Source organism: Mus musculus, chromosome 4 (genome assembly GCF_000001635.26).
Source record: "Mus musculus strain C57BL/6J chromosome 4, GRCm38.p6 C57BL/6J".
NCBI classification, from domain to species: domain Eukaryota; kingdom Metazoa; phylum Chordata; class Mammalia; order Rodentia; family Muridae; genus Mus; species Mus musculus.
This window is the reverse complement of record NC_000070.6, coordinates 81,219,360-81,507,717: the sequence shown is the minus strand read 5'-3', so window position 1 is coordinate 81,507,717 and position 288,358 is coordinate 81,219,360. Positions and strand designations below refer to the sequence as shown.

General features: G+C 40.4%; 1 protein-coding gene, 1 non-coding gene and 1 pseudogene across 12 annotated transcripts; all 3 read left to right on the top strand.

The window, feature by feature from the left end:
• The first annotated feature begins 22,940 nt into the window (after positions 1-22,940).
• On the top strand, positions 22,941-51,781 carry Gm11765 (annotated as a pseudogene).
• Positions 51,782-64,820: 13,039 nt separating this feature from the next.
• On the top strand, positions 64,821-229,219 carry Mpdz (multiple PDZ domain crumbs cell polarity complex component). Of its 11 annotated transcripts, none has more exons than XM_006537643.4 (48): positions 64,821-65,082; positions 86,476-86,545; positions 88,680-88,846; positions 121,240-121,452; positions 122,415-122,554; positions 123,746-123,959; positions 124,282-124,410; positions 125,838-126,047; positions 129,247-129,361; positions 129,666-129,754; positions 137,991-138,153; positions 138,961-139,032; positions 141,703-141,809; positions 143,578-143,724; positions 144,528-144,692; positions 146,217-146,402; positions 147,505-147,714; positions 148,976-149,092; positions 151,221-151,388; positions 158,441-158,716; positions 159,028-159,088; positions 171,844-172,042; positions 174,700-174,741; positions 178,187-178,291; positions 180,761-180,853; positions 187,195-187,372; positions 190,014-190,124; positions 194,120-194,218; positions 197,399-197,561; positions 199,292-199,488; positions 200,529-200,620; positions 200,828-200,918; positions 204,045-204,125; positions 210,164-210,256; positions 210,357-210,431; positions 212,134-212,299; positions 214,093-214,238; positions 214,874-214,957; positions 215,106-215,299; positions 217,340-217,487; positions 219,972-220,058; positions 221,260-221,350; positions 222,212-222,255; positions 223,019-223,141; positions 224,281-224,385; positions 224,949-225,061; positions 225,894-226,017; positions 227,949-229,213. In XM_006537643.4, the coding sequence occupies exons 2-48, from the start codon at positions 86,530-86,532 to the stop codon at positions 228,093-228,095; spliced, it is 6,156 nt and encodes a 2,051-aa protein (XP_006537706.1). In that variant the 5' UTR covers positions 64,821-65,082; positions 86,476-86,529; the 3' UTR covers positions 228,096-229,213. The 11 variants fall into 11 exon arrangements, with proteins under 11 accessions (XP_006537706.1, XP_006537707.1, XP_006537712.1 ...); NM_001305284.1 differs by having other exon boundaries at positions 64,903-65,082; positions 158,974-159,088; positions 227,949-229,219; XM_006537644.4 differs by lacking the exon at positions 138,961-139,032 and having other exon boundaries at positions 158,974-159,088.
• Positions 169,314-169,444, top strand: Gm25803. Its single transcript, XR_003955506.1, has one exon. It is a non-coding gene; the product is annotated as a small nucleolar RNA SNORA17 (small nucleolar RNA).
• Positions 229,220-288,358: the final 59,139 nt, after the last annotated feature.

Sequence of the window (288,358 nt, the reverse complement as noted above, 5' to 3'; positions counted from 1 at the left end):
AAAGCCTTGCACATATGGGCCATTGTAAAGACTCAATGTATGCAGCAGACTCTGCTAGTGTGGGTTTTCACTTTGATTTACTGCAACAACAACCACAACCAATGGTATAAATGAAAGATCCAGATAAACATGCTGGAGAGTGTGAGTGCAGCTTTCTGGACTGTGAGTGTCAATGCTCAGAGCTACAGGTCAACATGAGAAGCCCATTTATTCCGAGGATCCAAGGAACTGCAGACCTCATCCTGTTGTATGGCACATTGGGAAGAAAGGTTTCCCATCGCACAGGCAATTCCCTGGGGTAACATTGTTCCATACATTCAGGCTCTACTCAGAACTACATTGTGTGTCCTAGAAAAACCTCACCTGAGGACATCCATAGTCGGGGAAATACTCTTAGGGCAGGATGAGATTCTCCTAGAGATAATGTTCTTTTTTTCCCCAAGTGGACAGAAGGTTGCATTTAGAGTGACTGTGCCTCCCTTTCCCTCCCTGCCTTTGAAGAGGGTCATATGTCCCAAGTTCAAACAAATATGTCATGGCCATTCTTATCAAGGGAGAAAGGCCAGCCTCTGAAAGTCGCTGCGAAAGGTTAAAAATAATCCAGATTCCTGACAAATTTAGGAAACCGTGAAAAATCATCAGCCCTGGACTCTTCTATCTAAATTTCACAAGTCAGTGAAAGCTGTATTTGATAGAGTTTATTCTAAACTTGTTGCTGTAACTGGTATGGTAATCATTAAGAACAGCAACCCTTGGGAGAAAAGGGGGCGGGGTGGGGAGAGCTAGAGCAAATGCTCTTTGAAGAAAACAAACACCAGCTCTTTCTTTGTCTAGCCTTGGCGCTCTTGAGTGGCACCCTTTTCAAACTTTTCTGATGCTTTTTTTTTTTTTTTATTTATTTATTTATTTATTTATTATATGGAAGTACATTGTAGCTGTCTTCAGACACTCCAGAAGAGGGCGTCAGATCTCGTTACGGATGGTTGTGAGCCACCATGTGGTTGCTGGGATTTGAACTCTGGACCTTCGGAAGAGCAGTCGGGTGCTCTTACCCACTGAGCCATCTCACCAGCCCTCTGATGCTTTTTAAATTCTTTTTTATTAAATCAGATATTTATTGTGCATGGCTCTCAGAGTGAATGTGGAATCTGGACTTGCAGGGTTCAGTTCTTTCCTTCCACCAAGTGGAGGATAGAGGTCAAGTTGTCAGACTTGGCAACAAAACTTTTACGCCTGGAGCTAGCTCACTGGTGCCTCAAGTCTCTGATTCTTAATCGAGACCCTATTTGCACACACGTCCTCTTGGCCTGTGTTTAATAGGTAATTACTTGTTCCATGTCTGTGTTCCTTGAGAAACAGAACCATAGCTAACCTCCAGAAGCAAAAGGTAAAACCGACATAGCCTATGCTGTTAGACACCCCAAATCGGACACGCAGTTTGTATTCACCGACATAGCCTATGCTGTTAGACACCCCAAATCGGACACACAGTTTGTATTCACCGACATAGCCTATGCTGTTAGACACCCCAAATCGGACACACAGTTTGTATTCACCGACATAGCCTATGCTGTTAGACACCCCAAATCGGACACACAGTTTGTATTCAGTTAATACTTCTAATTGACTGCTTAGTCTCTGAAGTGGGCAACCTCAAGCTTCAGTTGTTAATTATGTGAAGGTGTCATCAGTGACATGTGCATGTCTTTCCCCTCTTGCCTTTATAAAAGCCCTGTGCTTCCTTTGTGACAGGCCTGCCTTTACTTCCTCAGAACTACCAGGTCAAGGGAATTAATTCTGTTTCCTCGTGTAATTCTTACAAGCTAGAGAGAGTCTACAGTTCTACACCTGCCTTTAATTATTTATGGCCGATAATATATGTACTTAAGAGCTATTGAATAAATAAATAGGAGTGAATTAATGAACTGTGCACTGCTGCTGAGTGGATAGTCTCTTTTTTAATTCTAACCTTATTTTTTAAAATATGTTAAATGGAGATTTGACCAGGAAAATTTCATTTAACAGCTCATATGTACAAGCCACCTAGTCATTGACTTTATGTTTCTCTACATCAACTTAATTATTTCACTTAAGCGGTGAGCTAAAATATCCGTTAAGGGCTTTATTTTGTCATACTTGAAAATTCTCTGAGCTCACGGGATGAAACTGATTAGCATGTTAGTTTATATTCATTCGTTACAGTAATTAGGCAGTATCTTGGCCTCCGAAGGAAGATAGCTTAGCCTGGGAGAGCAATCTTGCCATTAGAGTGGAGCTTTAAAAATCCTATGTTTTGATGGTCTCGATTTATAATCATTTTAGTAAATGTGGAATTTGAACCCAGGTACATTTGTTTTCATTGCTTCTGTTAATGATTTATCAGAAGGTCAGTAGTTTCAACAACACTAATTTTTCACCCGTGGGAGATCACATTCCTTGTGACTGCCTTCCTCTCTGTAAAACCTGACCATTCACATCTCTCTGACCTTTCTCTGTTGCTGAACCTCATTCTGCCTGCAGCCAGAAAAGTCTCCTCTTTTTGCAAGAATCTATATAAATTGTTTGGGGCCAACCCAGTTAATTTACAGAATCTGGAAATTAGGATGTGCACAACACTCAGAGAGGCACTCCCCACTGTGCGGCAGGGAGAATTCTAGCAGCATGTTAACTAATGTGTGTGTATGTGTTGTTCATGGAGAAGTATGGTTAGTTGTTGAAGAAGCACCAGGAAGGAGATAGTACAGAGAAAGCAAACTGAAGGTTGTTACTTCCTGGAAAGAAGAGTCAGCCATGGGGCAATAGAAATGAAAAAGGACCACAGATTGGAGCAGTAAGAGAGGCAGACAGATAACGGTCCTCAGGTTTAAAACAAATCCTCGAAAACTTCACATTCATACTGATAAATCTTATCTGAATAAAATTCTTGTCTAGAATATTTTGGGGAAAGTATTCTAGCATTTTCTCTAGAATATAGTGCTGAATGGCTCTGCGATAATCTTGACTTGCAGTCCTGTGTCAATGCTTGAATAGCAAAGCATATTGACTCCAGGTGAGGAACCTGACGAAAAGCTTAGAGCTAGGAGCTAAACTCAGCAGGAAGTAGCAAGAAGGGATTTACAAGCTTGACTTAGAGTAAGAAATAAAATGAATATCATAGAATGGAGAGATGAAGATTGATCACCTGGCTAAGAAAACACAAATATAATTAAGGTTCAAAATAGTGTATTGGAAAAAAGAAAGGGAAATAATGTAAAAGTGGAATAACAAAAACCCAGAAAAAAAAAAGATGCACCCTGTTGAAGGTTACCAGAATTTCACTGCCCATAAAAATATAGAGATTAACAAGAAGTAATGCAGAGATGTCCCACTGCAGCCTGAACCCATCGGACTTCGTCATATCTTGGAGTCACCTGGAGTACGTTCTGACACCTTGTTACTCTCCTGACTTGATATTTCAGAGTTAATTTTTCGAGAGAAAATCTGGCCTGACTCTTCTTTGTGAGCCTTGGCAAATTCTTAGTCTGTTGGTGGTATGGCTGCAGGCCCAACTCTCATCTAGTGAATGTAGGCAGTGACTGCATGTTTTTGGTATGCAGGCCTGTTTATATGTGTACCAGAAAAAGAACTTCAGTGTAAAGGAAAAAGCCTTTAAGGTATTTCAGCCTTACAACAACTGCTAAGCGAGTGGTGGGCTACCTCCTTGTTTCTGCACAGGTTTCCCTGGCTTTGTTAATAAAAGCCAGATTCTCATTTCCATGGTTACCTTATGACAATGATGAGCAAGAAGTGGAGAGAGAGCAGATGTTAAGAGAGTCAACAAGTAATGAAACTTATCCTTCATTCCCAGTGTTAGAAGTTTGTTATTAAAAGATATGGAAAGGTAGAGCTAACATCTTTTCTGGTTTGTCCTTTCTATGTGGCTCAAGTAAAAGGCATTCTTTACCCAACAAATCATTATTGCTAGCATTATAAATTTCTAACATTCTATCAAAAGTTCAGGCATAGTATCTTTAACAAATTAAGTATCTTCAGAAAATGAAAATCTTTAGTGTACCTATTCAGATGTTTGGCCGTATGGTGCCAAACACCTGCATGTTCATTCAAGAAGCCTTTGTTGAAATGCTTGAACAGTTATGTGATGGTAAACCAGCTCAAAGACTATGAGTCCCAGGAGGGCTCAGAGTTCATCTAGTTTCTCCATTCTAGAGGTAGCGGTTGAGTGAAGAGGGTGGACAAAAAGCTCCGCTGTTTCAGATGGTGGAGGTGACTGTCACACTTAGAGTTGCTCCTTGCTTACTGTTGCTCATGTCAGCATGTTTCTTGTCAGGATGGTAATAACTTTGATTCCAGAGACTCAACTAGCTGAGTCTTAGAGGTGTGGTGCAAAGAAACAACCACAATAAAAAAATACCTAAAAAATCTTTAAAAATTTTTTTCTTTTAATTCTCAGGATGATCAGTTAGTCTCAAAACACAGGAAAAAAATAGAAGCTTCTTCTCATTTACTGCTAACATTCCAGCACTGCCCAAGGACAGACACTGGCCACAGCACACATATGAAAACAATTTGCAGTGCCTATCAATACAAAATGTATTAGCTAAAGTCCTTGGACTTGAAGTTAACAGGAAAGGTTTAAGATTAATGGGTCTAGAAATATCATCATTTTCCCTTGGCATGGTCTTCACGACATCTTCAGATTCTTAAAAATGCAACATTCTGCTATGAATCTACTGGTTTATCCCTTCAGTTGATTTTGCGAATCCCTCAGACCACGAAACAACAAAAACTAAGGCATGAGCTTTGTGCTACGTGCCACACAGATGAATCGCTATCTGATCTTGTTGCCCTGAGAAGAGGGTCATGCCACACGTATGGAGGTTGTCAATTGCATGGGTGTTTTCTAAAATCCACTATGAAATTAAACAATCTAGGAAACAAGTCAAACTACTATCGCCTTAAACATTATTCTTTCAATAATAATAGCTTAAATTATATTTTACATAATCAGCTATGAGGTATCTATTGAAGGTAAATGTAACTATACAGCTTGAGTCCCTTTGGAAGGATGTAAGACAATTATGCGCTTTTCCCAGTTCTCTGACGACATTTCTGGCCAGATCATGAAATTAAATCCAGCCAAAATTAGATAACAATGAAAACCTTACAATTAATTTATAAGTGCTCTTTCAAACTGCAGAAAGGCTTAAGACTGAAAGCAAAGCAAAACAGTTTGAGCAAACATGTTCATGGTAAGCCTGTACATAATTAGCAACATACAATAGCAAACACACACACATTGTGTGGCTTGACTTTTGACACCTCGCTTCTGTTAATAAAATGTCACAAAAAAAAAATGGTGACTCAATTGAAAATGTAGCATTCATGTGTGGCAATTACAGTTGGGATTTTAATAACAAAAACTACCATTTGTTTAAAATTTAAATTTTGCAGGCATCTTTTGTACGTTTTCTTGTATAGCTCTCATAACTTTAAGAAGAGATGAAACGTAGAAAACTAGAGCAATTCTTCCCTGGGTTGCATAACTAAGAAGAGAAAAGTCAAGTTCCAGATCCAGTGTCTGGTTACAACCACCTCAAGGTTAATTTTCACGTTGTGGACACATGAGCATTTAAAAAGTAATTACCGTAGAGTTGAGATGAGATTGTGAAATGGAAACAGACAGATGGACACTAACTTAACTCTGCCACAGACTCGGTGAGTAACTGTGTCTCAGTCACTTCATTAGAGCAAACTCCACTTTCTCATTTACAAAGCAAAAAGTTTCTCTTGGTCATTTGGGAAAAGCATGGCTTCCAAATCAAATGACTACTTGTGTCTCTGAGATGACAAATTGTAATGACTAAACCTATCCGGATGTCGAAAGGATAAGCACATTTTAAGCCAAACACAGACTTAAAATAATGTGTTTCTCTGTGAACCTTTTGATAACTAAATCTAAGTAGCAGTTACTAGCTTTTTATCTGTATTTCACAGCACCACATCTATATGGTGATATACAAGTGAAGATATACTAAGATGAAATTCTCAAATCTTCATAAATAATATTCATTTTCTCTGTGTTGCAAAAATTAATTTGAATGCTTATGGATATTTTTCTAAGTTTTATCTTTCCTGAAGAAATCTGTATAGACTGGGTTAAAAATATTTTCAGGAAAATTTTAAAATGAAGACAAAAATAAAAATCGATTACATAATAGACTGGGATTGGAGCAACATATAAATCCTACTTTGGAATGAAAATTCCTATCAATCAATTATACAGTGTGTCAATGCAGTCGTAAATTGAACAAAGATTGAATTTTAAGACCTTACTTATCCATCATTCTTAGTATTCATTTCCTTATTAAAATGAAAGGAATTTTCCCTCTATTTTAATGGTATCTCTCCCATTTACAAAATCATCCAAATACTTTATAAACGGAGACTAATTTCCTGTCTCAGCTTTACTATGTTTTGCCAAAATATCCCCAGTCCAAAATCAAATAGCAAATCCATGATTCTGAAATGGCCTCAGTAAGCCAATTTTCCCTAACCTCAGTGTCGTCTTCTTCTTCTTCTTCTTCTTCTTCTTCTTCTTCTTCTTCTTCTTCTTCTTCTTCTTCTTCTTCTTCTTCTTCTTCTTCTTCCTCTTCTTCCTCCTCTTCTTCTTCTTCCTCCTCTTCTTCTTCCTCTTCCTCCTCTTCTTTTTCCTCTTCTTTCTCTTCCTCCTCCTCTTCCTCCTCCTCCCCCACCCATCTCCAGCCTTCCTTCATCTTCCCTGTTCAAATGGTTCTCCCAGTCCACAAGAAAGCCATCTTCTGCATTAGGAAAGAGACTTCTTTCTAGTAAAAAAATAGTCTTTGCTTTTATAACCTTAGATACCTTGAAACCCTGTTCCAATTAATCATTACTTCCTTGACTTGAGGCTTAATATAAAATATTCATGTCTACTTCCTGCATACCAACAAGTGATTTCCATTTACCATCCAGCATCTTTATTAGCTTTACCTGTGTTCTTGCTGTAAATTATGAAATGAATTATAAGTTTCAGACTAACTGGAAAAAAAATATATATATATATAAAATTACCCAATGACTTCCACCATTGCAGCATACCTGCAACTCAAATTTGAGGATTATGCTGCTATACAACATAAAAACATAGTATGATGATGGAATATTAGTGTTGTTTATTCTCCATTTAAGTGGACAGGGTAGTATTTTTCTCTCACATCTTATAGTAAACTCTAGGGTTTAGAATATACTTAGCTATTTAAATTTTTGGCAGGATATGATTCTGTTCTAGAAACATACTTTATTTATGTTTATACATTTTGATTTATTTCTATGCCTCTTTGCTGTGTCCCCAAAGCCTCATGTAAAGCACATAGAATATTAGAGCAGAAATATATGAGAAAGAAAAAAGTAAGCCAGCAGAGTTTAATGAAGTTAATGGTGAGACAGTTATAGAAATGAACTGGTTACTTTCAGATTATCACTCTGGCTCTTGCCTTCATGGAGTCAATATTGGAGGGCTGTAGAAGGAGAAAGAAATATAGTTATGAAATTATTCCCTGTATCAAACATAAAGAACTATAAAGATCTCAGAAACAAAACAGGTCATAATTATTTCAAGGGTTGAAATTTGGAGCATTTAGAATCTGAGATACGAGGCTCAGTCATGGCTTCCCTCTCCAAATAGTGAATTTCCACCAATCCTTCTACCTTTCTTCCAACAACAACCTAAGGCATGCTGACAAAATGAATTAATACTAAATGAACGGTTCTAACCACTGTGTTCAAAGTGTATCAGTTGGTGGTCTATTTTACTACAAGCCTAAAGTTTGAACTATCTACTAAACTGGCCTTTGTCAACTAGTATGCACCAGACTTAATGTATGAATGTTGCTCTAAAAAAACTCCAAGTTATGTCATTCAGTTGACAGAAGTAAGCCTTTATCATTGTTTTGCCTCCACTGTGGGATCTACAGTGTGGGATTTGTAAGGAGCATCTGCATTTGCAGTTGGTGAAGACCTATTAATTTGTGTTAAGGTACTTTGTAACTATTTCTCAAAGCATTGATTTTTTTCAGTAATATAATTTCTTTGGGAGAAACTCAGTTCTTGGACATGTCATGATGGATCAGGCATGCGACATCAAAAAGACCCTCAGAACTCACAAAGACAGCAGCACCATGCACAAGACCTACAACAGATACAAACCAGATGAGATCCTAGCACTGTGAGGGAAAGGAGACTCTTAAAAGCCTGCTTTGGGAGATGGAAGAGAAAAGAAAGTAACATACTATTTCAAGAGCAACTCAGCATCAGGGAGATGATACACTCAAGTGTCTTGGGTTTTCTCCTCTTTCTTGATGAACTCAGTAGACGTAAGCCTGGCCAGAACATCCCACATCAGGGCAGGTATAAATATGTGAGTTTCTAGTTTGAAAACTGAAATAACTTTTTAATTTATTACTAAAAATACTGAGTTCATCATTGAACATCCTAGGTAAGTTAGATTGCCCTCCAACCACCTTGAAAAACTCTATGATCACCTTAAACTAAGATTTGTAAGGAGAAGTTCAGTCTCAGGGTGGCTGGGGGCCACATTCACACGCCTTGCCCTTAAGTTCTGCATAGGTAAGAATTCCCTTCACCTCCAAAGAGCCACTGAATTCCAAGTGCAGGGATTTCTATGAGAACACTACACACTGCAGTTTAACTCAACCTTGCCAGCTAACTACATTAAGGAGTCAGCTGAGACCACAGGAGAAAAGGAACAGAGATCTGTTTCATTGTGGCCAGTATGTCTCTGTGTAAGTTCCCCAGGCACCATTAAATGTACTTTTCTGAAAGACTTGGTGACTTAACTTCCTGATATAGGACACTATATGCTTAAGGAGCCAGAGAAAGATGAAATAGGAGAGCTGATATTAAGCCAGCTAAAGATCTTTCTTTCCCTAGGAAATCTTACAAGGCTGTTTGGAGAAATAAAATGTCAAATGTACAAAGATTTAAAGGGTAGAAGTCAGATCTGTGACTTCCCGTCAAATTCTTTCTATGAGTCAGATTCTGTAGGATAATGCTAAAGAGCAAACCTTATCACATCCAGGAAAGTCAACTGTATATATTCAAAGCCTCGTAAGTTTCTATTACTTCTATTACTTATGCTATATATTGTATTAAAGCCTATTTAAGGCATAAGCGTTAGCTTCCTTAAGCCAATGTTTTTACAAGTTCATGACCATGATAAAATATATTGCTTTTCAGAATAAATACCCTTTATGCCTATCATAACTGTATTCTACCAATTTAATTATACCAACACTCACAGGAGACTTTTTTTTCCCCTAGAAATAGTCCGTGTGTAATGCCTGCAGTGACATCTACTGGTAAAGAAACACTCCTAGTTCTTCTAAACAGTAGACTCCTAGGCACTCATTTTCATTCTCTAGGCCTGAATTTCCCCACCAAGGTCAAGTAATTAGTTTCAGACACTTTTTTTTTTCATAATAAAAAATGTGAAAATGACATTTTACTTGGGAGGATAAGGATTCTCCATGCATTTGTTAGTCTGTATTTCTCCACTAAAAACTGTTTCTGTGTTCGATGCCTCTCTCTGTGTCTCTCTGTGTCTCTCTGTGTCTCTCTCTCTCTCTGTCTCACTCTGTCTCTCTCTGTCTCACTCTCTCTGTTTCCTCTCTCTCTCTCTCTCTCTCTCTCTCTCTCTCTCTCTCATTCAGTTCTTATAATGGTCCCTAAGGTATGTGCTGTTATTTTTATTTCTCAGGGGAAGAAGAGAACAGACATTCAGAGAAGCCAAAATCCTTGTTCAAGCTAATAGAGTGTGACAAAGTTCAGATCATCTTCTGCTTCTATCTGACCTACACCTCTATATATAAGTTTTTTCCAGCCACCTTCCATCTCTGGTGTCTTTGGGAGCAATCCAACCTCCACATGACCCTCCCATTCCTTTTCTCTAGCTATGGCAACCTAGAAAGTTGGTGCTTACTCCCCAAGATAGGAGAGTGAAGGCATAAATATTAAAGTTTCTGGCTACAAGGAATCTAAAGTAATGTTGCAGAAAGTATCCCATGAACATCTCTCGATGCTCTGTGTGTGTTCGTGCACCTCCATTCCTAGTGCAAAGAAATGAACCTTAGAGAAAACTGTCCAACTCTGCAAAAACATAACAAGAGACCTGGTGCTTAAGCCATGCTTCTTAAACAGTGGGACATACCGTAATACATTAATGTGAGGGCTGCAAAATATGACAAAAGGAAAGGGTTTCTGAACACACAGCAACCAAAAACTAATTCAGAGCCAAGCACAGAGTCAATCTGATATGTTTCTGGAAGCACTCACTTGTGTTGTATCTTAGGACATCACTGCAATCTCATTCTGAACACACATTAATACTTTGCACTACATTAGCTGCACATTGTTTTGTTTTCTTAAAATTATATAAGTGTAAGAGTATACACACACATATACATACATACACACACACACACACACACACACACACACATATATATATATATATATATATATACCCCTTGGGATGACAAAGTTCATTTCAAGGGCCATAGCAATTTAACAAAAGCCCCAGTGCTAGGCATGAGAAACCTCCTAAATTATCATCCAGGAACATTCAAAAGACTGCCAAAATATATAGGCTTTTGCCTTTGGTTGCCTCCAAGAACTTGATCTACATTGATAAAGATGCATGTCAGACAAAGGACTTGGAAGAATTTATCTGGAACTGACCTGGCAAAGTCCTCCTGGAGGACTCACACTCTTAGTACCAGAACAAGCTATGCAAACTGCCAAAGGAGAAAATCAACCGATAATAGTCCTACGCAGCCATTCGGTCTACGAGCAACAGTGACCTAATGGCAAGATACTCTGAAAGGTGCAGTTGTGGCACTTAAATCTGGAAGTAACCAACAATTGTAAAATTGCACTCAAGAACTTCTCAATACTAGAGGATTCATACGGGGTACTGTCACCCTAGCCAACCACTCATGGTTAGTGAGATCATGGACCTTAGAACAGAACCTACCACTGTCATTTTCCTAAACAGTTTATAACTGTATCCTAAGTAAATATCCTTATACCCAAAAATAAATGTAAGTCTCATCCTCATCAAAGAAGCGTCTTTTTGCAGCAGACAGAAACTGCTACAGAAAGCGACAATTAGCTAAAATGCAGTAATAACGAACTCTAGGATCCATGCCCTCCTGCAACACAACCTCTGAATGTAATGCTCTGGAAACAGGCAGAGGGAATAGAAGAATTTTACAGGCAGAATTCAAGGATGGATCATCTGCTGTGTGTTACAGGGAAGCTCCACCCAGGAAATCGCAGCAATATGATTACCTAAACAAGACTTGAAAAACGATACCACCAATTAGCGTGCTGATGTGGATAGTGAAATTTTTCACAAGGCTTTACCCATAGTTGAAGAGACTAAGGCAGGTGATTTTTGCTTAGAGAGAAAGAATCAGTCTTCTCCAGGTACTTGGAGCCTGATAAGTTATACTATTCCAAGAAGTCAGCCCTAAATACGTCATATAAACAACATCATATGAACTCAACTCTGTGCGCGCGCACATGTGTGCTTGCGTGTGTGCGCGCGCGCTCGCGCGCGCGCGTGTGTGTATGTGTGTGTGTGTGTAACAATAATATTTTTAAAAATAAGAAGCCATAGATTTGAAGAATGAGGGCGAGATATGGAAGAATTTGGAATTTGGAGATTTAAAAGGATGAAATTATCAAAAGACAAAATTACATATAGATTTTTTTAAATGTTAAAGAAATGTCAACATTAATTGTTAGAGTAGAAGTCTATAGTGCAATAAAAATCTAATAAATGAAACTAGTAAAAATAATAAATCATTTTTAAAAGATTATTTAGTGTATTTTTAGGGGTTTGACAGAGATTCTGATTTCTGAAATGCCCCCCAAGAGACTTCCGCCATTTTTTCTGCATATTTATAAGAAGAATTGTTCTCAGCACTAATAATGATAAAGTCAAAACTTTGAAAATCTCTGAAGATGCTGTGTCCTACTCTATTGCACATTAAGCCGAGATCCAATCCTTCAGTTAAAAGATTACCAAGCATTTCTGTCTCATTAGTGTGCAAATTTTCTTTCATCCTTATTAAATGGAAAAAAATGTATAGATAGATTAATACTAAAGAATCATTTTAAATGTTCTTTATAATATATTATCAGCAAGCATTTGACTTGCCCATAACTATTTTAAAAGTCTTGGACAAAAACGGCGGGTCGTGAATGGAAATAGGTTAGGAAGCCCCGACTTAGTCCACAGCCATCACTGTGGAGGGAAAGCTGTGTGGGGGGCAGATTCAGTTGTAACAAATGAACCACTCACTCATTTGGATGTTGGTGGCAAGGGAGGTTATGCATGTGTGGAGCCCAGGGCTCACGAGAACTCTGCAAGTCCTGCATAGATTTGCCATGACTCGAAAATTGCTCTAAAAGTAAAGTTTACTCATGTTTAAAAGCTGGGGATGGCTGATCCAGGCATGAATGTAGAATATCTGGAGCCAGGCATTTGGTCTTGCAGCTGTTTGTTTTCCCAGGTGAGTTTCATGTGCATCCCAGATTCAAAACTGCTGTGCTGGTATCCTCTGTGTTCCTGCAGTGCTCTGGTCCTCCAGCTGCTACCAGCTAGAAAGGGACATTTCAAAAATTGTTGGATAGTCAGCCATTTGAGGTTTTTCTCTTTGTGCAAGCAGTCTCTATTGTGACTCCTCAGCTTCAGCCTTTCTTGTTACAACGATAGTTGTTATACCATAGAATATAATAAATTCATATTCTTACAGAAATGCTATATACATCTAACACAGAAAACCACTACCCACCTCATTTGATATTTAGAGTCTTTGTCCCAGAGCCACCCAAATCGTCTTTAGTTCTGTATCTGCTAAAGGACTAGAATTCCTAATAGTTCCAACGTGGCTTTGATTTGGCCCTCGTATCCCATTTTTCCTCTGCCTTCTCCCTTCAAGAAATCTCTACCCTAGTTAGTTTGCTGAAGCCATGAAGTTGTCCAGGGTTAGCCTCCCCACCATGGAGAGCATGGGCCTTCTTCCACTGTCGGTCTGGTTACATCCATTCATGAACATTTTGTAGGCCTCTTAAATCTAAGGAATCATGGGATGTCTAAGTGCATCTTCCATGTTTTCAGACAGTTTCCATGAGTGGGTGATCATGAGCAATCACAGTTCACATCATCAGATGGCAAGCTCTTCAAGGGCAGGCAGTATGTCTTATTCATGTCTGCCCCTACCTAGTGCTTGACAAACCTCAGTAATGTATGTGGAAAATGTAATCCCCACCGGTTGTCATGAGGTTCTGAAGTGTACCTGGGGATTTAATGCTATTTGTTGCCCATATTTATTGCTCATATTAAAATATGCTCCTGAAATATTGTTCACATTAGTGACAAAAGGGTTTTTGCTACTTTATCTGAGTGTTTCACCAAAAGACTCTTGATCAAAGTTTGTTCTATGAGACAGTTACATAAAGAAATACCTTTGGGGACATCTCTAACCCATTCAAAATAAGCACAAGGTGCACCTGAGAGCCATGATACGTCATCTCATTTGGGATAATGGTAAGTTGCCTCCCAACAGGGAGAAGTTCTTTTCTTCAGGGAAAAGCCAGACCCTGTTATAAAACCTTTTGCTGCTACACAGTGTTAGAGCTACCTCATGAGAGTTTTATTATTATATTTTTTCTGATAAGACATTTGTGACAGGCACAGAGAATATGATGATGATAACCACCTCCATCATCATCATCATCATTGCTGTAGATATTTTCTTTCCTTTTTTGTAAAGATGAAGATTTCAAATGTGAAATCTTTCATCAATCTATGCTGTATTTAGAAAGTTTTAAAATTTACTAGATCAGCTAATAGTTTTGGAATCTAAGCCCTTTATTCCCAAGAATACATGACTTAGAACTGAAATGGCCACCATAGCTTAGAAACTTGGTTATGTCAGGAAAATGTTATTAAAGAAACTTGTACACATTTATTGCTTACATCAATCATATAGTATCCAAATGTCCCTGGTCTAAATAACTCAGAGGAATACTCTAGACTATGAGACTATGAACAGAGAGCTAAGGCCACCTTCACATGATGTAGTACAGCTAGGCTTCTGGTCAGATACCAGCATATCTAATTGTCTGATATTGTTTTGAAGGCATCTAAGTAGAAGATTAATATTTTGGGATAGGAATGCTACAGCTAGACAGGCCAGATGTTTGGCTCAGCGTGTTTAGGGCTGTGATTGTTTAAATACAACCTAAAGGAAGGTCTAATGAGTACTTGCTGTGGTGGTGAAAATTCCCACGATGCCTCCAGGGTTGCTATAGCGGTGGGTTTACATTTCAGCCTGATGTCAGGACGCTGGTGGGGGCCTATTAATGCCATTTAAAATACGTTTTCTGTGTGTCTAATTTGGTATACATTTAAGTGTGTACATGTACACACATAAATGTTTGTGCTTGTTATTAAGGTATTCCAAGTAAAGTTTAAAACATTACAACCATCTGATTTGCATTTTTTCAACAAGAACCAACATTCATATGTATTTATGGAAACATTTTGGCATAAGACTTTCTACTAAGCTATAATAAAAAGCTTTCTCTATCACCCTGGGGAATCTGGCAATCAGCCTACCTCCTACCCAGATCAGTCTTCCCCACCTACTCCTGTTTTCTCCCGCCCACTGCAGACATAACTTAAAACTGTGGTCTTGCCTTGAGCGGGAGAGAGTTCAGTAAAGCTGGGCGTGGTAATCCATAGCTTTATTTTCATTTCCTAGACAATGAACACAAATATATTTCACTCTTCTGTTTTAAAATTTAACTTTTAATAGCATCAAGAAGACTAATTGAATACAATTCTGGCCTAAGGTTGAGAGAGTCATATTATATCAACTCTTCTCATCAATAATCAACCTATCTGGAGTCTTAATTGATCAATAACTAGTTACCCAATAAACATCTTTTCTAAAAATTAATATTATGCCTACCAGGATAATAACAATAAGACAGATATTGAATTCTTGTCCTTCAGGCAAAAGCAAGATTTAGGTGAACATACTCTCGAGCAGCCATGGCTTCATTGAGTTGTCAAATTATAACAGGAAATAGTAAGTTGTTCATTTTGTAGATGGCAAATCCATAAGTTCAAGAAGCTAAAATGGGACTTAGGGTATAGCTCAGTGGCCAAAGTGTCACACAAGCACGAGGACCTGAGTTTGGATCACTGAAATCAATGTATAGCAGGACAGAGTTATCAGGTCTGTAATCCCTGCATTCCCATAGTCAGGTGAGAGGTGAAACAGAAGAGTCTCCACAAGCTGTGGGGTCAGCTGACCTATAATACACAGCAGCAAGCAGCATGCATCTCTGCCTCAAACTAGGTGAAAGACCAATGATAATTGTCCTATGACCTCCACATATACACCATGGCAGACAGACATGTACACACAGGGGTGGGGATGGGGGGCTTTTAAAGTGATTTGTTCAAAACATAACAATTAGAAAGTAGTAAGAACAAAGAAAATGGATGGTGGTTTGATGGGAGCTCAGAGGATAAAGGCAACTGTCACCAAGTCTAATGAATGACCCAAGTTCAGTTCCTGGAATCCATGAGGTGGAAGGACATAGCTAATTCCCCCAAGTTGTTCTCTGACCTCTACATTTGTACTAGTACATATGTGTCCCTTCCCACATAGTCATAATAAATAATAAACAAATAAATGGAAGAAATATTTTTGTTCCATGACCTCTATATGTATACATAGTAGTAAAATAGAAATCCAATGTCACTCTGAGATACATGACTACAAAAGTTCAGATGGTTGAATATCTTTCCAGAATCAGGCATGATTTCCCTACTGTTAAGCAGACCTTTAATCCAATTACAAAGCTTTTGGCTATCAGCAAGACTATTGTGCCCTTAGGGCTACTGTGCCATGCTGGTCATCATTATTGTTCATAGGCTTCATGGCTGAGTAGGACTAGGGTTTGCTTCCCGCCTGGGAAGCTTGAGTAGTGCCTTCCAGGGCTATAAAAGCTAATCCTCAGGGAAGAGGCTTTCTGCTCAGAGTCAGATCATATCTCCATGTCTTTTGTCTGATGTGTGCAATATTGATAGCCGTAGAGATATAACCTCAGTTCCTTGGGGGCAACACAAAGCAACAGCAGTAACCTATACTGTTTTGGGCATCTCTTGAACCCCTGTGACCATCAACTTGAAAGGCAGTTTATATTTGTTTTTGTTGGACGATCAATGGCTCTTGGGAGGGGTCTATTGTCAGTTCAAGTGAGATAACTTCATTTGAACTATATTTGTATAGGTATACACATAGACTCATGGATAGCATATGAAAATTAGTTAAATAAATGATAATATGATTTCTTATGGATTTTTGAACATCTTGCTGTCATTTTACATTCCTCCCTCTCCTTTTATAATTGACTGTCCTCACTCAATGCAATGAACCCTACTCAATTTAACCATTTCCCTCTTCCATATTACCAGTATCCTTTTATTCCACTCTCTAGTGCTCTCCCACCCAGGTACCATTTTTGCTTTCCTGGTTACAATTCTTCCAGGTCATGTACTCACATCTGAAGATTTGGAGCTAGGAACCACAAGTGGGAGAGAGCACAAGATATTTATTGGATCATTTCACTCGAAATAATATTTTCTAGTTCCTTTCATTTACCTATAAATTATATTATCTCTTTTTTTCTTTACAGATGAATAATATTCCCTGGTGTGGATATGCCACATTTTCACTATCCACTCATGAGTTGGGTTTTTCCCACTTTCTGGTTATTGTGAATGAAATGGATGAACCTGGCTAATCATTTCTCTGTGGAATAGCCTGTTGAGTGCTTTGGCTTGTGTTAATGAGTTGTAGAGCAGGGTCATGTGGCAGATTTATTTTAGCTTTTTGAGAGTTTCCGACACTGATTTCCAAAGTGGTTGAACCACCAGAAATGAGTGAGGATTCCTGTCCACCCACATCCCTCCACATTTTCCTCCCCACCCACGTCCCTCCAGCATTTGTTGTAAATTGTTTTTGCTGCTATTTGCCATCCAAGCAAATTTCAAGATGAAATTGAAGGTGTTTTTTTTTCTGATTTGCACTGTCCTGATTGCTAGGGATGCGGAATACTTTGTGAGCTCTTTCCCAGCCAGTTTTATTTCTTGTTTGGAGAATTCAAGTTTAGCTCTCACTCGTCACCAAAGAAATTTCTCTTTGAAACAGAAGGAGACCACTTCAGAAAATCAAAGCCCATCAAAATACAAAGAGCAAGTGAGCATGGAGGGGACTAGCTTTAACTGATGTATCTGCAACACAACTCCTGTACCTTTATGGTTCAGAGAACAACAAAGAAGAAGGGATGGAAAGATTGTCAGCCAGGGGACAGGGAATCTGTTGTGAAGTTATGTCTCACACAAATGACAGGAGGTCAGAATCTATAACACTATTAACAATATGCTGTCTCAACAGGACCTGAAAAAGGACTACCAATGGACATGCAGATGTGGAAGGTGAGCCTCCATGAATAGACAACTATAGGCACTGAGAAAGGACAAGAAAACTAGTCTTCTCCAAGGAAAAGTCTTTCAACTGGTTATCTAACGGCAAACAGTAAGCCCTGAAATTATATACATACAAGCAACGCTAAAGCCACTGAGCAGCCTGTGTTTATATATTTACATATGTGTAACAATAGCAATTACAGGAAAACATCAAGATTTCAAGAGGGAGCCAGGGTGAGAAGTGAAAAGGAGGAAAAGAAAGGGGAAAATTATGTGATTATGTTTTATTTTTTTTAATTTAACGAATAAAAATGGACCTAATCCAAAATACAAATATATCTTTGTTTCATTTTGTTCATATTACTTATTTCTGTTTAAATAAATATCTCTAAGTACATTAATATTCTGACCTACTGTGAAATCTACTACAGAATTAATAATTTTATCACCAATAATGAATATAGGGCTAGAATGGTGACTCAGCAGTTAAGAGCTGCTACATCCACTCCAGTAGTGACAAGCGCGACAGGCCCCGAAAACCTGGGCGCTGTCCCGAGGCGTAAAGTTCACGGAAACTTAGTCTCCTGGAATCGTGGCATCCTGTATAAAGAATGCTCCATTGTCCTTGCTTTAGTTGGTAAACGGATCTGTGTGCTTTCTCTTAATATTGCTTTATTACAAGGCTCCTAAGGATTGATATTTTGACATATAGCAAAGTTAGATTCTAGGCAGTCCTTGATCCGACCTTGGGCATGGATAGCTAAGTCACTGCCCACACAGAAATTTACCATTATCTAAAAAGAAGGAAGTTTGTGACCTAAGGAGGAACCAGAGTAGATACTTAGAACTATAGTAGCTGAGTTACACCCATACAAAAGTATTTACAATGGCCTAGGGGGAAGGTGGACTATACCACAGACTAGAGTAGGAACTAAGGCAAGGGCACGAGGCCCTTGCCCCTGGCTTCTAAGATTAAGTGGACCTTAGTTGGAGCTGTTTTTGATCCCAGTTGTTAACATTGAATTTTATCCCAGTTGGTTCCTGCCAGTTCTTCTGTGTTTGCATTCCTCTGTTTTGTGTAAGAATCCAGTAACCTCTTTGTACCTTGCCGGTGTGTCACCCGACTTCCCTATTTTCTTCTGTATAAAAAGTTTGATGCTCGATTTGACAAATTACATTCAGATCCACACTCCCTTGTGTCAAGTCTGTCTGTCAATTCACACCGACTCTATGCCCATCTGTCTGAACCCCTGATTCCCACGGGTTGAGGGGGGCTGATTAGGACTGGTCCATGGCAAAGAGCACTTACCATTCTTGCAAAAGGCCGAATTTGGTTACCAGCACCTGTATTAAGAGTCTCATAACTGCCTGAAACTCCAACTTCAGCAGGTCTGATGCCCACTTCTGACCTCTATAGGTTCTCACATATATGCCTTTGACAGCCCTTTCCCAACACAGATACACAGACATTTATATTAAGTATTTTTTAAATGAACAGAAATATGCATGCATGTCCCTCTTGGTTGGATGTTTATTATGTATGAATCATCCTGTTAAATTCTCAAGTACTCTTCACATTCCTACAAACTGGGCAGGCTTATTGTATATATGGGCTTTTTCTCTGCCAATATTGGCAAGTCTTGGTGGGGAGTGTGTTATAGTCCCTGTGTACATACATCTATTTAAGAAATTGTCACATTGAACTATCAAGAAAGAAGAAAAATTAGTTGATGGAAGAATTATAAGCATATAAAGTAGACCCAACACAAGTATCAGATGAATCCCCACACAGCCTAACCAGCAGTCAGAAGATGTGTGCTATCACAGGTAGCAGACTACAGAAGAAGGCAAAGCCTGCAGTGTAAAGAGGATCAAACCACAGAGGAAATTGTGGAGCCTCCAAAAGCACGGAGCGGCTCGTCCTTCCTAGGAATCACAGAAAAACAGAGTTCAACATGGGCAAGCTTCATTCAACGGGAACTAAGGACATCTAAAATAAATGTTAAAACCATAATATTTAATATTAGAGATGTGAAAAATATGAAGATGTGTGTGTGTGTGTGTGTGTGTGTGTGTGTGTGTGTGTGTGTGTAGGCACATACATGCTCCTACCATTTTAAATTAATGATGCATCATCAAAATGCACTGCGACTAGGGACTTCGGATCTAGGTAAATATTCTCCAAATATCAAAGACTTATCAACGTTTATTGGCAATATCATTTATAATACTAAATTTTTGAAGCTCCAGAAGGCTTTAGTAGTACAAATTTTGTTACAATTCATAGGAGTAAACCATGCTCAATAGATCTCCAATCTCCTGCTTTAATAAAAAACAAATTACAGAATAAAATTTACATGATTTATGAAAGTAAAGCCTGGATATCTCTGAAGTGATGCCAGGAGCTGCTTTAAGGAAGAAACAGAAAAGGTGCCACAAGTGGAATGAGAACGGCTCCATCTGAGTGGTGCTGAACTATGCACAATGAAGCAGCTAAAGGGGACTGTGGTGTGAGTCAGTTTTTGCCATGCAAGCACAAGGACATGAGTTCTGATTGCCAGTAACCATGCAAAAAACCTAGCTGTGGCAGTCTACCTGAGAGTTATCCCAGCACTGGGCTCAGGAGTGAGCAACAACAGGAGGATCCCAGGGATTTGGTGGCCAGCAAGTAAATTAATCAGCAAGCTCAGGCTCAGGTAGACACCCTGGATCCAAAACTAAGGTGGGTGGCAATAGATGAAGATGCTCATGTCGATGTGTAAATGATCAGCTGCACACACCTGCACATACAGTATGCATGCAAAAAATGTCAAATTCTGCATATAACTAAAGGAGATCTAGACTGTATCCTTTTAAAGAGAAGGAAAATGTATTTTCATGAGACTCTTACCATTTTTAATTTTATTTTCAGCCATCTCAGCTACTCTTCAGGAGCAATATTGGTTTTAGAATCAATGGGATTCAGTGGTTAAGCCTGTAAATAACGACAGAATCCAGGGCTAGAGTTTATCAGCTTAGATATTACATCAATCTTTATTAATCTCAGTACAGGAAGATACAATCTCCCAGCATATAATTTTTAAAGGTTTGTTTTATTTGTGTGTGCATGTATGTGGGTGTCCGTGGAGGCTCGAAGACACCACTGACTCTTCCGGAGCTGGAGTTGCAGGCATTCTAAGTTGCCCAGCGTGGGTGCTGAGACCCAAGCTTCAGTTCTCTGAAAGAGCAGAAAACACTTTTAACTTGTGAGCCGTCTCTTCAGTCTCCCCAGTGTATCTTAAGATATATCCTTTTACATCCATATTACCAAAGCATTTCTCATGTCTTACTAAACAACAATATGGGCAGTGGTCTGGGGGTCACAGTTATTTACAAATACCTCATCCAACAGTGTTTTGTGATGTGTAGTGTGATCATGTATTCACCTTAATGTGAAAAACAAGAGAGCTATGGTCTCTATCTGTCACTAGTGTCAGTTCACAGTGTGCACTCTAAAGGTTGGACCATTATGTGTAAGAGAATATATACTCAGCAAACCATTTTTACTGATTTGAAATCAAGAACATTAAGTCTCAGAGAGGTGAAATACTATCGAATAACAGAGCTGGTGAAAATCAGAGTTATAGAGTGAACACTCAGAGCTTAAATACTCTTTAGGAAGTTGGCTTATCCATCTCCTTGGAGCATAACAATGAAATGCTACCTTCGTCTAATATAGTGGTTTTCAACCCCTCCTAATGCTTCAACCCTTTAATACAGATCCTCATATTGTGGTGACCCCCAACCATAAAATTATTCCATTGCTACTCCATAACTGTAATTTTGGCTACTGTTATGACTGTAATGTAAAGTTGATATGCAGAATATCTGATGTGCAGCCCACAAGGGGATCTTTACAGGTTGGGAACTTCTAGTTTATTAGATTCCCAAAGATGCAAAATTTCCATCGCAATACACATAATAGGGACACTTTTCTAGAAGTCCAGGGTTAGAGTCTCAGAACTCACATAGCAGCTCACAGCCACCTGCAACGCTAATTTCAGGATATCTGACACCCACTCTGGCCTCTGTATGCAAAATGCATACAAGATGTGCACAGAGACTCATGCAGGCAAGGCACCTATACACATCAAATAAAATACTTTAAAAAAAATTTAGGTATACACAATGCTGATGCAGGAGGAAAGGAGTGAGTTGTAGGTAGCTGTCAAGAAGGCAGACACAGCGCTGAGCATCATCGAAGTTCTTAAAGTAACATGCTCTGACACCACTAAAAGGGAGACTTGTGGCATTGCTATGGGAATGTCTGCATTGTATTTCACATATTACAAAGTGAAGGTGCCTTGATTACTCTTCTGGTCCTGCAAAGAGAAAGCATTACCAAGGTAACTTATAAGGAGCATCCTCATAGAGGCAGGGAGAGAAGGGATGGGAGAGGGTGGTTCCGGAGTGGAAACCAGGAAAGGGGATAACATTTGAAATGTAAATACATAAAATATCCAATTAAAAAAAAAGAAAGAAAAAGAAAGCATTTTACTGGGAGCTTGCTTACAGTTTCAGAGGATTAGTTTATGATTCTCATGGCAGGAAGCAGGGTATCAGGCAGGCATGCAGTCATGGGCGCTGGAGCCATAGCTGATAGCTTATCCACAAGTAGGAGGGTGAGAAAGGATAAGACTGGGCTTGCTGTGGGCTTTTGAAAGCTCAAAGCCCACCTCCCAGGGACAGACCTCCTCTAGTAAGACCACATCTTCTAATCCTTCCTAAGCACTCTACCAGCTGAGAACCAAATAATTAAATTTAGGAGCCTATGAAGGCCATTCTCATACACAGGACCGTGTAAGATGTACCTGAGTATCTATAGCATGCTAGCGTCCCCACCCCCCCCCCCCCGTGCAAAATAATCACAGCTATGTCTGCCAGCCAGAGGCAAGAGTTTCTATGGTGACATCATGAGTAAGAATTCAGAATGAACAGAAAGCTCAATTTTCACTTTGTATCCCCTGGTTTCACTTTATGTTTTTGCCGTGAAAACACACACATTACACTATATTAAAATTAATTAAAATAATATTCATAACAGCACCTATTAACATGTTACATGTATACAATGTCCATATCTGCTTTATTATTTCCCATCTAGCAGTAAAAAGAGGATTGGGGAAACTTTACAAGAGAGAGGCTAGGGGAGGCGGGATCAGAGTCAGCAGTGGAGCAAGGGGCAAGACAAACAAGATATAAACGGGGAGCAGTGTAAGGGAAGATGGGAATGGGGCGGTCTGGGAAACTACCCATATCCTCACTCCCCAGGAATCAAGGTGCCTAGACCATGCCGGTGTGGATTGCAGAGCTGGAGCTCGGAGCTCTAAAGATCTGCAGCTCAGAGACAGCCTCTGGGCAGATGCGAGCAAATCTGGTCACCATGAAGAAAGCGGCTGCTCATAGCAGAAAGGTCTTTTTTATTGAGCTTTCCAGATGCTTCCATGAAATTTTGAGACACACTTGACAAAACAGTCTTTGGACATTCACAAACCAGATGCCTTAAAACTGGACACCAAACAGCCTTATTTGCAATATTTTATATCAAAGAGAATGAGACAGAAGTCAAGAAAAGTCTCGTGAGCATCCACCTCCCCCTAAGTGTTCTGCGAGAGATGAAAGTGCAGACGTGGATGGGGCTGTGTGGGTGTGCAGTTGAGGTACCTTCCAGGATCGCAGCGCGTGGCAGCCCGCCATACAGATGCGTTCAATATTGTTTAACATTCTCTCAGCGTACCCTATGGAAGCAATGGCTTCAATAATGAAATCAAATTCCCTAACAGAAGGTTGATGGGTTTTTTTCCTTATTATTTTAAAATTTGTTGTTATAAAAAAATTAAAAATATTTTTGGGTGAGGATGAAGAAATCCCACGTTGGCGACGATAGAGTGAGCAAGGATGAATGGTTTTAACAGATGAGCTGGGGATTTAGTGTGCTTGGACAGCAAGAGTTGACTGCACGGCTTACAGCAACCCTGGGATGCAGGAAGATTTTCCCTGTACGTGATATATGTGCTTTAGAAACTTAAGGTTTGAACGAGTCCCATGGACATTCCATTCTGCTATTGTAAAGAAAAACCGACTGCAAATTAAAGAGGAAAGGAAAGAGACAATAACAACTAACATCGTAAGCCCCAATTTTAAACGGGAGAAAAGTTTAACCATATGTAACTTCAGAAGGAGTGAAGAAACAAGAATTTTAAACTTCCTGATAACTTAAAAAGCTGGTACTTCTTTTTTTTTTTCTTGTCTCCATGAATAAGTTATTTGTTTTAGCTGTTTCCTATCTCTTCTTAAGCAGTTGGTAAATGTAATTCACCGGTTTTCAGACATTGTTGCTTGGGAATTTTCCTGATTTACTTTTCAAAAGACATTAAGGACATTTTCCAAGAACTACTCCAGATTCTAGCTCATTGAACTTTCAGCCAAATGAATTTTACTTATCAAGCTGCTTTGTTTATTCTTTTCAGATATCATATCAAAAGTTGATCAGAGAAAGTTTTTTTTTTCTTTTTCCTTTCAAAAGGAGAAGAAGAAAGAATTACAGACTGAGCTTTAACAGATGTTTGGATGTTTTAATTTTTGGAGTCTGCAATTCCCACTTGACTTAATGAGCCTGTCCAACAGCGCTGGCTTTTAGGAGAGGCTGTGCTTTCTCATGCTCGCTCCTTCAGCTCGAAACCACACAAGAACACTGGAAGGCAGAGCCCAGCACGTAAAGCTAGGGTCCTGTGGGAACAGAATGGGAACAGAATTCTCCCGTGCTAATGGCTTTAGAGTGAGGGAGCACCCTCGGGTGGGGGAGGGGTGGCTGGGAATCAAGGCAGCATCACAGAAAGAAAATACTTCAAAACTACACTGCACCACAGAGTTAAAGGATCACCTCTTTGCAAGCAGGTTCTCAATCTCTTTGAATATTTTTTAACTCTCTAGTTTCAAGTGGCATTTTATTATTGATGGTCGTTTTCTGTCAACTTTTCTGTGGAAAACATTAAATTTATTGTTTTCAGATTCTGCCCCATTGAGTCACATCAAAACAAGTTGATGTCTTTCTAAAGTTAACAGTACAACCCTTGAAACCTTATTTTCCCAATGCTTGACTGACTCTTCTGTTTTGGACCTAAATGTTAGTGATTGCTTTCTTATGTCAATGACTCAGCAATTAGGTTGTGACTCTAAAGTTTCAAGTTCTTGGCACTGAATACATAATTGCTCATAAAGACATTCAATTACATTACTCGTATCCACTCCAGACTTTTCTCTGATGGAATTAACTGATGGGAAGTAAAAGAAAATCCATGCAGATATCACAGACAGCCCAATATAATAAGGACAGACTACTGAAATTACCATTTACTTTAAATTGCTGTTCCAATTTTTAGATTTAATGTACAATTAATCTCCTCTAAGAAAGGTTTTCTCTATGCAGACTTTTAAGCTACTGCTAGGTTCTAATTTTATATTGATTAAACTGAAATTAAAAAAAAAAAAACCACACACACACAAAGATGAGGGTATTTTTCAGAATAAAAGAAAATGGAATAGGATAAATAGTTACATCTAATTAAATAATAAAAACAAAACTGTAGGAAGTAGCAATAAGAAGAACAAGTTTATAAGCCTGGAATATTAAAGCAATGTCACTTCAAGTGTATTACTCTCTTGTTTAAGACTATTGTTTCAAATTGTCTATCCGCCACTTCAAAGAAACTCTTAAAAATGTAACATGAAATAGTAAAGTAAATTTACCAGATTATTCTAGTGTTGAAACGATAGTTTATTAATAAAAATGTTGAAGATGAAATAATAGGTCAACAATTTAAATTTAAAATCAAACTATATATGCATACAGCACATACAATATGTGTGCACATATACAATGTTATAATGCAGGTGATAAATTTTAACAACACTTGAATAAATCTCAGAATATCTCAAGGAGAATTAAGAAATACTATGTATACTAATCAATTGCCAAAATCATACTAGAAGCCAAGACGCATTCACAGAGTATGATAAAAATGACAAAGATACCTCCCCGTGTGCTCTTTGCCTTCAGTCGAGATCCTAGTGGGGAATGGGAGAGATGAGATGTGTGATATGTAATGGAGAGTATTACTCAGGCTCGGGTGTGGTCCAGAGAAACCTCAAATGATTCTGCACTACCCAGACCACCAGGAGCAGAGAGATGCTCTGGTGGGAGAATATCTGAGTGCAAATAGCTCTTGAAGGACACAGCAGTCTGCATGGGCACAGTCCCCAGACCAACTAAGCAGAGAAGGAGGCCAGAAGAAAACCTTACCCTTGTTTTCTTCGCCTCTAATTTCTGGTCAGGATTCTCACTGGCTGACAGGGGTAGAGTACAGAACAGAAACGGAGCTCCTAGGAAGTAAGAGGCCAATGATCAGCCAATCGGCTAGTGTGGTGTGTAGAATCCAGACAGATGGAGCAACTTCTGGCCAGAAGACTGTGTTTATCACTCCTACCTCATTCTACCTCTCCTGGCCAGGAACTCACTTACTGTGGATGGTGTAAAGGGAAGGTTAATTTTATTCTTAATGGCAGATAAAAACCATATGTGTCACTCCATAAAGATACCCAAATCATAAAACATATAGGAGTAACCCTTAACAATACCTAAGGGCTATATCAAGAAAGCATTCACTAAGTTACATAAGACAGGATGTTAAAGACACACTCCTTGGATGAAAAGATAATCTACCATTTCCTTCTAAAATCAATTTTATACATAACCTACCCCAGTTAAGCTCTTCATAGCATCTTTTTTAAGGTTAGATTTAAAGATAACTGGCACCAGAGAAAACTATGATTACTTTTCCTAAAGGTAATTAAGGCACTACTTACCCATTCAATTGAGACACTAAATAAACTAAATATATATATATATATATATATGATAAATTCTATCTTACAATCTTACAAATAAGATGAACAGATGAACACAGCAGTTTTGTTGTAGTCTTTTCACTGGTATTTAATAGCTGTATAAAATAACAACAGGTTTCATTATGACAATTCTCTAGGTACATAAACTATACTTTGGTTGTATTGATGCCACGTCCTCCCTTGTTCTCTCCGGCTCCCTTTTCATTTCGCATCTTTTCCCTCTAGGTTCTATGTGTGATACCTGTCTTTTAGAACCTCATTTCATGTAAGATGAGAGCTTCCAGTTCCATCCATTTTCCTGCAGATCAATCACATGATTTCATTTCTATCTGTGGCTGGCCAACACTCAATTGTACATCATTGTACATACATGCCACCACCTTTATATCCATTCTAAGAGGGAACATAGTTGATACCATCATTTGTCCATTCTGTTGTGTTGAATATGGGCACACAGATGTCTCCAAGGTCTGCTGACTCTTATGACTTAAGAGTCCTGTCCTGGAGCAATGTGTTATAACTGGATTGCATGGTGTCTTAGTCCCTTTTCCATTTCTGTAATAAAACACTATAACCAAGGTAACTTGTAAAATAAAGTGTTTAATTGAGCTTCTGTTTCCAAACTGCTACTGTTTATGATGGCAATGTAAAGACAAGGCACCCAGGGCAACTGAGAGCTTCTATCTCAAAACTGCATCCAAGAGGCAGTGTGCACACTGGGAATAACACAAGTCTAAACCTCAAAGTCAATCCCCGGTGACACACCTCCTTGAACAAGGCCTTGAACAAGGCCATACCTCCTAATCCAACTGGAGATCCTATATATCCCGATTCAAATATACGAGCCTATGGTGTCCATTCTCATTCAAACCACAACATTTGGCAACTCCTTTTTAATTTTTCTAGGAAAACTATTAATTACCATAGTGGCTAGAGGACTTTTCATCCCCAGTGACTATATAAAAGGGATGCTAGGCCTTATGAAGCAGAATTGTGATGCCAGCTACTCAGGGGGCTGAACCAGGAGGCATACATGGGCTTCCTGGGCTACAGTGTGAGCTCTGGGCAACTTAGCGAGGTCTTGTCTGAGAACAAAGTGTGTAAAAGCAGCTGGGGATAGAACTCAGCGGTAAAGTGACTTTCTAGCATGTAAGAGGCTATGGGTTCAAACCTAACACACTCCCCTACCCCAGCCTACATACACAAATACACTCCTCTGTAACTTCACCAGAACTGGGTTTTCTTTTGGTTTCTTGATGATCACGATTCTGACTGCCATGAAACGAAATCCCAATGCAGTTTTGATTTGCATTTTCCTGATGTATAAGAATATTAACTGCTCTTATATGTTTATTAGATACATACTTTTACAAAGTGGCTTTTGGTTCATTTTCTCACTTATTAATCAGATTCCTTATTTTGTGTTGAAATTTTTAATTGTTGATGAATAGCTGGTAAAATTTCATAGACTGTTTTGTTATTCTGATGTTTTCTCAATGTTTTAAATTCTGTGTGTGTGTGTGTGTGTGTGTTTTCTGTCTGTATGTTTGTCTAAGGGAGTACATGTGAAGTTCAGAGGACAACTGTGGAACTATGTTTTCTCTTTGAACTATACAGTTCTGGATTCAAACTCAGAACCCCTGACTTGGCAGCAAGTGTCTTTACCTGCCAAGCCATCTTACTGGCTCCTGATGTTCTTCTCTCTATGAAGAAACTTTCAAAACTGATGCAATCCCAGTTTCCAGTTCTTGCTATTATGTCTTCAGTATTGGGGGAACAATGTAGCTGAACACTGGTTTGTATCTGATTCCTTTAGTTTATACTATGGGGCTACAAGTCTGGTTTTGTGCCATTTTCAATTCTTCTTTGTTACAATAACACTTTAGTATAATTTAGAATTGGGTTTGTGTTACCTCTGACATTATTCATTTTGCTTGGGGTGCCTCAAGGGCTTTTGTGTTTCCATATGAGTTTTGGGATTTATTTTTCTCTCTGTATGAGAATGTCATTGGAAATTTGAGGAGAATGGGATCAAACCTGTAGGGTTAATTTGGAAAACGGAGCCGTTTCAACAGTTTCAGTTCTGCTAGTACAAAAGCATAAGAGCTCTTTTCATTTTCTGTTGTCTTTGTTTTTTCATTATTAATCATATTATAGAGTTCTTTTAACTCGTTCTTTAGATTCATTGGTAAGTATTTTATTTAATTAAAGCCTATTTACAGTGAGATCATTTTCCTGATGAGTAAGTTCATCATTGCATATAGAAAGTATATGGATTTTTTAAAGATTTATTTATTTATTTTATGTATATGAGTACAATATCACTCTCTTCAGACACCCTAGAAAAGGGCATCAGATCCCATTACAGATGATTGTGAGCCACCATGTGGTTGCTGGGAATTGAACTCAGGGTCTCTGGAAGAGCAGTCAGTGCTCTTAACCACTAAGCCATCTCTCCAGCCCAGTATATGGATTTTTGTATGCCAATTTATCCTGCTACTTTGTTAAAATTGTTTATCAAAGCTGAGAATTTTCTAGTGGGGTCTATAGGAGCTCTTGAAAATAGGATTATATCTGCAAATAGAGATAATTTGATTTCTCTATTATCTGTAATACTTTTATTTTTTTCCTCTGGTTGTATTGATTTCAAACAATTTATTGAATAAGAGCCGTGAGAGTGGACATCCTTGCCTTATCCCTGAGTTGAGAAAAAATGTGACCTAGTACTTTACTAAGTGTAGACAAACCACATCTCCTCTGCTCACCCATTCAGGTATGGACACTTAGGCTATGTTTATATCTCAGATCTTGTGAGTAATGGTGAAGTAAATATATCTACTCAATTATTATTTTTCAATAAGAAGAATATGCCTTGGTTCTAGAGAGGTGGGTTAGAGGTTAAACATTTGCCATGCAGCTATGGAAAGCAGAATTTAGATTTCTAGCACCTAAATAAATGCCAGGTGGGCATGTGGACTCTCCTGAAACCCCATAAGTCAGGAGGCAGAAATGTGATCCCCAGGGCAAAATGGTTAGGTGGACAAAATAGGTGAGCTCTAGGTTCAGTTGAGAAGAGCTGTAAGTGATGTGAGTTGAGTGTGGAGGCCAGAGGTTGACATCATATGTCATCCTCAATCTCTTGCTCCCCACATTATATACTCAGGCATCCTTCCTTAATTGAACCTAGAGCTCACACATGAACACAAATACACACATATACATGGGGGGAAAAGAAAACAAACACTCTTTGGACATCAATCAAATCAACTAGATTTTAACTTTAACAAATTTTCAGTTAGTACAGTTTCACTTAATTTAAAAAAAAAAATTACTATGTTCTGAGGCTACCACAATGGCTTGGTGCTTAGGGCCTCTGCTAGAGAATTTGGGATTAATCACTAGCCACTCATAACAGACTAGTCCCAGGGAATCTGGTGCCCTCTTCTAGCTTCTGAGAGCACGGCATACATGAGGCAGAGGCACACACACAGAAGTGCACGCAGGCACAATACAAAACCCTCACACAAAATTAAATATTTTCTAATTCATATGTGTGTGTGTATTCACATACATATGCACATATCTCCTTCTTGTCTATAAAATATGCTTGATTTTAGAAGGTCTAACTATAAATACAAAAATGACATATAAAGAAAAACCTTGGAATAAGTAATAAAATCATCTTTCTAAAGCATGCTCTTGATATACATGGTGATAACTAGGATAATAACAAATAATAGATAAAATAGGTAACAAATATTACAGTGAAGCAAAATATGTATGCATAAAAGAGAATGGTCATCAAACTGAAAAATGACAGATTACAAAAGAAGAACACATAATCTATTTTTATTCATATTTTATTAGTGTTTATTTTGTGTATATGCAAATGTATATGAGTGTGTAGGTACATTTGTGTGGTGTGGGGTGGAGGCAGGAAAACAAGCCCAATGCCATTCCCTAGGCAACACCCATCTTCTTTCTGAGATCTCTAGCCTGGAACTTATCAAGGAGACCAGGCCAGCCAGTCAGTGAGCCCAGATGATCTTCACCTTTGCCCACTCAGGGCTGAAATCACAAGAGGACAGCACAATGTATGTTTTGTTTTATCTTGGGGTTCTGCTTGGTTTTTGTGCTTGTAAGGCAAGCACTTTCCTGAGCTCTTCCAGCTCACAGTGTTTCTATTCCTATGATAGGAAACTCATCCTCACATAGAACAATCGAAAATACCTAGAGAAGGAAACCTGGAAATCTTTCGTTCCTGAGAATGAAGTTCCTAGCTCCCTCCCTGGGGGTAAAGATTATTTTAGTAGATTTAAGTCTATCCATTTAGTACATTTATATGCACATCTATGTATACATATACATATTTTTAAAATATCAGCCAATGAGATGGCTCAGTGGGTAAAGGTGCTTGCTCTCCAAGCCTAGTGACCTGAATTCAATTCTGGAAAATACAGGAAGGTGGGTGGAGATGACCAACTCCAACCTGGATGTGCCCCCCCCTCACAGATGCCAACACATCAGTACCTACACACACATCGGGCACCAAGAGCACAAACACACACTAAAAGCAATTTTCAAATGCAATCAAGCTAGAAGTTTTCTTGTTCTTTAAATTTTCAATTGAATGTCCTGAAAATATTTCTTTGTCAGCATATGGACATTTATTTTATTGGTAGCATAGTTTTCCACATACACCCTATGTGTTTTCCCATTCTTTGTCTCTCAATGCCCACTAGCAGAACCATTGGACTTGGACCTGGTGTAGACTTTTCTTACTAGAAGAATTTTGAAATGAATATAATAGTAAAGAAATCTAAGTTTTATATATGTGTATGTGAATATATATTAATTTGAAATACAATTGAAGATGCAAAAGGAGTGGATCCAAGTATATGCTCAGGAGATATTTTAGCAGATATCTCTAAACAGACTTGGAACTGGTTCATTTGTTTACCTTTCCACCAACATCATCTTACTTTTTCACACACTTTCACCAACGTTCAAAATTAATTCTATTTTTAGTTGATAAAATATCTTTATAGTGTATAACATGTTTTGAAATACAAGCACATTGCAAGTAGATAAATTGCCTAATATTCACTCCTTCATATATTTATTTCTTCATTATATGAACAGTTAAAGCTTACTCTTACCAATTTTGAAATATGTGCACAAAACTCAAGTCCAAGAAGATCAAAGACTTCAACATAAAACTAGATACACTAAATCTAATAGCAGAGAAAGTGAGGAATAGAATAGCCTTGAACTAATTGGCACAGGGGACAACTTCCTGAATGGAACACTAACAGCTCAAGCACAAAAATCAACAATTATTAAATAGGATCCAACGAAACTGAAAAGCTGCTCTACGGCAAAAGATGCTGTCAAAAGGACAAAATAGCAGCCTACCAAATGGGAAAATAGTTCCACCCATTCCACATCTGACAGAGGGCTGCCATTCAAAACATAAATGAACTCAAGAAACTAGACAACAAGGAACCAAATAACCCAAATAAATAGGGGTGTGGATCTAAACAGAGAATTCTCAGCAAAGAAATCGCTAATGGCTAAGAAGCACTTAAAGAAATGTTCAACATCCTTAGTGAATCAGGGAAATGCAAATTAAAAACAACTCTGAGATTCCATCTTACACCTGTCATGATAGCTAAGATCAAAAACTCAAGTGGCAGTTTATGTTGGTGAGGATGTAGGGCAAGAGGAATACTCCTCCATTGCTGGTGGGGGTGTGAACTTGAAAACCAATTTAGAAATCTATTTGTCATATTTTCTTACAAAAATTGGGAATGGATCTACCTCAAGGCTGAGCTATACCACTACTGGGCCTAAATCCAGAAGGTGCTCCTCCATAATACAAAAACACTTGCTCAACTATGTTCATAGTAGCTTTATTTGAAATAGCCAGAAACTGGATGTCCTTCTTCTTAAAAGATAAAATTTCCATTGCATAGATATACCACTTACCATCTATGTATCTGTGGACACTTAGGCTACTTAAATATGTTGATGTCCCAGAATGCTGTTCTCCACCAACAATACAGCCTTTGACCTTCTGAACTCCTGAAAGTTGTGATTACTCAAAGAAGACTTGCTCAAGATTGGGCACATTAATGTTCTGTCATTGCAAGGCGAGAACCTCATGGGAACCTGCTCATTCCCAAGGATCGATGTGCAATTAAAAGAAATTAGGGGACAGTTCACAAGACCACAGCCCTTGTGTGTGTACACTGTATATTTGTTGTATATATTATACATTTGTAGAGGGACAAATACTTGCTTCAGTGGTGTATTCACCCAAAATTTGTCCACGATCCTTTATCTAATCCACAGCCTGTGTAAGTATCCTTACTTAAACTCACTATTTCACAAAACAAGATTTAAGTGTAGTCATTTCACCAAGCTATGCTGACTTTGGCACTATCTGGCATGAAGAAAGTTCTATTGTTTCAGGAAAAGATTCTTCAAGGCTTGACTATTGTGGACCAATGCTGAAATGATCATGACAGTGGAGGCATCTACTCCTGTGGGCACATCTAGTAGTAGGTTTATAGACCCTGTGACAATTCTATTCTGAATTTTGAGGCAATGTCCGTACTGTGCTTCAATATGACAGACCAGTCTGTATTCTCACCAACAGTGTACAAGAATTGTTCCATTACCTCCCATATCCTTGCCAAAAGGTATCTTTCTTCTTTTGATAAAAACTTGAGGCAATATCATTGTGATGTTAATTTGCATTTCCCTATGATCAATGATGTTATCAACTTCTAATATGTGCAACAGTTTAACTACTAAATGAATTATGTTATTTACACATTATTGTTATTTATTTTGGGTAGCTATATAGATGGAAATATGAAAGCAAAAATGCCAGGGACATTTAATAAAAAGAGTCAAGCATTTTAAGTTTCAGGGTACAAAATATATGTACAAAAGAAGTGGTCTTACTTCTGCACACTTGTGTGCACATGTGACTGAATCAATAATAGTTCTTGAGCACTTCCTGTATGTCACCGCCTGTTCTCAGTATTTTCTCAAGGTCTACTTTTCTTAGGTCTAAATTTACCCCCCTTCTCCCCCCTGCTCTGTGAAAATAGAAGCAGTCTCTTTAGTATTTTCCCTTCCTACCTGGAGAGATCTTAAACTTTGTCAGTAGAGGGTGATATCGAGACACAGTAAGTATAGTGATTCTCAACATGTGGGTTGCGACCCCTTTGGGGGTTGACAAATGACCCTTTCATAGGAGTGGCATCTAAGTCATCCTGCATATCAGATATTTACATTACAATTCATAACAGTGAAAACTCACAGTTCTGAAGTAGCAACGGAATAATTTTATGGTTGGGAGCCACCACAACATGAGAAACTGCTTGAAGGGATCCCTGCTTTAGGAAGGCCTTCTGCTACAGAAGATTCACACCCCCACACCACCATGACTCTGTAAAAGCTTTCTCCAACAATCTATAGGATACATTTTTGGCAGATTCCACCAATAGGTCATCATTGCAAATTTGCTTCTATTGATTGAGCTTCAGCTGGACCCTTATGAGTGAATGATGAGGTTTGGATGAGAAGGGAAGGAGGCATCCTTAGCTTCCTCACTTGGATTGTGTCATTGATGCCTGTAGGAGCCTTGATGACTGAATGAAAATGAGGACATGACTCCTCTAAGATACCGTTGAGGAGATGGGTTTATTGTGGATATGAAGGAGCGAGTAGACAGAGGTGTGTGGAAAGGTCCAGACTGAACGAGGTCATGGGGAGAAGGGAGTAAGAGAGGAGGCAAAGGGGCAGGGGGGCTTCTGAAATGTTGAGAATATACAAACAGACCATAAGAAGATCTTTGAAGAAGAAACATGTTACATGTATGTCGTCACTGCCTTTATATGTTACATGTATATCAAGGCTTCCTTTATGTGGCAAAAATCGCAGGTGTCTCATGTGACTGCTGTAAAATTTCCGTTTCTTTCCATGTGTGAATATTAATTTTGTAATCAGATAGATACATATTTAAGCTAGAGATAAAATTCTGAGGACTCCCCTCTGGACCATACTCTTCACAGACTCATCCTACCTATTCAACAAAGTCAAGTCAGCCAGGCTGCCTCCCATGTCACTTCAAGCCCTTTTCCCAAAGTACTACCTGCATCAGAAAAGAGACACCAGCAAAGGACAACTGTCAACCGATTCAGCACTCAAAGGGGTTGTGGGGGTGGGGGAACTGTAGTTAACTTGTAATCTGCATAATTACAAACCCACACAAATAAAAAGCATTCATTATGGTTGTAACTAAACTGGGCCCAGTTTGTATACTTCCCAGGACTATAAACTGCTACCATTTCCCATAGTGCATAGTATTCTTCAAATTAATTTGGGAAGTAAAACTTCAGACATTATTTCCTGTGCTGGCTAGTTTTATGTCAGCTTGACACAAGCTAGGGAAAGTGGCCCCAACTGAGAAAATGTCTCCATAAAATCAGACCATAGGCCTGAGGGAGAGACCAATCCACTTGGACACCTCTGGGGTTGTGGTTCTTTAAGAAAGCAGGCACAGCAAGCCATGGGAAGCAGTCCAGTAAGCAATGCTTTTCCCTGGCCACTGCATCAGCTCCTGCCTGTGGGTTCCTGCCCTGCTTTGAGTTGCTGCTTGCCTACACTCTTTGGACTGTGATATGTAAGCCAAATAAAGTCTTTTCTTTGAAAGTTGCTTTTTCATCCTGATTCATCATAGCAACAAACCCCTAACTAAAACACTAAATAGATTCTTTCTCTCTTCCTCTTTGTCCAATTTATTTTTTCTTGAATTTTCAAGCCATACTTTGACAACTAAATCTTGCTTGTAGAAACTGAGGAAAAGCCAGCTTTGTTTTCTGACTCCTGAAATTGCCACTGATGAGCCCCTTGCAGTTCTCAATGTTGTTTTCAATGAGATCGTCTTTTCCGTGTAGCTGCTGTTCTCTTCTCCCAGCTGATTGAGGTTTTATGACCATGTTCCTCAGTTTCCATCTTCTTTGATCCATGTCATCATCAGACTCTAAAGTCAGAAAACTCACCAGATTTAGCTACAGGGAATCTTCTTGAATAAATTACATAACATTTTTTTTATCCCTGTGTGTTTTCTTTATTATCCTCTATTTTTAAATCTCAGAAAGCTTGAATTTCTCAGATTGACTCTTGCATTTCCTGTCTGTTCTTGATTATTTCCTGCTTTTTGTTTTGTGCTTTATCTCTTGGTCGATTTCAACTTGATGTTTTTAAAAAAATGGTTTAAAATTCCTGCCACTGTTTTTTTTTTTTTTTTAAAGTTTTGTTTCTTTAAAACAAAACAGAACAGAACAAAACAATCTATTCTAATGCATACTGCTAAATGAAAGATCTCACATATGGAGTAGCCCCAACTAAGGAAAAGCAAGATCCCCAATGCAGCAGTAGCTAACTTTGACTGATAGAGGCAAGGAAGAGCCACAGTGGGCTGTGTTACCATAGCTGAATTCTACAGGGAATGCAGCCATGCAGCCATCTCCATGATTGCTTGACACCAGAGGCAGCAGAGGATTTAGGGTTTTTTTCAGTGTCTCAGATTTCCTGGAGGTTTTGTACCTGGATTTTCCTTTCTTCCTTCCTTCCCTCTTCCCTTCCCTTCCCTTCCCTTCCCTTCCCTTCCCTTCCCTTCCCTTCCCTTCCCTTCCCCCTTCCCTTCCCTTCCCTTCCCTTCCCTTCCCTTCCCTTCCCTTCCCTTCCCTTCCCTTCCCTTCCCCCTTCCCTTCCCTTCCCTTCCCCCTTCCCTTCCCTTCCCCCTTCCCCCTTCCCCCTTCCCCCTTCCCTTCCCCCTTCCCTTCCCCCTTCCCCCTTCCCTTCCCCCTTCCCCCCTTCCCTTCCCCCTTCCCCCCTTCCCTTCCCCCTTCCCTTCCCCCTTCCCCCCTTCCCTTCCCCCTTCCCCCCTTCCCTTCCCCCTTCCCCCTTCCCTTCCCCCTTCCCCTCCCTTCCCCCTTCCCTTCCCTTCCCTCTTCCCTTCCCTTCCCTCTTCCCTTCCCTTCCCTCTTTCCTTCCCTTCTCCCTTCCCTTCTCCCTTCCCTTCCCTTCCCTTCTCCCTTCCCTTCCCTTCCCTTCCCTTCCCTTCCCTTCCTTTCCCTTCCCTTCCCTTCCCTTCCCCTCCCTCTTTATTTTCTTTCTTCTCTCTGTCTCTCTTTCTCTGTCTTTTTTTGATTTAACACTTTCATTGACTGGATGTACCTGCTGATATTGTGTCAACCTGACACAAGCTGGAGTTAACGCAGAGAAAGGATAACTGCATTATCACAGAGAAAGGAGCTTCAGTTGAGGAAATGCCTCCATGAGATCTAGCTGTAAGCCATTTTCTCAATTAGTGATCAAGGAGGGAGGGACCCTTGTGGGTGGTACCATCTCTGGACTGGTAGTCTTTGGTTCTATAGGAAAGCAAATTGAGCAAGCCAAGGGAAGCAATCCAGTAAGTACCATCCCTCCATGGCCTCTGCATCAGCTCCTGCTTCCTGACCTGCTTGAGTTCTAGTCCTGACTTCCTTTGGTGATGAATAGCAATGTAGAAAGCCTAAACTGAATAAACCCTTTCCTCCCCAACTTGCTTCTTGGTCATGATTGTGCAGCAATAGAAACCCTGACTAAGACACTAGGGTATCCATTTCTTCTAACCTTCTATCTTGTGTTCAGTGTCTGAGTCTTTCTTTTATACCTTGCACTCTGTCGGAGAGGCTTGCCTTTTTGTTTGACCTAAGTTTTTCATTTGCAGTTTTATCTCAGTTTAGGTTTTCTTTAGTGACTCCATTTCTATGTTCATGCCTTGAAGTGTTTGCTTCATTTTATTCCATTGTTTGTGTTTTCACATAGATTCATACCTTTAAGGTCCTTGAAAATATTCATTATAGTTATTTTGAAGTCCTTGTCTTTTGCTTCAGCTATATTGCATTTCTTGGGGCATTTCTCTGTAGTAGCATTGCTGAACACTAGTGGAAACATAGTTTCCTGAGTGTTATTGACTATGCTTTTATTCTGTTGTTTCGGCATTTGGGATGATTGCAATTCTAGGTGTTGATTTCTGGTCTTGTATTTCTTGGATGGGTTTTTTTTTTCCCCCTTGCTTTCTGATGCTCTCTTTGGAGCTTAAAGGAGTGTGGTAGCTGTGGATTGGCTGGTAGAGAGTGCTTCTGAGTCCCTGCCAGATGTGACCACTGAGGGCCTTGATTAAAAATTGTTTCTAGGTATTGGAGATGACATGAAGGAATAGGGATGGGCTAGAAGAGTGCTGTGGTGGTGGAGAGAGAGGGCATTGGTGGCAGAAAGGGTCTACACAATAGAGGAAAGTTGAATCTGCCATGAAGATCTGTGGAGTCCCCAGGAATGCAGGAAGGGAGGGAAAATAGGTTGCTGCCAGATGTCTGTTGCTGGGCTGGAGATGAAAACAGGGGAACTTGAACGACAGAAAGAAGATTGAAGATTGAAGATTGCCTATCAGATTTCCAGGATGGATGTAGCCAGCAGATTTCCACGGAGAGGGCGCTGCTACTCCATCTATTCTCTGCTGAGACAAAGGGATAAGATGAGAAAGAAAGGTTATAGAAGAACTGCTTAGTCCTCTGGGAATGGAGACAGAGAGGAAGAAGAGGCCAAACTAGGTGGTCTGTTAGAAAGATGGGGATAAGACTGGGGAACTGGAATTGGAGGACCCTTTTAAACATTTTTCAATCTTCTGCTTCATTCACTGACTTATGAGGGGATCATTGTGCTAGGTGGTCCTTCACTGGGAGGAAATAGAACCACCTATTCTGGTAGCTATCAAAACAAGGTACGCCTTTATGGCTACAGAAGAATTTTACTAATCTAATTCTTAAATTGCCATTATACTTTTGAAATTTTTCTGTTACTCAAAAGCGTTTTGGAAATGCTACAGATAGTATCTTGCTACAGATAGTGTCTTAAACAACAACAACAACAAAAGGAAAAACCTTTGCCAGATATGATGGCACATGTCTTTAATCCTAGCACTTGGGAGGGAGAGGCAGAGTGATCTCTATGAGTTCTAGGACAGCCTGATCTACATAGTGAATTCCAGAACAGTCAGGGTTATGTAAAGTGACCCGTCTAAAAACCAACCAACCAACCAACCAACCAACCAACCAACCAAATAAATAAATAAAAACAAAAGAAAAAAAAAAAACAAAAAAAACAAATACAAACAAAAAAAAAAAAAAACAACCAACCAACAAACAAAAAAGAGATCATTTTTGCATAGTTAGCACTTTATATAGTTCAGCTGAAGGTTTGCTGTATTTACTCTGATGAAAGCTGACGCAATTGTTATAAGAGTATTTTTCACAATTGTAGAAGTATTTTAATGTGTTGTAATTGCAGCATCCTCCTAATAGTTGTTTTAAAAGTCTCAAAGACGATAACACTGTAATCCCTGGTTCTACATTAAGGGTCCAATTCTTCCCAGGATACTAATGCATAAAGTAGCATAGTAATAATAGGTATGTGGAAATGTGTACTCGGGGAAAAATATAACCTTTTAAAATTACTTACAAGTAGAAACACATGCCAAAACACATTTCATCACAACTAAAACTAATTTTCTCTTCTTGCAAATACAATTACAGAAATATCAAATGAGTTCCAAGGAGTGACTTAAGATCCAGTTCCCTAATTTCAAGTGTGCATGTAGCATGGCGGCGTTTCATGAACCATTCTCCAGCACAGCCATTTCCAGGCTTCACAAAAGATAAATGTGCAGTTTTTTTCCTCAAATAGCTCTCACCCAGAACACTGCTTAATATGCAACTGGTTTTGTAAATGAATGCTTTTCTACTTAAGATGACAAAGGAAGAGTCAAGAGGTCTCTTCAACGGGCCCTCTGACCCCAAATTCCGACAACAACGAGGCTTTCAGAGAGGACCACAAGTGTTTCTGAGAAATCAGCAGTACCCTGAGACACCTCATCAACGACATCTCATTGAATATGTTTTCCTTAATACATAGAAATTCTTTAATAGTCAAAAATTCTAAACTTAACTAAGGTATAATTTTCATCTCTTACCAAAATACCAAGTACAGGTAGACCAAAATAGCATTTAAAAATTCTTTAATATTCTGGTTAGATTGCACTGAGAACATGGTAATTTACAGTAGGTACAAGAAGATATTTTTTCCTAAAGAGCTTTTGTTTAATAAGGAGTTTGGTTTGGGACAATTAGTTTGTATACTTATTTTTTCTTTATTTTGCAGAAAGGTATTATTGAAAAATAAGAAAAAAAAATGTTGACTATCCTGGACTGCTATGGATGGTATCTTCTTCCATACTCAGCCTCATTGATCATTCTATCATCTGACTAAGAGAGTTTAGAATAATGTTATGGATAAGTTTTCTCAAAACTGTTCTTGGCCATTATTCTCAGCTTACCTTGCACACTTGCCACAGAGAATGGAAAAGGAATGAGGTGAGAAAAAAGTAGATGTCACCATTCTTTTTTCTTTTCTTTTCTTTTCTTTTCTTTTCTTTTCTTCTCTTTCTTTCTTTCTTCCTTTCTTTCTTTTTTTTGTATTTTTATTGAATATTTTCTTTATTTACATTTCAATTGTTTTCTCCTTTCCAGTTCTTCCCTTCAGAAACCCCCTATCCCATCCCCTCTTCCTCTGCCTCTATGAGGGTGTTTTCACACACTCTTGTCTTCCAGCCCTCGCATTCCCTTACACTGGGGCATCGTACAAACACCCTCAGGCCCAAGGGCCACTCCTCCCACTGACTTCCAACAAGGCTATCCTTTGCCACATGTGCGGTCAGAGCCATGGGTCCCTCCATGTTGCTTCCCCCACGGGGTTGCAAACCCCCTCAGCTCCTTCAGTCCTTTCTCCAACTCCTCCATCAGGGACACAGCGCTCAGTCCATTCTTGACATAGGAAAACACCTCAGAGACTCTTCTACTGCTTCCAGGTCTTGCTCAGCCAACCAAAGTATGGAAAACGTCTGTACCTCAGTGGTGGTCGCCACTCTTCAGATGCAACACACCTTCTTAGAACAAATGCATGAGCAGAAATGGCAAGAAGACCTAAGATGAAAAGCACTCTTCCTTCCAGCCATGCAAGGCATTCTGACGCCAGCTGGCCACAGAAAGGAACATCTGCATGCAACTCAGAGATGGCCCCACAGAGAGCACAATCAGCCAGAATACTCGAGAGCACTGACAAATTATTGAAAGAGTCCAAATGCTTCCATTCCTAAACATACTGTGTCACCACCCTCTACATTGTCAACACTATAAACTATTCTACTCAAAAACAAAAACAGAAAAAGTCTGTGCCTCAAAAAAAGAAATTCCAAATTTAAAACCATTGGGATATCCATACCAAACAACATAGTGGCTGAAAACATTAATATCAAAGTTCAGAATGCTATACAGTGTTCTCTGAGAAACCAATCTAGATTATGCATGATGTGTGCAAACCAAGTCTTCCATCCAGCGAAGCTGGGGACAAGGAGGAAAATCAATTACCTGGTTAAAACTCTTTCATCATCTTGTTTCTGTATGCACTACGGCAAGCAACTCCATTTCTTTATAACTGGTAGCCTAACAATGAATGTGTCTTGTAAGGACTACTACCAGAGTTGTTGAAAGATTAGAGTCACCTAGGGCCTGCTGAGCCTGTGGTCTATGGTGGGACTGTGAAAGGCAGTCTGTTTTCTGGTTGAGCTAGGTTTAAACCCTGGAGACCCAGCAGGTGTTTCTGCAAGGGATGGAAGGTGTTTGTCACGCCCCCCAGATACCAGGCTCTTGACACGAGTCCTCAGCTCCATAATTCTGTGGCCATCTCTCACAGGACTACACCTCAAGCCCCTGGTATTCTGTTTACACTCCACCCCCACAGTTACCTGGCAACAGCCAGATAGGCCTGGCCCACAATAAAAGGGGCTGCTTGCCCCCTACTCCCTCTTACTCTTGCCTCTCTCTCTCTCTCTCTCTCTCTCTCTCTCTCTCTCTCTCTCTCTCTCTCTCTCTCTCTCTCTCTCTCTCTCTCGCCCTCTTGCTCATTCTTTCTCTGCGTTCCCTTCCCCCATCTCTCCACGTGGCCATGGCCAGGCCAGCCTCTACTTGTTCTCTCTCTCTCTCTCTCTCTCTCTCTCTCTCTCTCTCTCTCTCTCTCTCTCTCTCTCTCTGCCTTTACTACCCTCTTAGCTCCCCTTCCTAGACACTCCTCCCTGCAAAAGTTATTTAACCTCAGGCCCACCCTGAGAAAGTGTGGTACGTTTTCACCCATGACATGCCATGACAATAAAGGTCTTAAAACCATGAACTGTTTCTTCTCATGGGGATTCGCCATGGGGAACAATGGAGCAGGTTTTCCTCTAAAGAGCTGAGTGTCTAATCTCCCACAGGAGGCCTCTCTGTGTTCTTAGCTGCCCACTGAGCAAGCCAAGGACTCTCTTCCCAGAGGGATCAAGCCGAAGCTCTCCCCTCCACTCCCTGTTCCTTTTGGCCCCTGGGTAGACCCTGCCCATAGGCCATGGCATCCAGTGGCATCTGTGGTATCTAAGAGTTTGAGAACCTGCCATCCTCAGCCTCCTTGCAGCCCTGGGGACCTCAGAGCAGGCTCTTCCACAGCACACAGTGCAGAGATCTGTGATGCCCAAGAGTCTGAGCCAACTCCTGCAGTCCATGAGACCTCAGACTTCCCACGTCCGCCTCCATGAGCTTCCCTAGCCCTGTGGCTGGCTGGATGTGGGCCCTACTTTTAACCCACATTCTGTACCAGATTGGCTCAAGTGGTGACTTTATTGCATGTGAATCTCTGCAAATCCCTGGCTGGCATTTGACCTTCTGATCCCTGGTTACTACAAGTGCTAGTTGCTATCAATTTCATGACCTGTCTATACAAACGGTCCTTTCACTGTGCATGATCACATCCACAGCACACACATTCTTGGTAATTGTGGGCACAGGCCCACTAAAAACTATAACTCTGGACAAACTAGAGAGAACTTTATGAAATTTGGCAAACAACTCACCATGACTCCCTAACACTCCCAAGATGAAGAAATACCTATTTTTGTTGCCCTGTTCTTTCCCTTAATTAACACTGTTTGATTGGAAAGACAGGAGAGAGTTCTTTCTTAAACAGGTAGCTAGCTAGGAAGATAGGCCATACATCAAATCCAAACTGATCCTTGAGCAGTAACACCACCACCGTCCACTTTTTTTTGTTGTTTTTTTTCGAGACAGGGTTTCTCTGTGTAGCCCTGGCTGTCCTGGAACTCACTTTGTAGACCAGGCTGGCCTCGAACTCAGAGATCCACCTGCCTCTGCCTCCCGAGTGCTGGGATTAAAGGCGTGCGCCACCACGCCCGGCTCACCGTCCACTTTTTTAGATTGTTTTCTTCTTCCCAGGGTGGGTACCTTGGAGCAGGAACTGGGCTCTTGCTTTCATTTGTGTGATGAATTTACTGTCTGGTTCATACCAAGCACTTATATGCCAGTCATTAAATAATGAGAGCTAGGCAATTATCTTATTTCCTTTCCCTGCCCTGATCAAGGATATCTACTACTTAACAATTCGACAACAAAGAGAAGGTCTATGGCTGCCTATATTAAAACAAGGTTTCATGTTCTTCTTTCTCATCTTTTTGAAACGACTGGCTACAAATTTCAGTAGTCTTTGGAGAAAATGTATCAGTCCTTGGTCTTTGTTTCCCTCATTCTCTCAAATTTCCTGATGTATCTAAGTTTAAAAATCCTTGGTAATTCAGAAAATCTGTATGTTGCACGTATGAAAATTTCCTATAGTCTAAAAATAGCAATGTTATACATCCCAAGCCAATCTCCCTATGTTATTAAGCCATACATTATTTATCATGTTATTTAATGCCAACAATTTGAGATATTCCACAGAGATATGGCAGCAATTGCATCTGTAATGAGCCTGAATGCAGAGATTAGGGAAGAGGCAAAATTCTCTACAGTAAAAACTTAAGTAGTTCCTCATGATGCTGCTACTGATTTACTACTTTGGTTTCTTTAGACTTTGACTCGGTTCCTTTCTGTTCTTCAATCTCATTTCCTACTGAACTAAAATGAAAACAATAACAACTATGTGTGTATGTATAAGCACACACATGACATGGTGTGTACATAGAGGTCATAGACCATCTTGATGCACTTTGCTCTCTCTTTCTACCGTGTGGTTCTTGGGACTGAACTCAGGTCCTCAGGCTTGGCACGACGTACCTCCACCTGCTGTACCACTTTGCTGTCCTCACTAAACTAAGGTTTCTAAAACTGCAACATGTTCAACTCCTTTCAAATCCTTTTACAGAATGCAATCCCTGTTGACTTTTTAATACTTGTTTCTATTTTATTTATTTAGGTGTGTTGGTGTGAGCTGCCCACATTGAATTGAACCCAGGTCCTATGGAAGTACAGTCTGTGCTCTTAACCTCTGAGCCATCTCAAGTTTATTAGACAGCAAAGATATTGTACATTAAGCCATTCCTTTACGTTTGTTGATAGGCTAATTTTACTTTTCCCCACTTTCAGGATGTTACTACAATGGCCAACCTGAGATGTAAAGTGTTGGAAGGCAAAGCCTTTCAAAGAGGTTAGCAGCCACATAGACATAGTGGGCACTTCAAAATAACCCACTTCTCAGTTTCTGTTTTCTTGTTTTTTTTTTTTTTCTTTTTAACCAGCTTTTACTGGCTAGCTCTACATAGTTAATACCCCCCCCCACCTTAACACCCATACACATTGTGCTGGGATTAATGCTAGACAAATGCCTTGATACTCTCATATACCAGCAACCCTGTGCTTGAGTGTGTGTGTACATGTTTGTGGATACCAGAGATGATGTGGGCTTCTTCCTCAGTCACTCTTCTCTTTCTTAATAGTAACAGGGAAATCTATGTCAACCTACCTTATTGACAAGGTAGAGGATGACATGGATAAAGAAAAAGCAGATGATCTTATTCAAGCAAACAACAGCTCCCATAAGGATGGGAGGAAACCTAGAGCCAAAAGTGGAAAGGAGTCTTTAGTGGGCACTGGGACCTCCCTTTTCCTGACTCCCCTCCCCTTCTCTCTTATTGGTCCCTTCTGGGTTCCCCTCCTTAGGCATATTCCTTCTTCCTGCAGGATGGAGGTGGGGGGACTTTTCTCACTTCAGTGGGAAGCCACAACCTTCTTAAAGAGGCTGCCTTTGATTTTCCTATCTTCCTAAATTCCACTAACTCTCTTTCAGGGTACATAAAAATTACAATTTAAAAATGACTTCTAATTCAAAAGCTAGGTAGTTTTCAACAAGAGACTGCTTTTTAAAAGACTGGTAATTCAAAAGGAGTGAATACTGACCCTGAATGATTGTTTACTAAGAATAACAAAGTCTGAAGCTAGAGAGTAAGTGATTTCTCTCTCAATCCCCCTTTCTTTCCCAAAATTGTCATCAAACTGAAATAAAAACGCCCAAAGTTCTGTTTCTGTCTAAAAGAAAAGAAATTAAACAGCAAAAACTATCCACGCAGTTGGAATACAGTTCACCTGCTGGTTTTCCTAGCCAGCATCCAGGAAGCCCTGGCTGCTAGCACTACATAATCCCTGCTCTTGGGAGGATCATCAAAAGTTCATGGTCAGCTTGGGCTTCGTGAGATGGTTTTAAAAATAAAAGCTGCACTGGCACGTACCCAAAAACCACTTGTGATCCTGAATCAGAGTGAGGGCTGTTTCTGTCAATAATCTAACAGAGCATCTGGCTGCAAAATGATCCAATGAGTTACACTGGGGTAACATGTCCTTCACATTTCAACGTGTCCTAACTACAGGTATGAGTTGAAATACCACACAGAAATATAATGCAAAATGTATTACAATGGAGTTGAATACTTCCTAGTGCATTTTCTTGTGACAATGTTGTTAGAAGTCAGCCAGGATGTCCCAGGGCAGTGTTTGTGGGCATTCTTACCTGTACCCAGCATAGAGCCATTAAAAAAACAAACAAACAAAAAAAACCAAAACCTTTTTATTGATTCTTTAAAATTTTCCTATTATACACAGCAATCCTACTCATCTCCCTGTCCCTCCATAACTGCCCTCTGCTCTTGCAACCTCCCCACAAAACTAACAAGCATTCTCTCCATGGGAGCTGTGGTATGCACCGTGTGTCACCTATTGTATCTTTTTACCCAGACAGCTTTTCTTGAAAATGTTCATTGCTGTGAGTTATTGGTCTGGTTCAAAGGCTCTGGCTTCTGCTACACTCTCAATACTTGATTCTGGCTAGGAGTCCTTTTCAATATCCTGTTGTTACTCTGTGTCCTGAGGATATTTCGGGGGGGGGGGGGGAGGGGAGCAGGCTGTAAGACATGGAAAGCAGCTCTACATACAGTGTGTGTCTCACAGGAAATTCTCAGCTCCCAGGCATGGGTCCTTGGGCTTTTTGCCTCTCAAGTGCAGCAACCAGAATCATGGGAAAGCGAAGAGCTTCCATAAGGATGATCCTTCCAAGCCTGTTCACCTCACAGTCTTTCCAGGGTACAAGGTGGCATGACACACATCATCCAGAAAGTTGACAGGCGAGGATGGATCTAAGGTGAACAAGAAAGAAGTCTTGGAGGATGTGACCATTGTGGAAACCCCACCCATGGTGGTTGTGGGCATTGTGGGATATGTTGAAACCCCACGAGGCCTCTAGACCTTCAAGACTGTGTTTGCTGACCGTATCCGTGATGGATGCAAAAGGCAGTTCTGTAAGAACTGGCACAAATCTAAGAAGATGGTTTTCACCAAGTACTGTAAGAAATGGCAGGATGACACAAGCAAGAAACAGCTGAAGAGGGACTTCAACAGCATGAAGAAGTACAGCCAGGTCATCCGCACAATTGCCCAACTCAGACATGTTTGCTCCCTCTGCGCCAGAAGAAGACACACTTAATGGAGATCCAAGTGAATGGGGGTACTGTGGCTGAGAAGCTAGCCTGGGCCCTAGAGAGGCTGGAGCAGTGGGGTCCTGTGAAGCAGGTGTATGGGCTGGATGAGATGACTGATGTCATCGGTGTGACAAAAGGCAAAGGGTACGGAAAGACCCACAATGTGAGGACTCCCCCACGTTCTAACTCAGGATAGGTGACACCCCAAAGCACTCATGAGAAACGGCTTTTTTTTGTTGTTTTGTTTGGTTTGGTTTTTTGAGACAGGGTTTCTCTATGTAGCCCTGGCTGTCCTGGAACTCACCAGGCTGGCCTCGAACTCAGAAATCTGCCTGCCTCTGCCTCCCGAGTACTGGGATTAAAGGCGTGCACCACCACGCCCCGCTAGATGCAAACTGCAAGAGGTTTATTCAGGAAAGACCAGTGAACTGGGGACAACTCATATCCCACGCAGGGGTAGAAGAGTCGACCATGAGCTCAAGGGGTAAGGGGTTTATAAGGGCACAAAAACTGCAAACACTGGCATTGGGCTATAGAAAGGCAAAAACGGAAAACACCTGGCAAAACCCACAAACAACTGGCATCCTGGAACAATGGGGCAAGTTCTACTCCCTGCCATTAGAGAGGTCTATTTTGGACACAGGTCTAGGGGCTTAAATAATTTTTCACACTCTCTCAGGATCTTTCATTCCCCACTCCTTCTAGTAAACAGTTCTAATCTTAAAACTAGACACTATTTTCTAACACACATGGAAAATCAAAAGCAAAATTCAAGATAAGGGCCTTTCCACCAAGTCTCAAGGTTTTCTGAGCGGTGGTGTCTAATGTAGACCAAATCTCTAACTTGAAAGCAATGTGGGGCTTGCAGGTCTTCTTCTCTTGAGTAGGCCTCCTGAAGCTGCTTCCATGCTCGCTGCCTCACCCACTAGAGCGCCTTGAGCCTAGAGAACAAAGGCTGGGAAAGCAGCATGTCAGCACTATGTACAGAGGCTATTTTTTACCAGTGGAGGGGGCCCCCCATCGAGTAATTCATAGGGGGTCCATCCAAACTGTTTCTAACCCTGAAGAGCACAAAGGGTAGGAGAGCTATCCAATCATTAGTGCCAGTCTCTGCTGTCAATATGGTAAGTCTCTTTAATTGTTCTATTCATCCTCTCCACCTGTCCTGAGCTTTGGGATGCACAATGTAACTTCCAATCAATCCCCAATATCTTGGCCAGTTCCTGACTTACCTGGGCAACAAAGGCAGGTCCATTATCAGATTCGATTACCTTGGGTACCCCAAACTTCCAACTCACGTTCTTCTGGGCTCCTCCAAGGGCTTGGATCACTTCTCCAGCCCTGCCCTTTGTATCACACACCTTGTCTTCTAGGCTCCAGCTGCCTGTACACCATTGCTGCTGCTGTTCTTGGTAGTCATCTCATGGTACTGGCATCTACAAAACACTGCTGTCTTCCGCTGTAACTAGGCTTCACCAATAGCCTCTCATAGGCTCTCTTCATGGTGCCAAGCATCAAGTCCTTTTCATGACCCCTTCTGTCCTGAACCATCAATTGCAACTGAGGCTGCACTGCACCTTTACCAATGGCCTTCCATGGCCTATCACAGTGCTGAGCTTCAGCTGCTCTGCGTGACCCCTTCATGCCTTCAAAACTAGTACCACCTGGGTGACTCTTACACATTACCAACTCCTGCTGCTGCACTGGGTACAACTTTGGCTATCTCTGGATCACAGCCTCTGTCCTCTCAGAAAACACTTCCCAGAAGATGTCACCTCAATGATGCTGGTCTCTTCTTAATCACCGCTAATTTCTTAGCTCCAGCTAACCAGCATCTATAGTTCCAGAAATGCAAAGTTTTTACTTTATCAAAGCCACAAGTTCAGCTTCCTGGGCCTATGTCCCTTCAGGGAGGCTGTTGGCCCAGATCACTTGCTTTCTGTCCACCACTGCTGCCCCTGCCTTCTTCTTACTTTCAACCATGAAGTTACTGCCATCTGTGGACCAGCTCAGACTCCCAGGCCAAGGCTGATCCTTATCAGCATCCTTGACAAATAGAGCTATGGCAGCAATAGCTTTCAGACAAGAAAACCACCCGCTGGCAACAGGGTCTATCTTAAGCCACTGACCTTTTCCAAGGTTTCAAAGTCAGGTCAGGCAAGGCCAAGGCTGGAGCCATTAGTAGAGCCTTTTTAATTTCTTTAAAGGCTCTCTGGGGTCCATACAAACACCTCCCCTTCCTTGGTTAGGGGGTACAACTGGGCAGCTAAAATTGCAAACCCAGGTATCCAGAGCCTGCAGAAGCCAGCGGTGCCCAAGAATTCTCTTTTCTGGCTTCTTTTAGCCACCGGTTCCCGTCTTGAAGGGTGTATCCCAAATAAGTAACTTCAGTCTGACACAGCCGAGCCCTTTTTAGCTCGGTCCCCCCAACTCACCTAATTCTGTTAAGCAGATTGGTCTTATGTTGCCCAGATTCCCTAGGTCCTGTCTCTTTCTCTTCTGCTTTTCCCCTCTTTCTCTCTCCTGCCTCCTTCACTAGATCATGTAACTGTAATATATCTTCTCTTACCTTAGACAAATTAGTGGGCCATCTTGAGGCACCTCGAAAACCTGCCACCAGAGCCTGGTGATAGATTTTCAAGCTCTCCCTACCTTTTGCCATGATGTAGTCCCAACCAGGGCGAGTCAAAGGACATCCCATGTAGCTGTGTAGGCTGCCTGTCAGCTCCCGGGATATTTTTTCTAGCTTCTAACAAAATTCTCTCTCCTGCCTCAGTTGTGAAGAGCATCTGCAGCAGCTGCTGACAATCATCTGGAGGCTGCGATTCGGGCAATTTCTCTTGTAACACCAGAGCACAATCACAATTTTGGGAAGCAAAACCCAATTTTAACAGTGTAAACTATCCATTCTCTTTAAAAATCAACACCAAAAAACATTACTTGCTACAAAGTTTGGCTGCCTGTTCCTGCACACAAATGCAAGAAGGTGCAGCCCCCAATACTTCAAAGAGACACTGCCCTAAATCCTATAATATTACCCAATTCAGGTGTATCTTTAGAGACCTGTCTCCTTGGGTTGTATCATGCCGCATGTTGTAGTTCTGAATTACTCCAACCTGGAGTTACCAGTTTTTAAGCACAGAGACTTTTGTAAATTACGTCTAGTCAGGGTACAAAGCACCTATGAGAATTACCTTCCCTTCTTTTTTTTTTTTTTTTTTCTTTTTTTACCTTCGCTTCTTTAAACACATACACAAAAACACACAAAACAGAAACCAACAGAACCAGACACACACGACCCTTTCGCGTCCTCCACAAGCAGGCAAAAGAATCAGACGATTTCGGAGAGGGAAGCTTCCACTTTAACAACAGAACTTGGTCCCTCTGACTGATCTCTGGAGACTGCCAGGCATCCCTGGCTTTCCCCACTTCCCAGGGCATCCCCCAGGGAGGCAGCCTGTGGTCCTCCTAGCACGCCTGCCAACCACCAGTCCTCTGGTCCTTACAGCCCAAGAGGACAGCTGCAAACAGAAAACCCCATCATCTACAAACACAAAGACATTCTCGTCCGCTTCCACTGGATGACCAGAACCAGAGAAATGACCCAGAGGGTTGCTGAATCAGATGGTAGGTTCTCGACAAGAGGGTTACAGTATCACTACCGACCTACAGATGGGACAAAGGTCCCTATAGATGGGGCATCCCCTAGGGCAATTTTTAAACCAAACTCAGGTGGATCCAAACTCAGGCTGATCAGTATAAACTCAGGTGGCACCAAGCTTCAGAAATAAAGGATGAGACACAGACAAACAAACCAACACAACAAGTGCACATTCGTTTTAAACAGAAAACAGACACTCAGAACAGAGACACTGGCCAGCACACACACATTCCAGAGGGGATCCCCATACCTCCAAGTCGATTCTCAGGCATGAGGGATGGTCAGGTTTCCTGGCCAATGCACCAAATGAAAGACCCACAACGTGAGGACTCCCCCACGTTCTAACTCAGGATAGGCGAGACCCCAAATCACTCACAAGAAACGGTCTTGATGCAAACTGCAAGAGGTTTATTTGGGAAAGACCAGTGCACTGGGGATGACTCATATTCCATGCAGGGATAGAGGAGTCGACCAAGAGCTCAAGGGGTAGGGGGTTTATAAAGGCACAAAAACCGCAAACACCTCGCATTGGGCTATAGAAAGGCAAAAGCCACGAACACCTGGCATCCTGGAACAATGGGGCAAGTTCTACTCCCTGCCATTAGTGAGGTTTATTTTGGACACAGGTCTAGGGGCTTAAATAATTTTTCACTCTCTCAGGATCTTTTAGTACAAAGGGGTGACTAGTCGTTGGCATACAAAGAAACTGCCACGAAAGACCCATTGAGGTCTGCATGAAGTTGCCTGTATTGGAGCCTGGCACCCTGCCTGTGTAGCCTTCTATGTGGCTCGAGCTGGGCAGAAAGGCTACCATCACTGAACAGAGATTAACAAGAAGATTTACAAGACTGGTCAAGGCTACCTCATCAAGGATGGGAAACTGATCAAGAAAAAAGCATCTACTGACTACGACCTTCCTGACAAGAGCATCGACCCACTGAGTGGCTTTGTCCTTCGTAGTGAGGCGACCAATGACTTCATCATGCTCAAAGGCTATATGGTGGGAACCAAGAAGGGAGTGCTTAGTCTTCCTAAGCCCTTGCTGGTCCAGAACAAACATCAGGCTCTGGAGGAGATTGACCTGAAGTTCAATGATACCTGTACGGCTAGTTTTGTGTCAACTTGACACAGCTGGATCTATCACAGAAAAAGGAGCTTCAGTTGAGGAAATGCCTCCATGAGATACAACTGTAAGGCAATTTCTCAATTAGTGATCAAGGGGGAAAGGCCCCTTTGTGGGTGGGACCATCTCTGGGCTGGTAATCTTGGTTCTATAAGAGAGCAGGCTGAGCAAGCCAAAGGAGGCAAGCCAGTAAAGAACATCTCTCTATGGCCTCTGCATCAGCTCCTGCTTCCTGACCTGCTTGAGTTCCAGTCCTGACTTCCTTGGTGATGAACAGAGTATGGAAGTGCAAGCTGAATAAACCTTTTCCTCCCCAACTTGCTTCTTGGTCATGATGTTTGTGCAGGAATAGAAACCCTGACTAAGACAACGCCCACCTCCAAGTTTGGCTGTGGTTGTTTCCAGATCATGGAGGAGAAGAAAACATTCATGGGACCACTCAGAAAAGATCACATTGCCAATGAGGAAGGTGCTTAATTCCAGGATCACTTTGTGCAGTGGGTAGAGTCTCATTAATAAATATTCCCAGAAACACACACACACACACACACACACACACACACACACACACGGAAAGCAGACCTCTCACAGATTTTTCAGAACCAGGCATTCCCCATATGGTTTTCTTGATATGCTTTTTGCTCAAAGAGGGAGTTTACCCTGTCCTGCCTTTCCACCCACATTTAAACCCCTTCTAAGGCTCTCCACTGATCTCCCTACTTCTTTCTGTCAAATGGGTTAAGGCTGCATGACAGTGCATGGAGAGGAACACCTTGGGGAGTGGGATATGGTGCATGCACACTACATGTCTGTTCTTTACAGTTCACTCTGCGGGCCATACCCGAGTTGGGGAGTTCCTGGCTGGTGGCCTGTAAGTAGAATGCACTTAGTACTCTAGCAGAGGGCCTGTTTTCAGTACTCAGCACCCACATGGTTGCCTATAAGTTTCTGTAACTCCAGCTCCAACAGTCCACAGTCTAAGTGCAAATGCATACATGCACGTAAAACATTCATTCATATAAAAACATATTGCATATGGCTATAAAAAGTAAACCTGGAAGAAAATGAGGACCTGGCCTGTTGATCCAAGGTATGGCTGAGGAGAAGGGTTTTATTGTAGATATGAGAAAGAGGAAAGGCCAAGGCGTTTGGAAGGGTCCAGACTGAACCAGACCATGAGAGGAGGGGCAGGGGGGTAACAAGAAAGAGAAGAGAGAAGGGAGCAAAGGGACCAAGAGAACCAAACACAAGGCAAAAGAGGGGAGGGCAGAAAGAGAGAGCAAAGAGAGCCCATGGCCAAGGTGGTGGGGTTATATAGGAAAGAGAAGCTGGGGGAAGGGAACGGAAGCCCCTGGGCTCTAGAGGCTTGTGGCAGGGGATGGGGTAAGAGGTTACCGGAAGAGCCATAGGTACTGAGTGAGCCTAAAGGCCAAGCAGACTTTAGTGTGCTAAAGGAACCACAGTTAGCTATTGCACTGAGTTTCACTGGGATGTGAGCAACAAAACAAGATTCAGTATAATATATGAAATGGGAGAAATGGGCTTGTGCCCCAATAGTTGGCACTATATACTGTGGTACTCACACAGAATAACAGAAGCATCTCCAGTGTCAACTAGAACTTTGATACAGTGCTTTGATAAAGTGCTAAGCCTGGAGGCCTGGAGGAATATTTGACGCACAGGCTAAGTAGAAGTGGTGGACAAGCCCCTGTGCTTTTCAGAGATGCAGCACAGGTCCTCCCCTCCAGCCTTCCTCCACTTCCAGGCTACACTGCAAGGAGAAATGCAAAGGAAGTTTTCAGAGTAAGAAGCTCTTTGGAGAAACTATATTTGGTAGGGAGTACCATTCATTCTAATGGGCAAGGTCTTACTTCCTTACTATCTCCCCAGATTAAACTAGGGCATCTTCAAAAGAATCACTCAGAGAGTTGGAATGTTTTACTAAGTGGGAGGCACTCTGTTCGTTATCCAGATACTTGCTGAACTATAAAATCCATTAGACCTTTCATGGTACAGCTATTAAAACTGATCACAGTATGAAAGTCTTTGGAGACCTGATGTGGATTCCCTGGAATTTCAGGGGGTAAGGAGACCACTGTCTGGCTTTCCATGGACAAGCTGAAATATGGAATGGAAGCCTCCTTGGTCATGGGTCTCAGATCACAGATTTTTATGTGTTAAGGTTCTCTACAGTTCTTAAAAGGTATTAGGTCTAAACTAGTACTGTTGTTGAGATAACTTTGAAAAAGAAATGTCTTCCTAAATGCGTAGGTCCTGGCAGGAGGAGATGTGAAAGGTGTACCAGGAAAGTGGAAGTTCAAGGGCATCTTTATGAGGTCAGTGGGAACATACATCATTCCCATAATGGGCAGAGATCCAAGAAGACAGCATGGAGGAGGTCTCCAACTACCTCACTAAATCATTGGGAAGAGATAAAGCCAGCCTTGGATAGCTGCCATTCAAGGAAATTTTTGTCATCGAGCAGAGTATAAAGATACTTTGGCTCCTTTTCATATCATCTTCAGATCCGTACCCTAATGTTGGAGAAGTCAGAAACAGCAGTAAATAGAAAAGTTAGGGTGGGTAAAGCTGGCTTATAAGTCTGAACGGGAGGGCAAGGTACATTTCTTTAAACAGAACATATGATAATCATTTAAAACAAAATAGCTTGGAGGTTAGGTGTGGGGTGTACAGTTGCAATATCAGAATTTTAGAACTGGGGTCAGGAGCATCAAGAGTTCAAGAACATCCTGGTAAACATGAGACAATGTGTAAGAGAGGCAGAAGGGGAAGGGAGGGAGGGAGAGAGGGAGGGATGAAGGAAGGGGAGGAGGGAGGGCGAACAAACCAAAAGAACTTAGTTTAGGCAGGAATGTGTAACACTCCAAATTGAAAGCAATTCTCTACCACCCACAAAGAGCTACCAAAAGAAGACTCGTGATTTTAAAGAACATATGCATTTTTGACACTTTTCTGTTGTTGACCCAGACAAAGAATTGATGTCCCTTCTCCTGATACCTAACAAGTCTTTGTGACTGCCCCCAGTGAGTACATACAGGCAGGATCAGAGGAGGCATGCAGCAGGCTTGCCAGGTTATTTTAGGATTTGTCTTGGAAGCCTTCCGCTGCCATGAAAAACCTGAGGTTACTCTGAGCAGAGAATATGCAGAGATTAAATCAAGAAGGGGAAACAGTGATGGTGGCTGGAGACAGCCACAATGTCAAATATCGCTGTCGATAGCTACTGGATGACATATGCTTCAGGTCTGTGCATTTTACATGATTTTTTAAAACTTTGTGGTGTACCTGAATGTTTAGACCAAACCCAGGACCCAGTTCAGGCTGAGAACCGCTAGAGGAATGCCTCCAGGGACCACTGATGGGAAGTTTCTTTACCTTCAAAAGAACAGTTGCCACTGGCAATCTAGACATTTCTCGGTGTGGATGTGATGGGTGTAACTGCCATGGCTGCCTAGTTAGCAGCCTGGGTGAGAAGCAGGGGACAGAAATCAAAAGAATCAGGATGGAGGCCAGACCCTCCCTTTACTAAAGCTGATAAATGCATTTTACTCTGGATATTCTGAGACACATAGCTCACAGCCTTTTGATTTCATAAGCCAGTTTAAATGGGTCTTTCCACTAAATGCAGAAGGCAAACATGAGAGACCATGTAGCAGTACCATGTAGCAAGTCAACAGGGAAGCAGAAGTCATCAGGTAGATGGGAGAGATGGGGGAGGAGAGGGAGAGGGAGAGCGAGGGAGAGGGAGAGGGAGAGGGAGAGGGAGAGGGAGAGGGAGAGGGAGAGGGAGAGGGAGAGGGAGAGGGAGAGGGAGAGGGAGAGAAGGTGGCATGGAGTGCCTGCCCCTCAAGTGTAGTGCTAGCCTGGGATAAGGGCAGGAAACAAAGATCTCTGCTCTCCTGGAGCTTGCTTCCTAATGGGGGAAGGCAGAGCAAGGGGGACAAGAGGACAGAAATTCTAGTTACTGGAAACTGATACAAAGATAGTACTGAGTAATGTGATACTCAAGAGGCCCCTGCTTTCACTGGAGAGCAGAGAAGTCTCTACAGAGGCGACACTTGATCTGGGTCCTGGATGAGAAGATGCTAGTCATTTGGAGCTGTGAAGAAAAGGCTTTGTTCAAGACAACAACACATTCCTGGAAGGCGGAAGCAAAACAAAAGAAAGGTAAAGGAGAAGGAACTCTCTAGGAACTTTGAAATGAAAGTCAATCACCTTAGGATGCAGTCAAAAGGAAAGCAGCTGGTTGGCAGTAGGCTGGTGTATTCTCCTCCCCCTGCCCCTGCCCTCCCCACTTTCTCCTCTTTCCCTCTATTGGTGGGGTCTTGCTGTATTCCTTGGCTGACTTTCCATTGTTATGTAGCTCAGGATGGCTTTAAATTCAAAGTCCTTTTCCTCAGCCTCCTACTGGGTTACAGGTGTGTGTCAACAAGCCTTCCTTGGACTGTGACTCAGTAACAAGCCTCAAATCCACATAGATGTTTCTGATTTACGGATGATAACATATGGAGCATTGCTTCCAAAGCTTGGTCACAGAGAAATTAGAGTAACCTTTACAAGTATCTGTAGCAGTTTAACATTGGAAAAAAAAAAAACAAAAAAACTCTGAGCATGTCAGAAATTAAAAACAAAACAAGAACGAAAAACTCCAAAATCCTGATTAGTCACAAATAGTTTGAGAAGCATTGCCCCAAGCTGAGAGCTGTACAGTAAAGAAAAAAACACAATTTAAGCAAACAATAATTTCTCTCTCTCTCTCTCTCTCTCTCTCTCTCTGACACACACACACACACACACACACACAGTCACGGCTTCTACATAAAATTTCAATAACCATTTATCTTTTCTTTAAAAAATGTCATCTAAGTAAGTCCTAAGGGCACACTGTAGTTTCGATTACAGGACAAACTTCCTCATCCTGGATTATTGAGGCACCAGGGTATGAAACTGAAGCATAGGAATAAACAGAATCAACATGTCTTCCCATGGACTGTAGTCTCGAGTCGACTGATCAAATTTCAAATATGCATCATGATGTTTGGGGGAGGGGGGCTGGGGAGACAGGACTAACCCTTGATAAGGGACTGGCAACAGTATTAAAGAAAGAATCCATCCCAAGTCTAAGTGAGACAAGGGGCTTATTAGGGTTACTTACAGGGACATGGGTGACTATCACAAAAGTCCACTCTCTATTGGTGACAACTCAGAAAGCTGCATCCCTGTAGCTCCCGAGATGGCTTGCGGGTAGCCCACCTGGTCAGAACTCGCTCTTTGCAGCAATTTTTATTGTTTATAGAGCCTTGGTATGAGGCTTTTGTGTGTCCTGTTGCTGCCTCAGTTTCTGTGGTGTGCATCTTTTACTTCCTGTATGTCATTAGCACTCCTCCTCCTCCTTCTAGGAAATGTTTTTACTCCAGGAAACAGTTTTCAATTTTCAAACACTTTTAAGGCAGAAGGAGGCAAGGTATAAAGAAACAGTATACAGATTACAGTTAGGATAGAACTAGCAGCCTTGTAGTAAACCTAGTCTCTAGTTTCGTGTCATCCTTTGGTCTTCCTTCATGCTTCTTCTGTGTAACTTGAGAGGTAGCACACTTCTTGGTGAGACCAAATCTTTGCCAACAGACTGCTGTTCTGTCGCTTTTTCTAATTACCTTTTTACAAACTTCCAAGCACTGAGGCAATCTCAAGTGTGTTTCTCAAAATCTAAAAGGATTTATCTTGTTAGTTCACCATGAATGGTTTAATATGTGTATTTCCTCAGTGTGAATGCGTCTATTTTCAAATAGCAAACAATGCAGTGTAAACTGGTTTGGGAATGGAAGATTTCTTTTTTTTTTATTAGGTATTTTCCTCATTTACATTTTCAATGCTATCCCAAAGGTCCCCCATACCCACCCCCCCAATCCCCTACCCACCCGCTCCCCCATTTTGGCCCTGGCGTTCCCCTGTACTGGGGCATATAAAATTTGCAAGTCCAATGGGCCTCTCTTTGCAGTGATGGAAGATTTCTTGACTGATATAAATGGAAAGAAATGGAATAGATTTGAGGTAAGATGGAGATGTAGGAGTCATCTTATTGTAATGGGTACAGAAAAGGGCTGGTGGTGGGTGCCAAGTGTCTCAACATGTTATAGTGAAAACAGGCTTGGGAATTAAAGTCCTGTCAACACAGTGAAGCCAGGAGCCCTGGGGATGACAAGTGAAGAAGTGAGACAGAAAAGTGGATCTCATAAAGGACAGATGACAGCACAGGTCTTCTGGGATCTGGATTTTCCGAAGGTTGTGAACCATCATGTGGACTCTGGGAGTCAAATATGGGTACTCTGAAGAACACCCAGAACTTTTAACCAGAGATTCATCTCTCCAGTCCCAGCCCTGAGGCAGAAACTTACCAGTTCTTTGGAAAGTAGTTGTGTTGGATGGTGTTTTGCTGGGGCAAACACGTAAAGGAGTGTTTTTCTGAAGTAGACAGAAGTGAAAGGATGTTTTGCTAAAGCAGAGACATGGAAGAGGAACGTTTTGATTCTTTGCTAACAATATGAATTCATTGGTCTGCCTTACATTGTGTAGTTGAGCTCCATTTGTCCAAACTCCATAGAGAAAAGCACACCAAAAAAACTTCTGGTGGTGTGCTGGTGGCCTCTTGCTGCTTCCACGGACTTGGGCCAGTTGGCAGAGTGATATCAGCTGAGACAGAGTCACGTGTTTAGGCAAGACTTATGAAGGACACATGATGTTTGAAGGGAGTATAAATAGGGCTTGATGGACAGTGAAGGAGGCTGAGCTTGGCTTGCTTGCATAGCAATGCTTGTTGGTCTTGAATCTTGGCTGATCCTCGCTTTGCTGAGAGAGGCACAGTCAAGAACTTTTTTCCTGGAATTCCTCTTGGCCCTGGTCAATCCAGCTGCCTTGTGCCAAGGCTAAGGCCTAGCTGTCTCTGTTAGGTAGTGCCACTGCTGCTGATTCGAGCTTGCTATCGAGACTCTATTGAACTGGACTGCTGGTATAATCACGAAGTGCTTGTGAGTGGTTCCGGCTGCTCTTAACTAAACAGCTGATTTCCTGACAACACAGATAGGATTTTCTCCAAAGAACCATTTTTAAACAGGTCTACTTCCCTGATATCCTTACTTTTCCACTACTTCTGGTGGGTGGTAGGCTAGAAGGGGGGGGGGGTTAAAGCGTTCCAGACTCATCATTGCCAGGAAGCAGGAGTGGGTGGGTTGGGAGCAGGGGGATGTGGGGGAGAGGATAGGGGATTTTCAGAGGGCTAACTAGGAAAGGGGATAACATTTGAAATGTAAATAAAGAAAATATCTAATATAAAATAGATATAGAAAAAATTAAAATAATACATCCAAAGGATGTGTGTATTTTTGCCAAAGGAGGATTTTTACCTAAAAAGATACTAAACAACATGAGCAGTCCCTTTCTGCTAGTACATCTGCTCTCCTCTCTCATCCCTACCTCCCCTTTCCTAATCTTTCTTCCCAATAAAGAGAAAAAAAGAGATCATCTAAAATGTTTTATTTTTAAATAAGTAAACTATTTTCGATTTTCTTTCCTCGAGGAACCAGAGGCCAATTGAAACCATTAAAATCACCTAGCCAATAGATGAGGTTTAAAATATTTCTGCCATTTATAATAAACTAGAACAGTACAGGTGTTGGACATCAGCTATCCTTGGGCAGAGGGAGCTGTAAGCATGCCATCTAGTTTCCACTTAAATAAATATTGTTAGTGTGAACCATGCTGGGAAAAGGTCATGGGAAGAGTGAAGTGTTTCGTACTGGAACCCACTAAGTCACGGGAGCCCGAGGGATGCCCTGGTACCTAGATTGCTAACTTCAGAATCCTGCAGGAACATCTAACTGCAAGTGGCCAACCACTGTGAGGAAAGCAGAGTAAAGACTGTGGGAAGCTCCTAAAAGCATCCTCTTGTTTTCACTGGATCGCAGATGTAATCTCTGGGATGTGCCTATTAGCTGACAGGAGTAGGTATTTCATTTGTTTTAAAAGTATAGAGTAGCTGTAAGTGAAACACTGTATATGCTTAGCTTGTGTTTACATCTGATCAATTATACTATCAAATAATTTAAGCTAGTAAAGAGTCACCCAAGGGGCTGGCGAGATGGCTCAGTGGTTAAGAGCACCGACTGCTCTTCCAAAGGTCCCGAGTTCAAATCCCAGCAACCACATGGTGGCTCACAACCATCCGTAACGAAATCTGATGCGTTCTTCTGGAGTATCTGAGGACAGCTACAGTGTACTTACATATAATAAATAAATAAATCTTAAAAAAAAAAAAAGAGTCACCCAAAACCGCTTTAATATAAAAATAGCACAAAATAGACTGAGATTACCTGCATACCTTAGTCACATAGTGAATTCAGTTTTAATTTTTTTTAAAATCACTTTTGGTAAATTAATTTTAATTGTGTGTGTGTTTTCATGTGGGTATGTGCACCGAAATGTAGGTGTCTGTGGAGGCCAGAGGCTTCCTCTAGATCTGAGGTTGCACCCAGATTCCTGATCTCAATTATGGAAGTTGAACCTGGGTCCACTTGAAGAGCAGAAATCAATCCTAACCACTAAGCAATCTCTCCAGCTCTTTGAAGACCTGCTACACTGATTTCCATCGTAGAGACACCAGTTTCCCTTCACAACAGTGCACACGAGTTCTGTCCCCTGTCCTGTTCCCTCCTTCTCATCATCTGCTATTTTTGTTTTCTTAATCTTAGCCATTGTGACTGAGGTAAGGTGCAATTTCAAGTAGTTTAAATTGCATTTCTCTAATGGCTATGGATTGGGGACAGTTTAAACGCATTTCTTAGCCATTTGTGTATCGCTTTTTGAGAACTCCCTGTTCAGTTCCATGTCCCACTTTTAAATGGCTTCATTCATTTTCTTGATGTTCAGTTTCTTTATAGAGACACTGGCTTGTTCATGTTCATTGCTGTTCTATTTATAATATCCAGAAATTGGACACAGCCTAAAGATATCCATCAGCTGATGAACAGATAATGAAATTTTTGTACCAATACACACTAGGACCATATTCAGTCATGGAGACAAAATGAAATTAAGAAATTTATAGGTAAATGGATGGAACTGGAAAACATTCTATTGGGTGAGGTAACCCAGACACAGAGACAAAATTCACATGTTTTCATTCACAGTAGATCCTAATGTTGAATCTTTAGATCTGTAAGTTTAAATTGGAGCATCTGTAGAATACAGGTAACTAGAGAGGGCCTGTAGTGGTTTGAAAACATTGCTGCATCACATCATGTGAGCTTTGAGATTTTATATCCTAGCCCTACTTCTAATTCATCCTTTCTTCCTTGTGTTTGCCTTGGAGGATAGGAGCTCTAAGCTCCCTGCATTAGTTGTCATGCCTACATGCTGCCGTGCTTCCCGGCCATGGTGATGGCCTCTTATCTCTTTGGAAGCAAAAGCCCAGACACTCTTCCCTAAGTTGCACTGGTCTTAGTGCTTTTATCATAGCAAGAGAAAAAAGTAACTTCAACTGAAGTCCTTGGTGAGGCGGAGAATACATATCTTCAGGGAGGGTAGAAAAGTACAGGTGATATGGAGAGGACAGGGGGAAATGGGGATGGAGGTTTAAGTGAGGAGGGGGATAGCACAGTGGGAAGAGGAGTGGTGCACAGTGGGATACTAAACACTAAAAACACTAAAGATGTTTGTAAAGTTACCTGGAAACCTATTTTATAAGCTATATACCCAATTATATGAGTTTAGTTAGGGTTACCCCACACAGGAGAAAAAAATGTTCCTTCCAGGAGTCACAAGCTGACAAATAAAAAGTCAGAAATGCGATACCTCCCGTGGAGTGTGTGCAGAAATGCCCCAGCAAGCACCATCGTAAGACAGACTCTTGCCTTAGCTCCTACTCGACAGTAAGGCTCTATCCTGACGACAGCACATGCTTTGGCTGCAGGACATGGAGACATCCATTTGGCATTGATAAGGTGCTCTTCATCATTCCTTAGATTTCATAGTCCTGGAGATGCTTCAATGACTGCTGGTGTGTGTGTGTGTGTGTGTGTGGGGGGGGGCATTTGTGGATTTCCCTAGTTGTGACACCTTTTAACTTTAATTATCATTGGCATGATAAGATATGTCAAGTGTGTAATAGTGCCATGAATGTTATGTGGGTAATCAACTGGTTTCTGATTGGGTTTCAGGACTGCTTCTCATGCCTGCAACTGGAAGTTGGCTAAGAACCAATCTTTGGAAAACTCACACGCCCCAGGGTGAAGCCTCCTGCTTTTATTTTGCTAAATGGGCATGGTATCAAATTGCCCTGTGAATCCATATTTCTCTACCTATACACCAGTATGCCTCTCAGACCTTATCATAGAAAACTCTTTGCACAGGGTGTGGTGGTTAATGTAGAAACTCACAATTTAAAAAAAAAGTATATCAAGTAAGTGTCTGTGGAGTACTTGGCCACAAATAGAACACCTGCATAATATTCTCTTTCCCAAGTCTGAGAAACCATCACAGAGGTGTGCACATAAAGACTGTTAGAGACCAAGGTCAAGGAAGAGCAGAGCAAAGCAGAAACTCAAGAGGGAAGAGGTATAATGAAGCATTGCATAAGCATTTATAAAAGAAAATAAATGATTATTGAATCATAAAGTAGGATGCATGTTATGAAGCACAAAATAGTATTCAATAAGAATTTATCATTTCCTTACTGGATCAGTATTTCAGGGTTTGGTTTTTGTTTGTTTTTTAGGAAGTTAGCCTTCAGTGATACCCAGAGTGGCTTGTATGTTTACTAATTGGATGTATGGATGGGCAGCTGACAGAAAGCATGACGTGGCTGGCTCTGTTCTGACATACGGTAGCAGGTGTCTGGAAAGTTGAATTCAGCCTTCTATGTACTCATTTCTTTGTGCTCATGTGCGAGTGTGTGTGTGTGTGTGTGTGTGTGTGTGTGTGTGTATCTTTTGTGAACTTACGTACATCAGTGCAGGTGCCTGCAGAGGCCAGTGATGGGTTCTTTAGAGCTTGAGTTACTGGCTTTTATGAACCAATTGAAATCAGTGCTGGGAACCAGCAAACGTTTCAAGAGCCGTATGTGCTTTAAATATCTGAACCATCTCTCCAACACCACACGCACTCATTTTCCCCATTTTGAGTCAGAGTTTCTTTTATGTTCATTGTCTGGAGGGCTCGCAAATCCCCAGTTACTAACTTGAGGTACGTACTGTGACTCAATTTACATTTGAAACAATTTCCCAGGCCCGATGTCACAGGCCTGGGGGCCATGTCTGAAAAGCACTTCTTTAAGTTACACTAGATATGCAATGCAAGGAAGGATTTAAACAGTGGGACTTAGTGACTTGGTACTATTTTAAACCACCAAGAATTTTGTTTTAAATAAATGTGAAGTGTTGAAAAAAAAAAAAGAATTTATCACAATGGCTTCATCCTAAGTTGTAGAAGTAATGGCCACTGAAATATATATGAATGGCCAGACTTGAAGAGAGCCCTTAAGATTCCCTTTTGGGAAAGCCAGGTTAGAGCCAGGCAAATGGATATATTCAATAAATGCTTGAATATATGGAAATGCTTGAACTGAACATACAAATTTGCACATTCTTGGCCATTCGATGAGAAGGTGGAAGTGAAAATGGATTTAAAGGTACATTTAAAACAGAAAGAAGATTCATAACTGAACCTTGAGGACCTCCAGTATTCAAAGATGGCAAAGACAGGGATGCCCCAGGACCTGCAGATCTACTTGAAAACAAGGAAGCTTCGAAGTCTAGCTCTTGCTTAGGAGTCTCTACAGCCTCTGTGAATGCATGAGAAAACATAAACTATGTCTTAGTCACGGTTTCGATTCCTGCACAAAACATCATGACCAAGGAGCAAGTTGTAGTGGAAAGGATTTATTCAGTTTAGACTTTGCTGTTCATGACCAAAGGAAGTCAGGACTGGAACTCAAGCAGGTCAGGAAGCAGGAGCTGATGCAGAGGGCATGGAGGCATGATACTTACTGGCTTGCTTCCCCTGGATTGCTCAGCTTGCTTTCGTATAGAACCCAGGATTACCAGCCCAGGGATGACACCACCCACAATGGGTCCTCCCCACTTGATTACTAATTGAGAAAATAAATGCCTTACAGCTGGATCTCATGGAGTCATTTCCTCAAGGGAGGCTCCTTTCACTGTGATAACTTCAGCTTGTGTCAAGTTGACACACAAAACCAGCCAGTACAAACTATGAGATGAGAAATACACCCCATGAGTTTAGGCAGTAGAAGGCCCTTACCAAGACAACTGTCAGAGCAGTGACAGGCCCAGAAGTAAGGGTCTCTTGCGCAGCTGTGATCAAGAACACACTGGGTAGAGACAGAACTGTGGATAGATCCTCTCCATCCCTACCCCTAACCCTAGCCCCTTCTCTTTACCTTTGTGTTTGGTTTTAAGATGGGACGCCTGATAGAACAGATTCCCACAAATGCACTGTGGGAGGAAGAGAAGATGGGATGAAATGTCCCTCAGACGAACTACATCTTCATTTTCAAAAATCCTAGAACTGACTCATATCCACACATTCTGAAGACATCCAGTCAGAGTTCACATTTTCCTGCATGTCAAATCTATGCTGATTCATATTTGCGGAACCAAGGGAATTGAAGGTTTGGGCCCTGTGTTGTCTCCACCCAAGACACTGAATCCACTTTAATCAACTCACATTAGCAAGCAAAAATTTTCATTGAACGGTAACACTTTCATTCTTGTGCATTTCACGTGCTTCCTCCTTTAATATTTAGTAAATGTTAGAGAAACGCAAATCGCTTTTTATTAGACAAAATAAAATTACAACGCAATTCTTGTATTTTAAAGTCTGAGAGTTTTAAATTGTTCACTCTAATATTAGACTTAGAAAAAAGAGCGAGCGAGCTGTATTTTCTTTAATGGGTGTGGGGTTGGGGATAGACTGTGGGACTCCAGAGCTGAGGTCAACAGAAAGACAATTGTAAAAGTCACAAAACAGAAAAGGGGCATTCCCTCCCACCCCAATTCCCAGTAGCAGACAACTCTGAGCACTTTCCCGGAGGAGTTTGCTGCTTTTTTTCTTTTTATTGTCTCACCAGGCTAAGAACGCATCTTGATGTGCTAAGTAACTTCTCAAAAAAGGACTTCCCTTGACCACCTCGTTTCTCAAGAGGCCACGAATGCAGAGGGCAGTCCTCACCAAGAACTAGGAGAACTGCAACTAGAGACTACCAATGCAGGGGCCGGGAGCATAAAACACAAAAACTACATTCCTAGCCCAATTCAAGTTTTTGATAAAATATCAGCAACACTGGAGTGCAAGTATTTCTCGCGTCAATATGTGTGAAACGCTATACTTAAAAAAAGGGCACTTCCTTTGGAAGTCACATTTAGGAGCCTGCCCCACGCCCCGCCGCCTTCGCGCTTGTCCGTCACCCACGCGGGCCCGGGCCCGTGCGCCGGTCGTTCCATCTCGGCGGCGGCTGGGCCGCGCCCCTGATTGGCCAGCGCGCCCCGCCGGCGTCACGGCTTCCCGCAGCCCCGCGGCCTCCGGGAGGCTGGTCCGCGCGCAGCAAGGCTGGCCGGCCGCGGGCTCCGGTTCTCCGGCCACGCGTGAGCGTTCGCGCCACACGGCGCTCCGAGGGCCGCGACTACAGCGGAGAGGAGCCGAGCGCTTTGCCCACCCCGGGAATCCCCGCCAGGCCGCCGAGCCCGGTAAGCGGCCCCGCCCGAGCCCTGCCCCCGGGACTCTGGAAGTTTCCCGGGCTGCGCGCTCCCCGCCGTGCTCTCCGCGCGGCCTGCGCGCCTGTTGCTGTGCGCGGGCCCGGGGAGTGCGGGAGGGCCCGGGCCTGGTGGGGGTGGGGGAGCGTGCGGGAGGCGCTTTGTGTCTGAGCCCTGCTTCGTGGGGCGCGATGGTGCTCTCTGGGCTGCTATTTATTCTCCAGGGACTCGGGGACTGGGCAGTTCCTTCCCGGGTCATTGGCGGCGGGGAGGAGGAGGAGGAGGGGGCGGTGGCAGCCGGGGCGGGCGCGAGGGGGCTGCTCTGCGGGGGGAGGACGCCGAGGATACGCAGGCCTGCGGGCGAAGGTTGGGGTTTCCTTCTAGCATCAGATAAGAGGACCGCGACTTCACCAGCCAGAGGGAAAACTCCTCTCAGTATTGTTTTAGTGTCCTGAGGGGATGAATCTGAGAACTGAGCCCAGGCCACCTCATCCTGTGCTGTAGGACAGCTGTGCAGTTGACATCACCTTTGTGTGTCCATAGACCCTCGTTTAGGATGCCCTTCATAAATTAATGATCTGGGAACAGGGTGTGTGGGGGGGATTGGTCCTAGGGGTTTGGGAGGTTTTTGCATGTAGAACTTGTTAAGAGATGATGAAGATTTTACAACGATCAAATTATCCAATGTAGTTTATTACGGATTTAGAGGCTGATAGAATCCAGAATAGCAATTACATTTAAAACTTTAATAAAACTAAACTTTGAACGCTTTTAATTTCAAGTTCTAATATAAAGTTTTGGAAAAGTGCACCTGGGCTATTATGGATAGAGGAAGGCTCTGTAATTTGTCTTATCTTCCTCACCCCATTTAAAAAAAATAAGCAAAAATTGATGGGACTTTTTTTCAGCATATTGATAATAGTGCATATGTGTGCTGTGTCTTTCATGCATTCCTTTCTTCCTTGGATTCTTCTAGTTTCTTCTGGTTTTCTTTCTTCCTTTACCACGTTCTAATTTTACCACAGAACCCTGATGGTGGTTTGGTGAGGGAGTTAAGTTTGTTTTTAGGGTGCTCCAAATTCTGTCACCCAGAAAATGATCTACTGAATTCCTACGGGCGTCTTTGCATTTCAGATGCTTTTTAAATAGGGAACACCTTGAGGGAGTAAAGGCTATCTATACAACATACTTTGCTGCAGGTTGGAAGGTACTAGAGAGATAATTTCAGAAATGCAAATTTGCATTGATTCAGTGCTGGTTAGCACTTTCAACATTTAACTAAAGTACGCAAAATGGTTTACAAATGAAATCCTGGATATGTGTTCTGGAGGTAAGACTGAGGGGGGGGTGGTCTAGAACCTTCTGAGCAACAGTGAGTTGCTGCAAAGGTAACTGACCTGAGTTAGAGAAAGACCATTCTGCAGATTACATCCTAAGTCTATCCTCATAGATTTGACTGAGTTGAGTTGCAGGTTGGCTCCACTTTTTACATTTATAATATGGCTAACATCCTCTGAATTTCATCAGATACTTTAAGGCAGAGTTAACATACTGGACTGGATATGACTCCAAGTACTGTAAATGCCCCATCTCCCAGAGAAAGTTCTACACTAAAGAATGAAGAAACAGATGAGTTCTTAGTTAATCCAAGATTCCTAGATTGTCCAAGGGATGTTTGTGGCTTCAGTGGGTTTGTAAAAATAGACATTTGGCCTTAGGTATAACTAGGTTGTAACTATCCTTGGGTATAGTTGCATTGTTTCAAGCATCAGTTTGCTGATAAGAAAGGTATTTTTCTCTTTTAAGTTTAAGCTTTGCTTACTAAGCAGTATTTACACAAATTTGAGAAACTAGTATGGCAAAATTGTTATATTGTAATTAGTTATATAATTTTAAGGGGGGCTCCCTGGGAGAAAAAGTGGGGAGGAGAAATCACTGCTAATTAACCAGGTGCCTTCAATATCTAAGGTAGATAGTAGGTGGTAAATGGGAGCTTTGGAGACTTGTTGCATTAGATTAGGCACTGGAAGGTCTGGGGATGGGTCAGAAGTAGGCATACAAAATAAATACAAAATAGTTTTCTGGAAGCTTGATGTCTTCACTGATCACAGGGGAGGGGAGAATAGAAAGGTCTTGTATGTGGTCTTGAGATTCATTAAAAAAAAAAAAGAAAGAAAGAAAGCAGCCAAAGGGTCTTAGGTTGCTGGACATGATGAAGTGATAATAGTTTTGCTGTTGGGGCTGCTGTTAACATAAGTTAGTGTTTCCCATTAAGAAGAGAGCATAGACCTGTAGGTGAAATGGTTGGGAAGGAAGTGGGTGGCAGGAACTAGAGGGGATATCAGTTTGTATTTTTCTAGAGTAGAATTGAAGGTTTGGGTCAAGGGGAAGTGTGTAGGTGATGAAGGGGAAGGGGTAGGAAGTATGGATGTGTAGGCAGAGTTTTGGTTTTCCCAGTGTTTGTCATTCTGTCTGTGATCTCAAAAGTCATCCAAATGTCCTTGTGTTTTACCAGTAGTCCCTTCAAGGCAGCCCAGTCTCACCTGTCATATACTTCCAAACTCTCTGGCATCTACCCATTGCTTGCTTCCCCAGCCACTGTGTGTGCAGTAAACGGCATCTCATTCCCAGTCTGGTGTAACGGACTTGACAGCTGGAGAACTATAATGTATGTGCTGGTGATAATGGGAAGTGATAGCCTTGGTTCCCAGGGGACAGCAATCAACAAGTGTGGCATTTGGTTGGTTGGTTTCTGACTCTTTACCTTGTAGATGAGGACATCTCTGTATTTTCTTCCTATTTGTTTCTTTTTGTGTGTTGACCTATTTTCTTCCGAAGAGGATGCCTGGTCTCATTAGATTAAGGCCACTGATTACCCCATTTAACCTTAATTATTTCTTTAAAGAAACTCCAAATATAGTCATATGCTTAGGTGCTAAGGATTTGGATTTCCCATGAGTTTGTAGGAAGAAGATGCATTCCTTATCCTATAAGAAAGTTCTTGGAGAAACCCAGCCTGTGAGCTGGTTAGAACCAGAAGAGTAGGTTGGCCTGGGGTAAAGGAGAGAGGTCAGAGAGGGGGCTGCTGGGTAGTCTAAGCATTGTTGAGGTAATATGATGCTTGGTAAGAAAGGGAGACTGCTATTTGAGGAAAGGCTATTTTATCTCTGGCCCAAGACCTTTCTGTAAGTGTACACTGAGCACTGAATATCTAAGGCCTTTTTCCTTTTAGAAGATAGATAGAACTTTAGTTCTTTCTGGTGTTTTATAAGAGCATAATTTTCTTAAAATATTTCTAAGCCTTAAAAAATAGTAAAACAGATTCATTAAAGAAGAAAATATTAATGTAAACATGATGATTTGTATGTTTGATTAAAACAACACACTTTGTTTAATTAATTAACTTTCTGCTTCTTGAGGCAGGGTCTGATGTAGCCTTAGCTGGCCTCTGATTCACTGAGTAACTGAGGCTGGCCTTGAACTCATGATTCCTCTGCCTCCACCTGTGATGTTCTAGGATTGTGTAGGAGCATACTACTATACCTAGTACTATTTCATTGATTTAGAAACTATGTCCCATGTGTGTTTTGTGGCCCAATTTTTGTCATAAACTTTTTCCCTTTTGAAAATTTCCCCCTCTTAGAAAAAAAAAATAGAAGATTAAAAAGGCAGGGTAATCATATGTAGCCAGATGACTTAGAGACAAGCAAAAGCCGTTCTTCCAGTCCTGGCCATCTGGGTGAAGAAAAACCATGCAACAGCAGAGGAAATGGAGACAAGAGTCTGACATTTTCTTTCCTTCCTGTCCTTCATATATTTAGATTTGTTGGGTTTAGAGAATTCTTATCTTTATTTATTTATTATTCTTATACTTATAAAACATTTTTTATCTCTAACTCTAAGATATTGTAAATAAATGCATGAGGAAAAAGTGAGAAAGGAAACATTTGTAAGAAAGATGAAAAGAACATACAGTAAACTAAACACACACACACACTCACACACACTCACACACACTCATACTCACACACACACACACAATCACACACACACACTCATATTCACACACACAGTCACACACACTCTCACACACACAGTCACAAACACACACACACATACACACACACTCACACACTTACATACTCACACACACACTCACATACACACTCATTCACACTCACTCTCTCTCTCACACACATACTCACACATTCACACACACATACACACACACTCACATGCACACTCACACACACATTTTAATGTAAAACAATTAGGTTCTGGTGAATATTTACCATTATTAGTTCTGATTATATAGTGGATAGACCTTAGCTTCTATTAATTATCATTTATATATTTGGAGCTTTTCTTTTGAAGGGTAATAGATATAAATGGAAAAGGTAGCTTAGTTTTGTGTGTGTGTGTGTGTGTGTGTGTGTGTGTGTGTGTGTGTGAGGGAGGGAGAGAGAGAGAGACAGACAGACAGACAGATTGTGTACCTGTGAAGACTTTAGTAGAGTGTTTCCTGGTCCCCCTTCTCTTTCTCTACAATGGTCACAGTTTTCTTGGAGGTACTGAGTTGATGAGCTGACTGCCCTGTAGTCATGGGAATCAAAGGTGGAGATCCCCACCATGCATGCAAAAGACAATAGCAGGGCCCTACATTCAGTTAAGGGTAGAGGGAATGGAGATAGGAGGCTCCCTGCGGCTTATTGGCCAGCTAGCTAAAGCAACTCTTAAATTCAGTGAGAGACTGTGTTTCCAATACAGAGAATGATAAAGGAAAACACCTGACGTATACCTCTGGTTCCTACAGGCTCATGTAACTCACTCACACATGCAAGCACACACAGGGACATGTACATACACTGATACATGTGTAGATACATGCACACATGTACAGCATTGCAGTGCTGCGTATTGTGAAGGTTGTTGAGTATAGAGTGGATCAAGCTAAGTCAGCAAACGTTTTAGTCTTTCTTGTAGCTGATTGGAGACAACATGATAGGTCATCTGGGACTGAATTATTGTTTTCTAGCATGAATATTTGTTCAACCCAGGAAGTTCTTGTTTTCTTAGGGAGGCATAGGGCCATTTAACATATTTGTTGCCCTAAAAAGTTTCCTTATGGCCCTTTTATTTCTTTTCTGCCTCCCTTGCCTACCCAAGCCCCTTCTTCAGGGACCAGCAGTGTGCTCTCTATCACTGCAGATGAGCTGGCATAAACAGATCTTGACTAAACTGAATAGACTGATTATACAGAAGGCTATAGCTTTTTCTCTATATAATTATTTTTGAGTTCAAACTAAAGCAATTTAAACTTATAGTTACAACTTAGTTCTGTTCCTTGCTCTCTACTAGTTCACCGAACATAGATATACAATTAAGGAGACTTTAATGGCTTAGGTTTCTTTTGTACTTTCATTATTCAATTACAGTATATTTATTCTTACTTTTGTGGATGAGTAGAAGTTTTTGCTATAGAACCAATTAGGTTCTACAGTTGAGAACTATAAATTAAATCAACAAAAGATAGATTTACTGGCAAAAAGGTCAAACACATAACATCAATTCTAATTTTACTTGCAAGAAGGCCACACAGAAATGAATACCTTGAGTGGTGACAGAAAAGTGGGCGTGTGTGTGTGTGTGTGTGTGTGTGTGTGTTTGTGTATATGTGTTTCTGGTGTGTACAGTAGGAATTGTTTTGATTTTATGGACATGGGAAAGGCTAGTAACATCTTCACTAGTAACAATAAAGAATATATATATATATATGTATACATACATACATATATATATATATATATATATATTAAAACAGTAACTTTATGTCCCACTTGGGTTAGAAAGGGAGTATCAAGGAAAATGTCTGTGTCTTCTGGTTCTTTTTGCCTCCATATCAAAATAGACCTTAGGATAGTGGATTCTGATTCCTGTATTTTAATGTGCATCAGACTTTGTTATTTGGCAGTGAGTCTTCAGTCTTCTTAAAGTTAGGCTACTTTTGGGAAGTCATAGAATTTCAGTGGTTTTATTAGATGTTTCAAAAAAAATACTACTGGGAATTTTAAAATAAAAGGCTCCAAGATCCTTAACTTTTGATATTATCAGGTGAATAAGTCAGAATAAATAATTCAAGAAATACTTCCTCTGAGCATAGCATATATTCATATTACATATATTATTTATTATATATTCATAGTATAGTGAATTTTGTGTTTTATTTTCAGACTCCCTGTCAAAATTCTTTTCATGTGTGTGCATATTTTTAGTATTTTAAAAAACATTTTGTTAGAATTATCTGTAATTCCATATAAAAACATACAATAGGAATATGTAAGGCTTTAACCAGTAAAGGCGTAATTTGCTGTTAGGATTATACAAATAATAGGTAGTCTGTAAATGATCCAATTGAGACCATTGAGTATACCAAGAATTAGAGACAGGACGAACTAAAAACCTATTTTATTCTAGGTCAGGCCTTTCCAACAGAAAGGTAGAAGACATATGTAATTATAAAGGTGTGTGTGTGTGTGTGTGTGTGTGTGTGTGTGCTTGTGCATGTGTGTTAAGTGCATGTGCATATGCAGGTTCCTGTGGGCTCATGCAGAGGCCAGAAGAAGGTGTTCTGGTCTTCTGGAACTGGAGTGACAGGTAGTTGTGAGCCAACTAATGTGGGTGCTGGGAACAGAAACCTAGTGCTATGCAAGAGCAAAAAGTGCTCTTAACCCAGAACCATCTGAAATACATAACTTTAAAAATTCTTAGGAGCCCTAGAAAAGAGAAATGCAAAATAGATGAAATTTATTTTAACAGTGTATTTTGTTCAGTATAATTTATTCAAAATATTATTTAATTATGAAATAAAATATGAGCTACAGATGAAGTATTTGTCTTCCCTTTTAAAAAAAGTCTCCACAGTCATTGCTATATTTTATACACAGAATATAATCATTTAGAATTTGCTATATTTCAGAAGCCAAATAGATACGCTGGCTCCTGGCTACCATGTTGGTAAACATAGCGCTTTAAATCATGCATCTAAGCTGTGGGGAAGATGCAGTCAAAAGAGGTGGCTTCATTGTGCCTGGACAGAGTATTCTGCTGGCTGCACCCGTTGAGCCTTTCTTGGATTGTTTTGTTTTTGGTCTTTTGAGAAAAGGTATCAGTGCCAGGCTGTGATTGTCCTTCCTCTACCTTACAAGTGCTTGGAACACAGGTATAGGGCACCTGTCCAGCTGGGTCAGTGTTAGTCTTTATGTGTTTGTTACTACTTTCTGACCCATTCTTGAAAGTGTAATAAAAAAAACACTGCTTTCTTCTTCAATGGGGCTGCAAAACCCTTGATCTCCTTGGGTACTTTCTCTAGCTCCTTCACTGGGAACCCTGCGCTCTGTCTAATGGAAGGCTGTGACCATCCACTTCTGTATTTGTCAGGCACTGGCAGAGCCTCTCAGGAGACAGCTATATCAGGCTCCTGTCAGCAAGCTCTTGTTGGCATCCACAACAGTGTCTGGGTTTGGTGATTGTTTATGGGATGGATCCCCAGGTGGGGCAGTCACTGGATGTTTGTTTCTTTAGTCTCTGCTCTACACTCTGTTTCTGTAACTCCTCCCATGGGTATTTTGTTCCCCTTTCTAAGAAGGATTGAAGTATCCACACTTTGGTCTTCCTTCTTCTTGAGTTTCATGTGTTTTGCGAATTGTATCTTGGGTATTCTGAGTTTCTGGGCTAATATCCACTTATCAGTGAGTGCATATCATGTGTGTTCTTTTGTTATTGGGTTACCTTACTCAGGATGATATTTTCTAGTTCCATCTATTTGCCTAAGAATTTCATAAATTTATTGTTTTTAATAGCTGAGTAGTACTCCATTGTGTAAATGTACCACATTTTCTTTATCCATTCCTCAGCAAGAAATTATGTTCCTTCTTCTGGATCCCTTCTTTTCTCTGTCCATTCTCCAGGGAGGGGTTGATGTGTCTCATCTTCAGAGTCCTATTGATTCCCGATGATGATGTTGGGTGCTTAGCGCATCACAGTGTGATGCTGGGCCATCCATTCTGCTTGGACTCAGATGGTAGGCTTGTGTCCTTATTCTCTGCCATTCTTGCGCTTGCAGTCGCCATGCCAGCCAAATGAAGATTTTTATACAGTTTGGGTATTCATCTTTAATTTAAAAAAGATTGAAATTAGATGTGAAAATATGTAAACACTGGTCCCTAAATTGTTTGTGAAGAAAAAGGAGATGCAAAATGTGCACATGGGAAAGCAAGAGGCTTAAGGTTGGAGACACGAGCATTTTAAAATGTACTGTTATGTTTAAGAATTATTCTGTCATTAAAAACTGTTAGAAACAAAGCTTCATGCCTGATCACGCTGAACGACACTGGTGTCTTCTTTTATCTGATGGTGAGGAGGTGGCTAGAGTGCTTTTCCAGCATGAGGAAAGCCTATGGATGACTACTGCTGGCTGGCAGCTTGACAAGATGTCAAAACACTCTTGGGTTTTGAGCACAGGCATTGATGCTCTTTGCTTTCTGAGTCTGGGCACAGGCATTGATGCTCTTTGCTTTCTGAGTCTGGGCACAGGCATTGATGATGCTCTTTGCTTTCTGAGTTTCTAGCCATCATACCATAGTCACCTGCTTCACACTCCTATTGCTTTGACTGCTTTGCCAGGGTGGAATGAACCCTTGAAATGTGAACTGAAAGAAACCTTTCTCTCTTGAGTTGTCTTTGGGAGTATCTTGTCAAAACAATAATAGGAAAAGAAAGTTAGATTCTCTGTGTTATATTGGAATACCAAAAGAAAAGAGGAGGAGTGGCAGGTGAGATGGAGTGAAGCCCTCGTTTGAAGGAGAATGGAAAACCTGGATTCTGAGCTTGTCTTGTTGCTAAATTTCCCTATGGCCCATAGCTAGGAAGGTTTCAGTGATTAATACTTGATGAAATAATATAGTCGTCAGTTTTGGACTTGTTAGTTTGTGTCAATGTCTACATTTCTAGATTAATATGTATAGTTTTATTTTGTGGTTGATTTTCTAAAGCAACCAATAACATCAGTTTATTTTATATGGCGAATATTGTAATAAAAATGTCTGACGCCTCTGTAACATTTTTAAGTGCTGACTTATTTTTTTCTGACAGTCAAGCTACATACTTTTCTCCATGTGTCTTTCTTTGCTTTTCAGCTTATTCACTTTATTACAAGCTCTTCCTTCCCCCTACAGTTGCTTCTCCGCGTCTTGCTGTATTAAGTCAGAACTAAGCTCTTTCCATTAATCTCTCTGGTTAATGACACTTTATGTGCCACTACTAACACTAAACTTAATTTTTCAATTTGGAATTTTTCAGGTCGAGTTCTACTTTTTTCAACCCCTCTGGGGCGGGATATGATTTTTTAGGACTGTAGGTAGGATCTGCAACCCTATAGGTGGAACAATATTATGAACTAACAGTACCCCGGAGCTCTTGTCTCTAGCTGCATATGTATCAAAGGATGGCCTAGTCGGCCATCACTGGAAAGAGAGGCCCATTGGTCAGGCAAACTTTATATGCCCCAGTACAGGGGAACGCCAGGGCCAAAAAGTGGGAATGGGTGGATAGGGGAGTGGGGGGGAGGGTATGGGGGACTTTTGGGATAGCATTGGAAATGTAATTGAGGAAAATACGTAATAAAAAATATTAAAAAAAAAAGTGTTCCTGGCTGAGGAGATGACTCATGGATAAAATCCTTCCATCCAAGAACGAGGGCCGGAGTTGGGATGCTCAGAACCTATGTACACACTTCAGGCTAGATTGCAGGTCTCCTTAGTCTGACAACTGGGAGCCAGAGGCAGGACTGACTAGGTAGACTAGTTGGGGGTCCATGAACTCTGGGTTCAGGTAGAGACCTTGTGTCAATTAAAAAAAAAAAAAAAGCAGATATCTGTCAGGGATGGTGGCTAACGTCAACTTCAGGCCTCTAAATACATAGGCACACATGCACTCTTACATATATGTGAAGACGCGCATGTGCACCCCCCCCCCCCCATACTTTATATAAAAAAGAGTTTTCGGTAAATGGGAAAGGTGTCATAGAAGTTTTTGCTTTGCCACATCAGTCATAATGGGGTAGTTTACTGTTCTTACTCTAGAAATGAGTAACTTTGATTAAATTAGGGACTTACTGTGATAGCTGTTGGAAATACAAAAATACAGAGATTAATATATGGATATTACATCAAATACAAATTAGTAATCAAAGTAGTTTTTCATGTCTATTCTTTTAGGCATTTGCAAATGTTAACTATAGCTGATTTTACCAAGTGGTTAGAACAACTCAAAGAGGGAAGTACTCAACCTAGGATCACATAATTAAGAAACTGATGTGTTTATTCAAGAGAATTATCTAAGAAAGCAACTATGAACCTTGGAAAGCCCAGCTACCTGAGCTATTTAATCTGAAAACGTGTAACTGTTGCTTGTCCTACATCATTACTGTTAGAAGCCAGCAGTGGGAGTTGGTGCTGGAGACTTCCTTGCCTTTGATCTGTGGATTCCTAGGTTGGATCTATCTACATGTTGGCTCTGTTGCTTATAGGCTGTCTGCACAGAGAAAACACTGACTTCCTGACCCCCTGTCTTATCTGAAAATGGGAGGCTCTAAAAGCATCTGTGAAGAATACATATCATTGGCTCAAGGGAAAAGGGACATACTATTCATATTTCATAGATAGTTCAGTTGTATACAGTAAAAATATGTGCATATTGTTTTGTTCTCAGGATGAGTCATTATTACAGTAGATGTAAAGGCAGGTAGTACTTAGGCACAATTTTGCTGCAAGTAATACTTAGATACAAATTTGTTTGTGGGTTTTTCAAGGCAGGTTTCTCTGTGTAGCCCTGGGTATCCTGGAGCTCTCCATGTAGCCCAAGCTGTCTTCAAACACAAGAGTTCTACCTGCCTCTGCCTCCCAAGCACTGGGACTAATGGTCTGCAGCACCATGCCCTGCACGATGCAATTGCATTAGCTGTGATTAGTGAACAGCGTATTTCAAAAGCTCCAAATAGATTGATTATTGCCTTCATTTGTAGATTACATCTCTACCTCCATCTTAGACATTTCAGTGGTAATATGTCTAAGGGAGTATTTGATGGTAGATTGTGTTTGAGGAACCAGGCTACTTTTCTCAATCACAAAAATTATGCAGAATATGACCAAGACTTTGATCTTTCGTCCTTATTTACTTCTGTTCCATTTCCAAACTCATTTGTAACCAAATTAATTTTAAATAAGTTTTGCTATTTAATTATGTAAAGTCTTCATATGTGATCTCAGTATCTCTAGGAACATAATGATGGCTCCGGTAAAATCTCCAGGATTGTACTTCTGTGTCTATAAAATCTGGTGTTAGCAAGCTTTGAGATAAAACTATTTTACTATTTTAAAATAATTCATCATGAATAATTATGAAAGAAATAGTTGTTGCCTTACATCAGCTGTATTTAAGGGTTTTGAAGTACTCCGTGGAAACCACAGTAGAGAATGGCCTTAGAAAGTGAGAGTATGCTCACTGGAAACGGCTCAACTCCCTTCCCCGCTTTTCTCTAAGCAGACCTGGAACTCAACCAAGAGGGCTCACAAGCCATTAGTCACCAAAAGCATAGCATGGGAGAGAAAAGGGCCACATTAACTCTAGCTCTAGGGTGTTGTTTTCTTACCAGATAACTTCTGATCAGAAATATGAGCCTGCCTTTTCTTAAATTAACTTGCAAACTTTCTCTTTACTCCTATCCAGATTCAGCGAAGGGAAATCATGGCAGCCATACACTGAATTTAGAAGCGTTGATTGATGAGGAAGGATAAAAATACCTAATTACGTGCAGTGTTTTATAGCTCAGGGTAACTACGTAGGCAAAGTGACAGAGGACACCCTTGATGATTTCTGTAGGAAAGATGCAAGAACTGGAGAACCACTTGGGAAAATAATGGAGAGCATTTGAAATAGATTTAGTCTCAAAGAGCTAAAAGGTACCATAGAAAATGACATTGGAAGAATTGTATAAACTTGAGGTTGTTAGAGAGAACCTTGCCTCTCCCCCTGTCCTAATTCCATAGTGTTTTTCAGTGAAGTTTGTCTGTATTCTCTACCTGTTAGAACTCCACTGAGGAATGTCTCTGTTAGAGTTGACAAAGCCACATATTGTTCTGCCTCAGGATTGGCTCTCCCATCTCACCAACTCAATGGAAATCCTGTGACCGAGTAGGCAGCCAAGGAATGACAGACATCTTCAGTACCAGCCCCTCCTCCTGCAACTGTGAACTCTTGCAAACCAACTGCCAGCCAAGGTTCTGTGTCCATGGGGATGCTTGAGTCTCCATGCGTTTTATAAGCACCAAGGACACAATGTGCTCAGTTCATTGGGGAATTAATTGCCTTGTTCCAGGCAGGCAAAAGGACAGACAGTGAGCGCCAGAAGTAACTTCTCTAGAGAATTAATTTCCAGTATAGGAATTACACCTGAGGATTCTGTAACACAGAATTAATCCTTCTGTGGGTTTGAGGGCTCCCAAGAAAACAGTGGCCCAAGTGAGTTGTTTTGTGGGGCTGGGGCTGGATCTAGAATCTCCTCGTATTAATGTGTTAATTTGCCAGAGCCACCCTTGGAGGAATCCCTCTGCCTGGCTCTGTCCAAGAAATATGTGTGGCATCTGGTATCTTGGCCCTTAACACTGAAAATGAGGTTCTGAACAGGGGCAAACTGCCCAACAATCCAAATTCCTTTGACTTTCACTAGGGAGTAAGAGAACAGAAGAGAGTAAATTTCCATTAGAAGCACCATTTCCTGAGTCAGTATGCTGAGGGGAGTTGACTCTGGAGAAGAGTCCTGTCATCTAGGCCTGTGGGTGGAACACAAGAGAGACAAGTGCCAAAGACAAGGTATCAGAACCGAATTTTAATGTTTATTTTGGATTCTTAACAATAACAACTTGATGAAAGTGGAGAAGGGAAGGCATAAAATTCTAGAATAACTAAAGCAGATTTGATTTATCTAGTACTCTTTAAAAATGTTCCACCAATTTGATACTTGAAGGATAGCAACAGCTCTAAGCCACAGACCTAGAAACCACTGGTTTATGTGGACCAACCACAGTGAGCATGTGTCTCTCAGCTACATGTGTTTTGAAGTTTTTTTCTAACTCTAGAATTGACATCAGAGTAGATTACAAGCAGAGAATAAAATAATTTAGCTAAAAAAATTACAAATCATAATTTAAATATGTAACTCAGGAAGTAGATTCAAGTCTATAAAAACAGTATTGTTGTGTTTTGGGGTATCCATAATTTAGGAAGGAAACACATACATTTCTGAAGGGGTATGAATACCCCTTTAGGTAGCCATCTACAAAATGAATGCGGACATACATGTAGACCAAACACACATACACAAAAAATAAAAGGAAAAGGATAAAATAAGTAAAAGTAACTTTCAAAACCCACTTCAAAGTAATTTTGAAAATTAAAGCAAAGTTAAGGAATGTTTGTTAGTTTGAATGTATTTGTTATATAAATATATTCATAACTAATAAAATGTTTAAACTTAAATTTTCTACATATTTTTTCATCACCATGGGATCTTTGGCCCTCTAAAAAGAGAGGAAGTTTTAAAACTAAGGAAGTGAATAACAGTAGGAATCCTAAGAAATGAAAGGTAATAATACCATTGTTATTTTTTTAGTCTTTATTTTATTGGATGTTTTATGTACTTACATTTCAAATGTTATCCCCTTTCCTAGTTCTCCAGGGCCCCCCTCTCCCATATTCCTGCTTTCATGAGGGTGCTCTCCCTCCCACTCACCTACTCCCACCTACTGCCCTAGCATTCCCCTGCACTGGGGAATGGAGCCTTCACAGGACCAAGGGCTTCTCCTATTGATGGCAGACAAGGCCATCCTCTGCTACATATGGGGATGGAGCCATGGGTCCTTCCATGTGTACTCTCTGGTTGGTAGTTTAGTCCCTGGGAGCTCTGGGGGGTCTGGTTGGTTGATATTGTTGTTCTTCCTGCAAACCCTTTCAGCTCCTTCAGTCCTTTCTCTAACTCCTCTATTGGGGACCCAGTGCTAAGTCCAATGGTTGGCTACAAGCATCCACCTCTGTATTTGTCAGGCTCTGGCAGAGCCTCTCAGGAGACAGCTATAACAGGCTCCTATTAGCAAGCATTTCTTGGCATCTGTAATAGTGTCTGTGTTTGGTACCTGTATATGGATGGATCCCCAGGTGGGGCAGTTTCTGGATGGCCTTTCCTTCAGTCTCTGCTCCACACTTTGTCCCTATATTTTTTTTAGACAGGAGCTCTTGGACATAGAACTACCTGAGGATTCAGCTATACCATTCCTAAGCATATACCCAAAAGATGCTCCCACATATAACAAGGACACATGCTTCACTATGTTCATAGCAGCCTTATTAATAATAGCCAGAAGCTGGAAAGAACCCAGATGTCCTTCAACAGAGGAATGGATACAAAAAATGTGGTATATTTACACAATGGAATACTACTGAGCTATTAAAAACAATAAATTCATGAAATTCTTAGGCAAATGGATGACTAGAAAATATCATCCTGAGTGAGGTAACCCAGTCACAAAAAAACACACATGGTATGCACTCACTGATAAGTGGATATTAGCTCCAAAGCTTGGAATACCCATGATACAATTCACAGACCGCATGAAGCTCAAGAAGAAAGAAGACCAAAGTGTGGATGCTTCAGTCCTTAGAAGGGGACACAATACTCACAGGAGTAAAACAAATTGTTTTAGTCTGGCTGGAATTAAGTCATGTAGACTGAATGAAGTTATATGTGTGGGAACTCACCAATGGCGATGACATTTACAGTTTAGTAGCTTCAAGTAACATTTTTTTCTCCAATAAAGAAGGCAGAGAAGATTTGAAAAGTACTGTAATTAAAATTAAACAAACAAACCAGACAGTTTTCCCAAAGCAGATATTGTTAACATTTTTACAATTGTTGCCAATCTCTTATTTTTCTAATTCTTATTATGAAAAATTTCAAATAATACATGATCAAATAATACGTGAAGGCAGAAGACTGGAGTCTAGCCAGTCAGCTCATGGCCGGGCTTGTTTCTCTGCTTCTCTAGCATTTCCTTAATCATTGTCATGGAAACAAGTCCCAAACACTGAACCATTTTTTTTTTTTTGAAAGATTTATTTATTATTTATTATATGTAAGTACACTGTAGCTGTCTTAAGACACTCCAGAAGAGGGAGTCAGATCTCTCATTACGGATGGTTGTGAGCCACCATGTGGTTGCTGGGATTTGAACTCCGAACCTTTGGAAGAGCAGTTGTGTGCTCTTACCTGCTGAGCCATCTCACCAGCCCAACACTGAACCATTTTATCTGTAAGTATTTATACACTCACTGATCTACTTATAAAAAAGTAGAGTTTAGCTTCCTTGAAAGAAGGGAAGACAAATTCCCGGTAGATATTCCTTGACTTGAGGCTACCATACCTGTTTATTAGTAAGTACTATATGAGCAACTATCTAATAAATACTATAAGCTCATGGCTGAGACGATAGAAATTTATCCTCTGAACAGTTCTGGATTTTGGAAAGTTCAGGGACTGTATTTAGTCTAAATGAAGTCAAAAATTAAGTAGACTGGTACAGACATTCAACACAACCAACTGCCCATAAAAATCTGATCCAGTTGGATCTATGTATTTTTAGAACCCATCAGTAGTCCTGTCAAAGAAAGATAACATTCATCTTATGTGATGTTCATATATTTAAAGCCAATCAATTTTAAAATTCAATATTTTAAAAACTCCTCATGATAAAGTATACCTGTTTGTATTAATGTTTTAAAATGTAGCTGTTGGGCTGGAGAGATAGCTCAGCAGTTAAGAGCACTGATTGCTGTTCCGGAGGTCCTGAGTTCAATTCCCAGCAACCACATGGTGGCTCACAACCATCTGTCATGGGATCTGATGCCCTCTTCTGGTGTGTGTCAGAAGTCAGTTACAGTGTACTATGGGTCACCTCCCTAGTACCCCATATAGTAATGCTGGAATCTGTACTGTACTTGCTTTCTCTTGTGTGCTTTAGCTTATTGTGGCTTTAGCTCCTTACCGACTTGTGATCTGTCTTTCACTCTCATTTATTTTTACTTTCTTCTGTATTCTGAACATCCCTCTTGCATGATCTCATTTCCAGTTTCACTTGAATTTTGCATATCTTTTATACCATCACAGATCATCGACCTGAAATACAATCTGATCATATTACATACTTGACCAAAATAAACTTTAAATAGAATCCAAACTTTTGTACTCAAGTTCCTTAGTAATTTGGAGTGTCCTTATCCCTAGCTTCATCATGTCTGTCAGAGGTAACAAAGTTCTGTATTCAGAAGGTGCCGTGTATACTGCCTTGCCACACTGCAGGGAGCACCACAGGGAGCACTCAACATCAGCTCTAACTCCTGCCCATTTTTTGGAGTCTGAGAGGGGTATGGGGTCTATAGCTCTGGGAAGCTTTTTCTGACTTCTCACTGTGGCCTTGGGATCACCCCTTTACATTTCTGTTTTTTTCTTTTTGTTGTTGCTGATTACTGTGTCTTCTATTCACTAAGCATTGGATTCTTATCCTGTCCTCATTTCTCATTTCTCTGTTTCTGTCACTTGACAGCATTCCAGTCATATGAGCACACCGTGGCTGAATTAGTAAAAACCAAAACCTTCCTCTAATCCGTATTTTCACTTTTGAGAGATAATTTAACTCACAGCCCTACAAAGGTAGCACAAGTTTGCCAAGAGGAGATAATATTGATCAGCATGTGAAGTACTTATGAAGTTAAGTTTCTTTGACTTTGGAGTAAGTTTAGAATTAATAAATTCTGCATTTATTGTAGGAATCCAGAAGGATTTATAGCTGTGAATGTGAAAATAAACTTGCATTCAGGAATGCTTTTTTGATCAGGGCCTAAAAAATGAGGGAGATAGTTCAAAGGAGGAGATGCTAGTCAAAGTCTGCTTGCAACTACTGGGCAGCTGTGGTGTGGGTAGATGCTGTGCTGCGTCCCTGCTTTGGAGACAGCAGTTCAGTAGTGTTACCCCAAAGTAGGAATTATTAATGAAAGTGTCCATTTTGCCATCACAAACACTTGCAGATATGACAAACTACCCGTGAGAGATTATATCCTGGCTTTTGTCTGCTAGCTTCAGGAAGTGCTGAGGCTAGCTGTGAAGGGAACAGAGGCTAAATTTAAATGCAGTGACAGATGCTGAGCTACCCTGATGAGATTTTACTATCTTATATTTACTTATGCTGTAGTAAGAATTGAGTATAATAACTATAAAAGTGTGAGCATTTCCTGAAGCTCCTCCTCAGAATTATTTCTGTCTGTGCTGGTTAGACTTTTTTTGTTTTTTTTTTTTTTGGGGGGGGGGTCATCAATTTGACAGACTAGGGAAAAGCAGGCAAAAAGTACCTCAGTTGTAAAACTGCCTTTGTCAAACTGGTCTGTAGCAAGCCCATATAGTATTTGTTTGTTTGCTTGATGATCGATGCCAGTGGGCCCAGCCTAGTGTGGGTGAGGGCATTCATGGGCAGGTGGTTCTATATTGTGTGAGAGCCAGCTGAGTGAGCCAGGAAGAGTAAGCCAGTAGGCAGCATCCCTCCATGGCCTGGGTTCCAGGTCTGCCGACTTTCCTTCATGATGGACTATAACCTACAAAATGAAATAAACCCCTTCTTTCTCTCCAGATTACCTTTGGTCATGGTGTTTTCATAGCAAACAGAGAGCAAACTAAAGTGCTAGAGCAAAGCAGTTGTTTTGTTGTTGTGTTGGTTTGTTTATTTGCTAGTTGCTGTGACATCTGTGTATTTAGAATGATTTACTGTTTGAATTGCCGACTCTTTGCTGCATACGTGTGTGCCTGCATACTTCCAGAACAGCTTGCCAGAGAGCAAATTGGCCAGTTAGTACATGCTCCTCAACAAAACCAAATATTCAGTTTATCTTTCATTCCTTGCAGAAAAAAAAAAATAGTGTTATCAACCCATTGTTGGGCAATGAAATGGTCACAGGGAAAGTCTTCAGAGACTTATTAAGGATCAACGAACTGTCATAATAGAAGTTAACAGAAAACACATAGGCCTAAGATTATAAATGATGTTTTAGTATTACTATTCCTAAGCAAATGCAAAGATAACCAGATTGTCAATAAAATGATCAGTTAAACTTGAATTTTAGATTTTAATACAAATATCACTGGAGATATATCTACACACACATACACACACACACACACACACACACACACACACACACACACACACACTAAGAAAGTAGTAATTTTCCTGTAGCTCAAATTTGAATAGGCATTATGTTTATATTTGTTCATTCTGGAAGTCTAGATGTACTTAGTCAAGATGCAAAACTAAAGAAGAATGCAGCAATCCAGCGCTTTCTTCTCTCCCCTCTGGCCTGACCATGATTCACTGTGAACAGTTTTGTAAAATCCATGGAAATAGTTTTTTATAAATATGCAGTTTTCTAGTTCTTACAAGTTTATTTCTTTCAATTTCTACCTACAATGGATTTTATGTCCTCTCATTTTATAGAGGTAGTTGTACCTTAATACACCATCTCATACATTCTCTTTTAAACAATTGATACCTCTACCAAGTGTATATTCAGGACAATATAGAAAATAGGAGATAGAAGATGAGTTCAGAGGTTCATATTTCTTATCCTTAGTAGGCTGAGGGAATTGGATTAAGAGCTTGAAGACTACATAATAAGATTAAGGGCAGTCTGGACTGCATAGTGAGCCCTGTCTAAATAAGTAGGGCCAGTGTGATAGAGTGTAGACTTGGAAATCCGGCAGAGGGGATTTCAAGTCCAACTTACCCCACTTAAGGGCTCTGTGACTCTGTGATGATCTTGCACTGTCCTTGCCTGGAAGATGGGAGAACAGTCTGTAGGACACTGAAGGAACACTCTGTCAGGCACTGGAGGAGCACTCTGTCAGGCACTGAAGGAGCATTCTGTCAGACACTGGAGGAGCACTCTGTCAGGCACTGAAGGAGCACTCTGTCAGGCACTGGAGGAGCACTCTGTCAGGCACTGAAGGAGCACTCTGTCAGGCACTGGAGGAGCACTCTGTCAGGCACTGGAGGAGCAGTCTATGGGGCACTGAAGGAACAGTCTGTCAGGCACTGGAGGAGCCCTGTCAGGCACTGAAGGAGCAGTCTGTCAGGCACTGGAGGAGCACTCTGTCAGGCACTGAAGGAGCACTCTGTCAGGCACTGGAGGAGCACTCTGTCAGGCACTGAAGGAGCACTCTGTCAGGCACTGGAGGAGCACTCTGTCAGGCACTGGAGGAGCAGTCTATGGGGCACTGAAGGAACAGTCTGTCAGGCACTGGAGGAGCCCTGTCAGGCACTGAAGGAGCAGTCTGTCAGGCACTGGAGGAGCAGTCTGTAGGACATGGAAGGAACATGAGGATCACTTATTTCAGACACTATGAGGATCCTTGTCTTCAAGATGTGTCTTCCCAATTCCAAATCTATTGAGTGATGATTAATGTGCCCAGTGTTTCAGAGTGTTTGATTATTAAAATAACTTTAGATCCATTTGTATATAACCTGATGGTGCTATGATCATAACTAGAACTTATGGATGGTTGCTAGTGGGTAGCCACTACTTCTATGGGTTTCTCAGTGTTGGGGGATTTAGTTTAAAATGGAACAGCTACATTTTTTTTTATTATTTACTTATTACTAGTTATACGAGTACACTGTAACTGACTTCTGACACACACCAGAAGAGGGCACCCGATCCCATGACAGATGGTTGTGAGCCACCATGTGGTTGCTGGGATTTGAACTCAGGACCTCCGGAACAGCAATCAGTGCTCTTAACCGCTGAGCCATCTCTCCAGCCCAACAGCTACATTTTTAAACATTAATACAAACAGGTATACTTTATCATGAGGAGTTTTTAAAATATTGAATTTTAAAATTGATTTGCTTTAAATATATGAACATCACATAAGATGAATGTTATCTTTCTTTGACAGGACTACTGATGGGTTCTAAAAATACATAGATCCAACTGGATCAGATTCTTATGGGCAGTTGGTTGTGTTGAATGTCTGTACCAGTCTACTTAATTTTTGACTTCATTTAGACTGAATATAGTTTTCTTCATTGGTTAACCTCTATAGCTATGCTGGTTAGTTACTTGTTGTTGTTAGTTTTATATTCAACTTGACATAAACAAGAGTCATCTAGGAAGTGGAAGCCTCAATTGAGAAAATGCCTTCAGTGGATTGGCTAATATGTATGTCTGTGGGGTCCTTTCTTCACTAATACTTGATGTGCGAGTGTCCAGCCCACTGTGAACTGTGCTACCCCTGGGCAGATGATGGTTCTGCATTGTATAAGAAAGCAGTCAGTCTTAAGAACAAGAAAGTAAGCCTGATTCTTCTATTTTCTGTGTCCAAGTTCCTGCTTTGGTGCACAGTCCTTCAGTGATGGATTATGTTGGGGAAATGTGAACCTAACAAGCCCTGTTCACCCCAAGTACGTTGTGGTCAGTGTTGTATCATAGCAACAGAGAATAAGGCAGGAGAGAAGGCAGTGGGTCTCATGGCAATTTTACCATTGAAAAAGAGAAAAAGTTGTGAGATGAATTTTTCTCCTTTGAGGAGCAGCATTTTGTAACATTTGAACTGTGCACTCTGGAGCCAGATGGTGTGTGTTGAGATCTTGGCTTCATACTGGTGATGTCACCCGAGACAAGGGACTTATCTTTGGTCTGCTTCCTCTGTTGGTGAGTGGACAGTGAGGATTAGGAGAATAGTTGAACAGTGTACTCTGAATGCTGCCCAGCACACTGTGATTGCACTGGGGATAGCTCTTCCATTCACCTCCCTCTCACCTTCAAGCCCTTCCCTTCTTACATCTCAACATTATATGTTACTGTTGCAACTAGTGGGAACATTTTAAAATCATTTCTTTGCAGCATATGAAACAAACTGTTACATTTAAGTCAATACCATTTTAGTAAAAAGAATTATAATAGCACCAAGCACTTTTCAGTCTTTAGATTTTTTTTTTTTTTAAAGATTTATTTATTGATTATTTGTAAGTACACTATAGCTGTCTTCAGACACTCCAGAAGAGGGAGTCATATCTCGTTATGGATGGTTGTGAGCCACCATGTGGTTGCTGGGATTTGAACTCTGGACCTTCGGAAGAGCAGTCGGGTGCTCTTACCCACTGAGCCATCTCACCAGCCCCAGTCTTTAGATTTTATTAAAACATAATGACTCCATTTTATTTCCTTTCTCTACAGAATGTCCTTTTAGTTGGTGTTTGGCATCATTATAGAGTACACTGAACCTTGAAGATGTTGGAAACCATAGGTAAGACTTCTCTTTTCTCCCTGTTTTTGTTAGAAATGAGCATGCATCTGCCGTTTTTATGGTATGCTATTCTTTATATAGTCACAGTAAATTGGATTTAAATTTCTGATCCAGTAGCGTTGAACTAGGTAGTGGATTTCTCTATTCGTGCAGTTTTATCCACATTGTTACCAAAAAAATCATTCAAAATAAATACATGCGAGAGTCTACAAATTATGTTTAATAAGCTTAATAGAAGCTCTACTCTGTTTTATGAACCTATTTATGACATTTGGGTGTCACTAGAAATCTGAACAGTAATTTAATACTAAAACAGGATTGTTATTCTCACTTGTATTTATGTAGGTAAAGCGCTGCCCAATAGGGCAGTAATTGTACCTCAGATTCCAGTGAAAATAGTTTAATTTCTGCATGAGATAATTTTGCCTGAGATGGGATTACTATCTGCATGTTACTACACTCTTCCCCACACTGCAGTGTGGGGCAGTGTTGTAGAGACAACTGATTGTAGAAAGCTGTGTCAGGTATGGCACATACTGCAGAGCTCACCGGTCAGCACTGTGCCTTCCCCAGGTAGCTCTTGGGAGCCTGAGTACTGAAAGGCATGTACAGTTCACTCTGACACCTCAGCAGTTGCCAGTTTTGAGGGAATGGGACAATAAAAGGAAAAGGAGCTGTTGTGACATTTGACATCTGACTCCATTCCTACTCTGATCATAAAATTCTGTGTGGCTACATTTTCTATGTCTCATTCTGCATTGAAATCTTAGGCCATAAAAACTGTTGGGACACATCGGGAAGTTCCTTGTAATGCAGGAGAAGGAAAGGGAAAGTGTGGCTTCCATTCAGACAGTGCTTTCAGGATTTCCTCCTGTTAGCAGTTGCTAAGTAGCATCACCCTCTAAGGATCAATGTGCATCTTAGTAATAGGCTTGTGTTCTGACTTACCATGGAAAATGTGATAGAGAACAAACAGAGTTCTCACGTGCATCTTTATCAATCTTTGCTTAGAATTTCTGAAAGAACTTTAACTTGTTTGTGTGTATGTACTCATGATCAATATAATATTTCATCACCCAGTGTCTGTGGAATGCCAGATGTCTCTAGTGGTGAACCCCTCTTTTCTGATTACTGTCATATACATGTAATATTGCATACAATGTACATGCAGTAGATGTTTATGCTGTCATCATGACTGTACTAGAACATATTTGAAGAATCTCCATTTGAAAAAAAAACCCAAAATTGGCTTCTAAAGTATAAGAACCTGTGTTTTTATAATTCAGAAATGTGTTGAAATTGACTGTAGAAGCATGTATGTAAGGTGGTAGGCCTATCAGAGCATAGTCAACATGCTCACTTTCATAAGATGTCTAGCCGTCATCTGAGTTATTGGTTTAAAGCATTTATAAATATGCTGTTTAATTTTAGGGTAAAATATTCCAAGGGTTGAAATAGTACCTTGAAATGTCCATTATCTAGGATTCTGAAATTATCTAGTGTAGAATACTTAAGTTTTTAATACATGGAATTATTGTACTTTGGATGTAATTCATCACTCACAGCCACATCCACTTACTAATGGGTTAATTATCAATTTTATTATACATAAATACAAGTTTGTTTATCTTTTTAAAAAAGAAGAGATTAGATTTTTAAGGCCATGCAAGGCTTTATGCTGTTTTCACGGGGCTGGAAACATCTGGCGCCAAGCTCAGTGACACATCGTTTGCATCAGTTTCTGGGGCTTTACAACTGTTTGCTTAAGCATATACTATACCCTGTTCCTGCTTTTAAATGAACTTCACTGTAAGAAACTTAAATATGTATAGTGATAGATTTTAGTCTTCCTTTAGGTCCTAAATCTAATCAAGCAGCTGGGTTGTTTTGAAGCATATGTAAATATGTTATTTAATTTTGAGAAAAAAGTATTTAAAGTCTTAAAAGAGTGTCATTATACTGAATTAAAAATATGTACTTTTTAAATTGCTTCATACTCAGTTCCCATGTGACAATGCTGTGCACTTTGGGAGATTATTTTAAGGTTTCTAAAGGTGTAAGGGTCTTCATAGGTTTCACGAGTCTTTTGAATTCTGTTATTGACTGATAATAGAAAAAAATCTCTTTGGAATAGACAAAAATCGGGCCCTGCAGGCAGCAGAGCGCTTGCAAAGCAAGCTGAAAGAACGCGGGGATGTTGCAAATGAAGACAAACTGAGTCTCCTGAAGTCTGTCCTGCAGAGTCCACTCTTCAGTCAGATCTTGAACCTTCAGACTTCACTACAGCAGCTAAAAGACCAGGTAGGATGGCATCACCCACAGAGGCCATCACGGTGTAGCAAAGATCTTGTAAGGAAAGGCTCATGCTTTTCCACAGGCTGACTTCTCTCTGCGTTAATAAATAATGAAGTCATTTAAACCAACAGACATTCAGGCTCGCAGTGCCTATTCCCTGCTGGTTATTTTTGTCCCTGTTGTTGCGGATGGTATGACATTATGTTGAAAGCTTGTGTGGATGCTTAGACATGAGCTCCTGCAGGAGGAAGGCTGCTGAGAGTGTTTGGGCTGGGTGGCTGCACCCTTGGTTTTCACTATCACTAGGCCCCGTTGTTCATGTAATCCTGCTCACTCAGATTCCGACGTTCAGTACAGCTACAGAATTTGAGAGTAGCATGAATTTGTATGTTTAATCATGTGTGTGAAGAAGGGAAGTCACCTCTGTTTTGACAGTGAGAGGATAATTACATTGTCATCAGCTAGAGGAGCTGCAATTCTCACTTCTTAAGAGTGTGCAAGTAGCACTTGCTTCCATGACAGCATCAGATGGCGATAAACATTAGGATTTCTAAATGTAACACCATGTTTTATTCCCTGAAAAATTATGAACATTAAAAAGTTTGAACATTTATATTAAAACTGAAAGCATATCACATGACAGAATGAAAACCAAAGTCAGATGTTCTTTGAACTTACTTAATTTAATCACCATTTCGCAGGTTTTAAAAACGTTTTTTAAAACAGTTCTTATCCTCTCAAGGTTTGAAGTTAATTTAATTATGTTCTCATGTTTTTATAATTAATTTAATGGTTATGGATGACTTGCTAGCAAATATTCTGCCTTAAAAGGGTAAAAATGAAACTTAAAAACTAGTTTCATAATTCAGTGAATGAGCATTTCTAGTGGGACGGATATTCCAGATGCCAACAGATAGTAGAGAAGCTTGCTTTGTGTCTTCCAGCCTTAACCCAGATTCCCGTGTGCTTTTGTAATTCCCCATAAATAAAAAGAAGAATCTTCAGAAATATTTATCTATTGGGCTGAGGAGACAGCATAGTCAACAGTGTCCCCATCCCCAGAACCCTCTATGAACAAACAAACACATGAACAACTGCAAGCTGGTATGGTGGTACTGGGGGAGAGAAACAAATGGATCTCACACGCATAGACACCTGCAAGTAGGCTGTGCAGGCGCACACACACACCCTCAAGTCATTTTTCTGTAGCTAGTTTCATCTTAATTATTTAAAAAGCCATGGTTGTGAATTTAAAAGTGAGTTTTTGTTGTATGTATGTGTGTTTCTTTTCTTGGTAAGTTACTGGAAAGACTGGATTTTAATAATGATGGACTAACAACCTTTTGGAGAAACCAGTGTCTAGAATATAAACATAAATATTACCATATTATGTTAGCAATTATGTTTTATAATAAATATTATCAAATTATGTTTTTTCAAAAGTGACCAGAAGTCTTCTTTGTGCATCTTGTGAACATGTAGTTGTAATGACAGGAAAATTAAGTCATATGCCAAGTATGTTAAAATACACTAGTAGTCAAGCAAAGTAGCTAGATCATTGCCTGTTAGGCAGCCTTCTGCAGGGAAGAGGGCTTGTGTCCTCTGTGTCCAGTGAAAGAACACAGATGGCCTACAGGTTGTCCTGGTTCTGCTGCTTTCAAGTAGAAATAGAATCTAACTCTAGGGCCTTGTGGGCTTAAATGGTTCACATGAAGCCTACTGAGATAGCTACTGAGTATTGTAAGGAGCTTCACAAAATATAGCCTATTGTGATTTCTATCACTGGTAGGGAATGTCTCTGATGCTATAGAGGGCACTGAGATAGAGATTGTTTCATGAGGATGTAAGATTTATTTAACTCTAGACAGACCAACAAGCAACAGCATGGCCAGATCTCTGAGAAGGCCTGAACTAGGCCTTTGCACCAGAAATAAATAACATAATGGGACTCTGAAGAGAGGAAATCAGGATATAAGTGGCCTTTCCTACACCTTTATGAGGATAGGGGATGTTTCTTAGGACATATGAGGCTCATAACTTTCCAGGCAGGATGCAGGGGAGGGGGCAGGAGCAGGATGTGTGTCCACCAAAACCTCCTTTGCTATAACTCTGCTTCTTGGGTGGAAAGCTCATGGCACCAGGAAGTCAGTTAAGTAGGACTCAGTATGTTGGCATCTGTGAAAGGTGGGAGCTGTTATAGAGGACGGTTTTCTGAGCAGCAGCTGGATTCTGATATTACATTCTAACACTATATTTTCAAGATTAATTTGTTAGGTCCTTGAATCCTGCTGCCATGTCTTAGATATCTTTGGATTTTTGTCTCATTGACCAAGTTTTTAAAAAAAAAAAAAAAAGGAGGGAAATGTGTAGCTCTGTGTGTCACAGTGGCTCAAGGAGGGAAATGTGTAGCTCTGTGTGTCACAGTGGCTCAAGAAGGTTCCTGATATGTTTCTAAGGCAGAGTTTCAAGTAGATGTCGGTTTCGTCACTGCCTTTGGGTTAGTTACTGCAGCCTGTTTTAGGTCTTTCAATTCTTGTTTCTTACAGAAACAGACTTGATGGCTATGCATCTCTCAAAGCTGGTGACCCTTCCCTGGACATTGAGAGTTTGCATTTGCATATGTATTTCGTGAACTTTCTCCAGCCTAGCATAGGTTGATGCCATTCATTCTTGACCATTGCCTTTTGCTCTCCAGACTTTTTACTTTGTAAGTGTCTAGTAAAATTTCAAAATTTATATGTTATTTTCTCTTTTAAAATTTAATTATAGATATTCTAGACTTTATCATGTTAGATTTAAAAATGCTAATATATGAATGTTTATAATTAAATAACTCATAAAATTTGTTTCATGCTCTTAATCCAGTGGCCATGTAAATTACCCATTGCTCACTTTAATTTGTTGCCTTATACCTATATTGGCTATTTGATGTGCAATTTTGCATGCACTGCAGGTGGAAATTATTGCTTCTGTCTGTTTCTTTTTCTGTCTTCAGCCCCTACCCCATGCCCAGTATCACTCTGTCTATTAGAAAAGCTCGAGGTGTATATAGCGCACTGAAGAACATGATCATATTGTTGTGTTAATGACAGATGCTGACATGCCGTGTTGAATTAAACCTGCAATTTTTCCCCTCCAATCCTTCTCATTACTTCCATTCAATAATGTTTAATTTTTCTAATTTGCTTCCACAGTATTAAGACTGCCCTTAGAAATCAAACTGTTTCCCTTTGGCAAATTAAACACTTGACAGGTGTGTAACTGAGAGGGCAAAAAAGCCGTGCCCTGAAGGGATGTGCTATTTAAATATTGTCAAAATTATTAGCAGGTCTGAGAGTATAATTGATGCCTCTGTTTAACTCTGCCACATTGTGTATTGTTCTAACGCCAGCTAAAAGGATGTATGCTATTAAACCTGAATAATCTCTAATCGCTGCAGCTCATTTCCTATTGCACGACTCCTGTTTAAGTGAAAGGGAACTGCGAGTGCGTGTCAATGATCTGTCAAACGCAGGTTCTGAGGCAGTGTCCTCAGTGTCACCTAGTCATCACAGCTATTAACTACAGGGCTTAATGCCTATTCATGAAAAAAATCTCACTATTGTGGGAGAAATAAACACGTTAGCAGTTTAATAATAGAATCTTGTCAGCCTTGAGCATATCGGATTTGCATATTTATTCGGAGACGTTGCTCCAGTCTAGTATAGGTGTGGATGCTTCTTTCCCGATTAATTAATTACCTTGCTTTATGAATGACCATGAGCACTAAATCAGCCTCCCCCTGTTGCTTGTAGGAACACTGTAAATTAAAATTATTAATTTTTAATAGAAATACAGTCCAGGGTTTATAAATTGACATTGGCAAGATTTTCTTTTAAACCACGACAACAGAGACTAATTCTAAGACTGGAGAAATGGAGTGGCTAGCTCAGGCTACCAAGATGCTTCCCTGGAAAATGAGCCTTGGGCTAGGACTATCAGGGGCCACTTGAGAAAGACTCGCAGCATCTGTGGCATATGGCACGCTGCTGTATTAGTGGTGTGGTTAATGCTTACAGGTTCCTAGTTGATCCATCCTGCCCCCCCCCCTTTCAAAATTATGTTGGTGTGTACATACATGTTTTATTTAGAAGATTTTGAAGTATAATATATATATATATTATATATATGTGTGTATATGTGTTTATATATATGTGTGTGTGTATGTATGTATTATATATGTGTGTGTGTGTATGTATGTATGTATGTATTATATGTGTGTGTGTATGTGTGTATGTATGTATGTATGTATGTATGTATTATATGCTAGACATCTCTGAAAAGTTTTAACTGAAGAGATGCTAGGTTTTTACATGGTAGTAGGGTTGGCAGTTAGAGTAATTAGATCATTGAACAAATCACTTTCATTTTTGAAGTACCATCTGCATGCTGGAACTTTTTTTGTATAATTCTGTATTTGTAAGTAAGTTTTACCTGTTTACACTCAAAACAACTCCTGATGACAAACAACTTGAACAATGAACAAAAGTGAACACAAATGCAAGCACACTAAAACAGTAGTAGATCTGTGAATACCTAAGGACCCTGGCTTATAAAGTTCAAATCATTTAATTTTGGTTTCCAAGGATCGGAGTAAAACCAAACCAAATTACAAAAGAACTGGGAGTTTTAACCTTCTCATTTTGAGTCATTCATTGGACTCCATTTTTCCGTGGCAACAATTAATAATTTCTAGCACACTAATGCTTTTATGGAGTATTTATATGTGTTTACAATATCGTTGTTGATCATCTAAAATCAATGAAAAGCAGTGAATAATAAAATAGGGTTCTTACAATTTCAGGGAGAAAACAGAACACAAGAAAATAAGGTAAGAAAAGCTCTGATGGAAAGAATTGCTTAGCTTTGCTTAAAGGAATTGTCCCAAACAGAAGGGACAGTATTTAAAATGCATCGTGAAAAATGAGTACTTTTCTGCAGAGATGAGGGAATAGTTTCAGGTGGAAGGAAGAGTAATTACACGTGCACAGAGTGCTTTTCAAAGGAGGGCATTATCTGAAGTCGGTTTTGCTTGGCCTACTTGGAGGTGGCAGAGCTGCTATTGGTGTGCAGTGGGTAGAGCTAGGGAAGTTGTCACATGCCCATTGTGCCTAGCACAGGCTCCCCCTCCCCCTACATGGAGTTGATGAGTTTGTTAGACTCCATGGCCCAGATTGAGAAACCCTGGCTATATCCACACTTTTATTCACCAGAATTCCTTCATGATAAAACTCTTGAAGACAATAGTTATACTGCATATATATCTCAGGATAATCTGAAGCAAGCACACAGTCAACATCATGTCCAAAGGAGAGAGTCCAACATTAAGAATAGGTACCTACTCTCCGGCTTTCTGTTCAACGTGTACTTGAAGTCTGAGCTAGAGCAATAAGAAGTGAAGGAGCAGAGGGGATGCAAATAAGACGGTAAAACATCAACGTTTCCTTATTAGCAGATACGATTCTATAGATAAACAAAACCAGTGCTTCTCAGCCTTCCTAATGCTGTGACCCTTTAATACAGTTCCTCATGTTGTGGTGACCCCACCAGTCATAAAATTATTTTCATTGCTACTTCACAAGTATTATTTTGCTACTGTTATGAATCACAATGTAAATATTTGTGTTTTCTGATGGTCTTTTTGGGGTCATGACCCACAGGTTGAGACCTGCTGCCATAAATGCTCTAGCAGAAATGCCTAGGCTGTGTGTGTGTGTGTGTGTGTGTGTGTGTGTGTGTGTGTGTGTGTGTGTGTGATTAAGCATAAAAATTAACGTAGGAGGCTTTAATAGCAGTTTGATAAATAACTTTGAATGTGATTTGAAAAATACACAAACCATTCTTCACAGGAATGGTATTCATATTCCTGATGCTAAGAACCTGTGTTCTTTTAGTCACTTTAGGTTGTCTGGCATGAGCAGAGTCATGCCTGAAAATGTCTAGCTTGTACATAGATATCTGCAAACCCAAGGGATCAAATCCATGTCCAAATGTGGAGATAATGCCTGTAGGCTGCATCATTATCAGCTCTGATAACTTCTTACAGTTTAGACAGAGGGAAAGAATGAGGTCTTGGCAGATGACTCAGGGGATAAGTCATTTGCTTCTCAAGTGTGAAGACCTGAGTTTGGATTCCTAGAACCTTCATACAACCTGGACAGAGCAGAGTGTCTAATCTCAGCGTTACTGAGGATGTAGAAGGTGCACATAGGAGATGCCCTGATGTGCTGAGCCGGCTATCCTGGTATAAATAGTGGCAAACAATTCAAGACTATGTCACATATAATCTGAAAGATGAAGATGGATAACCATGCACACACATCATACACATACAAAAGAGAAATGAAAAATTTTGGTACTTGAACATTTAAAATTTTTGGTATGGAGTGAGGGACAGGTGTGTATACTTGCCATAGTGTGTGAGCAGAGGTCAGAAGTCAGCGTTGTGAAGATAGGTTATTCCTCCCACCTATATGGGGCTCTCAAGTCCTAAACTCAGATTACCCTATATGAGAGTCAGTTTCTTTCTTTTTTTTTTTTTTTTATTACGTATTTTCTTCAATTACATTTCCAATGCTATCCCAAAAGTCCCCCCCTCCCCCCCACTCCCCTACCCACCCATTCCCATTTTTTGGCCCTGGCATTCCCCTGTACTGGGGCATATAATGTTTGCCTGACCAATGGGCCTCTCTTTCCAGTGATGGCCGACTAGGTCATCTTTTGATACATATGCAGCTAGAGTCAAGAGCTCTGGGGTACTGGTTAGTTCATAATGTTGTTCCTCCAATAGGGGTTGCAGATCTCTTTAGCTCCTTGGATACTTTCTCTAGCTCCTCCATTGGGGGCCCTGTGATCCATCCAATAGTTGACTGTGAGCATCCACTTCTGTGTTTGCTAGGCCCCGGCCTAGTCTCACAAGGGACAGCTATATCACCGTCCTTGCAACAAAGGCTTGCTAGTGTATGCAATGGTGTCATCGCTTGGAGGCTAATTATGGGATGGATCCCTGGATATGGCAGTCTCTAGATGGACCATCCTTTTGTCTCAGCTCCAGACTTTGTCTCTGTAACTCCTTCCATGGGTGATTGTTTCCAATTCTTTTTTTTTTTTTTTTTTCCCATTTTTTATTAGGTATTTAGCTCATTTACATTTCCAATGCTATACCAAAAGTCCCCCATACCCACCCACCCCCACTCCCCTACCTGCCCACTCCCCCTTTTTGGCCCTGGCGTTCCCCTGTTCTGGGGCATATAAAGTTTGTGTGTCCAATGGGCCTCTCTTTCCAGTGATGGCCGACTAGGCCATCTTTTGATACATATGCAGCTAGAGTCAAGAGCTCCGGGGTACTGGTTAGTTCATAATGTTGATCCACCTATAGGGTTGCAGATCCCTTTAGCTCCTTGGGTACTTTCTCTAGCTCCTCCATTGGGAGCCCTGTGATCCATCCATTAGCTGACTGTGGGCATCCACTTCTGTGTTTGCTAGGCCCCGGCATAGTCTCACAAGAGACAGCTACATCTGGGTCCTTTCGATAAAATCTTGCTAGTGTATGCAATGGTGTCAGCGTTTGGATGCTGATTATGGGGTGGATCCCTGGATAAGGCAGTCTCTACATGGTCCACCCTTTAATCTCAGCTCCAAACTTTGTCTCTGTAACTCCTTCCAAGGGTGATTTGTTCCCACTTCTAAGGAGGGGCATAGTGTCCACACTTCAGTCTTCATTTTTCTTGAGTTTCATGTCTTTAGGAAATTGTAACTTATATCTTGGGTATCCTAGGTTTTGGGCTAATATCCACTTATCAGTGAGTACATATTGTGTGAGTTCCTTTGTGAATGTGTTACCTCACTCAGGATGATGCCCTCCAGGTCCATCCATTTGGCTAGGAATTTCATAAATTCATTCTTTTTAATAGCTGAGTAGTACTCCATTGTGTAGATGTACCACATTTTCTGTATCCATTCCTCTGTTGAGGGGCATCTGGGTTCTTTCCAGCTTCTGGCTATTATAAATAAGGCTGCTATGAACATAGTGGAGCATGTGTCCTTCTTACCAGTTGGGGCATCTTCTGGATATATGCCCAGGAGAGGTATTGCTGGATCCTCCGGTAGTACTATGTCCAATTTTCTGAGGAACCGCCAGACGGATTTCCAGAGTGGTTGTACAAGCCTGCAATCCCACCAACAATGGAGGAGTGTTCCTCTTTCTCCACATCCTCGCCAGCATCTGCTGTCACCTGAATTTTTGATCTTAGACATTCTGACTGGTGTGAGGTGGAATCTTAGGGTTGTTTTGATTTGCATTTCCCTGATGATTAAGGATGTTGAACATTTTTTCAGGTGCTTCTCTGCCATTCGGTATTCCTCAGGTGAGAATTCTTTGTTCAGTTCTGAGCCCCATTTTTTAATGGGGTTGTTTGATTTTCTGAAGTCCACCTTCTTGAGTTCTTTATATATGTTGGATATTAGTCCCCTATCTGATTTAGGATAGGTAAAGATCCTTTCCCAATCTGTTGGTGGTCTCTTTGTCTTATTGACGGTGTCTTTTGCCTTGCAGAAACTTTGGAGTTTCATTAGGTCCCATTTGTCAATTCTCGATCTTACAGCACAAGCCATTGCTGTTCTGTTCAGGAATTTTTCCCCTGTGCCCATATCTTCAAGGCTTTTCCCCACTTTCTCCTCTATAAGTTTCAGTGTCTCTGGTTTTATGTGAAGTTCTTTGATCCATTTAGATTTGACCTTAGTACAGGAGATAAGTATGGATCGATTCGCATTCTTCTACATGATAACAACCAGTTGTGCCAGCACCATTTGTTGAAAATGCTGTCTTTCTTCCACTGGATGGTTTTAGCTCCCTTGTCGAAGATCAAGTGACCATAGGTGTGTGGGTTCATTTCTGGGTCTTCAATTCTATTCCATTGGTCTACTTGTCTGTCTCTATACCAGTACCATGCAGTTTTTACCACAATTGCTCTGTAGTAAAGCTTTAGGTCAGGCATGGTGATTCCGCCAGAAGTTCTTTTATCCTTGAGAAGACTTTTTGCTATCCTAGGTTTTTTGTTATTCCAGACAAATTTGCAAATTGCTCCTTCCAATTCGTTGAAGAATTGAGTTGGAATTTTGATGGGGATTGCATTGAATCTGTAGATTGCTTTTGGCAAGATAGCCATTTTTACAATATTGATCCTGCCAATCCATGAGCATGGGAGATCTTTCCATCTTCTGAGATCTTCTTTAATTTCTTTCTTCAGAGACTTGAAGTTTTTATCATACAGATCTTTCACTTCCTTAGTTAGAGTCACGCCGAGATATTTTATATTATTTGTGACTATTGAGAAGGGTGTTGTTTCCCTAATTTCTTTCTCAGCCTGTTTATTCTTTGTGTAGAGAAAGGCCATTGACTTGTTTGAGTTAATTTTATATCCAGCTACTTCACCGAAGCTGTTTATCAGGTTTAGGAGTTCTCTGGTGGAATTTTTAGGGTCACTTATATATACTATCATATCATCTGCAAAAAGTGATATTTTGACTTCCTCCTTTCCAATTTGTATCCCCTTGATCTCCTTTTGTTGTCGAATTGCTCTGGCTAATACTTCAAGTACTATGTTGAAAAGGTAGGGAGAAAGTGGGCAGCCTTGTCTAGTCCCTGATTTTAGTGGGATTGCTTCCAGCTTCTCTCCATTTACTTTGATGTTGGCTACTGGTTTGCTGTAGATTGCTTTTATCATGTTTAGGTATGGGCCTTGAATTCCTGATCTTTCCAGAACTTTTATCGTGAATGGGTGTTGGATCTTGTCAAATGCTTTTTCTGCATCCAACGAGATGATCATGTGGTTTTTGTCTTTGAGTTTGTTTATATAGTGGATTACATTGATGGATTTTCGTATATTAAACCATCCCTGCATTCCTGGAATAAAACCTACTTGGTCAGGATGGATGATTGCTTTAATGTGTTCTTGGATTCGGTTAGCGAGAATTTTATTGAGGATTTTTGCATCGATATTCATAAGAGAAATTGGTCTGAAGTTCTCTATCTTTGTTGGATCTTTCTGTGGTTTAGGTATCAGAGTAATAGTGGCTTCATAAAATGAGTTGGGTAGAGTACTTTCTACTTCTATCTTGTGAAAAAGTTTGTGCAGAACTGGAATTAGATCTTCTTTGAAGGTCTGATAGAACTCTGCACTAAACCCGTCTGGTCCTGGGCTTTTTTTGGCTGGGAGACTATTTATAACTGCTTCTATTTCTTTAGGGGATATGGGACTGTTTAGAAGGTCAACTTGATCCTGATTCAACTTTGGTACCTGGTATCTGTCCAGAAATTTGTCCATTTCGTCCAGGTTTTCCAGTTTTGTTGAGTATAGCCTTTTGTAGAAGGATCTGATGGTGTTTTGGATTTCTTCAGGATCTGTTGTTATGTCTCCCTTTTCAGTTCTGATTTTGTTAATTAGGATTTTGTCTCTGTGCCCTCTAGTGAGTCTAGCTAAGGGTTTATCTATCTTGTTGATTTTCTCAAAGAACCAACTCCTCGTTTGGTTAATTCTTTGAATAGTTCTTCTTGTTTCCACTTGGTTGATTTCACCCCTGAGTTTGATTATTTCCTGCCGTCTACTCCTCTTGGGTGAATTTGCTTCCTTTTTTTCTAGAGCTTTTAGATGTGTTGTCAAGCTGCTAGTATGTGCTCTCTCCCGTTTCTTCATGGAGGCACTCAGAGCTATGAGTTTCCCTCTTAGAAATGCTTTCATTGTGTCCCAAAGGTTTGGGTACGTTGTGGCTTCATTTTCATTAAACTCTAAAAAGTCTTTAATTTCTTTCTTTATTCCTTCCTTGACCAAGGTATCATTGAGAAGAGTGTTGTTCAGTTTCCACGTGAGTGTTGGCTTTCTGTTATTTTTTTTGTTATTGAAGATCAGCCTTAGTGCATGGTGATCTGATAGGATACATGGGACAATTTCAATATTTTTGAATCTGTTGAGGCCTGTTTTGTGACCTATTATGTGGTCAATTTTGGAGAAGGTACCATGAGGTGCTGAGAAGAAGGTATATCCTTTTGTTTTAGGATAAAATGTTCTGTAGATATCTGTCAGATCCATTTGTTTCATAACTTCTGTTAGTTTCAGTGTGTCCCTGTTTAGTTTCTGTTTCCATGATCTGTCCATTGGTGAAAGTGGTGTGTTGAAGTCTCCCACTATTATTGTGTGAGGTGTAATGTGTGCTTTGAGCTTTATTAAAGTTTCTTTAATGAATGTGGCTGCCCTTGTATTTGGCGCATAGATATTCAGAATTGAGAGTTCCTCTTGGAGGATTTTACCTTTGATGAGAACAAAGTGCCCCTCCTTGTCTTTTTTGATGACTTTGGGTTGGAAGTCAATCTTATCAGATATTAGGATGGCTACTCCAGCTTGTTTCTTCAGTCCATTTGCTTGGAAAATTGTTTTCCAGCCTTTTATTCTGAGGTAGTGTCTATCTTTTTCTCTGAGATGTGTCTCCTGTAAACAGCAAAATGTTGGGTCTTGTTTGTGTAGCCAGTTTGTTAGTCTATGTCTTTTTATTGGGGAGTTGAGACCATTGATGTTAAGAGATATTAAGGAAAAGTAATTGTTGCTTCCTGTTATTTTTGTTGTTAAAGTTGGCATTCTGTTCTTGTGGCTGTCTTCTTTTAGGTTTGTTGAGGTTTTACCTTCTTGTTTTTTCTAGGGCATTGTTCCCGTTCTTGTATTAGTTTTTTTCTGTTATTACCCTTTGAAGGGCTGGATTCGTGGAGAGATAATGTGAGAATTTGGTTTTGTCGTGGAATACTTTGGTTTCTCCATCTATGGTAATTGAGAGTTTGGCTGGGTATAGTAGCCTGGGCTGGAATTTGTGTTCTTTTAGTGTCTGTATAACATCTGTCCAGGCTCTTCTGGCTTTCATAGTCTCTGGTGAAAAATCTGGTGTAATTCTGATAGGCTTGCCTTTGTATGTTACTTGACCTTTTTCCCTTACCGCTTTTAGTATTCTATCTTTATTTAGTGCATTTGTTGTTCTGATTATTATGTGTCGGGAGGAATTTCTTTTCTGGTCCAGTCTATTTGGAGTTCTGTAGGCTTCTTGTATGTTCATAGGTATCTCTTTCTTTATATTTGGGAAGTTTTCTTCAATAATTTTGTTGAAGATGTTTGCTGGTCCTTTGAGTTGAAAATCTTCATTCTCATCCACTCCTATTATCCGTAGGTTTGGTCTTCTCATTGTGTCCTGGATTTCCTGGATATTTTGAGTTAGGATCTTTTTGCATTTTCCATTTTCTTTGATTGTTGTGCCGATGTTCTCTATGGAATCTTCTGCACCTGAGATTCTCTCTTCCATCTCTTGTATTCTGTTGCTGATGCTCAAATCTATGGTTCCAGATTTCTTTCCTAGGGTTTCTATCTCCAGTGTTGCCTCACTTTGAGTTTTCTTTATTGTTTCTACTTCCCTTTTTAGGTCTAGTATGGTTTTGTTCATTTCCATCACCTGTTTGTATGTTTTTTCCTCTTTTTCTGTAAGGACTTCTACCTGTTTGATTGTGTTTTCCTGTTTTTCTTTAAGGACTTGTAACTCTTTGGCAGTGTTCTCCTGTATTTCTTTAAGTGATTTATTAAAGTCCTTCTTGATGTCCTCTACCATCATCATGAGATATGCTTTTAAATCTAGGTCTAGGTTTTCGGGTGTGTTGGGTTGCCCTGGACTGGGCGAAGTGGGAGTACTGGGTTCTGATGATGGTGAGTGGTCTTGGTTCCTGTTAGTAGGATTCCTACGTTTACCTTTCGCCATCTGGTAATCTCTGGAGTTAGTAGTTATAGTTGACTCTGTTTAGAGATTGTTCTTCTGGTGATTCTGTTACCGTCTCTCAGCAGACCTGGGAGACAGATTCTCTCCTCTGAGTTTCAGTGCTCAGAGCACTCTCTGCTGGCAAGCTCTCTTACAGGGAAGGTGCGCAGATATCTTGTTTTTGGACCTCCTCCTGGTCGAAGAAGAAGGCCCAAAACAGGGCCTCTCTCAGAAGCTGTGTTGCTTTGGCAGTTCCCAGAAGCTGTCAGCTTCTGTGGTGCAGACTCTCACCTGTGCAGACTAAAATCCTAAGTTCCAGGGAGTCCTGGAACCAAGATGGTGACCGCTGCTCCTGAGGCCAAGGCCGTCTCCCGAGCCAGGCGGACACCTGTCCTCTGGTCCGGATGGTGGCCGGTTATCTGCGGCCCGCCCAGGCTGCTGCCTCAGCGGCTCTGTGCTTCTGCCCGTCCCAGAAGCTGTCCGGTTCTCTGGCGCACCCTCTAACCTGTTCAGACTAATTTCCTAGGTCCCGCGGAGTCCCGGAACCCAGATGGCGACCGCTGCTGCTGAGGCTGAGGTCGCCTCCCAAGCCAGGCGGACACCTGTCCTCTGGTCCGGATGGTGGCCGGTTGTCTGCGATTGTTTCCAATTCTAAGAATGAGCAAAGTGTCCACACTTTGGTCTTCGTTCTTCTTCAGTTTCATATGTTTTACATATTGTACCTTATATCTCGCTATACTAAGTTTCTGGGTTAATATCCACTTATCAGTGAGTACATTTCATTTGAGTTCTTTTGTGATTGGGTTACTTCACTCAGGATGATGCCCTCCAGGTCCAACCATTTGCCTAGATTTTGTGAATTCATTCTTTTTAATACCTGAGTAGTACTCTATTGTGTAAATGTACCACATTTTTTGTATCCATTCCTCTGTTGAGGGGCCTCTGGGTTCTTTCCAGCTTCTGGCTATTATAAATAAGGCTGCTATGAACATAGTGGAGCATGTGTCCTTCTTACCGGTTGGGACATCTCCTGGATATATGCCCAGGAAAGGTATTGCGGGATGCTCCGGTAGTACTATGTCCAATTTTCGGGGGGAACCACCAGACTGATTTCCAGAGTGGTTGTACAAGCTTGCAATCCCACCAACAATGGAGGAGTGTTCCTCTTTCCCCACATCCTCGCCAGCATCTGCTGTCACCTGAATTTTTGATCTTAGCCATTCTGACTGGTGTGAGATGGAATCTCAGGGTTGTTTTGATTTGCATTTCTCTGATGATTAAGGATGTTGAACATTTTTTTAGGTGTTTCTCAGCCTTTCAGTATTCCTCAGGTGAGAATTCTTTGTTCAGCTCTGAGCCCCATCTTTTAATGGGGTTATTTGATTTTCTGGAGTCTACCTTCTTGAGTTCTTTACATATATTGGATATTAGTCCCCTATCTGAATTAAGGTAGGTAAAGATCCTTTCCCAATCTGTTGGTGGTCTTTTTGTCTTATTGACAGTGTCTTTTGCCTTGCAGAAGCTTTGCAGTTTCATGAGGTCCCATTTGTCAATCCTCGATCTTAAAGCACAAGCCATTGCTGTTCTATTCAGGAATTTTTTCCCTGTGCCCATATCTTTGAGACTTTCCCACTTTCTCCTCTATAAGTTTCAGTGTCTCTGGTTTTATGTGAAGTTCCTTGATCCACTTAGATTTGACCTTAGTACAAGGAGAGAGGAATGGGTCGATTCGCATTCTTCTACATGATAACAACCAGTTGTGCCAGCACTATTTGTTGAAAATGCTGTCTTTTTTCCACTGGATGGTTTTAGCTTCCTTGTCGAAGATCAAGTGACCATAGGTGTGTGGGTTCATTTCTGGGTCTTCAATTCTATTCCATTGGTCTACTTGTCTGTCACTATACCAGTACCATGCGGTTTTTATCACAATTGCTTTGTAGTAAAGCTTTAGGTCAGGCATGGTGATTTCACCAGAGGTACATTTATCCTTGAGAAGAGCTTTTGCTATCCTAGGTTTTTTGTTATTCCAGATGAATTTGCAGATTGCTCTTTCTAATTTGTTGAAGAATTGAGTAGGAATTTTGATGGGGATTGCATTGAATCTGTAGATTGCTTTTGGCAAGATAGCCAATTTTACAATGTTGATCCTGCCAATCCATGAGCATGGGAGATCTTTCCATCTTCTGAGATCTTCTTTAATTTCTTTCTTCAGGGACTTGAAGTTTTTATCATACAGATCTTTCACTTCCTTAGTTAGAGTCACGCCAAGATATTTTATATTATTTGTGACTATAGAGAGGGGTTTTGTTTCCCTAATTTCTTTCTCAGCCTGTTTATTCTTTGTGTAGAGAAAGGCCATTGACTTGTTTGAGTTAATTTTATATCCAGCTACTTCACCGAAGCTGTTTATCAGGTTTAGGAGTTCTCTGGTGGAATTTTTAGGGTCACTTACATATACTATCATACCATCTGCAAAAAGTGATATTTTGACTTCCTCTTTTCCGATTTGTATCCCCTTGATCTCCTTTTGTTGTTGAATTGCTCTGGCTAGGACTTCAAGTACTATGTTGAAGAGGTAGGGAGAAAGTGGGCAGCCTTGTCTAGTCCCTGATTTTAGTGGGATTGCTTCCAGCTTCTCACCATTTACTTTGATGTTGGCTACTGGTTTGCTGTAGAATGCTTTTATCATGTTTAGTTATGGGCCTTGAATTCCTGATCTTTCCAAGACTTTTATCATGAATGGGTGTTGGATCTTGTCGAATGCTTTTTCCGCATCTAACAAGATGATCATGTGGTTTTTGACTTTGAGTTTGTTTATATAATGGATTACATTGATGGATTTTCGTATATTAAACCATCCCTGCATCCCTGGAATAAAACCGACTTGGTCAGGATGAATGATTGCTTTAATGTGTTCTTGGATTCGGTTAGCAAGAATTTTATTGAGGATTTTTGCATCGATATTCATAAGGGAAATTGGTGTGAAGTTTTCTATCTTTGTTGGATCTTTCTGTGGTTTAGGTATCAGAGTAATTGTGGCTTCATAGAATGAGTTGGGTAGAGTTCCCTCTACTTCTATTTTGTGGAATAGTTTGTGCTGAACTGGGATTAGATCTTCTTTGAAGGTCTGGTAGAACTCTGCACTAAACACATCTGGTCCTGGGCTTTTTTTGGTTGGGAGACTATTAATGACTGCTTCTATTTCCTTAGGGGATATGGGACTGTTTATATCTTTACGTTGATCCTGATTTAACTTTGGTACTTGGTATCTGTCTAGAAATTTGTCCATTTCATCCAGGTTTTCCAGTTTTGTTGAGTATAGCCTTTTGTAGAAGGATCTGATGGTGTTTTGGATTCCTTCAGGATCTGTTGTTATGTCTCCCTTTTCATTTCTGATTTTGTTAATTAGGATGTTGTCCCTGTGCCCTTTAGTGAGTCTAGCTAAGGGTTTATCTATCTTGTTGATTTTCTCAAAGAACCAACTCCTCGTTTGGTTAATTCTTTGAATAGTTCTTCTTGTTTCCACTTGGTTGATTTCACCCCTGAGTTTGATTATTTCCTGCTGTCTACTCCTCTTGGGTGAATTTGCTTACTTTTTTTCTAGAGCTTTTAGATGTGTTGTCAAGCTGCTAGTATGTGCTCTCTCCCGTTTCTTCTTGGAGGCACTCAGAGCTATGAGTTTCCCTCTTAGAAATGCTTTCATTGTGTCCCATAGGTTTGGGTATGTTGTGGCTTCATTTTCATTAAACTCTAAAAAGTCTTTAATTTCTTTCTTTATTCCTTCCTTGACCAAGGTATCATTGAGAAGAGTGTTGTTCACTTTCAACGTGAATGTTGGCTTTCCATTATTTATGTTGTTATTGAAGATCAGCCTTAGGCCATGGTGGTCTGATAGGATACATGGGACAATTTCAATATTTTTGTATCTGTTGAGGCCTGTTTTGTGACCAATTATATGGTCAATTTTGGAGAAGGTCCCGTGAGGTGCTGAGAAGAAGGTATATCCTTTTGTTTTAGGATAAAATGTTCTGTAGATATCTGTCAGATCCATTTGTTTCATAACTTCTGTTAGTTTCAGTGTGTCCCTGTTTAGTTTCTGTTTCCACGATCTGTCCATTGATGAAAGTGGTGTGTTGAAGTCTCCCACTATTATTGTGTGAGGTGTAATGTGTGCTTTGAGCTTTACTAAAGTGTCTTTAATGAATGTGGCTGCCCTTGCATTTGGAGCGTAGATATTCAGAATTGAGAGTTTCTCTTGGAGGATTTTACCTTTGATGAGTATGAAGTGTCCCTCCTTGTCTTTTTTGATAACTTTGTTTTGGAAGTTGATTTTATCCGATATTAGAATGGCTACTCCAGCTTGTTTCTTCAGACCATTTGCTTGGAAAATTGTTTTCCAGCCTTTCACTCTGAGGTAGTGTCTGTCTTTTTCCCTGAGATGGGTTTCCTGTAAGCAGCAGAATGTTGGGTCCTGTTTGTGTAGCCAGTCTGTTAGTCTATGTCTTTTTATTGGGTAATTGAGTCCATTGATATTGAGAGATATTAAGGAAAAGTAATTGTTGCTTCCTTTTATTTTTGTTGTTAGAGTTGGCATTCTGTTCTTGTGGCCGTCTTCTTTTTGGTTTGTTGAGGGATTACTTTCTTGCTTGTTCTAGGGCGTGATTTCCGTCCTTGTATTGCTTCTTTTCTGTTATTATCCTTTGAAGGGCTGGATTCATGGAAAGATAATGTGTGAATTTGGTTTTGTCGTGGAATACTTTGGTTTCTTCATCTATGGTAATTGAGAGTTTGGCCGGGTATAGTAGCCTGGGCTGGCATTTGTGTTCTCTTAGTGTCTGTATAACATCTGTCCAGGCTCTTCTGGCTTTCATAGTCTCTGGTGAAAAGTCTGGTGTAATTCTGATAGGTTTGCCTTTATATGTTACTTGACCTTTCTCCCTTACTGCTTTTAATATTCTCTCTTTATTTAGTGCATTTGTTGTTCTGATTATTATGTGTCGGGAGGAATTTCTTTTCTGGTCCAGTCTATTTGGAGTTCTGTAGGCTTCTTGTATGTTCATGGGCATGTCATTCTTTAGGTTTGGGAAGTTTTCTTCTATAATTTTGCTGAATATATTTGCTGGCCCTTTAAGTTGAAAATCTTCATTCTCATCAACTCCTATTATCCGTAGGTTTGGTCTTCTCATTGTGTCCTGGATTTCCTGGATGTTTTGAGTTAGGATCTTTTTATGTTTTGTATTATCTTTGATTGTTGTGCAGATGTTCTCTATGGAATCTTCTGCACCTGAGATTCTCTCTTCCATCTCTTGTATTCTGTTGCTGATGCTGGCATCTATGGTTCCAGATTTCTTTCCTAGGGTTTCTATCTCCAGCGTTGCCTCACTTTGGGTTTTCTTTATTGTGTCTACTTCCCTTTTTAGGTCTAGTATGGTTTTGTTCATTTCCATCACCTGTTTGTTTGTGTTTTCTTGTTTTTCTATAAGGACTTCTACCTGTTTTGTTGTGTTTTCCTGCTTTTCTTTAAGGACTTATAACTCTTTAGCAGTGTTCTCCTGTATTTCTTTAAGTGAGTTATTAAAGTCCTTCTTGATGTCCTCTACCATCATCATGAGATATGCTTTTAAATCCGGGTCTAGCTTTTCGGTTGTGTTGGGGTGCCCAGGGCTAGGTGGCGTGGGAGTGCTGCGTTCTGATGATGGTGAGTGGTCTTGGTTTCTGTTAGTAGGATTCTTATGCTTGCCTTTCGCCATCTGGTATTCTCTGGAGCTGTGCAGGATACACTTGGCGGGGTCCTGGAACCATGATTCTCTGTGCAGGGTATACTCGGCAGGGTCCCGGAACCAAGATGTCTGCTGCTGTTGCTCAGGCAAAATGCTCCCATGCCGGGCAGATCCCTATCCTCTGTCCGGGAAAATGGCCAGCTGTCTGTGCAGGATACACTAGGCGGGGTCCCGGAACAGAGATGTCTCCTGCAGATGCTCAGGCAAAGTGCTCCTGTGCTGGGCAGATCCCAATCCTCAGAATTCTTAAGATCCCTTGGCGGGTGTTGTGGGTAGCTGGTGGTAGTCACCCGACTGTGCGCCCTAGCTACCTCTGTGCTGCTCGGACCGACAGGGGCTTGTGCCCCTACTCAGACCGGGTTTTTGCTTCCCTGACTAATTCAGTCTCAAGTCCCGTGCGATTGGATTGGAGCAGATGCTGTGTTCCACTCACCAGAAGTCTTAAGATCGCTTCGGAGAGTCAGTTTCTTAACCACCTTGCCAGGCTGACACACACACACACACACACACACACACACACACACACACACACACACACACACACACACACATGCACACACACACACACACACGTGCACACCCACATTTGTTTTTGTGTGGCAAGAGGGTATATATATATATATATATATATATGTTTTTGTGTGGCATATGCGTATATACAAAGGTCAGAGAACCACTTTGTGGAGTTGGTCCTCTCCTCCCTTTGTGTGGGTTCTGGGGATCAAACTCTGTTTAGTTGTCATATTTGTATAGCAAGCAGCTTTACCTACTAAACATTTCACTAGCTTGGTACCTGCACATTTTACTACTTAATTTGACTTTTAATTGAAAGATTCTGTTTTGTGATGTTTCTCTTAAAAAGTGTAAATGCTTATGTCCCCAACTTTATTTCATTGCCTAACAAGTTTTCCCCTTTCCTTAATTCTAATTTGTGCAGAAGTGGCTATTCTCCATCTGTAGGCTGTGGACTAGTTAAAGCAAAATGACTCCCACTTCCTTGGACTGTCTAGTTAAGTTCAGACTTTTCTTTTGGGTTTTGGAGGATAGAAAAGAAAAAAATATGTCATGATCACATTAACAGAGTTACCTAAAACCAGAATGCAGTTCTTACCAGTGTGTGTTGTTTCTGAAAATGGATAAATATTTTTCTTATGTCAGGAATAATTTTAAGACAGAGCATAGAGCTGGCTAAGATGAAAATGTCTGTGGTGTCTTTTGAAATTCTAATGCACATTGTGCAGAAGTTAGGAGTGTTTTTTTTTTTATTTTATTTATTATGGGTTTGTTTACTGTAGAAAGTTCAAATACTACACTTTTGTAGAGTAATACCTTTAGATGTTTGTTCATTAACTAAAAAATAAATACATAGGCATTAAGTGAACTAAATTCTTATGTTCTTTGATTAAGAAGGCACTATTTAAGCTTAATGCAGAGCTGATTCAAATGCAGCCATGTTTTACTGTGGAAAATTCCTGTGTATCTAAAACAGCAAATAGTGTTAATTAGGTGGTATTTTTTTTTAATTAGGTATTTTCCTCATTTACATTTCCAATGCTATCCCAAAAATCCCCCATATCCTCCCCCCCAACTCCCCTACCCACCCACTCCCACTTTTTGGCCCTGGCGTTCCCCTGTACTGGGACATATAAAGTTTGCAAGTTCAATGGGCCTCTCTTTCCAGTGATGGCCGACTAGGCCATCTTTTGATACATATGCAGCTAGAGTCAAGAGCTCCGGGGTACTGGTTAGTTCATAATGTTGTTCCACCTATAGGGTTGCAGATCCCTTTAGCTCCTTGGGTACTTTCTCTAGCTCCTCCATTGGTGGCCCTGTGATCCATCCAATAGCTGACTGTGAACATCCACTTATGTGTTTGCTAGGCCACAGCGTAGTCTCACAAGAGACAGCGATATCAGGGTCCTTTCAGCAAAATCTTGCTAATGTATGCAATGGTGTCATTTTTTTGGAGGCTGATTATAGGTGGTACTTTGGGACAAAGATAAAACTTCAGAGAATAAAAAAGCAAACACTAAAACAAAACAAAAAACCTGATGAAGATTACTGGGCATAATGCAATTGAGTGGTTTTTGTTTTGTTTTGTTTTGTTTTGATGTGTTTTTTCATTCTTAAGAGTTTAAGAACAAGTCTGAAGACAGGATAACTCAGTTATGAGAGCCCATTGCTCTTTCAGAGGATCTGGTTTCAGTTCTCAGCACCCACCCCAGGCAGCTCAGAACCCTTGGAAACTCCACTCCCAGGGGATCGGATGCCTTCTGGTGTCTTCATGCATCTTCACTCTTGGTGCATATAAAAGCACAGAGATACACATGTATACACATAATTAAAGATAAATCTTAAGACAGGAATTTAAGAACAATACGTACACTTGGTTCTTTAGCAACAGCGATTAGCTTCAAGAAGCACTTGTATACATGGACCGTGGATTGCGTAGCTAGTGTACCCGTCGGCCTTATTCCCATTCTGTCCAGAGGCTGAGCTTCTGCAAGCTGTGTGCCTTACCCAAGACCATGACAGTAGTCATAGTAGCAGAGGAGGGCAAGGCAGGTCTGTTCTACCCAAAGCCAATGGCATTTGTCTTTCAGTTTATTTCATTTCTGACCTTGGTTATCTCTGTAAAGGATCGAATGCCATTTCTGAAGGGAAATGTTTTAAAATTTTAGATTAGTTAAGACTTGTAATTGCTATGAAATTATATTCTAAATTTTAATCCTTAATTATAAAAGTTTCATCTTCATTTTATTTACATTTATAATTTGCTGTATGTTATGGGTCATTTATATGAACTGGGCTAAGAGGATGCTGGACAGGGACAGTGCGGCAGGAATGTGGGTTATGGCTCTATGGCTCCCGTCCCCACATTTGTCCTCAGAGTTATTTCTTCCTCTCTCTCTAAGCATATTGTGAGCAGTTAAGAGTTGTATTTCTCTTCTGGAAATCTGATAACGATGGCAAAATTATTGTAAGACCCTAATGTCTTATTTAAGCTTCTCTTTGCCTTGGCATGGTAGTGAATTCATTCACTTAATCTTGGTGCTTTTGTTGCCTTGATGTAGACAATCTCAGCGTACTTTGATGGTAATATATTTTGTCAAGATACATTCCTGAAATGTTTTTCCCTTGAAAGTTTGCCTGAAGAAACACAGCTCTCGAGATTCAAATGAATTAATGCTCTGCTGAGGTATGCATAAGCACGTGTTCTGACTGCTGTGTGCTGTGAGACTTAAGATGGGACTAGCATGCACCACACAGGGCGTTGTGTTAGTCAGAGTCCAGGCTGCCTGAACATCCTCCACTGTGCCTATTATCTTTGAATACTTTGAACCCCATATGTACGCAAGCTCAAGACGAAAACTTAGTGAACTTTTAAATACCATTAAACATTCTGAACGCTCTGCATTAAATATGTATCATTCCTTCCCAAGAGATGAACTTGTAAAATGAAAAGACAGGTAAGCAGAGTTCCTTTGGAGACGCTGTGCTTTCTCAGTGTAGAAACTTTGTCGGAGCGCTGTGTGCCATGGCCTTATCACCGTCATCATCATGCTTATCACCGTCATCATCATGCTTATCACCGTCATCATCATGCTTATCACCGTCATCATCGTGCTTATCACCGTCATCATCATGCTTATCACCGTCATCATCATCATCATCATGCTTATCACCGTCATCATCGTGCTTATCACCGTCGTCATCATCATGCTTATCACCGTCATCATCATGCTTATCACCGTCATCATCATGATGGCCTGGCAGAGTCTTCTTCCCCCAGGACTCGCGCTCAGCACAGTTCCGTGTCACCATCACATTAGAGTGAGACTGTAGAAGGGACGGAGCTCCTCATGTTCTGAGGAGGATGTGGAAACACCAAATGGTTACATGGCAGAGCTGGTATCTGGGCCCAGCAGGCTGAAGCCAGGACCCAAGTCTTCACTGCAGAGCTCCCTGTTGTTTATGTTTAATTGACTCCATAATTATTCAGCATAATTTAAGGATTTCCTCATGACTTGAGGGTTCCTTAGGATTATTTATTTTCAGATTGTTGTTATGTGATTTTGTATTATTTTCTGTTACTGATAGGTTTTAGTAAGTGATCTTAAGACTTTAATCATATGATTTACACACACACACACACTCACACTCACACATTGCTACCATTGCCACCACCACCTCAATCACTACCACCACCACCATCACCATACTTCTTACTGAGTGCATCTCTCCCATTATTTAAATAATGGGACCCAAATGAAATGAAAGGCCTAAAGTGTAATCCAATGCTTTCATAGCACTCAGTAAATATTAGCCATCGTGTCTTATTTGCTAACCTTCCATACTGACATTTAATGTTCTAAGACAATACTTTTCAAAACTTCAATTTCATGATGATTTGCATTTTTAAAGTTTATGAAAAGCTTGGAGAGATGGCTCAGCAGGTAAGAGTGTTTTCTTTGCAGTCACGAAGACCAAAGTATGGGTCTCAGCACCTGTATAACAAGACCTGTATCTTTAAATGCCGACAGCTCCAGTTATCAGGGATCTGATATCCTCTTCTGGCCTTTGTTACAAAGATGTAGATCCCTGTACACACAAGTACACATCCTCTCTCAGACACATACACATGTACACCATATAAGTAAAATAAATCTTTTATAAAAACTATAAAATGTTTTAAAATTTTATCCCCAAGTATTGACCATAATAAACGTTAGAGAAATGCTTTAAATATTTATTAATTCATATATAATAATTATAGAAAATCTATTTTATGTTTAAAAATTAGTGAGAGGAACTAAGTTTGCTTTATATTTTCTGTGGATTTTTCTACTCTTATTCTTGACTGAATGGCTGAGGTGGTGGTGGCAGTATGTGTGTGTGTGTGTATATGTGTGTGTTTTAAGATTATTTACTAAAACCTATCAGTAACAGAAACCAATACAAAAAAATCACAGAACAACAGTCTGAGAATAAATAATCCTATGGAGCCCTCAAGTCATGAGGAAATCCTTAAACTGTGCTCAGAAGAAAATTGGACTCTTTTACCTGCTTTTGCATTTAGTTTGTTTGAATTTATGGTTTTACCTGATATATATGGGAAAAAATTGGCCTTTCGTGGATATGTGCACTGCAAAAGGAAAATAGCTTTTTTAGAGAATTGTAGCTATCCTACTTTTATTTTAAAAATCTATTGTTTCTTCTTTATGCACTTGTGTCTGTGTGCTGGGGTGTGAATGGGCATGCAGTGCCTACAGAGGGCAGAAGAGGCATTAGATCACCTGGACCTGGGGACTCAGGCAGCTGTGAGCTGTGATGTGCGTGTTTAGAACTGAACTCAAGTCCTCTGCAAGGGCTCCAAATGCTTTTCCTTCTGAGCCGTAGCTCCAGCCCCTGCCATTATCCTTTGATGGTGTTCCAGGAGCCCTGATGGTTTCCTAAAGGTGAGGTAGAATCTGCAGCCAGGAACTCGAGAGTATTTCATAAATACTCTTTACAGTAACACCTAGTTGTTTGTCATGATTTCTATTTCTGTTTTTTATCCAAGTATACTTGGGTAAAATATATTACTTTGGACACTTGAAAATTTGGATATTGACAAAATTAATATTTATACTTATTTATGCAATTAAAAAATAGTACTTGCTAATGGTATCTAAGACTTATCAAAAAAACCTCTTCTATATGGAATGCTGTCAAGCTCAGGGTGGCAGATATTGGCTCTAAAGAATTAATTTTCATTTGAAAGTGCTAGTTTCCTTACTGGTAACTACGGTCAGCTATTTTACTTGAAGTGACCCTTGTATTTTGCTCATTTTTGAAGAGATGTCTGTCTTTCATATAATCAGGAATTCATAATCATAGTTTGAATTTGAGTCATATTTTTAGATATGCACATTAAAACTTGGCTAGTTCAGCTTGCAGTTCAAAAGTAGTGGGTTTCCTTGATCCCTTCACCAAGGTCTTTTTTCCTTTATGTGACACTGCAATAAAAAGACAAGAACTAAAAGGAAGATTTTTAAAGGCCCTTTAATCACTCCATCAGGAACTTTTGAGCCATCTACAGTAACCGCATTTGGTGGCTGAGACTGAATGCACCGTGAGCTTGCATCCAGCTTGAGCTGAACAACACGGCTCCAGGGGTGAAACTCTGATTTCAAAATCCCAACAGAGACCAACCTAAAAGAAAAGAAACAGAGTTACCCCCAAACCTTTATAAAGTGATTTAAAGAGTGGGGAGTTAGGCTGTTATCTGTGTTAGAGGAGCTGGAAGTATTTCTAGTCAAGTCATCCTTCCTTTAATCCCCACAATACAGATGCTCCCCACCCCCATTAATAGAAGTTAATAGAAGTGGAGATACGGTCAAAGCAGATGGGAGCTGGGCTGGGGAGAGAGCACCGTGGTATGCATTCTTGCTTTGCATGCTCAGTGCCTAGCACTGCCAAGACAGAACTATTATTTTTGACATTAGAATCTCAGTGGAAACTAAAGGGCTAGGTTAAAAAATAAAATAAAATAAATGCTTTTATGCTTCACTTAATTATAGAACTTAATTGTTTTATTACATTGGCTATATATGTGCAGATGCACATACACAGTACATATCTGGAATGTGGTGTTCAGAGAACAACTTGTCTCTTCTTCATGCTGGTCCCAGGGATTGAACTCAGGTCATCAGGCTTGGTGGCAAGCGCCCTTCCTTTCCTCTTGAGCCATCTCACAGGACCCAGAACATAATGGCTTTAAAGAGCAAACTTCAAGTTTCTTGTATAACAGCAATGAAGAGTTTTAAACACAGTTGGGACTCTTCAAACTTCAGTTTCTTCTTCATAAACCTCACTCAGTGCTTTATACAAATGTTATGAAACTAGGGGCGGGGGTGGGGGGGAGTCCCAGTGTTTTCACTCGAGAGGCCTTTAAAAGATCCAGAACATGAATTAATTTATATAGTCAGATGGGGTACATTGCAGTGCGCTTGAGCACACAGTTTTGTTTAGTGTACCTAGTGAATGGATTTTTAATAAATATTTTTTTTGGTAATTTCAGGAATGAATAAAATCATTGTAGCTGCAGTTTTGAGTGAAAACTAAAATGTTATGAAATAGTATAACTGGTGAAGTGGCCATTCCTTTGGAATAATTAACACTGTATAGATACCGCCTCTACAGTCTTGTACTTGATGCTGTCAATAAGTCACTAATCAGCACTGCCTGCGCTGGGTAGATTAGTGATTATCTGTATAGATTTTACTAAATACCAGAAAGGAAAAGTCAAGAGTCTTACATGCTCTTTAACTCATTTCCTTCTCTAGGCTTTAAGTGTTCTTTGCCTTCCATCTTGAGTTTTGTAGCTGGTAATTTCTCCTTTCTAGCACGGGGGAGTGTGATGAGAAATAGGCCGTGGAAACTCAGCACTCAGACCTAATGGGAGCAGGTGCAGAGTCTTTCCATCTCCACCACTCAGAATGGCTCCTTGAATTTTCTCATCTGTCAAGTCTGTCAGCCCAAGGCAGTTAGAATCTATTTTAACTATATTTGTAAATTAGAGGTTCTAGACCACTGTCCACTCTGCTCTTAAGAATTCATCGCTGCGAAAGAAAGATATCCCTCTCAGTAGTTGGGTGAACTAAGCTGTTTGGAGTAATTTCACAGTTAATTTTAAGTAAAGTGTTTTACTTATATTTAACATTGTGCCTGGGAAAAGAAATTTGTCATTTACTGCCCCCCAACACTGCCTAGTGTCACATAATCTGATGGTTAATGGGAATCTAAATGGATGACAGGGAGGTCTCAGACAACATGTGAAACTGTGCTTGTGTGTGGCAGTGCTGTCCTTCCATGGATCTGCATCCCATTCTGTTTGTATCTCAGAACATTCAGAAAGTATACATTCCCTTTGCCTAGAAATGTCTCACCAGTGAACATCCAACTCAATTTCTTTAATTAGATTTAAAAATAAGGATCTCCCCTTTTGGTTTCTGTTGAAATATTGCCTATCCCAGAATACTTAAAGAATATTCTCTATGTTTTCTTCTGGAAGTTTCAGTGTTTAAAGCTTTAAATTAAGATCGGATGTTGCCTGTGCCCTAGACACTCCCTGCTGCCCCTGCCTGCCCTTGCGGGTTGGAGGTGAGGTGTTTCAGAGTCAAAGACACAGACTCTGGGAGCAGGTGAGAAATGGCAAAGGAAGCTCACCTGAGCGCTGCTGCAAGCTCCTTTACTGCTCTCCACCCACACCCCATTGGTCTCAAGAAAGCATCTCTTTTAGATCCTCTGCACCACAGTCCTTGGTCTCTCAGGCAGTCCTCAATTAGGCCCTCCTGCTGGAGATGCTTTTTGTGGCTGCACAGGTTCCCGGTATTTGTATAGAGGTGGTGTTGGTATTCCTGCTACAATCCTTAATTCATTTAAATTGATGTTTGTACAAGGTATAATGCAGACATCTAATTTAATTCCTCTGTAGGTTGGTATCCAGTTTTGCCAGCACCATTTGTTGAATCTTTTTATTACAACATGTGTTTTGTCTGTTTTGTCAAAAGTAAGGTATTGCATGCCAGTACCAGCCAGCCTTTACCACTATAGCTTTGCAGTGTAGCTTGAGGCTGGGTCTTGTAAAATGTCCTGCAGTGCCCTTATTCCTTAGAATTACTTGGTTGTTTGTGGGATTTTGTGGCTTTGTTTGCATTTGTTAATCATTTTTTTAATCTGTGAAATATGACACTGGAATTATGATAGGTGATGAATTAAATCTGTAGGTAAATTTTGGTAGTACAGTCATTTTAATAATATTTGCCAATTCAGGAGCATAGGAGGTCTTCCCATTGTATCGTATAACCTCTGATTTCCCTCTTCCTTGTTGTTGAACTTTTATGGTGAGGAGGTCTTTCTCTTTGATCAGATATGTTTATAGCTATATTTTGAAGTTATTTATATGAGAGTGCATTGTTGGTATATTTTAAGACTAATGATTTTTTAGATACTGATATTTTATCTCACAATGCTACTATGTTTATTAGATCAAGAGTCTTTTAAAGTAAATAATCATTAAAGACAGAACATTTTGAAACTATTTTTCCATATATTCCAGCACTCTTGAAATTCACCCAAATTGTATTAATATTGTGTTCCTTTTTTATTACTAAGGAATGATCCATGTTATGGCTATATCTCTTGATGGGAATTTTGTTTCCAGTATTATTGCTTTTATAGATAAAGTTGCTACTGTGAGGAGTTATGTAGAGTGTTTTTTGAATGTAGATTGTTGTTGTTGCTGTTATGTTTTTGTTGTTGGGACAGATTTCCATTGCATATCCTATGCTGTTCTTGAGTTCATAATCCTCCTGCTGCAGCTTCTTGTGTTATAGACATGTACCATTCTCACTATGTCTAGCCTTCAGCTTAGGATTTTGTTACTGAATGATGCTTACGAGGTTGTATGGTTAGTGCATGCATAATTTCCCCCAGAAACTACCAGTTTATCTGTCAGTGAGTATGTAGGTTTTTTTCCACATCCTCCCTAATGTAGGAAGTATAATGGATACTTTTATGCTTTTAACTGACTCTTCTTAGTGGTGCTGAACACCGTTCTGTGCCTGTTTTCCAGTCCTACCTCTTATTTAGTGAGATGTTTCTGCTTTTACTCATTTTCAAATGACTTGTTAGTTTCCTGATATTTTGTATCCTTGTCCTGTCAGATGTGTCCTTGACTCCCTCCATTCTAGTTTAATCAGTGCTGTCACCGCCTGGAAGATGTCAAGGACTTACCATCTTTCAACCTACTTTATCCCATCCTGCCCTTCTTGGAACTGCATGCTCCGCATCTCCATAGATATTCCAGACTCTACAGGTGTATATTGTTTGCTGTTCTGAGTAATTGGTATTGATTCAACCACATTTTAAACCTTGTTTACTATTCTTTAACCATGGACCTTCTACATTTTGGACCTACTCTCTTAAGATTAGGTTCTTTCTGGCCCCACGTTTATTGTTTTGTTTGTTTTCTTTTTTCCCCCTCCAAATCTAAATCAACAGGTATGTATGCATACATGTGTTCTGAAACCAATCACTTTTTATGCCCTGTTTGTTAGGTTTTTATTATTTGTTATTTGCTTATTTATGTAGAGACAGAGTCCCTTGACTCCTGACCCTCCTGTCTGACCTTTGTTAATATCCCAGGAGTGTGCAGTCCTTGGCTTATGTCTTAGGTTTTAGTCACTCTGTTCATCTGTGGCTCAAGAGGGGGTTTCTCTTCTTTGGTGACAAGTTCAGGTTTTCTCTGCCTTGGATGACAGCAATGTCACTGTGATGTGCTGTAGTCAGGAGCAGTGGATAGATGGCAGTGGTCTCTGCTTTCATATATTATTCCTCTCCTTCATTGTGTGCTCTGACTGCTGCTCTGCTTCTCATTGTTAGAGCATGCTAGAATTCCTGCTCTGCTTTCATCTTATAGTTGAATGAATATGCTGTGCTTTGTAAAAAAGAAAAAGAGCCAAGGATTTGTTTGGCAGAGGCACAGTATGGTGAGGTGGAAGGAGGTTCCTCTGTGGGCCCTTGCAGAGGCTTCCCTTCCTTCTGAGGTTCCAGCCATAAGAATGGTATGGAATAGAGTTTCTTTAGGGCATGGAAAGGGGAGTTGAGGAGGTAGTAGAGACAGAGTAAGGCATGGGGTGGGAGGAGAAGAGGAGATAGAGAGAGAAAGAGGAAAGGCTGGCCAAGAACATGTGGAGGGGGGATGGGTTTGGAGAGAGAGGGAGCAAGGACAGGGAGAGAAGGGGCAGAGTAAGAGAATATGAGGGTAGGAGAGCAAGGAGGGGTCAAACAGCCCCTTTTGTTAACTGGCTGTTGCCAGGAAACTGTGAGGCAGAGCCTAGAAGGAGTGCTAACATTCATCTGTTTTGGTTTAATTAAAAAAGGAAAACCTACAATAGTAGACAGGCACTAGGCAATAAAAAAATACAATGAAATACTTCTAGTTTTGTACCTTATACTAGAAAATTTTATTAATTCTTTTAGAATTTCATGCAAAATATTTTGATCATAATCGCTCACAAGTTTCTGAACTCATTCCAGATCCATAACCATTCATCCTGCTTTGTGTATTTGATATATTAAAAGTCTGTTTAATCTTGTCTGTGCTTAGACAGAGGAGATAGTGAGACAGGAATAGAGTGCCTTGTGAATTTTAGCTACTTCCTTCTGACTTTGGGGTGTTGGTCCAGTCTTAGGAGACTTGGCTGTTTCCTTGGTGTCCAGGGTCTGGTGAACCAAGTGTGGGCAGGAAGGAGCCGGTCCAGTAGAAGCATCTGTGTCTGTGAGAGTTGATAGAGCATCTGTGGGTTGCTTCTCTGGAGCTGTTCTGGATGTAGATTTTGAGTAAACACCTAGATTTGACAAGATGCTGAAACACACACACACACACACACACACACACACACACACACACACTAAAGTTTAGTATGCTTGGGAGAAAACATTTTTTCTTAGGTGTACATTTGAAATCCTTAGGTCTTGGTGGTTGTGTTTTTTTCCTAAGAATATACATTTTCAAATTTAAAACAAGTCATTTGATGGTATAACTAAATTACAGTTTTAAGGCTGTTTTAAGTAGATAATTGTGGTACTCCATTTAGATGAAACTTCAGGAACAGGCAAGAAACCAGGGAAGTCCCCAGCTTCATTAGATTCTTAAGACATAACTTTACATTGCAGTGGTGCTTGTTGTCCAAAGACTTTAGTCTTTCAGCGCCCTTGACCCTGGTCCTCTAACATCAGAGCTTGTACTTCAGTGTCAATTTCTTATAGCGAGACCATCTATTCCTGGAATTGGGTTTGTTCACTCTGGCTTACTGTAGCTGAAGTCCAAATATTTTTCCCTATGCAAACATACCATAGGCATTAGGTCCTAGTGTGTGGGATCTTCAGCCTGTCACAAGTTTTATTATGCCATCTGCTTCAACCTGAGCAGCGTGTCTTCTGCCGGCAGACTTCTCTGAAGTTGCCATGGCTGGGGATAAAAACAAAACAAAACAAAACAAAAAAACAGTCTTGGCAAAAAAAGCTTGCTTTTGAAAAATAATAATTGATCATGCCTGCTGTGGATTTTAAAATAAGCATTTGATAGAATTCCCAGAATCGTCCTTCCTCTTTTTCATGGGTGACTAAACATAGGTAATATAATGGTACAATTTTGGTAGCTTTGGTGGCTAGGTACGTTTCTTGCTTTATTTTTAAGGATAGGTATACACACTTGTGTATAGATTAGGGACACTGTATAGAATATTTTCACAGAGTTCATCACTGGATGCTCCTCACATCTTGTTTTTATCCTGGAGTGGTACTTCAAGTGATTGTGTTCTGTGCAGCACACAGAGGTGATAGCGGCATGATGACAAAGCATCTTGGTCACACAGTGTTATTAGTCATTTGCCTTTGTCTGACCCATCATCTATGAATTGCAGCTGACTCTAGTGGAGGATTTGTGGGGAGAAATGTTTGTTTTGCAAATATGTATTGAAGGCCTGCTCTGGGCCAGGCATTCCTCTAAAGGACAGAGACATCCACTTGAAGGAAACAGAATGGCTGGATCCTTCCATTGGCGAGTTTTACATTTTAGTTACCTCCCAATGGCTAAAAGGGAAGTGCTGTCACAGTAGGTGTGTAGCAACAGCATGAACGTGATGTCCTGGTTAGCATTAAGTGCCAGTTTGACACAGCTGAGCATCCACTGAAAGGGGAGTCTCCATTGAGAACTCCTCTTTATTAAGTTTGCCTGTGGGAATGTCTCCATTTTCCTGATTGGTAATTTATGTAGAAGAGGCCAGACCCCTGAAGGAAGTACCATCCTGTGGGCTGGTGTTCTGAGCTGTAAAGGAACGCTAGCTAAGCATGAACCTGGGAAAGACTGAGCCAGAGACCAAACTCCCACGTTGTCCTTTTCCATGGTCCCTGCCTCCATGCTCCTGCCTGGAACTGCTGCCCTCTTTCCTTTAGGGATGGGTACTGACCCGATGTAAGCCACAGAACCCTTTCTTCTCTCCACGTTGTGTTTGTTCAGAGTGTTTTATTATCACAGGAACAGTATGGAACTAGAATAGGGCTGTGAAGGGAAGGGGCAAGGGCTGCCAGTAGAGCACCGGTTCCATGTGGGATAGGTTGTCATGGATAGGTTGGATAGGCACGGGTGAAGTAAAGAACGGGATGTGAGTGTCTTTACCTGGCTGGTAGTGTGGAGCACCTTATTGCAGCGTCAGGTACCGTGAGGAGGTCAGCATAGCTAAAGCCGAGGGAGTGAGGAACAGGGCAGAGCTATTTTGAACATAATACTGATGCATCATCCTGACACAGCGTTGTAGACAAAACTTTGCAGAAGTGCCCTGTTAGGACTGACTGCTTACACTGCACAGGAAGGATTGACCGTCTGTATTGCACAGGTAGGATTGACGGCCTACACCTCTTAGTTAGGAGTGGCTACTTGCACTGCTCAGTAAGGGTTAACCATCCACACTACACAGTTAGCATTGACTGCCTACAGTGCTTTTGGTTATTTTTACTTGGAGCCATGTAGTGTTCTGCTTTGCAAAACGAAGATCTGTTTTTGGTGTTGTTATTGTAGATATAGCAGGAGGTGGTCAGATTGGCAGGTTAATGTTTTGAGAATCCTTATCCTAAAGTTAAAGAGGAAAGTGGCTGCAAAGCCACTCCCACTTCTCCCATCACTGCTGGACCACTGCCGATGACGGAAACACACTAGAATCCTTGCTAATGATCTCTGCACCCTCCTAGGTAAACATTGCTACTTTGGCAACTGCAGCTGCTGACCATGCCCACACTCCTCAGTTCAGCTCTGCTGTCATTTCTAACCTGCAAAGTGAGTCACTTCTGCTGTCTCCAAATCATGGGAACCTGGAAGCCCTTCCTGGACCTGGTGCTCCAGCTGTCATGGATGGGAAGCCTACCTGTGACGAACTTGATCAGCTCATTAAAAATATGGCCCAGGTAAGAGTGTTCCTCCCTATGACCTAGCACTGGATGGATTTAAAAAGGTCTTCAAGTCCTGGATAATCTGAGGAATGCAGTAGTATTTATAACAGCTGAGCAGGTTTATAATGAAAGACTTTTGTCGAAATTTGTCTAGTTCAGATGTTTCTATTACATATTATTGTATTTTATTTAATTTTAAAGATTATAATACATCATTTCATCCTTCCCTTCTTCCTGCCAAATGCTTTCAATTTAATGGTCTCTCTTTTTTATTAATTACATAATGCACATGCACACTCACGTACACACATACACATGTTGGGTAAAGGAATAAAAGAGAAACTGTGAATACCTGGCTGGTAGTGTGAGCACCTGGCTGCATGAGGCGCAATGAAGGCAGCATAGCTGGACGTAAGGGGATGAAAGACCGTTTATAGGGAGAGGGTGATTGGGACAAAACACTCATGAATCTTGTTGACACATAATACCGCCCCCCGCCCCCCCCCCCCCGGGTATATATGTGTGTGTGTGTGTGTGTGTGTGTGTGTGTGTGTGTGTGCGCGCGCGCGTGTGTGCGTTCGTAAGTACATAAATAAAACCTGCTCAGTCTGTATAATGTTCCTTACATGTTTACATTTTCAAGGCTAATCATTTGGAAAAATGATTACATTTTAAATTGAGTATTTTGTGCTATAATCCAGAAATACTCTTCTGGAGAAATGAAATGTTATACTTTAAGTGACAAGTACTAAACTGATCTTTCTCTAGTTCCTTCTTTTTAATAATCAAAGTAATACAACTGCCACAAGTAATAATGTTTCTTGTTTAGTTTAGTTCCTTTCCTATGTAGCCCAGGCTTGCCCACAATTCTCTTATTCTCCTCTCTTGGTCTCAAGAGCTGAGATTAAAAATATACATAATTGCCACCAGCTAGTAATTGGCTCTTGATTTTATTTTCTATTGTGTTTCCTGAACAGGGTCGCCATGTGGAAATATTTGAGCTCCTTAAACCTCCGTGTGGAGGCCTCGGCTTTAGTGTTGTTGGGCTCAGAAGTGAAAACAGGGGCGAGCTGGGGATATTTGTCCAGGAGATTCAGGAGGGCAGTGTGGCTCACAGGTGAGATTGCCGCAGTGACTTCTTTCTTCTAAATGTACACACAGAAGGGTTTTGGTGACTGCAGGAGGAAATGAATGCAGAGAAAAAGCTGAAATAGTCAGACATTAGCCAGGTTTTAGAAGCTGCCCTACTTTGACAGTATAAAGCAAGTCCATTCAAGTGAGAGTCACAGGGTGAGTGAGATGCTGGAGTTCTGGCTGTGCAAGTGTGAGCACCTGTATCTGCATCCCCAAGACTCTCATAAGAAAGCCAGATGAGGAGGCACACATCTCTAACCCAGTACGGGGCTAGCACAGATAGGCATATGCCAGAGTTTGTTGGACTACCAGTGTTGCCAAAAATAAACGAGCTTTGGATTCTCTGAGAGACTGTGAAATGGGGTGTAGAGCAGTAGAGGAAGACCCTCAGTGTCTACCTGTGGCCTTCCTACACAGGCACAGTCACGCACATGCATGCATATGTCACATACATGAGAGTAGCTTTTAAATAGTCATAAACTAGTTATATTTTAGTAAGTTAAGAAACAAATGTAATCATATTTTCATTGGTTTTTTATTAGATATTTTCTTCAGTAAATGATTTTACTATAGTCTTTTAACAGTTTCCTGTGTAGATGCTGATGTATCTTTGTTGCTTTTTAATATTTATTCTATGTATATGTGTACACTGTAGCTGTCTTCAGACACATCAGAAGAGGCCATCGGATCTCAATACATGATTGTGAGCCACCATGTGGTTGCTGGGATTTGAACTCAGTACCTTCGGAAGAGCAGTCAGTGCTCTTAACCACTGAGCCATCTCTCCAGGACCATTTTCATTGTTATTAGTGGACTTCATTTTGAATAAAAATCACTAGACCTGTCTCATTATAGCTTGAATTGTGTTTTATTAATGTAGTCAGAGTAGGAAGAAATACATATTTTCATTTTTAACATAAAAGATCATCTGTTATTGAGTGAGTTATCAGTGGTTGATGAAAAGAGTCCGTTGTCAGTGGTTCAGATAGCATGGAATGTCCACAAGCACGGGAGCCAAATCATGCACTTTAAAAAGTAGAGTTTCAGGTACAAGTTATAAAACTATGTGTATTCTACACTAGGATTAAAGTGGCCTGAACACTTCAGGGCACAGGAACTGTCGTTTCCTTGAGAACATCCCCATTTTTCACCACTTCGTTTCCTCCCTCGGTAGAGATGGCAGACTTAAGGAAACCGACCAGATCCTCGCCATCAATGGCCAGGTCCTAGACCAGACGATCACACACCAGCAGGCCATTAGCATCCTGCAGAAGGCCAAAGACACCGTGCAGCTTGTGATTGCCAGAGGATCTTTGCCGCCGGTCTCCAGCCCACGGATTTCCCGCTCTCCATCAGCAGCCAGCACCATTTCAGCCCACTCGAATCCAGTGAGTAGCAGAGGCCCAGGATCGGAAGGTGCCACCTCTGGTCTTTTCAGATGTGCCCACCTCTAATGTCTGCCGCTTCCCCAGAGCTCCTGCTGGTTTGCTTGCTTTAAGGTTTTAGGAGACTTTTTATACTTATTCTTTTATGTACTCCTACTTGGTGTCTATTGCTGATAACTTTAAGAAGGGTCATATTGATAGTGGTAACAGTCTGTTAAATGGCAAGTCTACTAAATGAAAAGCCTGATTTGGTTAGTGCTCACGGGTCTGTATGAACTTAGTGTTTAATACAGACCACTCACTCACCACAAAGCTTTCCTTCTAGATGCACTGGCAGCATGTGGAGACCATAGAGCTGGTAAACGATGGGTCCGGCCTGGGGTTTGGCATCATAGGAGGAAAGGCGACTGGTGTCATAGTGAAGACAATCTTGCCTGGAGGAGTAGCCGACCAGGTGAGCTATTACAGAGCTGCTCTGTTGTTGTTAACCCGGAATTGGGGCTTCATCATAGAGATTTTCTGTTTAATAAAAGGAAAATTTGATCAATTAGGACTCCTTCATTTTATTGGACTGGCCTTTAAGTACTCTCCTATACTTGGAAGAGAATACTTTGAACATAGACATGGATTTTGCTAGAATACAATTGTAGGCAATGCACTGCATACCCAGAAGAACCACAATCGGAACCAGGCTGATGGCTCCAGTCCCTGGAGAAACATCTACCCTTTGTTTGGTTGTTATATATTTGTGAACCTTGCAGCTGTTCAAAAAGCACATTATGTAAACAGTGCATTATTACTGAGGTAAAACCCACCGTGTTGCTCCTTTAGTGCTGGGTCTCTGGTGCCATCTTTCTACATGACACATAGCCCATTTTTCATTTAGTTTGTTGATATATTGTTGCATATAAGATGTGCCATTTTTGTGTATAGGAACTTGATGTGTTTTTAAATCTGTGTTTAATATTTTTAACCTTTTAGGGTTATAAGGCTATTGCTTTCACTAATAATTTGAACTTACACTTGGAAGTTGAGCTCATCATATATCCTCATGTTTATGAATGAAAGCTTAGTTAAACAACAACTCTGTAATGGTGTTAACAGTAAAATAACATTTAAGTATTAGATGGCCTCTAGCAATAGCAAATGAACTTCCCATTCTTGAGAGAAAAGGACGAACCATATATATTTCACTAGGAACTAGAAAATACAAGTACATTCAGCTTTAAATCCAAAATTAAATGAAATGTCAAAGGTAATTCTTAATTGGATCAGCCACTGCCGGGTATTCCTCAGTCACATGACACCAGTAACTGCTGTGATGTACAGTGTAGAGCAGTCTGTCATTTCAGGTTGTTTTTTTTTTTTTAATATTGTTCATATCACTCTCTTCTATTTTCATTTTCCTTTCACTAGAATATTATCTGGAAATTCATTCTTTGCAGTATTTATAATTGAGATGGCAAGATAGAAACTCTAGGGACATTCCTGTATTTTCTTGTGTTCTATAGCACATTCTAATCAATATGAGCTGTATTTGCACAATGATGTCATACTTTATCTATGCTTAAAGAGATTTTTTTTCTTGTTCCTCTAAACCAAAAATCACACAAAACCATCCTTTATTTTCATGTGAATTTTAACTAGAAGTCAAACTGGAAAAAAAAATTAGCTATTGACTTAACAAATTAGCTGTAAGTTTCATTTGCTTTTACAACATTGGATGTCAGAGGACAGTTAATAGCAAAATTTAATATTTAACTTTATATGATGGACATGTTCTATTATTGGCATCTGTATTATTGTCTTTAGATCATTAACACCTTTCAACTGCAGTTATCATCGAAGTGCCTAATTATTTGAATACTTTTTTAAAATCAGCATGGGCGATTATGCAGTGGAGACCACATTCTAAAGATTGGTGACACTGACCTAGCAGGAATGAGCAGTGAGCAAGTAGCACAAGTCCTTAGGCAGTGTGGAAATAGAGTTAAGCTGATGATTGCCAGAGGTGCTGTAGAAGAAACGCCAGCATCCTCCTCTTTGGGCATCACCCTCTCCTCTTCCACATCTTCTACTTCAGAGATGCGAGTAAGTAGTTGAAAACCATTGATGTAAAAGAGTAAATGTACATTTTGTTCACCAGATGTAATTGTTGTCTCTGAAGCTTACTGCGGAATAAGTTCACCCTTTCTAGTTCTTTCTGAACTCTGGCTGACTGGTTCAACTCAGCTGTTCTGCTCAAACTACCCCCACCCTCTAAGCTGATTCAATCTGGCTTCTCTCAGCCTCTCATTGAATCCCTGTGCTTGGCCTTAAACTAACTCTCCCAATTTGTTCTAACCTGGCTCCTTATTCTCTGATTTTAACTGCTTCTAGTGACCTTCATAAACTCAGGAATAAACTCAACTCCACTGCACTGCACTCCCTGCACTGACTCCAGCTGACTTTCCCCACACTGCTCTTAAATAGCTTCACTTTTTTGTGGTATTCTATTGAGAGTTGGATATATCCCATCTCTGACTCATTCTGTCAAATCATTCTGATTTATCACTTTGTCTGCCCCTCAATTAGTCTTCATGTTCAAACATAGCTGCTTCCATACACCAAGTAACCTTACCTACATTGTTTGGGATTAAAGGTGTGGACTAAGGACATGTCTGCATTTTATCAAGATCATACTGTAATACAGAAGGTCTTTGGATATGAACCCTTGCCTGAGCAGCCATGTTGCTGTATTAAAATTCCTCTACATAAAGGTCTAAGCAAACAGTATTCAGATGTTTATTTAAAAGTTAGATTTACTGATACCTGTATGTATTAAAAGAATTGAACAAAAAGCATGTGTAGAGTTGCTAATGTTCTATTTATTGAGAATTCCTCACTTAAAGATTCTAGGAGATCATTTCACACTTTCTGTAAGCAACCATTTTATAAGGATATTTTGAAGCACATACGAAATTTTAGTGTTGTACTGTTCAACTGCCTATAATATTGAAGTCTATCTTTGTCTTACTTAGAAGCCTCTTTGTAAACTGGGCCATCATTCTAATCATGATCTTTCATTAACTGTTCTCTAAATAGTTTCTTATGTGGCAGATGGGGATTGGGAGCCATGATGGCGGGAATGGATGAGGCTTACGAACATCCCTGTGTCATTTCTTTAATATGTGTAAGCTATGGACTATTAACAGATCTATGATGAGTGACTGTCATTGTAAATACTTGCTTAAAACAGTAGCGATGTTTTGCCATGGCACATTGTCCATGATTCATCAGTGTTCTGTCCCATATTTGTCCTAAATTTGACATGAAAAGAAGTTGGAAATTTTCAAAATTCTTGAACGTTAAAATTTATATCAGGAAAAATAACAGAATAAAAGTTATATCAGTTGGTTTAAGGTCAGAAGACTGCAATGGATAAAAAATAAAACAAAAACACCCAAAAGTGTCTTAGTCATTTCAGAAGCAAATTCTACCGATTTCTAGATAAATTTTCCAACAAATTCCAATCCTGTATCCATTTTTCATCATGTAAAATATCCACATTTTCTTTTATTAAACTTGCTCTAATCAGTTGGTGTAAATTCTTTTGTTAATAAGCTAACCTCCTCCATAAACCCTTTAAAGCTTTATTAGCCTTCTTGAGATTTTCATGAGTCTGTTGTTTTTAGGACTGGATTTGGTTGCTATTTTTACAGAGAGAAGAAAGCGAGCTTGTTTAGGGAAGTGTTTAAATGCCATTCTTTTGTGGAAAACAAAACCTTTTATTCAGCAATATATAAATGAATGCAGTACCAGAAACTACTTGATGTAATGAAAGCTTAGGACAGTGTCTATTCTCTGTGTATCATCATTTCTGAAGCTTGTACCCCGTTTAAAACCATTCGATAGTCAAATTGCCACCCTCTAAAATAGCACTCGGATAACTTATTAAAAATAGAAAACACATTTGTTTCAATTGAAGCAGATTTTATCCTGTCATTTTCTTGTAATTATCTAAACTTTAAACTTTTGCGAAGTTTGCACAGATAATTATGTGCAATGAAAAATAAATCCAACTTTACTTGTAAAATTATACTTCATTTAGGTGGTCTGTCAGTGAGATAACTGTTTACATAAATCAGGAAGTGTCAATGATTAGTCCCAAGCTGCAAGGGTATTATATTAAAGCCCATTGCCTTGAGGTTTTTGTAGGGTTGACTGGAAGGTCTGCTGACATCACACCAATGTATAGGACCAGTGGCTTATTGATAACATCATGTGTCAGCTCACTAATGCTTAATTGAGGGAATCTTCTTTACCTGTGGTCCAACATGTAGTTAATTGTAACTATATTATTATATATTAAGGCTTAGATCCAAGAAAGCTCTTTGCAGATATCATTCCAGAATGGGAGGATGCCATGTTGAAAGGCACCCTTTCTTCATGAGTATCTTCAATTTACAAAACAATGTAAAAGGGCAATGTAAAAACCATCCCTGATGCCCTTTACTTTTTTTAAAAACTAAGTCACCAGCCTACTTATAACATGGCTGCAGGATAGACTCACTCATATTCATGGTGTTAGAATAAAGTAAAAATTGTAGGTAACAGTGCGAACTCTCTTGTGGAAGCTGAGGCCCTATGTTGTATAGTCTTACATACTATACATCATTTATGAACAGGATCCCTGCAACCACGATGTTGGAATTTGAGCTTTGTCTCCCCAGATGTTTGTCCTTGGAAACATTTATATGCCTCCTTCCTCTGGGGAAAGATCGATAAAATTGGACATCTTACTGGCCTACAAATGATGTAGGGAATTCTAGATTGTTATAAGGAGTAAAAAATGAAGACATTCCAAGTATATTTCAAGACACTGTTCAATAAATGGCAGCTGGTCATCACTCTTCTTGGTAGGTGGCCGTCTAGAAAGTGATGTTTAGAAAGATTTAAGTGGTAACACTAAATCAAAGTTTTGATATCAATTTAAAACATGACTTATTTGAACTTTAAACATCCCAGCTCCTTTAGAAATAAAGAGATATATCTGAAAATACTTTATTAACAGGAAGCTATTTAATCTTTGACATTTTGTCTATATAGTAAATTTGTCTGATGAGGTAAGGCTCAGCTTTCTTTTCTACATTCTTTTCTGAATGAAGATGCAATGTTCTGTCTGTATTGTCAGGTTGCACAGCACAGTTAAAGATGCCTTAGTGAAATGGAGTCTTTGACTTTAAAATTCAACCTTTGTCTTTCTTACATGTTGATTTATTTAAAGATATATTTATTGATACTTCTTTAGGTTGATGCTTCTACTCAGAAAAATGATGAAAGTGAGACGTTTGATGTGGAACTCACTAAAAATGTCCAAGGACTAGGAATTACCATTGCTGGTTATATTGGAGATAAAAAATTAGGTAATATTAAATCCTAAATATTTTCTAAGTGTTGCAATTTTCTCTAATATCTGTCTTATAAGATATTCAATCATTATATACTTTCTGTTGTTGAACAAAGTTGTTGATAGCTTTCTTAGAAATAATTTGGTGTAGGTGACTTTGATATGACAGGCTGAATAATTGCCTTATTCTTTGTCCTAAATGTCTGTGTGGCTTGTCACTACTTAGTCATAATTAGGATTTTTATGTAGAAGGCAGAAGATGGCTTTTCTTTCTGTGTGCTTTATAAATAGTGAAAAAAATTACTTATTTCTAATCTTAGAGCCTTCAGGAATCTTTGTAAAGAGCATTACAAAAAGCAGTGCTGTGGAGCATGATGGAAGAATCCAAATTGGAGACCAAATTATAGCAGTAAGTTACACACTTAATAATAGTTTTTGCAGTTTTCGTGATTAAGAAGTATGTTCTCAGAGATTGGAAACATGGCTTCATGGTTAAGAACCTGAATACTCTTCCACAGGACCTGAGTTTGGTTCCTAGAACCTGTGTTGAACAACCTAGAGCCACATCCACACATATGCATGTAGATCATAAAATCTTGTGATGAAGAAATAATTTGTTATCTATGTCTGTCTGTCTGTCTGTCTGTCTGTCTGTCTCTCTCTGGGTATATATGGTATGCATGCATTTGTATGTGTGGGTACAGTGCATGTGTGCCAGAGGCCAGGGGTCAATGTTTGGTGCATTCCTCTATAGTTTTCTATGTTTATTTATTGGAACAGTGATTCTCACAGAGCTTGGAGCTCATTGGTTGGCTAAACTAGCAGGCAAGTGAGTTCCATGGCATGGCTCTGGCTCTGGCTCCTCCTTGTTGATGTTAAAGACTACACAGCCGTGCCTGGGTTTTATGTGGGTCCTAAGGATCTGAACTCAGCTCCTCATGCTTGAGACTCAGTTTACCTACTGAGCTGTGAACCCAGCATTCTGATTTTACTTAGTAAAGAACTGCACTCATTGACATTTTTTGTTTGTATTTGTGGTGTGTGTGTGTGTGTGTGTGTGTGTGTGTGTGTGTGTGTGTGTATGCACACAGGTGTGTCTGTCTGCTAGTGTTTGCACATATGGAGGCCAGAGGTTGACACTGTGTTTTCTTTTTTCCTCTAGCCTTATTTTTGAGACAGGTTCACCAGTTTTCTAGACTGACTGAGCCCAGGGATTTTTTTTCCCCATTAATATATTTATTCACTTTACATCCTGATTACAGTCCCCCTCCCAATCCCATTCATACACCCCCCCCCATTACTCAAGCTCTCCTTGGGTACCATACCTCCTTGTGGCCCAGGGACTTTCAAGTCTCTGTCTCCTAGCAATAGGATCATAGACATGTACCACCATACCCAGTCTTTTCACATGGGTACTCTGATCCCAACATAGGTCCTTACACTTGCACAGCAAGCACTCTACCTGATGAACCATCTCCCCAACTCCAGATCCATGCATTTAATCTAGTTTTAGTGGCTTGAGATTGTCTTTATAATTCACTAATTTATTATTTTCAAATTAAATGGAATATTGGATAGAAGCTTTACTTTCCTTAAGTCAAAAATAGAAATGTATTTCATTATAATTTCTGATATATTGATATATTTCAATTATGGTCATAATGAATTTGTTACACTAAAATTATAGTATATCTTCCTGTGTATATTCTGAAGGAAGACCTGGTGTTTACTATAGCCGGATTTTCAGTTACAGGTATTTTCTTTAAACCTTGCAGAATGACACTGTCATGTAGGTCAGCTCCTTTCGGTTCTACAAGGATATAGGAGTGAAATAAGTCCAGAAGTCTTTGATCTGGTCCTTATGGTATTGTAGTGAAGTCAGTGCTTTACGTATATGGCCAGTTTAGGTAGTTAAGAGAAAACTAACCCGCTCTTCAGTGGATAATAGCTTCTTCAAACCGCTCTGTGATGTAGAAACTAATTTAGGTTAACCACACAGGGAAACCTGAAGATGATATGATTTCGTAGGGATTTCCAGTTCACATAGGAAAACTAAAGACTGTTAGATGCTCTGCCAGTAGGAAACCTGTTTGTTTACTTTCTCTGTCTCAACTTCTGTAACTAGAAGATCTTTCTCATTGCCAGTGTTTATTTTAATATCATTTTGAAGACATTGGTGGCGAATGCTGACTGATTAAAGATTCCTTTGTCACAACACTGTTTTTCACATAGCACAAGCCAAAGAATAGCCCAGATCCTGTTGGTAGACAGCAGGCTAAACAAGAAAGGTAGTATAAAGATGGAATGTCTTGATTTTTCCTGCTAAACAAGGAAATTCTGTCACATGCTACACTTTAGTCAGTCTTGAGGACAGTGTGCTAACGTAAATAAACGAGGTTTGGAGACAAATGTGTCTTCCCAATGTCAGGATCCAAACTTGTCAGAGAAATGCAGGTGGGAGTGGTGGCTCTGGGGCTGTGGAGTCAGATGGTGAGAATTGTCATTCGGTATGGCACTGATTCCTGGACATGATGAAAACCCTAAAGGTTGCTACAAACCAGTCGGAAACACTTACCACCAAGAATTTGATGAGTAGAAGAAGCTAATTGGTAAATTTTGTTGTTGTTGTTATTGTTGCATATTTTCTATGACATTTTAGGGAAAAAAAGATTAAGGAATATTACCTCTGTCCTTGGAAAGTCTATAGTATGTCTCCCAGAGTGTTCCTGGCATTAGAGCTGTGAATTCTTAACTGTATCTATTTATCTTTTGAAGTCCAATTGAAAGATTAAGTTGAGCTTCCCACCTACTTGGGTAATAGCTGTGAAGACTTTCTCAGTGCATCTCTGTCTCACCACAAATGGAAATGAGCCACTGCCCCGTTTTTATTTTGAGAGTGATAGAGAGAATGAAGAGACAGCATGGATCCCTGTACAGTTATCCTAGTTAAGGTTACTATTGCTACTGAGAAACCACCATGACTAAAAGCAACTTGGGGAGTGTTTACCACTCTAAAGGTGGTAGGACCTGGGTGAAATGAGGCAGACTAAAGTCTCATGCAATAGTGAGATTTATTCAGAGCATCAGACAGTTTGTACTCTGAGAATTTTTTTTGTTTGTTTTGTTTGTTTGTTTGTTTGTTTGTTTGTTTGTTTGTTTGTTTGAGACAGGGTTTCTCTGTATAGCTCTGGCTGTCCTGGAACTCACTCTATAGACCAGGCTGGCCCCGAATTCAGAAATCCACCTGCCTCTGCCTCCCAGTGGTACCCGGCTTTGTACTCCGAGAATTAAGAGAGGCCTCCTGAGTAAAGTTGCTATGAGTTCAAGCTGTATACAATCACAAGGACAAACCATATGTGGCAAAAACAGTTTTATCCAGAGGCATATACAGTGGTAGTGTAAACATTTAACTGAATAACAAGAGCAAGCAATAATGAGTATCTGCAGTTAACTTATTCCTATTGGTGGTACCTGGGAGGAGCAGGAAAACATATTCTAAGGACAATTCAATGTCTTTAAGAAACTGAGGTCAGAAGACTTCTGCTTGGTTTTCTTGGCGTGTTCTCCTAAGTACTAAGAATTCTCACATGACTCCATTCTTGGACCGAGTTCTGACAGAAGAGGAACGGGTTTACTTGGCTTGCATTTCCACATCATAGTCTTATCATTGAAGGAAGTCAGGACAGAACCTCAAACATTAAGAACCTGGAGAGAGGAGCTGATGTTGAGGCTGTGGAAGAGTGCTGCTCATTGGCTTCCTTATTCCTCATGACTTGCTCAGCATTCTTACAGAATCCAGGACCACCAGCTCGGGGATGGACCCTCCCGCTTAATTCATTGCCTACTGTGCCATCTTCTGGAGGCATTTTCTCACTGAGGTTCCTTCCTTTCAGATGACTATAGCTTGGGACAAGTTGGCATAAAACTATCAAGCACAATCTTCAGTTTAAAATATACACTTTCTTTCAACTATGTCACTTCATTCGATAGTGTTTCAAATAAGCATTATGATAAGTAATTTATATATTCTATAACTTATACCTTTAAATTGTACAATTCAGTGACTATTCATATATTTCCCATGTTGGACATTCAGCACTGCATTCAGTTGTAGAAGAGTTTCATTACTGTATTCCTTGCTCCCTGCTTTCTCTATCTTCTTATGGAGTCTGGGGTCTACATTCTGTCTTTGTACTTTTCCTGGGACATTTCCTATTAAGAACAACAACATAGGATTTGGTCCATTGTAATTAACTGCTTTATTTAGCATACAGTTTTTCAAGGTTGATCTATGTAGTAGAGTCAGTTTCCATTTTCTTTCATTGCACACACTTACCTTCTCGTCAGTGCAGCCATAGAGGTATTTTCATCTGTTGTCTCTTAGAGAGAGCACTCCTGTGAACATTCATACACGAGGTTTTATGAGGATGTGTTTGCACTCTCTTCCCCTTCCTTCTTCCTCTAACGCTTCTCATAACCCGCCCTCGTCTCCTTTAAATTCATGCATTTTTAAACGAAATAGCATTGCAAGCACATATGTACATATATTCATATTCCTCAATAGAATCTGTTTAGTTTGTACAGTGTTGCCTATGCACCTATGCACATTTTCAGGCCTGGCCGTTTGGGACTGGGCAGCCAGTCGGTGTGCTCTTCCCTGTGGAAGGCGTTCTCATTCACAGCTTTCCTCGGCTTCCTACAGTTCTTTGTGTAGGATTGAGATTCATGGATTTTTCTCAGTCTGTTTTGGCCAATCCATTGGTCGACCTTTAGTAAGCCTCTTGATTCAATTGCATTACCTTAGGATGGAATATAACATCCCTTGAAGTACTCTTCAGAGAACCACATGAGACCCTCCCAGAAGCTGATACAAGACTCGCTGTATTAGTATATTCTACTAGAAAACTGTTTACTGATGAAGTAGATTTATTTCAGATTTTTAAGTGTCACAGTAGCTTCCCTCCAGGTTGTCACTGTCTTTGTTCCTATGAAAATGATCCTCAAAGATGACTTCCTCTTAGCCAAGTAGGTGATTAAAGAAATGTCCTCATAAAGGGGAGGTGTACTTTTCCCTAAATCTTCTCTTGCTTTTAATAAAAGCTTCACTGTCACCTATATTCTAATTACTTTCTAATTTAGAAATGCCTTCACCCCAGGGAAGCATTATGGGAGCTCTTGACCATGTGTTCATTTTATGCAAAGCATCATCTTCTTGTGGCTTCTCATTGGCCATGTGTTCATTCTGTGTCAAGCAACACCCGCTTGTGGCCTTCCTATAAATTGGTAATATTTCCTTCACTCCTAGTTGCAGTTTTACAATTATAGACTTTATTTGTTCTGGCTTTGTTTTGACAGCAGATATTGGAGCTATGATCTATTTTTAATTTGTATTCATTGAGGTGCTGAGAAGATTAAGAATTATTTAGTATTTTGAGGAAGTATTTATTTTGTAATGTTTTAGCTACTTTGGTCTTCCTTTACAGACTGTCTTCTGTGGACCTCTAGCGTTTTCCTTGTACAGTACAAGGGTAGGAAATTGCCAGTGGCCCCCACCACCCCCACCAGACTTCTCATATTGTCATTCTTTGTGACAATCATTTGATAGAGGGGCTCCTTTTCTCTTAAAATGTTAGGTACTCTTGTCCACAGACAAAGTCATAATCCCTATTAGTTATTTAGTGACACACAGTTGCAAGCAGCGTAGAATTGTGATCCATAATGAGAAGTGTCAGATGCTGTCTCTAATACTCTGTGACAGAAATAGATTCTCAGTTTCTTGTCAGTAGATAGAGGTTGTTGGAGGGTGGTTTGGCAAGCCACATGGGGTATGCTAGGGAAGCAGGTTTTCTCAGCTGCGTGACTTCTATTTCTTCTCCATGAGTTCTCTGGCTGATTGTGGCACCTGCATTACATGTTAACAGAGTAGTGCCTGTGTTTCCCTGATGAGCAGAGGCTGTTCAACTTTCCACCTACTTGTGTCACTCTCTTCTGTGGTACCGCTGAGTCGAAGCTGACACCATAGCTTCCTGTCACCAGGCCTGGTCCTAGTTAAATAGATTCTGGACTGGTGTTTTCCCGCCTGGACTTATAATGTAGTCAGGCTGTAAGTTGTCTATTTCTAGGAAACTTTGGGATTTCAAGTTAATTACCTTTCATGCTCTTTTAATACTAATATTAGCTTCCATGTGCCCAGTACAAAGCAGCATGAATTGGCGTCTTGGGAAGCAGGTGCCTTATTTCCATGTTGTGATGACATTATTAAGAATCTTAGTAGAAGTATAGTTTAAAATGTAGTTTGTTAAAGCAGATTTTCTTTGCGGGTACCCATCTCATGGCATTGGGTAATAAATATATTTTAAAATTAAATTTGCCATGTTTTGAAAACAGAAGCAAGTGCATTTTTATATACATGCCTAAACAGAATTCTTTGTACAAAGTTTTTCTTAATGAAACTTCTTTTTAAAAGAGAGATAGAAAATGATTTTAGAAGAACCACTTGCTGTATAAAGTTTTGTGCATTTGAAGAATTTGGGGGGTATCAGTGTTTAGAGTTGGGCTGTTTTGTTTTGTGTTGTCTAAGACACTGTCTCACTTTATAGCCTATGCTATTCTGACACTAAATAGTCCAGAATATCCCTGAACTCATGGTGACCTTCCTCCCTGCCTCCATGTGCTGGGATTTAAAAGATTGTACTACCATGCCTGCCTCCCATTTTGATTTTTTATCACTATGGTAACAGATATAGCATGTCTGTCTGTTTTAGCAAAACTTGTCTTTGAAGCTTAAAGAACATACCATGTGATCAGAGTTAAATAACTACCTAAAAAAATGCAACACCAACCAACAACACAAAACAAGGCCTGGTGGTGTAGAGACAGGCAGATCTCTGTGCTTTTGAGGTTAGCCTGGTCTAGAGGCCAGAAAGAGCAGTGCTAGCAACCATGAATGTGAAAGTGCTCAGTAGTAGAGGTTACTCTTCCTGAGCACTGCAGTTCAGTCTCAGCACGTATGTCACATCACATGGCTACAAAATGGCTACAAATGACAGTAACTCCAAGCTTCAAGAGATCCAATACCCTCTTCTGGGCTCCACAGGCATAACACACACACACACACACACACACACACACACACACAAACAATTTTTCATGTATCTATGTTTAAGTATTATTGTAGTCTATTTGGCATCTTTTGTACCATTAGTCCACCTCCACTGTGTGTGTGTATCTGTGACTCTGTATGTATGTATGTGCATTTGTGTGAAGAATGCCCATAAATGTGAAGACCTTGATATCATTGTCTTCCACAATTGAGATCTTCATGAAGATCTTCAGTCTCTGTTCCTGAACCTGGAACTTGCTGATTGATCCTTTCTGTACCTTTCCTGTGCTATGGTAAGCAGGGGTCAGAGCACAACTTGCTGGACCCCATTCTCTTCTTTCACTAAATGGGTCTTGATGACCTAACCTCGGATGTCAGAGCTGACAGAAAGCATCCTTATCTGCTGACCCATCCCTCCAGTCCTGTCCTAGCTCTTGTGCATGGGTTCTAGGGGATTGAGTTTATGTTTTCATACTTTCTCAGCAAATGTTTTATCAAGTAAGCCATCTCCTGAGCCAGGGACCATCTCTTTTTAATGAGAGAACATGGTTTTATTTTTATTAACACTTCTTCTTTGACCAGATGAGCACATGAAAATTAGGCCTTTATTTCTAGACCAGTTTTAGAAGTTCCTTCAGTTACTGGTATAGGAACTTTTCCCCCTTGCTTATGATTCTGTTGCAGTCTTTTCTCTGTTATTCTAATTTGCTCATCTTTGCAAAAGGAAATCAGAAGATCTGTTATGGGGAAGAATAGAGTCAGGTGCCCGTGTTCCACTGGCATGTAACTCAGCAGGACTGTACAAAAGTCCAGTGGGCAGCGTGTGAGACTCTTTCACAGGCCAGGTCTCTAGATCTTTGCCTGACTATTCCCACCAGGAAAAATAGTTAAGTATTCATTTCCTCTCTGTTTTTTCTGTATATTCAGATGTCATATACGGTTCCATTTGTTATGTGCAGACACTAGATGTGTCTTCGTATTTTTATACGTATGCACAGATAATTAAAACATTATTTTCAAATGATTAATTTGAAGTTTTAGTATTTCCTTTTCATAACAGTTATAGTTAGGCTGCACTGTGGTAGAGAATGGTAGTCTGGATCTCACAGCATTTTATTCATCTGCTGAGTCTATGAGTTTTAAAATTTTCACCTTTCTTGTTTGCAGGCAGTGTAAAGTACTGTAAGTACACAGCAGTGCCTTGGGGGAGTGTTTTCCTCACTGCCTCTGCCCTTGATCCCCCAAAGTACTCATTTCCAAGTTTAACTGTGCATCGGGATCACCTACGGAGTTAGAGAAATGACCTTAACAGTCACACCCTGAGCCTATACCACAGAATCTGTAGAAAGCAGTGCAACCCTTGGAATAGTCCTGAGAAAACTATCATTACTCCTGGACACAGTGTGTGTTAGGCTGTTGTGGCCATTTCCCAGTGAAAGAAATATTCATTCCCTGATCATTACTCACTGCTAAGTGATAAATACACATTTTGCATTAGCAATGAAAAAGTGCTTTTGATTTTTAATATATCTTGTTATCATAGGTCGATGGCACCAACCTTCAGGGTTTTACCAACCAACAAGCAGTAGAGGTGTTACGTCACACAGGACAGACAGTGCGTCTGACACTGATGAGGAAGGGAGCAAGCCAGGAAGCAGAACTTACGTCAAGAGGAGACACTGCAAAAGATGTGGACCTCCCAGCTGGTAGAGACCTTTGTATTTTTTTAACATTGTCTTCTAACTCTAAAGTGCTTTTTGTAGAAAAATTTTAGAAAAATATTTTGGTATTAGTTGGAACCATAGGTTTACTCATTTGCTTTAGATTGGGCTCCTGAGTAAAACAGGCATACTGTTATTGTTTCTCAATTGGAGATAGGCTCTTCTTTCTTTCTGTCCTGACTTTAATTTGGGTGTCATCAAGACTTTCTCTTCAGGGTGGGGATACAGTTGTGTTTGATGCCTTTAGGATCTCTGGGGAGGCATATGTGGGCTGTGTGTGTGTGTGTGTGTGTGCACCTGCATTTGTACATAGGCAAGCATGCACAGTGATGTGTACAAGTGTGAGGATAGCTTCCCGTGCACTTCAGGTGCCAGCCTGCCTTAATTGAAGTGGACTTCTTTGTTGCTTTCCACTGTGTATGGCTGATCTAGCTGGCCACAAGGTTCTGGTGGTTCTCCATGAGTATCCCTGCAAACGACTGAAACAATCAGCAGTGTGAGGCTGTTACCTGGAAGGTGTTTTATTGCTAACACTGTGCAGCTTTGTGCTTCCCACTAAGTTAGGCATTCCTAGCAGATGGGCAGACAGGTTTCCAGAAAGTCCTAGCCCACTTACAGGAAGACATTAAGTTCATACGGTTACTGTGGAGGTGGTCTCTTCAAAATTAACTCTAATTGGTGGTTCAGACAAGTAAAATGGGTTTAGAAAAATTCAAATGGTTTTATTTTCTATTTTATTAGATAATATTTAACTATTTAATTTATTTAACCTAAAATACTTTTATATTTAAGAAAATTGTGAAAAGGATGAAGAATCTTTATCATTGAAGAGAAATACCAGCATATTACCGATTGAAGAAGAAGGTAACACTTAGAACCAGGCTCAGGATTTCATTATGTTTAGACAGAATGCTTGCAAAGAGATTAAGTCTTTATGATAGTCTAAGTTACTAAGGCCATTATAAATATGCTACTAACTTCTTGGGAAAGGGGAGGTTGATAAATTTGTATTTATCAATAGAACCAAGTGCTTTTTAAGATTAAAATAATTCATTTATTTGTTGTTTGTTAATTTTCATGCAGAATCAGTTTGTTCTCTGACATATGCACACACATGCACACACACACACACACACACACACACACACACACACACACACTGACACACACACCAGACTTACTCTTGAGGTATCATTTGGTAACATGTGTAGTTTTAACTTACTGTTTATGTATATTTCACAGTTGAACACCCAACTGTGAAACAATAGTAAAATATAAAGTATTTAAAAACAAACACAGAAACTCTTAGAATTTTTAGGAATGGAAACATGTGGAGTGTTTGTTTGTTTGGGAATTTTGATTCTGTCAATTGTTTTCTGCTGTGATGATTGTTTTCTGGGGCAAGGTCTTGCTCCGTGGCCCAGGCTGGCTCCTGAGTGCTGCATTTCAGGATACACTACCACTTCTTCCTGAAACTGGGCTTGATAACAGTTTCACAGAGAATTGTTCAGGCCATCTAAGAATTCTCACTGTAGGTTTGCTAGGATGCAGTGTTTTATCATAGTTCACACCAAATTTGCCCTCTTTTTAATGCCTTGTCTCCTGCCTCTTTTGCTGGTCCTCTTGCTGGGTATTTGGTGACTTAAAGCCATTGAACAAGCGGGAAACTGTTCCTGTCTGGTAGAATGGATTCCACTCTTTACTCTGTCTGTGGCCTCATTATTATCTCCTCTGCTGTGGAAAGTTTTAGTTTACTTTTATTATTTAAAGAGATTTTGTATATGTTATGATATCCTGGAAGGAAAATGTGTAGTGTTCATACATATTAATTACATTCTGCCATTTTTTACACTAATTAGTAAAGAAAATACTTGGGCTAAAGTAAATATCAAGAGTTGTGGAGATGATAAAAATACTTAGAACATGACTTTAAATAGGAAGTGAGGATGGGCATGAGGGGTTATGTGGAAGATGCAGAAACATCGATTTTGTTGCAGAAAAGGTAGCTAATGAGAAATTTGCATATGTGTGTGGAGGGATATCTGCACCTCCAGGCTTACAGTCAGCAGTTCTTGAGCTATTTAAAATAAATAAGTAAATAAAGAAACCTGGAGGTGGTTCTAATGTACCTGGTGTGTCCATCCTGGTGTGTGTGGGGGATGCCACTGCCTTTCTAGAGGATGGTGATGTTGCAGGATCATCGCTTGCTTCAGCACCAATGTTGGAGAAGATGGCGCTCTGGCTTTTTGTTTGTGTTTTCAAAGTTCTGAAATGTAGTCTGGAGGCAGGTGGAAGATAAGGATGGCATGGCTTAGGCTGGGTGGATGAATGTGAACCTCAGATGGTGTCATCTGATTGCCTGCATTCCATTTATAATCCCCCATTATATTTCTGTCGAGCTGTGTGAACACACACACACACACACACACATTGAAGGTGAACTGGGGGAAATGATCTCTGCTCCCAGAAGTAGGGTTAAAGATTCCTTATGCGCCCAGCTCATTGTTGGTTGTTACCCCTCACATAACTAAATTTTAATTTGGACAGAAAACACAGGGATATTCACAGGGATACTTTCCAGTCCGGTTTGGCTTTTTTCTCTAAGCTAGACATTGAACCTAGGACTTTGCATATGACCAGACCTTTAAAAATAGTTATCAACTTTGTCCATTTTTTTGAGACAAGTCAGAATTATTAACTAAAGTATGATGAGCCTGCAATGAGAGAAAAGGTAACTGGTAAAAATCAGAATTCTCAAATATTCCTTAAGGTAATGTAAAGACTGTAAAGGAATAGAGGTTTTAAAGAGAAATCATTTATGAGTAAGCACCAAGTGACATTGTATATGTTGTAGGGCTAGTTGCACATGTTGTAGGGCTAACTGTACATGTTATAGGGCTAGTTGTACATGTTGTAGGACTGGTTGCATCTGTTGTGGGGCTAGGGCTATAGCTCAGTGGCAGAGATGCTCCTCAGTCAGGGCCAGCTTTCACCTCCACATTCTGTATTCATGAATATGTCGCTTCCTTGGTGCCTTTCTTACTGGCTTGATGGCTTTTTTTTTCCTTTTTTTTCTTTTTTTGGTTGATTAGTGAGATTCTGACTACAGGTTTTTATCTTGATACACATTCTCATTTCTTCATTGTTTCATACATACATATATACATATATACATATATATATGTATATATATATTTATTCCTGGTTATAGGGTTGTCTGTTATAATTTATTTGGTATGTGTGTGAAGTGATATCATAGCCTCCTTTTCTCCTAACCACAGTTTTATTGCAATCCTTATTCTTTTAAAGAACATTAGAAAACAGTATGGAGATTTGAATGGGAAGTCTAGATAAGCTTAAAAGCTGTCCATTAAAAAGGAATACTGTTGCACATGCAAACATTAGTCTAAATTAGAAAATTATAATTCAATAAAATATGAGGGAACCTATGAGGAGTCTGATCAAGTACAGCAGGAAGGATTTGCCCCACCTTCCTGGTGCAGAAGGTGAATTTTGTGTGCTTGATTGTTTCAGGGTTTCCACTGTTGTCAGCTGAGCTGGAAGAAGCTGAAGATGTGCAGCAAGAGGCTGCCCTGCTGACCAAGTGGCAGAGGATTATGGGAATTAACTATGAAATAGTGGTAGGTTGGCTTGCTCTTCCTGTTTCATCACTTGGACCTGTGTCTGTGCAGGAAATTCTTGGGGAAAATAATGATACTCATTGAGAAGAGGCCTGGGGAGAGGTCAGAGGTCGGAGTTTCTCGAAGCTGTCATGTTGCTAAGGGACAGAAATACATGGTTTGCAAGTTTGTCATCATGCCTCAGTATTTCTGAGAGTGGTGGAAGTACTGTTCACACAGGAAAGGGTTTCCTGATTCTACACATGTGGTTTATAGAAAGAACCAGCATAGAGTGACACCTTACTTCAAATAAGTTAAAGCTTGCCTTGAGCTATGACTGAGCTGTAGGCTTTTCCTCCTCCCTCCCTCTTTCCTCATCTACCTTCCTTCTTTCCATGTTAAAAAGAGTCACTTCAGGCAAGGCATCACGTAGCCCAGGTTGGCCTCAGGTTCTCTGCATAGACAAAGGACCACGCATTCCTGACCCCTCTACTTTCCTTTCCCTAGTGCTGCACATACAGGTGTGCACCATGCTCCACCCAGCATTGCCTTTGTCATTCCTATTCATTTTGCTTTTGTGATACAGTGATTCTGCCTGGCTTTCATATCACTTATGGCAGTGTTGGTTATTTATTTGCTATTATAAAAGGTAGCAAAGTTGACTCACGTCATTGAAATGTCAGGAAAATCAAAAGCAAAAGTAAAACACTACATTCAGTATAATTTTTCATATTTATAATAATTCCTTTATGCCTCTAGGTTAGAAGAGGTAAAAGAAAATAGATGATATATATTACAGGTATCTCTGACTTTCACTGCTAAGTAGTGTTGTCAATGTTGCACTTCATTTTCATAGCAGTACTTGTTTGTAAAAACTCAAGGTAATTAACATCAAATCAGAAATGAGTAAGTACAGCCAGGAGCATCTTAACTCTTAAGTTGGAGAGGAATACAGTAGGAACAGTTGAAGAGCACTTCATTTAGCACTGACTTCATGGGTGGGATTAATGTGACTGGTATGGACAGCATCATTTGCTGTTTAGGGGGTAATTGAATGAGAGGTGGGCCCTCCACAAGCCATTTCATCTATATCAGAACCAATCCTGAACCCGAAAGGCCCCTTGTGTACCTGTTGTCTGCATATTTCCTGTCCTCTCCTAAGAGCAGAAGCGTGCTGCACGACAGGACCACATCATTTGTGATCTGTGCTCTGGTAAATGGGTGTAGTCCCGCCTTCTCCTTGCCTACTGTGTACTTGGCAGCATTAATAGAATTATAGAGGGGGTGTGGAGCAGAGATAGCTGGCGACTTCAGTGGGAGCCTGGCCTTTTCTTAGAGTAATTGAGCTCTATTTGGGTTTTCAGGGTTGAGAAGAATGCTTCTCAGCATCACAGCTCAGAGTCTGGTGACTTCACTCTCATACTGACCTTTCACCCACCACCTTAAGATGTGAGAGGTCTTGTTTGGTAAAGTTATTATTTGTGGGAAATGACACATGGCACCCCATGGTGTGCATAGCAGCAAGTCCCAGGTATGCAGTCTCCAGGCTGTTAGCTGTGCTCAGGTCTATAGGAATTTTTTCGGAGAATGCTCTCAGGTGCTTGAGGCTAGACATATCCCTTTACTCTTGGTCTTTGAAGCCATTTGACATAAGTATCTTTCACTGGTAGCACTACAATAAGACTTTTAAAAAAGTTTTTTGACTTTTTTTTGGATGAACTTAATATTTATATGACTAGAAAAAAAAAACAGAAAAATGTTAGAGTTGTGACAATTTTTCTCATTTCAGGTGGCTCATGTGAGCAAGTTTAGTGAGAATAGTGGGCTGGGAATAAGTCTGGAGGCAACTGTGGGCCACCACTTCATCCGGTCTGTGCTACCAGAAGGCCCTGTGGGACACAGCGGGAAGCTCTTCAGTGGAGATGAGCTCTTGGAAGTAAGAAATTCTGATTTCCTTCTTTCTACTGATGCAAGTTGGGAAAGGCTGCTGGAGAATTAATAGTGATGAATATATCATAAAGTCAGTCCAAAGCAGAGATGCCAAAGCTGTGTGTGTATTCCAACTTGCAGATCCAGTTCCCCGTGTTCTCTTTTGGTGGTTTTTGTTCTGTTGTGTTTTATGCTGTTTTAGCCTTCAGAGACTATGAAACTTCCATGACTATTTTTCAAGTATATATTCAGTTCTTAGAATAGTCGACACCTTCATATGCTTCCATAGAGAATAACGACAAACAGCAAAACGCATCCTGTCTGTCCCCACTCACTCAATTCTTGTCGCTCAGTAGCTATCTACTGGTATTTGTTTCTCTGCAATCTGTCAATGTTTTTTTAAATGCAGAGAAAAAAAATGTTCCCAGTTTTAAAAACATTTTACCATACTATATATGCCATTTCTAGTCTTTCTTAGTAAAATCATTAAATGCTAATTCTTTGTAGCCTTCTCTCCTGCATCTACTAGGAATATTTGTATTCTCTCTCCCTACCCTACATTCACAGATGAAACCTAGAGAGAAGCTGAGGGTTTTACCATGGTACTTGAGAAGCTCTAGGTACAGCGAGACTCTGAGCTCAAGTTCAGGTCCTGTTTGGAAGTGCTTGCACAGGTCTAACTGCAGGTCTCGGCAAGGCAGAGCCACAGCCACTACCATAAAGAAATGTATGTTGTGGGAAAATGGTGCTCCCTCACACACAGACCTTTGTAGTTTAAAACTTATTTTGTGCGGACCTGCCTTTCTGCAGGTGAATGGTATAAATTTGCTTGGGGAAAACCATCAAGATGTGGTCAATATTTTAAAAGAGTTGCCTATAGATGTGACAATGGTATGCTGCCGTCGGACTGTGCCACCCATTGCCCTATCAGAAATGGATAGCCTGGACATAAATGATCTTGAACTCACAGAAAAGGTAGGCTGGACATAAATGATCTTGAACTCACAGAAGGAAGGCTAATTTGATGCTTAACACTGTTAGAATGTTAAGGTATTTTTATTTTCTGCAAGACTTGATTTTTTTTAAGAGTCTATGCTTATAGATCTAGAACCCAAACAGCTTGGGCTTGAGTTCAGTCAGAATTGATGCTTACCCTGAACAAAGCACCTCTCCTTTCTAAACCTCAGTTGTTGTTTTTGTCTTCTGTAAAATGTAGGTTAGGATGCTGCCCATCTCATGGACAGTCTCTCTGTAGGTGAAAACAGTTACAACAGATAACACTGCACACTGTGAACTTGACAGTAGGTCCTCCCAACTGCATGCCTTGCACTTGACATGAGGTACCACGCACCATGTGTATTTGGAGTGCCTCCATTAACTAGCTCAACCCCAATTGGCAGAAGTATGCAAGTCGTATACAGACGGAAAAGCATATCTTTATTTACCCACCCTGCCACCTCTGGTTTGTAGTTAACCATTTAATAGTTAAAATATAGAAAGATGTGTTTTAGTGTTTGTTTGGGTTTTAATTCATTTGTACATTTTAGTGTAGATCATAAGTTAACTCACAATTCACATCAAATAATACTCTATGGTGTGTATTTTTTATATGCTTATTCTTATCTGTTTGAATCACAATATCCAAGAACAGAGCTAATCATCTTTTTGGAAGGTGCTGCAACATAGACCCCTGGTCAGATATTGTGAAGCAGGGATTTCTTTTACCTTATGCTGAAGGAATCAATACAATGGAATAATTTTGTAACTTAAAGGGTAAAGTACAGAGTTTATCATTCACGTGGGTGATCATAACAGGAAAGAACAAGAAACATGATTCCAAACTGTGCCAGTCTAAGGCTGCGCAATGGCCTGCCTGAATATGTTCGTTTGGAGTGAGAGGGGTGGTCACAGGAGAGCAGAGGAGGAGGTTTGCGTCCATGGCTCTGGGCAGTGCAATAGAATATGAAAGCAAAGGCAGCACACAGACTAGACAAACACACCTTTCTTAGATTTGACATGCTCATGCAGATAAGTGGGGTTGGCTTAACCTGTTTCACTTTCTTTTGTTCTTAGGTTTGTTGTTGTTGTCATATGTTTTGTTCTGAGAGAGAAGTTAACATTATCCCTACTTAATCTATATAATTTTATGCACTGTAGAGACCTTTGCATATAATACAAAGCTTTACACACACCAACTTTTTCTTGAATTCATCTTAGGTTATATGCTTTGTTTTTAGTTAATCACAATACCACACTTCTTTTTATTTTTCATGTAGAGATGCTTCAAATGTACACAAGATTTGAAAGTCACACATAAGCTGTGTAGTAGATACATAACCACTAAATAAGCTTATAGAAAATTCTAGCTTATGTTTTTAATGCCTTTACGACTTAGGATTTTGAGCGTGTTTTGGTTGACTCATACAGAGGAACCCAGTTTTCTTGCAATATGTCATTGCTATTCCCTCTGATTTAAGAGATGACTGGTCTGTTGTTCAGCCTCATATAGATCTAGGAGAGTTCATTGGGTCCTCAGAGACAGAGGATCCCATGCTGGCGATGTCTGATGTGGATCAGAATGCAGAGGAGATTCAAACACCGCTGGCCATGTGGGAGGCAGGCGGTCAGTCCATAGAGCTGGAGAAAGGGAGCAGAGGCCTTGGCTTCAGTATTTTAGACTATCAGGTAAATATCTCCCATTTTCCTAATTGCCATACGGATGCCGTATTCTAAAAGTAAATTGTTACTGGCAGATAAAAGACAATAACATTTTACAGTTAGTAATAGCATTTCCTTGTTCAAATTAATTGCTCAGGATAGGAATGTAGTCAATGTTTGTTTTAGCATTATATTTATTGAACTTTTTTATGTTTTAGCTTGAAAAATTGCACAGAGTATTAGGAGCATTATAATACTGTGGGTTCTCTGTCATTTGGGGAATATTTTTATTTCTATGCTCTTAATTTACAGCTTACACTTTAGCACTAATCCATAAAGTATTAGCTATTTCTTTCTTCTATATAATAAGGAAGATGAATTTATACTTGGACATATCACAAATTCTAACCATTCTAATCATTTTATTAAATTTATGATTGTTTACAAATTGGCTCAGTGCAGTCTACAACCTTCCCCAGATTGTTTTGTGCGGGGCAAAGAGGAAATGCTAAGCACTGTCTGATAGAACACAGGTGTTCCTCTTAATAGTCTTGACCTCAAGCTTTCTCTGAGCATTCTAGACCATGCATGTACTTGTAGCACAAATACCGAATGGCTTCCTTTTGTAGTTCTTCCTTTGTGAAGGACAAGACCTTCCTCAGAGTACATCCATCCACTATACTGTTGTTACTCATGCCCTTGACATCCAGCTACAAGCGATAACGTTTTTTTTTATTAAGTATTTTCTTCATTTACATTTCCAATGCTATCCCAAAAGTCCCTCCATACTCTCCACTCCCCCCCTCCCCCCCGCTTCTTGGCCCTGACATTCCCCTGTACTGAATCAAGTGATAACTTCAACACTTGACAGTTTCCCCCAGATTCAAATTTCATCTTAAAGTTATCTAGCGTTATCCAGGGGTCAAGTTCATGACAGTAGCAAATGAAGCTTCTATTGCTTCTGGTGAACTCCTCTGGTCTTTCTAAAATGAGGTAGACATTAGTTTGTTCTAGGTACTCATTACAGCCTCACATGAAAACTGTAAGACGCTTGAAACAAAGTATATTTGTAAAATAGACTTCCGACGCCTGAATGAGCTGACTGCTTTTCACCCTTCTGCCCTGTTAGGACCCGATCGATCCAGCAAACACAGTAATTGTCATTCGTTCCCTGGTGCCTGGTGGCATAGCTGAAAAGGATGGACGGCTTTTTCCAGGAGACAGGCTCATGTTTGTCAATGACATTAATCTGGAAAACAGCACTCTTGAAGAGGCCGTGGAAGCCCTGAAGGGAGCGCCCTCAGGGATGGTGCGGATAGGAGTGGCCAAGCCTTTGCCTGTAAGAACTTGGATTTTATTGATTTCTTGTATATATGCAAGGGAAATGGCTGAGGAGAGCAGAATAGTTATTTAGAAGCAAAGCTTTTCTTTTTATGCTAGTTGAAGACAGTATTTGATGTTTCATAATCTGTTGGCTCTGAAGCATATGATGAGTATTCCTGCCACTTTAAGTGGGACTTAATGAATAGGAAATATAAATTTGGGGGCACATAAAGGTACATAGTAACCCTAAGAGGAAGAAAAGAGGAAGAGCATCCCTCTGTAGAGAAGCCAACCGAGACTGGGAGGGGGTCAGTTCAAGGTCACATAGGTAAGGGGCATAGCTAATGCTTTTCTGGCTACCAGTACTTTATACTCTGGGATTTGACATTTTATTTAAAGCCTCTGCTAAGAATGGATTCTGTTGACTAAATGACTAAACACTTGATTACTATTTAAAAAAGAAAAAGAAAAATGCTTTTCCTTTAAAAGTTGTACACGGGTTACTGACAGCCGGTGATGTGGAAAGGCAGTTAGTATTTTCCTTTTTATTAGACAGTAGAGTACATGTGTAGAGCTCTTAGTGGCTTAGAATGGCAGCCTGAACTTAGTATTCAAGGATATGGTAGCCCTGACAGTTTAGTTTCTCTTGGTCCTATGAGCTATGTTGGATTTAAGGCCCCAAATTGTCCGCCTGTATTGTAGGGGGCCCAGCTGTAAGTGTCTTCAGAGTGTCTTCAGCTATTCTAATGATGCCTGGGGAGATGTGCTCTCCACTGCGTCCCAGAGAGGTTGGAATGCCCTCAGAACTGTTCTTTGTCAAGTAAATTGCATTCTTTATGATAACACTTGTGTGAGAGAGAACGAGAACACACAGCATTGATTTTCTTTAATGCTTTATTCTACAGCTTTTACAGTCTTAATACTTAAAATGATTCCTTTGAATTATTTAGCCAGAGTATTTAGCAGAAAAATAATAACGAGACAGTTATAATAAAATTATTCATTTTATTGTCATTTGTAAGAAGAATAGAAAGGGGTTCTCATGTAGTCATTGGTGGGCATGCTAGGAAAACAGGCCTCCGTCTCCTTTCAGACAAGATGGTTAGGATCAGTATTTATCTAACTACGCAGCTTTCTTTCTATGTTGAGGTCACATGTTACCACTTGGAGACTCATCATTCCTTCATTCTTCTTCCTCTTAAATCCCTTCCTACTTTCTGCCCTCTTTGCTGTTCTTTCTTTCCCACAACCCCCTTCTCCACACCAATGTTCTGCAGCTGTCACCAGAAGAAGGGTATGTTTCAGCCAAGGAAGACGCCTTTCTCTGCTCACCGCACGCCTGCAAGGAGTCAGGCCTGTCCGACAAAGCCCTCTTCAGGGCTGACTTGGCTCTGGTTAGTGGTCACAACTGATCCAAGCCTTCTTTTAAATTCTTATAAATCCTACTTTAAAAAATTATTTTGCCACAGTTTTTTATTGAATTGCTTGTTCAGTGTATGAAGAAGCTCGATGTGCACGTATTTTTTAAACTAGAGAGTGCAAATTAGGTCTTTGACATTATATATTATTGCCAATACTAATTTGGAGGGGAGATAATTATGTTTGTTGATGTTTTTACATTACAAGCCTTTGATTAGCTATTTCAGAAGGTGTTGATGTATTTATAGTAATTATAGTACAGAGGTGACTTTGGCTCTCTGTGGGGGCATTATAATTTAGAGTACTATGGACTCTGTTAAGTGCTGTGATGTTAAGTCATACCTTAACATAGCAAATTCATTTGAAAACATGAAAGGACACAAAGATATCATTCATTCATTCCTTTTTTCTTTCATTTTCCTTTTCTGAGACAGGTGCTCACTGTTGCCATGGCTTGTCTGCAACTGAAAGTCAGCCATCCCTCTGCCTCTGCCTCTCTGCCTCTGCCTCTCTGCCTCTCTGCCTCTCTGCCTCTCTGCCTCTCTGCCTCTCTGCCTCTCTGCCTCTCTGCCTCTCTGCCTCTCTGCCTCTCTGCCTCTCTGCCCCTCTGCCTCTCTGCCCCTCTGCCCCTCTGCCCCTCTGCCCCTCTGCCCCTCTGCCCCTCTGCCCCTCTGCCCCTCTGCCCCTCTACCCCTCTGCCCCTCTGCCCCTCTGCCCCTCTGCCCCTCTGCCCCTCTGCCCCTCTGCCCCTCTGCCCCTCTGCCCCTCTGCCCCTCTGCCTCTGCCTCTGCCGGGATTCGAGCCATATGCAGTCATACCCAACTCTTAGTCTTAAAGCAGATCAAGAGACCACATCCTCTTCTAGGGTTTGGTCAGCATGTTTGTACCCCTTTAAATGAAAGCCAGTTGAGAAGATCGCTTCCATTCGCATGGAAGCCCAATGCATTGTAACAGTCTCAGCATCCCCAGTCTTTTTGGTGAGCTCTGTCTGCTTGAACTGGTCACTCAGCTCCTGGCTGACCTTATGTTTCATCTCTACAGTAACTGAATTAATTGAATTTTAGAGTCTCTTGAGGTTTAAAGGCATCAGTGATAGGTGTACAAATTCTATTTGAGTTATTCTTTTTGGTAGTACTTTAAGACAAGCTGTTATCTATTATAATGTGGCATACGGCTCAGTTAATATTGTCTAGATCATACCAAGTATTTTTTATCCAGATTGTTTTACATAGTGTGCACTTGTAGATGATAACCTACTTCTTACTTAGTAACTTACTTTCTTTTTTTTTTTTTTCCATTTTTTATTAGGTATTTAGCTCATTTACATTTCCAATGCTATACCAAAAGTCCCCCATATCCACCCACCCCCACTCCCCTGCCCACCCACTCCCCCTTTTTGGCCCTGGTGTTCCCCTGTACTGGGGCATATAAAGTTTGCAAGTCCAATGGGCCTCTCTTTGCAGTGATGGCCGACTAGGCCATCGCATAGTAACTTTCTAATGAATTTGAACAAATATTTAAAATATATTATCAGCCTGTGAATGATATTCTAAGAGACTAACTTTGAAATGTTTCCGCAGCATTTTAACAGCTGCTTCTTTTGATATGTCTTGCTAATGTTAAAATGTGTCTGACTTAATGCTTCTGGAAGCGAGTTCAGAATCTGCCTGAACTCTGTCACACAGAGTTCGTGTGACTCCAGCCTAGTCGACAGTCACATAACTGCCTTTATGAATATTAGTTTATTAGTTGAATATGAAGAATGATAACCTAGTTGTTTTCATCATAAAACATTACTAGGCATTTTCCATACTTATATAACTAAACTTGAAGTTGATTGATTCATTTGTTAATTGCTCCTATTAGCTCTTAAGTTGGTGGAATAGGATGACTATTATATATTATAGGTGACTGTCTGGCCTCTTCTCTGGGTGGTCTGTCCATCTTTGTGCTGCTGACCAGTGCTGTTTTCAAGTGGTTGAGAGTGGGAAGGCACATGCAGAAAACAGGACAGACACCGGCATAACTGTGTCTTTTTAACTCAAGTGGTGACAGTGACGTGTGGTAGGGTACGGTAACCAGCTGGTCTTACTTTATTCCTAGATAGATACACCTGATGCTGAGTCCATAGCTGAATCACGATTTGAATCTCAGTTCTCTCCTGATAACGACAGTGTCTACTCTACACAAGCCTCCATCTTCTCTCTTCATGATGGTACTTGCAGTGATGGCATGAACTACGGCCCCTCTCTTCCATCATCTCCTCCCAAGGTACAATAGCATGTCACTTTATTTTGGAGAAATGTCTGTTTATAACCTTTTGGAGATCAGAATTTCTGGGAATTTTAGGAGTAGTGTGTCTTAGTTATTGTTCACCTCCTGTGAAGAGACATTATGACCAAGGTGACTTGAAAGAGAAAGCGTTTAAATGGGGACATGCTTACAGTGTCAGAGGATTAGCTCATGATCATGGTAGAGAGCAGTGTGGCAGGCAAGCAGGCATGCCTCCACTATGCATCATAGGCACTCCACTATGGAGTGTTAGCTAAGAGCTTATATTGCATCCACAAACAAGAAGCAGGTAGGTAGTGAGACTGAGACTGGCATGGGCTTTTGAAATTTCAGAGCCCACTCCCAGTGACACACCTCCTCCAACAAGGCCATATCTCCTAATCCTTCTAAGCAGTCCACCAACTGGGAACCAAACATTCAAATCTATGAGCCTGTGGGGACCACTCTCATTCAAGCCACCACATTGAATATTAATGATATCAGATTTCTCCAGTCACAGACTCCCATCAGATCAGAGTCAAATTTCACTATGTTGTTGATTGTTTAGACTTCTACTGACTAGTTCTAATGTGTGTGAGACAGGCTGATAGAAATAAAAGTTCAAAGATTTTAAAAAAATATTTTCACAATATGCTTTTAGCAATTAGGAAAATTTAGAATGAATTTTTAAATTTCTTTTTAAATAACTTTTATGCAAAAGATAGAGTAAAAGGTGTTTTTTGTTGTAAGTTGATAATCACTAGCTAATTTATACTTAGTGTTGTTACTAATGTGATGTGTTATCAATGAATATTCTACATAAAGACTATGGTGGAAAGCAGTGTGTGTTCATATCAATAGATATGAGTGCATAGAATAGTCATTACGACACATCTGCTGTCCATACCTTAGACATGGGTTATCAATATGAATGCTAATACGCTATTAATTTTCTTGGTGACATACTCTATAATGTTTAAAAGTGGTATTTTAAACCGGACAAAATTTTAAGTGTAAACAAAGATCTTGATAATGTGTTTACTTTGATCATCTGATTGTTAAAGATTGTTTCCTCTATCTTTTTGACACTGTTTTTCACTTATTGTTGATTTGTGCATCTATGTCAGTCATGGATTTTTGTACTGAGTACTATTTCTGTTTATTCAAGAGAATCTCCGAGAAGTGATTTATAACGCAGTTGTACACATATACTGTAAATATCTGTGTATTTAAGTAGAGAGAAACTCTCTAAGTGTGTGACTCTGGCACTTCCCACATGTTATTTTGAAGAAAACCAGGCCGTATGGGAATGCTGCTCTATCCAATTTCTCTGTTGTGTGCAATGGTGACTGCGTACAGAACCAGGTGTCTAGGCAGACAGTTCATGTGTGGATATAATGTCTGTGTTGGAAACATACAATAAATGAACATGAAGACAAGGAGGATGGACAGCATTTTCTCTTAAGGTGATACTGTTTCCTCATACATCGAATTCAGTGCGAGAGAGCCCCATTAATGAGGAGGTTGGGAAGCAAGGGGCCTTAGGTCTGTCTGTGTGTTCTCCCTTTCCAGCACAGCATTTTGTGTTATGTCTGATGTGTGCCTGTTCCTTTTGCCCATGCCACCAGGCACCGTCCTGGACTTTGTTTGCAAGTTAGGGTGTTAAGTGAGCAGCCACTCCTTGCCTGCACACCTGAGGTCCCTGGTTACAGACTGTGTGGCCTGTGCTCAGTCCTGATCAGCCTCAGGACTGGAAGCTAGTTTTATCTCCTGGTGGGATCCCGAAACCATAGCACTGCACACTTCTTCTTGCCAGTGGGACAGATTGCTGTGTTTACTGTGGTAATTGTTACTTCAAGGGATTCCACAGTCTGCAGACCGAGAAGCATACATTTTACAGGGCAAACACTGGCTCTGCGCAGCACAACATACTGACTTGCTGAAGTCGGTTTGCCTCATTTTTGTCTAAGCAGCTTACTCTTTTGTTGAATCAAAGTTTGGCAAGCCGACCTGACAACTGAAATATTTAAACTAAAGAGCAAAAATAAGCCATTAATGAGGATGTTTAAACGTCCTGTGGGCTTTCAGCTTCCTTAGTAAAACATTGCAACTCTGGTGTTTTCTTGTGTTGTGGTTTTGTTTTTGTCTCTGAATTTTTGTACTTAGATCTCTTCTAGGGAAAAATTATAAAAGCTGAATAAATTATATGATATATCCTCCCCGTTTGCTCTAAGTTCATCATACAGGGTTTGTTAAGGAATTCATAATTGAACTTGATAAAAGCTCGATAAGCTTACCTCTAGACTTTTAAATTAATTAAATGCAAATCAAATTAATAGCATCTATGGCTACTTAAGAATATGTGGTTATATGTACTATATGTCTGGGTAATGAAGAAAACCAGATGCTTGTGTATAGATTTGTAAGAGTGACCAAGCAGAGCCCTAAGCCCTCAGCGTTTCTTGCAGTTTTTGACTTAGTCTGTAGGACTGGGACTGGATTAGCACTTACGTCCCTGGAGTCATACCTTCACTGCTTGGTTAGGTATGCAACGGGGGTCCATAGGTGCAGACCATGGAGCATCTGCTTTGTCATGGTGGCCGCTTGTGCTTCAGAGCACAGTTTAACCTCATGCAGCAGGCTAAGCTCTCTCTGTGAGTTCCTGCCTCTGCTCGTATATGAAGTCTCCCATATTGGCAGCTCAGGGAATATATTATACTTTAGTTATATTCATTAATACTTGTAAGTTTAAATTATCCACATCTGCATTATTTGGATTACAGGCCATTTAGTGAAATACTCATTTGAGTTGAAGATGGCTTCCCCATCACTTCAAGGCTACTTTAATTTTATTTTCTCTCTCCCTCTCTTGAGATAAGGTCTCACTATGTAGCCCTGCAATGTAGACCAGGCTAGCCTTGAACTTATAGCTCTGCCTGCCATGCCTCATCCCCACTCAGAGTGCAGGAGTCTGGGGCTAAAGGCTGTGCCACAAAACCCAGTGCATCTAGGCTTTTGCAGGAGGGTTTGGAGTTCCAGGCAAGGCAGATTTACCAGTGAATAATACAATAAATATAAATAAGTAAAAGGTGCATTTTAGTTTCAACATAGCTATAGTGATGTTTTTCTTTTTTGTTGTTCTAGCTTCTAATTTGGGGGATAATTTAAAAAATTATTCCATTTTCCTTACTGCTTCCAAAAACATGACAGAATTCAATAATACTTGTTTTCCAAAACTGAATGTCAGTTGATGTCTGTTTAAATACTCAGCACAGTTTCTATGGAAAGTTTTGCTTTAAAAATGACCTAATAAAACAATTGGTCAAGATTTAATAACTATGTTAAGTCCCTTGCAGGCTAGCATCCTGTTATAGTGCATTCTCAGCCTGCTACCCGGATGAAATGGTCAGGACTGACTGATTCTCCAGGAAACAGTGTGTGTCCTGGTACAGGGGAAGTTGTGTTTGTTATAAACCTTTGTTTACTTTATATACAAAACACACCTACTGGATTTCATGGCAGTAGAAAGTGGCCCCACACCCTACAGGTCTCTGCTTTGTAGCACTGCCATAAGTTATTTGCCCACATGGCCACGTCTGTTTTGTGATGGTTTGGAGAAGAGCTTATGATTGAAAGCTAACCGAGGCAGTAGGATGAGAACAACTGCAGAGCATCAGTGAAGGAATCTCTGGCTCTTAGGAATGAAAGATATGCCTTTACCATATTAGGGACCATATGAAAGTAGAAGGAAAATGGCAGTAAGGTAGAGGACTTGGGGCTGTGAAGTACAACAGGAGTTCTCTGTTAAACTGCATTTGCTATTACAGCTGTCAGAAACATCAGCATTGGCTTCTCTGTATACATCATTATCCATTAAAGTAGTGTGGTAATGAGCAACCTTAAATTTTGTATTAAATTTAAGAAATATAGCGTTCAGCCAGGCGTGGTGGTGCACACCTTTAATCCCAGCACTCAGGAGGCAGAGGCAGGCAGATTTCTGAGTTAAAGGCCAGCCTGGTCTACAAAGTGAGTTCTAGGACAGCCAGAGCTATACAGAGAAACCCTGTCTCAAAAAAAACAAATATACACACACACACACACACACACACACACACATATATATGTGTATATATATATATATATATATATATATATATATATATATATATACATACATATATATGTATGTATGTATATATACATATACACACACATATCTATACCTATATCTATATCTATATATACACACACATAAAGCCTTTTAATTTCTCATCTATCCCCATTTTTCATGAGGTCAAGAATATGCCAAATCTTTTGAGATACTTCACTTAGAATATTAAGAAGCATGGGAGAGCTGGGCATGGTAGTGCACACCTTTAATCCCATCACTTGGGAGGCAGAGGCAGGCAGATTTCTGAATTCAAGGCCAGCCTGGTCTACAGAGTGAGTTCCAGGACAGTCAGGGCTATACAGAGAAATCCTGTCTCGGAAAAAAAAACAAAAAACAAAAAACCAAACCAAACCAAAACAAAACAAAACAAAACAAAAAACAAACAAACAAACAAAAAAAAAACAAAAGAAAAAAAAGAAGCATGGGAAACTAGAAGAGTTTTAGACATTCGTCTAGAGGAAAGAAGATGTTTTACTTCAACTCATTACACTTGAACATAACAAACAGTAGGGTACTCAGCACCTATAAGCTTCTGAAGCAGGCGTGCATCATCTGGCTTGTTGATTAGCTGTTCCCTTTCAGTGTGTCTGTACCACTTTCCATGAATAATGCATGGACATTTCTGTCCTGCAATTTCCAGTAAGCCCTAGCTAACAAGGGCGGATAGACTGCTTTCACTGATGAAAAGCAGATTTGATGATGCTTCTTTGAGGCATGAGTGAGATGATTTTCTGCTAATTATTGTAATTAATTTAATAATTCCAAAACTTAGCAGTCCTTTGGTAAGTAGGATGTGTCTTGTAAGAATAAGATAACTGAAATTGGAAAGCAGAGCCAACAGTTTCTCTCTAGATTGTGGGATGTGGTGGCAGCTACTTTCTATCCTTTGTTCCTAATAATACTAAAGATGATAAATACATCTGTGAGAGACCACTATGTGTGCTAAGAGTATTTCATAATTCAGAACAGTGAAAACATATTAAAAACCAGGACATAAAATAGATTATTTTGAAATTTTTACCTTCATGAGAAAAAGGGATAGACCTACATCCTGTCTCACAACTGAAGTAGATCCTAGATGGCTGAAATGTAAAAACAATTATGTGTAAAGTAGACGAAAAATACTAGAGAGTGCCACCCTTCTTCTGTGGGAATTGTGTGTAGATGAAGCCCAGAATCCCCCAAATTACAAATTTGGTTATGTCAAGAACTTAATCGTGGTAAAATATTACATATGCAAACTTAGAACCCTGGTAAACTCTCACTAGAATCCATATTCTGAAAAGAAAAGGTGAATGGTACCCAGTAAAAAGAGCCAGAAGGTGTGAGTAGAGAGGGTTCACACAAGATACAATAAGAATAGTTCCTGTGCACCCCACTGTCTGCTTCTGTGAGAGAACACTGGGATGGCTGAAGAGCTGTACCACTATTTATTGCAGGAATGGTTTGGTTATAAACATTTCCTAATATAGATAGCTGTAGTAACTAAGGTCTGCTGGGCCTTTCCTATGATGTCAAGCCTGTTTTCAGCTCTTCTTGTCTCCCTCAGAAGTCCTTTACTAGGATCTATTGTTTTTCCCATGAAATAGGTGAGGGGAGCAGAGGAGAGAGGTGAGAATTGTGAACTTGGCCAAAGCTTAAGCTAGTTGTGAGCCAGTACTGGAACTGAGGCTTCGAGAATGCAGGTCCACCATTGCCTTTCAGTAACTGTGCTCCTAGGGAGGGTAAAGTGGACTTTAATCACTGACATCAAGACACAAGACTGTGGAGAAAAGCAAGTGAAAGTACTAAATGGTGGTTCTGTTTAGATTTTAAGATATTAACCTTATGTGCAAGTATATAAAGATAGTTGCATGAATATTATGCAAATTCATAAAATGGGGGGATCAATGTCTAACTGATCCGGACAAATGTCCTGGGGAAGTTGATGGACAGAGGAGCCACATGCAAAGTCTTTTATAATATTCTCTGGATTGTTCTTAAGACTTTTGCACTTTACAGGAACTGAGAGTACTGTAGCTGTTGTTCTGTGGTATGATGCTCCCACAGTGTAGAAAACGTCCTGAGTTCAATCCCCAGCATCATAAGAAATCAAAAATGTAGACAAGAGGATCTAAGGAAAACAAACTTCTGCATAGCTGTCTGTAAAGCAGCTACATTGTCCCAAGGATGTAAGTGCTAAAGTGTGTCTGCTGCGAGAAGTATGCAGCTGTATAGGACTGTAGGATTTTAGGCTTTCAAGGAATTGTAGAAATTTTCTAGTATGTAGCTATCAAGACAGATTCTTTGATATACAGATTGCTAATAAGAAAAAGTAGATTAGAAGAGGTTTCTGTGGCTCTCTGATTTACTGTGGCTTGTTAGAGCTTACAGAACATGCAGGTTTTCCATAGTAATCTGAATTTCAAGCTTTTCTGCTCTTCTGTATGAACAGCTATCTATGAACAATTTGTTCCTGGAGGGTGCTGGGATTCCAAAGCCATGGCTCTCATACTTGGTCCTCTCAGTAGAGAGCAGCTTCTAGCAAGTGTGATTTGGGAATATGAGTTGTTTGCTTCCCTGTCTATCTTTAACTTGGAGTTGCTTGCTTGTAGCTAGAAGTAAATATTGTATCTAAAGTTATCTTGTATCTGGCCTATCCTATAACTCACTAGAACATGAGATAAAACATTTATAAGAAATGCAGTGAAAAACATATATGAAATTAAAAATATGCAGGAGGAAAACATGCTCAGCGAAGAATGCGTTAGAAGGCTTTAAAAATTTTTAAAAATGTGTTTTTTTTTTCAGTAAGTAGTAATTCAGTAAAATGTGACATATAGTAAGGTGATATAACTCTAGTCTCAGTTTTTGACTTGTGGCTTTGTCTGTTCATCATCAGGATGTGACCAGCAGTTCTGAAGTAGTGCTTGGTCTGCATTTGTCCCTGGAAGAACTCTACACACAGAACCTCCTTCAGAGACAGCATGCTGGCTCTCCTCCCACAGACATGAGGCCAGCACCCACCTCTGGTTTCCCCATCAGTGACTACACAACTACAAATGCTGTTGAACAAAAATACGAATGTGCAAACCCAGTAGCGTGGCCTCACTCGCAGTTACCAAGTAGCCTAAGCACCTCCGAGCTTGCTCCTGCACTGCCTGCTGTGGCTCAGAAGGTACCATCCTGCGGCTAGGACCTGGTGTCTTGACGAGGGAGAGGATGGGAAGGGGAGAGAGAGGATTTCCATCCCAAGGCCCTCCTCGTGTGGGATGAGTGCTTGTCTGACTGAGAGGTGACCTACGAACTTGATTGATTGTGGGTTCTTGCTAAATCACAACTCGGGAGGGAGCATGTGCAATGTTGAAATGACTGCTCCAAAGTCTAGTTTTCTTCCCATGTGACTTTCTCTTTTCTTTCTTCTGGGGTTCTAAGTATTTAACTGACCAGAGCTCTCTGGCATCTGATGCTGAGTCTGTCAACTTGCAGAGTATGTCCCAGGAAGCTTTTGAGAGGACCGTTACTATAGCAAAAGGCAGCTCCAGCCTAGGTAAGTTCCCCGCCTTCCACACAGCACTGCTCTTCAGTCTGAGAGAGGACAGTGGGCGTCACCTTACGCAGTGTTGCCCCTTAGTCCATGAGAGGACAGAGAGTTTCAGCACCAGTTTTAGCTGCAGAGAAAAGATGCTAGAAGTGTTCTTCTTGTTTCTTTTTATGCACACATATTTTTTCCCTGAAGTGGGAACAGGTTTATTTATTTATTTCATACCAGCTTACATCCCTTATTCTCTTATTTCTGGGTTTTCAAAAACCTCACTTACATTCAAGTAAAAGTTATATGAATTGTGTGTGTGTGTAAAGTAGCAAATCAGAAAAGGAATTCTTAGAAAATGAGAAGTTGTCAATTGGAATTCTAAGTTCTTTGGAAAAGTAAATTACTACTTTCTTTGAATAATGTTAGCTATGTGAGAGTCAGATTGTATTTACTCTTTCATTCACTGGAGGTGTTAGGAAGACTAACACCTGCCAGGTGTGCCACTACATAAATGCAGGTTTTCATAGTCTGCATTTGTCCCTGAAAGAACTCGACACACAGAACCCCTGCAGAGATAGTCCTCTGCCATTCATAACAGGCTTTGGCTGGTTCATAATCACAAACCACTTTCTGAGGAGAGAGCCCTGATGGCAGTAGGTACAGCTGCTGGGACAGAGCCTTAACCATTGCCACGCTGAGCAAGGCAGCCTCTCTGCTGCTCCTGACTGATGGAGGATGATTCGTTAGAGCCTCAGAATGCCCACATGTAACCCAATTGTTAGTTCATATCAAAGACTGTCTTCCTGCAGTGACCAACCAACGAACACCCTTTACACTAGTATCCTGGGTGTGGCCCTGGTTTCTTGTTGAACTTGAAACTCAGAAGAGACATTCCCAGAACCCCAGACTCTCCTATATGCTGTTCTGTTTGGTGGTGGCTGGATACCTACCCGTACCCACCAAAAGGAGAATTGTAGGATAGGATGTAGTGGTGGTTTGAATATGCTTAGCTCATGGGAAGCAACATTATTAGGCGGTTTGGCCTTGGAGTAGGTGTGGCCTTGTTTGAGGAAGTGTGTCACTGTGGGGTTGAGCTTGGATGTCCTACACTCAAGCTCCATCCAGGACAGAAGAGAGTGCCTTCCCCTGAGTCTTCTCCTGGCTTGCCTTGGCATCACTATGCAGAACTCTTGGCTCCTCCAGGACCATGTCTGTGTGCATGCTGCTGTGCTTCCTACAATGGCAGTAAAGGAGTAAACAAGCCTCTGGAACTCTAAGCCAGTCGCATTAAAGGTTGTCCTTTAGAAGGGTTGCCCTGGACGTTGTGTCTCTGCACAGCTACAAAACCCTAACTAAGACAGACATGTACTGCTGTAACTATACATAATTGCACATTCAAAGAAGAAAAAATATTTCATAAATCACATAATTGTATTTATCTTAGCCATAAAGTACATGTAATATTAGATAGTTATATAAACCACATATCAAACATGTATACTATATATACATATAATCAATATTCGTATCAATATTTATTTATATTACATATGCAATATGTAATGTTTATTATATTCATGGATCTTAAGACAAGGCTTGTAGCATCTCTGCAGCTCCGTGCACTGCCCAGCAGTGTCCATTGCAGCTGCCCGGTGGAGCTCCCAGAGCCAGGTCGTTCTGTGCTCACTTTGTCCAGGATTAATGAGGATTCTCAGTAAGTTCTATGCCTCCTGCTTTGGGATTTGGCAGATGTAAGATTCCCCATTCATGCATCAGATTCAGATGGTGCTGTGTATTGTGGGACTCTGAGGAGGGATAATGGAATATATGTAGCATGTTGACTTTTACAGAGATGTTTAGGACTTTACATTGTCAGACAACTCACAGTTCACAGTAGAAGAATGCCATTTAGAAAATTCTATGGAAATGTTTCTATTCCAGCACCAAACAATTGCTGTGCTCTTCTCTGGGGCTCATTGCACAGAGACAACATAGTATCCCTCCTTCCCTCCGCACTCAGGGGGATGATCTGTCCCTGTTAACCTTCATGTTCTCTGTATGAGGAGCATCGCAGGTGTAATGTGTCCGTGTTTTTAGTTTGTTATATGGCGATTGGCCTCCTCTTAGGTTTATGTTTTTGCTCTAGTTACTACAAGTAAGTGGGGTCATACAGGACTTAACTTTTTGCAACTATTTTATATAGCAGAATGTCTTTAAATCTCCTGTAGAACACATCAGAAATTTCCTTCTTTTTAGAATAAATACTATTCTATTGTAAGTGAACGTTACCTTTTCTTATCTACTGATAGACATTTGAAGTGCTTTCATGCAAGTGTTTAAGTTTTGAGTTAGTTAAGATCTTGTAAAAACAGTAAGGGTTAAAAGTATTCTTTATCATATCTGGAAAACTATTAAAACTTCAGTAGCTTGATTTTAAAATTAAAATATAAAATATCCCTCAATTATGAATGTAAGAGCAGTGTTGATAGAGGAAATCACAGCTTGTGCCACAATTTCTGAGTGATGGTGCCTTTCTGTTGAGCTAGAATTTATTTATTTCATTATTGATTTTGCCTCATTTTCAGAATTAGTCTACATATCTACTGTATCTTTATAAACTTAGACCCTGATTGTTGGATACTTTTGTACTCAGCAAAGTTCCTCATATGGCTGTGCTCATCCTAAGACCTGTGAGTCACACTTGGCTCTATGCAGCTGTAAACAGTTAGGATCACAGCACAGTGCTGTGATCTCAACGTTGGGAGCTATTCCACTGCACCTTTTTGACCTGAAGGTTTTGTTCTTGAGTGTGAGCTCTGTAGAAGATGTCATGTCTATTTTGTTGAGAAAATTTCTCTTAATATTTCATTTAACTGAGATAGTCAGTGTTCAGATTTCTGCATACAAACATGTAAAGAAACCTTGGAAAAGGCCATTTAAAGAAAATCTCTGTTAACACAAATATTAAATTAATTCAGTATGTATAAGTAAGATTTAGTGTGGAAAGGTGCTTTCACTATAACCTAAAGCAACAAAAAGCATGATACTAATATAAGAAATCTCCTGTTGATATTCTTCTGGTGAGTGGACAGTCATCATTTGCAGTCTGTCCTCAGCCTGTCTGAGGTGTGCAGTCTTCATTTTCTGAGACAACAGAAACAAATCATTTATAAATGGCAAGTTCCAGTAAAGGCTCTTACCACCAATTAATTTCGCTTTCATGAAACATTTTTTGTTGTTGCAGTTTTTGATATTGTTGTTTGGGGACAGGGTCTAAATATGTTTCTCACGCTGCCCTCAAATAAATGATTGGAATTGCAAGAATGTGCCACCATGCCCAGTAGAGTTGTTCTTTAGCCTTTTCGAGTTTACAGTGTGTGTGATTTTTGGTAGATCATAAGCTGATTTGCTAACTTTGTTGTATTTGGGCTTGAAAAAAAAAACAGTTTAAGGGACTGAAAATGAAAGGGAGATGCTGTATTTCCTTCATTGGCAAGTTATTGAAACATAGACTCCTAGATTTGTCTAGTAGTATTCAGCAATTAAGATCTGGAGTCAGGACTCAGGTCTTCCTGTTGCTTGTTCTTACAAACAGGGCTTTCAGAGTAACAGCATTATGACTGCTGCAGTAAAAATCTGCATTGGAAGCTAAGCTACGATTTGAGCTTGCTTTGGAGAGCAGTGTTCTTTGGCTTGAATAGAGGTACATTGTAAATCTATCTTATGTGGTGTTTTTGGAGACAGGATATTGCTTCGTAATTCAGGCTGTCCTGGAACTGCCCAGACTGGCCTCAGATCTGCATCCATCTTCCCTTCTTAGTCTTTCATGTGCTGAGACAACAGGCATAAGTCACCACTTTGAGCATTGTCCATCTGTCTGTCTGTCTGTCTGTCTGCCTGCCTGCCTGTCTGTTGGCTATCTTTTTGTATTACATTTACTTTCTAATTCAATAGCCAATTCTTTCTTGTTACTTTTTCCTTTATTATTATGTCACACATGTACACAGGACCCTATCAGTCTGTCTCTTCCTCCCCTGAATGCCATTCGCCGCGTCTCCTTCCCAATACATGCTGCTGCCATTGCTGCTGGCACCTCCTCCTCTTCCTCTCACTGAGTTCAGTTAGTGCTGCCACTATGTACCCAGGTGTAGGGTTAGCCACTGAATCATGGGGAACCTACCAGTGGGAACACCAGCAAAGAAGAATTGATCCTCATTTCCCAGATGCTGGCAATTGCTAGCAGCTCCACATTAAGAGGTAAGGCCTTGTGAAGACCATCCCCATCTATCCCAGGATTTTGGCTGTCTGGCTGGACTTATACAGGTAGCCACAATTGCTGTGAGCTCACATGTGGCATGTCATGGCATGTCCATAAGACAGCATTTCATAGCGTTCCTCTGTAGCTTTCAGCTCTTAAATTATGTCTGCTTCTTCTTCTGCCAACTCTGAGACTGGATGGCAGGAGTAGTTGACAAACATGCTGAACACTGAGTCTCTTTCTCATCATTTAACCAGCTAAGCATCTCTGAATTAACTACTGCCCCCTGCAAAAAGAAGCTTCTCTGACAAAGACGGAGAATAGCCAAGGTCTGAGCATGAATCTCAATATTAAGAAGGCAATTTAAAATCACGACCTTTGAGGAAAATAGCAATAGAGGTTCTTTCCTGGGCCCATGCCTTCCCCATGGCTTCTGACCAAGTTTACAGTACCAGTCATGAAATCCACCCCACTCCACCCCAAAACATGCCACTATTATACCAGTTGGCATATTGCTTGACAGGGTGGTATTGTAGCATGAAGGGTCTGCTGCTGGTACAATGAAAGCTTGCCAGCAGAGAAGTACTGGTCAGTTTGATATTGTTTTCTTTGTGTCCTGCAGCTGAAGTGTGTGTTGTCTTCACCAATAGGGTCTTACTAAGTAATTATAGTGGGTAACCAAGGTCAATGTCCATAGCTTATGCTGTTTTAGAGACTTCTGGGGTCTATCTGAACAGTAACTGGTAGGAAAGTATCTCATCACTTGCACTGTACTTACCTTTAATAACGCGTATCTTCTGATGCAAGTATTGTCCACTCATTGCAGGGCAATTTCTTTAGAACTTTACTTTAGTTATATTTTAAAATTAGCTTTCTATCTAGTGAGCTTCTCTAAGACCTGCTGATGCCTGTGGTTTGGCTAAATCCACATACTACCAGCTTTGTGGCTTTGAATCTAGTAGTGCTTGTTTTATGAAATTTGGTGTATGTATGTTTAGAACTATAGTGTCCTCTTGATGGGTTGTTGTTCTGATTATGAAGTAACCTTCCTTATTTCTTCTGACTAGTTTTTGTTTTGAATTCTATTTTATCAGATATTGAAATAGTTAACACCTGTTTGCTTCTTGGTTATATTTGTTAGGAATAGCTTTTTCCATCTTTTTATTCAAAGGTGATATAAATATTTAGAGTTGAGCTATGTTCTTGAAGGCAGAAGAAAAAATAAATTCTGCTCTATTTTCTAATCTAATTCAATAATCTGTACTTTTGTTATTGGGAAAGTTGAGACTATTAGTGTTTAGACTTGATATTGAAAGAACTGTTTCAGTGACCATCTGCTCTGGGGCGTTTACTCAGCTCCCCTTTTATTAACTGTCCAGGTATTGTTTATTTATTCCTTTTGACATCTTTGATGTTTATTCTGTTCTTGAGATGGAAATTTTCTTTCCAGCATCCCCATTAGAGCTGGGTTCATGTTCTTAAATTCCTTCGTGTATCTCTGTCATGGAAAGTTTTTATTTATCTTTCAATTTTAATAGGTAGGTTTCTTTCTGAGTATAATGGTCTGTGTTAGCAGTTAATAGTTTTGCAGAGCTTAAAATATATATTTCCAGGTTCTTCTGGCTTTAACTATTTCTTTCAGATAATCTGGCGTTACCTTATTATGTTTGTGTTTATAAATGACGTGACCTTTCTCTCTTGCAGTTTTCAATACCCTTTGCTGTCTGTTCTTAGCATTTTTTAAAATTTATTACGTATTTTCCTCAATTACATTTCCAATGCTATCCCAAAAGTCCCCCATACCCTCCCACCCACTTCCCTACCCACCCATTCCCATTTTTTTGGCCCTGGCGTTCCCCTGTACTGGGGCATATAAAGTTTGCAAGTCCAATGGGCCTCTCTTTCCAGTGATGGCCGACTAGGCCATCTTTTGATACATATGCAGCTAGAGTCAAGAGCTCCAGGGTACTGCTTAGTTCATATTGTTGTTCCACCTATAGGGTTGCAGATCCCTTTAGCTCCTTGGGTACTTTCTCTAGCTCCTCCATTGGGGGCCCTGTGATCCATCCAATAGCTGACTGTGAGCATCCACTTCTGTGTTTGCTAGGCCCTGGCATAGTCTCACAAGAGACAGCTCTATCTGGGTCCTTTCAGCAAAATCTTGCTAGTGTATGCAATGGTGTCAGCGTTTGGAAGCTGATTATGGGGTGGATCCCTGGATATGGCAGTCTCTAGATGGTCCATCCTTTTGTCCCAGCTCCAAACTTTGTCTCTGTAACTCCTTCCATGGGTGTTTTGTTCCCAGTTCTAAGAAGGGGCACAGTGTCCACACTTTGGTCTTCGTTCTTCTAGAGTTTCATGCGTTTAGCAAATTGTATCTTATATCTTGGGTATCCTAAGTTTTGGGCTAATATCCACTTATCAGTGAGTACATATTGTGTGAGTTCCTTTGTGATTGGGTTACCTCACTCAGGATGATGCCCTCCAGGTCCATCCATTTGTCTAGGAATTTCATAAATTCATTCTTTTTAATAGCTGAGTAGTACTCCATTGTGTAAATGTACCACATTTTCTGTATCCATTCCTCTGTTGAGGGGCATCTGGGTTCTTTCCAGCTTCTGGCTATTATAAATAAGGCTGCTATGAACATAGTGGAGCATGTGTCCTTCATACCGGTTGGGACATCTTCTTGATATATGCCCAGAAGAGGTATTGCGGGATTCTCTGGTAGTACTATGTCCAATTTTCTAAGGAACCGCCAGACTGATTTCCAGAGTGGTTGTAAAAGCCTGCAATCCTACCAACAATGGAGGAGTGTTCCTCTTCCTCCACATCCTCACCAGCATCTGCTGTCACCTGAATTTTTGATCTTAGCCATTCTGACTGGTGTGAGGTGGAATCTCAGGGTTGTTTTGATTTGCATTTCCCTGATGATTAAGGATGTTGAACATTTTTTCAGGTGTTTCTCTGCCATTCCTCAGGTGAGAATTCTTTGTTCAGTTCTGAGCCCCATTTTTTTTCCTTAATATCTCTTTTTTTTCCATTTTTTATTAGGTATTTAGCTCATTTACATTTCCAATGCTATACCAAAAGTCCCCCATACCCACCCACCCCCAATCCCCTACCCACCCACTCCCCCTTTTTGGCCCTGGCGTTCCCCTGTACTGGGGCATATAAAGTTTGCGTGTCCAATGGGCCTCTCTTTCCAGTGATGGCCGACTAGGCCATCTTTTGATACATATGCAGCTAGAGTCAAGAGCTCCGGGGTACTGGTTAGTTCATAATGTTGTTCCGCCTATAGGGTTGCAGATCCCTTTAGCTCTTTGGCTACTTTCTCTAGCTCCTCCATTGGGAGCCCTGTGATCGATCCATCCATTAGCTGACTGTGAGCATCCACTTCTGTGTTTGCTAGGCCTCGGCATAGTCTCACAAGAGACAGCTACATCTGGGTCCTTTCGATAAAATCTTGCTAGTGTATGCAATGGTGTCAGCGTTTGGATGCTGATTATGGGGTGGATCCCTGGATATGGAAGTCTCTACATGGTCCATCCTTTCATCTCAGCTCCAAACTTTGTCTCTGTAACTCCTTCCAAGGGTGTTTTGTTCCCACTTCTAAGGAGGGGCATAGTGTCCACACTTCAGTCTTCATTTTTCTTGAGTTTCATGTGTTTAGGAAATTGTATCTTATATCTTGGGCATCCTAGGTTTTGGGCTAATATCCACTTATCAGTGAGTACATATTGTGTGAGTTCCTTTGTGAATGTGTTATCTCACTCAGGATGATGCCCTCCAGGTCCATCCATTTGGCTCGGAATTCGTAAATTCATTCTTTTTAATAGCTGAGTAGTACTCCATTGTGTAGATGTACCACATTTTCTGTATCTATTCCTCTGTTGAGGGGCATCTGGGTTCTTTCCAGCTTCTGGCTATTATAAATAAGGCTGCTATGAACATAGTGGAGCATGTGTCCTTCTTACCAGTTGGGGCATCTTCTGGATATATGCCCAGGAGAGGTATTGCTGGATCCTCTGGTAGTACTATGTCCAATTTCCTGAGGAACCGCCAGACTGATTTCCAGAGTGGTTGTACAAGCCTGCAATCCCACCAACAATGGAGGAGTGTTCCTCTTTCTCCACATCCACGCCAGCATCTGCTGTCACCTGAATTTTTGATCTTAGCCATTCTGACTGGTGTGAGGTGGAATCTCAGGGTTGTTTTGATTTGCATTTCCCTGATGATTAAGGATGTTGAACATTTTTTCAGGTGTTTCTCTGCCATTCCTCAGGTGAGAATTCTTTGTTCAGTTCTGAGCCCCATTTTTTAATGGGGTTATTTGATTTTCTGAAGTCCACCTTCTTGAGTTCTTTATATATGTTGGATATTAGTCCCCTATGTGATTTAGGATAGGTAAAGATCCTTTCCCAATCTGTTGGTGATCTTTTTGTCTTATTGACGGTGTCTTTTGCCTTGCAGAAGCTTTGCAGTTTCATGAGGTCCCATTTGTCAATTCTCGATCTTACAGCACAAGCCATTGCTGTTCTATTCAGGAATTTTCCCCCTGTACCCATATCTTCAAGGCTTTTCCCTACTTTCTCCTCTATAAGTTTCAGTGTCTCTGGTTTTATGTGAAGTTCCTTGATCCACTTAGATTTGACCTTAGTACAAGGAGATAGGTATGAATCGATTCGCATTCTTCTACATGATAACAACCAGTTGTGCCAGCACCAATTGTTGAAAATGCTGTCTTTCTTCCACTGGATGGTTTTAGCTCCCTTGTCGAAGATCAAGTGACCATAGGTGTGTGGGTTCATTTCTGGGTCTTCAATTCTATTCCATTGGTCTACTTGTCTGTCAGTATACCAGTACCATGCAGTTTTTATCACAATTGCTCTGTAGTAAAGCTTTAGGTCAGGGATGGTAATTCCACCAGAGGTTCTTTTATCCTTGAGAAGAGTTTTTGCTATCCTAGGTTTTTTGTTATTCCAGATGAATTTGCAGATTGCTCTTTGTAATTCGTTGAAGAATTGAGTTGGAATTTTGATGGGGATTGCATTGAATCTGTAGATTGCTTTTGGCAAGATAGCCATTTGGAAAGATCTCCCATGCTCATGGATTGGCAGGATCAACATTGTTCTTAGCATTTTAACTATAAGATACTAGATTGCTCCTATCCAGACCCGTCTGTGGTATCGGGATACAAATATTACTGGGAACATTCTCAAAATTGTTTTAAAAATATATGAATTAGTATAGGTGAAACTCATATTTAGATAGATATTAAAATTATGATATAATGAATAATGATAAAAATAAAATAATGTACTTTTGTCAAGGTTTGTGTATAAAAAAACTCATTATGGTGTGATTTATACCTGTAATTACAGTGCTTGGGAGACAGAGGCAAGAATATTGCAGCAAATTCAAGGTTACCTTACTTAGAGAGTTCTATATAGAAAGTTTCTGGCTACTCAGGATTGTCCCTGTCTAGACATAGAACAAAAACCAAAACAAAACAAAAACCAGGCAGGAGGTGGCACATGTCTTTAGTCCTACCACTTCAGAGGCAGAGGCAGCAGGATCTGAGTTCTAGGCCAGCTTGGTCTACAGGCCAATATCTACTACAGTCAGGGCTACATAGAGAAATCTTGTCTAGAAAACAGCCAGAACAAGGACAAGCACCAGGTATTGTGGCTCCTGCCTTTAATCCCATCATGCTAATCCCAGTACTTGGGAGGCAAAGGGAGTAAGATCTGAGCTTGAAGCTAGGTTATTCTGCTCAGTGATTTTGAGGCCTGCCACAGCTGCATAGTGAAATCTTGAAATAGCAGCAATAACAACAACAACAAAACCAAAACTAAAAATAATAACACAACAACAACAAAAACCTCAACAAGAAAAAAAAGGAACAAGAAAAAAACTTGATAGCTTTATATCTCTTCATGTTGTGTTTATTCATATACTCTTATTGGAAAAAAATATTAAACTGCCCCTAGAAGCATTGAGGTGTGGCTGCTGTGTCCCATGTGCATCAGGAAGTAGCAGAGAGGAGAGAGGCTGTGTCTACATTCAGTGTTCTGACCTATGAACATCTGAAAGATTACTAGTCTAACATTCTCTGAAAAAAGCAATCCTGAGATGACCTCAAGTCCTGAGCCAGGCAGGCCCAGGCTGGGTCCCAGGACAGGGAGCAAGCCAGAGCCTAGAAGAACCCTTTTTGGGACCATGAGTGGGACTGGATGTACATGGTTTGAAATTTACAAGGAACCAGTAGAAAGGTTTTTTTTTAAGTTACAAATTTGCTTAAGTGAAGGATGCTCTATTGAAATATTTTAAATATAAATTTACAGGTTTAATATGTAAATAGGGTGCTGATAAGCTGTTAAGGTAACAGTAATTCAAACAGCTTACATTGAATGGCTGCTTTGGAGAAAGTGATGCCAAAACATAACAATGTATAAGTTGTGTTAGAGCATATTCCAGGGAGAGTGTCAGGTAAAGTGAAAAGGGGGAGAAAGTCATTGTGTTATGAAAGAAGGCAGCAATAGCTGGAATTCAAGGGCCAAGGAGTATGCAAGTAAAAAAGAAAGGGCCTAAGTTTCATGGAGTGCTGGTCTAGTATGTTCTCTGTACTGAGCCTGAGAGATATGCTGTATATTAGAAAAGTGTTGAGGATTTCATGTAAAGGTCACGTAGGATATAATTTGTCTCATTTGAATTGCCTTTCTACTGAGTATAGTGAATTACAGGGCACAATATCAGAAGGCAAGCGAACAGTTACAGGGCTGCAAAATTATAAGCAAAGGATGCTGTAGGCTTGGTCCAGGCTTTATTTAGAAGTGGAGAAGAGCAAGCAGATTGCAGGTAATGTTTAAAGATAGAAATGATAGGTCTTGGTAATGTGTTAAATCTAGGGGAGACATGTCTGATAGTAGCCAAAATAGTTTCGGGACTGGGGAGACGGTTCAACTGGTGAAACGCTGAAACACTGACCAGTCAAGTGGGAGGGACTGAAGTGAAATCGTTAGGACCTATATTACAATCCAGATTGGGTGTGACACAGTTTAATTCCAGCTATGATGAGATGGACGATGGAAATGAGCAGACACCTGCCCGTTATAGCCAGCTAGCCTATTTCCAGACCAAGGATTTGTCTCAATCAAAATGTAGAAGATGCCTGAGGAACATCACTCGAAGTTGCCCTCTATCATCCACACACACTTGTATAGACATGCACCCGGAGTTACACAGGCACACGCACACGCGCACGCATGTACACACAATGACGCCAGTGTGTTTCTCTTTGAACAAAGGAGGGTACTATGATAGGATGGTAATGTCTCTTTATCGAGAAGGGGAATACTGTTGAAATTCGAGGAAGTGAAGAACTAGAAGTCATATAACATTATAATGATGGAGATTCCATCTCTTGTCTGATATGAAGTCCAGGGAACTTGTAAAGAAGGTATCAGATGCCCATATTTGGAACTGATTAGAGTTCAGAAACAGAAACTGTAATAGGTGAGAATTACACTTCTGTTGATTTGAGTCAGTGGACAACATTCAAATGTCGTGTGTGCTCTGCTCTGGGGGTCAAGACTTTATCGCACACTGCAGGCTGTTAGGAGTTCTGTTCTCTATGCTGTCCATCTTAAGCAACCGGTGTTAAGATTTAGCACATAGCAGCTCCCTGCTGTAGCGCTAGAGTTGAATGAGGTGCCTAGAAATGAAGTAGTAACTACCATCTTAGGGTATCCATTTGGAGTCCTGTCAATTTGATACATGTGTAAGACATGAACTGCTGTTAGAGAACTCCTCTGATAATATATGGTATTTTCTTCTTAAAAATTAATTTATTTTTATTTTTATACATTGGTGGTTTTTCCTGCATGTGTATCTATGTGAGGCTGTCAGATCTTAGAGTTGGACAGTTGTGAGGTGCTGAGAATGTAACCTGGGTCCTCAGGAAAAACAATCAGCGCTCTAACCACTGAGCTATTCCTCCGGCCTTATATATATGGTGGTTTACAAGAGCTTATATCTGGAAAGGTGGACCAGGTCAAATGAACTAAATTATATATATTTTACAGAGTCAAGTGTTTTAATCTGCTATGTGTTAAATATGGAATATTTAACCTTTACACTATTTGACAGAGGTCTTAAATCTCTTAAAAAGATTTTATTGTGGGCCAGACAGATGACTGATGTAAAATGTAAAAATGTCTGCCCTGGAAGCTTGATAACCTAAGTCCGGTGCCCAGAAGCCGTGCTGGAGAAAGAGAAATGGACAAAACTGTGGTCTTCTGGAGTCCACATGAGCTCCATGGCACATTCACGCATATACCACACAGGCACAGCTATGACTGACAATAAATGTAAAGTATTTCCTTAGAAAGACTACTTTGTAACTAAAAGCATGACTCCTGTCCTCTACAAATCTATAAGTAGATGTTGAAGTGCAGAGGGTTTGACAACGCTATCTGTGGTCCTTTTCGGCATCTCTTTGTCCCCGTAGGTATGACAGTAAGTGCCAATAAAGATGGCCTGGGAGTGATTGTGCGGAGCATCATTCATGGGGGCGCCATTAGTCGTGATGGCCGGATTGCTGTGGGCGACTGCATTTTGTCCATTAATGAAGAATCCACCATCAGTCTAACCAATGCCCAGGCACGGGCCATGCTCAGAAGACATTCTCTAATTGGACCTGATATCAAGTAAGTGTTATCTGGACCAGTTTGTCTTCGGAAATTCATGAGTTTTACCTCCTTAATAAGAATATTTTTCTTTTCTTCCCATGTAAATTATTCCATGCTTTATTTCTGGTTTCTTGATCCCGGATAAAGTTTGTGTGTGACACTTGAATTTTGCTAGCAGTACACTATCATGTTTGATCTGGTGCTTTGCTAAGAACCGTGGTGTGAGAGACATCCTGTGTTCCATACATCTCATAATCTCACACAGTCTCATGGTGGCTACAGCCCTCAGTATAAAGAATCATGTATCTTCCCGTGAATCCTAGAACCACAGTTCTCTGAAGTGCCAGGTGTAACGAAGGCTAAAGAGCACAAGGCCTGCCTGAACGACACTTACCCACATAAATTGCAGGTCAGGCTTTATCAAACTCACCAATGTGGATATCTCCTTTGATATTCATCATTGATTATTTGTGCTTGTTGTACTAGGGATCAACACATAAATCAGAGCTCAGGAAGATTGCTTACCTTACATTGGTAGTGATTACTAGTATGGGGTTATTTTTCTGTAATATTTTGCACATGGCATTCCTCTGCAGAATGTGCACTTGGAGCATTCTGACCACATGGTTTCTATGCTGCCATTCATAAGCAGTGAGCGTGTCTGTTGTGAGTGACTCCTGCTGTCAGACACAGAAAGGCTGTTGCTCAGGTAGAAACGTCACGCACACTGTCGTAGCCCACATGCCATTTTGACTCTGTAGTAGACCAGATCTTCAGATCATAGAGATATTTCTTAATTATCTTTTAATAAGAGTACAGGGGAACATCATTTTAAAATTTCTTCCTTGTACTTCACAAATGGAACAGCTTTTCAGTTCATTTCTTCTTGCTTGTGGCCAGCCCTCCTTTTGCCCAAAGGAACAGATCACATGGAAATAGTTTGTGGCAGGATATTTAGCTTACACGATTGGGTGTGTTATGAAATGCAGATGGCCTGGTGATTGAACACTCAGTTGTTGTTCACCCAGTCTGTTGGGCACTTGAAGCATCAGCTTCCATACCCCATCCCCAGCAATAACTGCAGAAATTCAGCAGTGTCTCCAGAGTGTAGGTCCTGCATGGAGTTAATGCCAGAGAAGGTTTGAGTGGACCTAAAGTCAGAACATCTCTTCTCATATTCCTGAATCATTTGTATTGTGTCTCTACTTTTCCTCTTCACTTGTCAATCAAGCCAGAAACCCCAAACCCCGAGAGAGGATCAATTGCCTTATAACTCTGAAAGATAACTAGAGGGCTAACTTGCTAAGCATGGCTATCACATCTCATAAGTCAAAGCACATTGTGACATTGACATGTAAAACAGAGGGAAGAAAAAGCTGCCTTCTTCTAAAATTAACCAGTCATAGTTTGTCTTTCTCATACACATACAAACAAAATCACTATTTGTTGTGCACTAGTCAGTTTTACACATACACATATCAGTCTTTCATATACACATACTAGTCAGTCTTTCTCACATATCCATGACAGTCTTTCATACAGATATAATAGTCTCTATGCACATGAGAGTAAGTCTTTTACACACACACACACACCAGCATACACATAAAAAACACCAGTTTTTCTTAAAGGCCCACTCATGCTGATTCAGGTAGCTGTAAATGGACTTACTGAGAAGATGGTTGGAATTTAGTTTATTTTCCCAGTCTTTTTTTCAGAAGCAGAACACATTATATAAACCACATTTAGTGGGGCTGCTGAGCAATGTGTTCTGGGTTTTCTCTGAAGTATTTTTGGCCATTTCCCCTTTCTGTCACTTCCATTTCATAAAGCAGAGGTTTAGAATTGCCCTGAGGTCACTGTTGTCATTCTTCCAGAGGGAAGTGCAGCTATACCTTTATTCTGAGTAAAACCATACCACCAGCCCTGACCCATTCAGCTGTGTACTTATGGCTTGGCTCTAAGTTCTATCCAGTCACTTTTCCTATATTGCTTATTAATGGGGAGCGCTGGAAGCTATTAAAAAAATCCTCACAGATTCTGACTCAGCTACGGAACTGATTGGCCATAGGGAAGGGATTGCTTGTTGAGACAGTATGTGTGTGTGCTCCTTTCTCTGCCATTCAGGATAGACAGCTGGGAAGGTTGTGTGTATTCGTGCATGCCTAAGGGATGGATTGAGTCTGCAGAGTTCAAGAACAGCCAGTTAAGTTCCAGGCCTCCTTGTTTCCTGTGCAAAGCCAGATGTGAGCCCTCAACAGAATGCACTCTGTTCCTTTTCACTGTACCTTGCCAGGAGCTAGTACATATTACTGTAATAATAGCCAGGGTTTTGTGCTTAGCAGCAGCTGCTTATAACATCTGCCAGATAATTACTGAGCTGAATCAGAATTCACCTGCCTTAACCCAACGTGTGGGATGAATTCCTGATCAAGGAATAAAAGATTGATTGCAGTTACATTTTTCCAGGCTTGTTAATAATCACCGCTATAGACGCCAGGAAAGAGCAGATGCTTTTCTGGGGGAGGTGTAGATGCGAGGGAGGTGGAGAGGGGGAAATATCCAGGAGCACCCACTTTTAACTACATATGTATGCGTCTCACATTCAGCATAAGACATTGACATTTGTTAACACCATTGTAAAAAGACGCTGCGGCGTATGCTTCCCATTCTAGATTCTCTGCAGCACCTGCTGACGATCGGGCCCCCTTTTATGTGTGAGTATTGGTGACTCAAAAGCTCATTATGGTGGTGTGTTACAACTTGTCTGTGAAAACCATTTCATGCTTTTGTAACATCCCAGATCCAGATCAGATTCAGTGTGTACAGTTTGGCTGTTTTCTTCATTTATAAGAATGTCATTTCCAGCAGAGCTATGCAGTTGCTACATTTTCGCATTGCAATAATGGTTGTAAACTCATTTGGAAATCCTTTTTTTGTCAGCCACTAAGCTTCCAGGCTCCTTTGTGAGACTGATTCTGTGTGCATGTTCAGGCGTGACCCCTGGATTAGCAGCTGTTATCACATGTCAGCATCACTAAAGCGAATCTCTTTTCTTCCACTGCGTGTGTAACCAGAGGTTAGATTACATAGAAGGTTTTGATGCAGTTCCCAGATAATCTGCTTCCCTGTGCTTCTGCAGCTTGTCATTCAGCCTTGGCGGGTTCTGCCTCATACGGAGCTTCTATGGGCTGTGTGATTGGCCATGGGCTGCAACTGCCCTGCATGTGCTGTTGCATTGTGGGACACCTCTTCTGATGACCACTGTCAATGTTGGTTGGGACAAATACCATGGAAGCGACTTTCTCTGTTCTTTTCCCTGGCCAACAAAATATCAAACAAATATTTATAAAGCCTTCATTTATTATCCTCTGATGGAAGTAAATCAGCAAGTACAGAACAACTCCTGGATCCTGGTCAGGGCTTCAAGATCCTAATAAATCAGGCGAGGCTTTTTATTAGTATTATTGCATTCCTGACATACCTTGTCTATATATTTTCTCTTGGTTTTAACTCAAGGGTTGATTAATATGAGTTCTCTCAAATTTAGTTTTTCTAAAGATCTTTCAAAAATTATGTTTTCTAAAATCCTGTTACCATTTTAGATTTTATATTCATTTTTATATTTTAGTATTATATAGAAATATATAATTACATGGTTTGACTCATGAAATTTGAGTGGATAACAGCAAATCTACTATTCAGTATTTTTGTAACACATTAAAGGTTTTACTTGTTTGTTTGTTTGTTTGTTTGTTTTAATAAATGAATACATTAAGCTGGGCCAGTGAAAGAAATGCTTTCACTGTGCCTAGTGAAATTTCTATAACCACTCTTTTCTGCTCAAAGTTTGGTCCTGGAGGTAGAATTGTCTCAAGGAGATTCCTGGGGGGTTGAGTGGGTTTTTTTGGTGGGCTCCTGTACTGCAGCCAGCTGTGTTCTGAGAGAATCCTGCCTGCCTCACTGTCTGGTGGCATGTTGCTAATGACTGCCTAATAAATGATGACATGCTTGTGGTTGAAACATTCAAGGTTCAGCAGTGTTGTCTTGCCTCAGAGCACCTCAAACCCATGAAGTTGCACGTAGAAGACATGAAAGACTGAATGCCTCTGACTCAATGTCAGGATCTTTTGAACTCATCTTAGTGGATGTATTCTATTTTAAGAGTCTCTGTGATTGCTATATTGAACATGTTGTATACATCCTCTCTTGACTAGTTGCACAAACATGTCTTCTATCCTACTGACTTCAAGAATAGTATTTCCCTGAGTATTTACTAATTTGAGGATATTGACCAACCTATTAATAAATTTTATCAGTGGTGCAACTAGCCTTCCAGAATAGCAGTAAGTAGGAGCTTGGCTGCATTGATTTCTAAGCTCATGACTGTATTCCATGTCCAGTGTAATGGCTCCCACATGGTGAACACTCAGTTGCTACTTGTTGAACTTACTAGTTTTATTTCAAGTGTAAGCAGCTTTCTATGAGGAAAATAAAAGTAAAATAAGCTGCTACACATTAGTGAATCTTTCCTTAAACAAGGATTTTAGCAACACTGTTAACAACAATAAGTTCCAGATATTTAGTGTTTAATAAAGTACATGTAATTTATTTCTACTAGGGAATCTAAATAGTTTATGACAAAATATTATTACAATGGATATTTATTTACTTATATATTTATTTACTTACATGTTCATTTTATGGTACTAGTGACAAACCTAGTCCCCAGGCATGGTAAGAAAACATTCTGCAATTGAGGTATAACCTTAGTCCCATTCATTCATTCATTCAGTCACTCAACTTCCTTCATTCACTCATCCAGCCATTTATCATTGTAGTAAAAAAGAACAAACCCAGAACTTTCCCATGTGAGCACTCTGCTAGTCACCTGCCTCTCCAGCTCTCCTACTGAATTTTCACACCTCCAAATCTCAAAAATGTTACAGCAACTTACTTGTTTGGAGAAACAAATGATTCTACTTCCCCATTAGTACTTTCCCAGTAGCATTTACAATTTTTATTTCAGTGGTTGTGTTTGCCCATAGAGTATTTTGTCTTGAAATTTGGATTGTATGTTGAATATGCTCATTCTCCATACCATAAGAAGTGCAGACACTAGTGGGCAGACTTGAGTGGGCAGACTTGAGTGGGCAGACACTAGTGGGCAGACTTGAGTGGGCAGACATGAGTGGGCAGACTTGAGTGGGCAGACACGAGTGGGCAGACTTGAGTGGGCAGACTTGAGTGGGCAGACACTAGTGGGCAGACATGAGTGGGCAGACTTGAGTGGGCAGACACGAGTGGGCAGACACTAGTGGGCAGACATGAGTGGGCAGACTTGAGTGGGCAGACTTGAGTGGGCAGACTTGAGTGGGCAGACATGAGTGGGCAGACTTGAGTGGGCAGACTTGAGTGGGCAGACACTAGTGGGCAGACATGAGTGGGCAGACATGAGTGGGCAGACACTAGTGGGCAGACATGAGTGGGCAGACTTGAGTGGGCAGACTTGAGTGGGCAGACATGAGTGGGCAGACACTAGTGGGCAGACATGAGTGGGCAGACATGAGTGGGCAGACATGAGTGGGCAGACACTAGTGGGCAGACATGAGTGGGCAGACATGAGTGGGCAGACTTGAGTGGGAAGACTTGAGTGGGCAGACATGAGTGGGCAGACACTAGTGGGCAGACATGAGTGGGCAGACATGAGTGGGCAGACATGAGTGGGCAGACTTGAGTGGGCAGACACTAGTGGGCAGACATGAGTGGGCAGACACTAGTGGGCAGACTTGAGTGGGCAGACATGAGTGGGCAGACTTGAGTGGGCAGACATGAGTGGGCAGACATGAGTGGGCAGACATGAGTGGGCAGACTTGAGTGGGCAGACTTGAGTGGGCAGACATGAGTGGGCAGACATGAGTGGGCAGACTTGAGTGGGCAGACACTAGTGGGCAGACTTGAGTGGGCAGACATGAGTGGGCAGACTTGAGTGGGCAGACACTAGTGGGCAGACATGAGTGGGCAGACACTAGTGGGCAGACATGAGTGGGCAGACATGAGTGGGCAGACATGAGTGGGCAGTAGGAACTTACTGTGTTTGAGGGGCTTTCCTGACAGGCAGACTCTCTTCGCTTTGTTGTCATGGACTATGTTTATTCCCAGAATTACTTACGTGCCTGCAGAACATTTGGAAGAGTTCAGAGTAAGTTTTGGTCAACAAGCTGGAGGAATAATGGCACTGGATATTTTTTCTTCATACACTGGCAGGTGAGTCGATAGATAAGTCCATAAATGATATAGAATAGTATAAAAACTAAGTCTCCCTTTGTCTCAGTTATTCAAGTAATTATCATTTGGAATTGAAAATTTGTGATATATATAAATATTCAGTTCAATAAATTAAAATAATCTTTCATCCACCTTCTCTATAGTACTTTTAACATTAAGATTTTATAATTCTCCCTAGTTATTATTACTATTTCATTAATTACCTAGACAGCACATTTTCCATGGTTATATATAGTACTTTTACTTTTCCTAGAAATATCAAACAATTCAATCAAAAACATTTTTAACAAATATATTTATTCTCTTTGGAGACTCGTAGGCTCAGAATCTTAGTATATAGGGATATTAGGAAATGGTGTTTACTTTTTAAGCCTCTTTCGGTAGTGTATATTAAGAATGTTTAAATAATAGTTTTCTTTATTCTTACAAAAAGATAGAATTAGGGTTTGTTGGTGCTACTGATTGAGTTCCCAGCAGGAAAGAAATGTCAGATTGCTTTCTCTGGGTTGTTTCCCTGGTACTGTTTTCTGTGGGTTGCTGTTTGCACTTACACTGACAGTTGGATACCAGATCTCTCTTAAGCTTACTGTAGAGCATAGAGCCTCACAGACACTTGGCAGCTTTCTCAGAAGAGTCCTACCTTCACAGAGATTGTCAGAATACCCTGGTTCCCAGTGGCCCTGAAGGAATTAGGACAGAGTACCATTGCTTCCTCTGCAAATTATGCAAGGCCCACAGTTTGCAGAGAGCACTTGGGAATGTAAAGACGTAATCTGTGTTTAGAAAGAAAAAGAATATTCCAGTACTTTGTGACTCAGGACATTTATGGTAGGAGCATGTCACCCTGTGCAAAAGTTGGCCCAGGTGCACTCTAGAATTCCTATCTCGGGCTTCTTAGCGTGGGCTGACTGTAGTGTCCCAGTGTTTTTGTCAAAATGGGAAAAGCTCTCTTTCTTCTGTCTAAATGGAGGACCAGTTAACCTGTCAGTACGCGCATGGGCCTTAAAACATTGAAAAGTTTTAGGAAGAAGGAGCTACTTTTATTGCTGTTCTCTACTCTCAGCACAGAGAAGGAAATGCCATTAGTTTTTCAGCAAAGAAAGCATGTTTGTTTTTATCAGCAGGATGCTTGCAAAAAGCAGTCTACATCTTACAGAGGAGGAAGCTGCAGCAGCAAGAGCTTACCTTCCCACAGCCCCCACCCCCAGCTTGTTTCAAAGACATGCTTAGGATGTAGTCAGGCAGACTCTAAGACCTTGACCCTTGACTCCAAAGGAAGTCCCTAAACCAAAGAGGCAGTCTTTATAGCACAGAGAGTCTTAACATGTTAAGGTAGAGAGCAAGTACTGGCATATTTAGAAGAGCATCCGTGAGTTAGTGAAAAAGACTACTCAGTGTTGTAGAGTCATTTGAAGAAACTGGGGTCTGTGTATCAAAGGATTAAGACTGTCTTCTCAGCTCAGATGTCAGGTATGCAGTACAGTGTGGCCAAGACTACTTATGCATAATTTATGCATAGATCTCCCAGCCTAGGATTAGTGCAGAGAACCTACCCTCCCTAATGGCTGTCAGTAGATGTTACAGCAGCTGCTCACATTCGCACTCTGTCTCCTAAACCTACTATTTTTCTTCATCTCTTCTTGGCTTATATTCTGAGTAAGGGCTTCATTTGGACTGTTTCTCATTAAACTGTTTGACATCACTATTAGAATACACCGCTTGGAACTGCCCATAACTACTCTGGACCATTGTCAGGTTTAGACTCCAGAAAGCGCAGCTCTTCCCAGATCTGTCCTGTTTAGTTTATGTAAAAGGGGACATCAAGTATAGAACAGCTGGTAGGGCCTGTAGCAGGTAAATTTTATTTTAACAATGTTTAAGCAACATCTGACCATTCAGGTCAAGAAAAAGGATATTCATAGAGAGCCTGGACATTGGCTTCTTAGCACTGGCAACCATGCTGAAGTGCTGAAGCCACCTGACTTCTGCCCTTACATCTGACGATCACATAGTTTGAACCAGTTCAGAATTCCTATCAGTGAAGAGCTACAATTTAAATACGTGTTTTCTTTAGACTGTTCAGTTCTATAAAATCAACTGATGCTGAATTCATTTAAGGCAGAAACGATTTGCTGGAAAGTTCTTTAGAATCCCAGGGTCTGTTGCAATTCCCCATTTCTTTCCTTACTGTCCTTTATTCCACATCTCATCAGCAAATGTACGAGGCAAGACTTTGTGAGCAGCAGTTTCTCCAGACTTCTGGGTACAACTGGCTCTACAGTAAGGTTGTTTGGTTATCTTCTCCTTTTATTGTGCTGGGAAATGTTATAAACTTGTAGGTCAAGTACAATGGAAATCTAGACAGCTCTACTGTTTGAGCTTAACTAAGAGTTAAGTACATTCGAGGCAGTGTTGCTCCAAAATTTCACTGTGTGTTTCCTTAACCAGAGACATTCCAGAACTCCCAGAGCGAGAAGAAGGAGAAGGGGAAGAAAGTGAACTGCAGAATGCTGCCTACAGCAGCTGGAGCCAGCCACGGAGGTAAGGACTGCCTCTGTGTTTACCCATTCAGTGAGGGTATATGGAGAATGGAAGGAAGGGAGAGGGAGGGGTGAGGGAGATAAAGGGAGAATGAAAGAGAGGGAGAGATGGAGAAAGGGGGGAGAGACACAGAGATGGAGAGGGAGAGAGGGAGAGGTTGAGGGAAGGGGAGATGGAGAGAGAGGACGTTGTGGGAGAGAGAGATGGTCTAAAGGACTGGCCTATAACTTGCTTCTTACAGCATCACTTCTTTTTCATATGTACTATAGAAACTAATGTTTATCATACAGGGTTAAAACTAATATATACAAGGATCTATAGCAGACAATGAAGACAATTATCTAGAGAAAAGTGTGCAAAGGTAGTTGGAATAAATAAGTTCTGAAGAGTTTTAAGAATAGCACGTAATGTTTCTTTACATTTTAACGTTATATTTACATGTTTAACATGCTTACATTTAAAATTGTATGTATTTTACCCAACATGTGTGTGGGGGGGGAGAGAGGGAGAGAAAGAGAGAGAGAGACAGACAGACAGACAGACTTAAATGTGAGCAAGGAACTTTGCTGTCACAGGCTGAGCTTGTTCAAAGCCTTATTCTTGCTGGCACTGGTTCCTATGCAGCAAAACAGACTGACCTTGACTATGTTCAGTCAAACCACTGTAGCTTGTGGACAACTACCATGCTGCTGCTGAGTCAGGTCAGCTTCTGCTTAATGGAAATCACTAAGTCTTGGGTATGGACCCAGGAATAAAGCAGATAATTTCTTGAGTAACCAGGAAGTAACTCTAAGACATAAATTCTGTTTCCAAGGAAGACAGACTGTCCTTGGTCAGGCAAGACTTAGAGATACGAGAAGCAAGGAACAATGTGGGATATCAAGTATCAGAAATCATGGTCCAGCCTCTTCAAGCTGCTCTGAACGTAGCCATCTTGCATTGTGATGTTGCCTGTTCACAGAGAGCTTTAGCCTGCAGCAGTATTCTTTTAAATATAGATACTAAAATATAAATTTTAAAATATGTCATTTTTCAGAGTATGTAAGCATCTCAAGTTATCTAAAAGAAATTTTCAGTTTGGATTTCTTCTATAACCAGTCAGCTTGGTTTTTCTCTACAGCTTCATCCACACTGAGAATAGGCTATATATGAAAGATCTTTGACAGATAATTAGAAGGTGTTACATGTTTTATTTTTGTATTAATAGATTGAGAAAGAAGTTAGATAAAATTATTCTACAGCAGGTTGTTACAGATAAAGTTTGTTGGGAAATGGTAGTAACGATAGGAAAAATAAGTTTGCTTAATTTTAAACACACACTAACATGAAAAATAGTTTTGACATTTTGCACATGGTTGGAGGCAGTTTCTTGAGTCCCTTTTGCTATTTGTGTACAAGTTTCTTAATATCTATTGCTCTTCACTTGTATAACGGGGTAAGTCATGCAGTCTTGTGAATTTGGAGGAGGGATCGGTAAGTTCTGCCTTTAAGCAGCCCCAACATGGCAGTCCTCAGTAAGTACCTGAGCCAGTCTGTGTGTCAGACACAAGTAGCTAAACAAGGAAGGTGTGTGCGCAGGGGTTGTTACAGAAAGGGAAGCACATATCCTTGGGCCTGGAGAATTTCTATGCTTTGCCCCTAAGTTCTGTCTTCACATTAGCCTAAGACTCCCCTCTGTGGTGGGGATTTACACAGAAAGTGCATGACGGCACCCAGGCAGCGTCGCGTCTCGGCATCAGTGTGAAGGATTGCTAACCTATTCCAGGGAGTGTTTGTAGATGAGGCGGAAGAAGCAGCAGGGCACAGCCAGAACTTTCTGGAAACGAAGGCCCACTTTCCAGTACTAGAAACATAAATTCAATGAAGGCTTGTGCTGAAGTAGAGGCTACTGTTGGTTACGTGTTACGGACTGTAAGATGGAGCTCATGAAAGGGTTCAATGGTTAAGGTGTTTGCCTCTCAAGCCAAGTTGACCTGATTGATCTGAGTTCAATCCTCAGAACCTCCAGCAGGGGAAGGTACACCTCCACAAAGTTGTCCTGTAACTTCCACATGCACCTCGTGGCACATGTGCCTCTGGATGTACATCATATACACACATCATAATTTTACTCAGATTATAAAATAAGCATACATAGATTAGATTTTTGCTAATGATATCTACATGTATTATTTTTCCAGCTTGCTTACACTTTCATCTTGTGTTTTGGAGACATATGTCATCCGATTCAGGCCATAGCTGATACTTGAGTGACTAACAGCACTGTTACACTAACTCTGTACAGAAAATGTGTATTTTCTTTGTATGTGCATGACATCTTATCTAGGGTACTTATGAATGTATCCAGAAGTAGAATCACTAGCTTATAGACTTAGAATTTATTTGAATTATCTTGTTTCTTTTTATGGTGATCATTGTAGCTTGCACTTCGATTTCAATACATGATGTTGTTTCCATCAAATGACATGTGTCACCTTTTTAAAAGTGTTCTGTTAATAGTTGGAAAATGGCATCTTGTCTTTACAAATTATGAAGGCATGATGGGGTGGGTATACAATTGCTTAGTTGTCATGTGCGTGGAATAGCACACTTCTCATTCCTATGGAAATCACCACCATCACCACCATCATCATAGAATTGTTTGTTGCTTTTCCTGTGCCAAAGCTTTCATTTTGCAATTATATGTATTAAGTAGTTAAGACTATCTTATTAGAGATTCTTACTGGCTCCACTTCACAGCTGGGATAAGTAAGACAAAGAGACTAAGTAGGTTGCCTGGTGTCATGTGATTAAGTAGCAGAAGAACAGGGCTGGCATCCATAGACTCTGATCACACAGCCCAGCTGTCTGCTCCCAGAGCCAGCCCATGCTCTGCAGAGTATTTCTTGAGAGGTGTTCTTCGGTCCCAGACACCGTGTTGTTTCTGATGACTGATCATCCTAACCCTTTGCCTCTGGGATCATTTGGCTTCCCTCCGCATTGTGTAAGGATTCACAGACCGAGCATCATGGTAGTATGATTAAACTTTGCAGTCCATTAGGGTCGGGAGTGCTGTTTGCTGAAGTTCCGGATCTGTGATTCTTTGCTGGTGAATATAGGCCTAAATCGTAAGGACTGAGTAAATAATAATAATAATAACTATTATTATTATTATTATTATTCAGCTCCCTCGAAGAGGGGTTAGGTCACCCAAACCTAACTATAATTTGCTACTTGTATCACTCCAGAAATCATTTCTAACTCACAGTTAGCAATAAACAGTCTTAGGAGACATTTCCCATCATTCCTTTTTAAATATTTTCTTAAGAACTAAAGGGTCAAGGGGGAAAAAAAAAGAACTGAAAAATCCTACCGACCTTCTAAAACATGTATGTACATTAGCTAAACTTCTTTCTTTTACCAATTTACTACAAAAACTACTTCAAGAAATGGCAAAGAGGAGCTGAGTACCCCCTCTTGCCCTCTGCATGGGCACAGGCATGCACAGCTGCACATACATACGTGTTCATTCCCACTGACACATACACACGAGCACACACACAAATACAATAAATATTTTTAAACATAGAAAAGGATGTTGGTTTCTTTGCTTTTATAGACTTCCTAGAGAGAAAATGTTGAATAATATTTTAGCTTTTTTATCTACCAGGATTATTGTCCAATTCCCTCCAACTAAACAGATCATCTTCCTAGGATTATATATTTTCAGTTAAGAGAAAAAAAAATGTCATGACTAAAGGGGAGCTGTTCATGGTGTGCATCTCGTCTGTCCCAGCCCCGTCCCCACAGTAGCCTTCTCTGCCACTCGTTCAACGTGACAACAGTCCAACGTTCCCAAGTGTCCGTGTTGCAGACACACTAGATAGACCATGCTGTCTTCTTGTCATCAATGTCCACATCATTGTCTTCCAGGAGGCCTGAGATAGATGCAGGGCCTTCTCAGCACTCTGAGGCTCTTCCTCACTGGAAGCCCTCACGCTTGCATGCTCCCCTTTCCCACAGTGGTCCTGTAAATTCACATGTACTTCCTTTTGTAACTTTTGCTGCCCTGGAGATCAAACCCAGGTCTGTGCACACACTGAGCAGTCGTCACCATACTGGTTAGATCCTGAGACTCCATCCTTCAACCTTAGCTATAGCAGTTATCCCCTGAGTTCTGTATTTTTGGTGTGGGAAAAGAGAGACTAGAGATAAATTGATAAGGCCCCAAGGTTGGAGCATATGAAGTCAACTTAGAGAGCAGTGAGGAGGTGCTATGCTTGCTGGAGTGGGGGGTACAAAGCAGCTCAGGGTGTCTCGGGAGTGATAGAAGGATCATTTCATGTAGAATATTTTCACCAACTGTCCTTCATGCCCTGACTGTTAATGATCAGGTCTGCTCTGGCAAGATAGATTCCTACAGAGGCAAGCTTCTGATTAACGTGTGCAAAAATGTTCTTTCCCTGGATTTGGCTGCTAAACCTAGGAGCTGCCATCTGTTCAGTGGTAGCTGAATCTCCCGATCATTTAATGACTGTATTAACAATCCTGAAAAATGGCACTTCTTCACTGGCTTGCACTTTAACCTAGAATGTGAGTCCTATATTAATACCAACAAAACACATAATTTGGAGACTATTTAAATTAATCATTTATGACTAGAATTCCATTATGATTAGACATGTGTTTGTTAGTGTGCAATTTGGAGCCTTTAAGAACCTTCATTATAACTATAGTGCCATCATCTACAGAAGACTTTCATCTTGTGAAGCTAAGACTGTGTCCACTGAACAGCAGCGCCTCATCCACTTCCCAGGAGGGCAAGCTTTGTTCTATGCCTGTCTCTGAGTATGTTTCCTCTGGACCTCTTGTGAGTGCAACCGTAGGCATTTGGCCTTGTTTATCCTGGCCAACTTCACATTACATAGTATACTCAGACTTTGTGTGCATTGAAACTTATTTTCAGCAGTTTTTTTTTTTTAAGGTAGAATAAAGATCCAACTAAGCTATGTATCATTTGGCTGTTTCGTTTTTAAATGTAAAATGTTTTTATCATTGTACATGTGTATGAGTGTAGGCACATGTGGAGGGTGGAGAATAGCATCTGGAAGTTGGTCTTTGAGGCAAGGTCACTCCAGTCTCTACTGCTCAGTATACACTAGGCCAGCTGCCTCTGAGCTTCTGGGCAGTTCTCCTGTCTCTGCCTGTGTTTAAGGGAGTGCTGGGATTACAGATGGGAGCCAACACATTGGGCTTTTGTGGGCTCTGGGAATCAAACTTAGGGATCTGGAATGTACAGATAGCACTTTGATGTACCAAGCCACCACGACTGCCCATGTCCATTGATTTCTAATAGACATAAGGGTCCCAGATACTTCTTAGCTGCTGTGGATAAGGCTTTTCTGATGTAGATGTTCAAAATATCTCTTTACTTTCCTAACTCTTTTGTTTATGTTCTCATATGGTAGTTGTATTTTTAATTTTCATTGTGCCTGTAATCTGTCAACATTCCCACCAGCAATACACAGAACTCCAGCTTCTCTCTGTTCTCATAGACACTAGTCATTTTCTGTTTTCATTAATAATTTCAGTCCTAATGGGTGTAAGGTAAAAGTATCATTAGGTACTGATTGTGTCTCTGGAGATGTTAATCATTGTTTATAAGACATGTATAAACCTGTAGCTCAAGCCCTTGCTTAATTTTTAATCCATTTAGTTGGAGGTTTTTTAAATGGATTATAGAAAGTTCATTCTTACATTCTGGATGTTAATTCCTTATTGGATGTGTGATTCACAAATGCCATTTTCCTTCTGCGAGTTGTCTTTTTCCCCCTCTCATTTTAATGAAGTCCAGTTTGCACGTGCATGCTCACACACACACACACACAATTTATTTTCTATATCCTTGGTGTCTCTACTAGCTAGTTTTAGGTCACCTTGACACAATCTAGAGTCATTAGAGAGACAGGAGCATCAATTGTGAAAATGTCTCTATAAGATCCAGCTATAAAATTTATTTAGTGATCAATGGGAGTGGGCCCAGTGCATTGTGGGTGGTGATATCCCTAGGTTGGTTGTACTCAGCCTGAATAATCAGGGAGGAGCAAGCCAGTAAGCAGCACCCCTCCATGGCCTCTGCCTTGGCTCCTGCCCCTATGTTCCCGATCTGTGTGAGTTCCTGCCCTGATTTCCTTCAATTGTGAATATTGATGTGGAAGAGTAAGCTTCACCAAGTTGCTTTTGGTCATGGTGTTTTAGCACAGCAACCCTGTGTAAGAACAGCACCATCTAAAGGGGATTCTAAAATCCAGGGAGCTTGCCTTTATGTTTTTCTCAGGGAGTTTACAATTTTATTTTTTTAGGGTGGAACTTTGGAGAGAACCAAGCAAGTCCTTGGGCATCAGCATTGTTGGTGGTCGAGGAATGGGGAGCCGGCTGAGCAATGGTGAGGTGATGAGGGGCATTTTCATCAAACATGTTCTTGAAGACAGTCCAGCTGGCAAAAATGGAACTCTGAAGCCAGGAGACAGAATAATTGAGGTAAGCTCCAGTGAGCTTTCTGTTCAAACTTGTGCCATTGCCCATTTTCCCAAGGGAGGTGCAGTCCTTAGTTTCACTCTTTACCGCAGTGATAGGGTCAAGTGTCTGCCATTCGAGTATTTCCTCATTCTCATCGGGGGTTTGTATGCATGTGGGGGCAAGATTACGTGTTTGAGGTTCAAACTTGTATTTGGAGATACAGACAACCAATTTTAAAAGTACTGGTCCTAAAAAAAAAATCAACTTTAAAAAAGGAAATTTTCTTAGGGGAAAATTAAAATACTTAATATCATATGAACACAGGGAAAAACCATACAAATCATAGTTAGGTTTTCCAGTAAAATATTATTTCAAAAAATACTTTATTATAGTCCTTGCAATATTAATAAACGTTTTGAGTGAGGATTTTTGTAAATGAGTCTTTTCTCCAAAGATTTTTAATTTTGAGAATTTAATTATTCTTTTAAAATGAATGTTTCACAAAAGCTAGGAGCCTTCTCCTCAGTTCTATTCCCTCACCACACAATGCTCTGTCTATGTACATGCAATGCATATACTTTACAACATGTAAGAGAGAAACATACTGTGAAATCAGATATCATCCCTAATTAAAATTTAATACCTTATGCAGAGTCCTCAGGTGCAGTAGAGCCACACATGCCTTTACTGACATGTGTCACAAGAGCAGCTGGAAAGTTTCTGGTGCTGGGCCAGGAGCTAGTGTCTACAGTAGACAAGACACTGTACCTGGCCACAAGGAAGCAGATCAGAGAGGTAACCAAAACACCACTGAACAATACAATAAGTCATCTAATCAGATTAGGCACAGTTAGACTTAAAATGTTGAGAAGAGGGAGTCTGACCTCATGTTCCTAACTTAGAATAAAAGGAAAAGAGAGACTGTTAAGACATTTGTGAATGTAATGGACATTTTGTTTACCTTAAACGAGTGCTTGTCTCATTTTCTCAGTCCATAGACTTGACATTAAATTGCTTTCCTGGTTAACAAGGTTGTCTAGGGCATGGCAGCCACTCTAGAATAAGTCTGTTGGCTCGCTAGTTACCTCAGTGCCTGAGTACTCACCACACGTGCATGCAAGGCCCTGGGTTTAACTCCATAGACATGTAAAGTGAAAAGAAAATGTTTTATGATGGATTGCTCATTCATTCATTTATCCACTCATTCTCTGGGCCTGAGAAATGAGAGACTGACATTTGAGAGGAAACAGGAACCTGTGCCTTCCTTCTTTCTCCTGTGACCATCTATGAGAACAAATGACAGGACCCCTGGCCTATTCTCATTAAATGAAATATTAGTCCCCTGAATGGAATCTTTCTCGTAAGTAGAGCCCCATCTAAAGGCTTCAATTTAAGTTGTGACTAGTGTGTTTCTATTTTATAGTTTTAACTATGAAATATTTTTTTGCCTAAAGAGGAAAATATGAATTATTTGCAGTTATCTTTAAACATGATTGGCCATTGTTTGTTCCCAAATGGCTTTTAAAACAAAATATTATTTAAATTTAGTAGATAATAAGCTATATTAATTAAAATTTCCCTTTCAAATTGAAAAGAAAGGCTGTTTTGGTATATGTTCTAAAATACCTGCATGTGGGTTCTTCAGTACATTACATGCAGGATTTCTCCAAGTAATAGGAAGCCTGGCCCTTGTAGTACTGGGTATGCTATCACAGGCCTGGGCTACTGTGCTTGATTTAGCCTTGAATAGCAATGTTTAGTTGACATATAGTAGGCATGACTATTGACTTGTTAGAAACATTGAAGATGATTTTAGTATGAATTGAAAAATATTGTTATATCAGCAAAGTATCAGTCTAAGAGAGGCTACTAACTAAATGTATAGAATTCTGTGCCAGGACTTAATGATTGCTTTTTTTCCACAGAACTGTGTGCACTCTGAGCTGTACTTAGTAATTGCGATTGGAAACATCTGCAATTATCTGGCAGCAGTATCACTGACCCTTTCTCTAAGTTTTCTCCTGGACATCTAGTGCATAAGCTTAGCTGATCATCACCCACAAAACATTATAAAATGACTTTCATTTTTCAAGCTATTTATATAAGAAACTAACAAACAAGCACAATTTCTCGGCTTCCAACTTCTGCCATATTTACTGCAGACTCTTGTGCAAAACTAACCTTACAGTCTTCTTGACTTTTCTGAATTTCTATATTTTGTTTATTCTTTAAATTTCTCTAAGAGAAACCCATGAAGACTCACCGCACCCCACCGCGCACACACACAAGTAACCACTTGATGAAAATTAGCAGTACAGCACTGGCTTTGATAAAGGGGTCCCTAAATGCATCTCCCTAAATTGTTTCCTTAATGATGACGATCCGAAACTGATTCATACCCATCACAGAGCTAGTGCAGCTAGTGCAGTGCTGGAAGGAATGCAGAAGCAGAGCCTCATCCGAACTGGTTAGACTCCAGCTGAGTCCTTATCCAAACAGGGTACCCCAAGTCCACTGGAGGGACGAGCCTGTGCAGCTTAGCTCCTTGTGCTTTTGACACTGAAACAAATCTCCCAGGATCTAAAGGAGCCTCAGAACTGATCCAAATTGCTCTTTTGTTCTCTAGCTTCTTGAAATGTTAAGCTGAGGCCTTCCATTGCAGGTGGATGGGATGGACCTCAGAGATGCAAGCCATGAACAAGCTGTGGAAGCCATTCGGAAAGCAGGCAACCCTGTAGTGTTTATGGTACAGAGCATTATAAACAGACCAAGGGTAAGCAAACACAGGGCAAGGTAGGCATACTGACAACAGCTGCAACTTGGAGTCTAATGTAGCAAGGACCAAGTTGTCCGCATGTGCACCTATCAATTTCCAGAGTCTCAGAAGGTCTTTATAAAAAGTTTCCTTTGCTGTATTGAAACATTGAGCTGCCCTGCAAGTCTATTCTATGGTACATATGAAGACTTTAAAATACATGGAAATATAACTAATTTGTCACCATATCAATTTGATACTTTGCTAGTATTCATTCTGGTTTAAAAAATATACAAATTCCTGAAAAGAATATAATGCGATGTATAGATTAAACATCTTTAGTTGAGTCTCTTGGAATCCATAAAGACTTCATTTTTTTTTCTAAATCTAGTCTTTATATAGAATCTCTTACCTATACTCTCACATGGTCAGATCTCAACATATTTGTATATTCCACTGGATACAAAATCCTAATGGAGTACATTCTGCTTATATGCAAATGATTGTATAGTTATTTCTCAGCTACAGTCACGATGAAGGTCACCACAGACCCTTGGGTACAGAAACCTACTCTCTCATTCAGCCCTCAGCCATCATTGTTAAAGGACTTTACAAATATTTTAGGGGCCATCTGTGATGGTGTATTCCTGCAATCACAGATGTCCAGAGGCAAGGCAAGAGGATTACAAATGTGATGCTATGGATAGCACAAGACCCTAATGAAAATAAATTCTAGGGACATATAAGCACATCAGGGGTTATTATCTAGAGAGGATAAAACTGCAGCTTAGTATATTTGACATGACCTAGTGATGCTGAGAGTGAACATTGTGCTGCTACTTTGTGTTGGCTTTCATACCTTCTTTATGCCTCACTGGAGCATATCTTCATATGGAGTAGTTATTAAAAATTTGTTCCATATACTAAGAAAGTTATTCAGAGAAATCCACAAGCCCTCAGAGTTGGGTTTTCTTAATACTAACTCCCTGAGATGCTCCAACTCCTGACGCTCTGGGAGAAGCCGCTTCTGAGTAGAAAATCTTGTGCACACATTCCCTGGACCTCTGCATGCTGGCAGGTCTAAGGTTGGTTGGCTTTGAAAGAAAAGTGTTCTATGTATTTAGGATGTTAGTGTTGCAGCGGTGGATGGAAGGAGGCAGCACCCTGGCCAAGATGAGCCTTCTGGGCTCCAGAATAGAGCACCCAGGTTGATATTACTATCTGTCTGTCTCGTTGTTGTTAAGACAGGTGTGGCTCTGGTTTAGGGTTCACAGTGTGGAACAAATGTACTGGTTCTTAATATACGCAGTTCTCCTCACATCTGCAGTTTTTAACCATTCAGTTGTTTATTGTTAGGTAATAATTATCCATTCAGATAGAAAATCTGCCAAATGATAGGGCTGCCTCATGCTGCATTCTTTGCAAATGCTATTCAGTTTGTTTAAATAACTACAAATCTTCTTACATTTGTTAACATTTGTTGTGTTAAACATAGACACAGCATGGTAATATTGTAAATGGCTGTTTAAGTTGAGATACAGCTATTTTTTATGTGGGAGGGTTTATTCCTTTTTTTTGTTTTATTTTAATTTCTAACTCATATCATTTAGGATAATATTATAAACTGCTGAATAGGGATTCTTAATATTACTTTGAACACTTAAACTACAAACTTTTCTTTCCATGCCAATCACATTTTCTAATGAGTTAGAAAGATATTGTCTCATACACCTGGAAAATATTCCTATTTTTTTTTATTTGAGGCATAATGACACCTAATTGTATAGCAATTATTCCAGGATAAATCTTGCTTAGAAATGACATGTTTAGTCAAGTTAGACACATTTTGCTTTGGAAAACTAGAATTAATTTTGCATTTTAAATGAGATATTCTTTGTTAGTGGTGGTTTTCTTCCAAATGGAAGTAATCAGCCCTCTGGTTATCTAAAGAAAGAGCGCCACACATTTACTTACCATAGCGTCCCTGTGTGACTCTTTGTGGTCAGAGGATGAGGCTTCTGGGAAGTCCTGCACAGTTGAGAAACTGCTCTGTCCTTCTGCGAGTTGACTATTACGGGATTACAACTCTATAGCATGTCCCTGATAGTCCCTTCAGTGTAACAAAGTGAATTAAGGCTGTGCACATTCGGACTGCTGGGTAGCCCCCTTCCTAGGGCCAGAAGATAGCTTGGTGTCCTCTCTGTGTTACCCTAAGGAAAATTCATCGATGATTTTTTTTTTTTTAAACACACTCTCAGGTCTGTAACTATTTCCCCATTGGTAGAAGTGCCCTACCATTCCATATGCATTGCTCCTCTGACTGACAGTACCACATTGAAATATTCCATATGCATTGCTCCTCTGACTGACAGTACCACATTGAAATCTTGCAAGGTCTGAAGAAAAATAAAAACTAGAAGTTTCTGGGAATTCCATGCCTTGATCAGAGTTCTGATTTTGTTGTTCTGCATAGTTACAAAGGACAGGCCCTGGATCTCCCATGCATGATGACCAGAAATAGTCTGCCCACCACCAGGCCCCCCATGTCGTCCACTGCCCAGTCATTTCTCCCATCTTACTCTGTGGTCCTGTTTCTTGGCACTTGTAAGGCCCTCTTGAGTGAAGCAGGAGTTGACATTTTAAACTGTAAAGCAGAGAGGAAGTTGAGAGGAACAGAAATGTCACTTTACCCATCCCTTTTCCTGCCTTGCCTCTCAGGGAAAACATTGCAGGAAGCACGGATTGAAAGGGTAACGTGGCATAGGCAGCAGTGCGGGAGCCAGTGGACAGAGTCTCCAACATGCTCCATGCAGGGTGGCGTCATGTGACCACTCCTCCCACTCCATGCCTGGCAAGGGGGCTTTGTCAGGGAGAAGTAACACAAACATTTAATTGGAGCCAATATGAATTTTAAATGTCTGCAATTTTCTTTAAAAGATCCAGTCAATAGCAGGAAAGGATAGAGATAGCGGGGTGTGAAAGGAAGACTTTATTGTGCTAAGGAAATTACTTTTTTTCTTTTTTAAATATGAACGTGCTAAATTCTATTTGGCTGACTTCCTGCCTTTAATATGTATATTCAGCTTTAACAGCCCTGGCTAAGGGCTTACTACACTCAAGTCACAAAATCTAGGCGCAACACTAAACACAGACTTCAAATATTATCCAAAGCTGTAAATCCTTCAGTAGTGTAGTAGATGTCAGATTTTCTTTTCTTTTATTAAGATATAAATCTCTGTCACATCTTCACAAGAAATGGTGAAGAGAAGAGCACACCATATCATGATTCTTTTTCCCCCAACTGTTAAAGTTTAAAACTGTGGTTTAGAACTAAATCAGTGTCTACTGGCTGGTCAGAGCGCAATGTCCTTAATGGCGGACAATGTAAAGAAACGAAGGTTACAGTGAGCTGGCAGGTAAGTGCTTACTGTGCATTCTAAACAACTACCGAAAAGTAATGCCCTTCATTTCTAAAAGTAAATGGAAAAAGACCTGTTTCCATCTGAAATAGGTCCACTGGGACTCAGGAATCGGAAGCCAGTTTGTAAGCAGAGCAGAGTACATGCCTTTCACTGCATGATAGTAAAACCTTCCGGGGCAAATGGAAGAAATTCCAGTCAGGTTGACAGTCTGTTTTCCTTCCAGGAGTGATTAGACTCAGATGTAGGCTTGGGTCATTAGAAACAAACCATTACTCTCTGTTTAAGAGGAGCACACTGAGGGCGGTGGTGGCGCACACCTTTAAACCCAGCACTTGGGAGGCAGATGTAGACAGATTTCTGAGTTTGAGGCCAGCCTGGTGTATAAAATTGAGTTCCAGGACAGCCAGGACTACACAAGAGAAACCCTGTCTCTAAAAACAAAAACAAAACAAACAAACAAACAAAAAAAGAGGTGCACACCGAGCTAGCTTCATTGTCTCATAGGCAGCTCTGACCGTTAAGTACTTGGTTCTTGTGGTTGGGTTGGTTTACGTTTCTTGTGCCTTCAGCGCATCTTCTGTTTCCTTTTAGAAATCCCCTTTGCCTTCCTTGCCGCACAGCCTTTACCCTAAGTACAGCTTCAGCAGCACTAACCCATTTGCAGACTCTCTCCAGCTCACCACTGACCAGGTTGGATCATGTCTGTTGTCTTGTAGTTGCCTTTGCACAATGTCTTGTTTTAACTGTGCCTTTGTCCCAGTTCACTTTTTACCACACTTAGTCAGAAAAACAAAGAAAACAACCCATTGTTTATTCAGAGAGGACATGAACTTTGTCCTGCCAGCGAATATTTATATTTTTACTTGTAGTTAAAAGATTCCAGTGTTTCTCCTGCATTTTTGTTTGATTTTTTTTTCATGTTTAAATTTTAGTTGCTATTTGTATAAACTACTTTTCAATACAATTTCCTTAAACCTTGTATGGTCTAAAGCATCTTCAGATTTGTGTACTCTACAAATCACTCTAAAAATAATTGTGGTTGTGTGTGTGTGTGTGTGTATGTGTGTGTGTGTGTGTACATGACAAAACCTTCTGAATATTCATAGAATAAGTCTATATAAATGCCAGATCATGAAGTGTAACTGTTTCTGTGCTTGTCATTTTTCCTAGTATGTTCTCATATTTGAATGAAATTATAAAACCAAATTTGAAACAAAAATTTATAAAAAAATCTTTTATATCAAAATTCGGTAGTAGAAATGGAAAAAGCTGTCAGAATTTTATTTTGGAGACCACTTTATGAATATTCGTTGGATTTTTATGTTACTATGTCATGGATAAGAGCAGAAGCCATACCTGGAGGGATGTTTTCTGTGACCAAGAGAGTTACACAACATTCAAATAGTCATCTATTATTCCCCAACTGACCCTTTTACTCCCGCACCATTTAAGGTTGTCTCCGTGCACGGTTTTTAAAGTGGGTGTGGTTTTTTTTTTTGTGTGACGTGCATGTTCATTTATTTGCTGTGAGCCCATGGGCTTGGGTGACTTCATTTGACCTTTGTAAAATACATATTTTATTAACAGATTTCAAGAAGTGTCAATAACAAGCTGGTTACATGGTCTTGATACAGGCAGTTAGCAGACTTAACTGCCCCTCCAGGAGGAAGACAAACGCTGCGTCTCTGATTAGTCAGTTGGCTTGGGGTACAGTTTTGCTGTATAATGTTGTGCCTTCAGTCCTGACAAGACTTTAAGATGGTCAGATTTTTTTTTTCATCATTAAGTGAAAGAATAACAACAACAGAAAGGAAATGGTTGAATGAGCTACAAAATGCACATCCATAGATTTGAATAAAATTATGTTAGACAAATAATACCTTTTGATCATACAGAGAAATAAATTTTCTTTTTAACCAAAGCTTCTTAAGTACATGTCTTGTCTTTTTTAGAGTGATGTCTGAATTTTGGTTGGATCAAGTGAAGTTTCTGGTGTTCTTGCACATTTTTATCTGTACATTATTTGAGAGACTTTTATAGCATGCTATTCTGGAAGACAGCAGGGATTTCCTTGGCACTTGTAACTTGTATTTGTTTGGCCAGTGATGTGTAAACTGAACATTGTTAGTACAGCAAATTCTATGCCTCAGATCAATTGCCCCGGATTTGTCAGCCAGCCCCGTGCCTTGCTCCATGTGCATTTTGATTTAGCAAAAAAGATTGTATCTAGTGCATGAAGCTCTAGTGTTGATATGTTTCATGGTATTCCCACGACTAGCTAAGCATTTGTAAGTGTTTAAGGATGTCTTCTGTTAGAACAGGTTATTTTTAGAAAATAATAAACATACACATAAATTACAATAGGCTATGTAAGTTTATTTTTCATAAAAGTGACATAAGTGAGAGAAAAAATATATAGATTGAAAAGGCCAGAGGCTGCCTGATACTAGGTACCGTGGTTTATTAGATTATCCTGGATCTTGAGACACAGGTACTGTCTTACTGTGGATCCTGGAGAAGATAGCAAGGTTTAATACAAACTGCATTGTGGTAAGAACTCTAGAAACTTAGCAGCAAGGTGGCTGAGCAGCTCAAGGTGCTTGCCATCAAGACCGATAGACTGAGTTCAGTGCCTAGAAACTGCCTGGTATAGAAACCAGCTCTAGCAAGCTATTCTGTGCTCCACGCTCACTCTGAGGCATGCACACTCCCAAGTCAACCATGCTACGTAAATAAATGTGATAGAAAAGAACTAAAGAGAAACAAGACTAGCACCTGCTTTTAAAGATTTCTCCTTCGCTGGCCTTAGTTTGTTCATCTGAGCAATAAGTGAAGGAATCTGGGGGACTAAATAGTTTACAGGCCTTTCAAATTCCAACCTCCTGCCCAGTAATAGCTCATATACGAACCTGATTATACCAAATTAAATTTTTAAAATAGTACCAGTGATCCTTAGTGACAAAAGGCATGCCGCATCTGGCTGTGTTGAAAGGATCTCTCGTGAGCCACTGTAGCAATAAGACGTTGGAGGTGGTTTTAACCATCACCTGACAGAGCCGCATCTGTTCTGTATGTTCACAAGCAGGCTGTCCTGTGAGAGCAACCTGCATATGTAGTACTATTTCTGTGGAGTTGTTCAGAGTTGTTCAGAGAAAGGATTCAAGTAGCAACAAAGAAGTGTTCACGTGGGGCTGGAGCTGTGACTCCACAGACCACCTACTATGTGCAGGATCCCGGGTGCAGTCCCCAGGTCCACAAAATAGGAGGAGTGTTCATGTATAGCCTTGCTTCCGAGTTTTGTTGTTATTAGTACTATATTCATTTATTTTGTGCGTGTGGGTATATGGACATGCACATGTATGGTCTGAGATCATAAGTTGGCTCGTGGAAATCAGTTCTTCCCTTCGACTCTGCAAGCCTAGGTTTTGAACTCAGGCCCCTAGGCTTTGTTTGCTCAGGGGCCTTTACCTACTTATCCATATCAGTGGCCCTCACTAACACCTCTTAAGGGATATTTCTTTGTTAATTTGCTTCCTATTTTTGTTTTCCTTGATAGACTTGAATGACCTATAAGATCTGCACAAATCCTTACATTTTTCTCTCCAGTAGGGAAATTGAATATTTTTCTCTTTTAAGTCATTTAAGCTTTCAAATTGAGTTGTTCATTTGTTTAGATTAGCAAATAACAATTTAATGAATTATGTTGATTCCCATATCCTGTCTAACGATTCTTACATGCATATGCAAGCTTTCTATTATTTGGAGAACATTTTAGAGCTGGCCTTTGGTTTTGGAATTATATTCTTATTTGTTTCCCTTAAAGTGTTCATGATATTGCACATGCCCACTGGATTCTTTTTGTCCCCACAGGCACCCAGCCAGTCAGAATCTGAGACAGAGAAGCCTGCATTGTGCAATGTTCCTCCCTCCTCTCCTTCAGTGTTCTCAGAAATGGGTAGTGATTGTGCACAGCCATCTGCAACCGCAGTCTCAGAAGATGAGGACAAAGAGGATGAGTTTGGTTACAGCTGGAGTAAGTTGTCTCGGTGTGATGTCCTTAATTATAAGAAGTGTTGAAATCGCTCTGGGTTTGTTCTGTATGACTTGACTCTAGTGATATATGCTGCAGTTGTAGGTGGGAGGGTGACTGTTTGTTTTCCTTGAATACAATGTGCATTCCTGAGGTATGACATCACCTCCCTCCTTTACTTTAAACTTTCTCATAAAGCCCTCTTGCTTCTCATACGAAAATTATAGCAGTCAAGACATCATCTCGGATCCCGGTACGGGATCAGCTCTCTTGCACAACCCCGGCCCTTTAGAGGCTTTAGATTCCTCTCTGTAGTAGCTGATGATTAGTGGTATTATGCCCTGAAGTTCTGGTATTTTGGGTACTAGAACGTGATTATAATTATTAAGATCAACTCTTGGGCATTTGGCAAGTTGTCTCAAGTTTTAAATACAGTTCTCTCAGGTTTCTAATATTGTATTAGGTAACGTCTGAGGAATGCTGACACAGTCCTCCATGCTTTAAATTGAGCCAAAAGTCATGAATGTTTCATCATATTAAAAAGTTTAATTTCAAAAATGTTTTAGATTTATGTGTTTGATTTTATGTGGATGAATGTTTTCCCTGAATGTGCGCGTGTTCGCCACATGTGTGTCTGGAGCCCTGGGTAATACTAGGAAGGCCTCAGATCCTCTGGAACTAGAGTTATAGGCGGTTGTGAATCACTCTGTGGGTGCTGGGAACTAAACAGGGTTTGTTTGCAAGAACAAAGAATACTATTAACACTGAACCATTTCTCAAAAAGTTTTATCTTAATAACCTACTTGTCCACTTTAAGAAGTTTACACTGCACATACTTTAGAAAGCATAGAACAGTAAAGTTAACCGGCTTGATTCCAAAAGGGGTCCACAGATGTTTATTTAAGTGATGTAGGAAAGAGTGAACATAAGTGCAGGTCATTAGCCCTATAGAGTAGTTTTCTAAGAGATAATTTGTCAGATGTGATCACCAAATCAAAATTATCCAAATGCTACAGGTGGTTGTTTGTTTTTTTAAATCAGGTTACCGTAAAACATAATGGTTTAACAAATAAGAACTTAGGACTGCTCCCGTGGGATGATTGGCGTGCTCATCAGGCTTCCATGTCTAAGATGGCTCGTTGATATGGGCTTTTGCTTTGAGCACCTATGTGTGGCCTTACCTCTCAGATTAAAGAGAGTAGACAAACTGTTGATCAGGAGATCACGTAGTTAGGGCATAGGGCTTAAGGCTGGGACGGGTATATGAACTTGTTCTGGCCTAATGGCTCTGTGACCACTCTCTTCCCTCTGGGTAGCTGTCCATCATGATGTGAGGCATACTGTAGATTTGCCTCTGTTAAAGAAGCTTCCACTGACCAGTGAAGTAAAGAATTCTGAGTATTTTAGCTCCATTCTCTTCTCCAAGTGGTCAATTGATTTTCCCAGTTTAATCATAGTCTTGGGAGATTTTAAATTTAAGACACTTCTCCTGGACCTAATGCTGCCAAGATGTAGATGGTTAGTAGTCTCACATTATACTGTGTTTACCATCAATACAACAAAACCCCTAAGTGTTTGGTTTTTCTGTGGAAACAGTCCCAATGTCCAGGCAGCCAGTCTAACTTTTAGCTGCCAAAGAAATTATTATATCCCCTAAGATAAATCCAAATAATCTTGTATATTACAACGTTTGTCTGTGAATTAACTATGAATGCATTTGTTGTTCTGTGTAGAAAATATCCAGGAGCGCTATGGAAGCCTGACAGGTCAGCTCCATGTGATTGAGCTGGAGAAAGGGCAGAGCGGGTTGGGTCTGAGTCTTGCTGGGAACAAAGACCGCACCAGAATGAGTGTGTTTATAGTGGGGATTGATCCCACTGGAGCAGCGGGGAGAGATGGCCGACTACAGATTGCCGACGAGCTTTTAGAGGTAGGTGATAGTGGTCAGGCTTGATTATGCTATTGCTACATCAGATAGTTAAACCTCAGTTTCCAGAAAGTCACGCAGACTTTGTATAGTGACTTAGAAAACCTTCTGTTGCCTAATAAAACTGATGCAGTGCAGCACATTTGGCCCTACACCAACTCTCTACAACACGGTTGTCCCATTACCTCACATTAAAGACCACGACTCTGAGGCTCTAGTCACAGCTTTTGTCCCAAGATAGAAATAAAAACCACACTTCAGAAGCATTTCTGTGTGTGCTTTATTAATGTTAGGAATGTTTTAAATGCCAAATGGCCAAGCATTCCCCAGTAATAATGTTGACCCACTGGACATTGTGGAGGTCAAATCCCTAATGCAATAAGTATTGGAGGTTAGGTGAGGCCAAGTCTAACGCGAACAGTATCTCAGCCTGCCAAACAAAGTAGATCTACTGACCACACTTTATAGTGGTTAGGCTTTGTTTGCCTTTCCCTTGCCTCCTGAGGCAGAATCAGCTTAACTTCAAACTGCCTTTGAGCTCCTCCATGTGTTGCGATACCGCTGATGTCTAGACTAGCTCTGGTCTCAGTGGCTTGGTGACTGGACACCTGGGCTCACAGTTTCATTTCTGTAGAGTGTTGTTCTGCTCACAGAGAGTCTGCTGCCAGGCTCTGAGCCTGACAGGAATGCCTTTTGGTACCCTGTTTCCCAGGACAGGCTTCTTAAGACCAAGGCTTATCCAGGTGTTCTTTGCAAGCCACAGAACCTTTACCTGTCAGGAAGTTGACTGTCTTTTCTCTTTATTGGATCAAAATGGTGTTTCTGCAAACTGTCCAGGGATATCAGAATACATGCATGTTGCATCTTATGCTTTAAGCATAAGATCTTCTGTATTCATAATCAAATATTAGGTTGTGTTCTGGAGAGAAAAACTGTATATAGTATAATAAAGAGAGCAATTCACTTTTTATTAGCTAGACAAGAAAACAAAACTAAAGAAATGAAGAATTTTACGTTCAACTAATAATACTTATTCCTTATAGATCAATGGCCAAATATTGTATGGCAGAAGTCATCAGAATGCTTCATCAATTATTAAATGTGCTCCATCTAAAGTAAAAATAATTTTTATCAGGTGAGCATTTTCTCTATTTGGTTTACCAAATACTTGGTAAACATTTCACCTCAATTATTTTCAATGCGAAGAAGACATTTGATATATGTCCATTCTGGGATCTATGACTTTGGGGTTAGAGAATTTGTTTCTAATGATCTTTATGACTCTTCAAGTAAGAGGATGGAAATAATATCACAATATGACAGATGAATGCATTTCTTTTAGAAATGCAGATGCAGTGAACCAGATGGCCGTATGTCCTGGAATTGCAGCAGACTCTCCGTCTTCCACCTCAGACAGTCCTCAGAACAAGGAGGTAGCTGTGAAATTTTATTTCTCTGAGAAGAGTTGATTAATATATCTTGTTAAGTTATTAAATATGCAGGGATTCAAAGATAAGCTATAATCTTTTTTTCTTTTTTTTTTAATTAGGTATTTTCTTAATTTACATTTCCAATACTATCCCAAAAGTCTCCCACACCCTCTTCTTTCAACAGGAAAAAAAAAAGTAAAAAATCAAAATCTTCATTGCCAGCGCTTCCCTCTGTGCAGCTGCTTCCTTCCCATAGTAATCACAGCAAGCAGACACCTACTGCAGATTTGACCAGGGAATGCAAATGGAAATAAGAGTCTTCCCCTGCCCCCCCCACCCAACCACTCCCACTTCTTGGCCCTGGCGTTCCCCTGTACTGAGGAATATAAAGTTTGCATGACCAATGGGCCTCTCTTTCCACTGATACATATGCAGCTAGAGACAAGCGCTCCGGGGGGTACTGGTTAGTTCATATTGTTGTTCCATCTATAGGGTTGCAGACCCCTTTAGCTCCTTGGGTTCTTTCTCTAGCTCCTCCATTGGGGACCCTGTGTTCCATCCAATAGCTGACTCTGAGCATCCACTTCTGTGTTTGCTAGGCGAGGCATAGTCTCACAAGAGACAGCTATATCAGCTAAATCTTGCTAGCTTGACATTCAAACTGTTACCACCAGACAGCACTTATGTGAATGAGCATACCACTTTTGCAAAGGCCACCTGAAGAGCCTGTATGTGATACAGAGTGGTCTGTTCTGCTCTGGAAAGAGACTACAGAGATGTTACATATGAAGAATATGGTAGAAGCTTAGGGGACAAAAGTACTGCAGCCAGAATGCATGGGGTGAGGAGAAGCACACATCCCAGCAAGACCTGGACCTGAAACTGCAAACAGTATTAAGGAACGGGATTGGGAAAGGAGTGCAGAGTGGCAAGAAAAGGTCAGTGAGAGTAGAGATGGGCTCAGGCTTGGGAGTCACTGTGAAGGCCAACCCTGATAGTTTCCATCATGATGGAAATTCTGGTTTAACTCTGTGAGTGTTCCTACATGCTCACTGCTGGCAGAAAAAATGAGCCAGAAGAAGCAAGAAGGAAACTCAGCGTGACTTAGCTAGCTGGATTGGTTCAAACGTCTGAAGCCTGATCCCAGCTAATTTATTTTAGACACATTTAAGTACAGTACAAGTTTGGAAAAAAGTTTTCTGGTAACGGTTACCTCAATCCCATACGCACAATTAAGCTTAAAGCATAACTACATCAAAACTCTTTTGCAAAATACGCGTGACCTCTACCATTAACATGGGTGTACAGGCTAAGGATCTAGGATCTGGTGTGGTCTCTGACTAAGATAGTTTATAGGCCACCAGGCTATAAAGTACATGTGACATCTACCCTGAGGATGGGTTCTGTTGACAAGCAGTGCTCAAGATCAAAGTCTAGGGAGGAAGAATTTAGGGTAAAAATGATAGTCTGGGGATTAAGGTATGACCTAGCACTGCAGATAATACAAATTACCAGGCAGTTAACAACATCTACCCCCTATTTCCAAACATAAAACAGCCATATACTTCCCTTCCATTGAGTAAGCAAGCCTGTGTGATTGTTTCCTGGTTTCTTTAATACTTCTCTGTGAACAGGAGGACTTAGTGTCATCTACATAAATGAATTGTAATTATGTTTTCAAAATCTTACTCTGTCATTTCAAGGCAGAGAAATTAAGTTACATGAAGTACAGAAAAAGTTTAGGGAAAAAGACAACAACCCATACATCGCACAGGGGAGGAAGGAAATGTCACATCAGAGATTTTAGACCCAATCCAGGAATATTCATGCTGACTGAATGTACTTATTGAGCAAAAGAGTCAGAAAGTATTTATTCAACAGGCAATTCTAGGATAATTTGATGATTTGGGTAAGGAATGGTGATTAAAATACAAGGAAGTACACGGCTCTCTTCCACATACCTTTCTTCACGAACTAAGCTACAATGGAAGAGCTGGTGTTTTCAGAACCATCTTTTGGGAACTGGAGTATATAGCAAGCCTGAGAACAGCTTGTGCTTGTACTGGGGCTGCAGCTTTTCCTGATTGGATCACCGAGCAAGCTGCAGGTTAGGAAGCCTGCTAAAGTATATGGAGTGGAGTTAGAGGCAACTTCCCATGGAGCGTATTGCATTTGTTGGCCCTGGAGGTAGAAAAATTGCCTTACAAAGAACATTAGCAGAGCAGAGAGCAGAGGGCTGCCCATGCAGTGTGAGCATGTTAAGGAGGAAAGTAAAAGTGAAAAAATCAGGTGACAAGAACCAGTAGACCCTTGAACAGCAGTGAAGGGGAGAAGGTGGCAAAGTGGGTTCCACAGCCTGAGATACTGTAGAGAGGACCAAGAAAGTAGTGAGAGAGTCCATTGGGTCTGCAGCCATATGTCGGTGGGAAGGCACCTGACCATGAAGAGGGAAAGACAACAGCTAGAGGATAACAGAGAGTTAAGATTTGGTGGTAGATGATTTTGTTTGAACTTAGAAATCTTTGGATTTGTATTTAAGAACAATAAAATAAGATAGCAGACAGAAGCACTTAAAATTAAAGGAGCCATGGGATTATCAGTGCCAGAAGGTGAGGGCAGAATTCATTCTTCCTTCAGTAATTGAGCAGAGGGCTTATTTACATACAAGACAGGTAAAGAAAGCATAACCTGTTTCAAGCGGTTTCCTCATGGGATATAAGTTTGGGTGAGTTGTAGATGGTAAACTTGTATTTTCATATTGTACCAACTTTGCCCTTAAACGGTATTATTTAATAACTTTTATGGAAAGCGTTCAATAGTTTCTGAATACCCATCCTAACTTGGGAGGGAAGAATGCTGCATGGCGCCTCTTCAGTCAGCGCTGGCTCCTCACAGTTCATTATTGAGGAAACCCAGGCAAATATCCAACCACCGGAGTGTGTGATGTTCCAAACACAACGGCTGTCCAGTCACACCTCCCAAGGATTTTAATATAAAACACACTATGATAACTATGATTAGATATTAAGATACAAGTAATATATAACATGAAATCATTCTGATGAAGCGGCACTTATATTTGAAACAAAACTTGCTAACAGTCACCTTTTGGATGTTTTTCTTTGTCAGGTGGAACCATGCAGTACTACATCTGCTTCCGCTGCGGACCTCAGCTCACTTACAGATGTGTACCAGCTGGAGCTTCCTAAGGTACATCTGGGAGTTAAATGATTAAATGCCCTCCCACACTGGTTCCGTTCACTGGCTCCCTGGAACATAGACTCCAGAGAGCGACATCCGCACCATCTGGGGTCTCCTTAGAAATGCGGGTGCTGGGACCTACCCCGAGCTTCCTGTGAGTGAGAGGCTCTAGGCATGGGCCTGGAAGTCTGCTTTCATAAGCCACCTTGATTGTACTGCACACTAACGCCTGAGGACTCCTGAGCTAGTCATCCCTTTCCTGTGATCCGCCTTTTCCTGATTTTAGGGTTATTCAAAGATATGAAATGTGTCATCCCTCTTTGATTCATTTGCTGAGATGCTGGTCAGTGGATTCTAAAATGAAGACGCAAGTAGAAGATCACTGCTGATTATAAAACTGAAATAACTGGAGGTTCAGATGTTAGGTTCCTGCTCAGTGAGGTCTGACTTTCAGGTTCAATGCTGCTGACTGCAATGGTTTGCTGAAAAGGAGGGTTTTCACCTTCCACAGCTCATACTGAGAAGCGGGTGAGCATGCGGGTCTGAAGGAATCAGGGAAGAGCTCAGGCACAGGCAGTGACGGAAGGAGGAGAAGGCAAAAGGCTGTTCTCAGGAAAGGCTGCTAATGTGGATGGTTGGAGTGGCCCATTTCCTCCTGCCATGAGGCACCGAGGCCTGGTCCTCTGAGCCTGGGACATTCTGTCTGGGCAGAGCCTAAGCTTCATCAGAAAGGAGCTTTAGTGCATAAATTTCCTCAATAATAAAGTGTTAGTCAATAATAAAGATTAAATGAATTATACAATATCATAATTCCTAGCACACAGCCAGACTATTGGAAAAATACCATGACTGTATTGATTTAGTTTCTTTATCCTTTTCTTTCTTTCTTTCTTTCTTTCTTTCTTTCTTTCTTTCTTTCTTTCTTTCTTTCTTTCTTTCTTTCTTTCTTTCTTTCTTCCTCCCTCCCTCCCTTTCTCTCTTTCTCTCTCTCTTCCTTTCCTTTCCTTTGTTTCCTTTCCTTTCCTTTCCTTTCCTTTCCTTTCCTTTCCTTTCCTTTCCTTTCCTTTCCTTTCCTTCCCTTTCTCTTTTTCTAACAAAACAGACCTGTACAAAGATGGACTGCCTCAGCCTTTTTAATATATACTATTACATTTTTGAGAATGTCGTCTGTGTACACCGTGTATCAAAACACTTTCCCCCAACTTCTCTGAGGGCCTCTGGCTACCCTCTAGGCACTCCCAACTTCTTGTCCTGGCCTCCCTCTCCCAATTTGTGCTATACATATACTCCTGGGTGTGGGAGCATAGTTGACCTACCAGGGACAACATTCTTAAGCCATCACACTTGATGAGTCGCCACCACCACCCATGCAGGAATGCTTGGTCTTATGCAGATAGCATTGGCTGCTATGAGGCCTTATCATGGGTAGAAAAAGAAAGTTTTACTATGAACTGTTTTGCTTTAGATAGAGCAAACAGAATAGAAGTCATTAAAAGCTTTTCCTTCCTGCCAAAACTGTCCATATATTTTAATTAGAATCCCTCCTGTTGTCATGTCAGAGTGATTATGTCCTCTGCTTCTGTCCAAATTTCAGGCCTTAGTTTGTTTTAAATTTGTAAATGTCAAAGCCACTGTTTAATAATGCAATTATCTACCTATACCTTAATTATAGTTAGCTAGAAAGCACTTAAATGTATGCTGAAAATTTGGTATAAATTTTTTTTTCAGTTTTATATTTATTTTTTCAGTTTATATTTATCTGGAGAAAAGTTGAAAATATGATAAATGTCCCTCATGCCCTTTTATAGCAATTCAAATAGATTTCCTCATGCTTAGTGTATGCTGGAATACACAAGTGCCAGAGAAGGCTAGAAAATGAGCACGATAGTTGAGAGGCAGGAAGCACTACCACAGCCAAGAGCACAGACGGAAGGACAGGCAGACCGCCCGGAGCAGAGCCCTGGACTTACCCTTCCTAGCCACAACGGTTACCTAGGACAGATAACTGCATCAGCTCATGGCGTTTGTATTCATTATCCTGACAAAAGAAACTTGAGGAAAAATGGGTTGATTTTGGCTCACAATTCAAGGGTACATTCTGTCATCACAGGTGAATCATGGCAGCAGGAGTTTGAGGAAATAGATGTCCACATTGCATCTGTAGTTAGGAAGCATAGAATGCTTAGTTTTGTTTCTCCTTTCCATTCAGCCTAGAACACCTACTTAAGGCGGTTATTCTCACTTCTATTAACCATATATATATATATATGTGTGTGTGTGTGTGTGTGTGTGTCCCTAACAGGTATGCAATGCATACTGGATAGCCTCATCTAGGTATGTCTAAGAGGAATGTCTTGAGGCTGTCTCCAAGGTGATTCTAGATCCTGTCAAATTTACAATCAATATTAATATTAGGAATTTGGGCTGTGGTGTGATGAATCTGACCAAAAAAAAAATTTTTTTTTTGAGAGGATTGTAGCATTTTGGAGTTGTGGATTTGAAAATCTGGGGAACTCACTGGGGAGATATATTCTCAGGGACATCATACAGATGTGTGATGTGGCCAGTGGTGGCCAAGGATACATCTGCAGCTGTGAGACAAACTTGGTAGTGTGTGATACTCACCCATATGTCCCTCTTTTTTTCATGGCCTAAAGTCTACAGGATTAAAATGGTCACGAATAGCAGCCAAGGCTTGGCATTGAGAGAGGCCAGGACGGCCATTGGTGAAGGTGCAGCCTTAGCTTCAGTGGAGATGCTCAAGATCGAAGAGGATATGGGAAGAGCTGAGGCTGGGCACCGTAGGCTCTAATGGCCACTGGTGAAAGTGTCCTCCGTTGTAGTGGTGCTCTCAGCATTAAAGGGGCTGTGGAGAGAAGCTGAGGCTAGCCACCATGAAGCAGAGGCAGAGTCCCTGAGGAGACAACAGAATAGGCTCTTTTGACATTGACGCCTCAGTTGTGGTGGACATGCCTGGATTGAAGGGTTTATGGAGAGGAGCTGAAGCTTGCCGCCAGGCAAGGCCAGTACTGAACATACAGCCTTAGCTGCAGTGGAAATCCCAGGAAATGGGGATTACCTGGACTATGGGATAACTACCAAAGAGTAGGAGGTGTGCAGTGGAGTGGAGTGGGCTGAGCAGAGGAGATGAGCTGCATGTGTGATGCACAAGAAAGCTAGAGAGGTGGAGCTTTCGGAGTCCAGAAGGTTCCGATTGAGTCCAAGATGTTGGTCTCTGACCGGTTTACAATGTTGAGGTTTGGTTTCACTTTGATTTAACTGTTACTGTGCCTTGGGTCTTCCCTCTTGGAATAAAAAAGTATGATCGTTGTTTTTTACTTTACTGGAGCCCCAGTTAAGAGACTTTAAATATTTAAAGAGACCTTGGACGTTCCTTTTAACTTTGTATTGATTCTTTGCGTGTTTTACATCATGTGCCCCAAGTGACACACTTCAGCTTCCATGGCACTATGTTTTCTATGCTTTGTCTTGTTTACTTTGTTTTGTGTATTTTTATTTTCTTTTGGGGAGGGAGGTTGCAAGGGAGATGAGTGGGACCTTGGATTTCTAAATTTTAAAGGTTGTAGGGTTTTAAACTTATAGGATACTTTATATTGTGAAATTACATGAACTCTTGGAAGTAAAAGAAGAAATGTGTGGTTTAATAGTGGTGTGTTTGTGTGTCGAGTTAACAAGTGGTCAATTGTGCTGGTGGTATTTGTCAGTCACCTCGGAGGAGTAGCCTGTGGTCATACCTTTGGTGCATTTTCTTGATTAACAGTTGATGTGGGAGACCCCAGCCCACTGTGGAAAGTGCCATTCTGAACAGGTAGTCCTTACTTGATAAGGAAGGAGGCCAAGCAAGCAATGAAAAGCAAGCTGTTACCCATTGTTCTTCTATGGTCCCTGCTTTAGGCCCTGGTCCTTACCTTGAGCTCCAGCCCTGCTTTTCCTTGCACATGGCCTGTTCCCTGGAATCATAAGATGAAATAATCCTTTTCCTCCCCGAGTTGCTTTTGGTTGATATTTTATCTCAGCAACAGAAAAACTGATTATAATACTCTCCAAAATAAGAATTTAAAATAGTACTCACTGGGTAGTTATAGTGATATAAACATAGAAACATAGCGTATCTATTACCCAGTATACACACACACACACAGAGGTACATGCTAATCATTGGGTATTAATATAGTTTTTAGAAAATAATAAAATGTCTCGTTGCTGACACTAGTGTTCGTTCGTCCTGCCTAGGGACACCTTGTTGACTTACTCCATAGATGTTTGCATTACCTTTATCCATTACCTCTATCCAAGGTTCTGAGAAATGGATAAAAGTAATTCAAACATGGGAATAGCACAACAAGAAACTTTTTGAAAACTTTCATTGTCAAATAGGTAAGTCAGTGTTACTTTGCTTGATGTTTCATAGTGAGGTAAACAGAAGCCTGCTTTGTCCATAAGACGCCATTTGACATCCTGAGAGATCTTAGATCAATTGCTAAGCGTATTAACTTCTGCCTTCTGAACCTGAGGCTGCCCAAGTCAGTTACTGTTGAGGTAGAAGAGACCCAGAGCATGGTTCCTTCATCCTAAGCCTGAAAGCTTTGTCTTTCTTTCCTTTTACCCTTCTGCTGATTTATTCATAGATGTTTATTATTTGAACTTCCCTTTCTGATGTTGTTATCTGTTGAAAATCCATGTTCTTGGAGAATGCACTGTCCACAGAAACTTCCATTGACGTGGCAGGTTTATGGTAGAGTAAAACACCAGGCTCATCGAATGCATTCTTCTCCTCAACGGTCAAAGGGGTAAAGAGGATAGTTAAGAATCTTTTAAAATAAGCTAGACAAAGAGGCAAATGATCATTTTCAGGATTTTAACTATGAACATGAAGTCACTAAGTTCTTTGGGTACATTCTTTACTGTAAGGGAGAAATTGCACATTTATGGTGGAGAAACTGTTCTAAGGGTTAAGTGAAATAACATATGTAAAGTACTTGTCAGCATGCAATTTCCTGTAATTGTTTTCATAACATTTTTAAACCCGTGAGGCTCGGAAAGGCCTGTAGACCGTATCCTTGGAAGTTTCCTTTGTGGAGATCTTTATGAAGAAAATGATAAGTGGTGCATCATCCTACAAAGCCTGTGCATGCCTCGCTCTCTGAAAATGGCACAGGACCCAATGCAGGGAAGGAAAGACATATGACCAAAAATAAAAAGTAAACAAATGGAAAAGCCAAGAGCCTTCTCACACTGACGGCTCATCCCAAGTCCTCTCTCCTTCATTCTCCAGAATTTTCCAAATTTTACTTGAAAAACAATTTAGTAGTAATGGAACGTTTGCTCGTTATGACATCTGCTGTGTAGTAACTATGAAATGTTGCCATCACTGCTCCACTCTTCGTTGTTGGTCTCTTCCTACCTGAGGCCATGACACTGAGGTATTCCTGTGTGTTCCACTGTTCCCTCCCTGTTCATAGCTTGATGTGGAAGTGGGCGTCTAACAACAGGCCATTTCTAGTTCCGTTAAATTGACTGTTCAATTACTTCTTTTCTACTATTTTTTAAAGAGGACTACAAACATAAAATAAACTTGTTACGTTTATAATCTACCACCTCAGTGTGATGCTAATTCAATTAATAAAAATAAACTTTGATCAGAAATTTATTTTTAGTACATATTACCCTAGAAAAGTAAGTATACATTACAGCAAGTAACAGGTTTTATGACTGTCAGAAATTGATGTTGAGTTCATGTGATTTTTACCTAGAAGAAATCTCAAGCAAAATTACAAGGTTTTTTTTGTTTTTTGTTTTTTTTGAATTTCAGAAAGGCTTTCACTTTCTGACACTAAGCAGAGCTTGTTCACTTGTGTCTCACTTGTAATTCTCGTTGATAGTTCTTGCTGCACACCTTTATGGTCCTGCAGTATGAACTGTTCCTGCTATGGCTTCTGTAGTCCTTGGGCTGATGCTGTGCTGGCTCATCCTGGCTACAGTAAATCAGTTCAAATTTCCTGACTGCTCTTCCTTTGCTTGCCTAGGATCAAGGAGGTTTAGGCATTGCTATCTGTGAGGAAGACACAATCAACGGAGTCATGATCGAAAGCCTAACTGAGCACGGGGGAGCAGCCAAGGTGAGGCTCATAACATCCTCGCTGCTGAGAAGTACTGGAAGGGGGTGGGGGTGGGAATGACTCTGAAACAGTTACTCAGCTCTTGCGCATTTCACCTTAGGATGGAAGGCTCAAACCTGGAGATCACATCTTGGCTGTAGATGATGAAGTTGTTGCTGGGTGTCCTGTTGAAAAGGTACATTTTGCAATAAAGGCAGTGGCACTGCCAGACCGTCGTTTGGCCTGGCTCAAGTAGGAGCATGGGAATTAAGACTGGTAGATTTGCAAAATAGATTCTTGTTTTAAACAGGGCTTTTTTCCCTCAGGTCACCCAAATTTTGTTTTCTATTTTCTTTTTTTTTTTTAAAGATTTATTTATTATTATATCTAAGTAAACTGTAGCTGTCTTCAAATACCAGAAGAGGATGTCAGATCTCATTACAGATGGTTTTGAGCCACCATGTGTGGTTGCTGGGAATTGAACTCAGGACCTTTGGGAGAGCAGTCAGTGCTCTTAACTGCTGAGCGATCTCTCCAGCTGTTTTCTATTTTCTAATCAAAGTGATGTTATGATTTTACCTGATAAATAATTCAGTCTTCACTGTTACTTCTGATAAATGTTACTTCTGGTTTATTTTGAGAAACCTGGAACCACTGAAGATTAGTTTAATTCTTGTTGAGTATCTGGGCATATTTTCTTATGAATATTTACCCTTTGTAGCTCATATGCATGTTGCTATTAAATAAATTTGAATATGGATGTCCTACTAAGGACAATCCATCTCTACATTGATCAGCAAGAAACTTAAAGCTGTTTTACAATCTTTTCATTATAAAGACTGTATAGCTTGAATCCTTTAACCTGTAAATCTGACTTTACTTTGAGTTTGCCTTGACTTATCAGTGTGCTCCTATCTGCTGAGAAAGCCTTGTGGAAGCTGCAACAGATCCCTTGCAGAATCAAAAAATGGGCAAAATGCTTACTGTTTCATCAAGGGTTGTAGGGGTTCAGGAAAATGGGCAAGAGTGATTAGAAGTGTAACAAGTTGAAAGCCATTCCCACATTTTACTAACAAAGAAGAATCTTGACAAAGGTAGTGTAGAAGGAGAATAGAAACTGACCATAGCTGTAATCTAATTAGACAGTTGAAGGACTAGAAGAAGCATTTCTTTCTTGGCCTCTCTAGGAACCACATTTGTCTCTTTTTTTTCTTGATGACAGATGAGTTAGAGCCCAGAAACATGGGGTTTGTGGAGTTAGCTCAGCCAATAAATTACCTAGGAATCTCAGTCAGTAGGGCTATATTCGGGATTCAGTGGTAAAGAGTGCTTCGAGCTATCCAAAGGTCTGTTCTTGGCGCCCATGTTAGGCAGCTCACAACTGCCTGCAATTCCAGCTCCTACAGTTCTGACACTCTCTTCTGGAGTCCACAGGCTCATACATACATGTGGCACACCCACGAGCACGCGCACACACAGAAATAATGAATGAATGAATGAATGAATGAATGAATCTAAACTCAAACAAAGAGCCTGAGTTGGATAGTCAGATCCTATGTTGATAAAAGGAGGAGTGGGAGAAGGAGAAATAAATAAACAAATAGCTGGCATGCCAGCTTTTATAATCCTGGGATGAGGAAGCAGAAACTAGAAATCCTTTGAGATTCATTGGACATCTAGCCCAGCCTGATCAGTGAGTGTCAGTAAGAGACCCTATGGCTTCCACATACCTACACGTATGTTCCTGTGCACAGACAAACATGCATACATAGGACCACATATCCATACATCCACATAGAAATAGCAAAAGAGATTCTAACCATTCTGGTGACTTTTATTTGGGTATGTTTACTCATTTTCTTTTAACTTTGTTTTCTTTCATATCAATATCTGACCAGTTCATCAGCCTTCTGAAGACGGCAAAGGCAACTGTAAAACTGACTGTTCGAGCTGAGAATCCAGCTTGTCCAGCTGTTCCTTCTTCAGCTGTAACAGTCAGTGGAGAAAGGAAAGACAACTCCCAGACTCCTGCAGTCCCAGCTCCAGACCTGGAACCCATCCCAAGTAAGGGCTGTCCCCTGAGAGTCCTGTACATACATATGGCAACCCCAATACAGCATTTTCCTTAGAGCAGGCCTGAGCACAGATCATTGCTTGAGCAGCATTAAGTCAGAGTCTTTGGTTAAAAGAGGGCACAACAGAGTAAATTGTGGTCCTGCATGTATAAGTTACCCAACTATGATACCTTAGGAAGCCACTGCAGGCCCCTGCCTTAGCCTCTTCCTCCCCAAACCAAGGAAGTGGTCTTTCTCTCAAGTTCATGCTAAGGGTACGTGCAGTTCCAGGCATCCAAGTACGGAGTCAGCTGTGCCATTTTGTAACTCCTACTGTTGGAATGGGAATGCAGCTCTCAGCTTCAGTTTGTGTTGGATGAAGTTGTACACAATGATCTGTTTCACAGCTATGATCAGTACTGCCTGCTGTTCCACAAAGCTTAAAGTGCTGACTATGCTGTGTATATGATAAATCCAGGTTGGGAGCTCAGAGGATACGGAAAGCTCACATTAGATGCAAGGGGCAAGACTTTCTTGTATCACTAAATGACAATTTAATATAGAGATAAAATTATTACTTGACTTACTTTTTAGAAAAAGATTACTCATGGATAAAAATAAATAACTCCAAATTCTCTAAAGCATCAGTTAGAAATAATTCAGATTGCCTTTTCTATAGGAAGTGGAAAAGCAATGAGATAGTCTTCCTGAAATATTTTATTTGTTTGATAGTTTGTTAACAAAAAATTGGCTGAGAGCATTCATAATACACTTATTCAAAAAAAAAATCTTTAAGTATGTCTGTAATCCTATATTTAGGACTCTCATTGAAGTAACCATTAAAACTTTAATGAAGGCTTTCTCGTTTAATGTTTGATCCGAAATAGCATTGTTCATGAAATACGAAATTCTCAGTGAAAACTTAGCATAAATGAAAATATCATGCACCCACTTTTACCATTTCCGGAGCAAGGGCATAGTCTGTTTCTGACTTCCTGGAAAGAGAACAGCTTGTCCACAGCACACACTGGTGAGCAGTGCTCCGAAACCTACTTTTTCCTGGGTCATAAAGCACATGTTGTGTGTGTACTCAGAAGACAAGCCGGGGGATGGTTCTTTTTATTTTGTCACACTGTATTCTTATCTCCCCAATTCAGAAATGTATGCAGCAATATTTGATGTTAAAAGTATAAAAATATCAAGTGAGACGCAAGGAGAAAGATTAGAAATGAATAAGGTGGATATTTTTGCATGTATTTATAAATGCTCAGAATCAATTACACAAGAGGAGAGTCTTGAGGAAACAAAGAAAAAGAAAATAAAAACTGTTAAACCATGGTGTAAGGCCATGACCAGAATTTATGATGGACTTAGTGCCTTTGAGTGTGCTTGGGAGTCAATGCGGGCCAACCTGTCTTCAGTGTGATGAATACCTCTTCCAAAGAGCATATTTGGTTTTGATGAAGTATAGACTACTAAATTCAAACTAGAGGCTCAACCTAACTCTAGTTTGTTTTCATTCATAATCTGTCCTTTTTACCTTAAGAAACTTAAAAAGTACAAAATAACATAAAAAATAAACAAGTAATTGTATTCCTAGCCCCTAGTTTAATGATGGAGAAGTAGTCATACTACTTTGATTATTTTAAATACAAAAGAGCTAAAATACTCAAGACAGGTTTGAAGGTATATTTCCCCCAAGCTCTTCCTACATCCCCAAAGGCATCTTGTGTGCTGAATTTGGCATAATTGTGTTCTAAACATTTTTCATTTGTGGCTCCTTGGTTCTGAACTCATTTCTAGGTACAAGCAGGTCCTCCACACCAGCAGTCTTTGCTTCTGACCCTGCCACCTGCCCCATCATCCCAGGCTGTGAGACAACAATTGAGATTTCCAAAGGCCAAACAGGCCTGGGACTGAGTATTGTTGGGGGCTCAGACACACTGCTGGTAAGTATGTTACTCAAGAAGCCACACCACAGGAGCCCTCAAGTGCCCCAAGAGACCATGAGGAGGAGATTTGCATTTCTTTTATTAAGTCTGATGTGACAGCTCAGAAAAAAAATACATCATTGGTAACAAAAACTTAGGATTATGACTTTGACTAAGCCAAGACCAACTTAAATAGACTCTGTCATGCATAAGATATCAGAGTTTGTATAATGTCACTTGTGCTTGGTTTTGTTTAACTTCTTTACTTATACCCAGGTTACCTCAGCCCCATATTGAGAAGAGTATGAAATTCTTGATATACAATTTTTTACATGTCAAAACACTTTAAAAAATCTTTTCCCTTATAGATAGGAAGGTTGCTATATCTCTGTTATATTCATGTATGCTTTAGAAATCTTAGAGTTTTATGTTCAGTTTTCTTTATCCCTAGATAAAAAGTATATGCCTTGTTTAGCCTGTTAAAGAAATCGTATCCTTAGGTATTTTCTGACATCATGTGGTGTGTGGCTCACATACAGACCCAGCAAGTATTCTTTTTAGTAGTTTATCCAAGTACAGTGTCTTTTGTTCTTTCTTCTCAGCCTTCCTAGGGAGAATGGATAACACTGCTGTATGTTATGTTTGGACCCTAGGGTGCTATTATTATCCATGAAGTTTATGAAGAGGGAGCAGCGTGTAAAGATGGAAGACTATGGGCTGGAGACCAGATTTTAGAGGTACAAAGGCTGCTTGTTAACGTAGTGTGAGAAGCACAGGCCAAGGGTGGTGAGCTTTTCTTCCTTCGTCCTCTTCCTCCTTCCTCTCTCCTCCATTCTGTCACTTATCTCACCTAGCTCCTCACCATGGCAACCTGTTTCTGCACAGGTAAATGGGATTGACTTGCGAAAGGCTACACATGATGAAGCAATCAATGTCCTGAGGCAGACGCCTCAAAGAGTACGGCTGACGCTCTACCGAGATGAGGCCCCATACAAAGAGGAGGATGTCTGTGATACCTTCACCATCGAGCTGCAGAAGAGGCCAGGCAAAGGCCTTGGGTTGAGTATTGTTGGCAAAAGGTGTGTTGGAGAGAACAAACTCAGGGTGCTTTTGAAACTGAATGTCACCTTAATTGAAGGTATCACTAGTTTATGTTCTGCCCTTGTAGACCGCATAAGTCAGGGTGTTACAGGGTTATATAGTCTTCAGGAAAGGGGCAGTTGGTATGAAGTATCTGCTGTGTTATATCTTGAGGATCAGTTAGATAAGAAATAATTCTTGACCTAGGAAAATTCATCCTTAAAGGCTGAAGACATGACTTAGTGCTTTAGAGCATTTGTTGCTCCTCTACAGGACCTGGGTTCATTTTCCAGCGTCCTTACTGGGTGTCTTACAACTGTCTGTAACTATAACTCCAGAGGCTCGAAAAACCAAAAAAAAAAAAAAAAAAAAAAGAATTAAATATGTTTTAAAAATTTTATCCTCTGATGTATGAAACTCTAATTCTTATAGCAAATGATTTTATTGAGAGTAACCAAACCAAAGCACACGGGGAGCTAAAGAACTGAAGGGACCAACTGAGTTCCCTGTTTAAGAAAGTGGAAGACTGAGAGGGTTCAGGAAAAGATGTGTCTAACCTAAGGCTTAAAGTGGTCAGTGATAGTGGTTCTGTTACAGACAAGCGAGGGTAGACAGCCTAGGGACAAGGGTTGTCCTATGAATCATGTGCCACAGCAGAAGACTGAAAGAATAAAGCAGGGCTTGGGAGCACATGAGATATTTAGATACTTTAGATATTATATATTGAAACACATATATAATATCTAAAGAACATTGATATGTAGTTTATATTGACTAGTGTTTATAGAAGTCACACTAGCCAGTAGTGAGTTCCATAAACATTGTTTCCTCGTGTGTTATAAGGCAATCAGGATCAGAATCTATGGACTAGTTAGGCAGATGAGTCATAAGCAGGGTCGGCGCAGTGTGCAGTGGCCCTGAGTCGCCATCAGCTGTCTTTACTCCTCACATACCATAGGCTCAAAGCAGCCTTGCACTGAGGCCTCCTCTATGAAAGCCCGTTCCACAGTCGCACTTACGGTTGACATTCAAAGGACATACTTACCAGTTTATTTTTTGCAGAAAGAATTGAAGACAACTTTATTTTTAATGTACAGAGAAAGTGTGTGAGGCTATTGAATCTCAGTGGAAATATGTCTGGGGAAATAAGCTGTTTTGGAATACAACACTATAGTCTTCTTCTTGCAAAATCACTTCAGTAAGGGTGCTGTGGCCTGCGGGGTCACCAGAGCACTATATAAGCTTCTGGTAATAAGTCCTAACCATTTTCCTGGAGAACATCCAAAGAGACCAACTAATCCTAACACTCTCTTTAAAAAGGAGAAAATGCATGGATAGAAGGAGTCATTTTGTAATCACATGCAATGTTTGACGTCCTCTTGTGCAATTCAGATTTTTCTGTACAATACTATTTATACTTACCTTTATATCTTAGTGAGAAATCCCAGGTATGTGTTTGCATTTTGTGAAACAATGAGGATAAGTTTAATGTTTGTTTTGGATAAATGTATTGTATGTAAAAGTTAACTATGATGGCCACATCATAGTAATGGTGGTTAAGTTGTAAGTAACAGTTTCAGTCTCTGGTACATATCGCTCATTTATTTTCAATAATGTTAATGATAGTCTCAGCATGATCACATGACTACAGGACAGTGTCCATAGAAAACTTCAGTGTGGTGTAGGAAAGCCCTACACTCAGCACCCAGCCACTGAAACCTTGATCCTCCCTTTTTTTTTAAACCATCTTCTAGGTGTGTGGTCCATAAGATAAGAATTGTGGTACTTTCTTACGTAGAGTACATAACAGAGGAGGACTAGATATGCCCAGGAAAAATACTTTCTCTCTATGAAATACTTTTAAAATAAAATTCACTGTTATTTCTCATGCTGTTAAAGCTGCCCCAGTATTGCGCAAAACTGTAAAACCTCTTAAAAATAGACACAATTTTCACTTAGAATAATTAGCTTTTGATTAAATAAGCATTGCATTGCAGCTGAGAACCAGGCTTAATGCTGAAACCCACTGTTGCTTGCAGAAATGACACTGGAGTATTTGTATCAGACATTGTCAAGGGAGGCATTGCAGACGCCGATGGGAGACTGATGCAAGGGGACCAGATTTTAATGGTGAATGGAGAAGATGTCCGTCATGCCACCCAGGAGGCAGTCGCTGCCCTGCTAAAGGTAGAAACCAAGTAGCATAATTTTGTATAGCAATTATCTGTGTTAGTAGTCATCTCAGAGAAAACCAAGTGTGATACCGTCCATATATAAACAGTAAATTTATGACCATTTGTTATATTATAAATTTGCTTACTAACTTTGTAAGCAGACTTCACAATGTGAGTACCTGAAGTGACAGTAAGCCTTTAAATACACAAACTTCTTAACATGTGTTCTTTCAGGTTTCTTTCTGGATTTATTCTTATAGCTTTGTCGTCTGTCATCTGAGACATTAGGAAGCTCCCTCAGGACCCCCACAGCATCACAGGAGGCAATGTTTTCTTTCTGACCTTTCCTTTTCAACTGCTTCATGACCCCTTTCTAGACACAGCACAATTGGTGTTTTGTCTTGTGATGCCAAGTGGCAGAATTTCCCTCTGCTTCACACAAGGGTGTATGTAGCCCAGTTGCCATCTGACTCAACATCATTATCCTATTTTAAAGTTGGAGGAAAACTATCCTCCAGTGGATTATCCTCAGCACTGAAGGGAGCTTAATATAGACTCACCCAGTGTACCAACACTAGAAATTACTCTGACAGTTAAAGGCTACCACCTGGCATCACTTATAGTAGGTTTTTAATGTCCCTAATTCTGTGACACTTTAATACAGTCCCTCATGTTGGGGTGATCCACAACCGTAAAATTATTTTTGTTGCTACTTAATAATTGTAATTTTCCTACTGTTATAAGTCATGATGTAAATATCTGCTATGCAGAATAATTGATGTGTTTGACCCCTGTGAAAGGGGCGTTTGACCCCAAAGGGGTTGCAGCCCCCATGTTGAGAACCAAACTTTGTTCTTTAGTTCATTTTACACCATGAAGTAGGTTTCCTCAGAAGAGAGCTCACCATTAAGAACCATTTCCTTTGGGAAGGTGGAGTCATCTTCCTCTGAAAATATCCTGTGAACTGCAGAATACTCATCAGACCACCCCTCGTGGGAGGTAGAGTTTCCCTGTTAGGAAAAGGTCCAACTTCTAGAGAAGACTGTGTTATCACTAAGGTATTACTTACTGCGTTGTCTCTTGTTGCCTGATGGTTTTTGTTTTTGTTTTTGTTTTTAACCTGGAGTTTAATTCCATATGGACTTGAAAACGCCATCATGATTCATTTCCCACATCTGGTTTTGAGTCAACACGAGCCTGTATATGTTGGCTCCGCAGCTAGTAAGGCTGCTGGGCCTTGCTGACAGTAGGAACCTCTCAGATTGGACTCTCAGATGCCTTTTTATAAGTTGAGCTTCACCTTAACCTCTGCGGTTTGGATAAGATCTGGCACTATCATTAATCAATAGCTATCATTAGTTATTAATGGGACACACATTAAGCCTGTTATCTATTTAAGTCATCAAAACAAAGTGACTAGAATATTTTTTTGTAGAGGTATTGGTGGGATTGGTGTTTGAGACAGAGTCTTGCTGTGTAGCCCAGGCTATCCTGGAACTCACTATGTAGCCTAAGCAGGCCCGAAACTCACAGTGACCTACGCACCTAACTTCCTGAATGTTAGAAAGCCATGCCTAGCCTATAACCAGAATTCTTTAAGGAAGAGCAGCTTCCTTTTGGAGATAAATTACGAACAATTGTTAGCAGTGTAAGACTGAGGGTTCTCACAGAAAGAGAGAAGCAAGTCTCATTGGGATAACATAAATGGTTTTAAAGTCAGCTCAGTCAGCCATTTTTAGAAACTAAGTCAGGCAGTATATAATAATAGCCATAAACATGTATGTGTTGTGTGTTTGGCTAGCTCCAAATTGTTGCTCTCTTGTCTAAAGTTTTTTATTTTGAAAGAGATGGTCTTTAATATACAAATAATTTTGTACATAAATTTTATTGAAGGGGTTTTAAAATAATAGGAAAGCTGTCTCTAAAAGTGCAAGGTCTCAGACAGCTCCTGCATTACCTCCATTGTTAGACTACACTGTGTTTCTTACCTGGAGTCGGCTCTTAAATGCCTGCAAGGGAATTGCAATGGTAACGTTACAACTGTAGGAGTATTTATCTAAGTATGATGTAGTAGTTATGCTCAGCCACCATGCATCAAGGAAATGTGACTGAATTCCTTTGAGTTTCTTTTCTGTTAAGAAAATGTAAGTTGTATTGGTAGTGGTTTTATAGCTTTTGTTTACATTTTAAACCCAGGGTATGGCTGGCTCATTTGCCCTTAAATTATGCTATTTCTTGTGAAATTACTCAATTCTCAATTTCTGTTTGTTTTGATAGGAATGATCTCCATGTAAATTGTGGAACACTGAAGTGGACACTTATGACTGCTATATTACTATTATTCTTATGAGTTTAAATATGTAAATATTTAAAAATTGTGATTGCCCTGTCTTATGGAAATCACAAAAGGAATGAACATGCCTTTAGTTTTAGCTGTGTTTTTCTAAAGATGATTACAGAATTTTGTTTTAATAGTTTCACAAACCATCTCCATCAGTGTTCCCTAGGTGCAGTAACCCTGGAGGTTGGAAGAGTCAAAGCTGCCCCATTCCACTCAGAACGGAGGCCTTCTCAAAGCAGCCAGGTGAGTAGTTGTGGAGTTTGAAAAGAAAACCAGTTCACATGAGAGAGGGAGTTCAGAGATGTCCCCAGAGAGTCTGCCTAGGGTCACAGACATAGGTCCAGCCCTCCAGCAATGTGCAGCCAAGTGTAGAGTTTGACAGGGAAGCAGAAGCAAGTGTAGAGTTTGACAGGGAAGGGGAAGAGAAAGAGACACCGCAGGGAGGACCACTGTACCCTGAGGGTGCTAGACAATTTGGAGACACTTTGTTTCCAGCAGTTTTCTTCCACAGTCTCAGAAGTTAGCCACCTAATCAGTGTAGGCTAATCCAGTCAAGGGGACGTACTCTTAAGATACTGTCACACAATCACTTAGTATTCAACTAGAAAATTCCAGGTAGGTGATTGCGAACCATCTCTGTATTGAAATACTGATGGGCTAAAGAGATAGTTCGTTTAAAGTTGGCATAAGGGCTTAAGTGAAATCCCCAGAACTCATGAGAAAGCCAATTTTGATGGTGCTTTCAATCCAAGTTTTGGGTTAGTAGAGCAGCTTACTGCTTGTTGACATGCTAGCTTAACCCCATTGGCAAGTCCCAGGTCCCAGTGAGAAACCCTGGCTCAGAAAGCAAGGTGGGTGCATCTTGAGGAAGGTATCTAAAGTAGACCTGTAGCCTCCACATTCAGGCATGCTTATATGCACATGTAGACCTCACACACACACAAATACAATGAATTCATGGTTCTTGGCAAGCTTTTCTTCTTAGTATTATCTTCTGATACAGGAACTCATTTTCATGAGTCTGTTCATAAAGACTATTTACTGACTTCCTTAATTACTGATGTTGGGTTCTAGCTCACTGGCCCTTGTTATACAGTTTTAAACCCTAGGTATTCTGTAGTAGTTTAAATTCAAAGAGCTTTAAGCCTTGAAAAGATTATGGAAGACTACTAAAATTTTACATAGTTTGAAATCAACTTCAACTACTCTCCAGTCGTCAAATTATCCTCAATTATTTATGTCATCAATCCTTAAGACAAACAAAAGAATCCAATAAGTATGCTTAAGTTGCCTTTAAAATTACCAGATGCCCCTGTTGTTTAACAATACTGTTTAACAGTGTTTCACTTTAGATGATATAAACACATGGAACTGTGGAATACTTTGTACTTAGGGGAATTATAAATTCCCATGCTGCCTGTGTAATAACTGCCATATATTTTAGGTGAGTGAGAGCAGCCTGTCATCTTTCACTCCCCCACTTTCTGGAATAAATACATCAGAGTCATTGGAAAGTAACTCGAAGAAAAATGCATGTAAGATTGCTCTTCTCTTCTCTTCTCTTCTCTTCTCTTCTCTTCTCTTCTCTTCTCTTCTCTTCTCTTCTCTTCTCTTCTCTTCTCTTCTCTCCTCTCCTCTTCTCTTCCCACTGAGCCACTTTTCCCTCTTAGACCATCCCGTATCCTAATATAGATAGAAAACATGCACTAGCCAAAGTCCAGACCAAATGGAGGCACTTACATTTGCCTTACAAGTTATAGATGTGTCTGTAATTTTTCTCTTACGATGCAGATCAGTTATTTGATTTTGTTCTTTTTCTCTGTTGAATGTAACTCAGGTAAATCAGAAAACACCACTAAGCAGTCTTCTTTTTTTCCATGAAGATTACAAAAAATTTGAAAAAGTCAACACAACCCTCCTGTGTTTTAATTACATGCAATCATGGCATAGAGGATTTCTGGCTTTGTGCGTTGGTTGAGAGATTTTCAAATTGAAGAAACTCGCCATATGGCAATCTCTATTTGCAATGTGACTAATATTCTAGAAATTTAGACATTTAGTGCATAGATTTTTTTAACTCATCCATAAGTATTCCTCTGAGCTGTGTGAGCAACTTTCTATCCGAAGCATATTCTGTTCTTAATTCAGTCTGAGTGGATTGTACAGTTATATAATCAGAGCCGAGCCCATAGGGAAGAACTGTATGGCATGCACATTTTTCTGCTTGAGGAAATACACTTTTGTGTGAGCTGGATTTAATTATATGCACTGCTGATAGCCAAGTGTACCCTTTTAAAAAGGATACCCATGCACTACCATCCATCTAAAATGGCTAAAATGGGAATATGCATAAACATATTTTAACAACCACATCTTATCTGCTTTTGCCTTTACAGTAGCATCTGAAATTCAGGGACTAAGAACAGTCGAAATAAAAAAGGTAATTTGCTATCTTGCAAGGCATTTTTGATTATATTTTGTTGAGTATTTTATAGTGCCCATCTGAAAAAATACTTATGTACATTGTAAGCAATGGAAATAGCGCAGTTCTGTCATTGCCAAATTTCTTAGCATAATAAAATTACTTATATTTCTATATATTTTAATGAGTAAACTATTTAAGTTATTTATTCATTATTTATATTTTATACTGTCAAAATTAGTATTATTCTGCCCTTACACAGAATGATTCTCTGCGTCTCACCTCTTGTTCTGATGAATGAATATTAGGACATACAACCTTATAGTCATGTGCAAGAGAGACCGCAAAGGCATGGTTTCCTGGGACTATGATATAGCCTTCTCAGCACTGCATGCCATCAGTATGTGCTTCATGTGCACTGCAGGCCTCTGTGAGACCCAGCCAGAGCTTGGTGGGCTCAGTGCATGTGTTCCAGGCCTTGCACTAGGACTTGTAATGTCCTGAGTGGGAAAGTGGCCCTACCTGGTTTCGAATCTTGTGGTCCTCTCAGTTCCCGAGTTTGCCTGCCTTTTATCAATCTCAACATGATTTAGTATGTATCAATTGCTTCACTTTCCAAACTGATGCTTCCCCCCTCCCTTAAGTCCCTATGTCAAATGAAGTATTTTCCACCCTCATACCTAGAGGATCCTAATTAGCAATAGAATATTGTGTGTCAAAGAAGAAACAAAAGGTCGGTTTAGAATCCTGCTTTGACCCAAGCATGTGTGTTCCATGGCAGGGGCCTGCTGACTCGCTGGGACTCAGCATTGCTGGAGGAGTGGGCAGCCCGCTCGGAGATGTCCCTATATTTATTGCGATGATGCACCCAAATGGTGTTGCAGCTCAAACACAAAAACTCAGAGTAAGTTTTCCTACTAACTGTAGTGGCTCTAGCAAACCTAGCAGGCATTTCCACCTCTCAGCCTAACCACCTACAGCCAGGAGGTTCTCAGGGTTTAAATCTGCCTTTAAACAGCAAGCCAAGTCATGGATGAGCTTGCTTTAAGTGAAAGATCAAGAATAGCAAAAGGGAATATGATGTGATCAGATGCAAGATTTAAGGACATTGCAACTTTGGAACATATTACAGAGAAAACAAAGTGTGTTCCGAGCACAGTACAGAAGGAAACTTCTTTCATATGTATTATTGGTTTAAATGCTGACTTGACCATACCAAATTGGAACATGTTCCTTACTTACTTTATTATAAATTTTAACGAAGTTTAATGAAAATATGACTTCATGTACTGTAAAGCATACAGATTTGCTTCAAGGTTACAGGATGGCCCGATGCTGAACCATACTGTCAACAAAGTACACTTTACTGCAATAACTTGGCCTCTTGGAAGGAAAACCTTTTATGCCCAAGCTGTAAACAAGATATCCAAAAGAACCATATCTTAGATAAATAGCTTCAAGTTTGGGGATAACTCAGTACTTTTAAATTTATGATGGACACTGAGAAACTGATCATACCCTAGCGCCATAGGTTCAATTCACTTCCTATGAGAGAGCAGCGAAGGCTTAAACTGGGGCATAGGACTCTCTTGCAACTACTTGGCTCTGTCACAGGACAAGTAAGCATACTGTCTTCCAACCAAATTTGATTAACTGAAGTGGACACTGTGCCAACTTGGCTTTGCTGCCCTTAGTTTGCCAACCTCTGACTTATGGTCTCATCTAACATAGTGTTAATGTCCAGAGAAAATCTGGCTTGCAGATGGCACTGATACTTTATGGCTTTAATAAGTAATATCTTTCCCAGGAGAAAGAAGGACCGGGGACCAGGGAAGAGTGAGTTTTTTCTCATCACTTTTCCTTCCCCAGAACTATCAACTCCATCTCAGCTCTCTCTTTTGAAGTTGCTTCTTAGATTTGAGTTAGTGATCTCCTGCTATATTTCAGAAGCTGGTGGCAACTTAGGTGCACTGTGAGTGGTCTAAGACCACGTTAGCCTGTCAGCCCCAGCCCTCATCTGCATGCTGGCTACTTGTCTTGCAGGTTGGGGATAGGATTGTCACCATCTGTGGCACATCCACGGATGGGATGACTCACACACAGGCGGTTAACTTGATGAAAAATGCCTCAGGCTCCATTGAAGTACAGGTAAGGCTTTATCCCAAGCACTGTTCACAAGGTAGGTAGCCTGAGGACACAGGAGCTCTGGTGCTAGATAAAATCAATTCACTCTTCTGCTACTGGTTTACTTAATATATTCCTTGAACGACGCTGATTAAATCGAGCGCTCCAGGAAAGCATTATGAAGCAACACATTCTGTATCACTCCATCCTGGTGCCTTCATTATTTCATATTTTATATCTAAAGGGAAAAATACAGCACCCCTGCAGCCAATGATTGTTAGAATCCTGTGTGCTCTGTGAGTAGCATGTCTTCTGAAATCTCTGAAAAATGGTTGCAAATGAAGTCATGATTTGAAAACAAAGGAAATTGTAGAACTTACTTTAGGATATTTTTACTGTCTGCACATTTAAAAGGTACCTGGGCATTGTGAAGTGTCTTTGTTTCCAATAGTGTTTTAATCATTTCAGTGTTTAAGCAGTCAGTAAAAGCACTCATTTTAATCTAAGTTCATTTTTTGGAGCGATCTTTTGGGATCTCTCAGGCGAGGTGAATATACAGTTTCTCCTTTCACTGTGCCCACACACAGGTGGTTGCTGGAGGAGATGTGAGTGTGGTCACGGGTCATCAGCAAGAACTTGCCAATCCTTGTCTTGCTTTCACTGGGCTGACATCAAGCAGTATATTTCCGGATGATTTAGGGTGAGCAATATATTATCGGGTATATCATTTTTTCCTTTCAAACCAAATTGTTGAGAAAATTGCAGTCTCTGTCCCATGTTCCTGGCAATCACCCAGAGGTAAAATAAAGGGAGAGGGCGTATAAAGTAGAAAGTGCCAATGCTTTTAGTCAGCTTGTCAGTTGGGTGGGTTACAAACCACTGCCTGATCAGAGATGACTAGATTATAAATAGTTACCTAGTCAGGAATAAGTAGATTAAAGAGAGTTACCTAATCAGAGATGACTAGATTATAAACAGTTACCTAGTTACAGACGGGTGCATTAACGCCATGCCTGCTCAGAGATGAGTAGATTATAAATAGTTACCTAATCAGACATGAGTATACTACAAATAGCTCTTCACCCTACTACACTTCCTGGGTTTTCAGTTTTGATATTTTTGAGAGGACATCTTGCTCTTCTTCAATGAACTGTGATTGAAAATACTGAATATATTAGAAAACACACTAAATATAAAAGTATTAGAAAAGATAAAAGGTAAAGGGAGGCACATTTAAATTTTCAAGTTATTCAATGCTGCCCTTATCTTGTTCACAGTTGACTTTCCTCTCTGAAGTTGAGACTATCATTTATGATCCTACATTGTGGTTCTCTGAACTTTCATCCCCTCTCAATAAACTGGAAAAAGAAGGAGAGTTTCTGTGCTATGAAAGCATTCAATAAATAGCATCTTTCTTATCTGTAACATAGAGGATATACTATCTGTAGTTTGAATCAGGTAAAGCATAAAGCACAGAACCAAGTGAGTGTGTGTGTTTGTGACCTTTTTTTTTCTCCTTTCTTTTTCTGTAGCCCTCCACAGTCTAAGACCATTACGCTAGACCGAGGACCAGATGGCTTAGGCTTCAGCATTGTAGGCGGCTATGGCAGCCCTCATGGAGACTTACCAATTTATGTGAAAACAGTGTTTGCAAAGGTAAGCTTACAAGGTTTACCCATTCTGTTCCTTACTAGACATTAATTAACACTGGTCAGCAGCTAGCTTATTAGTTTAAGGCCTGACGTGACGCCAAATGGTTAACATTGATATTTTCTTTTGAAATCTCTGCAGGAACAGGTTATTAAATGTTTTTATCCTAATTGAGGTTTAGTTATGTTTAGAGAAAATTAGTTCAAATTGAAACTCCATGGAAACTCTCAGTGATATACATGAAACAATCGATGCAGCCTGTCCCTTCCATTGAATAGAAAGTCACACATGATTACCTTTTGAATATGGACTTTGATAATATATCTGCTGTCAAGAACTGGCATGTTTTCCTCCGTGTTCTTTTATAGTTGTGAAATCTAAAGTAGGTACAGAAAAATACACAAAATTAATCTCACATTATGACTAGGGTGTTTATACATTAATTTCATTGAAAAGAGAAAAAGAATTGAGGAGTAGTGAGCAGACCTGCTGTCTGTAATAAAGCATTATTTGCAATCAAGGGATTCAGTTACTTATGAAAAGAAAGCTCTGTGTATAGTTGTAATCATCCACTGAACCATCTTAAGAATGTTTAGAATAAGAATAAAGAGACTGTAATTTTGATGAAGTCATTAAAATAATAGAAATGCATATAATGGTTGGTAATGTGTTGTTAAGATCTATTTTCAAAGACTACAAATTTGAACAACGTTTCCTGCAGAAGAGAACTCAGAATCTCACATTTTACAGTGGAAAAGAACAGAGTGAACATCAGGCCTGTAAAGATTCCACTTGGGCTCTTTAAATGCTCCTTTATGTTATGGAAGTTTCTATTATTTTAGAAAAACACTACTATTTTCAACCAATTTAAAGTGCTGTTCTGTGGCAAACTAGCTGTAGGCTTAATTTGTAAGTTGTTTTTTTTTTTTTAAGTTATTGGTACATCCAAAAATACAGACAGCATTTGCCAATGAATAGAAGCGCCATGCAATCCTTTTCCTCGGCCTAGGAACAATTTATTTAAGGCATGCTAGTTAGAACATATTTTAAGAATTTCATCATTATACGCTCCTCATTAACTCTTCCATATTTTTAATCTTATATTTAATTGCATAATTATCGTCTATGTTCATGCCTGAGATGGAGTTCTTTTTTAAATAGTGATGTCTGTGTTTAATCATAATTATTTAGAGCCTATAGGAATAGGAAGACTCTCTTTTCCCTTGCAGTAAAAACCAAGACAGCTTGAGCAGTCTTTCTTTGCAAAGCTTAGAAAGAATGACACTTAGCAGTGCTGGGGGGCTCGTGTCTGAGCTGTGTGCTGGGATGGAACTCAGAGCCCGATTGATGCTGAACAAGCATTGCATGAGCGGTGTCTCCCCAGACCAGCACTGGCTTTTAAATTCTCACTCTGCCTTACCCTGATCAGCCTCTATGTGGGCTTTCTGGCTCAGCAAACCTGTGGACTCTCAAGTCTCCATAGCTTTGTTTGATGAGGCTGCTTTTGTTCTCCCTGATCCTTTGTCTTTCTGTAGGCCCTCTTTATAGTCTGAAAAAGCCTCCGTTTCTGTGAAATCATTCCTGTTAGGCAGATGCCCAAATATTCTTTATTAATTTTAGTTGCCACCAATTGCTGTCCTAAACAGCCAAAAAAAAAAAAAAAAAAAAAAAAAAAAAAAAAAAAAAAAAAAAAAAAAAAAAATTCCAGCTACTCTGTTGACTGCTAGCTAACTTCACTACCAGATTGGAATGTCAGTGTTAAACCAATTTGGAAGAAGGACCTCTTTTTTTTAAGTATGTTCATCATGTCTGATGGTATGGGGCACCGGGAGCCATGTATGTGTACATGCAGAGCAATTTGCATTCTTCTTTGGCTCTTTTTCTTTGTGTGTGGCTGAGTTCTTTCACAAGTAAATAAGCCTACTTTATACTTGCAGGGAGCAGCAGCAGAAGATGGGCGTCTAAAAAGGGGCGATCAGATCATTGCTGTCAATGGGCAAAGTCTAGAAGGAGTGACCCATGAAGAAGCTGTTGCCATCCTCAAGAGGACAAAGGGCACCGTCACCCTCATGGTTCTCTCTTGAAGTGACTGCCAGAGCTGAAGCAGCCCAGCCACTGGCTCCCCTCCTACTGTAACAGAGAGGACCTGTTTGTATGCTGTGTTGGTCGGAGAAAACTACAGTAGGGAGGCGAGAAACAGAGTGTTTGTTACTCACAGCCAAGCATCATTTTTCCTTTACTCTGCATTTCATGATCATATACTCAAAAAGAAGAGATATTTGCATAGATAAACCTCAGTTTTATCTCGACAATATCTAACAATTTAAGGTCACGTGGACAAAATTATTATATGTTCATCTTGTTAGTGTGGAAACAAAATGATACAAAGTTAGGCAATTAGGTTAAAGATGGAAATTTAGAAAAAAAGAAGACAGTTTTGAGTTTTATAGGACTTCTTCAATCCAGCAGTCCAAAAGAAGAAAAGAAAGTGCTTGCAATACTTTTGAATAGTCTACTGTTTTAAAATTGTGACATATTGGTCCTACTTACCTCTAATGCATATTTTTCTGCTAAAATTGTTTAGCAGTCCTTGTAAGCTTTAAAAAGAAATTCCTGTTTAGTGCATATCTCGGTGTTTGTTTTCAGTTTTAACCTGCTATATTTTCATGTTGTTATAGGTAAAGTGCTGATGCTACCCTGTGTTGGCTAGAGTTCTAGGAAACATCCATGTAGCCATGGGAGACAGAGAAGGAGCCCAGAGTGTTCTAATGCTGATGTAGCAGACTGATACTACGTGGAAAACATGTTACTGTACCATGCTATTGTTTTTCCATTAGTATTAATCTTAATGACATAGAAAAAGACAGCGTGTTAGTAATTATTTTGGTTGTATGCCATTAGTAAATTGACAGAAAAATTAAGGGGGTTAATGTAACTTCATCTCACTGCTGTATATTAACATCTTACAATACAATAGTCTAAGACTGAGGGAAACAGATGGGGCTGTTTACTGAGACAACTGGTGAGGAATTATGTGTTCAATCCCATTTTAGAGCGTGAAACTCCTACATTAGAATAGATAAAGTCACTTTAAATACTATCTATATTTGTAACAGAAGTCGTATACATATATTTTATTATAGCATTCTTGTGTAAATGCAGAATTAAAGTGAATAAATAAGTTTCTGTGGTGCACAACAAACAAGCAGATGCTGTCTTTGTTTTTTATATTGGAAAAAGTGTTATAATTCAAGACTTACTGTTTTAAATTATTGAGTCTCATCATAGATGCAATTAGAGCTTTGGACAACATCCTTGTGGAAGCCTTGGTGTTTTTCCCTCCATAGCGTCTCAGGGATTCACAGACTTCTCGTGAGCTGAGGAAGATGCCATAGGAAAAGGGGTGTTCTGCTTCCAAATTGGCTTTTCAGGGATGCTACCAGTGCAGTAATATTATTGTAAGGTCTGTAAAGAGCTGAAGTGCATCAGATGGAAATCATCTTACTGAATAAGGCCCATCTGGATGGAGGGCAGAACAGGAAAGCTTTGTCTGTAGATTCTGTCTCAAATTAGCTAAAGAGAGTGCAGTGTCTCATTGTCTCTTGCTGGTTTTTTTTTTTTTTCTTTTTTTAAAACGATAGCTCATTTTATTGAAAAACCTTGAGTTCATTTTTAAAATATAGGAGAATATTTTTATATAGCCATCCTGTGAGTTTAGTTGTCCATGCAAAACTGAAAACAAATTAACCAACATGCGGGTTGTAACAAGTCTTCCTCCAGTCCTTGTCATTTGAAGTAATTGGCTAACAACACCCACCTCAGTATGCTGGCAGCCCATTGGCTTTTGGACATCTTTTAATGACCCTCTCTTTTGAAGGTATACCTGCATCCTTCCATAGGACACTGTGCATGCTGAACTTACTGCTTCTGCAAGTTAGAAGTTAAAGAGATTTTAATAGGGAATACTACTATCAGTACTGGGGAGAAGCCAAGCAATCAAACTGTTGTTCAAGACAGTATATCCAAGTAACATTCACACACACACACACACACACACACACACACACACACACACACACAAACCAGGCAAGCGCATGTCTTCACTTAATTAAATAGTGTTGTTCTATGAGTCCATATCCACCTGAATCTCAGAATATAATTTAGACATAGAGTCTTTGCCACTGTGGTTAAGGCCTGGCTATATTAGGATGGGTCCTGTCCTCTGATTTCAACAATCCATCTACATGGAGAGGATGGCAACGTGAAGACGGAGGCAAAGACATGAGCCAAGGACTCTACAAAGGGAAGGATCCAGTCACGTGAAGCCCTTTATGGGGAGACCTTGATGTCAAGTTCCTGATCTCCAGAACTGAGAGAACCTTATATTCTTAAGCCACCAATTGGCAGTACTTTATAAATTAATCCCTAGGTAATTAATAAAATATGAACTACCATGATGCAGTTATTAAGAAACATAAGGAAGACGGCTAGGCGATAAAGTTAAAATAAAAAGGGAATGATTTCATCCTGTTCATAGAGATGCAGCAATATTATATACTTTCTTTTTTTCTGTAAATAATGTACTTCATGTGATGGAAGAAGAACATGCTTTCCTTAGGCCAAGAGTTTAAAATTAACGTTACAGCATTAGGGTTGTGTATGATACAAGACAATGGATTGCCCATGAATTCAGTGTTATTGTTCACTTAAACTGGGGACCACCACTGATTTCTAGTGCTGTTCCTCATTACTAGCCAGGGAATAATTGTAGCAGTAATGATGTTTTAACTTCACACAATCTATTTGTAGCATCAGGAGTAGTAAGGAGTATATATAATCATGCTGTGAAACTCCTGTATCAGAAGATGGAATCATGAAGGAGAAGACACAAAAAAGAGGTCTTTTTTGTTTTCACCTTAAGAATCCTGAGAAAGCAGATGTTGACAGACGTGAAGAGAGGAAGAGAAAGAACTCTTCCCTTGTCTGAGGTAGATGGCATTAAGCCTGCTTAGATTTACTCAGGTAGTTTGTTGTCTGGATGTCAGTGCCCCTCTTCAGATCTCAGAGTGAAGCTGAGAGTTGAAAGGTTGCCTGCAGAGACACAGGAGGAGTGGGCTTTGTGCTCTTGGTGTGGGAATGCCAGAACTCTCATCACAAGCTTTCCGCAGCCCTGCTGTGTTGTTTCCAGTTCATGACAGATCAGGAATGCATTTGATTTGTGCAAAGATGTTCCTGGACTTTGTCTACTCGGAATTAATGTTAAACTTTGCCCTTTGAAAGGGAGCTGTTTATAAGGCTTCAAGAGATAAAAAACAAAGCTGTTGGTGCCAAGAAAACGTCTTATAGAAAAGAGTATGAATCCCAGGGAAAATAACTATTCTTAAAGTGATTTCTGTGTGCTTTACTTTGCAGCTTTTCTTGCCACAAGATGCAAGTATTTATAATTGTCCATTTCATGGTAAACTAAAGACACAGTATTTGTGTAGGCATTTGACTGTAAGCCAAACACTAATAATTAACAGTAGGCCCTAAAAGAAATTCTAGCAGGAAGGTAAGAGTGTGGTAATAATCTCACAGTCATCCTGGAAGACCGCCTGAAGCACCTTTGTGGAGCAAGTTTCTCCTCACTTTAGTACTGGGTATTATTTCTTAGGAAACTGTGTCTGTAATCCCCCTGGGAAGCTGGTTCTTGCCATTGGCCCGCCATTCTCTCCATACTTACGTCTTTTCATAGAATCCTGAAGTTCCTTCCTTCCTCCCCTCCCTCCCTTCCTTCACCCTCCCCCAGTTTCTCTCTCACACTCCTGCCTTCTCCTTCCTCTCCCCCTCTCTCCCCTCCTCCTCTCTCTCATATTTGTATGTGTGTAAAGTTTCTTGTATATGTGTGCCTCATTTCTCTGCTTTATCAATTATCATAGCTTCTTGACCCATTCACTTGTAAGGCTTTCCTCTGAGTTTTCTTACTGTGTAATATATTGAGTTTTTCAAGCCTGTCTTCATTTCAACTTCAGTGCTCTTCCATACTTCTTTCTTCTCTGAAGTCAGTTTTCCAAGCCTGAATTGTCTTTGTCCCTTTTCATTCAACTGTGTGTCTGTGTAGACTTGGACATCACTCCAGTGATTCCTATCCTCTAAGTTCATTCAGTCCTTTGCCATGTGATTATTCTGATTCGTTCTCTCCTTCCCCTTACCATGTATGTTCAGAGATACGATTGTCTTTGGGAAATATGCAGTTTCTTTTTCTTCTTAGAAATTATGATTCTTGCCTAAGTCTAGCTGGCAATACTGTACATTCCCATGTCCTTCCTCTAGAATTCACACTTCCATTCAATAAAACTTGACTAAAAATCAACTGACCTAATATTTTCAAATTTTCAGTGTTGGACGTTACAATCTTTATAGTATTTCCTATGCTCCCATATGCCTGTATTATTAGTTATTTATTTTCCTTTTATAAGGATTAGTCATTGTGCTGATTAGATTTATGTCCACTTGACACAATCTAGGAAGGAGAGAATCTCAGTTGAAAAAAAGTGCCTCCATTAAGATCCAACCATGGAAGCCGGGCATGGTGTCACACTCCTTTAATCCTAGCACTCCGGAGGCAGAGGCAGGTGGATTTCTGAGTTTGAGGCTACTCTGATCTACAAAGTGAGTTCCAGGACAGTCAGGGCTATACAAAGAAACCCTGTCTCAAAAAAAAAACAAGAAGAAAAAAAAAATCCAACCATGGGGCATTTTCTCAGTGGTTGGTGGGAGAAGGCCCCACCCACTGTGGGTGATGTTGTCCCTGGGCTGGTGGTCCTGGTTCTATTAGAAAGCAGGCTGAGAAAACCAGTAAGCACCACCCCTCCTTGGCCTCTGCCTCAGGTCCTGCCTCCATGTTCCTGCCCTGTCTGAATTCCTGTCCTGACTTCCTTCACTGATGGGGAAGTGTAAATAAACCCTTTCCTCCCCAAGTTGTTTTTGTCATTGTGTCCCAACACAGCAATAGTGACCTTAACTAAGATATTCTTCAACATAAATTGTCATGAAAGGAAATTTATCTCACTACTCTGTCTTAGAAGTCAGCATGACCTGCCATAAATACAAAACACTACAAGTAGAAGCTATACCTGGGTGTTCTTGGCTAAAGTTGAGGCCTGCTCTTCCTTAGTAAAGGGTACTGCCATTGTTAGCATGACATCATCAACTTAGTGGAGACTTTTCCTGAACTTAAGAAACTGAAAGTATTTTCTTCTGTGCTGCTATACTTGCTAGGACACCTAAAGCGCTGAGCTTGAAGAATTGTTCCAATACGAAGAAGGCTGTTGATGGCATTTTTCTTCTCCAGTTGCACACCCAGCCATTTCTTAGCCATTTCAAAGGTTGCTTAATACTGTTCATGCTATGAGACATTTGCTAAAATAAATCAGGCCATTGTATCTATTGATTTAGTTTTGGCAATCTGAATTTGAAATAAAGGACAAATGACATAAATTAATGAAGTAAAATTAATGCTGTGGTAATATTAAATAAAGCAAATGCCTTTTGCACCTGGAGGGCTCTGCAGATGGCGGGTGTTCCTAATTACACACCCTGCTGCTTTTAAGTGCACTGATTAAAAAAAAAAAAATCTCGCAGCTAAGTATATAATATGCACTTGCATGCTCCAGAGAAAGGTTGATGGAGGCAGCCAACACACAAATCTTACGTTTATGAAAAAAAATAAAATTCTTTCAGTGAGATAAATATTTATATGATTTTTAAAACAAAACATTACAATTATTGTCTTCTGTGAATGTTGTGTCTGAAGATGATTTCCCTCAAGCCAGTAAGGAAGCCCTTAATTGCAAGAATAATCTTACTAAAAGGAATGATTTGCTATTAGAATTCTAAATAAGTTAATTTTCTAGGTTTAAGTTAAACTGGTCAGTTATTACTAAGATGTTTATAAACCTAATTCTTTAACAAGTGACTTCTCTAGAACTTATGATCCAATAATTACCATTTAGTGCCTAGGCAATGGTTTGCTACAGAATTTGCAAAACGGCTGAGCATTGAATCCACGAACCCGTGTGTATCACACTCCCCCCTCTTGCCCCCCCACCACACACATGCAGCCATCACTTCTACTTTTAATTTCAGAATGATGGTTTAAGTCATTTTTATAAAAATACTTGGTATGCATACTTAGCTTTCTTATAATTAGATATATATTGGATATTTATTTTTCTTATAACTAGGTAAATGGTAGTCATTTCTATCTTCAGAATAAAGGACAAGAAGAAGCGGAGGACATGGCTCTGTCAGTGAACTGCCTGTGGCAAAAGCAAGAGGGCCTGAGTTTAGAGCCTCAGCATGTATGAAGTGTCAGGTGAATTTGGACACATATGTAACACCAGCCCTGTGGCAGGGTGTTGGGGGCAGAAACAGTCCCTTGTCCAGGCAGCCTACTTAATCAGTGAGCTATGAGTTCAGGGTTCAACTCTATTAAAAATAACATGCAGAGGGATAGAGGAGGCCCTCAACTGTGGTCCCTGGTCTCCACACCTGCACACACACACTGACATGCACACTTGTACACATCGACACAAACATATACACATATGTAATATGCACTAGATGCACTAAATAGAGGATAAGTGTTCTGGTTTGGATCTTAGATGTCTTTCAACAGCTAGGTATGTAGTTCCTGGCACCAGTCTATGTCCACTGGAGGTGATAAAACCTAGGCAGGGTTTGCTTAGCAGAAGGAAGCTAAATCGTTTGAGGAATGCCCTTGAAACATGTACTGAGACCTGGTCCTTTCTCTCTTTGGGGTTTCCACCCTGTTACCCTGCCTCAGAACAGTTTCAGAAACAATGGGGCAAAGTAAGCGCCGGCCGATTGAGACCTGCAAGACCTTGAGTCAATAGAAAGGATCCCTTTCTTGTGAGTCCAGTGTTTCGGTCACAGCAACAGCTAGCTCAAATAAACTGTGTTTGTAGAAAAGCACTGTGGGTGTTTTGTAAGAAACAAGCGGTTTGCTTGGAGACTCAAGGGGTATTTAGTCCTAATCTTACTAAATTATACATTTAAACAAAATCCATAATAGTTATTACCATTTGGATAACAGTTGCCCATCCTCCACATCTGTTTGCAGATATTTGTACTTTCTAGTCAATAGATACTTTTTTTAACTCAAGTTTTTTCCTGTCTGTCTATTACACCGTTATCAGCAAATGATGTCATCAATACCCACCCCCAACACTTGCCTTCTTGTGTTTCCACTTATTGTGAAGCGTACCTACTAAATGCCTTATGCTAAGGGAACTAGAAGTTATTCAGAAGTGCAGAGCGAAGAGGCAGATCTTTGGATCTTTGAGCCTTCCTTGGCTTGGCTCCTCACTCGAAAGCAGCAAGCTGGCTGGCTCCTCTGTGCCTGTCTAAGAAATGGGACTGCAGGCTCATTTCATCACAACTTCCTCATGTTTTGTTTTTTTATCAAATGACAGTAAATGTCTGCACATGTTCCTAGTAAATGTCCATGTGCATTAAGGGCTGTGCTGTGTAGAGAGCCATGTAGGGGATGTCTGAGGCAGTGTGATAATGCTATTATTCATTACAGACCAGACTTCACAATAAACTTACAAAGCACTTGCCTAATTCTCATTCCATCTCTTCGTAATTACGGCTTAGAAAGGGAAGCTAAAATACAAAGAATCCCAGAGTGAGCAGCGCAGCCTCTTCCCTTGGCTGCATGAATGTGCCTTAGTATTATAAAAAAGAATTGCTTTTTCAATGGGAGTTTCTTAAACTCAGCAAGAGTTTTTATCAATAATTGAAGTGTTAGTGCTTACATAATAAGCCAGATACTGAGTGTTCAAACTAACCAGGAAATTGTGCGATGGGTGTCATTTATATTACACTTCCCCTGTCCTCTGTGTCAGATTAATTAGAAGAAATACATCCATTTCCATGCCTTCTTTTTAAGATACAGTCATGCAGATGCAGAGAAACAGAAGAAATGAGATTGTTTGACTTAATAGTCTTCTAGAAGATACTGAGTGAGATCTAGCTGACTGCCAAACGTTTGCTTTCTTCTACAGTAGGTACTTTTTATACGGCAATGAGGTCTCTGGGGAGTTTTGGTTCCTATTGTTCGGGGTGGGTAGTTTATGCTGAAGATTGATAATAAAGTAGAGAAAGCCAAAGAGGACTTTAAAGCTACTTTTAATGACTAACGCAGGTTAGTAAGAGTCACACCCTCAGCTTTCCAAGCTGGAAGCTGACAGATAGTTCACAAGCCACCTTCCAGCTCTGAGATACTAGGTAGGGTAGTGTAGGGGGTTAGTCTGCTGTTGCTATGTATTCGAATGCAAATGCTAATATCCACTTATCAGTGAGTACATATTGTGTGAGTTCCTTTGTGAATGTGTTACCTCACTCAGGATGATGCCCTCCAGGTCCATCCATTTGCCTAGGAATTTCATAAATTCATTCTTTTTAATAGCTGAGTAGTACTCCATTGTGTAAATGTACCACATTTTCTGTATCCATTCCTCTGTTGAGGGGCATCTGGGTTCTTTCCAGCTTCTGGCTATTATAAATAAGGCTGCTCTGAACTTAGTGGAGCATGTGTCCTTCTTACCAGTTGGAACATCTTCTGAATAGATGCCCAGGAGAGGGTATTGCTGGATCCTCCGGTAGTACTATGTCCAATTTCCTGAGGAACCGCCAGACTGATTTCCAGAGTGGTTGTACAAGCTTGCAATCCCACCAACAATGGAGGAGTGTTCCCCTTTCTCCACATCCACGCCAGCATCTGCTGTCACCTGAATTTTTGATCTTAGCCATTCTGACTGGTGTGAGGTGGAATCTCAGGGTTGTTTTGATTTGCATTTCCCTGATGATTAAGGATGTTGAACATTTTTTTCAGGTGCTTCTCTGCCATTCGGTATTCCTCAGGTGAGAATTCTTTGTTCAGTTCTGAGCCCCATTTTTTAATGGGGCTATTTGAATTTCTGAAGTCCACCTTCTTGAGTTCTTTATATATGTTGGATATTAGACCCCTATCTGATTTAGGATAGGTAAAGATCCTTTCCCAATCTGTTGGTGGTCTTTTTGTCTTATTGACGGTGTCTTTTGCCTTGCAGAAGCTTTGCAGTTTCATGAGGTCCCATTTGTCAATTCTCGATCTTACAGCACAAGCCATTGCTGTTCTATTCAGGAATTTTTCCCCTGTGCCCATATCTTCAAGACTTTCCCCCACTTTCTCCTCTATAAGTTTCAGTGTCTCTGGTTTTATGTGAAGTTCCTTGATCCACTTAGATTTGACCTTAGTACAAGGAGATAGGTATGAATCGATTCGCATTCTTCTACATGATAACAACCAGTTGTGCCAGCAACATTTGTTGAAAATGCTGTCTTTCTTCCACTGGATGGTTTTAGCTCCCTTGTCGAAGATCAAGTGACCATAGGTGTGTGGGTTCATTTCTGGGTCTTCAATTCTATTCCATTGGTCTATTTGTCTGTCAGTATACCAGTACCATGCAGTTTTTATCACAATTGCTCTGTAGTAAAGCTTTAGGTCAGGCATGGTGATTCCACCAGAAATGCTATAAAATCTTAGCAAATTCTTTAGCAACTGAGGTTTCCAGTTGCTAAAGATGTGCCCCTAAAATGTGGTTGCCCCCATGAGGAAACCTCACATACTCCAGCTCTGTTGTGAGAATGTTAGTCCCCAAGTTAATTGATCAATAGAAGAGTAAAGCTGGTGATTGAGCAATAGATAGAGGTAGGCAGGTGTTCAGTTACCAGGCTGGGGTCACAGGTAGAGTGAGCAGAGAAGAAAGGACAAGGAGAGAGGAGGAAGCAGCCATGAGAGCAGATGGACCATAAGCCCATGGCCAGGAAAAACAGCAAGTAGCAAGGGACATATGGCTGGATGGAAGTTAGAACAGCTCCAAAATCTGCCCTACCTAGGCTTACCACTTGTAAATAAAGTACCTGGATTGTGTGTCTTTTATATGTGCTAGTTAGAATAAATAACTATTTTTACAGAGTAGATTTATAAATCAAGTCTTGGGAGTCAAGCCTTTTGTGAATACTTTTCCAAGAAACCATGCATTTCAAGTAGTGAAAGGCAGTGAAAGACAAAAAAATGTTTTTGAAACACTAAAGATTTGCCGTCCAGAAGACGTGCATGTGGCCAAATATGTGAAGCAGTTGCTTGCAGGCAAGCTTGTCCCTGTGTGGACACATGTACTTGCATATCAAAGTTGCAACAGTTTCTGCACTGTGAGATTCTTTGGCCCGTTTCCCTTTCTGGCCATATTTTGGGGCGCTGTGATACGCTTACCATGACTTAGGAGGCTTATTTATTTTCAACTCTCAAGTGAAAAAGTAGAAGGTAACTAGAAGTTCTGTAACATCCATCACAAGGACCTGAACTGGAAACCTCAGTGGCTAAAGAATTTGCAAAGACTTTAGAGCATGCTGATCTAATGGGAAAAAGAAGAACTGTGCCACAGTCAGGCTCACCTTCTATAAATATACTTCTTAATGGGAACAATATATCTCCTGAGAGTTTAGAGTCCTAACTATGTAACAAATAGGATTTTTTTAAAAAAATATTTTTTATTAGTTTGAATTTGTTGGTGAGTGTGTCTGCATGAGTACAGCGGCCTAAGGAGGCCAGATTCCCTGGATCTGTAGGTACTGACAATTGTGAGCTGCCTGACATGGGTGCCGGGAACTGAACTCTGGTCCTCCGGAAGAGCAGAGGAGCACTGAGCCATCTCATCAGCCTCTAACAAATGTGAACTTTGAAAGCAACATAAGACTATATTATTGGGGCCATATGTGTGGTCCATGGCAGCAACGTAGGTCATTGTCCATACATATGCAGTATTTCTACCATGTGTTGATAACTAGTTTGATTTAAAAAATCATTACATTAACATACAACGCACACTCTACATATATCATCTGTCATTTTCCTGCTACATATTCTAGAAATAAAATTTTAATACCTGTACAATAATTAATAAATAATATAGCACACAGTTATACAAAAATATGAGGTGAAATATAACTTTTTTTTAGTCTTTAAGCCAGAACTCTGGAAACTAAGACTCTCTGATGTAAGTGGGCTCATGAGTCCTTTTGAGATTCCTACCAGGAAAGGAGCAGCCCCCAGGACACAGTCTGTAACTTCCCCAGAAGAGCTCAGCATCAGAGCACATCTGAGCATCATGGGAGCTAAGCATAGTTTTGTAACAAAAATGCATACAAGAAAAACATTGCTTGCATTGAATCTACAAATGGCTATAGATCAGAGAGGTGGGATGAGTGGATCAGAGAATGTTTAGGCACAAGAGGATAATCTCTAAGGAAAGCTACTTGTTGCTTCCAGATGCACTGAGATTATATTAGCCTAGAGAGTTGATTAAGCGGAGTGATGTGGCCCAAGGCCTGCTCATCACCTACATGGGGTTTGATGCAGGTTTTGGCCTGCATCCAGGAACATTACAGTCTCATGCGTAATCAGCCCTCAGGTTCCTGTCAGGTGATTGACTTAGGTCTTCCCTCCCTCCTCCATGATATCTGTTGGCCTTTGGGATTATATTTATTATCACAAAATATTTCATCATGAATTTGTAATTCTAAAAAAACAAAAGTCACAAGAGATCAATTGAAGGAAAAGCCCATATCTTCCTATAGTATGGCCTGCATGTCATCTTTATCAGTCCTCTATTTTAGATATGGGTACTTTATAGCATCTCGTACTGATTTTAATCTACATCTTCAGCTCAGTATCATACATTAGACACAATATTAATACAAGAATTTTCCTCAGTGGAACTGCTGGCAGATAAGAAAGGGATGAAGGAGGAGGGGGGGAGAAGGAGGAAGAGGGGGAGGAGGAGGAGGAGGAGGAGGAGACGTTACAGGAAGGTAAAGGCATCTGCTTCAAATTTTCTCTTGGGATTTCTGCCCCCAGCTATAAAAGTTACCAGTGGACTTCTTCAGTCAAGGAGTGAACCCATTTTCTAATTATAATTTTGGATGGAAGGCAGAACTTTTAAAATCTTGCATACAATTACTAACTTTATAAACACTTGCTGAACAACAAATGTCAATTAAAGGTTATAAATATATGATAGAATCACTTCAGGACACACTTGAAAATGGGAAAAAAAAGGAAAAAGAACCCAAGGATAATGCAAATTGGACCAATAATAGTTTTCATCTGCTGTCTCTTCTATTCCCTTGTAAAAACTTCTTAATTTATGAAAAAGAAAACTGAGAGAATGCTAGTGTGTCATGGATATCTTTCACACAGTGAAGAAACGGGAACTGTGCATTGTCTCCAGTATATGAGTTTCAGAAAGCAACTGCTGTTTGTTTTTTGGGTTTTATTTTTGCAGAGACTCCAGAAACAAGCAAGGCCCAGCCAGCAGCTAGTTTCCATGTGAACGCATGGTGTCTAAGCAGATGCAGGCAGCAGGACTCTAGCCTTTCAGAATGGCAATTGTTCTGAATTGAATCTGCTTTCAAGATGGCCCTGATTATAAAACCAACAACTGTGTGATACGTACCTTACTTAAGTTCATTTCTAAAGTAAGCGCAGCATCTAATGACTGCATATCTTTCTAGAAATTACCATCTGGATACTATTTACTCCTTGATCTTTACCGTGGGCAATAGTAAGGATAGCTACAATAGCACAATCCATTGGCCCCATGATGGCTTATTTTTTTCTCAGCTCTTGCTGAGTTTCCCCTGGGACAATTGGGTGTCAGACCATCAATGGTCACCATAACCACCCTGAGCGTTTGAGTCTGTTGTCTCACAGGCAGGAAGAATAAGATAACAGACATGGAATGAGCACAGCAGGAAGAATAAGATAACAGACATGGAATGAGCACAGCAGGGAGCCGATTAAGGAAAACAGAGAAAGATTCTCAGGAGTGGGAGGAGCTTCTGGGGAGGAAAGCATCCAGGTTGCCTTGACCCACGAAATTTTTAATGAATTGTATGGAAGAAGATTTCTGGAGACTGAGGCAATCTTCATTGGGAGTGGTTACTTGAGTCCATCTCAGACCAAGCCAGTGAGGAGAGATCACACGCTGCCGCAGACCTTCATGGTCCCTTGTCTGCGTGGAATGGGTCTCTGGTCACAGGTGGATAAGGAGTCAGAAGGAATTGACAGACAGACTTGACACAAGGGAGTGTGGATCTGAATGTAATTTGTCAAATCAAGCGTCAAACTTTTTATACAAAAGAAAATAGGGAAGTTGGGTGACACACCGGCAAGGTACAAAGAGGTTACTGGATTCTTACACAAAACAGCGGAATGCAAACATGGAAGAATTGGCAGGAACCAACTGGGGTAAAATTCAATGTTAACAACTGGGCTCAAAAAACAGCTCCACCTAAGGTTCACTTAATCTTAGAAACCAGGGGCAAGGGCTTCGTGCCCTTGCCATAGTTCTTACTCTAGTCTATTGTATAGTACACCTTCCCCCCTAGGCCATTGTAAATACTTGTTTGTGTATGGGTGTAACTCAGCTATCTATAGTTCTAAGTATCTACTCTGGTTCCTCCTTAGATCACAAACTTCCTTCTTCCTAGATAATGGTAAATTCCTGTGTAGGGCAGTGACTTAGTTATCCATGCCCAAGGTTGGATCAAGGACTGCCTAGAATCTAATTTAGCTATATGTCAAAATATCAATCCTTAGGAGCAATTATAATAAAACAATATTAAGGGAAAGCACACAGATCCATTTACCAACTAAAGCAAGGACATTGGAGCATTCTTTATATAGGATGCCATGATTCCAGGAGACTAAGTTTCCGTGAACTTTTCACCTCGTGACAGCACCAGGTTTTCGGGGCCTGTCGCACTTGTCACTACTGGAGTGGAATTAGCAACACGCTACATGCATGTTCCGATGACCCAAGTAGAGGTGTGGCATGCAGTCAGAAAAGTGCCTCCAAGACTGGCTCATAGCCACCATGGCCCTCTGCCCTTTGGCTTAGAAATATAAAAGCTCTGAGAAGATTATGGCAAGTGGTATGAGAGAAGTGAAGCCCAAATTTAAATAATCCAGATACCAGTTTCAACCACACTGGCCTATGGTTAGGAACACTTTGGGGGTGGGGGTGGGGTAGACTAAAGTTTTAAACAAATACTGACCATACCTGGAAGTGAGTTTTGTATCTGAGTTGATAGTCAGGTGGTCTGAGGGTCAATTTTCTCCAGTATCCTGCATGAACATTTTAGACAATGTTTTCCAGAATCAGGTGGCAGACTAGAGACGATAAGATCAACACTGATGTCTTATCCTCCCTCCACGTTCTTCTTCACCAACCAAGACACCCTGGCATAGAGACAGGACATGCTGGTATCATTCATACCACATTGCAGTAGGTTCCTTGTCACTCTGGCATGCCTTTGTCTCTGTGGTTGTCTGTGTTCATGCTCTGATCATAGGAAGAACATCTTCCACCAACACCTCTTCCTGAAAGTGGAGTAGAGTTAGTTATGACAATGAGCAAGAACAGACCACTAACTGCGGCTGAGCTGACGATGGGAGGCCGGCATAAGCTGATGAACTATGTAGATTCTTCAGCTTAACAGATTGTGAAACCAATGACTTCGGACGTCAAGTGATCGTACAACCGCAGCAGGCTCTCCCACCTTAACTTTCCATCTGCAGGAAATTGTGACATCCCTGACTGCTTTCAAGTGAACACAATGGGGACAACAGTTGATTAGAATAAAGCCAAGTTGATTTCAAGGGCCTGTGTCCTGAGAAGATAGGTGAAGTTACCAAAGACTGTCTTAGGGAACTCTGTATGCACCAATCGCATAGTACATGAGCCTTTTTCTCCTAACAGGAACATTGTAATTTACGTTAACTCTCTAAGGCTAGGCCCTATAATTCTGTAGACAAAGTTTTCTGCAGGCTAAACATCAGGGCACTTCTATATACTTTGTGTCCATGAAGCTCAGAAGTACAGGATAAGGAGGCCTCTTATCTACATATGCTCTGTGTTTAAAAGGAAACATTTTCCATCAGATAAATTTTTAAGGATTTTGGTGAAACCTCCATTTTCCTCAGAATGTCCAAAGCCACCGAGTGCAATTCTGGAAGGAGTCACCACTGCTACACTCCTGCCTGCCATTATTTGACCACTTTTCACTTTGCTTTCTTTGGGGCTTGTAGTGGCTATTCCTGGTTGTCAACTTGACAATATTTGGAATGAACTACAATCCGGAATTGGAAGGCTCACCAGTGACCCTTATCTGGAGGCTTGGAGATCCTTATCTGGATCTTGGTTTGAAGATCTTGAGCCATAGTGGCTATGGATTCCAGAAGATTGAATCTCCGAGTTAAGGAACACACCTTTAATCTGGGCTATGCCTTTCATCTGGGATTAAAGGTGTGGTGGAACACACCTTTAATCTGGGCTACACCTTTTGCTGGAGACAATATAAGGACATTGGAAGAAGGGAGTCTAGCTCTTGCTCTTGCTCCTTCGCCTGCTTGCCGTGTGAGACTGAGTAACTGCTAGATCCTTGGATTTCCATTCACAGCTGCGACTGAACAATTGTAAGGAATTGGGCTGCCGACTGTAAGTTATCAATAAATTCCTTTACTAACTAGAGACTATCCGTAAGTTCTGTGACTCTAGAGAACCCTGACTAATACAGGGCTCTTTCTAACCCTGTCATCTGTAAACTCTTTATCTACTGATACTAAAGTCTAAGGCTTTTCCCAAGGGCATAACCAGTGGTTTACTCATAAATTTTATTCAAAGAAACACAGACTTGGAAGGAAACACATCGATCTCTTTATCAGATCATAGCTGCTAAGCCTTTTAGGATCCTACAGTCATGTCCTCAGGCTTCATTGAGAGCAGGATGTGAAAGTATGTCCCCATTAGGGTCAGCCCACTGGAGTCTCCTCGAATCCAGTGCTGGCTGATTCTCTCCTCCATGTCACATGGGAATGACCACTTCCGCCTGCCAGGCATGCACTTACTCTTTGCTGTAACACAGTTAACATACTCTCCTACTAGGGCCACTTTTTACTATAGGTACTTTTTGTTAAGGAGATTCAGCATGACAAGCCCCTTCCGGTCCAAGCAGCACCGGGGTAGCTAGGGCACACAGTCGTCTGACTACCACCAGCTACCCACAACACCCGCCAAGCGATATTAAGACTTCTGGTGAGTGGAACACAGCATCTGCTCCAATCCAATTGCGCGGGACTTGAGACTGCATTAGTCAGGGAAGCAGAAAACCCAGTTGGAGTAGGTGCACAAGCCCCTTCCAGTCCAAGCAGCACCAGGGTAGCTAGGGCGCAGAGTCTGCTGACTACCGCCAGATACCCACAACACCAGCCACGTGATCTTAAGAATTCTGAGGATTGGGATCTGCCCAGTGCGGGAGCGCTTTGCCTGAGCATCGGCAGCAGACATCTCGGTTCCGGGACCCCACCAAGTGTATCCTGCACAGACCGCTGGCCATTTTCCCGGCCAGAGGATAGGGACCTGCCCTGCATGGGAGCGCTTTGCCTGAGCATTGGCAGCAAACATCTTAGTTCCGGGAACCTGCCGAGTGTACCCTGCACAGACATCTTGGTTCCAGGACCCCGCCAAGTGTATCCTGCACAGCTCCAGAGAATACCAGATGGCGAAAGGCAAACCTAAGAATCCTAACAGAAATCAAGACCACTCACCATCATCAGAATGCAGCACTCCCACCCCACCTAGTCCTGGGCACCCCAACACAACCGAAAAGCTAGACTCGGATTTAAAAGCATATCTCATGATGATGGTAGAGGACATCAAGAAGAACTTTAATAACTCAATTAAAAAAATACAGGAGAACACTGCTAAAGAGTTACAAGTCCTTAAAGAAAAACAGGAAAACACAACCAAACAGGTAGAAGTCCTTATAGAAGAACAGGAAAACACATCCAAACAAGTGATGGAAATGAACAAAACCATACTAGACATAAAAAGGGAAGTAGGCACAATAAAGAAAACCCAAAGTGAGGCAACGCTGGAGATAGAAACCCTAGGAACGAAAGCTGGAACCATAGATGCAAGCATCAGCAACAGAAAACAAGAGATAGAAGAGAGAATCTCAGGTGCAGAAGATTCCATAGAGAACATTGGCACAACAATCAAAGAATATACAAAACGCAGAAGGATTCTAACTCAAAACATCCAGGAAATACAGGACACAATGAGAAGACCAAACCTACAGATAATAGGAGTTGATGAGAATGAAGATTTTCAACTTAAAGGGCCAGCAAATATATTCAACAAAATTATAGAAGAAAACTTCCCAAACCTAAAGAAAGAAATGCCCATGAACATACAGGAAGCCTACAGAACTCCAAATAGACTGGACAAGAAAAGAAATTCCTCCCGACACATAATAATCAGAACAACAAATGCACTAAATAAAGATAGAATATTAAAAGCTGTAAGGGAGAAAGGTCAAGTAACATATAAAGGCAAACCTATCAGAATTACACCAGACTTTTCACCAGAGACGATGAAAGCCAGAAGAGCCTGGACAGATGTTATACAGACACTAAGAGAACACAAATGCCAGCCCAGGCTACTATACCCGGCCAAACTCTCAATTACCATAGATGGAGAAACCAAAGTATTCCACGACAAAACAAAATTTACACATTATCTTTCCACGAATCCAGCCCTTCAAAGGATAATAACAGAAAAAAAATAATACAAGGACGGAAATCACGCCCTAGAAAAAGCAAGAAATTAATCCCTCAACAAACCAAAAAGAAGACAGCCACAAGAACAGAATGCCAACTCTAACAACAAAAATAAAAGGAAGCAACATTTACTTTTCCTTAATATCTCTTAATATCAATGGACTCAATTCCCCAATAAAATTACATAGACTAACAGACTGGCTACACAAACAGCACCCAACATTCTGCTGCTTACAGGAAACCCATCTCAGGGAAAAAGACAGACACTACCTCAGAGTGAAAGGCTGTAAAACAATTTTCCAAGCAAATGGTCTGAAGAAACAAGCTGGAGTAGCCATTCTAATATCGAATAAAATCGACTTCCAACCCAAAGTCATCAAAAAAGACAAGGAGGGACACTTCATACTCATCAAAGGTAAAATCCTCCAAGAGGAACTCTCAATTCTGAATATCTATGCCCCAAATGCAAGGGCAGCCACATTCATTAAAGACATATTAGTAAAGCTCAATACACACATTGCACCTCACACAATAATAGTGGGAGACTTCAACACACCACTTTCATCAATGGACAGATCTTGGAAACAGAAACTAAACAGGGACCCAGTGAACCTAACAGAAGTTATGAAACAAATGGACTTAACAGATATCTACAGAACATTTTATCCTAAAACAAAAGGATTTACCTTCTTCTCAGCACCTCACGGGACCTTCTCCAAAATTGACCATATAATTGGTCACAAAATAGGCCTCAACAGATACAAAAATATTGAAATCGTCCCATGCATCCTATCAGACCACCAAGGACTAAGGCTGATCTTCAATAACAACATAAATAATGGAAAGCCAACATTCACGTGGAAACTGAACAACACTCTTCTCAATGATACCTTGGTCAAGGAAGGAATAAAGAAAGAAATTAAAGACTTTTTAAAGTTTAATGAAAATGAAGATACAACATACCCAAACCGATGGGACACAATGAAAGCATTTCTAAGAGGGAAACTCATAGATCTGAGTGCCTCCAAGAAGAAACTAGAAAGAACACACACTAGCAGCTTGACAACACATCTAAAAGCTCTAGAAAAGAAGGAAGAAAATTCACCCAAGAGGAGTAGACGGCAGGAAATAATCAAACTCCAGGGTGAAATCAACCAAGTGGAAACAAAAAGAACTATTCAAAGAATTAACCAAACGAGGAGTTGGTTCTTTGAGAAAATCAACAAGATATAAAAACCCTTAGCTAGACTCACTAGAGGGCACAGGGACAACATCCTAATTAACAAAATCAGAAATGAAAAGGGAGACATAACAACAGATACTGGAGAAATCCAAAACACCATCAGATCCTTCTACAAAAGGCTATACTCAACAAAACTGGAAAACCTGGATGAAATGGACAAATTTCTAGACAGATACCAGGTACCAAAGTTAAATCAGGATCAAGTTAACAATCTAAGCAGTCCCATATCCCCTAAAGAAATAGAAGCAGTCATTAATAGTCTCCCAGCCAAAAAAAGCCCAGGACCAGATGGGTTTAGTGCCAAGTTCTATCAGACCTTCAAAGAAGATCTAATTCCAGCTCTGCATAAACTATTCCACAAAATAGAAGTAGATGGAACTCTACCTAACTAATTCTATGAAGCCACAATTACTCTGATACCTAAACCACAGAAAGATCCCACAAAGATAGAGAACTTCAGACCAATTTCCCTTATGAATATAGATGCAAAAATCCTCAATAAAATTCTTGCTAACCGAATCCAAGAACACATTAAAGCAATCATCCATCCTGACCAAGTAGGTTTTATTCCAGGGATGCAGGGATGGTTTAATATACAGAAATCCATCAACATAATCCATTATATAAACAAACTCAAAGACAAAAACCACATGATCATCTCATTAGATGTGGAAAAAGCATTCAACAAGATTCAACACCCATTCATGATAAAAGTCTTGGAAAGATCAGGAATTCAAGGCCCATACCTAACCATGATAAAAGCAATCTACAGCAAACCAGTAGCCAACATCAAAGTAAATGGTGAGAAGCTGGAAGCAATCCCACTAAAATCAGGGACTAGACAAGGCTGTCCACTCTCGCCCTACCTATTCAACATTGTACTTGAAGTCCTAGCCAGAGCAATTAGACAACAAAAGGAGATCAAGGGGATACAAATTGGAAAGGAAGAAGTCAAAATATCACTTTTTGCAGATGATATGATAGTATATATAAGTGACCCTAAAAATTCCACCAGAGAACTCCTAAGCCTGATAAACAGCTTCAATGAAGTAGCTGGATATAAAATTAACTCAAACAAGTCAATGACCTTTCTGTACACAAAGGATAAACAGGCTGAGAAAGAAATTATGGAAACAACACCCTTCTCAATAGTCACAAATAATATAAAATACCTTAGCGTGACTCTAACTAAGGAAGTGAAAGATCTTTACGATAAGAACTTCAAGTCTCTGAAGAAAGAAATTAAAGAAGATCTCAGAAGATGGAAAGATCTCCCATGCTCATGAACTGGCAGGATCAACATTGTAAAAATGGCTATCTTGCCAAAAGCAATCTACAGATTCAATGCAATCCCCATCAAAATTCCAACTCAATTCTTCAACGAATTAGAAAGAGCAATCTGCAAATTCATCTGGAATAACAAAAAACCTAGGATAGCAAAAACTCTTCTCAAGGATAAAAGAACCTCTGGTGGAATCACCATGCATGACCTAAAGCTTTACTACAGAGCAATTGTGATAAAAACTGCATGGCACTGGTATAGAGACAGACAAGTAGATCAATGGAATAGAATTGAAGACCCAGAAATGAACCCACACACCTATGGTCACTCAATCTTCGACAAGGGAGCTAAAACCATCCAGTGGAAGAAAGACAGCATTTTCAACAAATGTTGCTGGCACAACTGGTTGTTATCATGTAGAAGAATGTGAATCAATCCATTCCTATCTCCTTGTACTAAGGTCAAATCTAAGTGGATCAAGGAACTTCACATAAAACCAGAGACACTGAAACTTATAGAGGAGAAAGTGGGGAAAAGCCTCGAAGATATGGGCATAGGGGAAAAATTCCTGAATAGAACAGCAATGGCTTGTGCTGTAAGATTGAGAATCGACAAATGGGACCTCATGAAACTGCAAAGCTTCTGCAAGGCAAAAGATACTGTCAATAAGACAAAAAAGCCACCAACAGATTGGGAAAGGATCTTTACCTATCCTAAATCAGATAGGGGACTAATAGCCAATATATATAAAGAACTGAAGAGGGTGGACTCCAGAAAATCAAATAACTCCATTAAAAATGGGGCTCAGAATTGAACAAAGAATTCTCACCCGAGGAATACTGAATGGCAGAGAAGCACCTGAAAAGATGTTCAACATCCTTAATTATCAGGGAAATGCAAATCAAAACAACCCTGAGATTCCACCTCACACCAGTCAGAATGGCTAAGATCAAAAACTCGGGTGACAGCAGATGCTGGCGAGGATGTGGAGAAAGCGGAACACTCCTTCATTGTTGGTGGGATTGCAAGCTTGTACAACCATGCTGGAAATCAGTCTGGCGGTTCCTCAGAAAATTGGACATAGTACCACCGGAGGATCCCACAATACCTCTCCTGGGCATATATCCAGAAGATGTCCCAACCGGTATGAAGGACACATGCTCCACTATGTTCATAGCAGCCTTATTTATAATAGCCAGAAACTGGAAAGAACCCAGATGCCCCTCAACAGAGGAATGGATACAGAAAATGTGGTACATTTACACAATGGAGTACTACTCAGCTATTGAAAAGAATGAATTTATGATATTCCTAGGCAAATGGATGGACCTGGAGGGCATCATCCTGAGTGAGGTAACCCAATCACAAAGGAACTCACACAATATGTACTCACTGATAAGTGGATATTAGCCCAAAACTTAGTATACCCAAGATATAAGATACAATTTGCCAAATGCATGAAACTCTAGAAGAATGAAGACCAAAGTGTGGATACTGTGCCTCTTCTTAGAATTGGGAACAAAACACCCATGGAAGGAGTTACAGAGACAAATTTGGAGCTGTGACAAAAGGATGGACCATCTAGAGACTGCCTTATCTAGGGATCCACCCCATCATCAGCTTCCAAACGCTGACACCACTGCATACACTAGCAAGATTTTGCTGAAAGGACCCAGATATAGCTGTCTCTTGTGAGACTAGGCAGGGGCCTAGCAAACACATAAGTGGATGCTCACAGTCAGCTATTGGATGGATCATAGGGCCCCCAATTAAGGAGCTAGAGAAAGTATCCAAGGAGCTAAAGAGATCTGCAACTCTGTAGGTGGAACAACTTTATGAACTAACCAGTACCCCGGAGCTCTTGACTCTAGCTGCATATGTATCAAAAGATGGCCTAGTCGGCCATCACTGGGAAGAGAGGCCCTTCGGACACACAAACTTTATATGCCCCAGTACAGGGGAATGCCAGGGCCAAAATAATGAGAATGGGTGGGTAGGGAAGTGGGGTATGGGGGACTTTTGGGATAACATTGGAAATGTCATTGAGGAAAATATATAATAAAAAAAAAAAAGGAGATTCAGCATATAAGTGAATGAAAGCGAAAATCTGAACCAAAAAATCTGCAGAGGTAGGAGGAGCATAAACTCAAGGACATCTTGAACTAAAACATTAAATCCTGTCCCCAAACTTCTTGGAACAACCATGGCTAGAGAAGATGAGTAACAGAGCTGAGTGCGTGAAGTGTAGAACCTGCCGCACAGTATGTCTCAAGTGAAAATAAATAAATGTGTGCATTTTATACTCTCTGTCTCTCTCTGTGTCTCTGTCTCACTAACTGTCTGTGTCTCTCTGTCTCTGTCTGTTTCTCTGGTTGTGTGTCTGTGTATCTATCTGTTTGCGTGTGTATCTGTCTGTCTGTCTCCAAATCAAAGGATTCCTTTCCCTTTCTAGCTACCAAGGAAACAAGCAAAATTTCAATGTAGCCTCTGACCAAAACCAGAAACAAATAGTCAGGAAATTTGTGTTCCTGTTGAAGCATGCTTTCACTCTGCCAAGGATTTCAGAACAGGAAGGTCAAGGAGAAAACAACGGAATGGAAGGAGCAGAAGAGGAAGGAAAGAAAGAAGGAATTCTGCACTGTAGATACTAGGACGCAAAGCTTGTCCCAGATTGTCCATGGTGATAATTCCCAGTTGCTGGGCTTGTTTGCAATCGGTTTGCTATGACTCTGCCTCTTTTTCTACCTCACTGCTTGTGTAAAACCTGCCTTCTGGCAGAACTGTCTTACAAACTCCACAGATGACCAGTGTGCTTGCAGGTGAATGAATTGAATATGCTTAGTCACATGGGAAAAAATTCCTAACTCCTGCCTTGGTAAGTGGCCCACATCTGCTCATGTACTTGGGAAGTTGGAGTTGAGGACTACTGGGGCCCAGCAGCTCTAGACCAGCCTGGGAAACAGATAAACACGGGCTTCAAACAAACCAGCAGCAGCAGCAGCAACACCACCAACAAAGCCTACACAGAGCCTCCTGGAAGTGGGGTAGCATTTCCTTTCAGTTGAAAGCTTCTCTATGCCTGGCAAAAGGACTGTGGGGTTTTCCCTTTCCTTGTGCAAATGGGGCTTGCTTCTAAAGGCCATAATGTTCATCTTTTCATTTGAGAGTAATCAGGGATAGTAGGGTGTTCTGTTTTGGATTTGGTCTGACTATGACCTACAGGGGCATGTTTTGGAAACTTGGTCCCTTGTGTAGCAATGCTATGAGATGGTTGTGCCTTTAGTAGGTAAAACACAGAGGGAGGTAATAAGCTGTTGTAAACTCTGCCTTCTGAAGGACTTGATGAAGTTCTCTTGAGAGTCTGTTTAGTTCTCATGACAAGATTGTTATAAAGGGATATCCCTGATCTCTCTCTCTCTCTCTCTCTCTCTCTCTCTCTCTCTCTCTCTCTCTCTCTCTCTCTCTCTCTCTCTCATGTGTGTATGTATGTGTGTGTGTGTGGTGTGGTGTGTGTGTTCTCTTTGCTCAATTACATGCGCACATACACTGTCCCTCCCCCTGCTGTGTAGTCTTCAGTATTCCTTACTACATTGACCTGATGCACAGCTGAGATCATGTCATAATCTTCACCTTATGAGACTGTCATCTAGATAAACTTTTCTCTAACACATTTGGCCTCTGGTATTTCATTATAGTAAAGAAAAATTGACTAATAAAGGGGCATGGTAGTTGAAGATAGAAATTAGAACTTAATCTGCCACTGGTATAGTTAATGGAAAGATTCTGAGTATAGAACGAGTTGAAAAGGAAATAACTTTTCCCCCTTGAGCTTGGGTGGAGATTTGCAGTATTAGTTCAAAGAACGGGGCACCATGCGAAATCTGGCCAACAGCCTTTGTAAGTTTACCCAGTGTTCTTCCCATAAACCATACTTCTCTTTGTCTTACCATCTTTTCTCATAACTCTCCACTTACCACATCTAGGGCAGGAATTCCAAATGAAGACCCTAGTGTCATAGATAGCATGCTAAATACATATGTGGCTTCTCTGTTGCTAACCTGTCCTTTAGCACATGGACTCAAGGAAAATGTATTCTCTCTCTCTCTCATATATACCCAAAGCTCTCCAAAGCTCTCCTCACCCAGCGCTCAAACATGATGCCCTTTATATACTTTAGTATGCCTTGTATTTATTGCCAGCATCTCAGCATCCGCCATGATCTAGAAGGAGAGCAATGTTCAATCTTGTCTGGCTCTCTGCCCTCTCTTTATATGGGTTGGAAACATAGCTTGCGTTGACACCCTCTGCCTGTCCACTGATCCCCGTCTTTCCGAGTGAAGACCCTTTGGTCTTACACTAAATCTGTCTGGGTCTACTTGGTCTCGCCCCAAAAGTTTACTCAGAAAATGGATTAAGGTTTTTTTTTTGTTTGTTTTTGTTTTTGTTGTTGTTGTTGTTGTTGTTTTTGTTTTTCTTATGGTTGACTGAAGAGCAAACACTGCTTTGTGTACACTGATGAAATCAAGCTTCCTAGAGAAGCTAGAATTGGGGTGACTTGTACGTGTTTGAGGGAAGCCACATGCAGAGAAGGAGTGTGCAGATAGAGAAGAAAGGTTTTGGGCATTCTAATGCTGTACACTGACCTGCAGAGCCTCCTTAGAAGCTGAGTTTCTTTCCTACTGTGTGGCATAGATTTCCTCTGGTCTACATGTGTCCCTGAGAACATGTGTGGGGCTCATTTGTTCAGTCTTCCCACTTCCTGTTCCAGCTTGCCTCAGTCTGCTGATTGAGTGAGAAGTAAATGCTTTTATCTCATTAGTACTAGGGACACCTATTGCTTAGCTTTGGGTTTTTGCTTAATTTTTGGTCTTTTTTTTTTTTTTTTAACTTTTCCAAACCTGATTGGCATAGACTGCTTTTCTCTAAGAAGACCTTGTCCTCACCAGGCTACCGTTAGCCTCTCCTTCAGACCCTTTGCCTGCATTCCTTTACCTTTCACATGTCCTCTGCTTAATGAGATCTTATGCCCTGAAGCGTGTCATGTGTAAAATATATGAATACAGAGTATAATGAACACACGTGCTGATATATTTTTACTTCTTTAAAATAAATAAAAAATCCTATATGGATTTCAAAAATAAAATGTTTGAACATTAGTTTAACACAGAGATGTGGGTTTTTTGAGGAACATCAAAATACCAAACACAGTAACATATCATAATAACTCTTCATTGAATGGTAAATATAATTTTCCGAATATCTTTGATAAAAAATATCTGAAGGGATTAAAGTTCATAGCACTATGTTTCTGGAAACCCACCTCTTTGGCTCCAGCCTTTCATGTGAGCGGCATGGAGGAAACTGCCAGTGTGGTGGGCAATGAGGATACAGAGTGAGGACCGGAGAGGAAAATGATAGATAGATCAGCAATGGCTACTTGCTAAGTTGCAACAAGTAGTCCAGGTGATGCTGAAAAGTCAAAATGAGAGTACAAACCAGTCCTTTGATGGTCCCTGTGTCTAACTGGCTGTTCTCACGGTGTACATCTTTGCACGTGTGTGTGTGTGTGTGTGTGTGTGTGTGTGTGTGTGTACGCGTGCGTGCGTGCATGTGTGTGTGCGTGCGTGCGTGTGTGCGTGCGTGTGTGTGTGTGTGTGTGTGTGTTTGTTTTTGTGGTTGTTTTATTCTGATTCTCTGCCATCTTTATTGTCAAATTTCACTAAACACTGGCCATGCACTATAATGTGAATATGCTAATATTCCAAGCTAAATGATTGTCATGTCTGAACATTCTTCACTGTCAATAAGATTAAACAGTCAGGCGGAACACTGTGGCACCTGACCTGCTATCCCAACACTAAGGAGGCTGAGTAAGGAGGATCACGAATTTGAGGTGAGCCTGGGCTGCACGACAAAACACTGTCAACAACAACAACAACAACAAAATAAGAAATAATTTAGTTCCCTACTTTTATAAATGAGTTGAGTTTTTTAAATTGTCAACAATATATTGTAAAAGCTACCATTGAAAACTGTTTTCTAGCAAGTGATTTTTTATTTAACTCAAGTGTTTGGAAGTAGGTTTTTCTAAAGGATTAAATAATTTAATATGACCTCACCCTGTTCTAAGTCAAGGGAATTAGCAGCCAAGCATTAAGGGTGCACATTGGAAGCTGGGGTGACCAGGATGAATGAAGAGCAGCTGGGGCTGTCATTAGCATGTGCTTAGCTGCACTCTCCACAATCCAGACATTAGACCCGCCCAGCTTCCAGCCATCAGTGTATACATTTCCACCAGGAGGATCCTGAGATTGCTCAACTTCTACTGTCTTCACAGGGCAGGTCTCCGCAGGTGAGCAGCTTTCCCAGCGATTGTGTGTATGACTCAGAGTTGCTCTAGTGGCTGTGCCCATAGCAGTGTGAGGCAAGTTCCCATAGAATATTGCCACATGATAGTATTGAGACACTTAGAGGGAAAATAAAAGAGACTAAGCCAAAGAGGTATTTTGATGACTGTTGTGTTTAGTATTGATATGCTAACACACACTTGGTTCAATATCTGTGTCATAGTGATTGCAGTATCAGGTTCTGCACTGATTTAAGGTTTGGACAGCTTACACAGCATGCGTGCACTCTCATCACTTAAAGCGTGTGGCACTAGAAAGCAATGCTCTGACTGAATGGACAGCAAAAACATAAAAATAAAAATGGGTGAACTTGAGGCTAGTGCTGGCCACCATTAATGTGTTTATTTATATGGGTGAGCTCATAATGTATGTTTCAAAGGAAACATTAGAAACAGAAAAGTTAGAATTATCTACAGTAAATAAAAATGATAGACAAGAAGCTATTACACCCACATTAAAATATTTGGCTCCCTGGGGACTGTCAGCCTCAGCCAGTGATAGTTTGCACATATACAGTGCAACAGTGACCCCATTAGGCAGAGTTTCTCTTCCTTTTCTACCTTTCCAGGTGGACAAAAGGAAGAGATGCAGGCAATTGGGCAAAATAGGGGTGTTTAGAATGTGCCAAGGAGGGAGGTGAGATTTTAGCATTATCGTCATAGTGCCAATGATATTTAGCAAGTTCTTACTCAATAACATAAATTATTGAATTTGAATAATCAAAATTCCTGAAGGACAAGCCATATCTCTACGGTCCCCGAGGATACCGGCATAAAGTTGTCTTTAATTAAATGTACTTGAAATTCTCTAAAGTAAACCCGGGAGAGAAACTAAAACAAATCCACTGAGGAAGTTGCACTTCTGAGGTCGAACCACTAGAGGGCAGGAGAGCCCTGCTACTTTTGTTTTGCAACAGTCCTCTGGACACTGAGCCCCTCACCACTTGCCCTTGCCTGGTCCCCACCTCATGACTGGTTAAATGGTCTCTGCAGAAAGGGTCTCCAATCTTATTTCTAAAGTACCAGGCCTTTACAGTTCCCCAGGGACTTGTACAGAAGCAGAAAGCAAGTATGTATTTTACAGATTACATTGTTTCTGCTTTTGTGGAACTTTGTTTTTTGCTCTGGAGAAAAAAAAGGATAGAGCCACAGGCTTACAAGGTTTGTCCTTCCTTCCTTCCTTCCTTCCTTCCTTCCTTCCTTCCTTCCTTCCTTCCTTCCTTCCTTCCTTCCTTCCTTCCTTCCTTCCTTCCTCCCTCCCTCCCTCCCTCCCTCCCTCCCTCCCTTCTTTCTTTCTTTCTTTCTTTCTTTCAGAAAAGACCAAATTAGCTAATTTTTTACAAATACCTTCTTTATGAAAATCTAATTTAAAATGGGACAGTTTTAAAGACAATTTTAAAATGTAGCTAATTGTATTCCAAACAAAATATTCCATATAAGAAAACTAAAAGAATATCCACACTAAGTGCCAATGCTCAGAAGCCAGACGTTTTATTAATATTACTACTACTTCACAGAATTTTTAAATTACTTTGAAAGCACATTTTATGGTTTTCTTTTCCCACCCTCTCAATAGAGCTTTCATTCTGATAGGATGAGAGATTTGGTGGATTTTTTCCTGACTTAAGGTGAAGTCGGCTTGAGTGTCGCTTCAGGGCTTTAGTGGAGAGGATTTAAAGAAGCCGTTGTTCTCCTCCTTCGCTGACCTTCAGCCTCCTCTTGGTAAGTTTCATCTCTGGAACAAACAGAAATAAGCTTATCTGGCATCTTTGGCTTGGGACACTTAGAGTTACGCTTCTACAGACATATGAGCCTACTAAGTTTTCTTGCTGTAGAAGAGTATGATTTGAAAAACATTTTTTTTCCTTATAGAGAACATGCACATAAAACTATACTCTAGTCTTAGGCCCTTAGGATCACCAAAATAGTCTTCATTCTGTTTAATGGCAATTTGTATCCATTGAACATGGTAAATTCTGAAAACTAAGGCATGTTATCCCTGTGTGATAAGAGCCAAGGTTCACTAAATTAATAAACATCCAGTATTATTAACACTCCTGGTACCTTCTTAGTTTTTGTTAAAGTCTCCCCTCTTCACAGAAGTGCTTCCTGACACTTTACATTAAGTGGGTTTTAAGCAGAGATGACAGCTAATACTGTACTGTGTCAAACAGTGCCTTCAATTTCTAGCAAAAGTAATGCATTTTTACAAAATCCTTCTTTGTTTTCTCCCAATTTTTCTTTGGTAGCCCCATGATCTTAGTGCTCTGTCTTTCAGTAAGGGATTAAAAGCATGCAGGGTGTATACGTAGCCCCGGGCAACTTCCTGGAAGGCTTTGCTGAAGTCCCCTTTTAAGCTTAGGGCTCCTGGCTCAGCTTAGCTTTTTCTCTTAATGTGTAAATCGACTATTACTCACTCTGAAGTTCAGTCTACACTGATCCTTAGGAAACTGCAAGAATACAGTAGTAAAACAGAAAACAAACAAAGCAAAAGCAAAACAAACAACACCCCCCCTCCCGTACCTAAAGGAAAGGCCTTGGAAGACCTCCACCAGCCATGGGTTCCTACCGTCTTGGAATATGCTTTGGCTAACACTTTCGTGGTGTTAACCGCAAAGATGGTATCTTTATTTCCTTGGAGCAAAAGAAAAAAAATCTTCATGAGCCTTGGAACAGTCGTTGTAGACCTGTATTTGCATCGTGGCTTTTCTCAATTCGAACCCTGTCCCAACTTCTGTTCAATTGGCTATCTATTCCCCGGCTATCAGAGAATGGTGTGATTTCACGTTACAACTTCACTGTAAAAGCCTTTCTTTCTATGGGGAGCAGCACTCTTCTGAAGTAGCCGATTCTTCCCTTTGGATACTATCTTAAGTAAAAAGAGATCGTTTGACAATGTTAAGCTTGAAATGTAGTGACCTTGGTTAATCCATTATTAATCCAGTTCAGGTATCGTTCCAGCATGAACTGTCAAGGTTCCCTCTATTGGACACAAGGACCACCCTGACCTGGAAAATAATAGTCAATGAAATCCTTTTTATGTGGTGCTGTCTCTCTTTAGTCTTTATCTGAGGTGGGGAGAACTCCAACATATTAACTTTTTCTTTTCTCTTTTCTTTCTTTTTTTTTTTTCAAAAAGCTCTGGTTTCTTAATTCAACCATCACTTACTCAGCTCATATCACATACTGATCCCACATATACACTTTGAATACGGATACCCAAAACACTAGGAATAACCACCCCCACCCATCCATCTCCGTCTACTAAAATTGCTGGTCAAGAGCCGCACTATAAATAGGAACAGGGTGACAAGGCCCTGTCTTTAGAAATTGATAAAAACTTCGATTTTGGGTAAGACTATAGTTGAAGTTTCAGGGCTGGTAGAGTGCGGGGAGCAGTAAACCAAAATGAATTTGAAGCAGAAGTCACATTGGTCATGATAATGGCAAAAGCTCCTACTGGCGTCTTCAGCCTCTAGACTCTACCCTGATCTCAGTTTCAACAAGACAGCTGCCCCACAGAGCCTTTGCACAAGAGGCCTGCCACAGGATCCTGTGTCAGGCCTACTGCAGCTACTTTACAGAGCTGCAAAACAAGTTCAGGCAACCTAGATCTTTATCTGCTTTGCTGAAAGGGGCTGGTTACATTTTAATCTCGGTTATATAAATGTTTGTTTTGAAAGCAAGCTGGCACATCTCAAGCCCCTTCCTTTGATTTCCAGTAAATAACCTCTCCCTTCCCCTCTCTCCTGTTCCCCTCCCTCCCTTCCTCATAAAAGACAAGGAGTATAGAAAATTAAATAAATATATCAAACAATGCAAATTATTGAATATATATTCTTGATGCTCATGATCAGATGTGCTGTTTAGATGTTTTGTGATGTTAGCCAATTATGGTTTAGACTGGATTTCTTGCAAGCATGTGCACTGTGTGTGTGTGTGTGTGTGTGTGTGTGTGTGTGTGTGTGTGTGTGTGTAGATCAGAAGCTGCAGATTGGGAACCATGCCTTTCTCCACTCTTCCCCACTTGATTAACTGCGGCCAGTTTCTCACTGAACCCAGCTAGCTCACAATGAAGATCACCCATCTCTGCTCTCTTAGTATTGGCATTGCAGGTAGCCCCTGAGCCTGCCTAGGTTTTTTGTGGGTTCCAAACTTCTGTCTTCATGCTAGCACTCACAATGCTTTATCTGTGGGGTCACAGACCCAGCTATAGTCTAGAATCCTAAACATCAGCTGGAATAAGCTCCATTTATATTCAGTCAGATATACCCCACGTCCCCATTTGACTATGTCCATTTTTATTCATGAAGGCCCCTTGTCACCTGGAAGCTATGTTGTTTTCTATCACTATAGATTAATTTTTCCTTATTAGAAATTCTTAGTAATTAAATCATAAAACTATGTTTTTTCTATATTGGTTTCTTTTGTTCACCATGTTTGGGAGATTGTCTACATTGTGTCTTTAAGCTACCCCTAAGTAGCATTCCTTTGAGAAAATATTCAGTCTACTCATTTGTTTAATTACAATGTATATTTGTTTCAACTTGCCAGTTACCATGAATACACCTGTGAATAGTACATGAGAGTTTTCTTATCCATGTAGCAACATACTTCTCTTTAGAACATTGTATTTAAGATTTCTATGTGAAAATGGAAGTATATCCTTGACACTGTAAGACATTTTGCCCTTTCAGTAGTACCTGCACACACTTAAATTCTGACCACTGAAGTCTGAGGGCTTTGGTATCCTATCAGCATTGGTGAGGTCTGTCTTCTGAGTTCAGTTATCCTAATGGATACATAGTGGCTTCTGTCACACCTAATAATGAGCACTAGTTGGGACTTGCTTCCAGGGTCTGTGGCTATCTGTATAGAAACCTTGGTTAAGCTCTTTGTATATCTTCGTATCTCATGCCCCTGAAAAACAAATTGTCGTTGTGATTATTGTGTATATGGCAGGGCAGGGTGGGAGAGTGAAAGAGGGAGAGAGTGTGTTTGTTTTCTTGTGGTTTGCATTTTATCAGTTTCTCCTTTTGTTTCCATTTAAAAAATATTATTTACTTTTATGCTATGTATGAGTGCACTGCCTACATATATATACATGTATATATATACACATACATACATATTATATATATATATATATATATATATCCCAAGAGTATCTGGTGGCTGTGGAGCTGTGTAGGCCAGAAGAGGGCTAGGAGTTTATGTTATTGTTAGCTGACACATGGGTACTGGGAACTGAACCCCAGTCCTCTCTGTTATGAAATATAAATGCAGTGGCAGTGGTATGGAAGTATCTCGTGGGCCCATGCCAAGGTGTTCCACGGAGAAATCATACCATACAACAATATGGTAAAAGAGAAGTGTATTTGGGAAAGGGAGGGGAGGGGTACCTGGAGAAAGAAAGGTAGGGGCATAAAGACAGGAGCAGTGCTATGAGGGAAGAGAAGGTGGGACATAGAAGGAGAGAGAGAGAGAGAGAGAGAGAGAGAGAGAGAGAGAGAGAGAGAGAGAGAGAGAGAGAGAGAGAGAGAGAAGAAAATGGGGCCTGGGGTAGCCAGCAGTCTGCTTTTTATGCTGCCTTACCTGCCTTGTACCTGGTAGGTGGCCAGTGATGGTGCCAGCCTAGGTTCCTGGGAAGAGCCTAGCAGAATAGTCTGTTAACCAACATGCCTCTCTTTCTGTTCAATTAGAAAAGAGTAAAGAGGACGAGGTAATGGTGGGGCAGGAGTGAGGTCTACTTCCTGCTGACTTTGGGGTAAAGTTCTGTCTTTGAGAAACCTAAGAAAATTGGGATGCTGATCAAGTCCTGGGAGAGCTGGGTCTTCCACAGCTCTCCAGGACCCGTGGGACCATCTGTGGGTAGGAAAGCACAGGCCCAATAGAGGAGTTAGTGAGGCTAGACTGGAGCAGCTGTGGGTAGCTTCTCTGGAGCTGTCCTGGATGAGGATTTTGAGTAAACGCCTGGACTTGGCAGAATTCCGAAGCACACATACATTGGAGGCAGAAAAGAAAGTTTAGTTTAGGGAGAAAACCATTTCCTTAGGTGTACATGTGAAACCTTTAGGTGCATGGCCTTGGTAGTTAGGGGAGGGGCGTTGCAAAACCCAGGAATGAGGAAAGAATTCCCTGCTCTGGAGTAGGTGACAGATGGAAACCTTAGGCTACTGATTGACAGCGGTACTGCGGTACTTATCAGGATGATGGGAGGTGAATCAGAGTGGGTTTCCTGAAGCTTACAAGAATCTTTTCAAGTTTACAAAAAAAAAAAAAGATAAATTTTAGACATGTTCAATTGTAGTCTTATTGAACTCCGTATTTTAGAAAAAGGTAGTAGATACCATACTTGTGTCATAGTGGAGATATGGCAAACAATTTTTGTTAGAAGTGTGGGCAGTCACTAAAGTGAGCTCAGGGAAGACAAAACATTTCATGGAGCAGAAGGGGCAAGAGGAGTTTTTTTCTCTCCATCTGGAAGACTGGATGTACATAAATTTAGCATAATGAGAAACACCTTAAGTATGTATTTAAAATACTGCCAAAGGAAACTTGAAATCCTGAATATGGGACTATGATAGTGAACTGTATAAATTTAGCATAATGAGGAACACCTTTAAGTCCACAGCTAAAAGACAACCAAAGGGAACATAAAATCTTGAACTTATGACTATGATAGTTGATCATATAGTGGTATGTTTTAACCGAGTTAGTCTAATAATTTATCAGAACTCCATTGATTAATGTTAGAACTCTGACCTTTTGAAGTCTTAATAAAACACTCTCCAAGAGCAACACGTGCTCTACAACACTAACCTCTCTCTCCAGCCCATGTTGGTGTTTTCTTGAAACAAGGTCTTATTGTATATCCCAGGCTAGCAGGGAACTCCTGAGCCTTCTGCCTCAGCCTTCTGAGTCAGAGTGACAGGCCTGCATCACAGTTGTCTGCTCCTTCATCAGTTTCTCTTACACAGTGGAGGTGGTCTCTCCAAGACTGGCGATTGCTTTGCTCTTTTCTGGACTATTAACTTGAAGCATATCAAAACAAATTTTTGCCTACATCTAAGTTACAATATTTTCTTCTAAAATGTTTACAGTTTTAGTTGTGGCCTTGAAATTCATGTTGAACAACTTCTGTGCATGCTGTGAGGTGTATAGTCAAGTGTTTCTTGCTTATGTGTTGACTGTAGCAGTCAGTCACACTCGTGTCTTATTAAGAATGCTGTGCTTTCTCTACGGCTTTGGTTTTTATCTTAGTGGACACTCATTTATCCACATAGCTGCCAAATTACTTCTTTCCTTTTGTTTCATTTTTCTGTCTTTATGCACTAATACATTACCTCAATTATTTGCCTGTTACACTTTAGAATGTGCAGCATAAGCCTAGGCTTGTTTGGCTACTTTCATCCCTGTTTGGTTTCATTTCAGTTGTGGACTCTATTTTGAATAGAATTGTGTTGAATGTGTCAGTCTGTCTGGAGCAAAGAGACATGCTAACAAGATGAGCCTTTCAGTATCATGAAGCTCCGTTAGGCACTTACTGGTTTTATTTCTTTCGCAACTTCAGTTATGCCAAGAAAGCCATTGTTCTGTCTTTGTCTCCAAGGGCTTTACCGACTTTTTCCTCTATCATTTTCTGAGTTCCAGGTTTTACTCTAAGGTCTTTCATCTCTTTGGAGATGATTTTGTGCATGTTGAGAGATGGGGACCTGGTTTGACTCTTCTATGTGTGGACATTCAGTTTTCTCAGCACCACTAATAAAACAAACAAAAGACCCTATTTTTTTTCTCCAATGTATATTTTTGCATCTTTAAAAAAAATAGTATGGCTGCTGTATGAGTCTATGTCTGGGTATACTATTCCATTTCATGGATCCAAACATATATCTAGTTTTATGTTAGTATCATGCTGTCTTTATTACTGTGGCTCTGTAGTATAACTTGAAATCAGGAATAGAGAATAGAGAAATTTCTGGCATTGCTCTCTTTGCTCAGCTGTGCTTCCATATCCATCTTAATATTTTCAAGACCTATTTTCATGAAAAGTAGTAGCACTGGGCTACTGAGGGAGGTCATGCTGACTCTATGGTGCGTTGGTACCATAGCCAATCTCATATTAATTTTTGTGATCCATCTGCATGGGGAGTCCTTCTGTCATCTAGTATCCCTCAATTTTTATCTTTGGGGTTTTAAGTTTTCAGTAGGTTTCTTCTAATGTAGTTTTTGTTTTGTTTTGCTTTGGGCAACTGTGGATGGGAGATTTTCCAGAATTTCTTTCTTGATCTTCCTATAGAAGAAGGCTATGAGCTTTTCTGTGTTGATTTTGTGTACTTAGAGCTTGCAGAATTATTGGTTCCCAGAGTTTTCTGTTGGAGGGTTTATGAGTCATAGAGAGAGAATTATATTATCTGCACATAAAGATAAATTAATCTTTCTTTCCTTTTTATTCTATTGTTTTCAATGTTGATTGTTCTAGCTAAGACTTTGAACAATGTATTGAAGAAGAGTAAACAACTAGAAAAAGTAGGTGCCTTGTTCTTGCTTTTAATTTAAATGATTTCAGGGTTTCCCCCATTTAGTATAACGTTGATTGTAGATTTGTTGTATATAGCCTTCATTGTGTTGAAATATGCGCCTTCTATTCCACATCTCTTCCTGGCTTTTATAATGAAGAAATGTTGGATTTGGTTTAAAAAAAAAACTATTATGATAACCATGTGATTTTTGTCCTTAACCCATTTTATGTCTTCAGCCTGAAGCTCATCTATGTCTATCTTTATGTTGCATAAATTTTATCTTTAATGGTGTCCTATAAAACCCATATATGTGCACTAGTCATATTTTCTTTGTTAATGTCTCAGAATTTCAATTCGCCTATCTTGTCTTCCATCCATGATACTCTGTCTTCGGCTTATCTATTTTACTAGTGAGGAATTATACTCAATTATTTTTGACATACTGAGTTTTTTGCTTCTATAATTTTTGTTTTGTCCCAGCATTTCTATATCTTTAATGATTCCTGATTCATATCCTATATTTACCTTTTATTTCATTCAACTACTTATTCCTACATTCTTTGATTTCTTTGGACATGTTTATATTCATTTTTAAATTAGCTTTTATGATGTCATACAACTCCTTCTCATGAAACACCATCGTCGTAGAACAGGGTTGGACATGAGTTACGCTGCTTTGGGTTTTCATGGTTTTTATATACTTATGGGAAACTTTCTTTCATGTTGTCTTATATAATCAGCTATGTTTTCTCAGCTGGTGTATTGTCAGTGTTCAAGTGAGAATAAGTGGGTCTCGGTCCACAGGTTCAGGGTGCCCAGTATGACCCAGAGTAGAATTTTCACTGTAGAAACAACCAGGGTTGCTAGATAGGCCCACGGTGCAAATGCTGTAGCAGGCAGTTAAAAGCAAGCGGTGATCCACTTAGTTTCAATAACTAGCGGTGAGAGGATGCACCAAGGTGAGGAGGCTGTGCATGCTTGGCGAGTTACTGAGATTAGCAGTAGAAGGGGCTTAGGTAAAGGTAGAGGAATTTTTATATTTATATGTATTTCACATATTTATATATATAGAGAGATTAACATCACAGCAATGTACTTTTATTCAGCTCAGGAGTAATTTCTCCTTAGCTCCAGGTATTATTTTTACATCAAAATATCCTGTGATTGATCATGATCAATCATTCTGGTGTTTACTTCTCATCTAATTCCACTTTAGAAGATTACACCCTTCGGGCAACTTGTAAAAATTTTTAGAGCTTTGGAAACTTGTTTCAAGTTCCATTTTGGGTTAATGTGTGAGTGCCACAGAAAAGAATAAGCATTTTATTCTTGTGTCCGTGATCTAAGAATGCCAATTAGATCAATTAGGCTGGTATATTCTGTGTTATTACTATAATGTCTATTTACATAGTGATCACTTTTAAGAGAAAGTGGTATACTTTCTTACTGTAACTGAATTGCATGATTTCTTCTGTATTCAATGATCTTTTTATGTTTTGAAGCAATATTTTCAGCACATAAGTAAGAATTCTATGTCTTTTTATGAATTATTCCTTTTACTAAATTCATTTTTTTTGTTTTTTGTTTTTTATTCTTTCATTTATGGAGATTCCAGTCATTGCCCCTCTTCTCGGTCCCTCCTCCCACAGTTCCTCATATTATTCCTCCTCCCCCTTACCTCTGAGAGGGTGCTCCAACCCAACAGACCTCCCCTTTCCTTGGTGCCTCAAGGTTCTCAGAGGACAGCCATCCAGGCTCCTGTCTGTAAGTACATCACAGCATCAGTAATAGTGTCAGGCCCTGGTCCCCTCCCATGAGATAGATCCCAAATTGGACTGGTCACTGGACAGCCTTTCCTTCAGTTTTTTTCTTCATTTTGTCCCTGCAGTTCTTTTAGACAAGAACAATTCTGTGTCAGAAATTTTGATTGTGGGTTAGTAAACTTGTTCCTCTGCCTGAGGCCCTATCTATCTACTAGTAGTGAACTCTTCGAGTCCCCTCTTCCCAGTGATGGGCATTTTGACAAAGGTCATCCCTACTGAGTCCTAAGATTCTCTCACCTTACAGGTCTCTGAGACTTCCTAGAGGGTTCCCCCACCTCTCACCCTGCCTCCCCCAGGCTACATTTTTCCATTAATTCTCCTGGCCCTTTGGGTTTCTCTCCTGTCCCCCCTCTTATACCTGATCCTATTCTCTTCTTCTTTTCCACCTCCCTTCTCCCACCCAGATCCCACCTTCTCTGTACCTCCTGTGATTATTTTTAATCTACTTTCTAAGTGGGACTGAAGCTTCCTCACTTGGGCCTTTGTTTCACTTCTTGTCGTCTGTGTGTTGGATCCCAGGTATTCCAATCACTAATCAATTAGTTCACACCATGCATGTCCTTCTGGGTTTGGGTTACATCACTAAGGATGATATTTTCTAATTTTATTAATTTGCCTGCAAAATTCATGATAACCTTGTTTTTAATAGCTGAATAATGTTTCACTATGTTAATGAATCACATTTTTTTGTATCTACTCCTCTGTTGAAGGTTGTTTGACGCTTCTGGGTATTACAAATAAGACTGCTAAGAACATGGTGGAACACATGTTCTTGTTATATGTTGGAGCATCTTTTGAAAATATGCCCAGTAGTGGTATAGCTGGGTCTTCAAGTAGAACTATTTCCACTTTTCTGAGGAATTGCCAGATGAATTTTCAGAGTGGTTGTACCAGTTTGCAATCCCCAAAGCAATGGAGGAGTGTTCCTCTTTCTCCACATCCTCGATGTCACCTGAGTTTTTGATCTTAGCCATTCTGATTGTGGTGCAGGGTCATTTAAATTTACATTTCTCTGATGACTAAGGACTTGGATATTTCTTTAAGTGTTTCTTAGCCATTTTAGATTCTTCTGTTATGAATTCTCTGTTTAGCTTTGTACTCCATTTTAAAAATTGGGTTATTTGAGTATTTGGAATTTTTTACATAGTTTGGATATTATCCTATATAACTACCTCTTTCGGTTATTTATAGTGTTTCTCATTATCCCATTGTCTTAGGGTTTCTATTGCTATGAAGAGACACCATGACCACAGCAATTGTTATAAAGGAAAACATTTAATTGGGGCTAGACTAGAATTTCAGAGATTCAGACCATTGTCACCATGGTGGGAAGCATGGCAGCGTGCAGGCAGACATGGTGCTGGAGGAGCTGAAAGTTCTACATCTTGATCTGCAGGCAGCAAGAAGAGATTATGTGTCACACTAGGTGTAGCTTGGGCATAGGAGACCTCAAAGCCTACACTCACAGTGTCACACTTCCTCTAAGAAGGCCACGTTTATTCCAAGGTCGCAACTTCTAATAATACCGCTCCCTGTGGGCCAAGCATTCAAATACATGAGTCTCTGGAGGCAAAACCTATTCATATGACCACACTGATCACACATGTTTTCAAACTATAACACTTTATTTTTACTTTGATAATACAGTAGTATGCTTCCACTCTCCCATCCTAATGTTTGTGTTAACACAAGCACGTGCTTTTGTTGATGCTACAATCTGCACAGAACATTGTTAGCATTTTACTAAGCAGCGAGTCATGACTTAGGTAATTAGAAGTAAATCTCGTATACTTAATTATGTGTATTAGTCACTTTCCCTGTTGCTCTAACAAAGTTAAAGAAGGGATGTTCATTCGGGCTCATCGTTGATGGCTCAGTCCATTATAGTGCGGAAGTGTAATGTCAGGGGCATGAGCAGGATGCAGGAGCCTGATGATTGGCAGCTGGTCATTGTCAGGAAGCAGAGAGCGATAAGGCCAGCGCTCAGCCTCATTTTTCCATTCTACTTAGTTTGCCAGTTGGTGCAAGTCTTCCCATTTCACTCAACCTAATCTTGATGATATCTCACACACTTGCCCAGTGGCTCGTCTCCTAAGTGATCCAAGATCCTGCCAGATTGACAGTCAGTATTAACCCTTACTCCACCGTATTTTTCATTAAGGCAAATCTCATGTGACCCCTTGGCAGCTCTCATAAGAGGACTGTGGTAAGCAATGAACCTAGCCTCATCTAGATTTCTCTGGATTCCTATTTGAGATGTGGCCATTCGTTCTGTGGTACTCCATACTTTATGACAGTCAGTTAATGCTATCATGAAAGGCCAAACTAAAGAGTCTCCGAGTCTCGGATTTTAGACCTCTAAAACTTCATTTCTAAATAGACTTAACTATTTTATTTTTACCCATCGTTTCAAAATGACTTATTGTCTGATGTTATAGTCTGAATTGTAGCCACCTAATACTCAGATATTGAGGGTCTAACCCCTGTAATAAAAATGCAGCTATGTTTGGCCAGGTAATTAAAGTAAAATAAAGTTGTGTCTATGAACTGCAGTCCAATATAACTGGTCCTTACATGAAGATACAGAAGAGGACACAGAAAAGCCTGTAAAGGTTCTGGAAGAAGACACAGAAGCAGAATTAACATCAAAATACAAACAGCACCAGGACAACCAACAACACATATACAATATAGATACATGCATACATAGACATGCATATAGATGCATAATGTTTCATGCATAACATTTCATGTTAGATAGAAATAATTTATATTATATTATGCATATCTAATGTATCCAATTTGTTTGGTTCCTCTGAAAACCCTAAGTAATAAAATGATCATGCTACAAATAAGAAAAAGATTTTTCAGGAAAATAAAAACCTCAGAAGTATTTCTAACCTGCAGAACTATGAAGAAATGCACTTCTGTCATGGTGGACATGCACTCTGTAGAGCAGACAACAGTTGCCAAAGCAGGTAATGACATACAGCTTGTACAGCTTGCAGTTCCTGACAAATTGGGTGTTATTCTCACTTTTAGTGTGTACAATGCTGTGTGTCCTTGTGTTCCTTTCTGGCATTTAGGCTTTCTGACTATTTTGCTGCAAGGAGCTTACCTTAATGTTTTCATCAGATTTATACTGTGCAGTTTCATCCACCTGTAACCTGTGTTTTTTTCACCCATCCACTTTGGTCTCCGAAATAACAACTCTAAAATTTCTTATATATGATTAAGTGCTTAGACTGATAGCTTTGGCTCTCTTCCCTGACAAGCTCATAGCTCAATAATCCTGTTACTCTATTCTAAGTTCTGCCACATGGCTGGTTACTCAGTCCTCAGTTTCAGGAGACTGCTTTCCTCCAGAGTTTGGGGGTGAATCCTTTTGCACCGGACTTTATTTCCAGAAACCCTCTCTCTTTTCCACTTCCCTATTTCTTGCCTAAGCAGCATTTTATTGGCAAGTGATATAGTACATGGAATTCTCTCTACTCTACTGTTTGTTTGTTTTTGCATAGATTCCATCGTGTTTGAAGGAAAAAGGTCACTATGAGAGAAGTATTTATAACATCTCTTTTGGGGGGGAGGACTCGAGTTATTAGCATATTAAGTCGCTTGATATTAAGCCACAGAGAGCTAAGCCTATGTTCTGGTTTTTGTTTGTTTATTCTTTCAGGTTTCTGAATGTCCATTATCTCATCGTGATTTCTAGTGCCTTTGCTATGACAGGGCATGCGGCTCACCATGTCCACTGAATTTCAAATTTCATGTCTTGTTTTTCCAGTTCTAGGGTTAACATTCTAATGCTTCATACCTTTCTCTTTGTAACATTACTCTGGCATTTATAGCTTTGGTGTGTATTATAATTCACTTAAAACCTTGGCTAATTTCATCATCACTTTAATTTCTACATCATTTCTAGTCACTGGTTTATCATTTCTTTCAAATGATACCATACTGCATACCTTATGGCATATTTAATTTGATATAGATTTTTTTCCACACAAAAAATTATGTTTTAAAATTGTTCATTTATTTATATCTCCCGATGTTTTGTTTACTTGTATGTCTGTGTACCACATGAATGCTCGGTGCCAGGGAAGCCAGAAGAGGGTGCTGTGTTTCCTGGGACAGGAGGTACAGATAGTTATAAGCTACTGTGTAGGTGATAAGAATCAAACCTGGGTCCTTTACAAGAGCAGCGGTACTGAGTCATTTCTCAGGCCCCCAAACAATTATTTGATTAGATCATTTCTTCTTAGTAAGTGTTGGAGTTAGTTCTCACAAGTAGGGAAGTAAATATCATGTGTAAGCCAGGTTGTGACTGGCCATAGTAGTTTTTCCTGCATAGCAGTGGCTCTTAAGGTTTCTAATGCCGCGACTGTTATGTTCAGTTCCTTATGTTATGGTGACTTCAAACTATAAAATCATTTTTGCTATTATTTCATAACTGTAATTTTGCTACTGCTGTTAATTGTAATGTAAATATCTGATATGCAGGATATGCGACTCCTGTGCAAAGGACAATCAAGGAATCATGTCTCAGTAAGGGTGGGTGAACGTGGATGAATTCATTTCATTAGACTTTGTTGTCTCTCCTTACTGTACTTTTCTCGTGGGCACGTGTGGGAAGCCACATGTGCCATTGCAGAGTGGCACTGGCTACTGCTGGCCTCCACGCATAAGTTTGGACAAACAACCAATGTGTACATATGCAGTAAAGCTTTTTGCCAAGTCACTGCCTGGCCCGGGCATGTTAATGAGGTACTGAGAATATAACCAATCAGATGTGAGACATGCAAATGAGGTATGTTAATGAGGTTCTGTGAGGTACTGAGAGAGAGTAGCCAATCAGATGAGGAACATGCAAATGAGGCATAGTGCATAAACAATCCGGGTGTGAGACATGCCTCTCCTAGGCCTATATAAGCAGCACCAGTTCTGGGCTCAGGGTCTCTTCGCCTCTGCAATCAAGCTCTCCCAATAAACGTGTGCAGAAGGATCCTGTTGCAGCGTCGTTCTTGCTGGTCAAGTCGGGCGCTTGCAAGAGGCATGTGTGTAATTTAAGATTCAGGACCAGACTCCAGATGACTCCGCCTCAGATTTCTGAAGGGATTTTCAGTATTGGTTTTGTTTCTTTTTGTCATCGGCAATCCTCTGCAAATTCCAACTATCTCAACCTCCCTAAACTATTAGTTTTTATTTAGGTTCTGCTAGATTTCAGCTACCCTTAAAATTGTCCAGGAAAAAACAAACAACAAGGCTCTTGTCACCAAGGAGAATGTAGGAGTCCACTCAGTATTGTTTCACCTGTGGATTACAGTGAACTGTCTGTTGTCCATCTTCTTAAACTGACAGCTTTACATGTCCAGCCCTGAAGTTTGTTTTCTTTTAAACACCAAGCAGGCAAGTCCAATTGCTTTATTGCAGTCAGAGATAGAGATCTTAGAGGTCTGCACATAAGTTACCATGTCAGCAGTTCTACAAAAGGAGAACAGCTTCCTGTTTGCCAAATTTTATGATATTTTTAGATACATGTTACCCAATACAAATATGAATTAGCATTACCAATTAATTTTGTTTGTCTCTTAGAGCACATAGAAATTCTAGAACTCCATGGGACCATATGTTACAATTGCTATCTATATTCACATAGGCTTGAGCAGGTAACAAAAGTGCAGTGCCTCGAGGTGCCATCTTTGGGATATGGGTAACTTAGAGAATATAGGAGACAAGACCTCGTGTTTCTTTTGAGACATGGTTTTGTAATACATTCCACATAACACATGCATTTTAGAATATATATAAAATGTGTGTGTACATATGTCTGTTTATGTAAATATAGTCAATTCTTATTAAAATATAAACCAGGAAGCATTTCTTCCGCATATACCATGTTAGAAACAATGTGATGCTTGTCAAGTGTTTATCCTTACCACTTGACTGAAAACTTCTCATCTAGTTAAGGAACTGAAGCAGTAAAATAAGCCTGAGAGTGAACGTACATCAGTGATGCTCGCTGCTCTGGAGTCTGGATGGAGCTCAGCACTTTCACCATCTTTCCACGGCAAGTATCCAATGGGATTCCCTGGAATTAACTTACTGTCTTGTGACTTTAAGCCACACACATCTGGCTGGGCTGCATTTTCTCTTCAGAAAGGAGCCATGTTACTCCTGACTCTCTTCCTGCTTCTGTGTGTAAGCCACCAAGAGGAGCTTACTCAGACAGAAGCTGCTTCCTAAACCCTGCCCTAACATGCGTTCCATACAGCCACAGGCATGCACTGGGTAGCAGCCTTTGTTCTCTTAATCCACTTCTAAATCGTTTATTTGAAGTTTTTCTGTCTACAGGCATCAGAAGTACTCTAGGGCAGTGTAAGTACTGTAGGCGTGTCTCTATGTGAGCCGAATGCAAGAGAAAGGGATGTTTTGTGAACAAAGATATGTAATCTTACCTCCCGGGCATACTGATTGGCAGGGAGTGTCACCCCAATGTTATTTGATATTTGTAATTTATTTATTTATTTTTGTAATTAGCAGAGAATGATTTATATGGTATAACAAATAATGTCAGCCTGGACATTGCAAAGACATTTAAAACTGGAAATATTGTTATATAGTATAATATAAAATGTCTTATAAGTAAAAGGATGCTACTTTACCAATTTTAAGTTCTTTAGTGGTCCCCTGCTCTTCATCTCATGGTAGCTTATGTCTTCTGTGAAACAGTTATTTTTAAAATATGATATTGTTACTGTTACTAAGTTTTTGATATTTGCATATAAGCATACCATTTTATCTTAGTCATATTCAGCATCCACTCCTTCCCTAACTCCTCCCAGAACACCCTTCCCAGAACACCTCCCAACTTCATGCTCTCTCTGTTATAATCCACAGTCCAATCTGTGCTGTCCATATACTCCTGGGGTTAGAGGCATGTAATGAAACCTGGGGTAGTTAACAACAGAGCTCTCAATAGTAAAACAATGGACACCCTTCACCAGTACCATCAACTTTCAATAGTTTTTCAGTTAGGGATGCGGCCATGTAAGCTCATTCCTCCATGTTGGAGTGTTGACTGGTTGTTCTGCGGCAGGTCTCTTACAGCCAAGCACAGCTGCTGTGAGTTGATGAGTACAGCCATCCTTTCATTCCCATTTGGTCTTGTCCTCCCTGATGCCTTACTATCTTCCAACACCCTCTTCCACAATGATCAATGTGCTCTGTGAGGAGGGCCATGTAGATGTACCATTTATGGCTGAGCACACCATGTTTCCCTATTTCTCTTTTTCAGGAGCTGAGGGACTGTCTCCCAAAGGGACACCCATAAGAAGTCCTGTCATATAGAGATCTGGTACTGATTTGTAGGTAAGGGCGGAAACTCTCAGGAAGGGGAGGGTGCTGAACTTGATACTACAGGTAGGGGTAGGGCCTGATGGAGGACTGGAGTAGATCCTTGTCCAATGGAAGCAGAACTCAGAGCAGTCAACAGATAGAATGGGAGCCTTGTCTTCATTAATTTTTAACACATTTTAAAATATGTATGTGCAGTATGTATGTGTGTGAGTGTGAGTGTGTGTGTTTTCTTTTTTTTCCTTTTCCATTTTTATTAGGTATTTAGCTCATTTACATTTCCAATGCTATACCAAAAGTCCCCCATACCCACCCAACCCCCTTCCCCTACCCACCCACTCCCCCTTTTTGGCCCTGGTGTTCCCCTGTACTGGGGCATATAAAGTTTGTGTGTCCAATGGGCCTCTCTTTAAAGTGATGGCCGACGAGGCCATCTTTTGATACATATGCAGCTAGAGTCAAGAGCTCCGGGATACTGGTTAGTTCATAATGTTGATCCACCTATAGGGTTGCAGATCCCTTTAGCTCCTTGGGTACTTTCTCTAGCTCCTCCATTGGGAGCCCTGTGATCCATCCATTAGCTGACTGTGAGCATCCACTTCTGTGTTTGCTAGTCCCCGGCATAGTCTCACAAGAGACAGCTACATCTGGGTCCTTTCAATAAAATCTTGCTAGTGTATGCAATGGTGTCAGCGTTTGGATGCTGATTATGGGGTGGATCCCTGGATATGGCAGTCTCTACATGGACCATCCTTTCATCTCAGCTCCAAACTTTGTCTCTGTAACTCCTTCCAAGGGTGTTTTGTTCCCACTTCTAAGGAGGGGCATAGTGTCCACACTTCAGTCTTCATTTTTCTTGAGTTTCATGTGTTTAGGAAATTGTATCTTATATCTTGGGTATCCTAGGTTTTGGGCTAATATCTACTTATCAGTGAGTACATATTGTGTGAGTTCCTTTGTGAATGTGTTACCTCACTCAGGATGATGCCCTCCAGGTCCATCCATTTGGCTAGGAATTTCATAAATTCATTCTTTTTAATAGCTGAGTAGTACTCCATTGTGTAGATGTACCACATTTTCTGTATCCATTCCTCTGTTGAGGGGCATCTGGGTTCTTTCCAGCTTCTGGCTATTATAAATAAGGCTGCTATGAAGATAGTGGAGCATGTGTCCTTCTTACCAGTTGGGGCATCTTCTGGATATATGCCCAGGAGAGGTATTGCTGGATCCTCCGGTAGTACTATGTCCAATTTTCCGAGGAACCGCCAGACTGATTTCCAGAGTGGTTGTACAAGCCTGCAATCCCACCAACAATGGAGAGGTGTTCCTCTTTCTCCACATCCACCCCAGCATCTGCTGTCACCTGAATTTTTGATCTTAGCCATTCTGACTGGTGTGAGGTGGAATCTCAGGGTTGTTTTGATTTGTATTTCCCTGATGATTAAGGATATTGAACATTTTTTCAGGTGCTTCTCTGCCATTCGGTATTCCTCAGGTGAGAATTCTTTGTTCAGTTCTGAGCCCCATTTTTTAATGGGGTTATTTGATTTTCTGAAGTCCACCTTCTTGAGTTCTTTATATATGTTGGATATTAGTCCCCTATCTGATTTAGGATAGGTAAAGATCCTTTCCCAATCTGTTGGTGGTCTCTTTGTCTTATTGACGGTGTCTTTTGCCTTGCAGAAACTTTGGAGTTTCATTAGGTCCCATTTGTCAATTCTCAATCTTACAGCACAAGCCATTGCTGTTCTGTTCAGGAATTTTTCCCCTGTGCCCATATCTTCAAGGCTTTTCCCCACTTTCTCTTCTATAAGTTTCAGTGTCTCTGGTTTTATGTGAAGTTCCTTGATCCACTTAGATTTGACCTTAGTACAAGGAGATAAGTATGGATCGATTCACATTCTTCTACATGATAACAACCAGTTGTGCCAGCACCAATTGTTGAAAATGCTGTCTTTCTTCCACTGGATGGTTTTAGCTCCCTTGTCGAAGATCAAGTGACCATAGGTGTGTGGGTTCATTTCTGGGTCTTCAATTCTATTCCATTGTTCTACTTGTCTGTCTCTATACCAGTACCATGCAGTTTTTATCACAATTGCTCTGTAGTAAAGCTTTAGGTCAGGCATGGTGATTCCACCAGAGGTTCTTTTATCCGTGAGAAGAGTTTTTGCTATCCTAGGTTTTTTGTTATTCCAGATGAATTTGCAAATTGCTCTTTCTAATTCGTTGAAGAATTGAGTTGGAATTTTGATGGGGATTGCATTGAATCTGTAGATTGCTTTTGGCAAGATAGCCATTTTTACAATGTTGATCCTGCCAATCCATGAGCATGGGAGATCTTTCCATCTTCTGAGATCTTCTTTAATTTCTTTCTTCAGAGACTTGAAGTTTTTATCATACAGATCTTTCACTTCCTTAGAGTCACGCCGAGATACTTTATATTATTTGTGACTATTGAGAAGGGTGTTTTTTCCCCAATTTCTTTCTCAGCCTGTTTATTCTTTGTGTAGAGAAAGGCCATTGACTTGTTTGAGTTTATTTTATATCCAGCTACTTCACCGAAGCTGTTTATCAGGTTTAGGAGTTCTCTGGTAGAATTTTTAGGGTCACTTATATATACTATCATATCATCTGCAAAAAGTGATATTTTGACTTCCTCTTTTCCAATTTGTATCCCCTTGATCTCCTTTTGTTGTCGAATTGCTCTGGCTCATACTTCAAGTACTATGTTGAAAAGGTAGGGAGAAAGTGGACAGCCTTGTCTAGTTCCTGATTTTAGTGGGATTGCTTCCAGCTTCTCTCCATTTACTTTGATGTTGGCTACTGGTTTGCTGTAGATTGCTTTTATCATGTTTAGGTATGGGCCTTGAATTCCTGATCTTTCCAAAACTTTTATCATGAATGGGTGTTGAATCTTGTCAAATGCTTTTTCTGCATCTAATGAGATGATCATGTGGTTTTTGTCTTTGAGTTTGTTTATATAATGGATTACATTGATGGATTTTCGTATATTAAACCATCCCTGCATCCCTGGAATAAAACCTACTTGGTCAGGATGGATGATTGCTTTAATGTGTTCTTGGTTTCGGTTAGCAAGAATTTTATTGAGGACTTTTGCATCGATATTCATAAGAGAAATTGGTCTGAAGTTCTCTATCTTTGTTGGGTCTTTCTGTGGGTTAGGTATCAGAGTAATAGTGGCTTCATAAAATGAGGTGGGTAGAGTACCTTCTACTTCTATTTTGTGAAAAAGTTTGTGCAGAACTGGAATTAGATCTTCTTTGAAGGTCTGATAGAACTCTGCACTAAACCTGTCTGGTCCTGGGCTTTTTTTGGCTGGGAGACTATTAATAACTGCTTCTATTTCTTTAGTTGATATGGGACTGTTTAGATGGTCAACTTGATCCTGATTCAACTTTGGTACCTGGTATCTGTCCAGAAATTTGTCCATTTCGTCCAGGTTTTCCAGTTTTGTTGAGTATAACCTTTTGTAGAAGGATCTGATGGTGTTTTGGATTTCTTCAGGATCTGTTGTTATGTCTCCCTTTTCAGTTCTGATTTTGTTAATTAGGATTTTGTCCCTGTGCCCTTTAGTGAGTCTACCTAAGGGTTTATCTATCTTGTTGATTTTCTCAAGGAACCAACTCCTCCTTTGGTTAATTCTTTGAATAGTTCTTCTTGTTTCCACTTGGTTGATTTCACCCCTAAGTTTGATTATTTCCTGCCGTCTACTTCTCTTGGGTGAATTTGCTTCCTTTTTTTCTAGAGCTTTTAGATGTGTTGTCAAGCTGCTAGTATGTGCTCTCTCCCGTTTCTTCTTGGAGGCACGCAGAGCTATGAGTTTCCCTCTTAGGAATGCTTTCATTGTGTCCCAAAGGTTTGGGTACGTTGTGGCTTCATTTTCATTAAACTCTAAAAAGTCTTTAATTTCTTTCTTTATTCCTTCCTTGACCAAGGTATCATTGAGAAGAGTGTTGTTTAGTTTCCACGTGAATGTTGGCTTTCCATTATTTATGTTGTTATTGAAGATCAGTCTTAGGCCACGGTGGTCTGATAGGATACATGGGACAATTTCAATATTTTCGTATCTGTTGAGGCCTGTTTTGTGACCAATTATATGGTCAATTTTGGAGAAGGTCCCGTGAGGTGCTGAGAAGAAGGTAAATTCTTTTGTTTTAGGATAAAATGTTCTGTAGATATCTGTCAGATCCATTTGTTCCATCACTTCCATTAGTTTCAGTGTGTCCCTGTATAGTTTCTGTTTCCATGATCTGTCCATTGGTGAAAGTGGAGTGTTGAAGTCTCCCACTATTATTGTGTGAGGTGAAATGTGTGCTTTGATCATTACTAAAGTTTCTTTAATGAATGTGGCTGCCCTTGTATTTGGAGCATAGATATTCAGAATTGAGAGTTCCTCTTGGAGGATTTTACCTTTGATGAGAATGAAGTGCCCCTCCTTGTCTTTTTTGATGACTTTGGGTTGGAAGTCAATCTTATCAGATATTAGGATGGCTACTCCAGCTTGTTTCTTCATACCATTTGCTTGGAAAATTGTTTTCCAGCCTTTCATTCTGAGGTAGTGTCTATCTTTTTCTCTGAGATGAGTTTCCTGTAAGCAGCAAAATGTTGGGTCTTGTTTGTGTAGCCAGTTTGTTAGTCTATGTCTTTTTATTGGGAAGTTGAGACCATTGATGTTAAGAGATATTAAGGAAAAGTAATTGTTTCTTCCTGTTATTTTTGTTGTTAAAGTTGGCATTCTGTTCTTGTGGCGGTCTTCTTCTAGGTTTGTTGAGGGATTACTTTCTTGTTTTTTCTAGGGCGTTGTTCCCGTTCTTGTATTGGTTTTTTTCTGTTATTATCCTTTGAAGGGCTGGATTCGTGGAGAGATAATGTGTGAATTTGGGTTTGTCGTGGAATACTTTGGTTTCTCCATCTATGGTAATTGAGAGTTTGGCTGGGTATAGTAGCCTGGGCTGGAATTTGTGTTCTCTTAGTGTCTGTATAAAATCTGTCCAGGCTCTTCTGGCTTTCATAGTCTCTGGTGAAAAATCTGGTGTAATTCTGATAGGCTTGCCTTTATATGTTGCTTGACCTTTTTCCCTTACTGCTTTTAGTATTCTATCTTTATTTAGTGCATTTGTTGTTCTGATTATTATGTGTCGGGAGGAATTTCTTTTCTGGTCCAATCTATTTGGAGTTCTGTAGGCTTCTTGTATGTTCATAGGCATCTCTTTCTTTAAATTTGGGAAGTTTTCTTCAATAATTTTGTTGAAGATGTTTGCTGGTCCTTTGAGTTGAAAATCTTCATTCTCATCCACTCCTATTATCCGTAGGTTTGGTCTTCTTATTGTGTCCTGGATTTCCTGGATATTTTGAGTTAGGATCTTTTTGCATTTTCCATTTTCTTTGATTGTTGTGCCGATATTCTCTATGGAATCTTCCGTACCTGAGATTCTCTCTTCCAACTCTTGTATTCTGTTGCTGATGCTCAAATCTATGGTTCCAGATTTCTTTCCTAGGGTTTCTATCTCCAGTGTTGTCTCACTTTGAGTTTTCTTTATTGTGTCTACTTCCCTTTTTAGGTCTAGTATGGTTTTCTTCATTTCCATCACCTGTTTGTATGTTTTTTTCTCTTTTTCTGTAAGGACTTCTACCTGTTTGATTGTGTTTTCCTGTTTTTCTTTATGGACTTGTATCTCTTTAGCAGTGTTCTGTATTTCTTTAAGTGATTTATTAAATTCCTTCCTGATGTCCTCTACCATCATCATGAGATATGCTTTTAAATCTAGGTCTAGGTTTTCGGGTGTGTTGGGGTGCCCTGGACTGGGCGAAGTGGGAGTGCTGGGTTCTGATGACGGTGAGTGGTCTTGTTTCCTGTTAGTAAGATTCCTACTTTTACCTTTCACCATCTGGTAATCTCTGGAGTTAGTAATTATAGTTGACTCTGTTTAGAGATTGTTCTTCTGGTGATTCTGTTACCGTCTATCAGCAGACCTGGGTGACAGATTCTCTCTTCTGAGTTTCAGTGCTCAGAGAACTCTCTGCTGGCAAGCTCTCTTACAGGGAAGGTGCACAGATATCTTGTGTTTGGACCTCCTTCTGGCCGAAGAAGAAGGCCCAAAACAGGACCTTTCTCAGAAGCTGTGTTGCTTTGGCAGTTCCCAGAAGCTGTCAGCTTCTGTGGTGCAGACTCTCACCTGTGCAGACTAAATTCCTAAGTTTCGCGGAGTCCTGGAACCAAGATGGCGACCGCTGCTGCTGAGGCTGAGGCCGCCTCCCGAGCCAGGCGGACACCTGTCCTCTCGTGTGTGTTTTCATATGCCATAATATACATGTGGAGGCAAGAGATCGACTTGTGGAAGTCAGTTCTTTCCTTCTGTCATGTGGACTCCAGGGTTCAAATCCAGGTTGTCAAACTTGGTGACAAGTGTCCTTAAACATTGGGCAATTATACCAGCCCCTCAATAGCATCCTAAAGAATAAAGTACTGAGTTGGGTCTAAGTTACCTCACTCAGGATGATATATTCTAGTTCCATCCACTTGCAAGAATGCACCAGAGACCTGGGAGGTGAGAGGCTCTCAAGAATCAAAGGGAGGGACCTTAGATGATATGCCCAACTGTAAGGAGAGGGGACTTATAGAGCCCACCTCCAGCAGGAAGACAGGACATCAAGTGAGGGATGGGGTTGCTATCCCACAGTCACATCTCTGACCCATAACAGTTCATGTCAGAAAGAATTAAAGGAGTGGAAATGGAGAGGAGCCTGAGGAAAAGACAGGCTCAAAGTGGAACCCAGGTCAAGGGGAAGTCCCAAGGCCTGACACTATTACTGAGACTATGGAGTGATCACAAAAAGGGACCTATCATGACTTCCCTCTAAAAGACCCAACAACAACTAGCTGAAAGAGTAAGATGCAGATATTTGCATCCAACTGATGGACAGAAGCATCTGACCCCTGTTGTTGAATTAGGAAAGGCTGAAAGAAGCTGAGGAGAAGGGCAAACCTGTAGGAGGACCAGCAGTCTCAATTAATCTGGACCCCCAAGATCTTTCAAACGCTGGACCACCAAACAGACAGCATACACCAGCTGATATGAGGCCCCCAACACACATACAGTAGAGGACTTCCAGGTCTGTGTACCTAACCCTCAAGAGTCTGGAGGCCCCAGGGAATTTAGAGGTCAGGTGGCATGGGGGGTAGGGGCATCCATGTGGAGATAGAGGGTATGGGATGTGGAGCAATTGAGGGTGGATGGAGGAGGATGGGGAATGGAATATGGAGTGTAAAAAATAAATTAATTTAAAAAATAAATTAACCATTAGAATAGTAAAAAAACAAAAACAAAATAAAACAAAAAAACCAACTTAGCCAAATACAAGTGGCTGGAGATGTCATAGACTTGAGAAGAACCTTCTCCTGCCATTTTATTAATACAAAGTCTTAGTGTGTCCTAAATACATATGCTCAGGCCCACAGATAAATGTACTCTTACCCTTTATCAGAGAAGCTTTCCCCCCAGCAATGGAGACTATTACAGAGATACACAAGGAGGCAAATATAGAAAACTGGTGATGGTGGAGTGCATACCCCGCTGCACCCGAGAACTGCCAAAAGTATGGTTGTCTGAACAAAATCAGCATAAAGACAAGACTCATGGACACTCCGACATGAACAGGGTTATTTCCCCATGGTCGCATGCCTAGATGAAGAGCTACAGTGATTCAATGGGAATCAGTGTCTTCCTGGGGTAGCCTGGTGTACACCCAAGTGATTATGCCTGGACTCAGTGGGTTACAGATAAAGGTTGCACATATCTCTGTAAGAAGTGACATTTTAAACCGAAGTGGCAACATCATTTTACATTCCCACAAGCAATATAATCTAGTCCCTGTTCCTCTACATCTTATGTTGTCAGCAGTTTTGACTTTTTCCATTCTAATATTTATGTAGTGTTAATTCACAATTATTTAAAATTTTTATTTCTCTAATGACAGGAGATATGAAAAGAATTTGGAATATGTTTACTTGCTAACACATTGCAAATACTTTCTGTTCTTTTTACTCCTCGATACTTTTGTTCCTTTTCTGACATTTTAGAATATTGCTAGTATATATTAATATATTATTTTGAAAATATTTCCAAGATAAATAATACTGCTAGTTTATATATCTTCTTTATTGGGATATCTGTTCAAACTTTTTCTCATGTTAGTAGTTTTTACTACTCTTGATCCGTTTTATCATTCTTTCCTTTTTCTGTTATTTCTGGGTCATATGTACATTCTCTCCTGTGCTGTGTTCTAAGAGGTTTCCAGTTTTACTTTTCACATTTAAGATTAATGGGATTAGTTTTGAGAAAAATGTAAATCCTATCTAGAACTATCTATATTCTTACACATGGATACACAAATTTCTGTCTTAATTTACTGAAAAAAATTATTGTCCTTTTTCTTGAACTTACTTTGCCTGAATTTACTTGTTCTATTATATTTCAGTGGGTAGTGTAGTTTGTCTTTCATTTCAATGACATTTTGTAGATTTTAAAAATAGTATGAAAAGAAGGAAAAACGATGAATAAAGCAGGTCTTTCACTGATTGATAACTAACAGTTACCATTCTTCCTTGGTCTAATCAATCACCCTCAAAAAATAGAATTATTGAAGACAGATTTTTATGCCTGATCACAGTAGAGAACTTTTGGAAAACATTTGAAATCATGGTGTTTGGGGATAGTGCCATCCAGGGCTGATGGATGGGATGGAGCCAGCAGATGCCTTGATGTTGTCTGTTGGGCTGTGAACTTCCCCAGTGTTGCCCTGACCATCTAGGAGCACTGAAGTAGGCACACATCATCCCTGATAGCTGTTTTATTCCTTAAGAGTACACAGTATTCCTTAAGAATACACAGAGTCTTCCTTCTTTTCTTAATTTCAGCATAAATTACAAAGCCTCTCTCCCATTTTGGCTCAGTGACCTTCTTCCAATCCACAAGTTTTTGGTATATATATATATATATATATATATATATATATATATATATATATATATATTTGACTGATGGAAATTAAGCTCTTCTTTGTACATGATTAATGTGTTTGTTTATTTTGAAAGGTTTATTTATTTATTTTATGTATATGCGTAGACTTTAATTGTCTTCAGACACACACCAGAAGAGGGCATTGGATCACATCACAGATGGTTGTGAGTCACAATGTGGTTGGTGGAAATTGAACTCAGGACCTTTGGAAGTGCAGTCAGTGCTCATAAGTACTGAGCCATGTCTACAGCCTGTCTGTTTTTTTGGCCTGCCAATATTACAAAATGTCTGAAAGGGAGCACAAATACATGGAAGCTAAAGAATATTAATTAAAAAAAGAAAACACTGCCACAAAGCTAGAAAATTGTTCTTAAACAAGAGTGCACATGTTAGACATTTAACAAAACATTTGCCTTTGTTATGTAAATAAAGGTCTCAAAGCAGAGAGGCCAAGGCCTAGGAAGATTGCTACTGGCTCTGTGTTCATTCTTTTGTTTTCATTTGTTTGTTTTGTTTTTGGAGACTCAGTTCCTCTGTGTAGCCCTCCGTGTCCTGAAACTCACTAGGTAGATCAGGTTGACCTAGAACTCAGATGTGCCTTCCTCTATGTCCCGAGTGCCTGGATTAAAGACCTGCTCCACTGGGCCCAGCCTCCTTTGACCATAATAGTCTTAACAACATAGAACTGTTTGGCAGCAATGGAGATAGAATTCACATAGATTAAATAAAACAATCACTTAAGAGAAACATCAGAAGCCAAGAGTGCTCCTCTAACTCTGCTTGTCAATATTCTTTTTATCTGGCTACAGAAACATGACAGTCAGTCAGTCAGACTTTGGGCACACTGGTGTCCGTGTTCCGGGTTTCATGCAGGCAGCACCTGTCTTCTGTGAAGAAGGGGGCAGAACTGAATGACTTTTGAGAAGACTTTGTTTAGGCCCATATCAGTTTACCAACTACAATAGGTTGGACATTATGATGTAGACCTATGACATATTTATTAGATTAATTTTGAGGCCGAGGATTGCCAGGAGTAACAAGCTGAAAACTATTAAACATGATCTGAAGCAAGGCCTTGGAGAGTTGGTAAAAAGTATTTTGTTTGGTTGTGGAAGGAAGATTCCAAACAGTTAGACATTTTTGGAAAAGGCAAGACCGGTGGGTCCATATGCAAGTCCACCTCTGACTGTGGGAATGTACAATATGTACATAACATGTGTGTTCTTTTGTGACTGGGTTACCTCACTCAGGATGATATTTTCTAGTTCCATCCATTTGCCTAAGAATTTCAGAAATTCATTGTTTTAAATAGCTGAGTAGTATTCCATTGTGTAAATGTACCACATTTTCTGTATCCATTCCTTTGTTGAGAGACATCTGGGTTCTTTCCAGCTTCTGGCTATTATAAATAAGGCTGCTATGAACATAGTGGAGCATGTATCTTTATGACATGTTGGAGCATCTTCTGGGTATATGCCTAGGAGTGGTAGTGCTAGGTCCTCAGGTAGCACTATGTCCAATTTTCTGAGGAACCACCAAACTGATTTCCAGAGTGTTTGTACCAGCTTGTGATCCCACCAGCAGTAGAAGAGTGTTCTTCTTTCTCCACATCCTTGCAAGGATCTGCAGTCACCTGATTTGTTGATCTTAGCCATTCTGACTGGTGTGAAACGGAATCTCAGGGTTGTTTTGATTTGCATTTCCCTGATGATTACGGATGTTGAACATTTCTTTAGGTGTTTCTCAGCCATTTGGTAATTCTCAGTTGAGAATTCTTTGTTTAGCTTTGTAGCCAATTTTTGATAGGGATATTTGATTCTCTGGAGTCTAACGTCTTGAGTTCTTTGGATATATTGGATATCAGCCCTCTATCAGTTGCAGGATTGGTAAAGATCTTTCCCTAATCTGTTGGTTTCCATTTTGTCCTATTGATAGTGTCCTTTGCCTTACAGAAGCTTTGCAATTTTGTGAGGTCCCATCTGTCAATTCTTGATCTCACTGAGAAGTGGATATTAGACCAGAAGCTCGGAATAACCAAGATTCAAATCACAGACCACATGAAGCTCAAGAAGAAGGAAGACCAAAGTGTGGATACTTCAGTCCTTCTTAGAAGGTGGATCAAAATGCCCATGGGAGGGGATACAAAGATGAGGTATGGAGCAGAGACTAAGGGGAGGGGGGCGTTTAGAGACTACCCCACATGGGGATCCATCCCATGTACAGTTACCAAACCCAGACACTATTGCAAATGCCAACAAGTGCTTGCTGACAGGAGCTTGATGTGGCTGTTTCCTGAGGGGCTCTGCCAGTGCCTGACAAATGCAGAGGTAGATGCTCACTGCCAGTCAATGGACTGAGTAGGGGATCCCCAATGGAGGAGCTAGAAAAGAACCCAAGGAGCTGAGGGAGTTTGAAGCAATATGGACCAACCAGTATCCCCAGAGCTCCCAGGGACTAAACCACCAACCAAAAAGTATACATGGAGGGACCCATGGCTCCATCAGCGTATGTACCAGAGGATGGCCTTGTCAGTCATCAATGAGAGGAAAGGCCCTTGGTCCTGAGACAGCTTGCTGCCTTAGTGTAGGGGAGTGCCAGGACAGGGAAGCAGGAGTGGGTGTGTTGGTGAGCAGGTGGAGGGGGAATGGGGTGGGAGTTTTCGGAGGGGAAATGATATGTAAATAAAGAAAATATCTAATAAAAAAAGGAAATGTACAGTGTGGCCTTAAGTAGAATGCCCACCCTTTGAAAGCCAGTTTCACTCCTGGTAAAATGTACAAAATGACGCTTACTTCATAGCATGTTGTAAGTTTTCACGAAGATGATGCTTAGAGGAAAGCTGGGAGCAGAACTTGGGAAGACAGTTGGTTTTGCAGTGCCAAGGTGTCAGTTCTAAAAAACATGCATACAATTAATGTTGTATGGACACAGTGGGTAATACTTAGTGACATCTATGTAAATACAAATACGTATACGCATGGGATAAGAACTGATAAAGAAGAAGAAAGTAAAGAAGAGGAAGAGGAGGAGGAAGACATGCATTTAAAGGAGAGAAGAAAGGGGTATGTGGGAGGGTTTGGAGGGAGGAAAAGGCAGGCAGAAATATTATAATTAAATTACAGTCTCAGAAAAACGTATTTTGGGTCCTCAGTTTCTTCACCTGTGAAAAAAGTCGTTGCCAGATAGGCATGAGTGTTTTCTCACAGTTCTTTCATCTACAGTTTGATTCATTCCTTTTATCCTGGTACAGCCCACAGACAGGAAATCCCAAAAGACAATGCAATTCATTGAACACAAGTTTCCAGTGGGTAAGGGAAATGGGCCAGACTTTCCTGCAAATATGTGGCATTCAGTCTTAGGCAAGAAAGGCTCCTTTATTTTATGAATCTTAAATGTAGTGAGACTAAGCTGTGAAAGTAAGCTTCAAATGTGCCCCATCCCCAGTCCGGTGTTGGTGTTGCTTAAATCTGATTAATCATTACTGCAACGATGGGCAGAATAAAACAGGTATGAAAGGCAGAGTGTGAGAAAATTCGAGAAAGTCCAGGGCAGAATCAAGTTTGAGCCTCCTCCTCTTTCTTTTAATGGCTTGAGCAGCTGCCAGAAGACCTTAGAGGGCAGGCTGGAGCACTGGCCTGTGGAGGGGCCACACTGCTCACTGCAGTCACCCATGGTCACTTACATAGTGAGAACACACAGGTAATTCAGAGCTAAGCCATCACATGGACTCCCACATTCTTAACAGGTTTTTCTAAAGCATCAGTAAGTTTATGTTAGCTGGAATGAATGTCTGAATTTAGGCCTCAAAAATATTCCTTTTCCCCACCCCAATCTGTATAATTACTGTTTTTTTTTTCCTCCAAAAGTCTTTCAAAATACTATAATTAACAGATTGGCAGATAACCCATATAACCGCAGTTAAGGCAAATATAGTATGCAGCTGTCTTTGCATTAAGTGATTAAATCAAATAGCACAGTTTTGAAGTACATTTATAAAGCGTAAATTTACCTCCTGGCAAAACTGTCTCAAGGAACACACCCTGCACCATCTGTTCTCTCCGTCTTAAAACCATATTTCCCAGGATGCTAGCTATGGTGAGCAAAGCGGCCAGCTGTGCACGCCCAGGAGCTGCTGGGGGATCCTTTGGAGTATGGGACAACTCCTAGAATCTCCTTACAGATGCACAGAGTAAATCCTGTACCTCATGCTTGAACACATGACAGGCATGTGTGATGCATGGCACAACACGAATTCAGCCCCAGAAGGTCTACCATTTTGATACTTTGAGAAGACAGATACTGTCCACGAAGGGGATGGTTTTAAATGCAATTTTCAAGGACTTACTCTCTTGTTTAATTCTTGGGTGTAACCAATCCATTGCCTCTGTGACACACTAGGTACTGCATACTATGGGTAATAAATAGTGGTAGTCCTTGCCCTCTAAGAACTTACAGTTTAGCCCAGGAGTCTTTTATTAATAGGCAACTTTGATTAAGATTAATGGTTTTGATAAATCATGCAAGCTCACATAGGCATAGCCCCATTTATGGTTTATAAAAGTATGGATTATCTCTAATACATAAATATGGTGAAAAGGATATGATCGTACACTGTAACCAGAGCCAGTCCCACTCAGTATTAATTCACTGTATGAAATGGAAACATTTCATCATCCACTGAAAAACCCTGACTGTAAGTATAGAAAGAAATGCTAAATTTGATGATATAGACCGTTTTGAGGAGTCTCAGGGATATCAAACACTGACTGAGAATAGGAGGAGTGTGGTCCCTAACTAGGGATCACAGCTATGGCTACCAACCCTGGCTGCTTATTACAGTCTGTTGGGGAACTGTTTAAGAACATTTCTACTCAGACACAAGCCCATATGACTTAATCAGAGACTCCAAGAACGGGCTTTCTGAATCTCTCCCTTTTTTTTATGTTCTTGGGGGTCATTTTAACAATCCCTACACAGTAGAATGTGACCTGTGAGCTAGACTTCTAATAAGGCCATGGGCTGATACTACACAATATATTAGCACTGGACACAGGGATGGTAATTAAGTCAAATTTGAATCCAAGTGCCCAGTCATATTTTAAGCATTTAATAGTCTCATGTGGCTAGTGAAAAGGTAATATGAATTATACAGAATTTGAATCTCTACTGTCTTTCTGTTGGCTAGTTCTAAGCATTTTCAAACAGTGGCCCCTGGGCTGCATGTTCCCCAGGATAGATATGAATGCAGCTCAACACAGAACCATAAACTTTATTAAAACATCAAGAGGGGTTAGGAAGATGGCCCAGTTGGTAATGTGTCTGCCATGTGTGAGGACCCGAGCTTGATCCGGAACACCTATGGCATGGGCCTATACTTCTGGAACTGCAGAGGTAGAGACAGAAGGATCCTTGGGTTTTGCTAGACAGACAATCTACCTGAATTACAATCTTCAGAGCCAGTGACTGATGCCATATCAACATATAATGTGGAGCATGATTGAGGATGACAGATGACCTGGTGACAACCTCTGGCCTCTGCGTCCCAACCCTCCCCCCTCCAAGATATCTGTATAAGTGAATTATACAGAATTTGAATCTCTACTGTACAAGTGAAGGATTCTGTGATTTGTTTGGTTACTTGATTATGAAACATGGACCTTTGAGATCACAATATTACATCAGTGTCACAAGTAATAGAGGGACAAAGAAGAGAAAGTATACAATAATGCAAGTCATGAAGGAGTCAGCAAAGGTTGGAGAGCTGTGGGCAAAGGACTGGGTACTCACGGTGGTGGAACAGTGAGAAATGAGGACTGCAGAAGCAGCCAGCACAGTGAAGTGAGGACTGTACACGGGGCAGAAGCAGCCAGCACAGTGAAGTGAGGACTGTACACGGGGCAGAAGCAGCCAGCACAGTGAAGTGAGGACTGTACACGGGGCAGAAGCAGCCAGCCCAGTGAGATTCCTCACTCAGGAAGAGACACTTAGATTTGAAGAAATTAGAAAGAGCAGGTTTTTGGAAGACAGGACACAGAACATAACATCATTGTTACAGGACAATAGCCTGTCACCAGTCAGGATAACAAAAGAAAGTGGTTGAAGTCTGTGACTCTGATTGGAAAATGGCCTCATCTGTATTGGCAATACCGAGAAAGTTAAATGAAGGCCTGGTTTAGTCGGCTAGGGCACAGATAAATATCAAAAATGAAGAAGGTAAGCCAGGCTGTCTGTATTTATTTATTTTATTTTACTCTGTGTGTGTGTGTAAGTACTCTAAATGAATGCAGGAGCCCTTGGAGGTCAGAAGAGGGTATTAGATACCCTAGAACTGGTTGTAAGCTGCCTCATTGTTGCTGGGAATCAAACCCAGGTCTTCTGCAAAAGCAGAAAATGCTCTTAACCATTGAGCCATCCTTCTCTGTGTTTTGGGCTGTAAGTCATCACTGCTGTGAGTTGTACCTATGCAGACTGTACTGTGGTGAGGCACTTTTATGAAAATATTTCTTATATCAAAAGACTAAAACTTTTGCTGAACCTCACGGCCAAGTTCACAATGTGCCTTGAGGTCACTTAAGACTTGCCTGGTGTCCTGCTGTGCACTGAACCGTGTTTGTTTCCCATGCCTTAAGGATGCACTTACTTCTTGTGGCTTCCCCATGTATTCCTCCACGACCTGACTCAGAACAGCATTTGTGTATATGCGAGTGTTATGGAAGTCATACGCCATATAATCAGAAATGTCAAAAGCCATTTTATATAACAAATATCCCTACAAATGTTGGAAGGAACACATACATACATACATACATACATACATACATACATACTGGCTTGACCACAGTGTGTTTGCAATGCTGTTTGTTCTCTGAATCAGTTGGGTCATCTGGAGTTAATAACTTCCCCTGTAAAACTTTGTGAAGGATTTCTGTGAAGAATCCCTTATTC

What these genes read in the sequence shown, in the direction of transcription:
- Mpdz (NM_001305284.1), top strand. An exon ending in TACAGCAGCTAAAAGACCAG is followed by an intron (nt 88,847 to 121,239) that starts GTAGGATGGCAT and finishes GCACCCTCCTAG; the next exon opens with GTAAACATTGCTACTTTGGC. An exon ending in TTGGAGACCAAATTATAGCA is followed by an intron (nt 129,755 to 137,990) that starts GTAAGTTACACA and finishes TTGTTATCATAG; the next exon opens with GTCGATGGCACCAACCTTCA.